The 287,561-nt window shown below is 42.9% G+C and overlaps 11 protein-coding genes and 1 long non-coding RNA gene across 27 annotated transcripts; 6 read left to right on the top strand and 6 right to left on the bottom strand.

The window, feature by feature from the left end:
• Positions 1-14,579: 14,579 nt before the first annotated feature.
• Positions 14,580-19,066, top strand: LOC119013688 (prostaglandin E2 receptor EP1 subtype-like). Its single transcript, XM_037088452.1, has 3 exons — positions 14,580-14,877; positions 16,030-16,946; positions 18,045-19,066. The coding sequence occupies exons 2-3, from the start codon at positions 16,077-16,079 to the stop codon at positions 18,318-18,320; spliced, it is 1,146 nt and encodes a 381-aa protein (XP_036944347.1). The 5' UTR covers positions 14,580-14,877; positions 16,030-16,076; the 3' UTR covers positions 18,321-19,066.
• Positions 19,067-20,028: 962 nt separating this feature from the next.
• Positions 20,029-32,285, top strand: ilf3b (interleukin enhancer binding factor 3b). Of its 3 annotated transcripts, none has more exons than XM_037088449.1 (18): positions 20,029-20,165; positions 21,584-21,682; positions 22,439-22,662; positions 22,791-22,965; positions 23,074-23,218; positions 24,615-24,706; positions 25,836-25,931; positions 26,242-26,353; positions 26,474-26,571; positions 26,656-26,767; positions 26,910-27,023; positions 27,249-27,454; positions 27,568-27,753; positions 27,850-28,131; positions 28,435-28,567; positions 28,688-28,735; positions 30,275-30,694; positions 31,455-32,285. In XM_037088449.1, the coding sequence occupies exons 2-18, from the start codon at positions 21,680-21,682 to the stop codon at positions 31,586-31,588; spliced, it is 2,580 nt and encodes an 859-aa protein (XP_036944344.1). In that variant the 5' UTR covers positions 20,029-20,165; positions 21,584-21,679; the 3' UTR covers positions 31,589-32,285. The 3 variants fall into 3 exon arrangements, with proteins under 3 accessions (XP_036944344.1, XP_036944343.1, XP_036944345.1); XM_037088448.1 differs by lacking the exon at positions 20,029-20,165 and adding an exon at positions 20,480-20,498; XM_037088450.1 differs by lacking the exons at positions 20,029-20,165; positions 30,275-30,694; positions 31,455-32,285 and adding exons at positions 20,480-20,498; positions 29,298-30,139.
• Positions 32,286-33,144: 859 nt separating this feature from the next.
• Positions 33,145-43,027, top strand: farsa (phenylalanyl-tRNA synthetase subunit alpha). The gene is made up of 13 exons (XM_037090104.1): positions 33,145-33,351; positions 33,605-33,742; positions 35,211-35,309; positions 35,400-35,518; positions 37,477-37,569; positions 38,866-38,994; positions 39,084-39,199; positions 39,294-39,378; positions 39,497-39,596; positions 40,149-40,317; positions 40,543-40,620; positions 41,576-41,690; positions 42,505-43,027. Exons 1-13 carry the CDS (start codon positions 33,205-33,207, stop codon positions 42,608-42,610), a joined length of 1,494 nt encoding a protein of 497 aa, XP_036945999.1. The 5' UTR covers positions 33,145-33,204; the 3' UTR covers positions 42,611-43,027.
• On the bottom strand, positions 39,603-41,568 carry LOC119014700. Its single transcript, XR_005073054.1, has 3 exons — positions 41,009-41,568; positions 40,122-40,337; positions 39,603-39,893 (listed from the first exon to the last, which is right to left on the bottom strand). It is a non-coding gene; the product is annotated as an uncharacterized LOC119014700 (long non-coding RNA).
• Positions 43,028-51,360: 8,333 nt separating the features above from the next.
• Positions 51,361-57,539, bottom strand: gcdhb (glutaryl-CoA dehydrogenase b). Its single transcript, XM_037088447.1, has 12 exons — positions 57,392-57,539; positions 56,660-56,772; positions 56,191-56,223; positions 55,939-56,079; positions 55,361-55,423; positions 54,812-54,982; positions 54,526-54,655; positions 53,405-53,621; positions 53,098-53,201; positions 52,834-52,959; positions 52,264-52,424; positions 51,361-52,115 (listed from the first exon to the last, which is right to left on the bottom strand). The coding sequence occupies exons 2-12, from the start codon at positions 56,760-56,762 to the stop codon at positions 52,042-52,044; spliced, it is 1,323 nt and encodes a 440-aa protein (XP_036944342.1). The 5' UTR covers positions 56,763-56,772; positions 57,392-57,539; the 3' UTR covers positions 51,361-52,041.
• Positions 57,540-59,929: 2,390 nt separating this feature from the next.
• LOC119013685 (choline transporter-like protein 2) lies at positions 59,930-80,311 on the top strand. 4 transcript variants are annotated; one of them, XM_037088444.1, is made up of 22 exons: positions 59,930-60,116; positions 67,983-68,031; positions 68,129-68,202; positions 68,308-68,392; positions 69,594-69,678; positions 70,135-70,248; positions 70,363-70,423; positions 70,552-70,675; positions 70,827-70,910; positions 71,062-71,174; positions 72,367-72,498; positions 72,597-72,696; positions 72,952-73,044; positions 73,833-73,917; positions 74,222-74,484; positions 74,639-74,733; positions 74,988-75,091; positions 75,175-75,248; positions 75,399-75,469; positions 75,786-75,874; positions 76,021-76,105; positions 76,650-79,305. In XM_037088444.1, the coding sequence occupies exons 1-22, from the start codon at positions 60,089-60,091 to the stop codon at positions 76,826-76,828; spliced, it is 2,187 nt and encodes a 728-aa protein (XP_036944339.1). In that variant the 5' UTR covers positions 59,930-60,088; the 3' UTR covers positions 76,829-79,305. The 4 variants fall into 4 exon arrangements, with proteins under 4 accessions (XP_036944339.1, XP_036944341.1, XP_036944338.1 ...); XM_037088446.1 differs by lacking the exon at positions 76,650-79,305 and adding an exon at positions 79,447-80,311 and having other exon boundaries at positions 59,932-60,116; XM_037088443.1 differs by lacking the exon at positions 59,930-60,116 and adding an exon at positions 65,997-66,361.
• Positions 80,312-87,731: 7,420 nt separating this feature from the next.
• LOC119014452 (ral guanine nucleotide dissociation stimulator-like 1) lies at positions 87,732-104,647 on the top strand. The gene is made up of 17 exons (XM_037089635.1): positions 87,732-88,197; positions 91,534-91,820; positions 92,970-93,014; positions 93,117-93,316; positions 93,449-93,606; positions 93,698-93,946; positions 94,138-94,241; positions 94,604-94,688; positions 96,766-96,837; positions 97,401-97,487; positions 98,259-98,291; positions 98,711-98,832; positions 100,854-100,943; positions 101,224-101,353; positions 101,862-102,188; positions 102,724-102,838; positions 102,938-104,647. The coding sequence occupies exons 1-17, from the start codon at positions 88,174-88,176 to the stop codon at positions 103,075-103,077; spliced, it is 2,268 nt and encodes a 755-aa protein (XP_036945530.1). The 5' UTR covers positions 87,732-88,173; the 3' UTR covers positions 103,078-104,647.
• A 20,576-nt stretch (positions 104,648-125,223) lies between these two features.
• On the bottom strand, positions 125,224-136,366 carry nfil3-2 (nuclear factor, interleukin 3 regulated, member 2). 2 transcript variants are annotated; one of them, XM_037089482.1, is made up of 2 exons: positions 136,080-136,366; positions 125,224-129,725 (listed from the first exon to the last, which is right to left on the bottom strand). In XM_037089482.1, the coding sequence occupies exon 2, from the start codon at positions 129,190-129,192 to the stop codon at positions 127,330-127,332; it is 1,863 nt and encodes a 620-aa protein (XP_036945377.1). In that variant the 5' UTR covers positions 129,193-129,725; positions 136,080-136,366; the 3' UTR covers positions 125,224-127,329. The 2 variants fall into 2 exon arrangements, with proteins under 2 accessions (XP_036945377.1, XP_036945378.1); XM_037089483.1 differs by lacking the exon at positions 136,080-136,366 and adding an exon at positions 135,006-135,257.
• Positions 136,367-143,404: 7,038 nt separating this feature from the next.
• On the bottom strand, positions 143,405-146,907 carry nfil3-6 (nuclear factor, interleukin 3 regulated, member 6). Its single transcript, XM_037089899.1, has 2 exons — positions 146,609-146,907; positions 143,405-145,560 (listed from the first exon to the last, which is right to left on the bottom strand). Exon 2 carries the CDS (start codon positions 145,456-145,458, stop codon positions 144,256-144,258), a length of 1,203 nt encoding a protein of 400 aa, XP_036945794.1. The 5' UTR covers positions 145,459-145,560; positions 146,609-146,907; the 3' UTR covers positions 143,405-144,255.
• Positions 146,908-165,519: 18,612 nt separating this feature from the next.
• Positions 165,520-173,092, bottom strand: LOC119013725. 3 transcript variants are annotated; one of them, XM_037088536.1, is made up of 4 exons: positions 172,969-173,092; positions 168,583-171,033; positions 166,143-166,240; positions 165,520-165,819 (listed from the first exon to the last, which is right to left on the bottom strand). In XM_037088536.1, exons 2-4 carry the CDS (start codon positions 170,984-170,986, stop codon positions 165,721-165,723), a joined length of 2,601 nt encoding a protein of 866 aa, XP_036944431.1. In that variant the 5' UTR covers positions 170,987-171,033; positions 172,969-173,092; the 3' UTR covers positions 165,520-165,720. The 3 variants fall into 3 exon arrangements, with proteins under 3 accessions (XP_036944431.1, XP_036944432.1, XP_036944433.1); XM_037088537.1 differs by having other exon boundaries at positions 165,520-165,822; positions 166,155-166,240; XM_037088538.1 differs by having other exon boundaries at positions 166,155-166,240.
• A 157-nt stretch (positions 173,093-173,249) lies between these two features.
• On the bottom strand, positions 173,250-208,896 carry LOC119013726 (paralemmin-2-like). 2 transcript variants are annotated; one of them, XM_037088540.1, is made up of 9 exons: positions 208,782-208,896; positions 207,386-207,427; positions 184,158-184,209; positions 182,910-182,990; positions 180,498-180,616; positions 179,189-179,324; positions 178,160-178,184; positions 176,270-176,350; positions 173,250-175,522 (listed from the first exon to the last, which is right to left on the bottom strand). In XM_037088540.1, exons 1-9 carry the CDS (start codon positions 208,832-208,834, stop codon positions 174,660-174,662), a joined length of 1,452 nt encoding a protein of 483 aa, XP_036944435.1. In that variant the 5' UTR covers positions 208,835-208,896; the 3' UTR covers positions 173,250-174,659. The 2 variants fall into 2 exon arrangements, with proteins under 2 accessions (XP_036944435.1, XP_036944434.1); XM_037088539.1 differs by lacking the exon at positions 208,782-208,896 and adding an exon at positions 207,593-207,834.
• On the top strand, positions 208,848-270,618 carry plppr2a (phospholipid phosphatase related 2a). Of its 7 annotated transcripts, XM_037088544.1 has the most exons (11): positions 208,848-208,982; positions 213,346-213,419; positions 213,518-213,557; positions 222,942-223,062; positions 248,867-249,055; positions 265,245-265,365; positions 265,965-266,215; positions 266,434-266,610; positions 267,456-267,599; positions 267,711-267,779; positions 268,290-270,618. In XM_037088544.1, exons 4-11 carry the CDS (start codon positions 222,994-222,996, stop codon positions 268,344-268,346), a joined length of 1,077 nt encoding a protein of 358 aa, XP_036944439.1. In that variant the 5' UTR covers positions 208,848-208,982; positions 213,346-213,419; positions 213,518-213,557; positions 222,942-222,993; the 3' UTR covers positions 268,347-270,618. The 7 variants fall into 7 exon arrangements, with proteins under 7 accessions (XP_036944439.1, XP_036944437.1, XP_036944436.1 ...); XM_037088542.1 differs by lacking the exons at positions 208,848-208,982; positions 213,346-213,419 and adding an exon at positions 213,851-215,030 and having other exon boundaries at positions 213,517-213,557; XM_037088541.1 differs by lacking the exons at positions 208,848-208,982; positions 213,346-213,419 and having other exon boundaries at positions 213,524-215,030.
• Positions 270,619-287,561: the final 16,943 nt, after the last annotated feature.

Here is a 287,561-nt window from a genome sequence, read left to right as displayed (position 1 = left end):
TTGTGGCTGTTCTGATGTCGTCTTCTTTTGGGGTCACCTGCCACTTCCCTCCTCTGTGTCTTCTTGCACCCCTTGTCGATAGCAGTCCATTGCAATCATTCTGTGATGGATGGGGTGTCAGAGTATCAGTATAAATGACATCAGTTTGACTCGGGGTTGCAAGTGAATCAGTGGGGGGTGTGGTAGGAAAGACTTTGACTACGACGGTTGTGGTGATCAACCCAGCGACGAAACTGTAGCCACGATCCTCCACTAGAAGTCCTCATCACTTCCCCGCCGGTTAGGTTAGGTCTCCCTCTCAAAAGAGGCATGGTTGTGGAAAGGTTTGCACTACGATGCCTGACAGTATAAGACTTTAGAATGACATGAGACAAGGTTAGTAGAACATGTGTTAGTGCAGTACTCATGCTGTGATCAGGTGAGTGTTTTTTTTTTTTCCTGCGGGTTAAAGCAGTAGACAGCATGCAGAACATGAACAGTTAGATGACACATGATGCAGTCAGCTGTGGTCATTACTTCTTTGGTAGCAGCTGCTACAGCTCTAAGAAAATCTTCTCTGCGGTGGAAAATCGTTTTTATTAAAGACCTATTCGTCACTGTTTGCCATCACGGGGCTAAGTAAGACCTGCTGACAGAAACCATCACACTCAGAAAGAGATTACTAAAGAAAGAGGTTTTTTTTTTCAGTTTTGTCATCTTTAAATCATTTTTAGGGTTTGGGAGGCCTAAACAAGCAAACAAACAAAAAAATCCATTACACCAAGTGATTGATTTGATTCAGTAGATTTAAGGCAGTGGAGGCTGTCTCTGCCTCAAAGGTCGGAGTCAAAAGTCAGTCGTGGTCAAATGTTTTCACCCATGTGTGATGTCATACAAGGGCTGGGAGATCTCCATGGACAACAATCGTTTTTTTTTCTCATCTGCAGTTTTGGAACATCCACGATTGTTTGGATGTGGTCGGGACCCAATTATCCAATTCAGATCTCTTTTATACATGCAGCATGGTGAGAAGACCCTGTGGGTTGAAGAGATCTGGTTCATTACACTGAGTCTAAAATTCTTTTGAGAATTAGCAACCATCTACCTCAACGGGGAGAATTACCCTCAAGCTGTCTTGAATAGTGTTATTATCTCAGCATCTTTTCTGAAAAACCATTGGATTGATCACTAAATGGTGATGTTGATTTGACTCTATTCTGTGGTGATGTGGCAGGTTGAAGAAGTAAGCATTACCGCATCTAAAAGACATTAGGCAAATGACCTCATTCACACCCTGATGGCCTCTGCCAGTTGGTAATTGGGAGGATATGCTTATTTCCTGGTAAATGCTCAAATATCTGGAGGCCCCAACAATTTCTCCCTTGCCACTGAAAGCAGCTTGATGTGTTTTTTAGGTTGTGTTTGTCGCGGATCACTGAAAGTTCTGCCGAAAATCAATCACTGCACGTGATTTTCTTGCACGAGTCCTTTTTTACTAACATCTGGAAGCCTACATCATATCTGTCAGTTAAGCCAGCAAGTTTCTGACTGAAATATTTTAACAACTATTGGATGTATTGCCACTGTCTGTCATGTTTTTAAATTTCATGCAGACAGACATTTTTGTTTTTCCCTGATTTATCTGTACAACTGGCCTGTCACAACATCTGGTACACGCAGGATGCATATGGTCCTCAGGTGAGTATTATTCTAAGAAGGTATTAGCAAATGTGATCACACTAACACTCTCACTCTCATGTTAGCATACAGACTCAAAGCACCGCTGTGCCTGCGTGCAGCCCTTACAGCACTACTATCATGTTAACAGACCCTTTTTAGAAATCATTTAAGGATGAATTCATGTCAATAATTGCCCGCAGCAATCCAAGAGTCATATTCTTACACTCACTATGAACTTTTGATTTGCTAATGCACTCGAGGGACGAGACACGGTGTGAAGTGAGAGCAGAGGCTTTCAGGCTTAAAGTGCAAAACTGTGCCAGAGCCAAAAGGAAACAAATACAGATCTTATCAGGGGATGGAATGCAATTATCCTTCTTATTTGCCAATGAACACGTAGTGATGTACTGTACTGACTCTCTTGCGGAGTTGGCCCGACACACGCGATGCGGCGCTGCGAGGTCCAAAACCGTCATGAGTGACACGCCACGTCCCCGCAGCTGCAGACAACCTTGTTTTTAGCAGCATCCTCATATAGAACAACAAATACTCTGTCTGTGAGAATTTAAAGGCTGTTCTGGGTTATTCTTAATGTTGCCTCATAGGTCAGAGGCTGTCGTCTTGTCCTCTTCTCCTAATGTCCCCACTTAATCTTTTTTTCTGTGTGTATGTGATCTCGTTGGTCTACGTAAGTAAGCGCAGCTCTTGGCCCTCTGTAAATAACACTGGGCAAATCGGAAATCCTGGTAGTGTCCCAGATTGTTGAGTGGACCCCAGTGCTCAAGCACTCGAGCAGTCCCCAGAGCAGGGTCCATTATATTTGGAGGTCAAGAGGAAACTGCAGCAGGTGACCATTTGAATGCTCCAGAAACGGGAATGACCGCAAATCAACGGTTTGACATCTCGAGGAAAGTGAGGGGACAAAGAGAGATAGTATCTTTCAATGGCGTTATTGTTTTATTTCTATATCAACAGGGACTATGTGCCAAATCTGGACACAGAATGACCTCGCACTGCAGGGAATGGACGCTGTTTGTCATGTGAGTTTCCACACAAACCACACAAACCTTCATAATTCAGCCGACGTATTCCATTTAATAATGTGAGAAATGACTCCCATAGCGCTTATATCAGCTGTCCAGCATAAATATATGCATCCCTGATATAGGCACTATCTGATTTAAGACCACAGGCCTCTGTACGCATATTTGCAGTGCAGTGCATTATGAAATGTGGTTCAATAATTGTGGTTAGCTCCTGTAGCAGACTGAGGATTTATCTGATGGTAAGTCAACTCCTTCAATAAAACATTTCACTATATCTTTTACCGTCAGTGGTTAGTCTTGCAAGGTAAAGTTTGCTGATGGGAAACAATCTTTGGCGTGTTCAGACCACACACAGACTGAAAATATGGGTTTTGAACAACAGATTTTGGACAACTGGGACCCAAACTGGGATTTTACTCATTAAAGGGAAGAGACAAGTTTCTTCTTCTTAACTCGACACATTTTCTCCTTCTGCTCCTCTAACCAATGCAGTACCAAAACCAGAAAAAAAAAGAAAAAAGCTTGACCCCTCTAATGTACACTACCTGTCAAAAGTTTGGACACACCTTCTCATTTAATGTTTTTTCTTTATTTTCATGATTATTTACATTGTATATTCTCACTGAAGGCGTCAAAACTATGAATGAACACATATGGAATTATGTAGTAGACAAAAAAGTATAAAATAACTCTAAATGTTTCAAATTTTAGATTCCTCAAAGTAGCCACCCTTTGCTTTGTTGACAGCCCTGCAGACCCTTGGCCTTCTCTCAGTGAGCTTCATGATCTAGTCACCTGAAATGTTTTTCACTTCACAGGTGTGTCATAGTTCATTTGTGGAATTTCTTGCCTTCTTAATGGGGTTGAGACCATCAGTTGTGTTGTGCAGAAGTCAGGTTGGTACACAGCTGACAGCCCTATTTGACAACTGTTAGAAATCAGTTGCAAAAACCATCAAGTGCTACAACAAAAGTGGCTCACATGAGGACGCCTCAGGAAAGGAAGACCAAGAGTCACCTCTGCTGATCCCAAACACACCTCCAGGCTGTGTAAGGGCTATTTGACCAAGAAGGAGGGTGATGGAGTACAGCACCAGATGACCTGGCCTCCACAGTCACCTGACCTAAACCCAATGGAGATGGTTTGGGATGTGATGGACCGCAGAGTGAAGGCAAAAGGGCCAACAAGTGCTCAGCATCTCTGGGAACTCCTTAAAAACTGCTGGAAAAGCACTTCAGGTGACGACCTCATGAAGCTCAATGAGAGAATGCCAAGAGTGTGCAAAACAGTAATCAAAGCAAAGGGTGGCTATTTTGAAGAATCTAAAATATAAAACATGTTTTGAATTATTTCACACTTATACTACATAATTCCATATGTGTTCATTCATAGTTTCGATGCCTTCAGTGAGAATCTACAATGTAAATAGACATGAAAATAAAGAAAAACCATTAAATAAGAAGGTGTATCCAAACTTTTGACTGGGAGTGTGCATGCAAATCTTTGCATGTCCATATAACAGGTTAGGCAGCCGACATAAGTAACATAACCCAGCGTTCCTTCAAAGACCAAGAAGCCTTTCATGCATATTACACTGCGTGGGGAAAAACACCCCACAGATCACACGTTTATGTAAAAACCTTTTATAAAATCCTCAATTTATAGTGATTTGGAAGGAAAAGTCAGTCCGTTTCAATAAGCGCCGGCACCAGTCGTAGCATTGTATTTCCATCTTTCCCCCTTTAAACCTCAAAACGCTACAGCTGTTTAATCGCTGGCGTAAGTCTCTCTTTCACCTCGGTGTTCAGTATCTGGATCACTCTCATCTGATTTCCTTAGTCGACTCAAGAACATGCAAACGCGAATGTGAGCATCCAGCTGTGTAAGCGGGCTGCGTCGGGCTGATGTGCTGCAGCATCTGGTCCCAATCGAGGAGGAAGGCCACAGGCAGGAGAGAGAACTCTGGCTGGCACTTTGTGAATGAGGCCTTTATGAGAGGTTTGGACGGCACTCCGGCGACCAAAAGCAGCCAGTTCATACCGCTCTCTGACATCTAAATTAGCTTTTGGCCACGAACATGTCACGCTGCCGCACACACAAAATCATTTAGGTAGGTGAGTGAATGTGGGTAACAGAACAACATTCCGGTAAGTGCCGAGTGAAGAACCTTCCATTTGTTGCCTCACAGGGATCATCCCAGTGTAATGAATGTGGTCTCGCCAGTAAACATGCAGCATCGGCACAGGATGCAACTGTTTTGCTTTGAAATATAAGCAAAATTTCCCTCCAACACGCCAGCAATTAAGCCCACCGAATGATGTGCGGTTGTATGTTAAGTATCAGCCCTCTTGTTTTCTTTCCACCCCTCGCTGTTTCACAACAGACTGCAGGCTGAAGGTTAACACTTCCTACAGACTTCACGCAGTCTGATGATGCACACTATAATATTCATGTCAAAGTCAGTAACCTTCCTAATCATAACTGACACAAATCAAAACAAAATGTGTTACACTAACCTAATCAGGAAACAGTCATTCGAGAGTTTCAAGATTTCAAGTCAACGTAATGATTTACTGTAAAAGTTCTGTCTTGTCTCAAAATGTTGACTCATCGTGATTTGTATTTTCAGGGACAGACTGCGGCGCTATTGTCTCGAAATGATAAATGATCGGAACCTTCGAGGAAAGCTCTCTCTGTTTCTTCAGTGGCTGTCGTTACGGGCAAATCATGCACGTTTGATCAGCGTGTCTCCGTGCATTTGTTTTTAGGTGGCTCCGACGAAATTCTGCCGAAAGAGAGGTGCTGCCTCTGATTCCCTGTGTTTTTCCCTCGGCGTGAGAGCTGGAAAATACCTCACAGAGATAAGATACGCTGAACAAACAGTGAAAGAAAGGCCCTGTGTTGTGCTACGTGAGGTGTGACACACGCTGCAAATTTCACAGGTAATGGCAGGCAGCTAACACATGAGGTAATGCCGAGGAATTTATAGGCCAACTGTAAAGTAGATAATTACACAGAATTGACTTCATTAGCTTTATTTACGGTCCAGCGTGGACAAGGGAGCCTGCTTTGGAAAAATGAGCACTCCTGTGATGAGTTATTTTGTGTCTTAGCTCGCCCTGCAGAGGCAAATTGGAGGTCGACAGGGGACAACGCCGCCATTCCTGCGAGTTGAGTTGAAGCACAAATCATACAGAATTTACAAATCAATTATTTTACCACTGCCACTGTTGTTGCACGTCCTTTTCTTGCGTAACGTATTCCTGCGCCATGAACATCAACTTGGAAATGAAATTTCAAAAGCCGGCTTTCATGGCATTCTGAAATGAACAGAAAGCCAAGACAGTTCCAATCCAAAGCTGTGATATGTTTGGAAAATGGCTGGAAGGATTGTTGAGCATATGCGATTTTTGGAGACTCACCTGTAAACATGCAAAAACACTGGAACTTTCCGTTAAGAGACAGAAATAACACCGTCAGAGGCTTTAAACATAGCATGCATCTTCTTGTGTATCCAAGTTGTGATTTATGGTATGAACAGTATGCATGTGTTGTTATAAAAGCAGTACTTACATTTGTAAATCAGCCCATTAAGTGTAATGATGTGGGGGAAAGAGGAAGCAGTTCTCATGTTTTTGCAGTTTCCCAGCAGTTCTCATGTTTGGTCAAAACAAGCTATTTAGGAGTCGATAAGCAGAACAGGCACTGCGGCTCTGTGCAAAAGCTCCGCCATTTCACAAGGGGTGTCTGTGAGCGCCAGCCTGCCCCCGCTGGGTGAGGTTTACTGTACGGGACAAGTTAAGTGTGTTTCCATCACATGTGAAAGGCCGGATTGATCTCAAGGCCAAATTTTAACCAAGGGACCTTAGATCGCTGCAGAGGGCTCTGAACATTTTGTCCAGTTCAGTGAACATTTGTGAAGAGGTTATTTAAAGTTGTTTTTTTTTTTTTCAAAAAAATACTTTGGCTTTTATTGACAGAACAGCCGAAGACATGACAAGAGACAGGCTGAGAGAGAGAGAGGGGGAGTGACGTGCAGCAAAGGGCCCCAGAATGGGACTCCAGCCCGGGGCCGCTGCAGTGTACATGGCACGCCCACTCTACCCACTGAGCTTAACAGTGCCCTTACAGATTTTATAAGTGTGTAATTTTAACAGGGGCTCACTCCATTAGCCCACACAGTTTTACAGTAACACAAAGCCAAGTTGCTTAAATATGACAAGAATGTAGTTTTGCAACCAAAATGCCTCTTCTGAAACAAGATATCTGACCCATGATAATACTCGTTTCATTTTTGATTGGTTAAAACATTTAAAAATAGGTACGTTTTTGCTCTTATTGCTGTTATAAGTGAATATCTCTTTTAAAGACTATGAGACCGAACCATGCTAGCAGCTCTGTGATGCCACACAGTGATTACTCGAGCTCAGTGCTAACGTCATTATGCAGTATACCAAATTACTGTACAAGCAAAAAAAAAATATCTTGAAGGGGGAACATGGATGTCTACCTACTTGATGGAAATCATGAATTATGTTGAGATATTTCAACCAAAAACACAGTGAGTAAAATTATTGCTGTCTAAATAAGAATTTCCTAAAACCAATTCTTCTCCATGGTAGTGAAATGCTCTGCAATTGGTTTACTTTTGTTCTTAAATGTAGTGAGATATGTCAGGAAACACACCTTAAAATGACTGAGTCAGTTGTACATGCACACTGGAGTACAGCAGGCTGTTTCCTGAAAGAAGAGATTATAAGGACATGATTGTCACCACTGTGCGTACTTTAGACCCACATTAAGGGCTGAGCTCTTGGCGCGTTTCGGATTACCAGCAAATGAGACAAAACTTCAAGTCAGTAAAACTCCACCTCCGTTGATAAACGAGAGTGAAGGATAGTGATGTCAGGGTGTTCATTCCTCCAGAAGGTTTGGCTCTGCACCTGACTCTCTGCTCCAGAGTTGGAGGGTTAGGGCCTATCTACAGCAGGTCTACCCACACATCACTTGGCAAATGTCTTCTGCTTCTTTTTAATTCAGAGACACCCTACTGAAAGAAATGACATGCGTTTAATTTATTCTGAATATCTTTGTTGTCCATATAAACCTTGTAAAGACAATGATTATGGCCTTAACTCTAATGTATGTCTGGGTACCACAGAAGACATTCGGGTCTTACATAATGTAACAACTAGACCAATGAGTGCTGAATACTTAACTTTCCCCTGCAGGTCATTGGCAGCTGTCTCTGGTTTGGAGTCTTTGCTATAATGTTTACGTTATGTTGACAACACTTGGAGCTCTTCTCACCAGGAGCGCAGTGAGGGACTCAACTCCTCTGTGGAAAAACTGAGGGCGGAGAAGAAAAATTATAATTGCGCAGGACAGACAATTTGGACCTCACACTTGAGTGAAAGTCTCCCCATGATTTACTAAAGGTCTCTTTTAAAGCTGCTATGGTAAGTCTGATGGGAAATGTCAGCATAATTATGGGACCCGAAATGGAGATGTATAAGCTTTATATTACGTGTCGTTTTATAACTTGTTTTCCCATTTTTACATAACATGGCACTTTTTTAGTGATGAAATAAGACATTTCCAAACTGGAAAAAAGTGATATTGGTTTGGAAAAAGCTTTTGTGGCTTTAAATGACCTTTGTCCACTTCAAATGAAATCAAATGATTTTTTCAGGTGTTATTTTAAGCTACTATAGTTATTAGATCAAATCGCTTATAGCAACAAACCCACAAGCGATTATCGCCTGTCTCCATTTTAGCATCTTTCAGCTCATTGTTTCGGTTTTTACAGGCTGTAACTTCACTCATTTGGTTTACTATCAGGGACGTTACTGGTAAAAACAAACAAAAACGGTTGTTTTGGGCAAGAAAGCTCTGATAAATCAAGTGTCTGCCCAACACCAAATGGCAGACAGACACAGTTAGCGGTAGTTACTGTACAAAGTGGTGCATTTAGAAGCTAATGAGTTAGATACTTTCCTCAGGAGTAGGTGGAGACCAAACCAGGGCTACAAGGAGAGTTAATATTGGACTGACATTCATCAGAAGGTCGTAAGATGATTAAACAAATGCTAATGTCACCCTCTTTGTGCTAGACGTTTAAGATTGCCATACCAAATATAAGATGACAGTGTTAGCTTGTTGCACTGCCCTTTAGGTAGCCACAATCAACTGCATCTGTCATGAATTTGTTGGATTGTAAGGAATTAATTCACTCAAACCACATTTCAACTATGTTGTTAAGAATATAACACAACAAAAAAAGAATAAACATGATTCACAAATACAGCCATTTATTAAAAAAATCTAATTACAAGTCAACCAAACCAGTCATGATGTCATGTGAACTGATTCTTCTTCTTCTTCTTTTTTTTTTTTTAAATCCCCGACAATTAAAAGTTGTTTTTTCGCTGAAGCCGACCTCCTTTCATACCAGAGGAGACGCTGACATAAGTTACACCACTCCACGCCCACCATTCAGCGCAAATGTGAAGACAGTTATGGGCGAGGACAAGTAGACACATGATCAATGTCACATCCTGGAGCAGAATCCGAGGATGAGAGACCAGCAGTGAGGTTTAAAATATCTCTGACTCATCATATGTCTCTGTCTGTGTAAGAATGGGTAGAGAGGCTGTGAGAAAACCCAGTGTGTCTCTACTCTGACAGAAACAACGATCTGTAAGAGTGAGCACACGGATCAAAATAGTTGCACTGTAAATACGCTGTCAGTGAGCCTGTACTTTGAGAGGTCACTGGATAATTACACGTGATCATGGTAAAAACAGCTGGATGGGTTATCTTGATCTCTGTGCGTCAGAGCATGACAGAGTCGCTGCAGCAGACACATCCACCGGGCCTTCATGATGCACATGTCCTACAGGTTTGTTTTTATTACATAATCGCACGCGTCAAGTTGCCATCCACCACCATCCCTGCAGAAGACCCGTTCTGAGATTACAGACAGCTTGTGCAGTAAATGGAGTTATGTTTTACGGCACTCTGCAATGGTGACCTCTCTCTGTCTGCTGCTGACCTTTTCAGAGTGATGCAGGCTCTTCCACGCTTTTTCTTTTTTTTTTTTTTCCACATTCATATTCACTAATGGAGTTTTCATTTGATTTATACAGTAACCGCATGACAAGTGGCTCCCGCTCCTCTGCTGCAGTCATTTCACACTTCGGCGAGTCGACGAGGTGCCCGGCCGTTACGCTCCCTCGCTGAAAGACAGGAATGATAATGGTGAGCGGCTCCGCTGATCACTGCTCGTCCAAGCGGCGGGGATTATGCAGGCACGGCCATACATGGGAGCAGAACATTGGTCGCATGAATGGGCTTCATGTGACTGAATGTGCAACAGCAAACCAGATATGCCAATATTTATGTGGCTAGTGCGTCACCGCAACTATGGCAGCAAAGACGTGCTGCACCCTGAGGAGCACAGCAGTGAGGTCAGCTGAGGCACTTTCATCTTCTGGTGACCAAATCAATTGAACCAACCACCAAGTTTACAATGACTTCCGGGGAGAGAAACCCCTGCAATTCAATGGCCTTTTTACATGACGTCATTTCCAAGTGTATACATCTAGTTCTTCTTAAATGCATGTCTGACGCTTTCATGTCTCTTTAATAACAACCCCTTTACTGACCTCAATTTGGGGACCTTACTGAGCTTTTACATTGCATAATTCTTTACATATTCTGATTTCACTGAAACTACGTCAATGTGAAATAGTCGCCCACATCCAGTGTCTGCACGCTCACCTAATCTTTTTTTTTTTTTGGTTTCACCATTATTATTCAATTGTTATTATTCAACCTCCATGTTGCTGGTCGTGCATGTGTGTGTACGAGGCAAAGTATGTATGGTACGTGTATACGATCATGCAGGGTGAGTGTAACTGTGAGTTCCCATGTTCCTGGGACAAACGGAAGTGAGGAAGTTGCGGTTAACTGGTCTGTTGTTGACGGGGGTCTCCAGTGTCCCGTGTGTGTGCACCATCTCCCCGGGTCCCGGACTATCTCCAGCGTCAGAAGGGGTTTTCTCTCAAGGCCGCAGCCGCCTGCATGACCCGCAGCTTTTTGGTATCTCGTGTATTTCAGAGGAACCCTGAGATTATTTTCTTATCATGTACTTGTGGTTTTCATACGTGCAGGAGTACATTACAGTGAAATTAGAGCAAATCTGCGATTCTTTGGAGCAATAAAACACGGGTGATTTCAGGGTGAATCAAGGAAACCTTAGGGACTGCATGATGATTGTAAGGGGGTTAAGGAGTCATGGGTCAGAAAAAGGGAAGACTGTTTTTAGTTTTCTTTGGACTGAAGGCACAGTAACTGGAAGTACGAGTGGAGAGAGGGGGCTGGGCCTGTCCGGTTTAAAATTGTTCTACAACTCAGGCAAGTTCTTACAAAATTTATATTCATTTTTGAAATTTTAAATGCGTGATGTAGTAAAATTATTACAGCTCATGTTCCTCAAAGCGCTCGGAGCTCCAGTGTTCAGGTCACACAGTGGCAGTAAGTTATGGATTAGCAGATCTGTATCTATTAACATAATATCTGGAATTGTCAACATTTTGTTATTTTTGCGCAAATCTGTCAATTTCCACATTCAACCTAACAGTGAAATGTGTGTATCTGTGTTTTTTTGTTGGTTTTTTTTTGTATTGTTCCAAAGATATTGTGCTTTAAATTTAACTTAGATTAACTGTACCAATTCAGAAAAGTTGAGATATTGCTGGTTGGGTGAAAGTCAAAGGGGAGGGTTCAGTGAAAATGCTAAGAATGCTGGGGAGGTTTCTTGCTTTTTGTGGAAAAATAAGGCGCACAGCGCGCCAACATTTTTTGTGCTTGTAGGCACTCTTGTCATTCATTTTTGTTGAAGTTACCTTAAAACCTGTATAAAACATGGCTACAGTCTCCATGATGTGAATCAAAGTCTATCAGAGAAACGGATTAATTAATTTGACCCAAATAACTCTTAAATGACACAGAGGCTGGAGGACTTAGTTTTAGTGACCGACTGATATTTGCCGTCGATTAACCAAAAAAGGGCACAATACAACAAAAGAGATGTTTTTAAATGCTGATAAGCACTGGTTCCAGCGAAAATGGACCTTGGCCCACACACAGTTCTTCTGCAGACTTAGATCTTTTTTTCCCCCTCTGCCTTTGAAGAAACTGTTCCTCTTTTCTTTTTTTCCCCTCCCTACATCCACAGTCTGTGTTGGACCAGATGGACTCGCTCTCACTACGTGCGGTCAGATGAGGGGTGTGAAGGCAGGAGTGGGAGGATTATTGTGTTGTGTTGTGTTGGGTGTCTAGCCCTTCTTCCAGGAAAGTATCCTCATCCTAAACATGAAGCCAGCTCTTTCTCAGACACACAAGTATTACACAAGAGACTTTTGCGACAAGGGAAAATAACATATCATCACATTATCAAGACTAGCGCCGGCATGATCAAAATGTGCTTTCTCTGAGCTTGTGAACATTAGATTGTATATAAAACCCAACGAGCTTGAAATTATAATCATGCAGAAATGCCTGGACTAAAAACAGGGTAATTATGAGGTTTTCAACAAATAAATCCTGGAATTTTTGGTGGCTGTTGTTGTTGTTGTTGTTTTTTTTTTTTTTAACAGAAATGCAGAGAATGGTGTGGAAAGTGACTGCAACCAACCGTGTCTGAGCAGGCTTCTGCGTTCTTCTGCTGCTGTGAGGCCGAGGAAGCCCTGTCACAAAAAGAATGCTGTGTTTCGAGAAACGGTTTGACACTGTCGAGGGAAGAATGTGAAACCGAGGGCACGGGCCTTTCAGATGGACACACGACAAGTTTAGCAAAACACGATGACCCTCATGAACGCGGTGCTGGTGTGTCTGTAAAACTCTGGATGTCTTAACCCAGTGCAGGGCAGTACCATGCAGCCAGCAGATTCCTGTGTAATGAAGTGAGGCATTCAAAGTCCAACACACACACACACACACACACCCTGGACAAGCTGGTGCTCATTGGCTCTCAGGCAAGTTGGAAACATTGTGGAATTGATGTATGTTTGCTGTCCACTGCAGTGTGCAACGCAAAACCACTCGTTAGACTTATTTACAGCTGTTTTGGCATGTGGTCTCCCTTTTTTATGGTGTGTCCCTTTGGTGCAAATTAAAGTTCGCAAACGAGCATGCAAGAAAATAGCATCCATGTGGCGTTAAGATGCAGCGGCAGGGACTGAAAAAAATCTCAGAAAGACACGCTTTCCCTGCTGCGCCGAGAGGCCATCGAGTGGGCTGGCGATCGCCTTTTCCCTGATTGCTTCTGCAGACAGACAATGGGCACACACAGAGGTGGGAAAAGTGCTTCAAAGCTGACTGAATCCAATGTTTTATGGTTAGAAACCCATTTTACTTTGATTTAGATGACTTTGTTTGGCAGCGAACCTGACTCAAATATGATCAGATCAGATCAGTTTTTACCCTGAAATGAACCCCGCCTGTGGTCACGTAAAGCATTTTTTTCAGTGCTACTGTAAATACAAGGCGTTATTCACAAAGCCCCCAGAGGCACATCTGTTAGATACCAAAGAAAATACACAGTGTTTCACTCCTTTTTTAGCGTCATCTGGGTTACAATAAAATGTCCGTTGATTCCTTCCTCATGAACTTCTCCTCCTCCCATTCAGGAACACCGAGTCCTTCCGTTTAGCCAACTCAGGTGTTAAATCCCCGTCAGGCTGCGGGTTTTATGGCGCGGCTGATTGGCACTGATGCGTTTAACTCGGCTCATACGACTGCTTCTGCACCTGTCCCTTAATGGCATGCCGCCTGACGTCTGGCGGGCCCTGACATACCTGCAAGCACAGGCAGACATGCACAGGCACAGTCTGAGATATGTGCTTTTAAAACACGTTATTATAAAGTTTTCCTCTGTGAGGAGTGCGCGCTGAAACGTTCCAGTCCTCGCCTCACTGCGAAGAGGACATTTTTGGACAGGCAGCTGCAGTGTGCACATGAACCAAGGGCCGTTTTGTGTACGTTAGTGCACAATCTGACAGCAGAGTCCTCCTGCTGTTGTGACATAAGGTGTCAGTGGAGTAAAAACACCTCTGACTGGAGGAGGAAGCTCCAGCTCTTTTCATCATTTGGCACTGCAAGCCTTATGTAGTTTGCGTGTTCCTCCTCTATGGTTGTCATGATATAATACTGGGATTTTACCACACTGAGATGTTCTCCCCCTCCGTGAGATGCGGCCCCGGAGCATTAAAGCCCTAATTTCCCCCGCAGCAGTCTGGCTGGTCTTGTGGAGAGCTGGAAAGTCATTTGCAGTCACAGCTGCAGCTACAGACTGTGACAGAGATGTTTGTAGTGGCGGGGAGCACAGCTGGTTTGCATTGATGGGAGCTGACCACGGGGATGTTGAGGTTGTTCAGATGAGGCTCAGTGGAGCGGGGCCATTGTTTTAATATCTGCAGAATTAACAGAGAAAGGGACAAGCAGTAAAAGCAGATACGTAATGCAGGTTCAGCCGCGTAGAGCTTTTAATTTGAGGGGCCTGATCAGTGTAGTGTAGCCCACTTTTGTTTAAGCCGCTGCGATATGAAGTCATGCTTATTTTTAGGCGGAAAAACTACATCACCGCTCATAAAAGCAAGAGCTGAAGGCAGGCTCTGCCCTCAGATTTAAAATTCTGCAGGTTTATGTTGTCACAAGCTTCAATATTTAAATCCCGACAGCTCACAATAACTCTACAGCTGGATTCTAAATCAGCATATCCTTCTCTTTCTCTTTTGTCTGTCCACCCCAGGGAGTCACTGCTCTGAGGAGGTCAGTTTTCTCCAAATGAGACACCCAGCGGCGAAGCAGGCACAGTGCAGCTCCGCCGTATAAAAGCAGCCAGCAGCAGCCTCAGTAACAGAGGACATGCTTGTGCAATGTAACAAGGAGGCTGCTTGTTCTGAGAGAGGAGTTTCAACATAGCCGCAGAATGAGGAAATATTTCAGGTGAAGGAGAAGAAGAAGAAGAAGAAGCGCTCTCTCGTTGGCACAACACAGGAGGATATCAAGGGCAGAGTGGATTACTTTGTTTTAAGCAGCTGCAGTCATGAGTGAGCGTCCCAATCAGAGTGACCCTGACCATCTCTATGGATTTCGTATTTCAAAGGTAAGATTTCGTTCACGTAAATAGGTCAGTACAAAGGCAAATGGTGAGCCCTGAGGCTATCATTCTGACCTCATTTGTTTTTTTTCTTCCATTTGTTTTTCTTTAGCATTTTAAAGCGTTTCATTTTGTCCAAAACAATTTTATGGCAAAAACTGGGTTTTATCAAAGCAATTACTGGTCAGAGGATTTAGACTTAGGCGACTTTAATGATCCTTTTGGATCAATTTGGAAAACACTTTGCTGCCAATTACAAAAAGTGAGACCATCTTGAGCGAAATGCTCCTTTAAACTGAATATTGTCTGTTATCATCAGTATATGTTTTTATTATTATGCTTACAACAGTATTACTTATTAAACATTTTCAGAATAACAAACATATTGTGAGAAAATTGGAAATAAAATTGAATATCAAGAAAAAACAAGTATTGAGTATAAAAATCATGTTTGGTTAAAGAAAATCATCAGCCGACATCGATCCGCGCAAAGAATTCATAACTCTGTCACAGCGCCGGATCAGACTACACGCTCTCTCTCCGCTGACACTGATGATGGCTGACACCGACCTGCCGCTCCTCAAACGCTTCTGCACGTGTGTCTGACCCAACACAAAACAGAGTTGACCTTCAGTCTCACGGCGAAGGTGCCTTTGCAGGAATGTGTGCAGCGGCGTTCAGTGTCAGACGGAAACTGCCAGAACTTGTCGAGGCTTCGTGAGACACCTGAACCACAGAGAGGGCTGGGAGCGCTTTGTTTTTTTGTGGGTTAAAGTTGAGTTACTTTGTCCGGAGCAGCTTTAGTAGTGACATAACTCATTTGAAGATGTCACCGAGTGCAGTTGTGATATGATACTGAACACCTGCTTTTAAATCCTGATATCATTTTGAACTTGTATAAGTTTTAGAAAAGAATAAAACTTATAATATTATAAGGGTAGAGTAGTTACAATATTAGCACTGTAAAGATTATATTTGGGGTACACGATTTGAAAAGTATCAGTTGAGATATTGGAGTCTGCAGTCAAGGGCCTTTTCTTATTGCTGTTTCTCTTCAAACTAAAAGTAAAGATTCAAGCACCCTCGCCACGGCAACCATTCTCACACAGTCCCTCATCAGTCAGCACCCTGACCCAGTCTTTTTTGTCTCCCTTTCAGTATCTTCTCACCCAGAGGAACCACATCAGCCCCGGAGCCCAGCGGTGATGTTGGCGATGCAGCACCTCAACTCCTCGGGTATTATCGCCCACTTCCCCCTCTCTAACCGCACCACCATGGCGCAGGAGCCCGGGGTGGAGGCCGTAGCACGCAACGCCACCCGTCCACCGACCAGTCCCACAGCCGCCGGACTCACCATGACCCTGGGCATCCTGTTCAACGTGGTGGCCCTCTGCATTCTTGCCAAGGCTTACAACCGCTTCCGTCGGCGGTCGAAGGCCACCTTTCTGCTCTTTGCCAGCTCTCTGGTGGCGACTGACCTGGTCGGACATGTCATCCCCGGGGCCCTCGTGCTGAACAGATACACATCAGGCACAGGGTCCACAGCTGTTTCCTCCAGCGTGCGAGGTGATCCTGAGAATCCCGATGCCTCCTGTCTGTTTCTGGGGGGTTGCATGGTGTTCTTCGGCCTGTGCCCTCTGTTCCTGGGCTGTGCCATGGCTGCTGAGCGCTGCCTGGGCGTCACCAAGCCTCTGCTGCACGCTCGCCTGGTGACCACAGCACGGACAAAGATGGCACTGACCCTGATCTGGCTCCTTGCCTTGTGTGTGGCCCTTCTACCCTTCTTCAACCTCGGGGCCTACACTTACCAGTATCCATGGACGTGGTGCTTCATCAGAGTGGAGGGCACTAAAGTCACAGATCTGGTCTTTGTGATGCTGTTCTCTGGACTGGCTCTGGGCTCTCTGGCTCTGGCCTTTGTGTGCAACACCATGAGCGGGATCACGCTGGTGAGAGCGCGGCTAAAGAAACGGTCCTGCACCCAACGGCGCTCAGCCCGCTCTCATGACACTGAGATGGTGGTCCAGCTGGTGGGCATCATGGTCACCTCCTGCATCTGCTGGAGCCCTCTGCTGGTGAGTGTTGGGTAAATCATCTGGCATTTTTAAAAAAAAGGCATATTTCATTGATGTCACTGTTTTGATGTTTGAATTGTGTGTCATCTCTCAAGTCAGTGATGTGTGAAGAGACAGAAAATTAATTCAATATTTTTTAGATAGCACAAATAGCTTTGAATACTACTACAGGTTTTAGACTTGAGATGGATTGAGTTCCACCATCATTTAGAAGATGAGTAACAGTCTACAGCTGGACTGACAGAACTTTGGTAGATTTCAAGATGTTGCACATATAAGCAAATTGGCCACCAGACCTTTAAACATGGTATTTAATAGAGCTGGTTGTGTCACGCTTATAATTTTACCCAAATAGTTCAGACTGAGTGCTAAAACTAAGAAGGAAAGAGGCCGGACTTTGCATCACATCAGACGGTTGAACTCAGCAGGAAACAGGGATTTTGCAATGATTTAAATTGACTTGATTTTTAAAGTATTGTTACTTTATCAGAATATTATCTTATTTTCAGTGTGTACTTAGCAGTTGGCTTAGGAGCTGCCTCAGAAAAATGTATTTTTTCATTATGCAATATTAGGAAGGTGAAATTTTATAAGCTGGTTGACTGTTAAAACACCTTCCCAGGTCATCACATGCAGACTTTTTGTGTTGGTGCTGGGCCTGACCTGCCACAACCCAAAGTGTCTACTTGACCTTGGAAAAAGACTCAACAATCAACTATGTTTCCACTAGAGTAGCCTTAACAAAATCCTGCACATTCATCATGATGTTTTCTGTAGAGTTTCTTCAAGGGCAGAAAAGTCAATACTGAGCTCTTTGTTGGAGCTATATGATGTGTACATGGAGCAACAGTGTCACAAACACTGACCAATCACAGCAGAGCGTTCAGACAGAGGCTGAATAGAGATGCTGCAGCAATGGACAGAATGACAAAAATAATGTGTTTTTGAGCAACAGATTATGTTGGCATTTTATAGTAGACACCCAAAGTGCTTAGATATGCACATGATGTGGGACATTTATCGTCATCACACGTTACTTGTTAATATGAGTTTATTAGATAAAGCATGATCCTAAACTTGTTTATTTGTTTTCCTTAGGTCTTTGGGATGATGTCAGCCACACGGTCCTTCAATGGGACCCTAAGCAGTGACATAGACACTTACAGGGGTCTGATGGTAACGGGTGTCAGGATGGCAACCTGTAACCAGATCCTGGACCCATGGGTCTACATCCTGCTGCGACGCGCCATCCTCAGGAAGATCTACCGCATCACTAAAAGACAGGCCAGTTTCAGGGGAAGCATATTCCGCTCCGTTCGATGGGATGCCGGATCCTTTCAGAACTCAGAGAAAAACAGCGTCAATAAGATTTAAAGGGACGTACAGAGGAAGAAAAGGGACAAGTCTGCAATCACTTTCGATGGGATGCTCTGTCGTCCGCTGGCAGCATCACCAGGTAGCCCTGAAGTTGATCATCTGGATTATAATTCCATGTCAAAAGGACCAGAGTTTCCTCTCTCGGCTGATGGGAATGAAATTCACCCCGGTTTATGTGTATGAAGTGTTAAGTGTTGAGATCCAAAATGGTAAAAAAAAAAATTAATAATAATCTAGTAACATCATCTTGGTTTGGTGTGTGAACTCATCATAAACTGATAATAGTTTTTATTAGAATGCAACATGGCCCATATGCAGGAACTGTTTGCATGTCAGTCTGTCCTCTATGAGAGCAGTTGTAAATACAAAAAAATGTGTTAACTTTTTTGTTGTTTTGTTTTTTTGTTGACGTTTTTTGTTGACGTGAACAAACATCTCAACTCAAAAGTTCCATCTGCGAAGGTTTATTTTTCTCTGACATAATGTAAAAGTCAATGACTTGTGTAAACGCTCACATAGGAGAGCAAAAGAAAAGGCTGTGCTTTTACCTCAGCTTAAAGATGTGAAAAACACATGAATGTGAATGTGAATGTGAATGCGTGTCTTTATTGTGTGTCTGTGAATGTATCTACAGTATCCCTGAGTGTCCTGGGACTGAAGTGAAGCTATATGTCTCAAAAGCTAATTGGATGTGATGTTGTTAAGATAAGAATGTGAGATTACATAATAAATGGTTATCTCTTCACGTTTCATCTCATTCTGGTCTATAAGTGAAGTCGTATTTCTATAACTTTGTCAAGATGAGATAATATTTTTTTTTTCAATATTCCTCTACACTCTGTGTGTCTTGTGACCACAAACACAGCTCTGCTCATATACCATGTTTGATTCAATCCAAAGAGTAGATTTTGAGGCAACATATAGAAATTATTTCACTAATATATCCTCTTCTTTATCTCGAGTCTCATTTAGCAAATTTGCATTAGCTTCTGGAATCTCCCCCAAACAAAGGATGTGGCACGCCATCATGCGACGACTTTATGTTCTGAAAGAGAATAAGAAGGAGTCTTGTGTCACTCTGAAGACAAGACAAACTACATGTGATGTACTCCAGCTCCCCTTCTGTGCTGCCAGTGATTCTCCATGCAAGCAAGTGGTCACTCCACTCTGGTTAAAATATTCAGTGGCATTATTCTTGGAGGTCAGACTGGAACATTCAGTCCATTCTATTTATATAGCCAGATATCACAAATCACAATTTGCCTTAAGGAGCTTTACAATATGTACAGCATACAAGACCCACAGACATTCGAATGAGGAAAAACTAAAAAAAAAAAACTAAAATAAAAAAAATAAAAAAAGATTAAAAAAAAAAAACCCTTAGTATAGGGTGGCCAAAAATAAGAAACCTCAGGAAGAGCAATAGAGGGAGAATCCCTCTCACAGGATGGATAGATAATGCAACAGATGTCTTTGCAGAATAGATGATAGATAGACGATAGAAAATCATAGTTTACAACGTTACAAACAAAATTGTAGCAGAGTGTTTATACTATACCGATCGTGCTTTAATCGATATGATCCACAGGGAGAGCCCCCAAAACGCAGTGAAATCAATCGGTCAGCTGTTAAGGGGAGACAATTCAATTAAAAGGCACCGGTACTAGCCACGCCTACAGGTCTGCACCCCCTGTTTCCGGATTGGCTACATCTGTAGTCATGTGCACCTTCTGTCCAATGAACATAATGGCTTTTCATATCGTGGGCGTTCCCATTTGCTCCCCTGCTGCCGAGACCTGGGGCTAACGTGCAGCGCCGTCCATTAGCAGTAACGACATCACGGTGAGTAAGAAAAATATATAAATTACGCCCAATAACATACAACGCATCACGAACGGGGGTGGCCGCTGAACACCGAGAGACTTGACGAAGCTCGCCAATGCATTATGGCTTATCGACGAGCGCTTGGGAAACACATTCATCCGGCTTTGTTCTGCTAAGCTAACTTGCCAAGTGCTAACTGTGGCTGAGCATTCAATGGGGTCTCGATCTTGTCTCCTCGACCATTTTGGTGTCTGATAAGCAACAGTCTGATATCCAAATACGAACACAGTTTTCCGCGAAGTGTGTCCACTTCTGTTTAGACATTCAGTTGATGAACATGATCGGTGAATGGTGGGTTTATGTGGGTGTTATTTTGGTAGCATGGCGCAGTGTTTAACGATGGGTGATGCATGTTTTTTTTGTTGTTGCGGGGGTTGTTAGCTCGCTGTTAGCCGCCGTCGTCAGCCTGGCTCTGCACTGAATTAAAATGGCGTCTGTTTTTTAAATTCCCCTGATGGAGTTGAAGGGCTTGAGCCCCTTTGCCGTGTGTCTGCTTTTTCATAACTCACCTTTTGCTCGTGCAATAATTTTAAGTCTTTGTGAAATCGCGGGCTTAACAGGTGTAACTGTCGTTTGCAAGTTTCTGACTGATGCCACACTTCAATAACCTGTTGACTGAATAATAAAAATGTTCCAGTGTTTATGCTCGTTATGGTTCACCTCATTTGCCTATCGCAGTTATAATGTTGTGGGCCATCTAAAGAAGTTAACTCTAAATTAGGCAGGCGCTGTGGGCGTGTCGCCACAAAATTAAGGAGATGTCCTGCCTGTCCGCTCAACCTAACTATTTCAGACTAATCACATCATTTAGTTGTAGTCGCAAAGCAGCAGGCACACTCCTGTCATCCAAGCCGTTGCCAAATGGTCAGTCAGTCATCTGTGAGGTAACGTGGGGTGACCTCTGCTCATAGGGACGATCATTTATCGCAGCACTACTGTCATCTGGCTGGGTGGATGATTACATTCCGAAATCCTGCTTTTGCGCGCTACTAATATGAATGTCTGCATCCTGAAGTAGCCAGTGTCCTTCTGGTGTCCATATATTACAATGAATCACATTTTTGCATGTGAAAGTAGGTTTGTGTGCAGTTCCTGAGGCATGTGTTTATGTGCCAGCAGTCCTGTTGCTGCAGCTGGTGACTGCTTTATTTCTCGAAGAGATGAACAAAGAGTCCTCAGTGACTAAGTGTGAAGCATTTTTTTTTTTTGCTCCGTTCAGTGTTTATGGCCAACCACAGACATTTATTGAAATCAAACGTTCCTCCCATAAATCTTTTGTGGATCGAGCTTAGTCAACAGTTGGCTTCATGGGGCCGTTTGAATTCTGTCTTACATTCGGTTGTGTAAAAATGTGCGCATGTTTTCTCACTTTACAGAGACGGACTGCAACATTGTCATCTGCTGCAGAGAAGCCCTTTTCTGAGTACTGCCATTCACCGGATAAAGGAGTCACCACGGCCTCCAGAATAATAATGGTAATGATTTAATTTCAGTCTGTAGTTTATTTGAAGTTCTGTATCTCTTTGTTGTTTTTATATCTGACAACAGGCAGGCAAGCCAGAGCACAGGACACACTGCCCTTTTTGTTAAGTGTCACTGTTAATGGGACAAATAAATGTGTCACATCTAATTTAAGTCACAGGACTGGTGCCAGTGTTTTGTTATTCCACTTTGCCTGGGGCTTTAAGAACACATGCTGTGGCTTCCACATCACAGCTCTCTTCTAAATTGGCCCTGGCTGCCCGTGCATACGCTCGGCTCGTGTAGTCACTGGTGTTAGAAGCCAGTCCTAGACATGAGGCCTTGTTCAGTTTTTAAGTAAAGACAAGAGAGCGACAGAGAAAGTAGGTCCTTTTTAATTCTCGCTTGTTCCAGGTTTACTAAGAGCCTGACCCATAAAGCAGGATTAATGAAGTTCGTTGGATAACTGCTCTGAATCAAACCTGGAACCGCTTCAAGTCTGAAACAAGTTGAGAAGGCCAAAGAGCTCCTCTGGGTTTAAATTGGTCCAGTAATCCTGCATTGTGAGACAGGCCTCTGGTTAAATAGCAATGATCTGTTATCAAAAGTAGCTATCAGTGTTTGATGTGCACCATAACTGAGTTGATAACAGTCCTGGATTCTGTTCACTCAGACCACGGTGTCACATTTAAGGGTATGTTTTTGGTTGTACTCTGTTCTTTTTTTGTATTTATTCCTTGTAAATGATCTTCCATATTCTGCCCCACCAGCCTCCCCCAATGCGCCATCGCTCCATGCGGGTCTTCATGAATGATGACCGCCATGTCATGGCCAAACACTCAGTCATCTACCCTACTCAGGAGGAACTTGAAAGTGTTCAAAACATGGTATCCCACACAGAGCGGGCCCTCAAGGCTGTCTCTGACTGGCTGGATAAACAGGAGAAGGGAACCTCGAAGTCTGATTCTGATGGTACAGACACTGATAAGGAAAGGTGAGGGGATGTCAGTGATTTCTTCCAGTTAAATGACAAGAAATGGGTTGTAACATCTTCTTTTATTAACACCTTTTGAAACTTTTTCTCTGTCTGGTGCTTCTCCCCTGTATCTGTCTCGTTGATAGTGAGCACAAAGATCAGGCCACCCGCTCTCTGCGTGGTGTAATGAGGGTGGGTCTGGTTGCCAAGGGCCTGCTACTGAAGGGGGACCTGGACTTGGAGCTGGTGCTCCTCTGTAAAGAAAAACCTACCATCAGTCTGCTGAAGAAAGTGTCAGAAAACCTTGTTACACAGCTCAAGGTAAGAACACTGAGGAACACACACACTAAATCTTCAACGCACAGTTTGTTAAACAAATCAGTAGTGAATTCATATTTGACATGTCTTAACCACTCTGCTCTTCCTCAGGCTACAGAAGACAAATATGTTGTCACCCAGCACATCCGCGAGGCCAGTATTGTTATCAAGAACACCAAGGAGCCTCCTCTCACCCTCACCATTCACCTGACATCCCCTCTGGTCCGTGAGGAGATAGAGAGGGCTGCTACTGGAGGTAAGCTCCTACATGAGGGCCTCAAGTGTTTTTTTTAGTGGCACCCCTCCTCCAGCAGGGAGGCCACCAGGCTAGACAGATATTGTTTATTGGGCCTTCAATGGAGCTAGGGGACAAGAATGCACTGTCACATAATTAAACTACGCTATGCTTATAGCTCTTTAGTCTCTCTCGTAGTTCCATGTAATGTAACTGTACATTTTTGATGGCCCAATATACAGTATAGGGCAGGTAGTTTACTGACTGCTGAAGACATGGCTTTCTCTCCCCCCCCTTAATGATCAAGGTCACCAACGACATGAAGGCTCACTGAGAATTTAACCAAATACAAAAAGAGAGACCACTTTGTTTGCATGTGTTTTATCATTGATGATGAACGGTTTGCATTGCAGCAAAAATGAGTAGCAAAACATGTGGTGAAACTGTCCTTGGTTGTTAGACCCAACAGATGGCCATTGACTGTCTCTGATGGTCCTTAGCAGGGAAGGCTCGGGCTCACAGATAATGACAAGGGACACTGCATGAATGTCCAACTAGGCCAAAAAACGAGGGGATTAGCCCTAGTTGTCAGGTAGCAATAGACTATGGCATCATGAAAAAGTACATCATCATTAAGTGTAATTGTAACTTTACAAGAACACAGATGTCCACAAGTTGACATTCTTTGAGAGCACTCAACAGTTGTGAGGCTCTCAGTTTAACAGGTGTTGAACCTTGACCTTATCTGTAGCCCTGTGCTAACAGTGATGCCCAGTTTGGGTCTTTGTATTTTAAGCCATCAGTTTTGCTGCAGTGTGGACTTGTTTTGATACCCACTTTTTGTGCATCTGATAACTTCTGCCTGTGGTTCCAATTCTGATTCTCTCTGTCAAGCCTTCTAGTTTGTCAATTTTTAGGGACGCTGGACCTTTGACCAACTGGCCGCTCTCTGTCTCGGAAGGGGCAAAGTGCAGTGTACCCAGTATCGGGGCTAAGGGGAGGGGCTCTACCTCCTGTTTGACGCCACAAAAACAATGCAGACCATTTCTGAGCACTGAAGCACCGATTTAATTTGAAGCAACAATGTCGAGGCAACCTCCCATTTGATACAACCAGTTATCTGTTAATAAATGCACATTTTTATGTCATGATTTGTTGTTATTACTAAGTCAAGTTAAAACCCACATCCCAATACCGTTGTTCCGGTGGGTTTCAAGTTTAATCATGTGTGCCGGGCCGTGCAAAACCATATTAACTGGGAGGTTGAGAACTGTTAGTGGTTCTGCAGTGGAGGGGTCCCCCTCCCCTTCCCCCTCCTGCCTGTGGTTTGGGAAGGCTGCCTGTGTTCCCCCTGGCCGGCTGACAGAACTCCCCTTGGTCAAACTGTACCTTGTCTTCTTATTCCACCTGCCAATAGACTCGCTTTCAGTCAACGATCCCCCGGATGTTCTGGACAGGCAGAAATGCCTAACTGCCTTGGCGTCTCTCCGCCACGCTAAGTGGTTCCAGGTTTGGATCTTGTCTTTTTGTCTCTAAAACAGAAGTAGTTTTGAGTTTGGTTTTACGCTCTGTTCTTTTGTCTTTTATTTGGGCGTTCCATGTTTTTTTTCTTTTCTTTATTTACTCTTTTGAAGTGTACTTCCTGTAGTAATACTTGATGATCTGGATGTCCGTTTCTTAGGAAACCTTTGTCATTACACTGTTGTAGAGTTGCTTTGCTCACTTAACAGGTTCCACTGCAGTGCCATATTTGAAAAAGAAGGTCAATGCTGCTTTTTAGTTCATTAGTCTCCCTCACAGCTGCTTAACTCAATCAGCAGATCAAAAAGCTGGGACTAACAAACCATGTATTCAGGTGCAATATTTCTATAATGTTGTTGTTGGTGTGAGTTGTTGTTGTTTTCACATTTGTGCTATCTATAGAGCACTTTCTGCTGCCCCATTCTGTAGTTTTGAAGATAAACTGTTTTTGTAGTGAACAATGCTAAAAATAATTCATTATAGTGTTGTGGCCTGTGTCATGTTTGGCTTTCACTCTATAACAATCAGTGCTCCATCTCTGCAGCTTTTGTAGAGTATGTGGCCCCAACTTTTCCTTGCTCTCTGGCTGTTTCTGTTTGTGCCACAAATCAGCAGGAATATTGCACCTTGAGTAGTTACCTTTTTTTTTATTCTCACTGACTTACTCACAGATCACTGACCATTACTCTGTTCAATGACAGCGCACGTCCCCTTGTAAATAGTTCACTGGGTTCTCACATAAGCGCTGGTATAAAGTTGGAGATGGCTTAATTCACACGTTTCTTCCTGAACTTAATTCATGCGCATGTTTTTCCCCCCAAAAAAGAAATGTTTTTTGTCTGATAACTTCACCATCAATCATGTTGGCTATTTACTTACAGCCATGAATGTGAACGATCATACATATGCTCTTCCAACAAAGTGAATATTATTCTGTCATCTGATAATTCCATAATGACAAAGCTTAGCTGTTTTAGTCTGTGTGGCTTCATTTTTATTTTCTTTCATTTATTTGGATGTTCATGTTGTTTTGTGCTTCACATTGTCTTCCTCTTTGACTAAGGTTGCTTGTCCTCCTCGTGCCCCCCCCCTCCCCCATCCCTGCTTGTGTCCCCAGGCCAGGGCCAACGGGCTGCGCTCCTGTGTCATCGTAATCCGGATCCTAAGGGACCTGTGTGCCCGCGTCCCCACATGGGCCCCGCTTCGTGGCTGGGTGAGTTAGAGCCTCAGCTAAACGGCTGTGATATAGGTCTTTCTGGTTTCATCGCAGTTAAGAACTGCTAAATACAGTGAAAGTATTTTTCCTAAGACAGTTTTTAGCTAATAGAAACTGCGAAGCTCTCCTAACAGGTTTCCTTCAATGCGTTTTCTGCCTAGATACACAAAAAAAATCAAAGGCACCGCCATGATTGTTAATTTGCAGAGCTACTATCTAACGCAGTGACCTGAAATCTCTTTGTGTTAGTGGCTAAGCTTAAAAATAGCATCCTCAAACGAGTCTCCCTCCCTCTTCTGCTTCACAGCCACTGGAGCTGATCTGTGAGAAAGCCATTGGCACAGGGAACCGGCCCATGGGGGCAGGAGAAGCTCTACGGAGAGTTTTGGAGTGTCTAGCTTCAGGAATCCTCATGTCAGGTATGTATGTAGGGAAGGAGGACATTTGTTGCTTGAGTTTTATGCAATGTTTTTTCATTGTACATGTTAGGCTTGTTTTCTGTTTTCTAAATGAATCTAAAACTATAATATCTATTTTAGATGGTGCTGGAATCTCTGATCCATGTGAAAAAGAGGCCACAGATGCTATTGGTCACTTGGATCACCAGCAGAGAGAAGACATCACAGCGAGTGCACAAGTGAGTACAATAAAATCATCTGTTGGTGCGTGTATTCACAATTTAGTAAATATAATACCAATACCCTGTTTCTTGTATGCTCAGCATGCCTTAAGGCTGTCAGCTTTTGGACAGCTTCACAAAGTGCTTGGGATGGATCCCCTCCCCTCTAAGATGCCCAAAAAACCTCGTAGTGAGACACCTATTGATTACACAGGTAAGCTCGCACCTATGAGATTCAAGCAATCAGCAATCATAACAGTTGAGTCTGGCTATTTCTCTTTAGGTTTTCCTTTTTATAATGCAGCAAGGTGTCTTGTATTTTCATGTGAAAAATCTTGTGTTTATCTGTGATGCAGTGCAAATCCCACCTAGTACAGCATACGCCCCACCAATGAAAAGGCCCATTGAGGAAGAGGAGGGAATGGATGACAAGAGCCCAAATAAAAAGAAGAAAAAACTTCAGAAGAAATGTAAGTGTTCTTTGAACTAGTGAATTTACACACATTCAAATTTGCACAATCGTTATAAATTGAATACTTTTTTAGTTTTGAACGCTAGACAATTTGAAAACATCACCTCTACTTCTTTGACAGTATATTGGATAATGACTGATGGAAAGCAAAACGTCTGTAGAATAATTGATAGTTGGGGAAGTGCAAAGTGTTAAGTCTGTTTCTTACTGTTTGTCTTACCAGCTCCAGAGGAGAAGGCTGAGCCTCCCCAGGCGATGAATGCTCTTATGAGGCTCAATCAGCTGAAGCCAGGTCTCCAGTACAAACTGATATCTCAGACTGGCCCAGTTCATGTTCCGGTCTTCACTATGGCCGTTGAAGTGGATGGCACAACCTTTGAGGCTTCTGGCCCATCCAAACGCACTGCCAAGCTGCATGTAGCTGTCAAGGTGAGCACAGGGAATATTTTGATATGGCCCAACTTGTTTGTCCCTGTGATTGAGTTTAGGTTGGACATGTCCGTGTGCTGCTTAAACAACAATGAATCTGTGGAAAACTGCAGGTACTTCAAGACATGGGCCTGCCCACAGGAGTGGAACTAAAGACTGTAAAATTAGAGGAAGCTGTAAAATCAGAGGAGGCGGTCGTAGCTGCCGCTGTTGAAGAACTGAAGCCAACAGTTGCAACCATTGAAACTACCACTGCTGCCACAGGAGCAGTCAATGCAGACACCAGTGATGCTGCAGAGGTACGAAGCTCTTCTTTGTCTCAGCAAGTGATGATTGTGTGGATAAAGGTGAGCAAAGTTTGCCCTAATTTTACTTATCGTCTCTTTACCTGTCAGACTGCTCGCCAACAGGGACCAATCCTAACCAAACATGGCAAGAACCCTGTGATGGAGCTGAACGAGAAGCGCCGCGGCCTGAAGTACGAGCTCATCTCTGAGACTGGAGGCAGCCACGACAAACGCTTTGTCATGGAGGTGGAGATCGATGGTCAGAAGTTTCAGGGGACGGGATCCAATAAGAAGGTGGCCAAGGCTTATGCTGCTCTGGCTGCTCTGGAGTGGCTCTTCCGTGAAGGAGCTGTGGCCGAGGCCACTAAAAAGAAAAAGGGACCACCAATGGTGAGCACCCAGTGAAACAGTGAATTTTTGAAGGTTTGATTTGTTTAAAGTCCTGGCGAAGGCCAAATTTAGTGCAAGATAAAACTCATCATGTTTAAAAGGTGTACTAGTTATTACACCTTATGTATTTTAGGTTATTTCACTAGAACCAATGTTTTTACTCTGTTAAAGACATACTCTGTTGAGATTACTTAAAAAGAGCAGATTATTTTAGGAGTAAAGAAAATATGATTGATTCACTGGTGTATAAGTAAAGTTTTCTGCTCAGTTTTGATGAAAAGAACAAATAACTTTCCTCTTCAGCACACTCCAGGCTTCGGCATGATGGGAACTGCTGGAGTCGGGGACGCAATTTCGCCCAGAGGCAGAGGGAGAGGAGGCCGAGGTCGTGGAAGGGGCAGGGGCTTCAATAATGGAGGGGGCTACGGCCAAGGAGGTAAAAACATGCTTCTCCTCAAGCAGACATTTTGTATTTGGTGGTAAGGTGTTATTAGGCATGGTAATTATTATCAGCATGGTGTCCAATCAGCATTTTAAATGTGTGTCTTCCTTTCAGGTGGCTTTGGAACATATGGTTACGGGAACAGTGCTAACTCTGGATACAGTGAGTATTCATTTCACCTACCATAGTTCCGGTGTGACTGTTTTTTTTTACTCTCTATCTGGGATGAAGGCGAGCTTTTCTTTGACCAAATGAGAAATCCAAACAGATGTCTCAGCATAGATATGTCCTGGAGCAGAAAAGTACATCTGTCCAGGACGGTAGAAAAACAGCTTTTACAGCCTGTTTTAACTCCATAACTAGGAAATCTTTCACTCCAGAACAAACGGCAAACAAGACCATATAATGATAATACATGTTGGGATGTTCCCAGTTCAACGATTTTACATTTCTCTGCTTTAAGCCACAGGATTCAATCTGTTTTTGACAAGTCCCCCTCGTAAGAGAACCCCTTTTCTTTTCTTCCCTCTGGCAGCCTGTTCTGAGGACTGACCTACCTGAGCGTGACAGGAGCAGAGAAATCTAAAAAAAAAAAAAAAACCCAACAACTTTAAATGCAATCTGACCAAATGAGTCATTCAACTGCCACGTTTATGGCAGGAAAAAAACAGATAAATCTAATTTTGATATTTTTTTCCCTTCTCTGCCCTGTCTCACTCTTTAGGTGACTTTGTCTCAGACTGCTATGGCTACCACGAGTTTGCGACATAGATCTTCCCAGTCTTAAAATCAAAAACAGTCCCGTAGAGAGGATAAAAGTGGACAAAATACTCAGTAGTGTTCCAGCAGCATCATGAACTCCTATCACCACCAAGTCCGCAACCCTGGGAATAAAGTGACAACAACCTCTCCACCCTGTCTTGCCAATCCACTTGTCATGTCCTGGTACCTCTGGGAGACGATCTGCCACTGCATGCATGTAGCCTCCATAAGTCACCCTGTTTTCTCTGAACTTGCTGTGGATGTACCTGAACACCCGGACCTCCCCAAACCACAGGGCTGATTTACTGTAGATGGCCTCCATGTGTCAGACTGGCTCAGAGGGCTTCTTTTCATATGGATCATGATTAAGGGAAAGCCTGTGGGAGCCTGGACAACATACATACTTTCGGATTATTGTCTGTAACAGCCTGGTCCCCTCTGACTCCATGATAAGATGACGATACAGAGAAATCTGTTTTCATCCATTTTTAATGCCTTTTTGTCACTTCCAATCGTGATGAAGCTGTTTTTAATTTGTGTTTTTGCCTTTTTTGAAAATGTCATATCAGCAACACTGTTAAGTCATAGCTACACTGAATGCATGATGGTCTTAACTTTTGTTTGGTATTGTCCATCTGTAACAGCGTTAGGCACTGATGAACTGAGGCTGTTGGCACTACGTTTGCACACACATTGTGTGAATTGGAGAATCTGATGTATGTTTGTGTAGGCAAGACTTATTGCTCTAGCTGTTTTTTTAAATGTTTTTTGTTTTTTTTAATAAATGTGACATCACACCATTCATTACTGTGTTTCTCCAGGGTCTGAATTAATTTCTGAGTACATGAAAAAACTGTATTCCACAGTGCCCGTATACAAGCAGTGGTTAGTGGTTAAGTTATGCCCATTTTAAGACTGTGCCATGCTGTTACTTCCCAGATTACTACAACAATGGTGGTACAAACGGAGGAGCTGGGGCGACAGGCAGCCCATCAGGTGGCCCACCAGCCAGCACAGCACCAGGATCAGCACAGGGCTCCTATGGCACATACTACCAGAATGAAGGAGCTTACACTGCCACATCTGCTGCCAAAACTCCCAAAAAGAAACCCCCCATGCACAAAGGAGGGAAGCCACCGTTTCCAGGTCCCCCAGGTGCAAACACTGGAACTGCAGGGGGGTACCAGTCCAGCAGCCCTTCAGGGCAAGGGCCCTATAACCAATATGGCCAGGGTTATGGGCAGGGAAAGAAGAGTTTCAACCAGAACCAGGGGGGCACGGGCGGATACTCATACAGCACTGCTTACCCGAGCCAGGTGACGGGGGGCGCAGGAGGTAGCCAAGACTACAGTTATGAAGGTGAGTTAAGGGGGTATAAAGGAAATGTGCTGTTCTGAAATTGGATACAGAATTAGAATTTGCATCACATGCACCAAGTACAGCAGTGTATTGCTGCTAGCTGGCAAAAGTAAAAAGACAGTTTTCTTGTTATGATTGGTTATACAAGATATTTTAAGACATTATTACCACATACTTGATTGTTCTATATTCACTTGTTATCACTGTTGCTCTGTTTTTTTGTATTTACAAAACACTTCTGTAAATGCACAAAATAAACATCTTGATCAAATATTTCTCAGTACAACATTCTGACATGTTTCATTTAAATTACACATTTTCACATTATTACATGGATACTTGGTATGTTATGTGGAACGAACAGCTTCCATTGTCTAAAGAGAAAGAGATTCAGTCAATGCCTGAAGAACTGTGACAAAGGCATGGAACTGATTACCGATCTTGTTTTTTGTTTTTTTTATCTTAAGTAATGTATAAGTTATATAAGTAAAATGGTAAGGGCCCGAGAATGGAACCCCGTTGAACCCCATATTTTAGCAAAAGTCAACACCAAAAGAATAATTTGTCATGCGTTCACCAGCTGGCCTTGAATGCAGCTGAATGTGAATCTAATGTTGCCCTTTAACTTTTTGCTAACAAGTCAACACATTGTTTCTGCTGCCCCCAGGTGGCCTGAAAAAGAAAACAAGCTGCAGTTTCAAGCTTCACACCTTTTGCCTGTTGTAAATTTGTTTGACTAATTGTCGCACTTTTCTTGTAGGTTTCAACAACCAGTCCAACTACAACTCACAGGGTGGAAGTGGCAACCAGGGCTTTGGCGCCAACCACTCTCAGTACCACAACCCAGTGGGCTACGGCAGGGGGGACAGCAGCATGAATTACCAGTACCGATAGACTGTGTTACTCCGTCTGTGAATCATTGGCACCAAGCTCCCTGCATCAGTGTCTCAAGCCAAAGAAAGTGATAGACGGCTTGGCTGTGCTCTCTGCCTTTTCCATGTTTGCTTCTTATGTGCTTTTGGGTTTCTATGTTGCACATGTGGGCACAAATTGAGATGTCTGGACTTTGTAAGTGTCAGAGCTGAGTATATGGCTGAATTTAGTGGTCTGTTCAGTGGTCTGGTCGGTGCTTAGACTTGTGTTTTTTAGGTTCTCATTTTATTTTATTATTTTTTTTAATCTCTGCTACCAGTCCTCTTCCTCATCACTAAATATGAAGGCTGATGTTACAAGTTACTCACTCATTAGCTCTGACTTGATTTCCTTTCTTATAAAGAGTGAGTTGTGTGGTGACAGCATTTCTTTCTCATGTGAAACTAGTAAATCTTGTAGTTGGAACTACAAAGGTTGTTTTTGTAACAATTCAATAGACCAGAATATCTTTTTCTTTTCTGCTTTGCTTGTAATTTTGGCTTATTTTGTAATAGTGTAATAGTTATTTTAATAAATGGTTTTTGAGATTACTGGAAAATGTTTACTTCCTCATGTCGTATCCACATTTCTGCTCACTGTAGCTTTTCGGATGGGTGGGATTTGTTCCTGTTAAGGTAGAACAAACTGTTTGTATGAATAAATTATTTTTTATTTGAAATGTTGGTCTTAATTACAGTTTTGCCTTTAAGTATAAAGTATTTCTACAAATTATATTTATTATCATTATAAGGTGGGCACTTGATGATGCTTTCACTATTTAATTACTTGGTTTGATTTATTAATTACTTGAGTATTAATGGCTCATCAGTCAGTTATTTCACAACCTGGCAACCGTAACGTTTGTATTTCTTAAAACTGTGTGTATGGCTTAAAACTGTTTAAAGTGCTTCTTAAAGTGTTGGTCATGTATTTTTTTTAACTATTCATAAAATCATCAGTGACAACATAGACCATTTATTAGAATGATTAATGAAACTACAGTCTGTGACTGAGGTACTGAGTCTTTATGATACTCTTGATCTTTAGGAAAGAAACTGCAAGAATGTAATTTTTCTTGGCTTTAGATGCTCTATAGCCTATATTTGTGATATTTGTGATATATATATATATATATATATATTTGTGATATATATATATATATATATATATATATATATATATATATATATATATATATATATATATATATATATATATATATATATATATAATCACACACACACGGACTGATTATATTATAACATCATACTGTATTATAAGTTATTGTGTATTATGTTATATTGCTATACTCTAGGCTATGTGCTACATACTGTCATACTGTATCGCAACATTCAATATGCATCTCATATTCTATACTTTCTCGTCATGTACCATAATGTATCATACCATGTTAATATGACATTTACATGAGTTTACTACATCAAAGATCAGAAAGGCAGTACAAAAACAAACTGAATATTACAATATTTACGGTACTCGCCTTCCTTTCATTTTCAACGCCCCGCTACTCAGGAACATTCGGTCTTTGGGAACTGGACGTCACATCCGGTCTTTTTTGGGCTTCGCAGGGCTCCAGCATGGCCGACACCGGTGTGGTGGAGACACTTCTACAGCGGATTGAGAAGGTGGACGATGGCGTGGACAGCCTGGAAGTGGCTAGCAGCCTCGGGGTGGACCACCAGGTCATAGTCGGAGCCGTGAAGAGTCTGCAGGCTCTCGGCGACGTGAGTAATCCTGACTGCGGAGCAGCGGAAGTTAGGCTGTCACCGTCAACACTGTCCGTTCACTGAGACTGATGCAATAAGGACGGCTCGGTTAAAGAGACGACACCTGTCAGTCAGAAGTGTTTGGAGAGCCGTGTTTAATCAGCCCACCATTGTGTGACATTGATGAGATTGAGCCAGTCAGGATGAATATTTACACTGATAAAGTCGCTTTAAAACGAGCTGACGGTCGTGTCTGTGCCCTGTTGTCCAGGTCATCTCAGCCGAGCTGCGCTCCTCCAAGCGGTGGGAGCTGACGGAGGAGGGCACGGAGATAGCCGAGCAGGGCAGCCATGAAGCCCGGGTCTTCAGCTCCATCCCGCTGGAGGGTCTGGCACAGAGTGAGCTCATGGTGAGTGCTGCAGGTGGACAGGTCAGGTCAGGCGGAGCTCAGTATAAGGGGAAAACTAGTGGAAACATTCATGTGGATTTGGGTTCAGGTGTAAACACAACGGGCCAGTACCTGCTGTTAAAATAGCGTCCTATATAACTTCTATCAAGAATGTCTTCATGAAGCATGAAGGTCCATTTGACTGGCACATTGATTAGATAATTACCTGTAAGGATATCCAACTGTTTGTTTATCCAAGCGATTAATCCCCTCTCTGTTTTGACTGTTTATGAAACAAACAAACCAACAATACTGACAAATAATCAGATTAATCCATTATAAAATAATTATCAGTTGAAGCTCTAAATTGATGTTCACATTGCCTCAGTTTAGTTTGCGATCTTCCAACACAGAAAGGCTTATGTGGTGGAAGGATGCCACCAAAATTATTCAAAATCTTTGCATTGACTGCAGCCTGTTAAAGCCTCACCTTTTTTTCTAATGCAAAACATGTTCACAAAATGAGAATAAGATTGAATCTTTTGTATTTTGCACTTGTTGGAAGTAATTTTCAGTTTCCCAATTAAAATTAGCAACCTTTTGGTTCTGGTTAGGTAGCCAGTGAATAGTATTCATCCACTCTGTCTTTTATATTTGTTCATGTACATGTGTTTGAAGAATATACTTAAAACCTGAAACTGTTGACCCTGTTGAAAAAGCTAAGGGTCGACCAGTTTGGCTATTTCAGGACAGATACCAGTTATGAAAAATCAAGAAGACTGGACACCAATATTTAGGACATATATACATTTGCAATAAAAATGTACAATTTACTCCAACACTATCCTTAAGTGCAATGCTGAGGTGCTTTATTTGAGTATTTACATTTTCTGCTACTATTCTAGCCTATTTTAATAGGCTATTAACATAGTGATCTAGTGTGATGTTACCAATCAGATATTGTTGTGGGTGAGCCAAAGTGGCACATTTTTAAATTAGATTTATTTCATCTGCAGTGTGAAAGAAAAGTAACTGAAACTGATGAGCTGACAAATACTGAGTACCAGCCTGGTAATCGGCCAGGGCTGACAATCAGTCAAACTGGAAAAAAAAAGTTTTATAGGTAGAAAACAAAACAAGTCTTTGCTAAACCACCTTTTTCCTGTTCGGAGAAAGCATCGTTATGACAGTAAACAACTGTCCATCCTATCCCACTCCCACAGTTCATCAGAAATTCTGAACGTTTTTGTGTGTTTCTTGAATTGTTGTCTATGATCTCTCTAACTTTTCTCACTCTCTTCTACAACACAAAGAATTGACCTCCAGTGTAACTTGGTACAAACTGTACATCGATATTAAACATTTGTTTGCAGTCAATCTGTTAAGTGTTACTTTCCTTAAGTAAACACAGAATGGAGTGCACATGCTGTTTCATTTGTGGTATATATATCATTGACAGTGTCATCTTCCTGTGTTTCTCCCTGTGCAGAAACTGTCCTTTGGGAAGATCGGCTTCAGCAAAGCCATGTCCAACAAGTGGATCAGAGTGGACAAGGCCCATGAGGGCGGCCCAAGGATATTCAGGACTGTATGTGACAAGTTTTACCTGTTATCATGGCTTTTGTTATCGGCAGTCCCCACTTTAAACAAGGGTGTGTGGTTATGTGTTGGTCCCCAGGTGGAGAAGATTGAAGACCAGGTCAGAGAGAAGCTGCTTCTGGTAAAGAAAGGAGACATGACTCAGCTGGAGGAGAAGGAAAAGAATGAGCTGAAGAAGAGGAAGCTGCTCTCTGAGGTGTAAGTCCACACACTGTAATACACAAGTGGTGATTGTGTCCCCTTTTCTGCCAGTAGGTGGCAGTAGGAGCTTTGTCGTGGCTCAGCGCTTACCTTGCGGTTCGGGTCATGAAGATGTTCTCTCCCTAACAACACAGTCATTGAATAGTGTGGTGGGAACACATTGTAATTGTTCTGATGCATCCTGTTGCCGGCATTTGTTATGTAACTCTTTAGGAGTTTGCCAAAAATATGGGATTGTGTCTTCTTTTTTCTGTGGTGCTGTGGCTGACCGACACGGTGCCAGACGGACTCCTTCCATTTTATAACACAGTCAAGCTGTTTTTATTGTTCCCATAGAGCAGGATGCAAAGTATGTTGTGTACTGTGTGGTTTTGCGAGGTATATCAAAGAGTTTTGCTCACATATGTACAACAACACAGGGGGTGGCAGGCTTGGAACAGTCTCTTGAGAATATTTCCTCCTGGAAGGAAAACACCTTTGGGAGATGTCTATGTTGGAGCTTAGTGCACAGCTGCAGATAGAGACGAATGGAAACGAACCTGTTTTAAGGTTCCCAACAGTCAGAACTTGCAATTTAAGAAGGAACTAGGGAATTGTTGCAGAAAAATGTCAAAGATCCTGTTACACAAGCAGTTCCTAAACTTATATCTGTGTCCCAACTCCTAATATCATATGTAAGATTTCAGACTTACACTTCTATAAAGAGGCCTCTGAGCTTCCAGATGTTCTTTGGATGAGACAGAGGACTCATCTGGATGATTTCGTGAGTGTGTCTGTACAGTTTGAGGCACTGAGGGGAAGCTATAGATTTTATTTTAATTGAGGGTGAAATGTTTGGTTGATTAGTTGCTTGGCTCATTTTTAGAAAATGAATCTGGAACTATTTGATAGTATATTGATTCTTTAAATCATGCAAAAAAGACATTCTCCGATTTAAGCTTCTCAAATGTGACAGCCCTTTGGCATGTATGACAACACATTGATTTTAGATTTGGTCGGAGTAATGAACCCAGGTGGAGATGTCATTTTGCACTTAAGGAAAAGCCGCTGGGCATTTTCACTGTTTTCTAACATTTTATAGACAAAATGATAAACTAGTTAATCAAGAAAAGAATTAATCAACAGTCTATAAAAGTACACTTCATCATCACAAAACAACACTTTTAATATAGAGTAGATCAGTCACTTTATTCCTAATATGTTTTTACTTGTGAAATATTAATCTCAAATTATGATACTATCTTTGAATAATCTCAAAGTATCTTAATGTCAGTTTAGTTCTATTTGAATATCATAAAGGGACAGTTACACATTAATGTGTTGAAGTGTACATTTTTTTTAAGAATACAACTTGCAGATGAAGCAACTGATACATAAAATGTCATGGGTACAGTCAGCAAGTCATTATAAAGATGTAAACATGATGAGGAACCTTTAACGTCAGAATGCACGTGGATGAGAACATTTTAGATTTTGGTTTTGACACACACGAATGTTCTGGATTGATACCAAGGGGCAGATTCTTCCAAAATCCTCTTACTCAGAAATCTCTCATACTCTGGTCGGCAGGCCACAGATGTACAGAGCTGATGTAACTAAGCATCTTTTTCCTGAGGGAAGATATTACTGACATGACTGCAGTGAGGTTTACTAAGTAACCAAACCCGTCTTCACATGTTTTTGATTTTTTCTTTTCTAAATCCTTTTCATAGATGCACTTTAAACACCCAGACACACACACACAACCTCCTATATTCACATTTACATGAGACATTATGGAGAAACTGTTGAGAGCAGATTCGTCATTGGAGTTCACATAAAGCTATTAGAAACACTATTATGCATTTCAGTATAGCACCACCAAACAGCTGCTTGGACAACAACAGTTGTCACATAAAAGTCTGACATATTCATAATGAGGATCACTCATAATGTCTTAATTCTTTCGTGGTCAGGACGGTGAAGTCGTACTGGATCTCTAAGGGCAACTCCTTCAGCACGACCGTCACGAAGCAGGAGACGGAGCTCACCCCTGAGATGATTGCCAAGTGAGTAGAGTTGGTACTTATTAAGTCTGGAATGTGCTTTAATGTCTTCTGAAAGGTATAATTTAAAGGATTTGTTGGTTTTCTGTCTGTGAACAAACACACCAGACAAAAAGAGAAAGAGAGGCGTTGGCTGATGGAGCCAGGGAAGAGAGTGATGTAAGCCGAAGCAAAGCAGTGAACCAGCAAAATAAAGTGTTGTGATTGTTTCAAGGTGGATGCAGCTAAGAAACGATTCAAACATGGCAAAATACAAAAAAAAAGTGGGAATACATGCAAAGGGCAGGGTCCCTGCAGATCCAGACACCTACACACACTCTAGCGGGTCATAAGTGATGATTGAGAGGGATTACTTTGTATGAGTCTATGCACTGTCATCTTTGTGGAAAATCCCACACATTACACCTTCACTACATCTATAGAATGTGTCCTGTCTGTCCTCCTCTATCTGTCAGTGATGGGGTGCAGGACCTCAGACAGTGGACACAGAGAAACCGCTGCCCATAAAAGGGGACGAGTCCAAAGATGAGGACTCTGTCCTAAAGGCAGGGCAGGACAAAAAAGTGACTGAACAACGTAACAGAAGCGAATGATTCATTCAGGCCCACATTTGGCCATAAGGTGGAGATGTGCAATATATCTGCATGTCCTGGAAAATGTTTAATATTACTAGGTAACAAAGTTATCTGAGATATTAAACATTTTCATTCTTTTTTCGGTGTTGCTTTTCTGATGAGAAGTCATGCAAACTAACAGTTGCTTCTAGTGTCTTTTCATTAACGAATCTGTCCTTAATGTTCATTTGAAGTCAACATTCAAAGCTAAACAAATGTATGTTAATGAACATTTTACCTGTATAATGTATTCTTTATGTGAGGTACTTTAAGATAAAGACTAAGTGAATAAATAATGTACACAGTCATAAAACAGTTCATACTGTTTTGTTGTTGAGCATGAGTTACAATGTCAGAATGTAAAAAAAAACAAAAAACTTGTGCATGAAATTATATCACAGAGGGGATTTGGCTAAAAGCAGCATCCAGATGTTCTCTGCCCAAAATTTAAACTGAGGCTGCTTTGACTTTTTGTGTTCACCATAGATTTGATGCTCTGTCATCTCAGCTGCAGATTAATCAAATAAATTGGGGGGAAATATTATGTCACCGGATTATGATACATAGTGACTGTAAAGAAGCAAGCAACACTGTAGTTTATCAACACAGCAGAAGTGAAAGCAGCAGTCAGTCGTCTCCTTCTTCTTCTCTTAACTGCTCTACGTTATTCTTGCCTGTGTTTCAGTGGCAGCTGGAAAGAGAAGAAATTTAAGCCCTACAACTTTGAGGCCCTGGGCGTGGCCCCTGACTGTGGCCACCTGCACCCGCTGATGAAGGTGCGCACACAGTTCAGGCAGATCTTCCTGGAGATGGGGTGAGTGTCTGTAAACATCACAGTGAAATAAGCCATCTTACAAACACATGCATAAATAACACATAAAATAAACTCTCTGCTTTCTGTAGTTTCACAGAGATGCCAACCAACAACTTCATAGAAAGCTCCTTCTGGAACTTTGACTCCCTGTTCCAGCCCCAGCAGCACCCAGCCAGAGACCAGCACGACACCTTCTTCCTGTCTGGTGCGTGTCATACATTTATATCTCTGAATCCCGTCGCTTTACATCCTGTCCAACTTGTTTCTGATGATCATTTATTCCAAACAAAATATTCCAGACCCAGCACTCGCCCATGAGTTCCCTCAGGACTACCTGGAGAGAGTGAAGAAGGTCCACTCAGAGGGAGGCTTCGGTTCACAGGGGTGAGGCGGAATCACACACTCGCATAACAAGGAACAGTATGGCTGCTTTCCCTACGTACTACAGCAGGCACAGTGAAGCCTCTGAAATAACATTATCTATCTATGTCCTCTGTTTCAGGTACAAGTACGACTGGAAGATAGAGGAGGCTCAGAAGAACATCCTCCGAACGCACACTACAGCAGTCAGCGCACGCATGCTGTATAAACTGGCACAACAGGTGAGTTACACACTCCAGCTTAGCTAAATATAGATGAATTAATTGCCACTGCTAACAGCTAGGTATTTGGGAGCAGGCTGTTTCTGGGAGTCAAAAACAAAACGACAGACTTGCAAGATTTTGCTAGAATGTAAAATATCCAGCCTGTCATTCTTCAGCTGTTTTGTAGCCACCTACAGAGAGCAAGCTGAACCCAGCATGCCTTTCAGCAGTGTAACCCCTCTTAATACACACCATGGTGTGCTCCTGGCAGTACTAGTTGAGATTGAGCACTTCAACACTGCACATCCTTGGGTCCTGTGAAGAAGATCAGATGAACAGTTGTCAGGATAATTGCAGCCAGGTTTCTTTTGTGCAAAGCCTGAAACCAGAGGACAGAGGACAGGTGCCAGTTACAGCAGCATGTAGCTTTGGGCTGAGTCGTTAAAAAATGGGTGTAATGTTCAGATATATTTTAACTATATAGCCGATGTACTGTACATGTATTGTCATGATGCTCCTCTTTCTCTCTGTCCCACCACCTACATGTCCAACCGTCTGCTCAACCACCAGGAGAAGTTCACCCCCGTCAAGTATTTCTCCATCGACCGGGTGTTCAGGAACGAGACGTTGGACGCCACCCACCTGGCCGAGTTCCATCAGATAGAGGGCGTGGTGGCCGACTATGGACTCACACTGGGAGACCTCATGGGTGTCCTCCATCAGTTCTTCACCAAATTAGGTCAGCAGGACTCCATGACACTGTTAATATGACTCGATTAATAACTAAGAAGCCAGGTACATTAGTTTATGATTGGGCTAAATGCTTCATGTATTCCTGAGGGGTAACTGAACACTTAACACAGAACAGACATAAACACACTTTGATCAGCCACTGATTGTTGTTGTTGCCCTCAGATGTGTTGTTGAAGCCGCACAAATCTGACCTCTGTTGCTTCTTTTCCAGGAATTACTAAGCTTCGCTTTAAGCCTGCCTACAACCCGTACACAGAGCCCAGTATGGAAGTGTTCAGCTACCATGAAGGTAGAGTACAACTATCTCAGATCATCCATGACTGCTGACACTCTTTTAGTTGAACTGGCTGCTGCTTTCCCTGGCTTATACACAACACCTTCCAGGAACATATTCATTTCCTCTGTTTTTTGTTTAAGCCAGCGAATAAATATACAGACATAGGAGGGTGGGTTTCCCAATGTTTTTATAAAACTTAACAAAAAATCGTTTGCCATACAAAGGCACATGGCATATATTGATATTTAATCAAACACATGTAGAAATGTCAGATTTGAGATTTGAACAGCTAGCAGAGTATAACTCACTTAGCCTTAGCTGAAACCAAAACAAAATGTACTCCTTTGTCTTTCCCAAGATATTATCTGCAAATGAAAAGTATACATTCTGATGAACTAACCTCTCAGTAATTCCATTTCTTGTTCTCCAACTGATTTAGTCAGCATCTTAATCCAGTCATGTTGGAAGAAAACTGTGTGAGACTAGTTAAATTAATTTCACATGTTGAGGTCAGGCCTCCTTTAAATCAAATATTTGAATGTAATTAATTGTAAATGAATGTATTGTTTTAAATAAAAATATTTATAATAGATTGGCAGAAAGACATATAGCATAACAGAGGGACATTGAATCCCTTCCTACCATGGACTGAAAATAATAAACAGAGTTTTTTTGGTAAACAAACTCCTTTTATATGAACAAGAATTTTGTCAGTAGTTCCTGAATTTTCTCCTCACATTCTGTGAGGATTATCCAAAGACAGCGTGCAAATGCATTTTTGGCTCTTTTTAAGTTGAGACAATTAACGAAGGTTTCCATCTCTTCTTTCTGTTAGAGGTTGCCGGTAATTTTGAACCATATTTTTTTTCTCAGTGTCGCTGCTTCGTTAGATTCTGCCCTCTGCCAGTTCTGATCTGTTGTTTTGGTTGTCCCACCAACTGTGTATAATTTCTCTCCTTAAACACAGGACTGAAAAAGTGGGTGGAAGTAGGAAACTCAGGCGTCTTCAGACCAGAGATGCTGCTGCCCATGGGTCTTCCTGAGGATGTGTCAGTAATTGCCTGGGGACTGTCTCTGGAGAGGTGAACACCGACACATTACGCTCACAGAAACACGCCATGAATCAGTTTCATACGGACAGAACACAAATTGTGTTCAGTGCTATCAGTCATTTTGACAGTTCTTAACGTACCTCCATTTTATCCTGCTGGCGCTTTTGAAATTGGGAGCATATCTCCATATCTTGTTGCTAATCTCTCAGATTTTCCATTTGTGACTTTGTGTGATTCAGTCTGTCTACAGACGTCATCAGTCTGAATTCACTGAGCTCACATCTGACCCACATTTCACATATTTAGTTTTGTTGTCTGAAGATGAATATTTCTCTTTATGAATGATTTCACTGTATTATTAACATCATTTACTGAGATTATTTCATGTTGGATTATGGACTTTATATGTCATTGTAGACACTTTGGCTATTTACAGCCAATAGAAAATCTTTAGTTCATTTGTTACAGTCGAAGGCATTACATTTCTCTTAGACACATATAAACCAGCCTAGTGTTTAATTTTAATTCCACAAAACGACTTCTTTGTTTTAAGGGACACCTCGCCACAGGGTCATTTGGTGGTGGAACGCCAAAGAATATTTCTTTAAATGCAGTTATATTTGAGTTTTAACTGGGGTTAACTGTCATGCTTAATACCTAATGGAGTGAGTGAACTGGGAAAGGCTGTGTAATCCACGCAGAGTAATCCCCCGTCTTCCCTCGGTTGCTTTCGCTCCGACCTGTCAGACCTGGCATTAGATACAAAACAGACACTTTTGCTTCTGTTCTGCTGCCTTTTTGCACAACAACTGTTGCTCACTCAGCTCTCTCCTGTGACCCGCAGGCCCACGATGATTAAGTACGGCATCAACAACATCAGAGAACTGGTGGGACACAAGGTGAACCTACAGATGGTCTACGACAGCCCCATCTGTCGACTGGAGTCCTGAGCTTCACCCTTTACCACATTTATTTTTGATGGACCCGACTTTCCTTTACCCCCTCATTTCTACATCTCCCTTGAGAAAGCCCTCCACCCTCTGCTCATTCCTGCCAGTCCAAGCTCGGCCAGTTTAAACCAGTTGGTCTGAAAGCAACCAGCACAAAAAGAGGGTCTGTTTTCCCAGCAACACTTAAAACAGATCACAGCAAACATGTTTCTCAAAGGGCTTCGACACACAGGAGCAGCATCTGTATGAACTTTATGCTGCCATGCAAAACATCAGTGGGAGTCTCAACTTAATTACATACCACCGTTTTTTTTACATGACCCCACCCCAGTTACTACAGGAAATTACCTACTTGTACAGGAAAAAATACTTTTGCAATGTAACAAATGTACAATTAAAGGCTTTTCCAAATACCACTAAAACCTGATTTGTGTGTTTGTTATCATAAACTTAGAATCATATGGATTTATGTGCCGTCCCTAACAAAGAAACAAATTACATGACTCAGTTTTGCAGGGTTTTTTTTTTTTTTTTTTTTTTAGAAGTTCATTTTGATTTATATTCATTAATGGCACTAACATTTAAAAAATGAGAGTCAGATCTCCAAACTCAAACTACAGTAAGTGTCCAGCTGTAAAACCAGTTGGTGCTCACCTCTCTTCTCTGTGAGGCTCTGCACAAAAAAAAGTATTTTTATCTTGTTTTCGATATTTTTAGTGTTTTGTCTGCATCAGAGCATAACCTTGAAACTGTATTGTCAGAATGTTAGAATTTACAAATGCTTATCAACATAAACTAAACTGAAGACTTTTTCCAGAAACAGAAAGTTGTTGACTGCTTCAAAATCACCTGTTTGGAAAATTCCAGCGGTAAATCAGTCCATCAGGTAGGAGTATTGTGATTGGGTATGAAAGGGGCGTCCTCAAAAGGCTCAGTAGTTCACAAGGGAGGGTGGGGCCAGGTTCACCACTTGGTGAAACACATAATTGTATTAAGGATATTTTTACTATGAGCTCAGGAAGCTCAGATTGTATAACATTGTATGACAGTTCCACAAAATGTTCACTAAATATCGTCTCTCAAGTTGCTGTTCAATCCGGAGGCAGTAAAATAATAATGATTCGTCAAAGTCCCTACAATTACATGACTTGAAACCTGGAACACAGCAGCAGGACGTCCTCCCAGCATTTGAGCTTCCCACCCTCAGTGTGGAAAATGGCTGCTGTGTGTGTGAATATGGTCTATTGGAAGGTTCGATCTGGAAAACCCCACTTTTATTCAACACATATCAGTTCTGCTGTCTCCGATGTGTCTTTGAACTTAAAATATTTTCTGTCTGTGTGTGTGATCGAAGCAGGCCTGTGTTTGGTGATATGTATCTGAATTTACACAATGTCTCAGTGGACACTACAAGTTGTATGGCAATATTTAAAAATACTTGACATTTAAACATGTAGATGTAGATTAACCTTCTTTTTTCGAATTGCATTTAATCCCCTGTCTTCTGTAATTTCTCAAGTGTAAATCTCGTTTTAAATCACCCATTGAACCGAGTCCAACAGTCACCCTGCTCTTTTTCTTTTCTCGCCACACTGCTCCAGACTGAGCTTCACCCTCAGGCCGGAGCTCAAATTAACTTACTAAGCTCCTGATGTAAGAAGTGGCACACGACATTAGACGGCAGTTGTAAATGAGAACTGAGAGACTCTTGGTTCAGTCGGTCAGCAAAGGATCGTAACGTCCAGCATCTTTTCACCTCCGTCTCTATGAGGTTTGTTCTTCCCGACCATGTGTGGGCGGGGGAGAAAAAAGACCATTTCTGTTTCAGACTACATTAAAAATATATTTTTTAAAGCTTAAAAAAAGCATTTAATTTCATTTTGAATTGATTGAATCCAAAAAGGCAGTGATTTCAAACTTTCTTCCACCCTTTCTGAGACCGCGTCGATGTCAGAAGCTGCTGTGAGCTGGTACTTTCCCAGCATGCCGTGTACTGTTGACTGTACTGTGTGTCCTATAAGCCGCGCTGATGGGCTCTGCGTACACGACAGGGGAACCCGTGGGTCCGTGCGACACCTGCCATAAAGGCAACGGGATTAAGCTGTGTACATGTTGAATCGCTGGAACTCCCGTAAGTCTTCCACTTAAGATAATCCCTCGGTGTCTTGAAATAACGTCTTACTGGAGTGTGCGAGACAGCCAGCTGGTTGTTTACGGGCTGGAAGCAGCTTTGTTAACGCCAGTACTATATATATATATTGTAACCCCTGCCAGGATGAGGTAAGAGTTATAACAAAAGGTGTAACAGAAATACAATTGGTGAGTTCCACACATGTTCTACTAAGTGCTACATTATTACGTCTCACAGCCACCTGCCAGTTTGCTGAGAAAAACCTTTATTTCATCCAGAAAGAAGTAAAACAGTAGGTATGCCGCACCAGCAACAGCGCCTACCAGCATGTGACCTAATCTAACACATCAGCTCCTCTCTGGAGCTCAGGCACATAGAGAAAACGTCCAGTGATCTTCTCCAGTAATCCCTTATTGTCCTCGGGTTCCCCTCCCTCGTGGTGTTCCACTCTTCTGGTGCGATGTGTGAGAGGCCAACAGTGTTTACGTCAGGTTGCATAATTCTGAGAAATCGTCGTCAATGCACGAGACAGGAGGACACTACAATCTGCTGGTAAAGGAGGGAAACATGAGACGGGGTTTCTACACGCCGCACGACAGCGGCCACATCGGTCGCTTCGAAGTCACATCTGCATGCGTCCTCTGTGTGCTGAGGCCGCTGGTCGTCGAGGCCGTTCGCGGTCGCGGATCCCCCGTACCAAAATCAGACCTCCCTCGGGATGTTGAACCCTCGGGATGCCGACGGGCTGACGGAGAAGTTCATAGAGTTGTGACTCGTTGGGCTGTGCGGGAAGAAAGAGGGGATGTAGGGGATGGCAGCCATCAGCAGCGGGCTGATCTGGGGGTTCTCGTCGTGGGGCAGAGGGATGACCACGTCGTCCTGGTCCCACACATGGAAGGCGTTGTGAGGAAACGGGTGCGTTGGAGGAGGATGGCTGAAGGTCGTGCGCTGCTGGGGTTTGTCCTTGTCCAATTCTTCGTCATTAATCGGACCCAACACACAATCTAAAGAGGGGAGACAGGGGGTTCGCACACTTAATTCCACCAATGAAAGAAAGATTTGAGATCAGTTGCCGCTGAAGTTTTTTGCTCTTGATCACCACAAAAAAAAATGTTAAACTAAAGACCATCTTGCTGTGGGATCACTGCATTTTTAAGTTATCACGTTACACAGCACGGCGGCTCATGTCATCCCAGGTTATCACGTCACGACATGGTGCTGTATTGTCACAACGAGGACAAAGCTTCTCGTTTTAATGCCTAAAGTTGTGTGAGGTAAGAACGTGAGAACATCTTGGTATAAAAGTGAACGTCTGCTAATTCATTTTCATCTTACTGCCGTGGTAGCAACAGACGAGTACTGCAACCTCCTCTCTTCTCTCTACGTCACCACACTTGCGTGACTCCCTGTCTTTTTTTCCCTCCTGAGGCAGCTCTCTTTGCCTCTTTCTTTTCTTCAACCGTTTTTCCTCACTTGGCGTGTAGGGCAGTGCGAGCCGCCGCCATGAGGCCTGAAACTGGCAGCTTACACTGTTCCGCCATCACCAGTAAATACGGGGAATCCTGCTCTGTGCGTGTTCCAGAGCAGACAGGACCGCCTCTTTATAGAGCTCTCTGTCCTGATTGGATAAAGCGGGCAGGGATACCAGAAAATGTATTTCTCTCTTTCACTGCATTAGAGGAGACATTGGTTATTGACTGAACACACTGTTTGAATAGAGCACTAATTTAACACTTCTTTTACTTTACAAAATATCACTTGCAGCAGCTTTAAAGGAACTGATGGGGCTCGGGTGTAGGCTCCCTCTGGGGGACAGACATTGGGAACCACTGCTCTGCAGACTGAGCCCTTATGTAGCCTGACCTCCAACATGTAGGCCACTGAAGCTCTATGTACGACAGTCCATGCATCTAACTCTGAGTGTGTATGCTGCAAGGTGGGCAGAACTGCATGTATACATCAGACAGACCTACCTGCTATGTCAATGGCCAGATCCTTGATGAGATGTCCAACAATCGCATAGGCAACCCCAACAACCACCAGGGCAGCCATGAGCAGATACACCACCGCCTTCGGCAGAGGGATGAGCTCCTTGGGTGGCGGCTTGTACTGCTTGTACAGAGGGTCCATTGTCAGTGAGTAGGGGTAAGCCTGAGCCTCATCCGTGGAGTTCAAGCCGGTGAAATTATAGCCGTCCATGGTGAGGGGACCTCTTGCTCTGGCTTCTCACCTCCGCTCGCTTAAAACTGGACCCTGGCACCTGGCATGAGAGTGATGCTCCTCACCTGAAGCGGAGTTTACACGAGCAAGAAGACAAATCCTCCGATTCTGCAGAGAGAGAGAGAGAGAGAGAGAGAGAGAGAGAACAGAGTGATCTGTGAAAGGTGAAATCTGTGGGGCAGCATTTAACACTTTTGCATTCAACTTCCAGCCTCGGCGACCTTACTTTGACGCTCCGCATCCATCCAAACGACTGAGTGAGTCTCTCCCCTGGGTTGAACGCATCCAACAAGTTGAGCAGTTTGGCGGTCGTCCTTGTGAAGTGTTCAGCAGCCTGTGCGCCCTCCTCCTCCTCCTCCTCTTCCTCCTCCTCCTCCTCCTGCTCTCTGTCCTCTGTTTGCGCTCCTGAGCCGCCGCGTCCGCCCACTGCGCAGCAGACTGCTCTGCTGTGTCCACAGCACCACCTCTGCCACGGGCTTACGTGTCGCTGTGCCCTTAATTCCTTCAAGTTACCCAGAAGCCCGTCTCTCAGGAAATCAATCAGGAGCTATTTGGGCTGATCCACGTTGGTGTGAGTTTCCCTGATGTCAGGGAGGCGCTGGGATGTGGGCGAGTGGAAAGTTAAAAAAAAAAAAAAAGAAAGAAAAAGAAAAAGAAAAGAAAAGAAAAAGAAACACAATACTTTTACAGTGCAGTCCATTAAACGCAAACTGAAGTATTGTCTGCGTCATGAGATGGATGATACCTGGTAGAGGACGTGACAGCCTGTTGCACACACGCACATGGTGTTAAAGGTGCAGCTGTTAATTCTTGTTGTCATTGGCCTTTATTGGTTTAAAGGGGCCCTTACAATGACATTACATTGTCGTGGAACAAAACACATTATGCCTATCCACAAGGTGACACAAACAAACATTGCATTTCCTTTATGATAATACATTGGGAAGTGTTTTTATTAATGCAGCCTAGGCATGGGACGATATGAAGCCATGGTGTCGAAGTTATACCAGGCAAGAATAATTGCGACTCATGGTTTTATCATCAAAATATGCTTAAAACTCTGTATAATGGTACAGAAACGTGAATGTGAATCCAGGAAAGGCGTAGTCTTCAAAATAAATCAGGAACAGTGGCATGCACAGACTTTTTGAAGGGCAGGGGCAAAAAGAAGGGCAATTTAGTATGCATTCTGGCTCCTAAGAGGGCAGTTTATCATGTTTTAACCAGCCAAGGGGGCAGTTTAATGTGGTTTGCCAACCATGAGGGCACTTTGGCATGCTTTTTTATCTCCAAAGAGGGCACTCTAGTGCATGTTTTGGCTCCCAGGAGGACACTTTAGCGCAAGTTTTTCAACAATTTGGCCACGAGCGAGGGTGGTACAGCATCCAGCCAGACTGCAATTTCATTTCACAAGATCTGCCATCACAGACGCTGTGTTGGTTGCCGCATTAACTTTCAAGCAGTGGAGCAGTGTGATACTAAGATCATGTAAAACTCACGCTGTCTGGGCACCCATTTTTAAAAAACACTGCTCTTGACCCAAAGTAGGAGGAGGCGACCACATGCTGAAAGGCCCCTGAGTTAAAAGAGAACATTTAGCAGCATCCGATTCAGTTTCTGTGTTGGGTGGTTCACGGCAAATCCACAGTAACTGAAAAACAACATACTTTTTTAGGCTGCAAATATAAAACATTCATTGATTTGCAGTTGGAGTCGTCCTGTTTTGGATGTTAGAAATGACTTTTTGGCCATGAAGTGATTGCAGCAAACTACTTGGAAGATTTGACAGCGAGGGCTGAGTGGCAGAGCCGTATGAAGCTCCGTTAATACATCTGTGGATTGGACCTACCATTGGTCAGACCCTCTGCTAGATCCTGCCTAGCACCACCATGGGCTGACCTATCAAAGCTCCTCCTCGGCAGGTGGGGATGAGGCGAGGATCAGTCAAACACCCTCCAGTACATTATCGACTTGGTGTGTATCCCCTGTGAAGGATTCTACATGTTGTCACCAAGACCTCAACTGGGTTTAAAATTCATCTAGACAAACGTTTCCCAGCAGAGTGGATAGGTTCAGGTCTGCTGACGGGGGGGATACCCAGTCAGCTCTCTCGCCCCAAAAGGCCCGGATTAAAAAAGAGAATCTGTCAGAAGTCTATGACATGGCTAACAGATGGCCAGACTCACTGTCATCTGCGGGCGATTCAGGGCTCCTAATTTACGTTGCTAGTGTTTTGGATTGTAGGTAGACCGGGAACAACCCCAGACTTCTCTTGCTCTGAGGTTAATCTGCCACCACGTCCAGGGTCAAGACAAAGCACAAAGTGACATTACATCAGTTCAAGCTGAATGTGTGCCTCCACCAATCCCACAAAGGTCGCAGCACTCGTACGCACAAATCCCAACTCATAAATCGTAATCTTGTGGTCCGGTGCAGTGGAGGGATTAGCATTTGTCGTCCCCGTTAAATGCTTTAAAAGATTGTCAGCTGAGAGTGTAAAGTCCAGCCCTGAGGACGGCCCGTTGTGTCAGAGCTGCTCACTCACTGGGGTCGTGATCCTGATGGTTATATGAGGTGAAAAGCCTCCTAATCATCATCAGAGCATCACAGACTGTCATGGTGGCTGATAATGTGTGGATGAGAGTGCAGGAGACACACTGGGGGGGAGGAGGCATCACGCCAGCATCTGACCATCCACACACATCCAGGGTCCAGTTAGTCACAGTGGGTCGGATGAAATAACATGGCCCAAAAAGAAATTAAAAAACAGCAAAAGCAATTTCCTTATGTAAGAGCCATGTACAACACGAGTGGGCACCGCGTACAGGCAGGGATTTGGCAGTTGTTTAATTCCCTTCACCTCAAAGTGACGGTGGCAGACATGCAACGAAGCTGGAGGGGATGGAGGTCTTTATCCGTCCAGCGGTACCGCCTAGTACAACATCCTTCGAGCCCGCATGGATTTAAAGAGAAAAAATGAAATAAAACAAAACAGAGATTATCTGCTCAGCGCCGAGAACATTTTGCAGGGTGCTTAATTGTCTGGGACACAAAGTGAGGCAGAACTAAAAAAGGGAAACGTGAAACCAGAGAAAAAGCCTGGCGAATGCCAAACTGGAAAACACCATCTATGGTGTTATCTAAGAGAAAATACAGAATTTGAAATCCACTCTCTGCATTTATTCACTGCATCCAACCCAATATGTAGTAGATGCACCTTGAATGTGGCTGCTCCACTATTCTCTTGTCAGGGCAGCCGCCTCAAATTCTCCACTGGATGGAGATCTGGACTCTGTTATTGCTGCTCCAGGACATTAACAGAGATGTTTTGAAGTCATTCCTGTGGAGCTTTAGCTTTATGCAGCCGCTCCTCCCAGATCTCCCTTCATTTGACTACATTTATTTTAACCTCTACCCTCTGGGAGTTGTCACAGGTCTCTTGTTGTCTGCTGTCCCAAATCTCCTTCCCACGCTCTCACTCGGTTTTTGAGGACAGCCTGCTCGAGGCACAGCTGTGCCACACTCTGCTTCTCAATGACTGGCTTAAAGGAGAAGTTCACCCAATAATTAAAAATTCAGCCATTGTATACTCATGCAGATGGAAAGTCAGGTAAAGTTTTGTAGTCGAGGTGGGTAGATGATTGACATCTGAAATGTATAAAAGCAAAAGAAACACATGGTTCCATACAGCTTGCGTGGCATCAATCAATTCTCCAGAAAACGAGGGATCCCAAATTGATTTGAAGACGTTATTTACACCCTCATCACGCGGTCGAGCTCATGCACCGACGTGGAGTGTGCTAACACTTCTAGCCTAGCAGCTACAGTGAAGATTTTGGCTTTGAAAAGGGTGTTAACAGAACTTTTCTTCTCCAAGTACATTTCACCAACACTTTTCTACTTGTAATTAAGTGAAATTTGGATTTTTACTTTTGGTTCAACTTCTATATATTTATTGGTTGATTGACTGATTGATTGACTGATTGATCAGTTCATGTTGTGTCATGGTTTATTGTGACATTTTCACAATAGAACGTTTCATACCCCAGCAGAAATTGGGAATACTTCAATACATTTTACGACAGGTGCACGAGATTAAAACTGCCCAGAACAACACTGGTACCCATCTACAGAGCATCAGTGCGGTCAGATGTCTGCCGAGCCCAAAGGACACTAAAAGAAAACATCCACTCCAGCCACAGTCTGTTCACCCTGCTGCCACCTGGAAAAAGAGACAAAAGTGTCTGCTGCCATATGACTGGACCACGGGGCAGCTTCATTCCCCAGGCTGTCGACACCCCACAGTATATCATCAACACTCCATTTTACAAAATAGTTGCAGCACAAATGACCCAAACAATTTTTGAAACCCTTGTGGTCTAAAAAATGACAATAAATATACTGTGTAACATTATTTATTTATTAAAGATCTGATCAACATTCTTGACCTCTGGTAAACCACGCAAAATAATGACATGTTAATGATTGAGCCAGTAAAGTGCTAAAGGTAATCAGCATGGTGTACCTAACAGTGGTTGCTCATCTTGTCATCTGTGTGAGATTAACCAATTATACAATGACAATATCTGCATAATGGGATCAAAACCCAAAAGCCATCACAGGTAATTCCAAACAAGTAATTTATGCTTTGTTGTTTTGTGATAACAGTATTAACATTGTATACATCAGTAACCAGCAGCACATCTCATCCAGAGCTGTTAAAACTTCGCTACAGTAGTGTCTATGTATGTCTATACAATGAGTTTGATGTTGGAAAAAAGGGAGCTGAAAATACATTTTTGCTTAAGTGTTGTGATTGAGAGTAGAAAAATAGCCCTTTATGTTTACCAAAAATTGACTTCTGCATTAACAACACTGCACAACAGAGACTGCACAACTATAATGGGAGTTGTTTCCTTCACCCAAAATAAAGCATTCAAACATATATTCTACAAACCTGAGAGAAAACAAACATTGCCACTTTACAGGTTAGAATTATTTCAAATACTCTGAAAACTGCTGTGGAGCTGTCACGCATGTTACATCTTTAACTGCAGGCTCCAGCAGGGAGCGCTGGGCTCTATTTGCCCACAGTGAAGGACTGCAGCCCTGTGATGGCTCGGCCGAGGATCAGGGCGTGGATGTCGTGAGTACCTGGAGGAGGGGACAGGTGGATGAGGCGTTTATATACTCTAAAAGTAACGAAACAATTGAATTCAAACTAACCTATTTTGTCTGACTTCATATAACATGTGGAACTAAAGTCAATTCAAAACAGCTTATGCCTACTCCTCCCCCTCACCTTCGTATGTGTTGACAGCCTCCAGGTTCATGACGTGGCGGATGATGTGATACTCATCTGCTATGCCGTTTCCTCCCAACATGTCTCTGGCTTGCCGGGCGATGTCGAGGGCTTTACCACAGCTGTTCCTCTTCAGCATGGATATCATCTCTGGAGCTGCTCTGTTAAGAAAACACGCACATATTTGTTTTGTTTTAGGGTTAGTTATGCTTGTTGCCAACCACTTCCATCTAGACTGAATAATTGGAAATCATTGTGGCTAAGGGGTAGAGCCAGCATCTTGTTATCGGGAGGTCGCTAGTTTGTTTCCCCTGGTCTGCAGTATCCTCGTGCAAGATACTGAACCCCAAACTGCTCCAGATGTGCTGGTTGGCACCTTGCATGGCAGCCACTACCATCAGTGTATGAATGAATGTATTAATTACTGTAAGTCACTTTGGACAAAAGTATCTGCTAAATGCCTTAAAATGTGAATGTGACATACTTCATCAGATATTTGCTCTCTCTGAAAGTAACAGTCAGACATGATAACAAGACTTCCACCTCAGGTCAGAGGATAGAGTTCTTTACTTTTTCTCATCGATGAGTCTTCCCAGCTGCAGACAGGACTGTAGGCCGATCGTGATCTCCGTCAACATGTCAGCCATTTTTTTCTGCATCAGCTGATTTCTTGCCAGCGGCACGCCAAACTGAATTCTGATAAAGAAAACAACATTATTGTTATCCTTATGATTATCAATAAATATTCTTTAATAACATTTAATTTAATGAAGTGTAATTAATCTATTATAATAAACCCATGCATAAACACTACTAAGCACACATCACACAGACCTGTCGAGTGTGTACTGTCGAGCTGCATGGAAACAGAATTCTGCGGCACCCAGAGCGCCCCACGCAATACCATACCGAGCGTTGTTTAAGCAGCCAAAAGGACCCTGGAGGCAGCAAAAGGAGAGTGATGACCAATTGCTGCTGCATGTCATGTAGAATTTTAATTGCTTCAACTGTAAAACTCACACACAGCCACACTGTGTCATATGTACAACTACCAAGTTGATGAGTCACATGTGAGCGCAAAGGTGTACAGTTATTGTCACTGAGGTATCATCAACAACACTGACGGTTTCATTCCACTCACCCCAAGGCCGGTGGCGTTAGGCAGCAGGTTCTCCTCTGGAACCTCCACCTCGTCCATGACGATCATGCCAGTTGCCGAGGCTCTCAGGGAAAACTTTCCCTCGATCTTAGGTGTCGAGAGTCCCTTCATGCCACGCTCCAAGATGAAGCCGCGGATCTTCCCATCATCGCATTTGGCCCAGACCACAGCAACATCTGCCACTGGGGAGTTGGTGATCCTGAGGGTGAAAGCACAGAGTGTCAGGGAGATGCCTTCGTGTATATGTAGTCAGACCTGTACTTACCAACTACAAAAAAAGGTAATGCAACCTGATTTCTTCATAAATTTTCAATGTTGTGAACATTTTTTTCTTCAGACATTACTTTTGTCTGGGACCTAAAGAATTGTGAAGTTTATTTGTATGAAGTTATTAAATAACTACCCGTTCTATTCATGAAATGTGACTTTAGGAAAGTGCAGGAAAAAAGGCAGTGTCTCTGTGAGTTTATGTGGTACTTTAAGTGTGAAGGGCTCCACCATGTGGACAACGAACGACATTGAAAGCCACATGCAACATCTATCTTCATCTTTGAGACAGAAATGTTATACGACATTGTAAACAACAGATGAAGAAAAAAACAACAAAACAAAGAATAAAGCCAAGGTCACTGAAAAAGAACATCTGCCAGTGGTTGTTGTGTACCATGCAGGTTATAGAGAATTCAGTCAGAATATTTGGGTGTACATATACCTGACATAAACATCAGAGCCTTTCTGCAACCATCATTATTAAGGTCAGGATTTCTGGTACTTTAATATGTAGACACATCATCATCACTGTTTTTTCTATTTATGATTATGCAGGTTTTAATGTGAGTATGCATCTTGAGTGAGCTAACCAACAAATCAGGGGAAGATTACACTGGTGCAAATTACATCTTATACCACTTCCTTTGATCATACAGCAAATGAGGGGTTAATCTGCCCAAACAGATGAAAGCTATTCTCTAAAACCAGTGTGATTGCTGCTCCCTGAACTGGAGTAAAAAAAATATTATTTAGGACAAGAAACCAAAGGGAGATATCTGCATATGAACATTTAATTAACATATCTTCTTATTTTGCACATTCCCAGGACTCACCAGGTCTTAGAGCCGGTGAGAGAGTAGGTGCGACTGGACGGATTGTATTTGGCTCTGGTTTCCATGCCGGCCGGGTCACTACCATGGTTAGGTTCTGTCAGGCCAAAGCAACCCAGGATCTCTCCACGAGCTGGGAGGGACGGGAAAAAAAAACAGGAGCTCAGTCACTCATCATTGGCCTCTTCTGGTTAATCATTTAACATGTGATTCATCCTCACCTTTCTATTTCTGAACCATAAACCACAAACTGCCTGACAATAGACCAAAAGTCGTTAGTGCCTCTTACCCAGCCTGGGGAGGTACTTCTGTTTCTGCTCCTCTGTGCCATAGGCATTGATTGGGTGCATGACTAGTGACGACTGCACACTCATGACTGAGCGATAGCCACTGTCCACTCTCTCCACTTCTCTGGCAATCAAACCATAGGCCACATAGCTTGTCCCAGCACAGCCATAACCTTGATGTGAAGACACAGAAGGAGGTTATTTTCAGTGTTATTAAACATAGAATGTAAAGCATTAAATAAATGAATGTTCAAAAAAATCAAATAACTTTTTACTGGGTTAAAACACACTTCAGAGATTTCTCAAAAACAAACACACACGGCCAAAGTCCACTTCAGACTATCTTTGATGTGAGAAGATTTACAACAGAGGTATGGTAAAACTTTACAGTTCATGATAAAATGCTACAGTGAACACATATGCAGTCCATTATGTTTCATAACGTGATCATCAAAAATTAAATGGCATTTAGTGGGATTAACTTGGTAACACAGATGCAGTAGCTTTTGCAGAGTATGCCTGTCAATTTGAATTGACTTCTTTAAACTCACCTTTGATCGTTGGGCCCAGGACACCCATCTCTCCCATCTCTGACACAATTTCTCGATGGAACACTGGAAAAATAAATACAACTAGCTGTCACATGAGGCCAAGGTACACATAACATATCAAGAGCTCATTAAAGCTACTACATGTAACTGGTTATGGATCATTTTTAATCTACTCATCATCTTTCTTTGTGACCTGCACAGACCATCAGCGAGAAGAAAGGCTATGTATGTAAAACTAAAATAGTTATTTAGTGCCTGTCACTGGATACGATTCTCACATAGGTAATGAATCGAAAACAATTTTTATTGCGTAATGCTGAGGATGAATTGAGCAGTTTCACAGGCTTACTGTGCAACATTAAAACAAAGTTGACTTTGTTTCACCTTTGTCATCCTATGTCCAAAGAGACTGCCAGAATTTACACAAATAAAAAGGTCCTTGTACTAGCTTTAAGAATCTGTGTAGCATGAAAACTAACAGACACCTACACCAGATATAAGGCATGTGAATGTGACATGGGTACTCATGCTGAATGAAAAAAAAAAAAAAAAAATCAAGAAATATCCCACAGACTCACCTTCATTTCTGTTTGCCAGAAGGATGCGGGGCATGAGTTTCTCTTGGCAGTACGTCCGAAAGGAGTCTCTGATCATGATCTCGTCCTCTGTCAGCTGGCTCTCTAGGTCCAGGGCATCAAGCCAGTTGAACTGGAGTTTAGCTGTCAGAATAGAAAAAAATAACTGTTAGAAATATGTTCTGGAGAGAGTTTGAAAATTCAAAATATAATCTCTAACCTAGATGCCAGAAGTAAGTATCTATCAACACCTACAGGCTTTCGACTTCTGCTCAGTCTTCTCTGCATCTGTGGAAAATTCAAACCAGAAAAAAAGGATGTTATGCATGAAATATAATCAGCTCAATTTGGGAATAAAATTAAATAAAATGCATAAATAGACAATTAGATAAAACACTATTTTCACTCAATATCCAGCATAGTTAAAGGAAATACGGTCACTTTGTATTGTTAAAGCACAGTTAAAACTGCCTAGGTTACATTTAGATACACTTCCTTAATCTTTTAAATACAATTATATACAATCGTCTTTGTCAAATTACAGGCTCCACAATGTCAAATATAGCTTTAAATAAAAGGCTCCCATGGGCCTCCGTGTGGGTGGGTATGAAGGCTTTATGACACTGTCTAGAAGGGAAAGTTGAAACTGTGGGTGGTGAACTGTCCCTTTAAAGTATGTTACCACTGTGGCTGGCATGGTGTCATGCCAGGTCGTAACACTTACCCCATCTGGCAGGTGCTGCAGTTCCCTGGGCCCTGGACGCTGAGATGAAGGCACATCTCTGAGCGTTGATCAACAGACGGCCCACAGCGCCTCTCAATGCCATGATGATTAATCTAGCAAAAGAAAACATTTTCTCCATTTATTCCCATTCATAAAACTGGTAACTGGAAGTTGAATGTATTAGTCAGCCCTGTAGCTGGCAGTGGAGTACTTTATATTTCATAACTTTCTTTTCTGTATTGAGAACTGACCAACCCATCAAAAGACTTTTGTCTACTGACTGACTAATAAGCTAGAATTCACAACTCATGAACGTTTGATGCACACGAACGAGTGATCTGTGAACGTAGGGTTTAACAGCTGTGAATCAGAAATGCTGACAGTAGTACAGCATCAAGGTATTACCAGCTGCTGAGGCGGTTTCCTTCTCACTGATCCACCTCAAACTGTTTTATATAATGTCTCACGAAGAAAAGAGAAGAACGTGTCACGCAAACAGACCTTTAGTCCAGAGAGGCAACCCACTTTGGTGTGTAGCCAAGCTATGCTAGCTCAGCTAACCTGTGTGGCCTTAGGTAACTTTACTGTAGCAACAAGCTAATGGCGCTAGCTCATTACTTGAGTGTTACCGGCGTAACGAACGTCCATTACGAATATTGTACATGACATGACGAGCGCTGTGTTGAGAGTAGCAGTTAAAAGCATGGTGGCTGTAGTATAAAGAGTATTTACCTGTGTTAAAACGGGACAACTATCCTTGTCCTGGTTTTCCCTTTTCTGCCTCTCTGGTTGACAGCGCGGCGGCACTGAGCGTCAAAACACAACCTGACGTCATCACGTAAAGCGCACCAAAGCTGCGTCCATATTGAGTGTGGCAGTATCATTGAATCGTGTGCCAAACATTAAACTGTGGTCAACCACTCTTGCGCAGATTCGATCGTCTTGTCCATGTGAGGGCAGTACATACAACACCTGAGACCAGGACAAAAGAATATGAATACTCTCTTTATTGTTTATCTTTATATTATATTACGATCATCACCGAAGATGGCCGCCTTCAGAGGACACTTCAGCCTCCGCAGAGGACGCTGATTGGCTCAGTAGCAGAGGCGTGAGTGTTGGAGGAGTGGATGTCTGTGGCTATTATTATGTTTCAGTTCCCAGAATAAAAAAAGCAAGGAAGGATGAGAGCAGCTGCCAATTTCCCTTAAGGTCTGCAGACACAATTAATTCTTCTATTGTTCTCATATCAGGAATCACGCATGTATGCGCAATACTGACAGATATTCAAGGACAAGTTCCCAGAGTTTTTCTTACCTTCTTGCTTGTATAAAGCCTTTATATCATACCTTTTTTTCTACAAAGGCAAGCATGATAAAACAGTACCACAAGGGTGCAGCATCCAATAAAATAAGAGTCCATAGCATGTTGATTGTGGAAAGAAAAGTCTCGGTTTGACTGCAATCACTCTGGCTGAGGCAAAATCCCTTTGTGAAAACTGTTTTCAAATAAAAAGTTGCATCAGAAAAATGCAATTAAAGTTCAGAAAGAAGAAACTGAAGACAAATTAGTGTTTATAACAGTGGTGGAAAGCAACAAAGACATTTACTGTACTTCAGTATTCTGAGGTAGCCTACTTTGAATAATATTTTAATGTTATGCCACCTCTACTCCACCTAATTTCAGAGTGAAACATTGCGTTCACTCCACTTTATCTGTTCATCTGGCAGCTCAGTTTGCAATAACTTTACTGGTTTGTTAAAAACATATCAAGCACATAAGGTAGGATAAACTTTGAGACTGTAAATTAAATAACCCTAGCTACAATATGGTCCAAAGGCGACTACAACACACATTACGATGCTACATAGTAGCTTAATTCCTAGTAATAACAATTCTATAGTTATAGTTTCCAAGTTAATTTTACACACTTTTGATTAAATATAACTTTTAATTCAAGACTTTTGTGACTAATTGATTATTTTAAGAGTGATTTTGCTACTTTCATTCATCTGACAACCTTTTTGGCGCTGGCATGTATTATCTATTTTTCTTGTCTGACCACTCAAAACTCATGTGAAACTGCATTTTGATAAGGTTTGGACACTTTAGAAAGCAAGAGCAAGAAAGTAAGAGTATATTCACAGTTCATTGAAAGAGTTGGATGTTTTGACGAATTCAATTGCAGATGTGTTTCATACTTCACATGTCACAGTTATTGTCTCTGTGAGAATTAATAACATATATTTTACTCCCCTGTATTTATTTGACAGTGGTTGTTAACTTTGCAGATGCTATGTAACATAGGGCCAGCTCATTCAACAGGATATACTGCACTGTGCAACCATGTTAAGTAGCTAAAATTAGATCCATCCCAACTGGCTACAACGTGTAGGCTGCATGTTCAAGAGGCATTATGCTATTTCACTTCCATAAAGTTGACTAGCCAGACTAAGAAGGAATCATTTTTTACAAAGACTGGTCAAAATCAAAGCAGCAGAGCCTGATATATCCTGACTTTTATAAATAATGCAATTCGATAGTGTTTTTTTGTTACAACCCACTGCCTGGTGTCTTTATAAACTCCACAACCCCTGTCTGTGACACAGGCTTCCTACAAAAACTCCAGGCCTAGGCCAGAATAACCATGATGACATCATCAGGGTTATTGTTTTTAAATTGTGGAAAGCACTGATACACATGGTTGAAGACAGGGTTCCCCCCAGTAATTGAGTACTTTGACACTGTGCCGTTTCTTATTTTACTGGAGTAAATTTGGATCTCACGTCTACCATCCCTGCAGCCTGCCAGCAGCTGTCGTGACTCACTGAGTGCAGAGTCAGATCAGGCAATGTTGGGCCTGTAAGCTGAATTATGAATGAATAGATTGCTTTTATAATTAATGTTGTCTTGAATTTCATCAGACCAAACAAAAGTTGTGCTGTGTCACTGATTCGCTGCAGGTCTGGCGGACGAAGACACATTTTCACTGTGAACGACTGACGGTGAATAAACAAATAAACGTGGTCTGGACCTCGTTGTGTTGTGTTAGATATCAAGATGAACTTCCATCCTGTGCACTGCTATTTCATATCATTCAGTTATAGCAGCTCATTGGACAGTTGCGCCTCGATCAGTTTTCACGGTGCTGGAATGAACCCAGTCTCCAGGACTCCAAACTCCCGCCTCCCGCTCAGTGGTTGGTGTAGGACCTTGTCGATCACCGTATCCTGCCTTTTCATTGGCCAGCACTCTCCTTTAAGGAATCTCCCTTTAAATGTTAGCAGGGCAGGCAAGATTTTGGAGCGGATTTTTTCTTTTTTTTTGCAAGTGTTGTAGTTGACAGAAGCGCCACACGAAAACCTCCTGTCAAGGCTGGGAATATGCTGTAGTGGTCGCCTTTAGCCCAGAAGAAACACTCTGTGAAAAATGGATCTGGAGGAGAAACCGAAATATGGTAATTAATTCAAGTCCAACACGGGCACGCTTCACTTCAGTCTGTCCCGGGATAGCTCCTGTTTAACGTCACATTTACAAACGCGGGGTTAGCTAGTTTTGTTTTGGCGCAGGGACGTAGGCGTGAGACCTCTTCTGTTAGCTCAAAATTGTTCTCGTATTTACAGCAATGCGCTTTATTGTTTTCTGCTGTGTTTTTTTTTTTTTTTTTTTGGTCGCAAGTCAACGCTAGCTGGTACTAGTGGACCACTTTCTCTGTCGTGCCTTAGGGAACTCGCGCACATGCCAACCTTATACACTTTGGACCCACAGACACAAGGCGTGAATGCAAAGTTGTTGTTTTTCGTCTGTTACGTTCTCAGAATTCAGGTTTCGTGTGAGACAGGTGGTATTATCACTGTGTACAATGTCCCAAATTGTCTAGTGCTTGTCCAGTTGCTGCCACATTCCTCAGTCTGGTATGGCAGGCAGCAGGAGCTATGTATAGAGCTTATTAGAAAATACTTCACATGTGAGGGGGGGTGCTTTCAGTCTGTATAGGCAGTGTCACATAAGAGATACTACGCTCAGTTCAGTTGTTCAAAACAGTATCTCTTTATTTGCTTGCATTGCCACCGTGTGGTTGTAATTATCCCCTCCTTATCCCAAATATCCCTTTATAAATAACACGGTGGCACACCCTGTTGTGTGTTGGATGTGATGCACATCTTCTGTTATTCTTTCATGGGCAGAGAAAACAGTTCACAAAAAAAGATGAAGCCTGTTTGGGGAGCATGTTTACGGCCTTAAAACCTAATCCTTTGTGCAGTGTACTCAAGTAAATGTGCTCTTTGGTTTTTGAAAGCACTTCAAGTTGTTCTGCATGTTTACCTCTAACAGGATGTCGACAATTAGTACTGAATAACAACACCAGGGACCTCTTCTGCCCGCTGGCTTTCATGATGTGGCTTTCGCATAATGTCGTCCTCCTCCACTCTGCACACACCCTTTTCCATTCTGCCTGCCACATGATGGCTAATTGACTTGCATTCCCAGCCCTCTACAGACGGCTCAACCATACTCACTATGTGCTTGTTTCCAATAACCAAATTACTTAGTAGTACAGTTTTCCAAGGTTTGGACAGTTGTACAGAGAGCAAGACGGTGAAAAACAAAGAGGAGGAACATAATTGTACTTAGACCCATAGGAGAAGATGGTTGTGACTTAGAGGAATGACGTTGGTTTGAGTCAACAGCTTCTAAAAATTTTTAAAGGCACAGTTCAGCGCAAAATCAGAAATTCGTTTTTTTTTCTCTCGTTCCTGACGTGCTTTTTATCCATCTAGATCGTTTTGGTGTGAATTTGCGAGTTTTTAGGATGTCTGCTTTCTCTCAAATATAACTGAACTAGATGTCACTCGCCTTGTGATGCTCAAAGTGCCAAAAAAAATACATTGCAACTGCACTATAGTGCGTATCTGCACATTGAGGTGAGGCCTGTGACAGCGTGTGATGCTAACTTACTGGCATCCGCCTCGGCTGAGTTGTATCGTCGGCTAGCTTTCCATGGCTAGCCTCTCGTAATTCCACCCAGCGATATGGTTGGCAGGTGTTGTTTGATAGAAAGAATATAGTTCCTACTGAAAACTAGTGACAACAAGGTCCATAGATTATTTTTGAATTTCTGGCTTATGATTTTTCAAATGAGACATTGCTCTTTAGTTTTCAAATGCTTTTTTTGAGCTTTGAGCCCCACGAGCTGAGGGCATCTAGTTCGTTTTTATTAAGAGCAGACAGAAGCATTTACGGGTGATATCTACAAAACCCTGCAACTCATACCAAAACAATCTATATGGATAAACAGCACTACAGGTAAGAGGAAAACTATGATGTTTTGATTTTGGAGTGAATGGTCCTTTTAAGTTCAACACACATTAACATTTCTGAGTGCATCTTGAGACTCTAGTCAGTTTCCAGCTAAAGAAAAGGAAACACATTTTATAACCTAAACATACCATAGGAGGACTCATTCAGAACACACAGTATGATCCACCACAGTTTCACATGTTGGAGTAATTTCAGGCTAAGATATATCAAGAAACCACAATGACAGGATCTGCAGCAGCTGGGCAGCCATGCCCCTGTGCAGATTAGGTGTAATTATAAGCCATATTTAGGAGCCGGGCACTGAAACTCGATGCCGAGCTTCACTCTTTCATGTTTTTTTAAACGTTTTTTTGAGCTGTGTTTGCAGATTTTTTTTTTCCCCGTTTCTTTTGTTTTCAGTTCAGTTCCTGTACTGTTTTTCCCCAATCCTACTAACAAACAGCTGAGAACTACACCTTTTTCCACTTAAATGTGCTTTATCATACCCTAACGACCCACACCGGATCATGTGACTCTTCTTACTGTCGAGTGGTTCCACCAGCTTGCCACAATCTGCAGTACAAAGGCATGTTCAGAGCAGTGTGAAGCTGATTGGTTATTAAGGTCAGGAAAAAATGAGTTTGGGAAGAAGAACAGACACAGATGAAGAGTAGACTGGGTGTGGGAGCAGGACCACCACCAGTGAGCTGTTTACCGGATGTGTTTGTCAGTTTCTTTTACCAGTCAATAGCTGTGTTTGTTGACCGTGGCTGACCTTACTGACCGTCCTTCTTATTAAGGAATCTCTCTCTTTGTTAATTGAAAAGCGGTGCAATTTTTGGCACTTCAACAGCTCCAGTTAGTTCACTCAAATGTTCCTTGAAATGTCTCTCATACTGTAGTCAGTAGGACCGTGGTCCTTTATAGTCTAGATAATCTATTTGTGTTTCTTTCCCACTTATGTCAGTTTGTTAGTTTCAGTTTTTGTCATGTCATACATAAATAGCTGCACTGGGTGTGACAGTAGAGATTAGGTTTGATTGTGAGTTTATCTGAGGTGGAAGCAAAAGCTTCATCAAGACATTGTTGTGAAGTCAAAGATCATTCATTCAGCAATTTGGAAAAAATACAGTTCTGTTATGTGAAAATGTGGCGTGAGTAGATGGCAGCTTTTTTTGTACACTAGCTGGCTCCCAAGTATGAGACAGATGTACCAAATATTGTTGTAAGAATATAACATTTTATTGTCTATACTGTAGATTTATGGTGTGATTGTGGTGTTGCTTCCTTTTCAACACTGTAAATAGATCTGAGCTTGGACTTAAACACTCCAAACCCTCTTTCTGTAATGAAAGACATGTGGAAGATGTGGAAGGTGGGCAGCAGCTCTAACATCTAGTTTCTATTACAGTCTGCCTACTGTATTCTTTGGCTATGACATTAAGGCCCTTTTAAGATGTATCCTTCAGCCCTATAGAACTTTTGACTTTTCTACTTACTTCCCCAAAAGCTACTTATCTGACCTTGACTTTAGCTTGTTTTAGTTCTCTGGAACTAAAAGCAAAAAAAAAAAAAATACATGTTCATGCTGTTACATAACTCAATTGCATTTCAGAATTCACCAGTGGCTTTTGACAGGATCTTAGTTACTAAAACTGGAGTTGGAAGGTTTTAACAGCGATATGTGAATGTCTTCTATTAGTAAAAGCAATACATGTCGATTGAGATCTACACAGTTTACAATGACCAAAAATGTTGCACAGACCTTTTTCACCACACACACACACACACACACACACACACACACACACACACACACACACACACACACACACACACACACACACACAGTGTTTGACAAAGCTCTATACAAATGTACAAAGACATTTTATATTTATCAATTTAAAAATATTGCAGTTTCCTGTCATTTCTGACCACCATTATGTCTGTATACAAAATAATTGGAAAAAGTCCACTGAGAACTTACTATAACCATTTCATCTGGGGAAAGTGATTTTGGCCGTTTTGATGCTCTCCGCAATGATTTTACATTCCTTTTTTTCCAGTTGATGCCCAAAACAGCTGGGGTGCTGCTTGTAAGCCTTCTAATAGAATGGAAACCTTGTCATAGAAGGGAAAGCACAGGTGTGATTTAGAGATTTAATGATGGCTCTCTTCTATTAGAGGGTATTCAGTAAGGCAGAGTGGGACAGTGAGCCAGCATGAGCAATATGAGGACCCTGAAACAGATCAGCTTCATTGATTTCAGCAGTCCTTCATTTCAGTGTGCTTTGTTTCAAACTGAGATGTCGTCCATGACAAAGGTGTACCAAATTTTTTTGTATATTAAAGATCTGAAGGGAGGCGGCAAGAAAATATAGCAGGGAAACTGAGCAGAGTCAGGAAACATTACTTTTAATAGAGTAAAGCTATTGCTCTCTGCCAACAAGGATAGACTTTTAGGTATACACTGTGAAATTCTGGACTGATAAAGACACAGAAGCTTAGATAAAGTATATGGCTGATACAGATATTTTTTTGGAGTAGTTTATTTTGTTTTTGATGTTTATAGTATTTATTTTCTCTTATTTCCAGGAAAACAAATAGATCTTCAGTTTAAAAGTAATTCAGCCACTCACAGAGCACAACTACCTCCTCAGTGGGAACAATGTTTCTGTACTTACACAACCTCACAAAGTGACGGTAGGGCGTCACCAATAGTTTATGAATGTGTCAACACAAGATCCATGTGACACAGCAGAATAGCATCAGCCACTGTATCGGTGATTGTTATATGTTAAGAGTCATTTCCACATACAGTTCTCACCTCAGCATTAAGTCATTTAAACATGTTGATGTTTTAGGAACAAAAGACCTTTTGTGGGTTGTAATTAAGTGCCATGCCTTGAGAAAGCTATTTCGTGACCGAATCTATTTCGGTAATTTACTTGAAATGTGTGTGGGGGGAATTACTCTTTTTCATTGGAACTGGGTTTTTTGGTGAACTGATACCCTGCACCACAAAAAAGTGATATAGCAAATAGGTGCTTGTTGCTTTGGCTCATCGATAAGAGTCAACATGATTAATCGGTGCATTCATTAACGGCACTCTTTTAATGTCAAACTAGATGCCTGACAATCCAAACAAAAGATTCAGGATTAATCGCACACGACTGTTAACCCTGTACCATCAGTCACCTCAGTTCAACAGTAAAAGGGCAGTAGTAGGAAGGACGAAGTATTCCTGTGATGTGTTGTCTACTGTGTGTCATGTATTATTGTTATCCAATAAATCAGATTCCACAGAAACAGTCTCTGTTTCAGAGTGACTTGATGAAAACGTTTTTTTGTCTGCGAAACTGCAGCACAGCCGAGGCTCCTGATGGTAATTTCCCATGCAAAGTAATATTGGCCATAAAACAAGGACAGAATGGAAACTTTCAGTCATTCAGCTGAGCTTTCTGTCTCTGTCAGCATTTGTGAAAAAAAAATGTTTTTGTGCGTCTGTGGACTCTTTGTTACACTTACAAATTCATGTAACACAGTCAGATTGCCTTTGGCTGTTTAATACAGAACAGAGAGTGACCCAAATTTTAGTGCATGAAAGAGTTTTGCTCTATCTCAGTGCGCCCCAGTGTAATACTGCCATGCTCCCACAAGATGGGGGCAATCACTCTGAGAGGATGACATTTGAGGGGATATTATTTTTTTCACAAGGCAGTTTAAAGGTAATTTTTCAACATCACAGAATAATTGATATTTTGGAGCTGAACACTGTGTGCCCCGGCTCTCTGCAGGTGATGGGATTTGTAGCAAAACATGTGCTGCACACCTGACTCTAATCACTCCTCCTCCACTGCAGCTACACACCACCACCGCCAGAGGAATTCTTCCTTGTTTACTCCAAACACATGTTTTTCATAACATATAAGCAACTCGGTTTTGCTTCCCTTACACATCAGCAGTCCCCTCCCTGAATTTCACAAGTCCCCGCCTCTTCTCTCTCACTTGTAACCTTCCTGTAGATGGTTCATTTGCCTATGTGAATGGCTTATTTGAGGCTGAAACAAAGTGGAAAAACAGACAAAAAGAGTGGGAAGTGGGAGGAGACAGCAGTGGATGCACAGGTGGGACACAGATTGGAAAGAAGCAGTTGTTTCGGGATAAACACAGAAGGGAAGTGAGGTGGAGCGCTGCTGGCTTCCAAGGCTCACAGCTATTCATGGACAGGTTTGACTGGTTTGCTCCACAATACCTGATTCCCCCGCTCTCACTCATTTAAACCAGAGGAGGAAGGCAGCCAGAGTAAAAGAGTTCTCTGTAGTTCTCTCATTTCAACATTTGTCCTTGAGAGGAAATTCAACATGCCTGAGGAGGATGGAGAATATTTCGGAAAGAATGGTAATGCTCTTTTTGCTTGAGTTTTTTTTTTTTTTTTTAATTGATTCACTGCTTTTTTTTCTGTCTGTATCAGTTTGAGAGATGTCAGATGAGCCGAGGATTACTTGTTGTGTCTTTAGGCTTTGCTTCTCTTACTGCTTTAAAAGTGAATTGGTCTCATGAGGTGGAAATTGGAAATTGTTTGTGAAACTCGAGCAGCAGTATCAGCATGTCAACATGGTTGGTGACTGGGTGTGTTTGTGTGGAACCTGCTACTGCTGGCAGTTTGCTGATTATGCAGGTGTGTGAGAGCTCTTTTATCAGTGCTTTTCTCTTTGCGCAAACACTAATGGTTTGCAGACAGTCATCGGGAGAGCAGGATTTTCATCTGAAACTGAATCAGTGATTCTTGTAACCTGTCACTGGTTCACGGCTACATGTGTCTGAAAGATTCCCTCACTTGTTTATACTCATCAATGGGAAATGTCAAACATCAAAGCAGTGAAACTTTGAAAAAATAGCACCTCAGATTGACATTACTGATATAACACTGTGTATATGAAATGCAACACCTGTGGTTTATCTAACAGGAACCTTCTCCTAAAGCTCATCTGGTAAATGCTTCCTGCAGCATTATCCTCTGTCCCACATACATTATTAATATGCAAAGACGCCACAGAGAATATCATACTCCACTGTCTAGACTCTAAGGGTTTCCAGTGCTTCGTATGTACACATGCTGTGGTTAGTGCTCTGAGAGATTTGAAGCCTTAGCAAAGCAGCTATGATGTCAAAATATTGTTGATTTAGGATATAAAAGCATTTTTTGTGTGTTTGTGAGTGTGCGGCCTGATAATCATTGACTCTGATCCACATGTTCATGCTTTCTAATTTCTCTTCTGAAGAACACTGAACCACTAAGTGAAACTAACATTCTCTGGTTAATTTGCTTAGGTAATAGACATGCTGCCTCCCACTTCTGACATGCTGACCTCAGATAAGGGCCAAACTTAACTGTACGCCTGAGTCTGCAGTAATTACCCACAGAACATCATCTGTTAGCAATGACTTGCTGACAGTGAAACCCCATAGAAGTGTCTCTACTTCATGCATTGCAATACATGTATGCATCAGATGAGTCAACAAATGTGTTCAGATGGGAAGCTTCTGACAAGTCCATTAATTGGAGGAAGTCTGGTTATCATTAGAGTCAAAATAACATAATTCTCTCCAGAAAGACAACAGTGACACTATCTCTGACATAACTCCTGTACTGACACAACATGATTGCCTTTATAAAACTTGATGTTCAGCTATAACAAGTTGTAGGCCCCCTCTAGTGGCTGTGTCAGTTATGTTGGCATGGTCTTTGACAGGAATTTGCTTCAGTTAGTCACCAGGGAGGAATTTGTTGGGTTGCCAGGCGTGTCTGCCTCGAGGGAAAGATCATCTGACAGAAGAATGGGAGGAAGGGGCGTGCTGTCGCTTGACCTTAAATAAGCCATCCTTTAAAGACTTGGTGCAAGGTGCATCTCTGTTTTTAACTTCCTATGTTTCTCGCACAGCTGTAGAACATTCACCACAGCAATGGGTTTAGTGTCCACAAAGCACAATTGATTATTATTATTATTTTTTTCTATAGGCGAGCCAAGGAAGTATGACCCAACCTTCAAGGGTCCAATCCAGAACAGGTGAGACCTGATGTTACTTCTGGAACTTACTGTGTCTTACAAAGTGTTTTACAAAGAGTTTGTTTTAATGCCTCAAACTATACCCTCTCTATTTTAGGGGCTGCACAGACATTGTGTGTTGCATCCTCTTCATTATTGCCATACTGGGTTATTTTGCAGTGGGAATACTGGGTAAGGAAACGGCACTGCAGTCTGGTCTACATATAGAAAATGCCCTCCTATGAAAATACAGAAAACCCCTTTGTAACCTTTTAACTTCTCTGATTGTGTTTCCAGCCTGGTCCCAGGGCGACCCCAGGAAGGTGATCTATCCCACAGACAGCAGAGGGCAGTTCTGTGGGCAGGCTGGCACCCCACTCGAGTGAGTTGCCTTCTAAGATTAGATTATTATTATTATAAGTTCTTGTTTCTCTGCTGGACTTGAGAAAACACACACACACACACACACACACACACACACTCAATGCAGTAGGTGCCCATCATTAAAACATATCACACAAGAACGCCATGCTTCATTCAACTAATGTTTTTGTGCCATGTTGCCTTCATCAGGGCAGCGCCTAAGTCTGATTTCCTTCTCCATAGTCCATTGATAAGTTGCCATGGATACCAAGTATTCAAACGACAAGCTCATCGAGTTGATACCACCACTTATATAGTGCCAAACATGTCCTTTTACAAATCATCTTTTCAAAATATTCTCTCGCAGTTATAATCTTACATCTTCACCCATCCATGTAGATTGAATATCTGTTTGTCAGTGCAAGGCAACAAATGATTTACTCTTGCATCCCACAGTGTGAACAATGTATGGATAATGCTAACAATTAAATAAAGTCAATATGTAATTGTCTTAATACTTCCATCTGTTACCTAAATGTCAAATTGTTCTTCAATAAATTGCTTTTCTTTAGGAACATGTGATATAATGGAGAAGCCTCTAACACCACCTTTTAAGTCTAGAAATCCACATTGCCTCCGTCTTACCGCTTGATTCCAAAGGGCACAACTGTGTCTTGTTCTGACTGTGGTGTGCCAACTGAAGCTGATCACAGCCACTCTAGACAATACTTGCGATTCCACCACAGTGTGTTTCAGAAGTGGCTCCCCGCTCTGCTTTGCTTAGAATATGTCTAGTTTTGATGGAAGCTGCATCTAAGGAGCAGATTCAGCCTGGAATTCAGACACAGGAATGGCATAGAGAAACACCCTATGCAGTCTCCTGATGGTAGAAGAACACATATCAAAGAACAACGACCAAGTGAACAAAATGGGGCAGGCAAAACGCTCCTGTGTCTGAAATGCTCCCAGTGGGGTATGAAGCCATGTGGAGGATGGAACAAAATATCAGGTGGAATCTTGGAATCTCTAAGTCCAAGTCTCCTGCTCTCTTTGACAAACTCACCTTCTCAGTCCAGCATATTTAGAGGAGGAGACTGGATGATGCAGTTCCATTAAATGTGCTGTAAAATAAATCTCTGTTTACATGTCTACATGCCCTTTTCCATATTTGCATGTTAACAGACCTCTGACCATTTTGTATGCACTGTATGTTGTAACAGGAAGAAGCCACTGTTGTTCTACTTCAACATCATGAAGTGTGCCAGCCCCATGGTGCTGCTGGAGTTCCAGTGTCCGACCACACAGGTGTGACCTCACTCTTTTTTTTCATGTAGCCTTCTCCAGCAATTTATTTGTTTCCTTTTTTGTTTTCGGCTGATTTAAATGTTTCCCAGCTGCGGGCAGCTCGGTCACTTCCTGTTTACATATCTCTGTGGGAGAGAAATATCTATCGATAGCACACTCAAATGTTGTTTATGTCTGAATTTGAACTTCCTTGAAGGTACTTTGTTTTGAGACTTTCCTCTGTTTGAATGCACTATAAATACAAGATATGCTCAGAATTAGTATGTATTGTGGGTTTTGGACATAACTATTGCTTTTGTGTCCTCCTCTTTATCACCTGGGTTTTAAAAAAAACGTCATCTTGGCAATCAATCTCCCTGCTGTGCTGAATTTTACTTTTTGTAAATTATATCCAGTGAATACTTGACCTACACTCAGTGTAACTGTGTCCTGCTGTAATTGCTGCTCCCCCCTTAGATGTGTGTGGAGAAGTGCCCTGAAAAGTTCATGACATTAATCAAAGCCTACAGCAACAAAAATGACTTTGACTACTACAAGCAATTCTGCAAGGATGGTGTGACTAATACAATGGTGAGTTTAAAGTCTGAATTAAAACTTAAGGATGCCTTTCTTTTTATTTTCTAGTGTGATTGTTGAAATGTTTCCACACTATTGCTCATCAGTTTTGCATATACTTTGTTTCAGGGTGTACCAGATATCCTCAAATATGGTCTATGTCCTGCCATGCTGACCCCAAGCAAACCTTGTGAGTTGGATCTCAGTCTATTTATATTGATCTGGAAAGTTATGATTGCATATGCTAATGTATGTCACAGATTCAAATTCACCAGCCTCTTTTATAATTTTATCTGTTTTTTTTCTACTTTCTTTCAGTCACTCGGAGGTGTTTCCCAGCTTTGGGTCAGAAAGGAGGGGTGATAACAGTGGGAAATAACTCCCATTTTGATGATGGCAGTGGAAAAATGAGAGATGCCAAAGATCTTATGGATGGAGTCAAGTGAGTATATGTGAGAGTAAATACCCTTCATTACTTGTAAATAGCTGTGGACTGGCTTGTCCCGACCTGCCACATTTAAATTTTACTAACCATACCTGTCAAGGAGTCACGTACTGCTTAAATGGATAAACACACAGGATTCCCTCCACAGGAATGCCACTGTGGTTATAGAAGCTCGTCAGGTGGTCATGAAAATCTTTGAGGATTACACACAGTCCTGGTACTGGATCCTCATGTAAGTCACTCAGCTACAGTTGTAAATCTCCTTCCTGCAGTGTCTTTTGTCGCTTGAATCGAGTTTTTCTAGTAATGACACATGAGCTGGATTCACCTCTCACTCACTGACTGTCCTTACCTCCCCTCTCATCCTCATCAACTCTCTCCAGTGGATTGGTTATTGCTATGCTCACCAGCCTGCTCTTCATTGTCCTCCTGCGCTTCCTGGCGGGGATCATGGTCTGGGTTATGATTGTCTTGGTGATACTGGTCATAGGATACGGTAAGGGCCGTACCACACAATGCTTTGCATTTTCATACTCGCCTCAAAAGTAGGTCAGCACTCTAGGGATCTCTTTCAGCAAGCAGGTTTGACAAACTCTGAATATAATGTGTGCTCCACAACCGGTGATCAGAGTTTTGGCTGGCAGTAAAAAATGTACATATTTAACTACTCTACACAAAAAGAAAATACAGTGCTTATGCTGTCAGGCAGACAAATATAATAGCATATCATAGAAATAAGTTTTTTGTTTCCTGGAGATTTATTTTTCCTAGCTGTGAGCAGTCTTTCCATTTCCTTTGTGCATTACATTGTGGGTGAATTGTGTTCAACAGCAGCAGACTCTAGTGTCTGGGTTTTTTACCATCCATACTGACCACTTCAAGCACACTCAGTTTTGTCACACTACCAGTGTGAACGCATTACAAAATCAATCTTCTTTTGAATAAGTATCATGTGGGATATTGGGATATATCTTGAGTTAAGCACAGGTGTGTTGAATTAAAGAATGTCATCATCAATGGAAGTCTGATACCAAGTGTCATCATGTCAATGGGTAAATTTAGAACAGAGCCGCATGCTGCAGGCTGTGTTTCTTCATCTTCAAAATCAGCAACAAGCAGTTGAATTGGGTGAAAGAGTCTGACGTGTTTGACGAGTACATTTTATTCAGCAGAATCCACTCCTTTATCATTTACCAGATTTCCTTAAAAGGTTATAAAATTAGCATCAGTGCTCCAACCTGTGAAAGAACAATCTTTCCGCTCCCTATCATAACTTTTTTAACTCCCAGATGCTCTCACTCTGCTCCCTGCTCTGTCTGTCTTGCATGGTGCAATATATATGCATTCTGGACTGAAGTTATTGGTGTTTTATAGGGGACAGTGAATGATCATTTTCCTCTGTGTCCTGATTTAACCACATTGGGAAAAAGATTGGAAAATATCGACAAGGTTCCCTGAGCTCATGGTTAACAAATTCAGTTTTCTCTGAACCTGCTTTGTGGAAAAGTCCCGTGTGTTCTTTGCCAGAAGCGACGTGACTGATGTGTGCTGCCCCATTTACATTTTTTAAAAGTGCTGTTTTTTCTCATGAATACACATTAGATGATTTCTGTATCACATTTTTTGTTTGTGGTCTGCTGCACACAGCTTCCATTTGCTTAGTTAAAATATCATTTGTCACTGTTTAGGTATCGTCCACTGCTACATGGAGTATGCTGCACTGAAAGGAGAACCAGGTGCTGATGTGACCCTACAGGATCTGGGCTTCCAGACAGACTTCACAGTGTATCTGCAGATCAGACAGACTTGGCTCGCCTTCAGTTAGTACACAGCAATCTACACATTTCTACATTCTGACATGTTGCTGTAAAGTTGGGACACCCATGTCACCTCTCCCTCTGTCACCCTTCTCCCTCAGTGATTATCCTGGCCATTGTGGAGCTCATCATCATCCTACTGCTCATCTTTCTCAGGAAGAGGATCCTCATTGCCGTTGCTCTCATCAAAGAAGCCAGCAGGTCAGATTTCCCATTAGAGCTTTAGGCATTTTTGGAAGAAGATGGGATGACATGAAAAACAAATCAATGACAGTTACGATGTTAAATTGTTCAGACTTAAAAAGCCTTTTACTGTGATTTCTGGTGATGGATAGAAGTGTCAGGCTAATGGCACAGGCACAGATGAAGTAATTGAAATGCAACTTTGGGAAATGATGGATGTGTTTTCTTTTTCCTTTTTTCTTGACTTAGTTGTGATGCTTTTTGTGTTCACAGAGCCATCGCGCATGTGATGTCTTCTCTTTTCTACCCACTGTTCACGTTCCTTCTCCTGGCCATGGTTATCGCCTACTGGGCAGTAACTGCTGTGTATCCTTTTACATTACTGCATGTCATTATTTAGGGCTGACTGTAGCCACAACATGAGAGCAATAGGTAGAGATAATTAACACTCAGCAGCACATGTAGAACTGCCCATGAGCCAAGCACTTAACCAGCTCTTAAAGTGGACTGAGTGTTTAAAAAAACATATATTGTGACACATCGGCAATTAAAAAATATGAATCATCCTTACAGCAGCATAGCTGTGGTTTTTAAGGTAACTGGCCACTCCTGTCTGACTAATTGTTCAAATCTACAAAGTAACCATTCAATGTACTTGGAAGGTCAAGTCGGGCAGCAGAGGGCGACATAGTGCCTCTTAAAATCAAACAGCCACCAGTCCAGCAATATGGATAGGATTCTTTAATCTTTACTAATCTGGAACTTCAGACCTCAGTAGTTTACATGAAGATGAATTACAAGTTCTGACCGTTTCTGCGAAGTGTTTCTTCAAATGGCTTATAATGATACATGACAAACATTGGATAATTTGTTTGCTGCTTTGTGTAGCTGATAAAAAGGGCCAATACTATGTCCTGCCTCTTGACTATCATAACTACGTCAATACACTCTGCCAGTGCGGATGACTAATAAAGCTGTATGGTAGAGCATGACAGCCATTAATGTGAGTTTTCTGACACTTCGAACGAAACACTGAACCCTAAATGTCTCTTCCTTATCCATGAGAAACATGCAAGTTAATTTGGACAAACATGTACCAGAATGAATATAAAGTTATGTCATATTAGTAGGTTGGCCTTGACAGCACTGATCAGCTTCTTGTCTACCTCAAATGAACCCATCTACAAAGTTTTCAACGAGACGGCATGTGAACACTCTAGACAAACTTGTGACCCAGCTGTAAGTTTTCTCATTTTATTTATCAATTTATGTTGGAACCTCCAGTCACCATTTTGTTCTGTCTACAGTTTTTAGAAAATATCATTGTTTATTAATAATCTTTAGCGGCCTTCTGATTCGCTTACATTGTCTCTTGTGAATGAAGTTTTTTGAGTCTTAACAGGCTGATTAATCCAGCCCTTCTTATTTGGAGTGAATAATTATGGTTGTGCCATCAAATTAAATGGAAGTCTTCTGGATTACTAGTTCAGTGTCAAGTGTCTGTGTATACAAGGTGTCTGAATAACCTGTCTCTGTGCTTCAGAACTACACAACCAGTTCCATGAAAAAGGAGTGCCCTGACTCTGAGTGCCTTTTTGCCTTCTATGGTGGAGAGACCGTTTACCACAAATACCTGATCGGCCTGCAGTTCTACAACGTCTTCCTCTTCTTCTGGTGTGCCAACTTTGTCACGGCTCTGGGGCAGATGACCCTGGCCGGGGCCTTCGCCTCGTACTACTGGGCCTTTGTCAAGCCAGATGACATGCCTGCCTTCCCAGTGTTTTCTGCCCTTGGGAGATCTCTCAGGTGTGAAGTGTATATATTTTTTTTTCTGTTGGCTTCTCTCAGGACTCTCTTGTATCTTGTTTTTTTTTTTTTTTTAAACTGATTTGACAGTAGGTCTTCTTTCAGCTGACATGTTTTCGTACTTTGCTCGAGTGTCACTTTTATCTTGTTTTAGGTATCATACAGGAACTCTGGCCTTTGGCTCCCTTATCCTCGCAATCATTCAGATCATCAGGGTTTTGCTGGAGTATCTGGACCACAAACTGAAAGGTCTGGTACTAATTTTAATTATAATTTCGTGTCTATTAAATATTACAATCTATAGTTTGATATCATCAAATTGCCTCAAGCAAATCAAGCTTACTCTCGGGGCAATGCAAATGGTTGCAGCAAAAATGTTGATGATGTTAGTTTGTAGCTCAAAAATGATCTTAAGTAACTTCTAATGCATCTTTTGGGTGACGTAGAAGACATGTCTGCAATGTGGCTTAAATCTTCATTTACCTGTCAATCATTATTCACAGGAGCCCAAAATAAATGTACCAAATTCCTGCTGTGCTGTCTGAAGTGCTGCTTCTGGTGTCTGGAGAAATTCATCAAGTTCATAAACAGAAATGCCTACATTATGGTATGTGGTGTATCTGGTTAAAATACAAACTGAGAATTTGCAATGTTGAATCATTTGAATTGAATGATGTATTTGGCCTCTAGGTGGCGATTTATGGCAAAAACTTTTGCACCTCTGCCAGAGATGCCTTCTTCCTCCTCATGAGGAACATGATCAGGTGAGTCTACGTGGTGTTTTGCACAAGAATAATTTTTATAATATAATAATATTATAATAAACTTTTTTCCTCTTTTTTTCTGTTTTAATTTATATGACTGTCAGTTTCTCTTGTCTTGTTAAGAATCAATGATTCTCTTTAATCCTTCAGGGTGGCTGTCTTGGACAAAGTGACAGATTTCCTCTTGTTTTTGGGCAAACTGCTCATTGTTGGGCTTGTGGGTGAGTCTTATTTTTCATGTCATTTTTTTATTGACCATACACAGTATTCTAGACTGGAGAAGCATTCCCTGAAGAAAAAGTGTTTGATTATATGCAAGTTTTCCCGAGAGGTTGTTCTGTATACAGGTGCTGCTTGCTTAATGAGTTTATAGCTGTAGTACTGAAGGTCAGCAGTGCTAAATATTTCAAAATTTCAATGGTGTTTGTATAGTTGTCACCGGCTGGAACTGTACATACTGTGGATATCAATTGTAGTTCTTAAAGTACAGGATTTGTGGTATTAAAGAGTGAGCTTTCTGTGATCTTTGCTCCACAGGGATTTTCGCTTTCTTCTTCTTCTCTGGGAAAGTGAAGGCCTTTGAGAATACAGCTCCTCATCTCCACTACTACTGGGTGCCCATCCTGGTGAGTCTGATGGTCCTCTAATCAAATACAACAGGGTTGGTGTATAACTCTGTTGTCCCAGAGTTTTCCTCTGGGTTCTGACTCAAGATGTTGCTATGCAGATGTTATGAATGAAATGTGAGTCTCGTTCTTGTCGTCCTCACCAGACGGTGGTGATTGGGTCCTACCTCATTGCCCATGGATTCTTCAGTGTGTACGCCATGTGTGTGGACACTCTTTTCCTCTGTTTCTGTAAGTAACACCTCAGTCAATCTTAACTTCCATGTATAAATGTATTTTTTGTTTAAACAAGTGTCGGATTGACTCTACATAAAAGCATTGCTGATATGTTGCAGTGAAGACAGGGCTCAATGTAAAATGCAAAACCTTCCTCACTTCTTTAAGTCTCACATTGCTTTTGGTGTCGGGCTGTCACTAATTCTAAATTGCATGAATGTGGTGTGCTACACATGAAAATTTAAACACTATTTGAAATTAACAGTCTGTTGCTTATGGTGTCAATCTGGAAGTTGCTGCTGCTGCTTGGTGTTGAACTGTTACCTTTTAAAATCTGTAATGCCTGTGGGTGCTTTTGCTTGCTTGCTGTTTGACTTTCTTTCTCTTTTTGTCTCTCCCTCCTTTTTTCTCACTTCCCACAATTCACAAACCTCCCCTTTCCCTTCCTACTGGCCCTATAACACCTTTTTTCTGTTTTTTTTTTTTTTTACCCCGATTTCAATACTTATTTTCTGTTCCACCTATTAACACATAAATATACACTCACACACACAAAAAGGTGAAGACTTGGAGCGCAATGACGGTTCAGCAGCAAGGCCTTATTACATGTCCTCAACGCTCCATGAGATTCTGTGGAAGAACAAGGCTGAGGATCTGCCTTCATCTTCTGCTCAGCGACAGGACGATGAAGACATCCAGCTGAAACCAAAGCAGGCTGAGGAGGAGGACGCAACTTAGAGAAGAGGAGTTTTGTTGGCAAAGACACTGTTTGCGAGTGTCATTAGTTTTTTAACTGTTCAAGTTAAAGACTATGTTAATGACTGTAGTAAGGAGCTGGTACTTTGCCGTTGCCCTCCGGGAAATTCTGCTTCTCACTTAACCACTCATGTCACAGACAGCTACCAGACACCAGGCCTTAAAGTAGCAGGGATTCAGTGTTTTCTTTATTCACAGACAAGTGATGCATATTTCCTTTGACCTTTTTGGTCCTTCAACACAAGACATGAGAAGTATTATGATCAATTTGTTTCCTTGAAGGTGCAATGTGTAAGATTTGGCCGGCTGTCTAATTCATATTCCAAACAAAAGGGGGCAGCATATCACCAGACATGTGATATGCTGCTAACTGTGGCTGCTGTTGGCGAGTAAGCTTGGTTTTTGACACTTGTGGCTGTTCAGACTGGGAGGTCAGAGCACCAGGACGAGTGGGAATTTTTTAGTTTGTGTTTTGACCCCTTGAGCTTGTTGTAGTGGCTCATTTTAACAACAGCAGATCCGGTTCATTATGTGAAGTCAGAAGTTATTATTTAGTTTCTGAAGCATATCAGATACTCTATATGCCTGTGAATATGAGCAGACGTGGCGTTTTATGTTAAGTATCTGAATTGAAACGGATCATTTGTACAAATACTCTCACCACGGTACCAGTTTTCATTTGAATTCCCATTATGTGTTAGCACTGAGCTAATTGGCTCTCAAGAATGAAATAATGCATACTGTAAGGTGACAGACATACTAATAATCACATTTTTATAGTAAACTATACTAACAGGCCAATTTCATATGTAGTCAGTGAGTTTTGGGGAGAAGTCTCACTCTGTCTTTCCTTCAATAAATATGCGCTCGCGTACTGAAATTTGGCACAGATTGATTTAACATGAAGCACTACATGGTGGCACTGACAGAATTTGGTCGGTACCCTTAAAAGTACAGAGTTGGGTACCCAACCCTAAACATTACATGGTCATGATTTTCACATTTTAATTACATATTTATATATACAATTACATATTTATATATACATTTTTACCTTTTCAACAAAAAAATCACACACATTGCACCTTTAATTGGCCATTTGCTAAATCCCCTCACAAAACAGCAATTGTTTAGTCATTGCTTAGCAACCATAATTAGGCATGGCAGGCCTTTCAGCTTTGGACATGCAGAAGCGGTGTGCATGTGGCTCTAGTAAGAGACTGAAAGACGGTGTCTCTGTGTCAGCTTCCTGAGATTAAAAGTGAGAGACCTGTTTATGGAATGGATTAAACTGTTTGTTTGTTGCATGTTCACCTTGACCCGCCCTCCTCTGCCTTTGATTGGCTGCCATAATGTAACCAATTATTACTCATCATACAACCCAACCAACAAGCGCAACAAGCACAAGCCAATCAGAGGCAGAATAAGGCTGGTCTAAAACAATTGGCATATAGTACTAACCAATAGTAAATTCAAACAAAGGGGCATGTTGGCACATTCACTGTAGTATTACCCAATGATGTGGAAGCTTTTATCATATAACAGAGTGTAGGCTAACTTAGGGACTCTATCTTGCTCTTTGTGGGATTTCGGAAAGTTTACACAGAAGCCCAAACTCATTACAGTGTCAACTGCAAATGTGTTGTGCGAGAACTTTATTGGCATAGCAAAAGTAACGAGGCAGATTAGTAAATGGACAATTGAACACTGCGAATGTCTCGAAGGATAACTGCATTAAAATGTGTGTATTATATGGGTGCATATTTGCAACCTTATTTAGATGATGACACGGCCTTTCAGTGGTTGATTCATTTCAGTTAGTTGAAGAAAAATTATGTTAACATCAGCTCCTTCCTCACTTTTAACATCATGGTGCTTGACATGTCTAGTTTGGTTTAATTTGTATAAATGGCTTCTTCTGAGGAAAGCTGACATCTCTCATCTCTGTCTTAGCCTATTAATACTTCCTCCCACTGCCACTGGCCAGTAGAAACTTGAAGCCGTTCATGTGCCTCATTTACAGTGTTAATCGATCTGTTTGCACCTAAAATTTTGACCTTGTTGTTTACAGTTAATGCAATCAGAATCATCAGTGCTACTTAGTATGTTGCACTATCAATGCACTTTTATTTCTGTTAACACTAAGCCATTGCAGGTTTTTTTTAATCTGTATAAATGAATACTGGCAATTTTCTTGAGGCCAGCTGCTTTTTATTGTGTTGGAAGTTTTTACTGTAAAACAAGCAGTTGTAGTTTTGCATTCTCTTTACAAAGGAATGTATGCTTGGCAGTAGAGTTTGTTAAATAAATGATATTTGAGCTGACAAAGTCTCCACTATATACACTTAAGGAATTTATGGTCTTGAAATGGATGCATGTTGTTGGTGATTGAACTGTTGATTAAACAAAACTAAATTGTATTTCTGTGGAACTGGAAGCAAGCTGATTTAACTTTGTCTTCCAAAATCCCTCTTGCAAATAAGTACTTGTGTCTGCTCGGGCTGCAGAATGTCTCTGCGTTTGCAAAAATGTACAAGAAGCAAAACATTTGTGGCTGTGGTAACCTCAGTTTAATGCCATTTTATTGAATCTCTTTCCAGTGGAGGATCTTGAGAGGAACGATGGCAGTGCAGAGAGGCCCTACCTGATGCCTGAGAGTCTCCGCAAAGTCCTGAATAAGAAGAACAAGACCCAGCCGGCTGAGTAAAGCACCTTTTTGTAACAGTACGCGCCCTGGTGAGATGAGACTGTGGGCTAAACACTGACTGTGGTTTTGCGGAGTTGGGAAACACAGAACCTAATGCCGTTAGTCACCAGAAGCCTACAGGTGACAAATAGTAGTGTCATCCAGTGTGTTTTGTTACTGCCAAATGTTTAATTGCCACACATCTGCGTGTCTTATGAATCGGACACTGTGGTTCATCATGTTGTTTTTAAAAAAAATGTTTAAAGTTTTTTTCCAGGTTGAAACATTTGGAGATAATTCATTTATACTCTCAATGTGGTTAATACACAAACACATTTTTTAAAATATGTTGTACATTTTTTAGCAAAGACGCAGCAAAATATAAGCATGTTTTACTTTTTAATATTTAAATGTTACGTGAATGTAAGCATAAATATAATCTATTAAAGTTGTTGTTTTGTGCTTTCATCCCCTATTGTTTTTCTTTTTTAAATGTGTAATCGTATTTTATATTTGGATTTAATCTCATTGTTACCAAAGCCATTAAACTGACTCTCATGCATAGAGGAGGTGTATTTACACTTACAATCAGACCGTTAGCATTGAATGCTGTGGTGCATGTTTTTATCAGCAGGCATCTGGAGAGAATTATGAATGAGAACAATCAATGTATAGGGTTATGCTTTGATTCGTGTTTTATCTCTATGGATCTGAATTGAAAATGTTTTTGAAATAAAGCATAGTTTTGTAAATAAATGTATGAGACCGGCTCTTGATAACTTCCCTGTCTTGTCTTGATATTCCTCCATAATCTTTGCTGATCATGTGTATTTCTGGTGTTGGTGATGAATCCAATCAGCTCTATTTTATCTGTTTTATTAAAATGGCCATATGTAGAAAGTAACATGCCAACTTGTCTTGGGAGAGAAAACTAGTAAGCGCTGTTTACATTTATGTGTTATTCTGTTGACATTATCCAAGAATTGAGTGCTGTAGTTTTTGAAAGATAAGGGTTGCGGCCATTAAGCAACTAATTCAAAATGCGTGACAAATCGATTAATGAATTAAATGTATCGCACAGTAAAAAGTCAACACCATAAACACACAATTTTATGGTTTTGACCCTTATTATGCTTTTAAAGCAACATTATATAAAGACTGCATTTAACACCCAGGTAAACACAGGTACACTCATCCCACCTGTGCATGATGACATACTCACCAACAGTTCTCTCAACAGCCCTGTCATTCTTCCTGCTGTTCTGTTGTCGACCATGAGATGGAGTGTGTTAACTGTGCGGTGTGTTCAGTTTGTTCCAGTCTGTTGTGAGTGCCTTATCAGCCCTGTGGCCTCCATACTGACTTTCTGTGAATGTCACCTGATGTTTCAGGAAAGTTTCACCCTGCTTAGATTATAATCATCTGTCTGAAAATCAAATCAGGACAAAATCAACAAACAGAACATTACTTCTGCTGAGACTTGGAAACTACTGTCACTTTGATTTATTGGTGGATTAAAGACACCAAATTATAGTTTATGTGGTTTGACTGTCTACATGTTGGTCTATTTTATGAGACCATAAACAGGACTTCATGCAAAAACACTGTAAGAAAGAATGAAATGCACAACAGTAGCTGAAATGGTGAACTTGAATCCAAATTAGCAGTATGCCTCACCACTACATCGCTTAAAAACAGTGTGCCACTGCTGCTGCAATGTGATTTACCACTATGGACTGGCATATGACAAGTCTTCCTAATATTATGTGCTAATGGTATGCAGAAACTGATACACTAATAGATCATAGACAAGTGTTCGCTTCAAGCCATCATAATGAAGTAAATGCTGATTGCACAATGAAATGGTTATAGAATACCGGTAATCACACCATCTATGTTTAGATTGGTTCCCTATAAAACTCACTTCCACTACTCTACTTTGTCTGCCGCCAGGCACGAAATATCCTTGAATTTGAAGGCTGACTTTTGATCCTGTCAGCCCTGCACCATTTCTATCTGCTTTCATGTCACCATAACAGACTAAATGAATAACTACACTCATGCTTTTATTCCTAGTGTCTAGAATTTTTGGTAGCTGTTGCTCTGAGGAAAATGAGAAGCGATCCATTTTGCAATACCACTTGGAAAGAAATCGAATGGAAGCCAGTAAAGTGCGTAACTCTGCCAAGGCCCAACAGCCCCTTTTAATTCCATCAAGCCTATCATTCTGGTACCTTTCTGAATCCCCATTATCTTAGCTGCACATTGGTGGTAGTTACAGATGTCTATCTGTATTTGTTATCATATTGGAAAAAAAGACAGAAAACATTTTCAAATCTGCTAGATCCAGATTTGAATTAGGAACGCATCACATTGTAGTTTAAAATTATTTCCTGATAAGTTAATGAAAATGTAAAGAAGCCCTATCTCTCAATACAGGAGAGTGAGAAAAAAAAAAAATTCACATCTGCGACAAAAGTCAGTGGGGTCTATTCTGGGCCAAGACACATCCTCGATTCAGATTTTGTGGAAATCTGATCAGTATTTTTTGTGTAATCCTGTTCACAAACCAACAAACTGTCCAGAGGTGAAAACATAGCCTCCTTAGTGGAGGCTATAAAGATGATATCGCATCACAATGTCCTTTAGCCTATAGCATGCATCAGTGATCAAATCTGGCTACCCTGCTTGCTGCTGACCCTATTAGCTCCAGTGACAGCTGCCTACAACAAGTGTCTGTCTCACAACTGTTGGCTAATGTTATAGTGACTAAGTTAACAGTTGCACAATATCTTCATGTGAAAAATGGCACCTGTCATTGGAATGTAGGTGGTGTGTTGTTTTTATATGCTGCACTGCAGAGGTGAAGTACCAGTACCAGTAAGATTTGTCATGCTGCTGAGTGCCAGTCGAACCGCAGCTAAAAACCCAGGCAAAATGGCATGCTGCTAAGAATATGACACATACCACCAGTATGACAATGGTACCTTCCAACGAAATGGTGGCAGTTGCATTTGACACACCACTCTGAATTAACATATTCCACTAGGACAAGCCTGAAATATCCTTTGCCCCCTTTTGATTTTGGTGTCACTTTGTTTTCCCAGTCAGTCAATAGATACAAGCTGACGGGTTTCTACCACATTTCGTAGTCCAACTCTCCTCTTTGTGAACAAATTGAGAGATTCTCTCTCAGCAAATTCTCTTTCTATGTTTTTTGGCCGGGCATCAACCTCTTTGTGATTTAAATGGAGGCGGCTTCAAAAGGACGGCTTGTTTTTTTTGCTTCTTATGGTTGTGCCACACCTCTCCCAGTGGTAATGTCCATTCACTGTAGAGAGTTTTTAACCTTTGGACAGTGACCTCCATCAACGAAATAAACACACTCCAGCCGCCTCGTTGGCAGCATCAGTATTCCCAGGGATACGACTGCAGTTCAATTGTTTGCAGTCAAACAGTGAGCGATAATTCAAGAGCAGATCCACAAAAAAAAAATGCTGTTGTCTTTGCAGTTTTGCGTCACAGGTCCTGAGTGGGTTTTATATCATTCCAGTCTCCATGGAGGACGCCTGAACAGCCTGAGTGGTTGAGTCATTAGCAGGAGTGGTGGAGTTCTTGAGAGTGTGACTGGTATGTACTTGATATGTGCCACACTGTGGCCATGGCAACCCTGAACAACATGAAACAGCTTCATGATGGTACTTCTGCACAGTCTGATTTCAAGCATTTTTATTCAAAGATAAAAGGTTGTTAATGAAGGTAACGAGGTCTGAGTCGTGTGTTACCACCTCTGTTGTCTGGAGAGCTTTGAGAGAGCAAAGGGACGGTGATCCCCAAACCAAATTCTTTCTATTGTTAATATAAGGGTATTGATTAGTTCAGTTTTTGATTAATTCAGTTAAAGCACTAATCTGGTCGGTTTAACTTCCAACTTAAATGTGCTAAAGCCACAAACACGCATGTCAGCGAACATACTTCTTTGCAATGTTGTGAAGTCAAGTCATGAGGCTCAGAGTTTCAAAAGGTATTTGTGTCCTGTGATGTGTTGATAAAGGACTGTCCGCCTGCATTCTTTACCACTGCTTCAACCGCTGTGCATCAGGCCTCCTCTGAGGTCTTCGAATTCCTGAACCCAGAGATCGAATGCTGAATTATAGGTTATCACCTCTTTGACATTTTGCATTTGAATTCAATTCTGACAGTGACTCATGAGCCAGCACACCTCCCTGTCCATTGTTTTTCTTTGATGCCAGGAACAAAGTGTTTGCATGTCCTCTACCAGAGCAACACATGACACATGACAGCACACATTTTTTTTTAATTGGAGTGGATGTGCTGATTTCAGAAATGCTTGTCTTTGGCCCAATCACAGCAAGCATTAAAAGTGAGGATTATAATTTGTGACAGGTGTTATTGCAGCACGCAAATATGTTGTTGTCTGCTGCTCAAGAGTCTTGCACAATCTGAAGAGCTCTTGATTGAAGGCACGCAGAAGAGGGAGTGTGCTGAAATACCTGCGGATTGTGTAGTATGTAGCCTTTTTTGTTGTTTGTATGAGAGGGGCTTGGCTCTTGTGAGTCGGGTGACCCCACGCTTTGGTCCAGACTGAAATGTCTCAACAACTATCGGATGGAGTTTCCACATTCATGGTCCCCAGAGGATGATTCCTCCTGACTTGGGTGATCCAGTGATTTTCCTGTAGCATCCTCATGATGTTGACACTTATGTTTTATGGACTGTTTTTTTTAGACTCACAGCTACTGACCTGTAAGACATCTTGGTGCAGACATCTATGTTCCCCTCAGGATGAATCCTAAAAAACCTTTTAAACCGATAAAGTGTCATCATCAAGTCAAAGCTTCCATTTTTCCAAATCTTTGTTTTTTGATCAAATACTTGCAAAACTAATGACTTTTGGGTTTGACGTTAAGTGGCAGATGTTAGCATGCCAGCTTGTTAGTGCTGTCATCGTTAGCATGCTGACATTAGCATTTGGCCCTAAGTAGAGCCTTGCAAAGCCGCCTTCATGGCTAGACTTGAAGTCTTGTTCACCTGAGGCCGGCTTAATAATAATGTCCAAGCTTACACGCAAAAAAACAAAACAAAACTGAATTGACCATTCTTCAAAACTTCATAACAGTTACTAATATCAAAATGAACTGCTCAAACCTTCAGACATGCCCTCCAACTGAACTCATCCGATCTATTAAAAGAGATGACATGTTAATAGCAGGTGTGGGTGCGGTCATTAGGTGTCATATCTATCTTACAGCTTGCCTGGGCTAATATATGATGCATCCCTATCAACAATGAAAGGCACTCGGGGGATGAACCACACCTGTACACGTGAGAGGGTTCAGTGGTGTTCAGGCTGGATAAAGGAAACTTAATCTTCGCCAGGATTTTAGAGGAAAAGAAAACACTTGTGTCAATTGCTTCAGTGCTACTATGAGGACAAAAGATTCAGATATGACCCCACTGGTGTCGGCATACTTAATACATCACTTGGAACCCGACACTGTAAGATCTGACGTTAGTTAGTGATGCGACTTGCACATGCGACTGGGTGATGCATGAAGCAAGCCTTGTCTTGACCAAATAAAGAGCATGTGGTGTGGTTGTTTTCTGTTACATTTGGATGGGAAGAGGCAGACGACACATCAGCTCCGGGTGACACATGGCAAAATGTCACAGTCAAGAAACAACAAGGCATCTTTCACAGAAAAGTTGAGCATGTTTTCACTTTCTTGGAAGAGCCGGTATCATGTAGGTCAGATTGTGAAAACTTTACCTGGAACGTAAACACACACACTCAGACACTCCTCAGTGACCCGGCTCAGGGTTTTAAGAAATTTCTAATTTGTATGATTCAGAGAAAAGAAAGAAAGTGAGAGCTGTTTGTGTAGGACACAGAGGAAGGCGTGATAACATTATAAAAGTGACCTACATCAATGTCAAGTCCCCATAATAAAGGTCTGTTTTTATACTCAGTACCAATAGGATGGGTCACTTTGGATTTTGTAGCTTATCTCCTCTTCACTTCCCTCTGAAGTTGTAGTAAGGACAAAAAGAAATATGGGTTTGAGCATGGTCCATATAACCAACAATCCTGAAAAGCTGTTGTCATATTTTGAATGGGAGTGTAGCATATTTTAACACAGATGACACTTATTTAAAGGGACACTCTAGTGATTTGATATTGCACTTCCATTATCATCATCTAACTTTTAGTCCCTATGTTAAGCTCCAAACACGCTAGATCCTGCATTTCCCATAATGCAACTGGATAGCACCTCTATCAGTCCTCCCTGCTCAGTAATAACCCACGTCTTTCAATCTCTGCACCTCCAGTTCGTAACAACTTACAGATTTCTGCAAAAGACTTGAAGTCAAAAATATCTTTGAATATTTATGTAATATTGTGATTTATTCATTAAACGTTTTTATCCAGCTTCCCTCTGTATGAGCAGCAGCACATCAGGCGTCTTAACTATTCATTCAGTGCGTAAGAGATGAAAATCTGAAATTCCAGTGATGTCACTCATGTACTCCTGTCATCTCATCAGTGTCAAAGATCACAGCAGGTGACAATCATGTGACCCTGACAGCGTTTTCATTAATATGTCCGAGCTCGTGCTCTTTTATTTCAAGTCCTGCAACTGATCCACTGGACAACTGGAGAACATGTTCCGACTTTTAGCAGGTCACACTTGAAACAACTTCCAGGGGAAGAGCACGGAGACAACCAGCTGGAAATTTGTATTAACCCCCCCCTTTCACTCAAAAATGTGTTTTGCTTATTGTTGCCTCAAATAATTACATAGTTTGATAATCATTCTGCAGAAAAAAAAATGTATGTGCTACTTATGAAATTGAAGCCTGGAGGCTGTTTTCATATTCACTTCAGGATGGGGGAATGTTTCTCTGTAATGTCAGATAAAGACGTGTACCTACAAGCAGGATTTTGTGACTTGATGTTGTGGCAACTCATTTGTGAGCCAATCATAGGCCAGCATGTAAATTATGCACATATAAGTGTGACGTAAAACCTTGAGACAATGAGCTCCAGCTTTTTTTTTTTTTTCTTTTTTTTTACATTGTACCAAACCAAGTGGGATTTGAAGTGTTACAAAAGGACCACGTTGACCTCAGATGTTACATATAACACGAGGGCAGCAGACAGGGCACTGTGTCATGTTGTATCCCCTGGAGGGCCAGCCTAGAGGGAACTTTTCTTGCACAGTGGGCCACCACACAGGCTGTCTGGACGGCTGTTGAAAACTCAGGGACACTCCTGAATTACAAGCATTTGTCCTGAGTTCCTGAGTTCACAAAATTTACCTGGATCTGTTTCCTTGGTGGTTTGTCAGCAATATCACACAAAAACTAGTGAATGGGTTTCCACCAAACTTGGGAGAGGCTTCCTTCTGGAGGATGTGTCTTGGCCCAGAATAGACCCCAATAGTATCTGGTGCAGATCCAAATAAAAAAGGCAGATCCATGATTTTTTTTTTCTTCCTTTCTCTATCATTGTGAGACAGGATGTTTTTCAATAGCTTTGTTAATTTCTCAGGGAATGCATCGATCTTGTAGGTGGCTTGTATCCACGAGCAAGTACAATTTGATGAGGATCAAAAGAAAAAAGAAATGTTTCTCTAACTGATTTGAATAGGTTTTAGTTGACATTGCATTCACATTTACATTTACATTTATGGCATTTAGCAGACGCTTGTGTCCAAAGCGACTTACAATGAGTACAACCTCAACATATCACCATTAGAGGAATATACTCTGCTGGGTGCCATTCCTTTTCACCTTTGTAATAATCCAACTACTTATTCCTTTTTTTGATTTTTAATATCTTTATTCATTTCTATATTTTTCTCCCTTTGCACCCCCCCAATTTATTTACTTAGTTATTTCTAGCATAACAAAGTAACAAGTGAGTGTAAAGTGATGAATGAACGTCATGCTGATTACATACTGCTGCACACAACACAACCATGGTGGTTGTTTCTCCTGGTGACATAAAACATGAACAGAAACTTGATTTTAGGCCCATGTATTTTGGACCACGCCCACTTCAAAACGCGGCCACGCCCACTCACACTCCTCGTTCCCGGATTTCACCCATTCTTACCAGAGCACCCTGAGGTCGTTTTTAACACACACTTTAAATGTCGGAATAATATTAACACACTGTACCGACACACACACGCACACACACACACCTCCGGTCCCTCCTCCCACAGTCAACACCCGCAGCAGAGAGTCACACCCACTATAAAGCCCGGTGAGTTTCAGCTGAAGTGTCCTCAGTCAGAGGGGGAAACTTGTCAGCGGGTCACAGTGGGTGCTCATCTTCCCGGTGGACACAGACGAAACGCGTCGGCACCCATGGGAGCAGCCCTGCGCTTTTCTATGCCGGCGTGAAATGTAGAGTGAGCACTTCGCGGCCAAAGTCGTCTTTGTAATTTGTAACAGGATCGCGTTAATGTAGTCGCGAACGAGAGAGTTTAAAAAGCGTTTTTTATTAAAGATCAGCATGCAGCCGTAACGTCCCTGCCTCTCAACGTGGAAGTTTATTTTCAGTCCAGCAGTTCAGTCGAGATGGAAGACGCTCCTTAAACCACCGGACGAGATGGGAAAATGGGAGCTGACAATGGTGAGAGAAATGATCAGGATTTAAGAATACACGTATGGTTGAATGAAGTCAGTTCAGTAAATGTTGTCACTGATGTGTGAGGTGATTCCTCCTTGTATTGGCCTTTGCAGCCAACTCTTCATATGTGAAAACCTCTCAGTATGATCTCTGTACACTACTGTTATCCCTCAGCAGATCAGTCTTCAGTGCATCTGTGACTACATGTAGTTCATGATAGGTTACATGATAGGTTACAGTTGAGTCCCAAAGCTGAGCCTTGTAGAAACACCTATGATGAACAGAAGGTGTTTATAGAATTCTTTATCCTTCAGCTGCAGCGATTAATCGACTTGTTGTCAACCATTTTTGATAAGTGATTAATCGGGTTGAGTTCTGTTTTTTTTTAGAGGAAAATATCCAAATTGTCTGGTTTCAGCTTCTCAGCTGTGAACATGATAGAGTTTATTTACTTCCTTTATGAAAGTAACCTGAATCTTTGAGTTGCGGATGATGGAAGGCATTTCATCTCAGTCTGTTGGAAACACTGATTGACAGTTTTATAGACCAAGCTACGAGTGGATCGACTAAAGAAAATGGACAGATTCATCAACAGTGAAAACAAGCATTAGTCGCAGCCCCTGATGTGGATGAACAATCTTTCCTCCTGCTGAAATGCCACAGATGATCTTTCCAATTTTTTGCATGACAGTGTACAATGTTGGAAATAACATCACTTTAAATGATACTGGATGCAAGGCCATGTGCTGTATGTCAGCTGTCATCTGTATTCGCCTTCAGAAAAAGAGAAACAGCTTGAGAAATGGGTTAAACTGTTTGGTTTTTTTTGACCAGTCAGCTGACTAAATGTTTATGTGTCAATGTCAATGTTGTCTATGTGGATTCTAGAAGTAGCTCAGTAACTGTGGTAGGTGCTACCTCCCATTTATTTATTTATTTTTCTCAGAAAAATGCTTTTTACTCTCTGACTCGAATGTTATTTTAATACATGAGAGGCTGCAAAATATGTAAATGCGATTTCATCCCTTAAGTCTCTGACTTCAACTTGCTGCTCCATGATCTGCTCGTGTTAAATTCTGCAGGGACCGTGTAAAGACGCGGCCTAGTTTGAGACGTGTTAAGTTTGTCTTTTCTGACTGAGGCTCGGCTGTCAGTGCTTAGCACCACCGTCGCTGACACGGACTAACAGTGGGACACAATGCACAGTTTCCCATCTGTGTGGCTGACAAACGATCCCAGTTTCTATGAGGGACAAAAGGGTTGTGTGATACTGGTTAGCACTAGCATACACAGCGGCTTAACACTGGTCTCCAGATTTAAATAATCATTTACATAAGAGGAGACAAGTCCTCTCATGTAGATAATTGAATTCAGATAGTTGTTATGAGCACAGGCCGTGTCTTTCATCTCCTCTGCAGGATTTAGTCAGTAACCCTCCCTCTGTTCCCATGTCATCCAAACATGATTTTGACATGAAACTTTAAGTTCACGATACATTAGATTTTATTATGATACAGGAAGACATTATGGAAGATATTATACGCACGTAATGTATAATGATTTAAATCGAATCGCTCATTAGACATGCGATTACTTGTTTTCATTCCAGGGCCTCATAAAGATGTGTGAAGCGTTTTCATATTAATCAGAGGGATTAGACAGGAGTCATGCAAGACGTGTTACTGCTGCATATAGCGCAACAGGCCTGTAAAGGAGCACTCCATCAATTTTACGCGTTCCGTTTACTTGGGAGGGAGCATTACTGAAGCAGTGAAAATATCTGGATCGTGTTGTCTGTTGCCCTGGATAAGTCTGAAACAATAACCCTGATGATGTCACGGTGATGTCATCAGGTTTGCCTCGCTTTGGGCTTGGGGACTTAAAATCCATAACAGAAAATATGCTTCAAATTGGGCCACGAGGCTTGAAGGAATTGGGTTTATAATTGGCAAGGTCAGTTTAATGAAAAATGCTGTTGAGTTGCATTATGGGAAATGTAGCATCCGGCTGATTTGGAGCTTCACTCAAACGAAAAATCATGAGATCTCCGCCTCGGTTGCTTCGGTTTGTATTATTTTAATTCAATGTGTGTCTCTCACAACATTCTGAATATTGTGAAAGTACACCACTAAGTCAGCTGAGTGGTCCTTTAATGGAGGGTAATGCAGGTTGATTTGGCCGTCTTTAGGCTTGAAAGCATATCCTGTGTTACGTGAGTGAAACTGCTGTTGATACTAAAATGACTTCCCTGACAGTAAGGGAGGAGGCAGACACTGAGGGCGAGTGGGTGTCTGGTGACGAGGTCCTTTTGAATTTGATTTTGATCATGGAAAGGTAGGCTTTTCAAAAAAAAAAATGTCAAAAAGAAACCATTTCAGTTTTGTTTCCTTTACTTTTGAGCAGTTATTCACTGATTACATTTTATAGCGTCAAAATGAAAATTACACACAGTTCTGTGGCTGCTTTGGACATATTTAAATGACCCTTCGCAGCCTCTGTCTCGTTCTGCATCTGAAAGCCTGGACTAGATGCTCAGTATTCACATTAAAAAACATGTTCCCTTGTCCTGTCAAGTGCTGTTGAATGCTGATTAATATCTCTCTCTGAGATCAAACGAGGTCTGACCTGACCTGTCGCAATATGTAACGAAAATCCACAGTATGTTTGAACAAAAACACAAGACTTGGTGCTGGACACCCTGCAGTCCTCTGAGGCTCCTTTATATTGCTTTTGAGAGGATGAGTGACTGATTCCCAGCTGGGAGCTCGCTGACATTTAGGCAGTGTTTTGCATTTGTTTTGGCATTTGGCTTTGATGTACTATTGGATGAGCTAACCTTTTGATAATCTTCTATTTGTCCATAAACATCCTCGCGATCCTACGAACCCTCCAGGAAATATCTGGTTGCTGTGTGGGAAATGGCTGAAGTGATGACTTGACACCTGCATGAGACGTAGATGAACGTCTGATAATTATCCAAATTACTCACAAACCTGTTTGTGCAGTCGATGGAATGATGGCGACTGCACATAAGCAGATAATGTGTTGTTGTTGCGGTGGATAGGGGATCAGTGTGAGTGTCCGTGGTGGCGTTGTGTCACTTGTTTGTGTGTGTGTAGCCTCACCTGGCTTTTCGGCCATAGTGGCGTGCTGCTATATTTACCTCCTCGCTGCCCAGCCTGACCCTAATGTTGTGACCAGTGACAGCACTAGATCTATCTTTGTGTATTTGACCCGTACCTGTATACTTTCAGACACACGCATGACTTTGGAAGGTAGCCACTCTCTCAGAGTGAGTACTGGTGTTTAAACATTTTCTCCCGCCTCCACCGTCCCCAGAACCCAGTGCAGGAATGGGGTGAGGAGGTCGAGGATGGTGCAGTCTATGGGGTCACGCTGCGCCGGGAGCCCGTCCCCTCCTCCAACCCCAGCGAGACCAGTCCATGCAGTGCATTTGTCCAATACCGAACCTGCAAGGTGCGGCGCCTGAAGGCTGCTACCCTGGACCTGCTTGTGAATCACCTCCTTGACCCTGGCTGCCAGGAGATGGACTACGGCAGGATCCTCCTCTCAACCTACAGAACCTTCACTGGTACCTCCCAACTCATAGAGCTGCTCTTCCAGAGGTACAGTTCACCGTTTGATTTGAATTTTTTTATTGAAAAATGTATGGCTGTATTGGCTGATAGCCTACCACTCTCATATCCAGTCAGTTAACACAAAGCACAAGCACTGAAATAGGGGGGAATAGCTGAAGAATGAACACATATGTCATCTGTTTATTGTAAATTAACTATAACAACTACAACAACTGACTATGGAAATAGCCACTTTTCTCAATGATGGTCTTGTTTGCTCATGTGGATCATAAAGAGGCTCAGTATAAGATTGAAACTTGTTTCATAACAAGTTCAAAGTCCCCTGTAGTACGTGTAAGCTACACATTTTATGCAGACAGCGTTGTACAGAATTAAAAACACCTCAAATCGTCAGCAGTGGAGGTCCTGGTCGGCAGACTTTGCTCAAGGTCAAGTTAATCTTTATCATCCCCGAGTGGCAATTTTCCTGCTCGGCCAGCGGTAAAACTATTAACACACTAAACGGCGCACAAACAACAAGAACTTACATAATGTTGTTCAACCTCCCAGCAGCAGCTGGGACCAGCGAGTTCCGCGTATCAGCTGATTATGTCTGTGACTCGATGGACGCAGCTTGAACCTACTGGACAACAGCTGACAAGGATCCTCGGGGCGTTCTTTGTGACCAGCACAGACACGAGTGTGGTATCAATCTTCTCAGTTAATTCTGCACAAGAAGGCAAACGGGCACGTTTCCCAAGATGTGTAATCATTGCTTTGATGGCTGCCCGAATGAGACGCTTCATTTACAGTGAGAGGATATACTTAGGCTCCCCTTCAAACGCGACGAAGAGCCACAGGTGGAGAGTCATCTCTGTCTGTCCTCCTGTCCGGGTGGACAACTGTGGCTGTAGCCCATGCAAAGTCAACATGTTGCGTCAGGATCTTTTTATACATTGTTTCCCTGACAAAGCAACCATCTCCTGCCAGCTTTGATGTAATAATCAGTACCTAGCAGGTGCTCATTATCTCCAGGATTTCAACAACAGCAATTATGCACAGAGCAGTTTTAGGCTGCGGCTGGATTCGAGGTCAGGTTTAGGATCGCTGCAGCAGTGGGAACAAATAATCATTACATATATATATTTATAACAGCCTGAAGAGTATGACTAAGGCTGTTTTTTTTCCCCCCTATAGAGACAGTGCTGCTTCAGATCTGGAGAACAGTGAATGCTACAGGAGGTAAGCACATGACTTCTGAGTTTCCAATTCAGTGAGCTTGTTCATTTAAAAAAAAACAAACAAAACAAGTTAAACTATAATGATTCTCTGCTGCCCCGTCAGCCCTCTGTTGGCCTTTGTCCAGACATGGTTGGATGAGTACAGCGAGGACTTCAGAGATCCTCCCCTGCACGCGGCCCTCAGGCTGCTGCTGGATCACCTGAGGATCAGCTCTGCAGTCCACGACAACATGCACACTCAGCCCAACTTCTGCTCGCTGGCTGCGCAGGCCGAGGCGCTGCTCATGAAGTTCCAGAAAGAAGGTGATCCTCCAGCGCATAACGTGATAGTCCCATGTGACACACCATCATGATGGCTTGTCGACAAGTGAAATCCTTCTCCAGAAAGCCACGCTCACTTTTTTTTGTTCTGATTCCCTCTGTGTGTCTCTTCAGAGGGTGAGACAAATGTCAGTCCTGCCCAGGCAGATCTGGAGCAGGATGAGGAGGGCTCAGGTGACGAGGATTCAGGGTGTGAGAACTTTTTGGATCAAGGCAGCATCATGGACTTCCCTGCTGCGACCATTGCCGAGCAGCTCACCCGAATGGACTCTGTACGTGCGAGGATATGTTTCAAGTGTGACACATTTCTGTCGTTACACATCGATGTCTCAAGACTGATGTTTGGTTTTCATGGCGTTTCAGGCTCTGTTTGTCAAAGTGGTGCCGTACCAGTGCCTGGGTTGCGTGTGGTCCCAAAGAGACAAGAAGGAAAACATGTCCCCCACCATCCGTGCCACCATTACACAGTTCAACACCGTCACAAACCAGGTCATAATGTCACTGCTCTGCCAGCCGACAGACGGCAACTCCAGTCCCACCTCCCCCCGCCGGCCTGCCACTACGCCAGCTCAAAGGGCCCGCATCATAGAGAAGTGGATCCGAGTAGCACAGGTCAGTCGAAATTAAAGTGAGTCAGGCTGCATTCAAGTTCTCACTCAAGTTTTTACGCTATAGCGGTGTTAGAAAGTGTGCACAACAACTAACAGTTGATAGTCAAAAAAGCCTCAGCTGAAGGGATGATTACTGGAGCATTTGATTTGACATGAAGTGAATCCTCTGAATGCAAGTTATTTCTTCTGCAGGACTGTCGCGTGTTGAAGAACTTCTCCTCTGTCAAGGCGATCCTGTCGGCCCTTCAGTCCAATGCAGTTTACAGGCTGAGGAAGACCTGGGCTGCTGTGAGCAGGTAGGGCGGGGTTAAAGCCAAAGGCCACAACATATCTCTGTGGTTATGTGTATATTGGGTTTTATGTCACAGTCATTCAGTGAGTACATTGGACCCTCATCAAATGCAATTGTATGTCAGCGACGGTGCAGGTCAGCAAATTTCTCGCTTTTGGATGACCCATATTCAGTATCAGGTCATGAACGCAGCAGTAAACTGTTACCATGTCAAGGGTAACAGGGGCATACAGTAACTACATGTTGTCTAATGGTCATGGATCTGTGGAGACGGAACACAGTTAAATGTGTGATGTAGTAAATTATTTAATTATTCGGTTTTGGACTGCATATTTACTACATGTTCCCTGCGCCTCTTTTTTGCAGGGATAGCATGGCCACGTTTGAAAACCTGTCGGAAACCTTCCCTGATGAGAACTGTGTGCTGACCAACAGAGAGCTGCTGGTGGAGGTAAGACAGAAGACGTGTTGTAACAGACTAGATTAGATTAGATTAGATAGAAGTTCAGCGTTTTAATCTTTTAGATGCGTCAGTCATTGGAACCTCCTCTTCCAGATGTAAAAATGACTTTTTTCTTTTCTTTTTTTTTTCCCCTCTGAATTTCCCTCCCAAAACCCAAACATTTGTATTCCACACAATCACAATATTTACTCTTTTCAAATTTGCACTTAGCCTATCTCTCAAAGTTTTGCTACTTACTTAGGTAGTTAGCTATTTAAGCTACTTAGCTAGTTAAACTACTAAACTGGCTAGGCTACCAAGCCAGCAAAGCTACTAATAATGTGTGTGTTGTATTTGCCACTCTCAAATTCCACCTTCCCAGTTCAAATGGAACGCAGCATATGCTAACATAGTTATGCCAACTGTCCATCCACAGCTAGGAAGGTAATGTTGGTAAGATTTAAAGTAGATTCATGTTATTGTAATGACAGATATCTTGTTGTAATTTGTGCCACTTAGGAGCTAAGCTAGCTCAGTGGCTAAGCTACTTGGATAACAGTTCATCCACAACTACATGAGTGCGAGTTAATAAGATAAGAAGTAGGGTAGGCTAATTGGATAAAAGCATTTAACAGCAGGTGCTCTTTAATGTAATTGTAATTAGTTTGTAACTAAAACAGCTATGGAAATGATAAATGGACTGCATTTTAGCATGCTTCTAGTTTATGGGCTGCTAAATGTGCACTGCAACACGCCACATTCACACACACATTCACACACTGATCGGACAACCATCTGGAACGATGTGGTGTTCAGTATATTTTAAGCCGACGACCTGCTGTACTTCACAGCCACTCACCAATATCACTCTTTTTCTGAGGTGAAAAGTTTACATAATGCAGTACTTGTATCAAATGTAAAAAAAAAATGACTGTATAAAATAATGTAGACGAGTGGTACTGCCAATGATAGATGCGGTGTGGTCTACAATAGATACTGCATATATCTGACAAATGTAACTGTTTCTATTGGATGTATATACAGTTCATTTTTGACCTACCTACGCACTGAAGTGTTCACGTTTGCCAGTGCAAACAAGTCGACCCACTTCAGCAGCTGTTACAGACTTTCAGCCTTGACAGTCACTTTGAGACGGGGGACAAACGCCCTCAGCGATCAGAGTGTCGATTAAGAACACAGCACCAAGAATGTTCCGCGTACTGGAAGCACATTTGGGAATGATTGTCTTCACAAGTACTCAAAGTGCATGGATTTTTCTTTGTAATCATTAAAAAGATTCATATTTTTTCTGTAGTTAATTTTTACAGCAATGTTTACCAGTGTGTTAATGGGAAACTAGAGGCCTCGAGCACATTATGTTCCCTTTTTTCTTTTATGCCGTCTCCTTTAGGCAACTGCGTCAGAGGAGGCTTGTGTCTGGTTACAGTGAAAAGACTCTAAAGTCAATAGATCACACATAGATCGGCACACTATGCACACAACAACTAAGAAACCTTAACTTGTGTTTACTCCTCCACAATAACCTTAGAGATTCTTCTCTAAGAAGTCGTTGTAGATGTCTGACTTTTGTGAACTTGTTTTTCTCTTTCTCCTTCTCTTCACTTCTTACATTTGTTATGTTTAGCATTTCCATTTACTAAAAAAGCTTTTACCTTTTGTAAACACAGTTACTCCTACATTTACTTAAAGTCTAATCACTGCTTTTTAGACTGATATTGTACACAAAGACTCGACAGAGAAGGCTTGGATGTGGCCTCCCTCCTTTCACATGATAATTATTAAACAGGATCTTCAAGTTAATGTGTAATAAATGTTATTCTGAAAAGCATTTGCCTCATATGCCAGATTACAGTTGGCTCACTTTCTTCTTTTAAAACCCTCACGTGCTCGCGTGCAAACATAAAAAATACCATTCATACACGTGAGCACACGTGCATGAAGAGGAAAACAATCATGGAAAGTCTGTTTAAAATGATTCAGAACTTTTTTTTTTTAAATGATGTGCCTGCATACTTTCCTGTAAGCTTCATTTGAATGTGGCTCTGTCTGACCTACTTTGACACAGGACGGGGGCCAGGCGGCTGTGGATAACATTTCTCCAAAGATATCCAAGAGGTGTCCGATCCCCAGACAGATGGTAAGACATGCCTCGGGATGAGAAAAGAGAGATGAGATGTTTTGAAGACATGAAGCCCAGTGACATAAATCTCTGAGCTCTGGAGTCTAAGCAGCGTTATTCATGTGATATTGTCTTGGAGGCAATAAGGTTAAGTTTTCTAAAAGACTCCTGCAAAAAAAAAAATCCCTTCCAATTTATACAACTCTAAGAGCCACAAGAGAGCTGATTTGCCTCTGTGTGGGTGGAGTGTCTCCGGCATGGCAGATACCCAAACCTATCTTTAGCCTCGCGCAGTGCAGAGCGAGTTTCAAATGGCCTCTGATCACCAGGATTATAGGACAGTAATAATAGACCAGTCCGGGGTCTTTTATGAGTCATACGCACATTCTCCTGGGCCGTAACACGAACCCACAGTGCTGCTAACTGGGGCTCGCCTTGTGCGAATGTTGGCCCATCTCGACTCATTCAATTAAAACCAGCTAATGGCTGAACTCAAAAGACACAAATAAGCAGATACAGCGACGCGTGAGCCCGCCGCTGTAAGTCTAATAAGCAGTGTGTTCCGTGTTCTCTCTCTGCAGAGCACCTCCAGTGGAGTGGTTCCTTACCTGGGCACCTACCTGACCGTCCTCACCATGCTGGACACAGCTCTGCCTGACACCGTAGAGGTACGTACTGTTCATACTGAACTGCAGAACATCTCAGCATATTATGTATTTACCCCAGGGCATAGTACTGTGTATTACTTTACTTTAATCCCCTCTTTTTAGCATTCATAAGCAATATGTAAACACTAAAACAGTATAAAAGGGATGCCTTTGCTTTATACCTACAAATACCAAAGTGTGTGTGTTCTTTTATATCTATAGGAATTACATATATGTATCAGTTTAGTTATATTTCACAGGCAAATCTGGTGCTTTCTACTCCACTACATTTATCTGACAGCTGTCATCAATAGTTTCCTCTATAGTTTCCTAGTTTTAAGATTTTGCAAATAAAACATGTTTGTAAAATGTAACGCTATGTTACATGTTTAAACATACTGCAAGATGAGTTTTTACCTGGTTGTCACGTAGTCTCAGTTTCTGTAGTAGCTAGCTTTAGATCGTCATCAAACTGCATGAAGGAATTCCACTCGAGTGGAAAACTGAGACGGTAGCTAAACGGCGGTCTTCAGCCAGTTCTTGTTTTTCAAATTCATCATTGTGAATGAGGCGGTGAAGTTATTTACAATTAATGCACTTTTTAAAGGTTACTTATCTAAGGTTATAAATACATAACAGAGTATATACAGACCATTTATTATGATTTATACTGCTTATAAATGCTAAAAAGGGGCTGTTTAAATAAAGTGTCATCATATTGTTTCTTTCCCACTAATCATTGATGGCTGCAATAAATCAGCGCTGTACTAACCTCATCTGTTCATTTGACAGGGTGGGCTCATAAACTTTGAGAAGAGGAGGAGGGTAAGTTGTTCCTCTTTGTGCCATCTTTTCCCCCCCTTTATTTATCCTTTTTTTCCCACAGTAGTCAGAAACACAGAGTACAAGGTGTCCTCATCACGTTGTGTCAGTGTGTGCCTGTGCGGTTGGGTGTGTGCAGTATATTTGCATTGCCAAAGTAAACGGGAGGGAGACATTTTCTGACACTTGATGTTTTCTACATGCCATTCTAAAAGCTGGGAGACCTCTAGGTTATTTTTCTTTTAAACATTTACACGTCTCTTTACGAACACTTTACTGCAGCTTTGTAAATGTTCCAAATACCGCCGTGATGCACCCCGTTACCACAGGCCGGTTATGCAACCGCGCAGATGTGAGGAGCCTGGACGTCTTGCGGTCTCCGTCACTCTGTTTAATCCAGCGACTGTTCTCTCTCCCCGCAGGAGTTTGAGGTTCTGTCGCAGATCCGCGTGCTGCAGGCGTCCTGTTCCCAGTACAACCTGCCCCATCACCCCAGAGTCGCTGCGTGGCTGCAGGGACACAAGCTGCTCACTGACCAGGAGAGGTGAGAGCTTTACCCCTTCACATAATACACCTGTACACAAGCAGAGCAAAGCCTGCTGGGAGCTCAATAAAAGTTTAGTCAGGCAATCCGAAAATTATGCCTTGTAAAAATTCTTCGTCTGTCAATCATTCTCCCTGTAGACAAATAAGGATGTGTTGCTTAACTTGTTTTCCTCTAAAAGATAGAGATCATAGCACCATAATTGATCAAAATGTCCCATCAGACTGAGTAATGGCATCATCAAGCTTATCAAATCACATTTATAATACCTTATTTCTATTCCTAAACGCAATTTTTGGGGGCTTGAAAGCTTACTTGAGAATGTCCTATAAATATTCAGAGCTTCAGCGACATAAGTAGATTTTCCTCAAACTTGCAGGCGAGAGGTGAAGACGTCGTCCTCCGTCTATTCCACTCCCCGCCTCCAAAAGTGTCAGACGCGCGATCAGATGTTGAGCTGTTGCGAAAGAACTTAAACTTGCAGGACCACATTTCTGCTCTGCTCTGGATGTGTCTATCACCTGCATGCACTTGCTTTTCATAAATGGTATGGAGGGGCTCCGGTTCTTGCTCTTTTTGGCGCAGCTGACCCAATGTCACCCTCCAGTTATACAAAAAGTAACCCCTGAAGCATTCAAATGCGGATTTCAGACATCGATTACCATGGCATAGAAAATGTCATAAAGTCCTAACATTTGTTTTATGTCTCTTTTTAAAAACAGACGTTGAGGAGATGTTTTGTTATTCAAACTACATACAACACTCAAAAAACTGAAGTGATTGACACTGGGAAAAAAATGACAAACTAATATAATGCAAACAAGAGGTCTACCTGTCGACAGAAAATGAACCAAAACAATATAGATAAATGAGGTGAGAGCAAAAATAATCTCATTTGTAGTTTAATCTTTTTTTGTGCAAAATGGGACTGGTTCATCTGTGTTGTGGTGCAACTCCACAACAGTTTTTTCTCAGCTTCTTGTGGTTACACAGACGTCACCTGACAAACACTTCAGACCAGAACTACAGAGAATTTCCTACGCACTTCAAAGTGCACACACCCTTGAGGCTAAGTTTGCTCCACCCCCAGTGACTGAGTGTAGTGGGCAATGTCCACAGCTGTTTCAATTTAAATTATTATTACTGTTATTATCATATTCATAAATGTTAAATCTATAGTTAATTAAATGTTACTTCATGTTATTGTTTTACTGCTTAATAAATGCTTTAAAGCATTTATTAAGCAGTTTTTTATTGTAAAGCAGACGTTGACTGAGGTTTAGAATACTAAAATGTAAATAGTTAGATTCTGTGTGATTCATCAATAAACACTATTTGGATGGCCACTTTAAAGTTGCGACTGATGTTTATAAACCTTTACAGCTGCTTAATAAATGATCTGTGAAGCATTTAATAGTTTGTTCACATTAAAATGACTATTAACTAAAGTTCAGTTAACTATAAATGCATTACCCTTTAACCATATTATTGATGGTTATTATAGAGTGTAACCAATCATTTTAAGTCAGTATTAGTATTTCCGCCCCTCATTTAAATGATAAATAACTGATTAATTGATGCCAAAATTATTTTTTGGTAAGAAGAAATGTTAACAAAAACAACCTTTACCATTTATGGACTTCTCAACAGATCGTTAGACTTCGGTAGAGGAAAAATATGAGTCATCAGACTTTTGTTTTGAGGATCTTTATTTACGTTCGCCCACTCACTCCTGAACCAAACAAAACAAAAAGAAAAGATATATGATTACCATAAACATGCAAAGAGCTGGTCTACTTTTGAACACCAAAGTGCACCCTGGGTATTATTTTGAGCATAAACAAATTGTGTTGAGTGCATGAGACGGGTAACTACAACGAATGCTTCAGAGAGAAACCACAACTCCAAGTGCCTGTAGACTGACAAACCCGTTAGGAGAGAAAAGTTTTCCTCAGGACACGAAAGTGTATGACAGACGATTTCAGCGCTCATTTAAGTTGTTTTTTTTTTCTTTGTTCCAGCTACGAACTGTCGAGGCAGCTGGAGCCGCCGGTGGACTTGTGTTCGCCAACGCCCTGGAGCCACCGCACGCTCACAAAGAAACTCTCGTCGTGAGTATCTGTGTTTGCTGTGGTCTCATTTGAATATTCAAACACGCAAAGCACATGGACATTTTACTGATCACACAGAGCCACACGCAGAACACTGCAGCACGTAAACACTCAATTCGCAGCGGATACAAAGTGTTAAGGAGTACGTACAGTAATGGTTGATCCCTTAACACATAAAAAAAAAAAAATAGTTTGTCGTATAAAGTGTCAATACACAGTAACAGGAAAATAAATTCTTTAATATGATATGATTAGCTCAAGTTTTATTCTCTGTCTTCAGCCTGCTGACGGTGAGCGATGGATCTAAAAAGCTCCCTGCTGACCAGATCAGCGTTACATCTTCTGGATCCAGTGGATCTGAGATGGAGGACCTGTCCTCACCGAACTCAGCCTGTTCCATCAGACTGCAGGTAAACAGCTGTGTGTGTGTGTATGTGTGTGCATGTGTCTCCCTCATGGTCTCACAGCCTTGTATTCTGTATTTGCCTTGTCCTCAGTTGTGCAAACAGCGGCGTCTTTGTTGAAAGCCTTGCCGTGCCTTCATCTGTAGGGCTCTGTCCTCAGCACAACATCCACTATTTACACCTCACAAACAATCGTCCTGTTTTTTAAGCCATCAGACACACCCCGAGGCATTTGTTATACCAAGTATAAAACACTGAATGGCTTTAAAATCTTGGAAACTTACATAATCACCCCCTCACAAAGGATCCTCTTCAAAGAGCCATCGAAACTGGCTCGGGCCCTCGACAAGTGGAATTCAGTTGAGGAGGTCCTCAGCTGAGCTCGAGTACAGCTCTCACCGCTGCTCTATTGCTCACTTGTTCCCTGAAACACAACACAATACGCTGTAACCACAACTCCAGTGGCACTCATCAGTACTCTTTTCTCTTGTTTTTCGTGTCATCCTCCCCGCAGTCATTTCACAGCTCTTGCAACAACGTGTCGGAGGCCTTCTCCTCCACATCGTCGTCCTCCTCCTCGTCCTCCCCCCGCTCCTCGGCGAACTCCTCTCCAGACTCTCCTACTCCTTCCGGCTCCTGCTCGGACTGCCGGACGGACCTCTGCGCTCCGCTGGCGTCCAGCGGCGGTGCTCGGCAGAAGCCCGCCCTGTCCTCCAACCACAAGCGCTCCGTGTCCATGACCTCCCTGCCGCTGTACAACCGCCAGGTGGCCGACTCGTGTATAGTCCGGGTGAGCGTGGACCTGGGCCACAACAACGGCAACATGTATAAAAGCATCCTGGTGAGTTGGTCCTCTGGTATTATTACAGCCTCACCACTTTGTGTTGTTTGCCATATTTGCTAATACTAAGTACTTAATTGTGTACAGGAAGTTTTGGAATTGGTCCTGTAATCCTTTGGCCAGCGATGTATGCCCAGTCTAAGTGTGTGTTTTTGCCACTGACAGGCTCAGATCATTATTCTAAGTGTTTAAGTCAGTTATTTACAGAAATTTTACCATCATAAAACACATGATAAACAGGGTTAGGATTAGTTACTTATAATATAATAGTAACATGCAACACCATTTAGCAAGATTTACTTTGACTTAAGTAGCATTTTCAATTTTAAAGATTCGTGTTAGAAATTCTTAAAATTATATTTTCTCTCTCCCCTTCATTGAAATATCCAGAATCTTCTAATATAAACATACAGTTGATGAAGGTGAAAGCAGCCATCTAGTGTCCAACTATGCACATACACTATTCTGCAGTGAATATAAAAGTGACTTTAAACAAGTGTCTTTAATAGGATTTATCATTCCCTCTCTTTCATAGCTGACCAGCCAGGACAAGACTGCTCAGGTGATCCAGAGGGCGCTGGAGAAGCATCACCTCGAGCACATGAACTGGCGGGACTTCAGCCTGACGCAGCTCATATCCCAGAACAGAGGTGGGGACGCAGTGACCCTACTACCAGCAGAACCGTTCAAATAGTCCTGAAACAAACCGCAAACCATTCTGACACTGGTCTCTTTTTTTCTGTTTTCAGAGCTGCTCATACCGGACAAAGCAAACGTCTTCTATGCCATGTCAACGACGGCGAACTTTGACTTTATATTGCGCCAGTTCTCCAAAGGCCAGAAGAAACCCCTGAGGGCCACGTCGAGTCTCGGACGATACACAAAGTAGTGGACGTATTCTGCAACAGGAGGATGGACGCTTGTTGGAAATGGTCGTTAATTTTAAGAAACATGAGAAGACATTTAGAGACATTTTTATGGCCACTGACGAGATGATGCAAAAGCACTTTATGAAGAAGAATGCTCGCCTCAACAGAAACTGATGGAGCTGTGAGAAACATCCAACGTTCCTGTTGGAAAAGACTTGGCATGAATCTTAAAAAAAAGAAAAGAAAATCAACTCATTCCTTTGTTATGTTGATAAAGCTTTGCTTTAAGTGCATGGATGCATGTTCAAACACATGATTTTAGCTCTGACACTGCTGCTAGATGTCACCTTTGATTACTGTATGGACATGAAGAGCACACACACACACACACACACTCCCCCCCAGAGAGCAACACGTGCCCACATCAGTCACCTGAACACCGAGAAACGACCGGCCATTTCCCAACGCAGCTGGGTGCCATTAATAACCCGTGCGTTGAAAAAGGGAACGCGGGGAGAGGCGTTGGGTCTGTAATGAACCCCTCAGCGGGGAGGCTGTCGGCCACTCGAGATGAGACCGCCCGGCGGGCCTGTGTGTCGCTGTGCCAGTTCCATCTGAGGAGTGGGCGGGGACGTTCTCACCAGGGATCACTGTGTTCCCGGGGAGTATTAGGCCGGCTTCTTCGGCGTTGCTGTGATACTCATGCCTGACTGGAAGGATGGCATTCCTGAGCCTGGGTAACCGTGGTGGCAGCAGCAGAGGCTTTTGACGGACGGGACAGGATGTTCACATGCAAATGGCTACTGTCTTTAGATAAAGGTGTTCGTGCTATGACTTAGCAACTTTGACTTTTTTCAATTTTTTTCTTCCCTCTCTGAATAGTTTCTATTTATTTTCACCCTCACTGTGATCCCACTGCTGATTGCACCTTCATTTAATTAACACATGTGATGACTCACTGTGGTGTTAATGTTGTCTCTTGACTGGTTTGAACATACTTTTCAAAAAGGAAAACAAAGTTTATTCTGAAAAAAACAGCTGTGATGAATGAGATTTTAATTGTAGAGATGTCTTGTTTTCTGATGAATATTTAAAAATGTACTTTTTTTTTTAACTTAAATTCCATTAATAAATTAGGTTCAGACTTGTAAGTGCCTGGATGTAACTGCTGCTGAAATGGCTTGATTTGAAGCCGGGGAATCTGGATGGAATAATTTCAGTGACGTCAATCGACATGATGAGTCAAGTGAGATCGTAGATGACGATCATATCTTCACACAGTTAAAGCTCCGGGGATCATTTGGAGAAGAAGAAGAGCTATACAAAGAACAGACGCACTCTGTAAATGTTATCTCTTGGAAATCCCTCGAGTGTAGACAGCTGTTGCGGAAGGGAAAAGAAATGTGTCGGTGACCACACTGTGAAGTATCCTCTCTCTCGGCAGTTCAGATCTGAATGGCTGGTACTTGTGGTTTATAAATAAAACTGCCTTTTTGTTCACTCATGTGATTAATGAAGAGAATGTCAGAATTGCGTAATAAACTGTTTTGAAAGGAATGCAGCGCCTGATGTGCATCTTCAGTCGGATGGTTTCTGCTTTTACGGGCTGATGTTTCAAAGTCAAAATTAACATTGTTTCTCTTCAGTTAGTAAGTATGTGAAATACATTTTTTTTCCCCTGACAATGACTCACTGTCGTGGCGCCCTAGTAGCTCAGATGGTGTAGGAAGTGTCACACATACCCCTCTCCTGCATGTCATCTCCCCTCTCTGTCACCTCTCTAAGCTTTTCTATCAAGAAAGCCATGACAAAAAGGCCAAAAACATAATAATAATAAGACGCTGTCACAGGTGGACAATGTAAGTTCTTTTTCTATTGTAACTGACCAGACTACACCAATCAAATCAATCAGTGATACTAAAATAGAGTAATAGAGATCCTGACATATGTTCACTACACTGGTCTGTTCCTATAAAAACAGAAAACATTTAAGCTGATGACCAAGACAGGATTAGGACATGGTTTGAATACAGATATTACAGGGTTATTGTACAGAAGCAATTGTTCACATTTTTTCCCCCAAATGTATGCTGTCCTCCCTCTGTGGTAAAGTATTTTCCCTCAAGCTTCGCAGACGTCACACCACCTTGTTTGGCCCCTTGTTGTGTTTCTACCGGATCTCACAGCTTGTATCTGAAATTTGAGGTGTAGATGATTTAAAAAAGATGATTTTTTTTTTGGCGCTTTTTGCTTATACATTTTCGAAAAAGCAAATAAAAGGGAAACTTGCCGTGTCGAGCTGTAGCGTTGTCTTTCGAAAGCAACATGTTCATTCACAAGCTGAAAATATAAGCTAAGATATATTTATTTTAAATTAAGTGACTTAATTCACTTAGCTAAGAAAACAAAAAGAAAAAAACCTGGCAACTAATACATAAAACAGATAATATACAGTTTCTTTCAAACTGAACACACACGTATTGGATATATCAGTACATGTTGGCACACTTTGGATTTAGGTAACAAAGACATATGGTGAAACCTCTTCCTGTGTTTACAGGGCGTCGGCCAAACTTTTTTCCAATCTACGTTTTTAAAGAAAGAACTGCAAACAATTTTCCTGAATGGTTGGGTCTGTTTTTAGAGCGAATAAAGTGTCTTTTATGTAATTTCCTGAAAAGACTCAAATATCCTCAGGGTGACTCCAGGAAGTCTTTTTTCAAAAACTTCCAGCTACTTTAATGCTCTAAAAAAAAAATAAAAATAAAAAAAAAAAAAATTCTCTTAAAACTAAAAAATAGTTTGCCTCATGTTTTCAGCCCCCCTCACAGTAAAAGTCGATGAAATTGTGGCCACCAGATGACACCAGAGAGCCTCGTGCTCGGCTCCTGGTGAACTATTCCACCGACCGGCTGTACTGGCATCCAGACGCCACTCGGGAGCAGCAGCATGTTAGCAGTCCGATCTAACTGCAGAGCCTGAGCACACTTGGCCCCTGCGTATATATGTGGCAGTAAAGTGCGGCTGTGAGGTATTTTTGTGTAACAACATCAGGTGGTTGTGACATAACTTTGAAACCCCCGGGCACCGCTTCCTCCACCTGCCTCCATTAAAGCTCCGCGTAACCCCTCTCAAATAGAAAACATAATGACACCTCCATGCTGCCAGCGCTCGATCAGCGCAGGAGGGGATTTCTGTGAAGAGTGTGTCCTCTATTGAGTGCTGCTGGCCCTTTTACCCACTCTTGGCTGCAGTAGACGCACACTCAGCAGAGGGATACGGCTTTGGATTCATTAGACGAGGACTTGCCTCATGATGTGTGTGTGTGTGGGGGGGGGGGATGCATAGGTCAGCAGTTCTAGAGGAGAAACAGGACACTGCCCTTCATCTCGTACTTTCTCATGTATTATGTATGCCTGCAATGTCCGGCCGTGATCTTGGCTGTGTGTGCGAGCTGCATAGTACACACTGTATCAATACTGTCCTCAGCCCTGAGAGATCCACACTGGTATTCATCTGCACCCTGCAGGCCAAAGGAGACGTTCAAGGTCCTTTCTCCATTTGTCCCTGGATATCGGTGCTGCCGGTCTCTAATGAGGATTGATGAGGCATGGACTTTAGCTGTCGTTAAAATCGATGATCTTCACCTCTGTTGACCCGAGAGTGTTTGAGGAAGTCAGGGACGTTTCGGATCACGCTTGCCGGCATTCTTCAAGTGAGGTGTGTGACTTGTGGTTAAGTCACACGCAGTCTCTGGCCTGTTGATCCTTTTGTGTCCTCATAAATGTGCTATAATGATCCTGGCGCGGTCATAAAACGTTGGCATCGGTAAGCTCTTAAAGGCTCCTCTGAGGTATGATGACATCAGATCCTGTGTGTTGGGTAAGGAGGAAGTGGGAGGAAGGAAGTGCAGCTTACTCATAACAAAACAAAGCTGTGTGAGGGTGCTTCACTTCTGTTGGCAGTAGCTCACGACCCCCCATTCTTTACCTCCACGAAGAAGAAGTCCAGCACGTGGGGAGGGGGGCCAAGAACTGGCATTGGCTTTTCCAAACATCCCTGTTGTTTTGGTGCAGTTATTTCATAACCACACGGATTGCAAACACATGTGAGGCGGCAGAAGCTATGAAAATATTAGGCAACCGGTTCCTCTGATCTGTGCTCGAGTTGAGCTCGTACAGCTGACGACACGCAGCTGCCCCATGCCTCGCCTGGCTGGCTGACCCCCCCCCCAGCTGAAAGGCATTCAGCTGTTTTTACAGCCAGACGAAGGAGGCATGTGTCTTGTGTGTTACACGTGTGTCGGTGTCAGTGAGTTACTGCCATGTTTTCCCCATTTATATAGATGCTATACACATGTGCTGGAGGCGGTGGAAGCTGTAACAGGGTCAGTTCAAAGCCCTATTTGCCTCCTCACGCTGCTGACAGACCTTGTTCCCCATTCTCAGAAAAGGGAGGTGCTGCTGACCCCGCATGCACGCATGCATGCACACAGGAAAAAAAAAAAATCTCACACCATGTATACAAACATTGAATCACCATGAGTGACAGTCGGGCCTGTTTTGCACGCCTAGATATTCTTGGCAGGACGCAGACTGCTGGTGCCGTCTGCACACACGCTCATGAATATGACAGACACTTAGGTCTCTGCATGCGCATTTAAAGTCATATACAGATGTTTTGCAGGCCACGTGGGTTACACATGGCATTTCCACCCTCAGCTCTGAAATGAGTGCAGAATGTCTGTCAGTATTGTGAACCTTTCTTCTGTCTATTCTACCTATTTTCTATTCACGTGATTTAAACATTTATGTCGCTATAATGATGTGCTGCAGCTTCCCTCCTCCTGCCTTTTCGACTATTTTGGTTGCTAAGCTTCAGCCATCCTCAGACTGCAGAAGAGGACTCCCGGTGATCCTCTGAACCTCAAACTGCTGAAATCTGGTATCAGTGGGAAACCTAATTAGGTGATTAAGCCCTCTATTAAGCTCCAGTTGCACATTTGCTGATTAAGAGCTACAGAACAGGTTGATTTCTAAGTGTTTTTGGTGTGACACCCAGGGAAATGCTCCTGTCCTTACACTTACGCTTTTACTCCGTATATATAAATGATTTAATAGCTGAAATAAGGCCAGCAGGCACAGGCACAGGTCAGACTTTCTAATTTTACAGTTGGTACTTTTCCTCCGGCAGTTCTCCTGACAGGAGCTGAGCAGGCGGCAGATTTATTATCTTCTAAATTTGGTTTACAGTATATATTTGGAAACAGGTTGTTGTACTGTTAGTTATCTACAGTCTGTGCTAATAGAACATGATATAGAAAATGTCCCTCAGCCTGACCAGAGCTCAGACATCTATTTGTGCTGGGTTAAGGCTTTAGATGTGGCAACTGGCCTCTTCCATCCAGTCCCAGAGGAGGACAGGAAGTTCCACCTGTGTGAAAATGTCTGCTGGACACTGTCTGACAACTTTAGATTACAGTACACGTTTCATGCACGACATTCAACATGGTTAGCATTACAAGTCAACCCATTTGCCAGAATAAGTGTTGGTAATTTATCCACACATGTTTAATCTTACCATTTCTTTAAGTTTCAAAAACTTAAAACCTAAAAAACCTAAAGCCCCAGGAGAGCCCCAGGCCGGGACATGACCCTGAGGCCGCTGCAGTGAGGGCGAAGACTGCTAATGGGTGCCCAGTTATTGGTTGATTATTAATGATATATGACAAATGATTTTTTTTCCTTAATAAATGTATTTTAACCACTGACATGTTCATGAAAAGCCAGGCTCGATGTAGTTACAGTTGTAGTAGCGGGGGCCGGAAGTAGATCAGTCGATAGAGACTTGCCTCGGGGACCGGAGGGTGGCTGGTTCAAGTCCAGCTATAATAAAGTAGCTGGAAGTGGACTGGTAGCTGAAGAGGTGCCAGTTCACTTACTGGGTTACTGTTGATGTGCCCTTGAGCAAGGCACCGAAACCCCCATGCGCCTGACATGGCAGCCCACTGCTCCTAGTTTGCAGTGTGTGTGTGTGTGTATGTGTGTGTGTGAACTGAATTTCAAATAACATTTCTCATACCAGTCTTTTGAGAGTTAATTTAATATATTTTTCAAGCAAATGATTGTAAGCTGTAACAAGATACTCTCTGGTGTGTTTTTGCCCATCTCTGATTATGTATGAATGCATTTTTAAATCGTTTATTTATTAATGGCAATCAATCGATTCATCATTCTCAGTCTTAGTTGAGGATCATGTGTTTGGCATACCTGGTTCTGTCACAACAGACACGGCTGGAAAATGTCCTGATGTGTCGTTAAAAGTACCCGTTTAGTTTCGCACTAACCAATGTTGAACCTCTTTGTGAAGTCAGCTCATACACAAGTAACACAGACGTGATATGGCCCATCGTTTGCAGAGACACACAATTGCGACCTATAATCCTGCTGACTGTTGTGTAGCTTTGAGTAAATACTTGCATAAAGACAGTGTTCATTCATATATTGCAGTACACTGTATATTGCTTTTGCTTCTGATATTTGAGGCCTTATTAAAACAGAAAGGCAAAAGAAACTGCAGCCAATGAGATCATTTAAACCAGTGTCATTTCTCCACTTTATTTCAGTTTAGCTAGTTCGACAAGCCCGAGACTTCAGTGCGTCTCCCTACCACTGTGACCACTAAGAGTTTTAATCTCTTCCTGTATTTTTCTGGCTACTGTTGTTAGTGTGCTTGTTTGGAGTGTTTTGTTTTTTGTTTTTTTTTCTTTTTTGCAAGTGTGTGTTATGTGTTACTTTATGTGCCTGTGTGTGCCCTGTCTATTTTTAGCCCGCCGGCGTCCTTGCACACACATTACCTTTAAGGATGGATTTGTGTGTATGTGAATGGAGTCGTGTGGAGCGCCAGCCTCCTCCGGTGTGACTCACGCGGTGACGTCGAGCGGCTCCAGTCACTTACACGCCTGGCCCCAGCACATGGCTCTCAGTCAACACACTCCCTGCCTTCACGTGCCGCCCTTCACCCTTCCTCCCTCTCTCTCTCTCTCTCTCTCTCTCTCTCTCTCTCCCACTCTGGCCTTTTTTCCCCTACCCTTTTACCAAGAATCCACCCATTTCCTCAGCTCTGCCTGTTGCTTCACACACAATAGCAGCCATTATTATTCCCTGTTGTAGGTGTCGATAACCTAGTTTCTCTTGAAAAACAACAAGCGAGAGGTGGGCTGTTTTTTTTCTTCTTCCCACTTCTGCATGTCACATAAATCATTGTCCGCTTTTTATCTCATTGTCTCCTGACCATATTTTTCTCCGTGCCATATTTATATTTTGCTGCTTTGTGTCCGGATGACGTATGGCCTGCTCTGCCGCTAGAGAGTTTTCAGCGCCTCTGTTGCAACTCGCACTTTGCTCGGGCCCGAATGTAAACATGTCCCAACTGCTCTCGCCGCGGCTACTATTAATAAGCTGCTGTCTGTGAGAAGGCTTCTGCCACGAATTTCACTTGCGAGAGGGCTTCTTAGAAAAATTGGGTGAGTGTGAGGACAGGAACCTCTCGCTGAGCTCACGGGACCTCAGTTTGTACAGCCAGTCTTTAGTTCCCAGACGGTGACAAAGACTGGTATTCTAGCATTTATTTGCTTATGGCTGAGGCTGGACTGACTCAGCCGCACTGTTAATTGTCATGGGCAGCATTACGACAGAACCTGGTGCTACAGGTTCGGTGACCTAAGTGAAATCCCAGCTTAACCCATATTTGTCAGTGGCAGAAGGCTTTTGGAAATACAGCCTGTGTGTTTACCTCTGATCTCTTTCTCTGTTTGCCCTTGTGCCTGACCCCAGCTGTGTCAATAGTAGTAAGACAGAGCGAACTTGAACTTCAACTTGAAACCCCTGCCAAAAGTCATTTTCTAACAAGAATATGTCCAAATCTCTTCAGGACTGTAAGACAATCTTTTTTTTTTCTCTGTTTCTATGAATTCTTGTAATCACACTTTGGGATTTTTTTTCCACCTCCTCTGCAGCGATCTCACTTCCAATAAAACCTGTTGAATGTAAACTACTCGCACATTATGTTGCCTTGGCAGCCGATCTCGGTGTGTTAACAATGATGGAGCTTATGGTGGCACCCTTTAAAACAGCATGTAAGCAGTGAAACAGGAAACACAAACAACAGCTGATACTATAAAACCCTCCGCTCCAATTTGTTCACATACCCACCTTCAAAACCCAACCGCCGCATCCCATTTCATTGGCAGTGTGCTCATGTATAGATAACTGTGTGTGTGTGTGTCTGCGCTTTATGTAACTGCCCGTCTTGGCCCCGGTAAAGGTGTTACTGTAACACGTTGCTTGCCGACTGCATGTGAGCAGCAGCTCACATGGGGCCTGCTGTTCCCTCCCTCCTCCCTCCAGGTGTTTGGATTAGAGGAGGAAGGATTGAGTGGCGGGGAGGAGCAGGGAGGCCCTTAATGTAAACTGACTCCTCTGCCGTCACTGTGTACACTTAAAGTCCCCTTCTGCCTGCTTGCTTCCTCCTTTTCTCTCCATTGGTCTCAAGGCTCTCGGACTTTTTATGTGCAGTTCCTGCTGGATGGCGGTGACCTCATTTTTTTTTTCTTTCTTTGTCTGTTATCTTATCTGTTGTATTCTGTGAGCACTCCAGCATGCTCCAGCTTTTTTTCACTGACAACCACTGAGTGCTGCGAACGGCAATATTGCATAAACATCTCTACAGGCAGCTTCAGCAGTTCACTCCAAACACGGCATAGACATCTGTTAATGTTGAAACCTAGACACCTCTTTAATCTTTGGTGCAAGTTATGTAATTGCAGGGCTGTCTCTCTGTCGTGTATATATCAAGGTGATGTGCTCTTTATGAAGGGCTGGAATTAACAATTGTTTTCATTATTGATTAATCTGCTGATTTTTTAATCACAACTAATCAATTGATTAAGTGAAAAATGCTGATCATCAGTCCAAAGTGACGTCCTCAGGCTGCTTCTTTTGTCCAACTGACAGTCAGGTTCTCTGTTGACTTACAATATATGGAAAAAGTAAATAAATGGAAAAAGTAAATCTTTGCATTTAAGGATCTGGAACTGGAGGTGTTTTTAATTTTTGCTTGAAAAAATGACCAACTTAATAATTTATAAAAATACAGTTGACATTTACTTTACGCATTTCCTGTGACCGGCTGACCTAAATCAGCACATATTTCGCTAGTTAAAATGCTTTTGACGTGAAGCTGCAGTGGGAGGAAATGAAAATAAATTCATACTCTTCACATTTTCTTTTTGCAAAAAGCCGGTGAACAAGGCAACACTGGTGTTGTCACGGGCTTATTAGATGGGAAAAAGTCATCTCTGTGGCAACCCTAAGAAGGATGTCGAAAAGGGAGAGTAGAAGCTGGATCAGTTGATGGAGACAAAACACAAAGCCAAATTAATGGTTACTGCTACGTGACAAAATAAGCAACCGTCTGCTGACACGCGCGTCTGATCCGTTGTTAGTGTTACGTCTGCAGCGTGTTTGTGCCGCTGCAAAGTGGTAAAAAAAAAAACACCTTAAAATCATCGCACTCTGTTATGACAACAGCTTCCTCATTGCAGCTTTTATCATTTTACTGGCTCAACCAGAGAAGTTGCGACTGTACACACTTCCTGTATATGTGTTTTCCAGCACACACTTGAAGGGTTGTTTATGAGGTTATTGCACCAGGAAGCCAAACCCCCCCCCCCACCACCACCATCTTTTCATTTGTTGTTGTCTCTCGGTTCTGTTCGTCCTCTGACACGCAATACAAGAAACAGGAAGTACTCCTTTTGGCTGCCGACTGCTTGCGCTAATTCAGCACTGAGAGCCTCAGGTGTTACCTTACTGGCCTGACCCAGTGTGCTTGTAGGCCACAGTGTTTCTGTGCGTGTACACTCTCATGTAAGTAGCTGCACACCCGAATCTTGGCGTGCTTTGCTTACAGGTGGTTTTTAAGGGGTTGGTGGGGACAAACAGGAGGGCAGGAACACGAGTTCCCGCTGCTCTTCTTACAGACACTTGAACCAGGACGGCTCGAGACAGATGGATGGACCTGTTGACACTAATCCACTGCATGAGGTAATGGAGTTAGCCTGTGTTTGTGCACTCCTTCCCTGCCACTCCTGACTTACTGACTGACCTACTTACCCGACAACTCACGTGGCACTAAAACAAGCCCACACATATTTAGAGTTTGGTTCCCAGAACTTCAGGGGAGCCGTAAGATGCAGTTTAAATGTGAGTGTGTGTGCCGGATACACTGCCACGCCTGCTCTTAATATAACATAGTGCAGTAGTTTGTTGAGTTGATACTCTGAATTGATCCTTGATAATTCTTTGGGTGTGTGCACTCTTCTTGGATTTGTTTGTATGAGTGTGTGTGTGTGTGTGTGTGTGTGTGTGTGTGTGTGTGTGTGTGTGTGTGTGTGTGCGTGTGTGTGTGGGTGGCAGGGTGCGCTCATGCTGTGATTCATTTGTCCATAATTAACTGAGCTAGAGCAGGAATAAAGTCTTACTAATAAGCCGTGAAATTGTTGTCCAAGCCGACCAAGACCGCTTTTAGTCAGTTATCAGAAAGTCTTTGTGCCCTCATTATTACTTCTCTTAATTCTGATCCTTCCAAAATAAAGGCTTGTGTCTGTGCACTACCATACGTGTTTTCACAGGGATGGTACATAAGTATAAAAAGGGGTCACTGATTGCACTGATATCTGCTAGACCTCGGTGAAGGGGGGGGAACGAGGAACCAGGACAGGTGGGCTCATCATCAGAGACAGCAAAAAGCACAGAAGTATCAGTGTGGAAGTAATAATATTTAGATAGTTGTTTATTTTTTCAGTTGTTCCGGGTGACTTTATTATAATTGATTAAAGCTGATACACATTTTTATCCCATCTTTTTGTGCAAGGAAATGTGCGCACACTCTCAACAGAAGAATGGCTAAATGGAGGAGCAGAATGTCAGAGGACGTTCATATAGACTTGATACACCATGCGTATGGTAGAAGGTGAGATTCTCCTGTCGTTATTGATTAGAATGTAGGTCATGGTGATCTATAAATAGTGTTGAAGTATTGAAACACCCGTAGCCACCACGGACAGGTGAACACAGTCCGTGCCTTTTAAAACAAGTCGTCGGCACTTCCGCAGGGCTGTGATGTCACAACCACGCTGCTACCGCTGTCGGCAACGTCCCCTGAATGGCTGCGTTTTTCAAAAAAACAGCGGTGGAGCTGATCTGGGAACACAGTTGGCGATGCCTGCTCACCCACAGCGGAGGCGGTCACTTAAAAGGAGCGTTCAGACAGAGGGTGAATAGAGGTGCTGCAGCAATAGACTATTAGTATGGGTTTTTTGAGCATTGAACCATGTAGACATTTTTTAGCAGACACCCAAAATTGAATTGAATTGAAATAAGAACCTGAAAAATGAGCACAATATGGGACGTTTAAGCTTCATGTGTTGACATTTCACCACGGTTGAGCAATTTTGCAAAACAGACGCACTGAAAACAAAATTACCAAACAAGATATTACAAGATATTTTATATATTGCACAAACTGTGTCTTTCACTTACAAAACACTGACAAGCTATTGTGCCCCAAGGTCTTGCAGATGCTGGTGTGAACAATGATCAGTTGTTACAGCATGTCTCTTTTTTTGGACAAGGACTAGTGAGGGGAAGCTGATCCCAGTGAGCAAGACTGAAAGAGAGATGTAGAAGAAGAAGAAGAAGAAGAAGAAGAAGAAGAAGGACGGCACGTGATGAGGAGCGATGGACTATAGAGATGTGGACTGCAATACAAGGCCTGTCATTGTCTGCGAGATAGTGCCTGACTGGCACAATAAACCAGATCTACATGGAGGCCTACGAGGAATCCAGGCACATGGCCCAGTCCTTTGTCTGTGGCAGGAAGCCATCGCCACTGCGGGGAAGGGATAACATATCCTGAAACATGTCAGTCAGACACTCTCCTTGCACCTGCATCCATTATGTGCTCATATAGTTCCCACTATAGTTAGACCCTATAGATGGCTGTGCTATTTTTAAACAGCCGTAAACCAAATTACATTATTACATTTCAGTAAATTTGATTTCTCCGTTTATGAATTAGTTTTTGTCTGGGTTTTCTTTTTACTTCTGTATTACATATTATGTTATACATAGTGTTACAATTCAGAACCCTGTGCAAAAGGCTTTCTTTATGGGCCCTTGTGTGTATTGATGGCAATTCATTCCTTGTTGGCCCTCCTCACATTAGGGCCCTGGATATGTATGCTAGCAAGTATAGCTTTGAACCTCTGACTATTGTAGCTTTACACTATATGCCCAGGGTTTTACATCCATTATGATGTGATCAAGTGGATATCTTACTAAATACACCCTAACCCTAATACATTTTTGGACAGACCAATTTTGTTTTGATCAAAAATAAGTGAAACAGCAAACTACTCCTTTCCGATCCATGCTGCGACCTAACTTTTCAGTGTGGCTGATGGATTTCAGTCTATCGGCTCACAACTCTCACATCGTTTTAACCCGAGGGCAGGCCAGGACGACCATAACCTTCAGACTTGAGTCACTTCTTTGCTCCTGTGATGTTTGTCCAGTGCTCGCTTTGACCTCTGACCCTGTTAGGAAACGGCCAAGTCATTCTTCTCTGACACATGATCCCAGAAGGGACCTTACACGAGGGTCTCTGGGATATCTGCTCACGATCTTCTCAGGTCTCACTCACCTGAGGCCCGCTGTTTGCTGCTTTGTGACGAACTGGATCGCGCTGGCTGAAACTGGGTTCAGTGGCTTTGTGTGTGGGAAGAAGCATCGGTTACACCTTGACACGCTGCGGAGCTGTGGCCGTGTATGACTGTGTATGACTGTGTCCTACAACAATGCGAGCGAAGGCAGCAGACAACGTGAGCCAAGAGATGTGTGTCAACTGTGCCGCGATGTGTGTCGCTGGATGGAGGTCAAGGTGTGCGTGTGTGCATGTGAACTGGATAAGATGATGCACACCACGTGCCTCAGCAGCCTGCCAAGAAATGTAACCATGAAACAATCTGTCACACACAGCGATGTAAACAACCTGCATTTGTCTGAGCCTGTCCTTTTTTTTTTTCCCTGTGCAAAGGCCACTGTGGATTAGAGAGCGCTATTCTGTCCTGTCAGTCTAATACAATAGCTTCTTTTTGTTCTGCGTTGCGTAACAGGGCCACTGAATGCATTTGAGCTTCTCCGCTTTCAGATCATATTTTGTTATCTCTCTGGGAGACCCTATTGGAAGTTCATCTTGTCTCCCCTCCCAATGTATCTCCTTTCCACCGTGAGCCGCAGCGATGCTGACGCCTTTGCCACTTCTGCCGCCGCTTCCCCAATATGTGATCCATGCCCGCTGGGAGGATTTCTGTTCTTCTAGTGCTCATGTCAATCACTTGGCTCTGTTTCAAGACTTTTCCAAATAACTGAATATGCCGGGAAACAGCGAGCTTATACAACGGGCCACTCTGTTGGCGTCCAGCCGAACTTTGTGTTTTCATACACTCTTGTTCTCCTTAAATCGTGAATTATATTGTAAAGAGAATGACTCATCAGCATCAGCGACCTAAACCTCCCCCTTAATACTTTCATACTGCTCAGCTGTTGATGCTTAACCTATGATTTAACTTCCCCGTTGTGTGAACGTTCCCGGCTGCAGCGCTCTCTGCCAGTGCTGTGCTGGAGGAGAAAGTGTGCTTCCCCCAGTATGTGACACACTGCCCTGAACAGCAGACTCATAACGGAAGGCTGCAGTCACCCACCCACACTGGCGCAGTCAGCTGCTGCTGGGGGGGCTCCAGACAGCGTCACATTCCAGTCTGAGGGAGAAAATAAAAAAGCACCCCATCATCTGCTCCTTTTCCATCCCATCGCTCCTGTACGGGACCTCAAACGCCATCTTTGTTCTGTCTCCCTAAAAGGTGGCCTTGTTCCTGCCCCACAGACGAGCAGCCATGGCTCTGCATTAACCGAACCTGCTGATAGATAACGGCCGCTCCCCTCAGAGGGGGTCGCAGCAGAGACATACGACATTCCTGTAGTTGGCCGTTGAGGCGGAATCAAAGCCAGCTGAGACATGTGACTACAGTTTAGTCTGTTGGTCTGCAGGCTGCTGTATATGGTCAGGATTCTTGGAGCAGAAGGGAGATTTCCCCAGAAGTCGTGGCGGAAAAAAAAAGGGGGGGGGGGGGGTGGGGTCGCGCAGAGGCAGAGCCATGTTAGGAGGGCCGAATCTGAATATTGGGCATGCCCTCATTTGAGGGAGCCCGATCAACATCCCCCAGTGCACCCCTTTGCTATGGTGCGTGGGTTCACTCAAGGCTCCATCGCTTGAAAAATGTATTTGGTAAGAGCAAGGCGGGACTGTGTTGAAGAAACAGGGAGGGGCTGACCTACATTTTAACAGCTGCTTCCAGTGTGCAAGCCTTTTAGCGCTGCGCAGAAACCCACAAAGGGCTGTTTTACTAATACCTATTTTTGGTTCAAATGATGTCTGTCAGGCATCATTGCATGTTAAGATTACAAAGATGGTAACTTGAGAAGGATTTTTGCATGTAACAAAATCATTTTTTTTACTGACTAAAATAAGACATAAAACACATGTGATGTAACGACGCGGTGAAACGTTAAAAACGCACAACTTTAGTGTCCGAAAGAGGAATGTGATGCAAATAGTTTGAAGTTCCTTTGGTTACTGGCGATCGGACACAAACAGTCGGCTTACATCTCAGTTGTATTCAGCTATACAAATAGGTCTGAACGTCCTGATGTCTGCACGTTGAAAGCTGTTACTCCCTCAGTTGGAGAAATAATCGAGCTTCGTTGACAGGATCAAGACTGGGCCCATCGTCTGTCTACGTAGCTCACTGGCTAACAAACTATTATGAAAATACTGACATAGAAGTGAATATACAAGAATGGATGAGGTGGAGGGTTTGCTCAGGGTCTGGATGTGGTTGCTGCACCGTTCACTCCTGTAGAGACGGGACGTGATCAGAGTGTCTTCTTGGTGAAGCGCTTTGCTTACAGGTGAAACGAGCCGGGCGGTGCCATGTGCATGTGTCATCACGGCTGAAAGAGGCTAACTTTCAGGAATTGTCGATCGAACGAAAAGTGCAAGGGGAAGTTCTGCTGTCACTTGGTGGTTTATTTATACACTTTCAAAAGCCACACCTCTGACCTGTGCAGCAGTTTTATCATCACTTCCCCGCTCCCTGCTGTGGTGAGCCTTGTGCTAACCTTACAAAGAGTGAGTCTGAATTCTAAATATCGGTGATGTACAAATTCTACACCCACATAATGTTAGCTGACTGACATAAAGAAATGTGAATAGACCGTTGGCATTTTATTTAGCCGTCAGAAAAAGTGTCAGCAAAACCTTCTGAATCAGCTGTCTCGCTGTATTTGTCCTGTTATTTCTTTGTCCCTTTGTTGACGTCATCTATTCAGCCTCCGTAGCAAATAATCCTTGAGTTTAACACAAACCCTGTGGGGGGGGAGTTTCACAGATAACAACAAATGAATGCATGCAGGGTCACTTCAGCTGTGTTTGTGCCGCTCCGGTCAGGCAAGACAGACGTCAGTTCACGCTGAGCTCAAACATGCATGTCGAAGATGTCCGATTTGACGTCTGTGACACTTTATCTGGTGTCCTGTTCGCTTTGTTTCCTCATTCCTGACACTCCCATTGCCCGTAAACACAGTATCAGAGGTACAGCCTGTACACACACCAGCAACACCTGTGATTGTGACTTTCCACAAGGTCAATCCGGCTGGAGCCCTTCCAAAGTCAACAGTAAGCATAACACATGGCCAACTGCCATTTCTGCGAGGCTCGGTTAAAAGACAAAAGAAAATGTTGGAGGTAAGGAAGGTTTGGCTCCAGAAATGTTACAGATAGCCGATGAAGTCAAATTCGAAGTGTAAAACTCAGTTACAGACTGACATATACATGTCTGCGAAAAAGGTTAAGCATGTCTCGTGTTTATTTTTTCCCTTTTTCCGCCTCACGTTGCTCCGCTGGCTGAAGCACATCACATGTGACTGCTGACCTAATTTTTAGCCATGGATGAGGAATTGAAAACAAAAACAGAGGCAAGGCAAGTGAGGGTAATTTGCCGTGAGTTAACCCTCCCCTCGCGCACAGGCTCACGGGCTCGCACGCACGCACGCACGCACGCGCGCACACGCACACACACACACACACACACACACACACACACACACACACACACACACACACACACCGTACAGTCCTGGGCCCCCTGACTGAGCCCTCTGAAATCAAAACAAACATTCCTCACTCGCCCTGCCCGGACCCCACAGTAACACAGGCAGCCATGTGTTACTCAAGTATAACTAAAGGCTGCAGGTTGCCCAGTATTGTGTAATACACCGCAGCGTTGATGGATTGAGATATGACATCTGTGAAAAAAAAAGAGTTGGGTTTTCATAACAGACACAAAACTAAAAAAAAAAAAAAAACCCTAAAAAAAAAAAAAAAAACCCACACGGCTGATTCGATCGCAAGTGTTGTTTTTCAAAAGTGTCACATGTTAAAGGAAAGGCTCTGCCGCTCTTGATTATACAGAAACATTTTATCTGTTTGCACGTGGCTCCGTGCACTTCCGTGGCAATGTAATTGCTCATTACACATTACCAGTAAGAGTTTCATTATGATGTGTCCCATAAACCTTTTGACAGCCATTGAGTAAATACTGGGATAAGATTAGGACAGTTTCATTTTACAACACTGGCTCTTTTATATATCCGCTCTCCCCCACTCATGTCAAATGTCCTTGTGTTATTGTTTTGTTTTGGTGGATTTTTGTAATAAATGCATCACGACTTACCATCACACTATAAAAACACATTCCTTTTCAGTTCCTCAATCTCCCCGTCTTATGAAAAACCAACAAAACATGAAGCTGTAAAGATAATAAACGCTCAGCCTCTCAGATCGAGCTGGAATTAGAGAGGAAACGTGCATGTACATTTACAGTCAATGATTCAAGTCACTTTGTAGTAAATACAAAGTGAAAGATTTAATGGACACTTTGCTTTTTATTGTTCTTCAGTATCATTCGATAGGCTGGGCAGCATCAGATCTCAGTGTTACTGGAGTTGTCCAGTGTTGTTGAACAGTGTTTTTCACTCTTTGTTTTTATCCTCTTGACCTTTTAGAAATCACAGTGTGTCACAGCTGGTTCAGACATGTATTTGTATTGTAAATGTTTGGTGTTTTGAGAAGCATAAGTATTACACAACAGACCCCTGCTCAGGTCATCTGACAGATTGTGTGTCTGTACCACTCCCGCTTTGGAAAGTGACTCGCTGGGCAGTGAAATGTGACTTTACATATTTGTTTTGTCAGCAACTATTTATCTTTGTAAAGCTTGAATTGTTCTTAAATGAAATTAAAACCCACACTTACAGATTAAGTCATGCATATTTGCAATTCACTCTATTTTGGGTATATAGCTTTACACAACAACAACCAAACCTGTTTGTGAACAGTTTGCAGATCACTGTTTGTGAGTCGTCTTGTGTGGGTTATAAATGCTGAAGTCCAACGAGAAACGTAGATAGGTGGCACCTGGTGCTGCAGTGAGTGTGTGGGTGGCTGTGTGGGGCTCGGGTGGAGCTGCGATGAATGCATAAACAACAGAATTTGCGGTATTTGTGTCATTCCCCCACCTCTTACATCACTCCTGTGAGCTAACCCACTGTTTTGCAGAGAGGTGCAGGTGGGAATGCTGTGTGTGTGTGTGTGTGTTTGGGTGGGACCGCAGTGAGGTGGTATGCTTCGCAGATTTTCCTGTTTTCTCGTGAGTTTTTTTTCCTTCCTGCGGCTGCAGTCAGTCGATGGCCTCGTTGTCCAACAGGAAGGAAGCCCGTGAGGCGCGTTACACAGTCGGCTCTTTGTTTTTCCTCCCTGCGGTGCTTTCCCACCCCTTCTCCGTGCCCCCTGGGCCTCCATCATCATTCCTCATTTGACTCCTCGCTAAGACCTGTTTGCTGCAGATTCATGCTTGTACACCTGTCTTTTCTTTCTCCGTCTCTCCCTCTGGGATTGTTTTCTCCCACAGTCCAACAGGACCTGGCAGAGCCTGGCGCTGCAGCTAAACAGCCCTTGCCCAGGTCGGCTGCTATGTGCCAGTCAGCAGCAGGTCCACTGCTGCATTTGCATTTTGCTTTGCTAAGGGGGAGGACTGGTCGTGGGGATCCCTCTGCACTGCAGGTGTGGGTGGTGAGAGCTTATTCTGGCATTTGTTTTTTTTCCCGACACCAGATCTCAGGACTGCGAGTGCTGTTCAAATATGGGTCATATAAATATAGTGATAACTGAATCAGAGGTTGAGGATTAACTTACTTGTTGGATGAGTCAGGTTTTATTCTCTCGTCTCTCCCAGGCTGCTCCCATTTCCTACCACATGATGTTACACACACACACGCATGCACACACAAACGCCGTTGGAAATCACTTTAGCTTTCAGCTTGTGATAGTTTATGCATGGGAAATAAGCCACTAACCTGTTTGTCTGTGACATTCCACTACCGCTTACAACACTTTTTAAGTCAACTCACACTTTCGAGGGGAGGGTCGCAGTTAAGGCTGCAGGTCGACAAGGTCTTTTGTGAGTCTGTCTGTGTGTGTGTGTGTGTGTGTGTGTGTGTGTGTGTGTGTGTGTGTGTGAGACCCAGAGTGCATGATGAAGACAGTGAAGAGAGGGTGGGCTCAAAGCTAAATCGGGGCACGGCCACTCCCTGCCCCAGCTCCATTCAGTCCACCAGCCGCTTCAGACCAGTTTGAATGTCGGCGAACAACTGCACTTAGCATCCAGTGTGTTATTCACCTCCTGAGCTCCCCGCTTGCTCTTTGCTCAAACTAAAGAGGCTGTCACTTCCAACTCCTCCAACTCAAACCGCTCACGTACAAACCCTCTGAATAGATTTTCCATTTTTCCTCCCTTCTCCACACTTACTACGTGTCTTTCTCTCATCCCTCACTTCTTTCAACCTCTAACTGCTTCCTCGCTCTTCCTTCGTATTTCACCCTCTTTATCATTGCCGCCTCTGATCAAACGGCAGCCCCCCCCCACCCCCGTGTAACATCTTCGAAAATGAGAGGCGAGATGTGTACCGAGCCTTGAGCTACGCGCTAGTTGTGTAAGCAGAAAAGATGTATGATCTCTACTCTTTGATTTGCTTTTGTTTTTGACTGGCTCTAAATACTGGAATACCTCTCCAAGAATGCACCCTCTCTTGTAGAGAAAACCACTATGTTTTGTTCAGTGTGTAATGATAACATTTAATTGAGAGTACTGTGGGTTTGGGGCGCCATGCAAGGAGAACTTCCAGCATCAGGCAGTGGGCTGCAGGTGATCATGCCTTTAGGGTTGTGAGTGACAGATAAGTAGGTCATGTCAGTGTGATGAAACTGTGCTCATCATCAGTTCTTCTCATGTACAACCTGTGTACTCAGTATGTTTGCGTGTGCACATGTAATGCATGTTTGCCTGCACAGGCGTGTTTGCTTAGAAGCTACTGATAATGTCCCACAGGCGAAAGGTAAGAAAGGTGTCAGCTATGGAAACTGTTTCAAAATTCAAGCTGGCGGGTGTGCGGCCTCAGTCTTCACCTTATTGGCGTCCAGTGCAGGTCACCGTACACCTGTTACAGCGTGTCATAACAGATTTGACATACAAAGCACGGCCGTACTTCCCAGTATCCTTACAGGCGAATTCTTCGGTCATGTTACCTGAATCTGACCTGACTCTGCAGGCATCCTGGAGCCTGCCCCAGAAATGTGTCAGAAGCTTCTAGTGTGCCATCTCTGCAGTCCCAGCAGCCTCCCTGCCCCTGCTCCACTAACCTAAACTTTCCCCATGCTGCGATGGAGGAACCGGGTAACACAAGAGCTCCTGTTTCTGCTCTGTTTGCCAAGAGCATCTCTGCCGCCAGAGACAAACAAGAGTGACACGGATGAAGCCATAACCTTCATCGATCCATCCACCGGCGCGCTCCCTCTCCCTCTCTGTACTTCTCCTTTTCCTCTCTCCTCCCTCCTTCCCCTCCGCGCACGCTGACCTACTTTTCCTCCTGACCTGTTTATGCAAGCTCCGGTGCAGCAGCAGCAGCAGCAGCAGCCGTTCAAGTCACATCAGGAAAATTCGGAGACGCAGCAGAATGCTGCAGGGAGTGTCACCTTGGTACGATCCAATGGATGCTGCTTAGGGTGGCCATAGTAAGGAATTTTGCATTTACTGACTCCCAAAAAGGCCATAATCGTATGAGGGAAGGCAGTGTGTGCGCACACTTTTTTTTTTGCTTTTTGCACGTGTGTGTGTGTGTGAGGAAATGTCCACTGCTATGTGTGCGTGTGTTAGAGAGGGAGAGACTGAGAGCATTGTGAAGGGCACTGATGCGTCAGCCTCAAAGAGGTGCTTTGTTTGCAAGCTTAGATCAAGTTAGTGCACTGGGTTAACTCCCCCCCCCCTCCCGTATCCCCCCCTCCCGTACCATTCCCAACCCCCCCCACACACACACACACCTTCCTCCGTCCCCCTTCACTGCTCCTCCCTTTGTCCTTTATGTTGTTATGAACATGACCCTGTTTTGGTTTATAAGAGGGCGAGAGGCAAAGAGAATAATAGATTATCTAATATGGACTGCATGCGCTTATGGCATAATTAATCCTTACCTAGGGAGCTGTTGTGTAATAACACCACTACTATCTCTCGTAATTATGGACTGAAATGCACATGTGCTGTAATTGATTTCCACATTCTCACTAAGAAGGTCAGATGGCAGTTGATTATTAACTATTCATGCTGTGGGCTCCTGAAATGTGGTGCGATGTCCCCTGGAAGTGTGGACTTTGATAACAGCGGCCTTTTCTGTGTCAATACAAAGAATGCAGTGGGACTGGGCCAGGAGGTTGTCGGGACAGTTGAGCTGGCAGCAGCAGCCAGAGGCTCAGACTGTCTCTGCCCCGGCTTTGTCCTGCACATCACACACAGCTGACTCTCCCAGTTCAGATGTAGGCCGTTTACTGAGCAACAAGGTCCAGACTGTGTTGCTCCCCTGCTTTAAATATTCTGGATTTCTGTCCAAGTTGTCGAAACTAAAGTGACCTTTTGGCCTCGCAGGCATGTCTCACCACTGAGGGACTTTATTTGTGTCGAGCTAGTCATTCACACTGTCCCCTTTAATGTCCAGAGAAGGTCATGTGGAGTGCGTCAAAAGCGATGTGGCATCAAAGAGGCACAACCATGGCTTTCAAGTCCAGAGGCTATAATCAGACGTGTGAGGGGTTCTGCCTAACGTGAGTGCAACATTTGGTGGTATGTTCATTCGTTAAGCTCATGTCTATTCGTAGAAGTAGGCCACTGTTACATCAGACAAGCTTGCCAGGGAGCCCGCAGGCCCCATCGGGCGAAGTGTGTCACTGCGAAGCTCCTCTCATTTCAGATTAACCTCTGATGCCAAAAAGGAATGTGTTGCCCATGGGGAATGGTTCTATACAAGGCTATCTCTGCAGACTAGATACAGGGTGTGTCAGGCTTCACTTTTGTCTTAATCTTTAGTTTATGAGAAAATCAGAACAGAAAAAGGGCACATTTCTATATGATATGACAACTTTCTAACTGCTCTCAAGGAATACAGAAGATAAAATCCAAGTATGGCTATATTCTCTATTGCCCTTATTCATTCTGTTTGGCCAGTGATGGTGATTCATTCGGTCATGTCGGCCGGTGAGTAATATATTACCATGAGTTATTATATAACTGTTGGTTCTGGCATAAGGTTTATAGAACACCACCACAGTAGATAAGAGGACTTGCCAGGCTGACAGTGTGCATGTGCTGCCCACGGACTGATTGCTGTGTTGACAGTCACTGCCGGCCAAAACCGAAGAGTCCGAGACAGATCGGAGACGCTGCCGAGTTCAGTGTGAGTTGTGATTTCTGGGCCGGTGGAAGTCAGTTTGTAATTCAGTAACAGGAGTGTGTGCAACATCCGAAAAGGTGCCATTGTGCTAAACCCACACAAACACGGGCGAAAGAATGGACAAAAAAAACAGATTTCATGATATGTTGATATGGTCAACATCCTTTTTTTTTTTTTAATTTTTCGATCTTGAAATGCTCCCATCTTCCACAATGAACATTAGTGTCTTTACATACATATTCATGTCAAAAGGAAGCGATGGTAATGACCAACCAGACCAACCACCACCCATCTCTACACACCATGCTATCTTCGCCTGTTTCTTTTTTTTTTCCATTGTCTTTTTCATAAAACCATCAGCAAAAACCACAAACATTACTGATTAATACACACTGAGAAAAGGGGGGGGAGGCGGGAGGAGGAGGAATGAGGCAAATACATGTCATCACAGTCAACAGGAGAGAGAAACACAGAATAGAGCAAAACAGAACAACACCTTGATGAAAAAAGAGGATATAAAACCAATGAAATAAACATTACAGTGTTGTTCAAGGGTTGGGGGGTGGGGGGTGGGGGGGAGCTTTACATTTATACACAAGCACCAAAAAGCCAAACATGGTACATAGACTTGTTAAACTAAGATCCAGTGCAGGCAATTCATCACTGCCCAAAAGCAGAACTACAATGAGAAAGGGAATGAATAACCCCTGAAATTATAAATGGAGGCACATGGGAAACAAGGGAGGTCATTGTCTTGATTAATTTAACCTCAGATAGTTGTTTGGGAATTTGACATCTGTTGCCCATTGGAGGGTTAGAGAATTTTGTTTGCTTTTATTTAGAGATGACTCAATTACCTGGGCGATAATATAAATCTCAAGGGCCATGTTTGGTCACACTACAAAACCTCATTTCACATAAACGCTGTTTTGGTTTACACGAGAGGAACCTGTTCAGAACTCAGTGCACTGTAGTGTGTTTACATGAATGCGACCTTCTGCATTTGCCCCCGAGCATCCCATGCCTGCATTACAGTTCAAACTCAAGGCTGCGATATGTATCTAAATAGGTCTGTACACATTCTCCGTCTATGTTCCTGTGGGCTTTTTTTTTTACAGTGATGGGCACGTGGAGAACAGGGAAATAAATACATTGGGCCAGTGAATGGTAACAACAACAAGATATGGTTGATAAAGCTCAAATAAACTAAAGGCTTAAAGCCTGCAGCTGGTGAATTCCACCGAATATTTAAAGGCTGGTTAAAGGTTAAGAAATCCAAACATTTTATTGAGGCTCTGGCCTCAGGAAACAATGTGTTCTCCATTCAGTGCTGTTGGCGCTCCAATGCGGACGGCCATTTCTGTGTAAACAGGGCATTAACAAATGATTAATGCTAAAGCTTAACAATCAAGAGAGAGGCTTTTAATTCAAATGGGTCCTGTAGCAACAGAGGACAATGTGGCTGTACAATAATTGTGATTCATAATAGGATGGTCACTTTCAAAACCCTCTTTTACCATTGCATGTTTGTCGCATTTTTGTTGGATTTGTATTCAAATTTCTTCGTAAAATATATATATTTATAATAGATACATATATTCATATATCACAGTAATATACAAACCAAGTGCTTAAAAAATAAAGGTGATGGCGATCTTTTGTGAAATAATGGAGATGGTTGGGGAGAGTATGGGCTGGTAGAGGTAGGGTCTGGGAAGAGGTATGGAACTTCATATTTGTAGTGTTGGTGCTTCTTTGGTCGAGGGATTGTCCCCAATGTACGTTTGCATTTGACTTTAATTAAGGCAGATAGCCATACATATGTATGTTTGTCTACAGTCAGATATGTACCAAATTTATAGTACTGATAAAGCTCAAAACTTTTCATTTTTCCTACATTCTTGATCAAAATGGTGATGTATGCTGATGCACTGTGCTGTAAAACGTTGGATGACAAAAGTAGAAAAACAGGCAGTTCCATTCCTCCTCTCATCACATAAACAAAAGTGCTTCTGTAAGTATGTAAAGGATGTAAGAAATGACAAATCTGTACAATATATACAAATATGATACAGCCCTACAAGATGTCCAGCCTTTCCGGTGATATAGGGGTAGGGGAGTACAAAAGCCCAGCTTTCTGTCCCAAGGGCTTAAGAAGGAGATTTGATTATAGGGCAAAGGCATGATGGCAGGGTAGTTCTTAGAGGAGAAATGTCTTTCCTTTAAGTTGCGACAAGTTCCAAAAGCGAATGTAACCTAATCTCGCCTTTTGTTTCGTCGTCCTGTCTCCTTTTTCCCGCTCTCCTTCCTGGCCCCCTCCCCTGATGCAGCCTGTTTAAAGGCTATGCCAGGGCTCTCTCGCTGAATGTTCTGCTGTGGCATGAGGGAAAGGTAGGGGTGCTGGGGCAGGGGAGGCGGTGTTGCGGAGGGAGGGGTTGTTGGGGAATCCTGGCCGGAACAGTTGCCGCTGCTCCCGGTGCTCATGGCACGGTGTTTGAGTCTGAGTTTGTGAGGCAATGCTGTGCCCTTCACCTCCCCGTGGGGATCCCGGCCCTGGGCCTGAGGGCACAGCTGGGAGTAGGGCAGAGGTGAGGCAGGCTGGTGGACGCCGGTAAGATGTTGGTTATGGTAGCTGCCCATATCTGAGCAAGATGAGGAGGGGGACTCATCGTCATCCGTGGAGGCCTCTTTGTCAGAGCTGCGGGGATCACCGTCACTGGATGAAGTGTCCTTGCCAGAGGAGCTTAACTGGCCTTGGTAGCAAGGCTCGCTCCTGGGCCCACCCTCATAGGTAAGCACAGGTGGCTCCTCGTCTTGGGCACTGAGGTAAGCATGATGTGGCTGCTGGAGATGGTGGTATAGGTGGGAGTGGTTGACCCCATCCACTTGTTTGTGGAGGAGCTCTGCAGACGAATCGCCCTCTTGCTGGAGTTGCTGCCGCTCCTGTTGTAGGTGTTGCTGGGGAAGTTGGCAAAGCCTGTACACCTGTCTCTCTCCAGCCTCATTACGGCTGTCTGGGAACTCATATGGCGGGGAGTCTAATGTCTTCCTCTCCAGCTGTTTCGTCACCTCAGCCAGTGTCTCCGTGGAGCTTTCTGTAACGGCCTGGGACAGTTGGCTGCTGCTTTGCCTTTGGGCTGCCTGCAGATCAATGTCCTTGGGCCTCGTCAGTGTGTCCACAGGATAGGAGGCGCTGCTGGAGCCATAAAGAATGACGCTCCTCTGGGCAGCAGGTGGATGAGGGGCAGGCTGACTGACAGTGTTGATGGCCGTAACAGCCTCCTGATGGGCCGGTTGTTGTTGGTGAAGTTGGTGCTGCTGCTGCTGCTGTTGGCTGTGATATGCAGCCTCCAGCTCCTGAGTATGCTGCTGGATCTGGTGATGAGTGGGCACAGAGGCCAGACCACGGTGGATGTTGAACATGATCTGGGTGGTGGTGCCATTGGCAATGTCCATCTCTAGCCTGTCACCTTCTTGTTTTATCTCAAAAGGAATTGGCTCAGGACTGTCCCTAGAGGAGCCGTCAGACATGTCAGAGAGGGAGCCTCGTGGCGAGTATTTCACCATCTGCCTGTGGCCCTCACTGCGTCCCGACTGCTCTGTTTCAGAGGAATCAGAGTTCATCATCACCTGAGAACCACTAGAGTAACCACTGGAGTAGTACTGATTTGAAGGGGTAGAGGAGGAGCCTCCACTTCCCGAATTGTTTCCACCAATCTGCTGGCTCTTTTCAATGTAGGAGGCAGTGCTTATAAGGCCAAAACGCAGCTTCAGCTGGAGCAGCTCTGTCTTGAGCCTCACATTTTCATCATTCAGTGCAATGACTCGGTTCTCCAAAACCATATCATTGAGACGTCGCTTCTCCCGGGAGCGCTTGGCAGCCTCGTTGTTTTTGCGGCGTTTCTCCCAATAGGAGGCGTCCTTTTTCTCATCAGAGATAAACTCGCGCTTTCGTCTGCAAGTCATATTGGGTTTGGGCTTGATGAGGCGGCCTAGTCGAGTTGGACTCCCTTGAACAGAAGCAGACTCTTCGTAACCATCAAAGGAGTTCTCAAGGCAGTTTAGGTTATTCCCTGAGTTTTTGTTTAAAGTTTTCAGAGCTGAAGTCAGATTTTCCATTCTTGTCTTGTGGCAGCCAGTTTGAAATGTTTCTTGGGCGATTGGGGAAGAACCAGGTCAGAGGTCAAGGGAAGGAGGGGTGGTGATGAAAACAACCTTTGAAAGTTCTTGGTCTGTTTATTGCAGAATTAGTGTGGTTCTGACAGACGGGGAATCAAGTGCCCAAGTTAGCCAAAAAGATAAAGAACAGCTGGAGCTCAGCAACGCTCATTTATCCACTTGAAGGGTTGTTGGTAGTATCATAGACCCTCAATGGATCAGATCAGTCTTGAAAAAGCACAAATGTCCTTTAAAGTTGATCGGATGAGGCAAATGTCTTTTTTTCCTCTTGGTGTTCTGCTGTTGGTTTTTGAAGGTTTAGCATAAAAAACAGCACACTGAGCTAGGCAGGCGGCGAGGTGTCCTAGTTCTCCATGCAAACAGCAGGATGTAGGTCGGCCCGTCTACCTCAGCCTGTCAGTCTCTCGGGGAGCCTCGTTCCCGCTCCCTCTGTCTGTCTCGCTTCTCTCTGCGGTTCACTGCAAGATGAAAGGCTGCAGAGATAAAAACAGACAAAAAAGGTATGTTAATCAATGTGGACTGCAAGCGCTCCATTGTGCATTTTCTCACATCAGGATTCTTTTAAGGCATTTTTTCACTTAATTTCTTCTAATGGTGTTATTGTTTTAAGCATGCATTGTAATCAAAGACAAGTGTCGACATCCTAACAGCTTTCCTTTGCTGTTTTAGGATGTCTGGCTTTAACTGGCAGTGTAACCCATGGCAACCAATAAAAGGTCGCTAGACCCCACTGTCTGACCTCTTGGCCCTGCTATTGATCTGCTCCGTCTGCAGCCTATGACCCCTGACCCTTACCCTGCAATGCTGATGTTGACTTTTGTGATGTAATGAGGGCACTGAGTTCATTGCAAGGCTGATGATCTTGCTTCATCTTGTCTTGTTCATCTATATATGCATAATTTTACACATTTTTGGAGGCAGTTGAAGACAAAAAACGAAAAACTGGTAATTATAAACGGACGTATGGGGAAAATGGGACAAGTGCACACATTAAATAGTGTTGCACCACAGATATTGCATCAGTCTGACACATGCTGAGAGCACAAAACTGGACTGTTTATGGATTAGCTCCTTTTGTTTGCCCGATGAGTATCTGGGCCAGATCAAGCAAGTGTTGAGTCAGATGCAGGGCGGATGGGGTTCCCACCCAGGATCAGTTTTAGAACATTTCTTGAAAAGAAAAACCCCTCGGTGAGTGTACGTTCAACCCCTTTTCCACAAACACTGGTAAAACACTGCCGTCCCCCTTGTGTGTTCATCCGTGGAGGAATGTGGCAGCATTCTTTCGCCAGGAGAACTCAATGCCAAATCAATGATGCAGAGTGAGCAGATAAGGCAGACAAAGGCAGCAGCCAGTGCAGGTCAAGGATAAAGAGGCTGAGACTGAGGCAGGAGATTTGGAGGTGTGGGGGTGGCTGGGAGGTGGGGCACTGATAAATATAGGTCAAGGGCTGCTGGAAAGAAAGGAGGCGGGAGGCGGGACACAGGCAGGAATAACACGGCCTGCTAACATTTGGGTAATACACGAGGGTGGTCGGAAAGTCTCACAACTATGGAAATAGGTGAGTCAGAGCTCAAATACAGCAGGGAGCCCACTGTAATGACCCAAACAGGTGGGCCCCCCGACAAAACCAGAATGAAGTACTTATTAGGGCATAACACCAGTGGATTAAAAGGAAAATCTTTTTTCGATCTTTTGAACTGGACTGAACTGAACTGAACAAATATTCTGTTTTTAGCCATGTTAGCAGCATGGCACAATGTGAATTATCTCAACTACCATACAAAAATAACACTAGGTGCAGACACCAATGAGAATGAATCCCATTATCTTTGGCATCTTCCTGACTTTTCCTCCAGTCCCAACAGCAGAGACCCAAATAACAGGCACTGACCTGCTTCTTGTTAATGTAACAGTTTAGACCCACTCTGTAAAAATAATTAGGTCACACGTGTTGTTGCCGTGCCTCCACATGACTTGTACTTTCAGTGCATGACAAAGGCAAACAAATGACTCTTTCCCTCCCTTCTGCTCTCTCACTATCTCTCTCTTTTAGATTGCAGCTAACCTACAGATAGATTGTGACTGTGAACCCAAATGTTGTAGGTCAAACGTATGAAAATAGAGCACAACATTATTTCCTCACTTATGTCTTGGTGTTCTCTAATTAAGTGTATGCAGAATAATAGCCACAGTAGATCCCATCCATTCTTACCAGCTGCATTACATGTGCATTACTCAACATCTGCACTCCTAGGTTAAACTGTTCAAGCACTATTACACTGTTATCTCATAATCTGACAAGGTGTTGGCGCTGGTTATATTCTGGTCTTCGTCAGGATCTGACTCCATTACGTAACTAAAGGCGTTTCCTTGCTATGAATATGGATTTGAGCCCAGATTCTAGCATTCTGAAATCCTGACAATGGCATTTGACTTTTTCTACAAAATTGCTATCCAAAGAATCGTAACTAATTGGACATTCTACATCAGATTAACACCAGATTTGTTTGTAAGTGTCTGGATTTTTCTCCCTCTGCCTGGCTGAATGGTTTGAGGTTATCCTTGTGAGCCTTTGACATGTGGCTGTCGGGCACGAGAGAGAGAAAGAACGAAGTGAAAGACTTTTTTTCTCCGCATGTCCCACTGACCCAGAATCTGGGGACCGACCGCACTCTGTAAACACAAGTCTGGCTGCCTCCACTGTACGGCTGTCTAGAATATAGGTCAGCCGAGCTGCGGAGAGGTGAGGCGGCGAGAGGCGAGGGAGACATCACGGGGGGAAAAAAGGACAAAAAGAGATGGGAAGACAAGAAAGAACCAGGAGGCGCAGTGAATTAGAGCATTGTCTAAATATAGACAGAGGTGTGTGCAAGTGGAGTGGAGACAAAGAAATGGAGGGAATCAATGAAGGAGACTTTAAAACAAAGAGAAAGGGCTGGAGCTAAGATTATACTGTAGTTTATGTCGGGGGGGGGACCAGAGGCAATTGCGACAATGTTGGTATTGCATCAATAGAAGGAATGTGTCACCCATAGCAACAAAAGGGGGGAAACAGACAGAGCAGCCAATCATATCGGACTCTCTCTCCCTTCCTCTGAACCAGTGGCTTGACACGGCCAAAAGCAGATGGTGAGAAAACATCGTTTCGCTAACAAAAGGAGGGTGACTGACATCACCGAGTGCGTAATATTGCATATCTCACTTTAATTCACTCACAGTGGTGGCTCTTGCCTCTTGCTGTTTGTCTGCACCCCTCAATTTCTAGCTGTATGAATGAGTGTGAATCACACCAACCTGCAGCACGTTGTGACTGTGCCTCACAGCTCAGACTGGAAACCCATTTCATTCACCCTCTTTGTCACCAAAATTACTGCTGATTTACATTTCCGGATATGCTTAAAGCCACAACAGCAGGGACATGGCGGAATGAATCACAGCTGCCAAAAGGAAGACTCAAAATACAGCCATTATATGCACGCGCTAATCAAATTTTCCGGCTCAAATACAGAAATAGATCCCACTGAAGCATGCGAACCGAGCCCTGCACACATCGTTCCTGACCTAGATTACTCGTTTCCAATTTATCATGTATTCTCCACGTGTCATCACCAGGTCTCTGTGGCACTTGTGGAATGATAGCACAGTAAAAGAATCCAAAATGCACCCGCTCACACAACCACAAGGGCCCTCGCAAGTCTAAATGTGGCAACGGGCTTTGGAAACAGTGGACTGAGTTCAAACCCCGGCACGTGTTTCTGTGGAGAGTTTCAGGAAATGGGAGCAGGCCTGGAATAAAAAAAGCAGGGGAAGGGGGGCGGGGGGGGGGGGGGGGGGGGCTCATGCTTCAGAGAAAAGAGGGCAATGATGAAACTGTTGCACCCCCCACCCCCCACCCACCCCTGGGAAGAATGCTATGGATGGTGCAGAGTTGGGGGTCATGGGTGGGGTCCGCTTGAATTCCAAGTCTGAGAGCTGGCTATTTTTCTTCCCAAGAAAGAGAAGGAGAGAGGGGGTTAAGAAATCAGGCAGCATGCCAGCAAGGCGGAGTCCTATCCTTGTTCCACGAACACACTGCCATATAACCCCTCTCTGGAAAAACAGCGGAGTGACTCAGTCCATGTGTTGCACCAGTCACATGTGCTCCCGTGGCCTACTAAATGCTGTAATTCGCCTCTGTGCTGGCTCAAAACCACAGCACAATAACAAAGCACGGCCCTCGTCTTTTATCATCTTACATGTGCCAGGAAACCCCGAGAAAGTCAAGAGGCCACAAAGTAGGCCAGAATGGAGACGGTCCCTGCTCCTGGGTGTGAACTCCCCGCCCAGGGTTTTTATTTAGTAAAGCTGGACACGGACAGGGTTTAATCAAAACCCAGATAATCAGGGTGCTCTCAGCAGCCCATTTCAGTGACGCAATACGCTACAAATACTTGACGAAACAAGATTTTAGGGGGCCTATTATCAAAATGTATAAGTTTTGATGAGCGAGGCTCTTATCAGTGTGCCAACCTTCTATTTCTGCATGCCTGCCTCGTTTCTTTGTTATGGCGGGGCGAGGATTTATTTTGGTGGGGCTTTGATTCTGCCTTTCTAGTCAGCGGCAGTGGTGCGCCTCAGCCCCCCCCCTCCCACAGGACTAATGTGACCTACATTCATAGCTGGCATAGAGACCCAGTGTGTGCGCCAACCAATTGGCAGCGGTCGCTCCGCTGCAAAGCGCAAGGCTGCATAGCCACAGACTATGGGTTTCCACCGATTGCATAATCTGCCCCATTCTTTAATCCATTTTAATTATTTAATTCATTTATTATGCAACCTGAGCAACCTCTTCAATGTTCCCCACGTCGCGTTCAAGTACAGACGTGGCGCACGCACAACTTACGATGCGTAAAATGCTCGCAGGCATGCTCCCCGAGGAGAGACAGGCTGTCCTGGGCACCCTCACAGCACAATCTGAAATTATCCTTACACTCACAGTAATTGCTTGTTTCACACTCCTGTTCCGTGTGAATGACATGAACATAAACTGTTACTGAATCCGACGCTCAATGCACGGCAGAGCTGCAGCACAAGGAAGGGGGTGACCGAGCCCACGTGTGGTCTGCAAACCACAAAGCCGGTGCTGAAAATGCAGCCAAGGGGAGTTTTCCCTTTCAAAACAAGGAGTGAAATAACACGTAAAATGCCTCTTCTGTGTCATCCATGTGCCCGCAAGTTGTCGCAGCATCTCACGGCACCAATGAGCCAGTGCTGACCGCAGCCAAACGGAGTTCCAGCGGCTCAGGTCAATTTAAAGAGCGGGATGCATTGTTGAAATGCGCCCCCGAGCATGTGGCGCGCAAAGCCAAAAACAAACAAACAAAAAATAGACTGTAATAAATAATAATAATAATAATAATAAGCAGAAAATACCGCTTATCGTTAACATAGCAGCACACTGTGATAAACGCGTTACCCTGCATGCCTCCTTTGTTGCTCTGTCTGACAAATCGTCTTCATGCATATTTAATCGGATCCTCAGTCATCCGAGGCGACTGCAAGGATCCATCCGTGCCATGAAATTCCCCCACTGGCTCACAAAGATATGCGCAACAAAAAAAAAAAAAAAAAACCCAACTATCTACACATGTTCATCTGCCTGTTACAACACATGTACATTTCTATAGCAGCTGTCAGCTAAGCTCCTCGGCAACACCGGGACACGTCTGACCCACATTCGATCCAGATGTTCCGGTTCCCAGCACCTCACCTGGCACGCGGCTGAACTCATCAGAGCTCGTGAACTTCACCATTCTTCATCCCGGTTTTTTTTTTCTCTCTCTCTCTCTCTTCTTCTCTATTTTGGGCTCCCGTAGGTCCGAGCCGAGGTTTGCGAAACAAAAGCGAACGAAGAAGTCACGCCGAAATGCCCACACGTACCCGGGGGACGGATGATGACGCCTGTCTGCTCGCTGCTGCTCGCTTGTGTTGTGCTCCTTCAGACTGCGAGCCTACTAAAGGGTTAACCCGGAGGGCTGCACAGCCGCGTTAACCTTTACAAAGAGCTGCTACACGTGACAGAGAGAAGTGTGTCCTCGGAGCCTGCATGGGATTTTTCCAGTTGTCTGCATATAGCCTACTAACCCAGAACAAGCGGAGTGTAAATATAAACCTGACACTGAACGTTACTTATATGGAATATTCTAATTCTAATAATAATAATATTTTCACTCTGCGGGATCAGTTTACTATATTTTCTTACCTTCATAAACCGTTTTTTTTTTTTTTTTTAAATGATCTGAAAACAGGTGTATCATTTAACCCACGCTGTTGCAACAGACCAAACTATCCCCTAAACGCACCACAACACGTCGTGAGTATGTGACCGATTAAATCGAACCATAACACCATAACAGCGCGGACGCGTGTGGCCCCCGCCTCGTCACAACCGCGCCGCCGCTCCAGTTCATCCACACTCGCCCCTGTTTTCCACCAGACACACCGCACCTTGTTTTCTGAAGGAATCCCACAACCTCTGGATACCACCACCAACACACCCCCACCTCTCTCTCTCACACACACACACATAGGCACAGACCCCCACACAGTCTCCACACTGGGGAAGCAGCCTCGCCTTGACATTGAAAAGATGCGCCCGGGCACCAAAAACAAACATTCATGGAGTAAGAAAAAGAAAAGGAAAAAATAGCTGAACCATCCCGAGAAATGAACAGGATAATCAAAGTAAAATGTCTATGTATCCAATTTAATAATTCAATTAATACCACTGATCCATGATGCAGGTATAATAAAATATTTTTTTTTTTAAAAACGCCAAACTTACCGGTTTCTTCCACAGCTGAATCCACAGTGGTGTACACACCGCCCTGCTCCTGTCCAACAATCCGCTTTTTTTTGCGCACCGGCTGCTCGCTCGCCCTCACACACTCATCCACACACTGTCCGTCACTTCCAAAACACCAGCTCTGCGATTAGTGCAGGTATATGCGAGAGGGTGAACACAGTGCTTCTTGTGTTCAGCGCGCTGCTCATGTCATGTTTGCTCCCTCTCTCTCTCTCTCTCTCTCTCTCTCTCTATTTTCTCTCTCTCTCTCTCTCTCTCTCTCTGCTTCTCTCTCAGAGTCTCTAAATGTATGTTAGTAGGTCAGTTGTTGCATAACAGGACGCTTTGGGTGCCTAGTCACGTTTTTTGTTTCTCTCTCGGCTCTGCCCCCTCCCTCTCTCCTCGCCTTCAAATCCCGTTGCAGGAGAGGAGATGCAGGGGGAGGAGAGAGGCCTGCTGGGGGGGAGGGACTAGGCTCCCAGCCAGGCTCAGTCAGATGAAGGCCTGTGATACCCATAATAAGGTTACCAGACATTACAAACAGCAGCACAGTGGAAACACACATAGAGGCGAGCCGTGAGCAGAGAAATATAAAAACTAAGCCGTTTCACCCAGCACAACCAGTGTTATGGGAAACACAGAGTCTCATTGTTTGTGCAGGTTGCACCGAACCAAACTCTTTCCGACGGAACCGCGTGACTTTCCGAGTAACCGCGTGCTATTTCATCTTGTTCTCCTCTGTTGCAACACCAGCTACAAGTTAAAGCGACAGTTTGTTTTTGTTTTTTTTGCCCTTTTCTTGCCAAAAGTTAGATGGAAAGATTGACACCACTCATACCTGAGTAGCAAATTCAAAGCTAGCTTAGCTTGATTTAGAATTTTTGGGTTTTTGTACAAATCAAACGAAATATATTACGTGTTAATGGGTGAACTTAGGGCAGTGTATACAGCCCATTTTCAGAAATGTTGCTCCCAAGTTAAAGAAAATGCAGTGAAAGTGCCCTCTTGGATGCCCCTGTAGTAGATAAAAAGTGATAAACTTCTCCCTGCCCATGGGACAAAACGTGATACTTCTTTTCGCTGGAAATGCATCACAACTTTCCATGTGAGGTGCCCCCCCACGTGCAACTGGTGCCCTTTTTTATTTTTCTCATCCCTGCCCCTCAAACGTCCTGAGTACGCCGCTGGTTGTGATGTAACCACTATACAGTCACCGCTCAGAGAAATTCTCCCAACAGGGCCGGGTTTGCAAAAAAACAACCCCTAGCAGAGCTGATGTGGAAACATAGTGGGTAGTGCCCCCTCAGGCCTGTGAAAACTGGCCAATGAAGTGCTGCAGTGTTGAACACTATGAGAAAAATAATGTGGGTATAACATCTCTTGGCCCAGACTACCAGACTGAGCCTGGTGGACTGGTGATGCAAAGTAATTACATATTCTCAAGTACTGGGCTTGAGATGTTTGAGGTACTCTCACTTGAGTATTTCCACTTTCCACTTCTACTTCTGTCGCATTTCTGAGGGAATTCTTGTACTTCTTGCTCCACTACATTAGTCTGATGGCTGTAATCACCTGTTAGTTTTACCCCTCCAATTATATGACCCAAATACAATCGATGCCTCAGCTTTTGAAATACGAAGGTGTAGAATATGATATATTGTTAAAGATTAAACTTCCCAGCCAAATGCAAAATACACACTTGATACGACAAGCTCCATCTCAACCAATTCTACATGTGAAATGCTACTTATAACAAAAGAACACACACACACACACACACACACACACACACACACACACACACACACACACACACACTGCTGATAAACATATATATTTATATGAATGCAGTTTAGAAATCTCTTAATATTAATATAGATATTCTTAATACACGGACAAATGTTCTGCATCCAGTTTTACAGGCTGATCATATGTTTGTCATATGGGTCCACATCCTGTACAGTAACTGCTCACCTACATGTGTTTGTTGGAGGGGTTCTTTTCTGCCTTATCACCCCCTCGCCCCCCCGGCCCCTGCACACCGCCCTAATGGACCACCAAGTAAAGACTTATTGTGTTTTCAACTACTGTGACAGTGGCACTCCAGAGGAAACTATAAGCACTATTGTCACTGTTGTAAGCGCATGACTGCAAGTGGAACATTTCGGTTTGATAATCAGGAAGCTTTCCTGGCACTCGCATGCCCGTCATTGTATTGTTGCAATAATCTGAATCTACTTCCGCCACGCAGTGTTGAATAAACTAATTGAGTGAGCTCCTCTGGCCACAATGCGACCGCATTGTGTAATTGAAGCACATTGTGTTTTGATTCATCTTGATCACAAGCCGGAATGTGTGTCACGCTGGCAGGCACGAAGCGTGGAAGAGACTCATACAAAGAGCGAGGGAGCAAACTGTTCTGTTAATGTCACTCGTCTGGTTTCATGCCATCCTTCAGGTAAATAAAGAGCAGGCTTTTGAATAAGCTCAAACATTTGTAATGGGTATCTGTCAGCCTGGCATGCAGGGGAGCGCACCAGAGAGAGCAACGTGCCTGGTGATAGTTTCAAAAAGAGCTGGACGGCTCCCTTTTAGCTGCAGGGAGGAAAGCAGATTATAATTTGCATGTGCAGTTTTTAGACAATAGCAACAGATACCCGTCTTCCTCCATCCCACTGTTGACTCAGGGATGGTGAAGGTCTGCAGTAAAGTGCACTGTGATTCGAAACTGCAGAAAAAAAGAGCTTGAATGGATGCCTGGACGGCTGACGTCTGCTGCGGATGTGTTCATTATTTCCTCTTTTTTTAAAAAAAAAAATAACTTTGGCATTGGGCTGAAAGGAGAGTGTGTGTATGAGTGAGTGCAAAGACGGAGGATTTTTTTAACATTTGGAACAGACACATTCAGTGGGGGCTTGGGGACCCCATCCAGGAAATTTTGAGCACTTTATTTCCTACATTCTGGTGAATTTTTATGTACTATATTGTTCCTTTTTAATTTATGGCCTATGGTTTGTAAAATTATATTGCAGTATTTTCAGGTTATATTGTGATACACTTTAATCGCATGTTGATCTCTGATGTAAGTTGTATCATTTGTTGTGAACAAACTAAACTCATCAACCCACTAAGGGCTGGATTCAAAGATTGCACCAAAAATCAAAGTAAGAAATTGAAATCACAGGCTGATCCATCTGAATTTTATCATGGCAACTCACAATGTGACTCAGTACTGTGTATGGTCCCTGCGTGACTGTGTGTACTCCCGACAACGTCTGGGCAAGCTCCTCATGAGTCGGCAGATGGTTTCCTGGGGGATCTCCTCCCAGACCTGGATCAGGGCATCAGTGAGCTCCTGGACAGTCAGTGGCGGTACTTGGCGACGTTGGATGCACGATACATAACGATAAATTGGATTTAGGTCTGGGGAACGAGAGGGTCAGTCAATGGCATCAATGCCGACATCATCCAGGAACTGTCTACACACTCATTGTCCTGCACCAGGAGGAACACAGGCCCACTGCACCCACGTAAGCTCTGACAGTTTCTCTGAGGATTTCATCCCGGTACCTAACAGCAGTCAGTCTTTCACGCCTGTCACCTGTGCTCAGTTTGAACCTGCTATCATCTGTGAAGAGAACGGGGCACCAGTGGCAGACCGGCCAACTCTGGTTTCTCTCTCGCAAATGCCAGTGGAGCTGCATGGTGCTGGACTGTGAGCACAGGTCCTGCTAGAGGACATTTGGCCCTCATGCCACCCTCATGGAGTCTGCTTCTGACAGTTTGGTCAGAAACATGAACAGCAGTTGCCTGCTGGAGGTCATTTTGTTCCTCCTCCTGTTCCTCCTTGCACAAAGGAGCAGATGCGCTTTGACACATGAACTCCGGACATTATCCAGCGAATTAGACCAGGGTACCATCCACATTTGCTTGTTCACTCGTGCAGCACACAACAGGAGCCCGTCCACGTCAGACATGTTCACACGTATTGAAAACACTTTGTGTGGTTTGGGCAGGTGGCAGCGCCTTGGTAGGAGACTGCTCTGTGGTGATGACTGTTTTTGCGCTGATCTCGATATTACTTGCACATGCAGAATGCCAACAGAAGAGTGCAAACTAAGTAATATATGAAAGAGAGCAAGAAAGCCGCAACATTTCCGATTGGCCTGATGTTTTGCAGAACTTTGACGATGAGCACTTTAAATGCTGTGTCCCAGTGTACATTGATTAAACCAGGACTAACGTGGAAGATTACACTTCAGTGACACTGCTCACTCACAGTGAATCTATCAGTTCACACACACAGCTCCTCTGGCTAAACTCTGGATAGATCCAGAGGTACAGTGCACATGTGAAAGGGGCTTTTGTTCTCCTGACAGTCCATCTTCAACCCCCTTGCTTAATGGATTTGTCATTCGTTATACCACATGTCCTCAGTTCCTCCTTTGCAGCCACAGCCACAGCCACCATAATGGGGCAGCTGTCACTGCTTCAGTTCCTCTGGTCTGCATGTCAAAGTGTCCTTGGGCAAGATGCTGAACCCCAAACTGTTCATGATGGTCAAAGGTCAGTATGGGTCATGATATGCTGCTTCATTTTTGACCTATATATGGATGGTTTTTTTTTCCTGATGAGGACAGGCTCAACCTCAAACTACAAAACGATACAAAACCATAAAGACAATACAGAATATAATGGAAAATAATCCAAAAATAAATACCCTCTCTTACATTCAGTTTTGTTTTGTTTTGGTCTTTTGGTAGGGATTATTGAGGGTGATGCATCACCCTTGATTTCTTGTATTTTTTCTCAGTTATCCTTTTCCACAAAGGAAAGTTTACAGTACATTTACATTACAGTAACATTTGTGAGTTTGCTGCATCAGTCGAAGCATTTACGTGGTATAACTGTATTCTTCCTTCAAGGATATAAAAGACTTTTCACCTTTGACACTGCAGCACTCTCTGGTTCTTGTGCTGCAGTTCGTTCAGTGCGCTAAATAAACTACCTCGATTATGCTACGTGACGTCTTTGCCAGTTCTTGATTTGGTTTTCTATTATAAAACCAGCCCTCAGTACAGATTTGTCAGGTTGCTGCTGCCATCTCTTTTCAATGTTCAGTACCCACTTCACTTCATCAGGTGATAATTTCGATTGAGCATTGAGTGGGATTGACGCTTCGGGTGGAGGGGAGGGGGGAGTTGGTTCCCTGCACCTCAAAAGAGACAAAGCAGGTGATCCATCCATTCATTCCAGTATCCACTTCACACCTCCATCCCGTGACACTGCATTATCAGAGGGTAACCCCGAATGTGGCACCTCAAATGCGAACTAAATATGAATCACCATTCCTTTGCACCTCTTTGTTCCCTCCTCTAGCCGGAGGAGACAAACAGCACTGAGGCATCGGCTGTGAACTTGGATCCCCCTCCCCCCATAAAACACACACACACACACACACACACACACACACACACACACCCTCTCTGTCTCCGCATCGCTCCCTCTCTTTTTGCACCCCATCCTTTACCCCCCACCCTGCCCAACGTTTTTTTTTCCCCCCCTTCCAGCTATGTCTGCAAGCGTTCCCATGGCAACTGTCGCACTGCCTGCCTAGCAACAGGCTTTATCCTTTCACTGGAAAAAAAAGGAGAAAAAAAAAGGTGGGGGGAACAGAACATGGGGTGAGGGATGAGGGGGTTGTGGGGATTTTTTTTTTTTTTTACGGATGCATGGGATGTGAGCGAGGATGGTAGCGTAACAGCAGCATGTTGCGGTGGATTCATTAAATCAGGCTCTCTTCTTTCCCTGCGCTCCAGACCTGCAGCGCGTGCCTCGCCTCTACCTTATTACCACTCCATTTCACCACAGGCTTGTCCAATTTACTCGCAGCCTGTTTATACTTGCAAAAATGTTGCTTTTGTAATAATTTTTTGGGGGGAGAAAAAGAACTGCAGCCACAAATGAGTGTTCATGTTGCTAAATTCTTGGGGAGTTGCAAACAGGTCATCTAATTACAGCATAAATCAGTTTATTCCCCCTCAAAAGGTATCAAAAGATAAAACTGTAAACCTTTTATGCATAAGCAGTGAAAACATCTTTCTAGTAACAAAGTGATGGTTAAACATACCAAGCTGAATAGATTATTAGAAGATTTCTCATGACAAAATGTCAATGACCTGAATTAGTGACATATATATTGCATCAAACATTTTTTTTTTCTCCTTTAAATTCAGTTGACCTTTTTCAGGCTTGAGCGTCAGCTTCCTCACGTGTCTTGCCTACATATGCACACACAAGAAAATCACGTGTACAGTTACCCAATTTAACTATTACTCATTTCCATGCTCATTAACTTGCTAACCTGCAGGAATAATACCGGTCGCAGTGATCCATAGCATGATTCATATCTTGTGGCTGGTGCTGAAACACAGACTCTGGGGCTCCATGGTGACACTGAAGATGCTGTCTCTGCTGCCCCCTGCTGACTCTGAAGCGGCACGATTTTTACACATTCCCGACCAGGGGGGGAAGGCGGATGGATGCTCACTGGCTCCGAGTTGACCTAAAACTGTATAGAAATTTGGGCGCTGTGACACAGAATGTCTGATGATGACAATGGACGTGTTGCAAAAGCGACTGCTGGAATCTGAATGTGACTGAATGTGGCCCCGTCAAATTCGTGCCATCCATTCTTCAATGACTAGAATTCCCCTCCAGCTGTTATAATTAAGGCTCTGGTGTGTCGAAGGTTTCTAGCAGAGCTGTTGAGTAATAGCAGGCACACCCACCATCTCTGTCTCTGTCTGTCAGACTGTCTTGACGCCTGCAGGGACTGTGGGAGACAACCCTGCCAAGTGCTCAGCTCCTCCACTCAGCGCCTGCATTTGTCAGCACTTGTCAGCCAGAGCTGTACCCACCTCTTGTTCTCTTTCACCTCTTCTCTTACTATCTGTAACATCCGGACTCCAGGCTCTATTTATGTTTGGTTTTACCGCTGCATGCTGTTTAAGAGATAACAGTTTGTCATTGTTCCGTTGGGGTTTACAGTTGGCGGTTTAAATGACTCACCAGAGAAGCGTTTCAAAAAAGAGCAGTCGAAATCAAAGCCACTTTTGTTTTCTAGTATGGATCGAGCTCAGAAGAACTGCGCCTCCCTCGATGCAACTCGGTCGCACCTTTGATTCGACCCCCTCCACTGCCTCCGAAATGCCCACTACTTTCAACCCAACCACTCAGGATGGCAACAGAGGCTTTCCATCACTGCTAAAAAAAAAAAAGAACTATAGGTTTCCTCGAGTAAGGATCGACTCACCAGCACGATGTTGAATCTTTCATACGTCTTTATTTTTTAATATGAAAAAATGTACAGAAAGACAGCAGACATCAAATGTGTGTCATCACCTCGGCACAGACAACATGACAGTAATACAAAAAAAATGTGTTCGAACTGGGCGTGAGCGGGGACTAGAGTGAGACGCTGAACACAGCAACAGTACATGACAGTATGTCTAAAGAGGAGCTTCTTCACCGTGTGACCCATTACGCTGACAAACAAGCCTGGACGTGTGTTCCGGGCGCGAGGCAGAACAGAGCTTTCCTTAAGCCTCTCAGACCGCGAGAGGTTTTTTGGACGGCTGATGGTTTGACTTCTGTGTGTGTTTACTGTCTGTCTCTGGTTGTGTTGACAGACCGGTCTCAGCGGTGGGAAAACCTGTGCAGTAAGTCATGCCGCTCTCAGCTATATTACTGCAAACACTTCGTCCTTCTCAGTGCGCTCGCAAACTGCTGGCTCGCATCCAGCTGAATTGAATGCGGCTTCGGAAGCCACATAAACTTGTTGCTGTGTGAGGCCGTAAATCCAGGCTTGCGCTGTAATGAGTGATGTAAACAGTGTTAGGTTGTGTGTGTGTGTGTTTGTCGTCACAGTGTATGGAGTTGAGAAACTAGCAGACAGCCAACAGTAGTACAGATTGTTGTTTTTAAACAGAGGGTTATGAGATGAATGTTTCTAGACATTTATTACAGTATAATACAGTCTTTAAAATATAAACCAAAACGCTGTTAAAAGTTTGTTAGACTTGAGGGTTGAGTTTTTTAAAGTCCTGCGCTTCTAGGCTCACTGACAGCAACTCTTTGTTTGTCCGTAAAAGTCCAGACGTTGGCGAACCGCTCTTCAGTTGACTTTGGCCAGGAGCTGCTCTGTGAAAAGCTTCTTGAGCTGAGCCACCTCCACGCTCAGAGAGTTGAGCTGGGACTTCAGGTGAATGTTCTCGCCGTGGGCCTCAGTTTGCCCTTGCATCAGAGGAGGCTGGAGGCCGCAGGCGCCGGCCGAGGCGTTGTACTGAGGGGACTGCCTCCCCCTCCTGCCTTCCTCCCCCTCCAGCTGCTGGAGCCAGGTGCCGGCGCAGTGCCCTGCTCCGGCGTCGCCTCCACTCAGTCCTTTAGGGGCCTCTCTGGGACCTTCCCGTCCCGCTGTCGGCAGCGTGGGGCTGCGTCGGTCCCCTGCGGCATCCCCCGTGTCCCCGTTGCCGGGCGTCTTGAAGCGTAGCTTGTGTGGAAGGTTTTTCATCATCTCGGCTTGGTCCAGCTTCCCCGTAGTGTGGTGGACGTCGGCGGGGGAGTGGTGGAGGTCGTAGCCCAGCTCTTCCGCCCGGTGCGGTGATAGTTTCCCGTGGTCGCTCAGCCTGTCTTCAAAGAAGATCGGGCTGCCCACACTGGAGCCACCCGGCGTGGAGAACCCCGAGTCCTCCGACATGTTGCCGCCGTCCCTGGAGCCCCTGGTGCTCAGCTGGCCCGTCTGGTTGCCGGCGTGCGAGGCCGAGGAACTGGGGAGGCCTGCGTCGCCTCTGTGGAGGTAATAGTGTGGAGTCATAGTCTGAGAGGTGTGGTGAGGAGCTGTAGTGAGGGGCAGGATGGGGGCGTTGGAGGGGTCTTTGACCAGGCCAAAGCGGAACTTGAGAGCCAACAGCTCGGCCCTGAGGCGAGCGTTTTCCTCCAGCAGGGCCAGAACGCGGCTCTCCAGGACCATATCGTTCACGCGGCGCTTCTCCCGCGAGCGCTTAGCCGCCTCGTTGTTCTTCTTCCTCTTGTCCCAGTAGCCCTCGTCCTTCTTGTCCACAGGGATGAACTCGCGCTTGCGTCGGATGCTGGAAGAAGACGGGCTCTCTTTGCGTTTGACGGCAGAGGTGCGACCCAGGAGGGAGCGCGCCAGCAGGCTGCTGGAGGTCAGGATGGAGACAGCCTCATCTGTGAAGGACAGCGGCCCTCCTCCTCCTGCTGCTCCTCCACCTGGGCTGACCGCTGCAGGTGAGTCCAGAGACTGGAGCACTGACACTTCCTGCTGCCCCCTCATTGGCTGGACCTCCTCCTCAAACATCACGCCTGTCAGAGGTTAGGTGGGTCTCTCCTTGTTTTCCGGCGGAGAGCTGTGTGGTGCTGGGTGCCGGCTGGATGCTCGGGGATGCAGCAACAGTGCCACCTAGTGGTCAAAGCGACGGAAGAAGAAGAGGGATTTAGCGGTTACGCAAGAGCCATTACAACACAATATTATGTAACCCCATTACATCTCTCCAATAAAACGGGAGCGACTTGTACCATAACCTTGCCAGCCTCATTGTACATTCAATATGGGCCAATAGGTGTTACAAAGACAAAACTGAGCAGCCATGCCAGACTTTAGGCATCAACATGACCACACAGCACCCGCTTTAAACACAAGATGAAGTGATCTAGATTACTGTGCAACATTAACCTGTTCAGATCATAACCTACATTTGCAGACCTACTTATGGGTTCATCCTCGGGCCGCCTCTGGCCCTTCACCATGTTCTACCTGCGTCTTTATTTAGGCCACTTCGAGTCATTCATGATCGGTTTCCGGTCTGGACGTTTTACTCGCTCCATCAGCACTGACCCACATGTTTGACAGGAACAGGCTGATCTCCTGTTGGCCGCATTTAAATGTGTGAGCCGAGCCGACTGTTGTTTAACTCTCAGCAGCATCACCAGTCAATCGACAATTTAGATTTACGAGTTGTTGTTTTTTTTCTAAACAGTTTGCAAATCATGTCTTAGATGCTTTATTTTTAATACATAGATAAATAAATAAATTTAAAAAAAAAAAAAAAACTTAGACGGGATCTTTTTTTTTGCGTCTATAAAATACGGTATAAAGAATAACACGAGCGACAAAAAACAGAACATAATGTAAAGCAACTTATCAAACGCCAGCTTTAAATTACAACTAGATACTGGAGTAAAACACTGCTAAGCACTACAGTTGTAGTTTTAATATTTATGTCACTTAAAGTGAGTTATAAAGGCTATTTGTGATCAGAGATGTGCGCCTGTTCTCGTGTACCGTCACAATGCTGTTGTTTCATTTAACGACATCCAAGCATCAGAAATTTAAAATAAACTTTTGAAAGGAATCAAAATACTATAAAGTCTGTTTTTAAAAGCTCACTTTTATAACAAATTTTATTCTAACCCTATTTTTAATTCTTTTTTTTTTTTTTTTTTTTTACCTGTGAAGAAATGATCGGTGGTCCACGCGTCTTTCCGTCCGCCTCAGTAAGGATCGCTGTCCTCCGCGTCTCTCTGCGCTCTCACACTGCGGCTCCGCTCGGCGCTGTTACTTAATATTACCATCGGTGTGGCGCACCTCCACTCTGCTCCACTTGGAATACCGCAGCTCCTATTTGTAACGTCGAGTTCAGCTCAGGACGGTCCCTATCCTCACTTGAACCAGCTGGGCCCCTTTTTGTGTGTGTGTGTGTGTTTCTGGGACCGCCTCCCTCTGTGACAGCCCTCCCCCTCCCCCTCCGCCATCCAGAGGGGGAGAGCTCCTATCGGCTGCCTCAGAGCACAGCAGTCATCATCATCATCACCACCGCCACCGTCGTCATCATCTGACCTCCGTCGCCCCGCCCCCTATGACAGGATAACAATTAGATAATGTTGCGCCTCTCCGTCTCTCCATGAGGAGACAGCTACTGCCAGTCACTGTTGCGAGAGAAGTGCATAACTCATATGGAAATCACACTGCATGCTGTGAACTCTGCAACAGCTCTAATAACATACCTCCCACATCATTCTTCCATTCTCCCATCAGCCTGACACTGGAGGAGTTGTGTGCCTCTAAACCGGATTTCTCAACTGATGACATCACATCCATGACTGTTGCTGCTCTCAGAAAGCCTGGCTGTGATTTGTGGTGACAGTAGCTATTTTTCCAGGATACTTTGGATCTGCTCAGATGTTCTGTTTTGTTTCTTCATAAACAACACTGTGCTCGACGACGTGCTTTTTTTTAATGTCTTTGTGAATGACCTCAAGGTGAACATAACCAGTGTGTTTTTGTTCACACATTACAGCATGTAACACGTACAAAGTTTCTGTGATGTTTCTTTGGTGTTTCTTAGTCGATTTTCATCTTCATTAAATGTGCATGCCCAGTTAGTGGAAAAGGAGAGACCTGCCTCTTCAGTACCTTTCTACTGGACTGTGATCAGGTTTGAAGGGGCGCCATGCAGGAGAATTCAAAGAAAATTCAAACTCAGAAATAGAATATTTACACTATTAAAAAAAGGTACTCAAACACATGTGGAAATAATCAATTTTGCCATAACAGAACAAACAAGCTGTTCTCAGTGGAAGACTCAGTGTGAAACAGTATGAATCTTCATGGTCAGTTTGCTTATTTTAGGCTCATAAACAGTCAATGAAGCTCTTTCTTTTCTGATGAAAATGTCTTCTACGTACTGCAGCTGGGTGTGAGACTGCAAACAGTCAGGAAGGGGAAGCAATTTCGGCGAAACACGAGGGTCAATAACTAGAGTGAGCCCTGCACACATCAGGACTCTGGTTCACTGAGTGATAATTGTTTTTTGGAAACTTTACGAAACAAATTTGTTGAGGTTGTTTAACCACTTGGTCTGGTACAACATCAACTAAACCAAGTCCCTGCATTAAAAAAAGGAATTACAGTTCATGCAGGGCAGCACAATTAACCAAAATATTATTGAAGGTAGCGTTGAGAAGCTCTGACCTACAAATGTTGTTGCCCACATGTAACAAAATATATTTGTTTGGTACAGGCCCCAACAAGTGTCACATTTCATAGTCTTTTGCTCTATAAATAAAAATTTGTGTTGCCAAAATGATCATGCCCACTAATCATGAATCACATTGCAATATCAGAAACATTATCACATTACCCAGAAACTAACAGAGGGTTTTTTTTTTTCCCAGCATAGGATTAGTTGTTGCACAACGTGTAATTGTGGAGGTGACAGGGTGCATACACATTGCTCAAAGGGAAGACAGGAGGGGGTGGACATTTTTGCACCGGGGCCTCCTAACTAGGTCAGTCTGGTCATGTGTGTCATGAGCAGGTTGTAAGGATTTTTGAGGATAAGGAAATATGCTCACTTTAATACTGTTTCCATTTCTCTGTAGTGTGAGCCACACCATGCGGACATTTCCAGGAAACCCTCGTAACAGTTTACAGTGATACCAATTGTTTTCTAGGAAATTACCACAAAACTGCAGGACACAGAAGTTAAAATAGTATAAATAGTACATCTGAGGTTTCACTAAGATTCACTGAGGACAGATAGTCTTCAGCCTTACACGACTGTAACATACTAAAACCCACACGTCTATGGTTGAAGTTACATAATAACGCATAACAGGTAATAATTCGCAGCAAATTGAATAACATTTGACATTTTGTCCGTTGGTTTTGACGGCACTTCCATGGTTACACATGACAGGAGTTCAGATCTTTATCTGAGCAGTATCCTGTGCATTACACAACACCTGACTCACTGCCACTCCAATGTGTGATTGGTCTTCTGTACTCCTAGAGTCCTAGAGCTAAGGAGATAACACTACACCTTACCATATGCGTGTGTGTCTGTCTGTGTGTGTGTGCTGATGGCCTGCACCTCCTACACCTGCATGCTGGGCAGCGTGCAACACGTGGCCCGGTGTGGCAAGTGTGAAAGCAGCACGAGGGCTTTGGCCATCAAACCTTAGGCGACCTCTGGTTTTACAGTGAGTACCTGTGCTTCTGTGTGCTCACAGGAGACAATGACCTGCGTGTACTGTATCATATCATATATGTAAACCCTCTGAGCAAACATGCTCAAGTTGACAGAGATACACTCTGAGCCTCTTGTCCCTAACCGATTGATCACCTTTGGTTCGCGATAGAGACACAGAAGCTAATGCCTGCGCAGTCACAGTACGATAGCTGCTCCAAACGTGACTGTAAATGGGGATTTTCCACAAGAACGTTGAATCATAGGAACAAACCACCTAGGCTTGGTTAAAGGACATGACTTCTAATGGGTCGCTGTGAGTAATGACAGAGTTAAAGAAAATGAAAGCATAGTCTGGATTTCTTATCATCTTCTCATCCATCATCATCTTCTTATCATTATTTATTGGAATAGTTATTATGTTTTTTGCAGAATCTTAGATGAGAGGATCAATTATCAGCTCTGTAGGATAAGTATGAAGTCATCGCTTGCAAAACTTAGGATAAAGACTGGAAACAGAGGTAAACAGTCAGCCTCCCTCTGTCCAAAGGAAAGAAAATCCACCTGACAGCTCCTTTGAAGCTCACTCATTCAGACATGTCATCCAGTTTTTAAATCCTAACAAAAAGCAGGGTGGACTTAGTTACCTGTGGAGAGAACCAGGCCAGTTCTATCCCAATCTCCCATCTTTGTGCTGAGCTAAACTAACTGGTTGCTGCCAGTGGATTCATATCAAGCTTGTGGACACAGAATTTCATTTATTCTATTTTTAATTGGTATTCATTTTCTCATCTTAAGTCTCAGCTCCAAAAGTTATTGATGCAAGTATGTTTCCTAAAATGTAAAACCGAGGGCACGAAATGATGTATTTCTTCAAGACATTTACAGCACTTGTGCACCAAAATCAGCACATATTTGAATTTCTGGTTTGAATCCTTGAATCCTCTCCCATTGCCAGGAGACGAGTTTGCCTTCTTTGTTTTTGCTTCCTTGTGCATCGCGTCGAGACGACGTTAGAACTTGTCTGAAGTCATAGTTGATTACGTTCCAAGGCAGACACATGCTAGTATCTAACATCTGTTACTTTTTCAGCACCTTTAACTTCTGTCTCTCGCTCAAACTCGACGCCAACTGAACGGTGTTCGAGCGCTGCTGGAATAGAAATGGATGGAAACGTATTCACAAGCTTGTGTTCTTTACTTCAGCTCACGTCATTGCATATCATACATTATGTATATCTACATTATTTAAAGTCTCTACAATAATGCATGAGAAAGCATTATGTGCTTATAAGTGCAGTGATGAGGCATTACTAATGCATTAGAGTTCATAATGAACTATAGACGTCTTATTTAAATTGTGTCTTAAAGTATTCTATAATAACAGTCATTTCAGACGCTGCTACCACAGCTTGTAATTTTGCAGTATTTCTCTATATTTCCTCCTCTTTGCACAAACAATGATAATTTACTACGTCTGTGTGCAACTGATTGATATTATCTGATCCTCAAGGGCCTCCTGGTTGGAGGAAAACATCAGAGTGCATAAGATAGTAGCTTAGCTACGTCACTGAGTGCAGAGGACAGAGATTAAAACTGGACTGCATCAGATTCTCCCATAGCTGCATGTACTGAACCTCCTCGGCACCAATAACCTTACACTATGCACGAAAGCTGCTTAAACTATACATGCAATCGTGTGTCACTCAGGATTTATGAGCTTCCTCTCTCAAAAGAATAGATCGCTGGCACAAACGACCAACAAATCATGTGCTGATTGTGTTTCATGGAGTGGTCCAATCTGCCAGCCAGGCTACTGCCTTCAGGCACGCTCATAAGGTGATAGATTTGGAGATTACATTGGCATCGGTGGGTCTCGTAATCTAGACAGGCAGGAGGTTCCTTTGTACGCAAAAGACAATCATGGAAGCTGAGAGAGGCAAAAAACTGAAGAGTGTATTCACTTAAGTGAAAAAGACTGGATCTGCCTGTTAAATATTCAATATCACTAAAATTACACCTACGATAGGAACATAAATCAGTGTTTTATTATTGAGAATTTCATCCTTTGTCTTCAATTAGGAGGTGGAAGAAATTTCATTTTTACTACCGACCCCTGCCGCCATGTTTCATCTCAACTGATCAGTTGCCTCTAAACTACGGCCGCGCCTGAGTCTTGGAAGGCAAAGAGAGAGCAGAATTCTAAATGAGGAAAATTAAAGAAGAGGCGGTTTAAAGCATGAGGAAGTGAGTTACGCCATACATCAGTTCAGCTTTTGAAATATGTGCATGTAACACATCTAACTTGAGAAAGTGATGTTCTCCTGGGCTTCTTTGGAAATGAAAAAAAAAAAAAAGCCAGTGAAAGAGCACAACGCGAGTCCCAAATTCTCAAAGTCTGGTGATTTGTTCAATGAGAGGTTCACAAAAGATAAAGTAAAGATAAAGATAATGTCAAATAAACTAAAAAGTTTAAAGAGTAAACTAACATCTGTTGTTTTTCTTACAGTTCCTGTGCATTGCCTAATACAAGTATGAGCAAATGTCTTTTACAATCACCTGACTTTGTAGGAAAACACCATCAAGTGAGGAGGTGCCGCACGAGTTCACCAAGTTCGAGCTGAATTCTCGACATTCTAGCAGACCCTGCTATGGAGCGGCTCACCTCGTAGCTTTGACCTGCAGGGAAACGAGGGCACACAGCCGTGTAAACAGAGCATGTGGTCTCAACTTACAAAACAACACCTCCTGTCTCAGGCAACCCGACGACTTTTCTCTCTCTCTGACTGCAACTTCAAAACCAGTATCCACAACATAAAGGACAAACGTACTGATGTGATATGACATAAAACGTTTGGAGTCATGTGTCACTAAGAAGCTTAAGGTTTGTTTTGCTAGCTTTGTCCTAATCCCAGAAATTTCCAGAGGAAGAGTGAACTGAGAGTAAGGGTTGGACAATTAACGTTGCCGGACTTTAACAGTCCAGCTGTATTCTGCCCTTTTCATTTAAACACTTTCTGAATCCATAAAATAAGCAAAGCTTGAGATTAAACATCCCTTTCAGTTGCCTGAAATAGCGTTTGCTAAACACATTGACTTGTTGTCATGCATGAAGCCTAATCTCATACCCGACTCATAAGGTTTTGAAATACCAACTATTGCGCAGTAATACTCCTTTAAAACATGAAGCTGGTTGATGTTATTAGTTATCCTATCATAGCTGTAATACCAGAAAATGTACTATTGTTGTATTTCCATGCGAGCCCCGAGAAAGAGCACCAGGCTTTAAGCCAGCTGTGTGCATTGGGGCCTCAAAAAGACTTCCTGTTAGCTTACATCTTAAAAAAACTGTAAACAACAGTAAAACGGTGGATACATGTTTTTGACCATCATAACCCCCTTGAAAATGGCTCATTTGACCACCAGAACTTGATCTATTCAGTCCTATAAAATTAGGAAAGAAAAGCCACAAGATTAAATAATTTTACACAGAAAACAGTCTATAGAATCATATGCTTCCAAATACGTAAACCAATCAAGTTTGCTGTAGCATATGATTATAGAGTTCGTAAATTGATCGAACTGAACTGATTTGCATTTGACAGGAAATTAAACACTTTCCCTACAATCATTTATTTATTTTTCCATTAGATTGACAGAACAGTCAATCGATAAATGAATAAAACAATAGTGAAGATCATCATTAGTCATTAGCCTTTTGTAGTCATTCCATCCGAGATTTCTGCAGTTATTTCAAGACTGCAGCACAATTGCACAACAAACTAAACTTGAATCCCATTCTCCGACAGTACTTTCCCCATAATCAGTAGCACATTATGTAGCTCTTTCCAGAAAACCTATCTTTTTTTTTTAGGAAATTACATCAACTGTCGGCATACAGTACCCCAGCATTACACAATACAGTTCTGTTTGGGATTATGTGTGGTAGTAGCAGGGCTGCAGATGTGTTTTTTAATAGTGCTTGTTAAACAATGCTCGAAGTTTCCCTGAGGAGAGCTCTGCCAGCCTGCCAGCAAGCCCGGCTGTTTATAACTTGAACATTTATTAAATACTTTCAGAGTGATATTACCGAGCCTCAGACAGCATCGCTTCTGCATTCTGGCCTCGCTTCATTATTCATCCGCTCTGGGCTGGATCCCGTCTGCAGCGGTGGTGGGCAGCAGGGTGGATATAAATATCTGTGCCCTGTTCTTGCCAAGTGGGTGGCACAGACAAGACTCACAGCAAGACTGTTTACATCAGCTGACCGGCTTTAGAAAAACAGCCACTGCGAGTCAGACGGATGAGCTGGGAGGTGTTAGTCGAAGTTGACGGGCATAGGCGTGTTACGTAAAGTGCCCCGCAGGAGGTGGAGGGGGACAGGCTTAAAATACACTCCAAAGCAGACCACAGGGGAAGTCCGGAGAGGAGGACGGGGAAGGGTGGAGGCTCCTCTGACACAGTTTGCTGGACTCATTCTTAAACACCGTCAGCTGAGTGACACCTGCCACCCCGACACCCTCTCTGGCCCCTGTTTCGTTTCATTTCTACGCGTATCTTTTTGATTTCCGCCCGCGCCTCCCGTCCTCCGAGCTTTGATTGCAGTCTGCCGTTGTTTAAGGAAATCCTTTGTTCACGTCTCCCTTTTATTAGGCTCAGGAGAAGAAAAAAAAGAAATCCCTCCGCAGTGACACAGTGTGCTGCGGGAAGGGTGCTGCACCCAACACAGCACCATCAAAGTACATGCCAGCGTGACCTGGTTTCACCTGCTGTGTACAACGTTATGTAATGTGATGACACTGAGTGCTATCAGCCGGCGTTATACAAGATAAGGGAGAATCTGTCCGTATCAGATATTAACTAATAGGAATGGGGTCTTTTAATAAACACAGCTTCCTCCTGAGCCCCGCGCATGTTTATCGCATCAAATCGAGTTCCCCTCCCCCTTGGCTCCGCTCCATCTCTTCTACGATTACACAAACACATTGCGTTATATACACACTGTTCTTGTGACTTCTGTTGTGTCACTTTTGAACTTGGACTAAAAGGTTGAAACCATTGCCTTGTGCAGACGTTTTCTTTATGTACTCTTTAAAATATGACCTTTGGCTTTATGCCCGAGATTTAGAGAAGATCAATACCGCTCCTGTATCTAAATGCAAAGCCACAGCCAGCAGTCGCTCAGCTCAGCTAACAATTCCTGGAACAATGTGTTTTTTGTACGTTTGAAGCAAATGTGGGGTAAAATGTAAAAGGCACCGCTGGTTATGAAACGCTCTGAATTTAGCATTGATTCCTCTATATGACCTACTGTACATAAGCAAGAGACCTTTAGCAAGAAGACTGGCTCTTTCTGAGGGTTTTTACAGTTATCCCATCAAGGGGTCAGCCCTGTGTTCCCACATTTCTAGGACATTTTCAAAATTAGGGCTTTGTTTTCCCACATTTCCCTTCAATTTAAGCCCTCCCACAAGATTTTTTGGAAGTGCTTTATAGTAAATGAATGAATGAATGAATGAATGAGTAATTGGTTAGGGTTAGGGTAAATTTATAAAAAAAAAAGGAGCATAGTGCCTAATTTTGGAAAAAAATAAACTTAGAAATGTGGAAACTATTGGAACATACAGCCTAATTTTGAAAAATCTTAGAAATGTGGGAACATAGGGCTGTGGGGACATTGGTATTATCAGCATGTTCATCTAACTCACAGTGAGAAAGTCAAGAAGCACATTTCCTTAAACACCAAATTAAATGTGAGGTCAGCACTTTCTCTCCCACAAAAATCTGCGCTTTTCTTCCAAATCTATATCCAGAAACATTTGTAAAAGCAGTCCACGTATAACTGAAATTAGCTGTCCTGATGATTCTTTTTTCTTGGCCGGTGACGAAGAAAACTGCAGTTTAAAAAGAGACCCATGCTCATGTTGTGAATCACTGCTCCCCTGAGACATGTATGCGGAAATGCACTTATGTAACAGCTTGTCTATACCACAGACACACAGCCGAGCCTCTATCCAAGGCTCATGCACATGAGGGATGTATTGCAGTAGCTATAAATAGACTATGACTCAGATTGTTTGACTTGGGGGGCTGTTTCATAACAAGCGGGGTGTGTGTGTGTGTGTGTGTGTGTGTGTGTGTGTGCGTCTCTGCGCATGCGGGTATATGTTTATTGATAGCGTGTTGTCACTGCGGTCATTTATATATGCTCCCCTTTATCATAATGTCTCGGACATTCCTCAGTTTGTTGCATCAGTCGTGATCCCCAATCTGCTCCAGAACTCCACCAGCCAGGTGATGTTTTTTTCTTTATTTGGGAAACCACAGGCAGGTAACCCCTCTCACAGTTACAACACACGCCCCTGCTGTCTGCTCTGTAATCACACAAAAATGTCTGCACCGCTTGAGCATTAGCCCCTGACACACATTAGGGAAAAAAAAAAAACATTTGGAACGGCACTCAGACCAATTGTGAGGCAGAAGCCAAGAGCCTCAGACCTGCTCTCCTCCTCATGTTTCTATTCTCGGGCTCTGAAATACGTCACGCTGTTTCCAAAGCAACCACTTTTGATCATTTGGGGAGGGAGGGGGGTAGGGGCCGCTCATAAAACAAATTACATATATTAGTGGGGACGTGTCTTGGGAGAAATGTGGAAGTATTGATAAGAACTAACAGGAAAATCTTTGCAACGGGCTCACAACTGTGGGGACAGCAAACAAGCATAAGTCTTTTCGCAGATCTGTCATAATCAGTCACACCGCGCGGGACAGGGTCGAGCTGTATCCTGAAGTGGTCTAGAGGAGCAGAGAGCTGTGTGACATAATGATGACAAGTTTGTTTTGTTTTCCTCTGTTGACCCAGAATTCAGAGCAGCTGCAGCGCACTCCAGTCTGCAGCCCTCCCTGTTGCTTCCCCGTGTGTTTATTACAGTCGGCAGTGATATGCAAATACAAGAACAACATAATGGATTGTACTTGCAAGTCATTTATGTAAAACCGGAGGCTGGTGTTGGTTTTCAAATAAAATAACGTAAAGCATTAAAAGCAAATAGAATGAGAATTACAATTAGAAAAGCGAGAGCCTGTGAACATTATGTGAACATCTCTGCATTAGAAACAAGAAGACCTTGGTCATACGCACGTTGTTGGCTTGTGTATTTATATTGTGTGTTTCCAACATTGTTCAAACCCAAAGAAATCTGAAATTGTACTCAAGGTTACGGCGCATTTCATATGGTTGTCTGTTGCTGTAACTTCAGGAAATATCCAATGATAAGTCAGAGAGTGAAGGAGTTGTCAAACAGGAATAACCATAACTTCAAATATAACCGCCAACCACAGTAAGTCAAAATATGTGTATGGAAAACATGAAAGAAAACTGTAAATACTCCAGCCACCATCTCTCCTCTGGAAGAGCTGTCAGAGAAACACACACCACATCATTTCTCATCCAGTCTGGATACCATTTGATAAAGAATAAATATGAAATATATTTACTGAAACTTATTTGAATGGAAATAGAAATCTGTCCAGTCTTCTGATTCTTGAGTCGCATGGCTGAGAGTGTTCGAGCTGTTTCTACGTAACAGCCTCCGAGGTCAAATATCAAAACAAAAGCCATGTGATGTAACAATTTGACCTTGAATTTTATTTTTATTTTTTTATTTTGTCTTTATCAAATAAATGTTCAAATGGAAAAAAAAAATATTCTGGGATGAGAAAAAGTTATCCTAAAAAACAAAGGACACAAAGCCCTCTCTTTTCTCTGACGTGCTAATAATTTCCATATGGTCCCTCAGATGTGACATTTTGTGGAACCCAAGCAATAAAAAGCAAGTTTGGGACAGCTCATTTTGACACAAGATTTAAAAGGCAATTCAGCGAGTCACACGGTGTTTTCTACTGCACTAAGAGTGTTTATTTGTCCACACAACTGAAAAATTCACTGCAACAGCACAATGTTATCAGCACTATCAGTCATTTAAGATAACCCTGTGGACACTAAATAAACACATTCCTCCCAGAAGCTGCTTTTTTTTTTTTATATGTGTCTGCACACCATTTATCTCCTCCAGCCACTGGATCGCACTGGTGTCATAATGAACGCCGGTACATAACAAAAACAGATATAAATCACGGGGCAAGGAGGAGTTTGGTGTCAGAGGTACATAACATATTTGATTAGATGCCAGGCGGCCTGTCACCTCAGAGAGCCAGCGGGGAGGGAGGGAGGGGTTCAGTCTTTCAGTTTGGGAACAACGGGTGTAGGGAAGAGGAGTGCATAGCTGGTTATGTAAAGCATGCTTTGCGGTTGCGTAATCTGTTCATAATCAGAGGGTAGCACAGATATAGATGGCCCACTTTCTGCAGTGTTCATTCCAGCATGACAGTGGCACAGTGTCCTGAGCGCTCAGGTTGACCCGAGGCAGCCTTGGCACAGAGCTCGACATTGTTGAACTCCGGCCATCGTAACAGAGCCCGATAGTCGCTTCCCATGAAGGGACAATTAACGCTGTTTGCTTTTTCTCACTGCGTGATCCGTGGACAGAAGTTGATGTCGCATACACAACGCGGCACAACCCCTCTAAAGCCGTGCCGCGCAGATTATATGTCCAAAGTAGGCATGCCACATCATAAACAATGTTACGTCTCGTTATACTTCCCAGGCCCGGAGTGTATAATCCCTCAGTGTGCCACTTACAAAAAAACAAATCACTCAGGATACTCCTGTTTCCCTTCTGATTTTTTTTCCCTTTGTTGTTTTTTAAAGCAGTTCCAATCTTACGTAATGCCACTTGAAGCTCCAAGATGGGCCTGTAACCTCACTGGCACAATAACACATCAACACACATACAGCTAACTGGACCCTTAAAATCAGCACTTTGGATTTTGGGGCCATAATCACCAGATTCAGACTTTGTCTTCAGTAGGATCAGCTCTCTGTATGGTCTTTTTCAAAACTGTAGTGCTAGTTAGCCTTGTAAGTGTGTTTGGGAATAACACTTGATCCAATTGTCCTGTCGTCCAAATCCATTAAAAGAGCCGGACGGAGGTGCTAAGGTTAGCCTTAACCCTGAAACCATTCAGGACTAGCCGACACTCAGTCAGGAACTGCTACACAGTTGAGTTTCTAGTCATGAACAGCCTTTTTTATTTTTTTTATAGTGTAGTGGTTAGTTACGAAACAAACCCTGTGGTTTGTTATAAAAGTGCATCTTGATTAAGAGTACTCACTTGTACGTTTCCACAGAACTCTTGCATAATGAGATTCTTACTCGGTGAAAACAATGTCTGACATCAAGTCCGTCACTTTTGTTCCTGTTTGCAGGGACATCGTCAGAGCTCTGAGGACGGTTTGAAGAGGCTTTGACATTAACGTTACAGGATAAATTTAAGACTGCGTGGTTGTTCCTTTATTTTCTTTTTGTTTTTTTTTGGTTTTTTTGCTCACAAAAACTGCCATGGTCTTCATGAAAAAAAAGAGAAAAGGAAGAACCAGTTTTTATTGTCTGAGGCGTCTTTCATAACATGACGTGGATCTTGTTGCATGAATCTCATGCTCCTGTGAACAACTAAGGTCAGGTTTCCTGAAATCCCTTTGGCTGTGTTGTGAACATAGCAGAAAGTAGATGGTAGATCTATGTTGTGACATCAGGTCTTATGTCTGAATAATTCCTGTCAGAGCCTTAACCATGAAACTGACTTAACAAGGATGTCTTAAATGAAAGTCTCATTTACGGCAATGATATGAAGGCCGGGCCAGTCCACCGGGTAAAACTTTCCACAATAAGGAACACAGTGTGCTGCAGAGTGCACTTTTCCTGACCTTTTTTTTTTTTTTTTTTTTCTTTAATAAGTCTTAGCCTAATCCTGACACAGAAACCAAGCTGGATGTATTTTCTAATATTTATGTAACGTTCTATATGCTCTGATGCAAAAAGACTTAATCCTACTTACCAAGTAATCTTTTCATTTGTTCTAGATTCTCACAGCATAAACATGTCTGATCGGTTGTGTTTGTGTTATTTTCTTGTAGAGAGGCAAAAAAAAAAAAAAAGGGCGGTTGTGTTGTCTGCAGTATACATGTGTCTGACAGCCATTCAGTTGACGCCTCTTGAAATTTCAAGCATTTTTGTAACAGACCTAATTTCCACCTCAACGCTGAAATCTCCGAGAGTGGTTCTAGTCGCTCTCATGGGAGGCTTTCCCTTTTTTGGTTTAAAGGATCTTCACTTTTATGTAACGCAGACCGCATCCTAATCCCAGTGGTGTTCCATACAGTGGATTCAAAGGATTTTCGGAGAGTCATGCAAGAATACTGTCATTCCTTTAAATCCTAAAATAGAATGGGAGCGGAGAGGCAAACCATGCAAAAAAAGGCTTTGAACAATTGGCTGGAGGGGCTTAACCCAAAGTGAACCGCTCTGGATGCCCAAAGCCAACGGCCCAGGCCAGCGGCCGAGGGGAAGGAGGAAGAATTCAACAGATCAGAATCTTGTTCAGGCAGAGGACTTGTCCCAGTGTGATCTCTGAAGTTTCTGCGCCCGTCAGAACACCCTGCTCACCCACTGATCCAGCCGGTCACCCTAAACAGCTACAGCAGCTTTGTAGTTTCCTGCATTTATTCACAGATGACAACTATAAGTTGCAATTCAGGCAGATTCAACAGGAGATCAAGTGTTTTCCTTCCTGACATGTCTTTCTCACCACCCTCACTGCCAAAGCCGATGTACATTTCATATAATAATTATCAGAAATAAAAGAAAACTCATGCACACTGTCCACAAGATAACCCGATGAAGCTCTAAGTACCGTTGCTTTTAATTTTTTTTTTTCAGCCCTTCTCCTATGCACCTGTTGATCTTAAGGGGTGCAAATGCTGCACACTATGATATAATTATCCTCACTAACTCACTGAAATCATCAGTTACACTGTCATTGAAGCAGATTGTGGTTTAAGTGCCAGCTACTTTTGGAATGGCCAGAATTACAGAGTAGCTGGTGGTTATGCTGTTGTGGTATGCCAAGTCATGAGGAATTTCCACCCCAGTTTCTCTCTGTAGGTTTAGTTACTTTGGTTTTTTTTTTTTGTTTTTTTTTCATCATTTGTTGGTTTTTGATGTCCTGTAAGTTTAACCAAATGTTTTCACATGTGGAAATTTTAACTCACACTTGAAAAAGCCAGTGAATGTAAAAGAAAATGGAAAGCATGGACATTTTCATTCATGTGGGAAAAAAAGCCACATCACTTGTGCAAAATGTCCTGTTCACGTTGGGCGTCGCTCCATTTTCACATGCTAAGATTATAGTTCACACTTGAAAACAGCCAACTGCATTTGAAAAAGTGTGAAAATGTGGAATTCACATGCAAAGAGGCATATTTGTATCATCACCTATGTTGATGAAGGTATATATATATATATATATATATATATATATATATATATATATATATATATATATATATATATATATATATATATATACACACACAGTATGTGATTCTTTTCACGTGTTAAAATTTGAGTTCACTCATAAAACAGCCAACAGCAGGTGAAAATATGTGATTGACATTGATATCTCACATGTGACCTTTCTGTAAGAGGACATCACAGTTTTCATGGATTAATTTAATTTACTCCTCTGTGCTGAACAACTGTATTTTGAGCATGTATTTTTGGAAAACAAAATAAAAAAGAAGAATGAAATTAGGAATAATACATCTGTAACAGCCCTGGTTATTCAGTAAAAGATATTGTGCAATGAATCCATCTTTGAAGAGACTTTGTGGGACATATTCGTGGAAGTAACAGAAGGTGCGATCAAGTCAAGTGACAGCGCGATGTTGATGAACTCTTTCAACACTATACATGGCTCGTGTGAAACGACTTGACAAGGAAAATGTAGAACAAATGGCTAAATGAGATTCCTGAAAAAGGCAGCAGGGTAATCTGGAAGGGTCTTGAAATAGAAAACCCAGGGCAAGCAGACAAAGAGGAATTGAAGCAGTGTACCAAACACACTCATCGTCTTATCACGCGCGACTTCTTTATATTACTGTTGGCTGTTGTAATGTGTGATTGTGGAATTAGACAACTGAGTTTTCATTGTGCATAAGTGGCGGGAGGCGAGAAGAGGAGGAGGAGGGGAGTGAGAAAGCCAATGGGAGGGTTTGTTCAGGACAATGGCTTAACTAAAGCAGGGCCATCTGAGGTCTGTTGAGTACTGGTCTTACCTCATGCTCCCACAACCCCAATGTTTATTCATTCATTTCACTTCAGTAATTCAAGACGATGCAGCGGCAAGATAAACAGTCAGAGCTCGTCTCTCTGGAGCGGAGTGAGAAAATATGATGAAACGTGCACAGTTTCTGTAAACACACATAGGGCGGTATATTTCATGACGTAATGTGTTTGAGGGATTCCCAACCATTTGTCCGACAGTCAGGTGGACTGAGGTGGCATCAATTTCATCAACGCCAACCGATGTGTTCCAGATGTGGTCATCTCAACTGATTTTAAATTGGATCATGTTAAACACTGCAGGTGATATCCAAGTGTGAATTGTTACGGCATTTCTTCCGACAATTTAACTGTCAACGTTCCGGTCATTTGTTAATGCATTCTTAGCCTACTAGGCCTATTTCAACCATAATGAGCCAAGGCCTACTTTTAGCTCATTCCTTATTTATCATTCAACTAACTCAAAACAATTTATTCTGTACTTTTAGCCAAGCTAGTTATCCATTAGCCCACTAATAACTAGTATACAAGTAACTCTATTACCCTTAGCTAATAATATTAACTGTTCATCATCTAGGCCGACTATTCAAGCTGTCTAAAAGCTTTTCATCAATCATAATTATGGACTATTGCAGCCATTTATCCATTAGCCAATTTTTAGCTGTAAGGCTTTCGTCACATGTAACCATTACTTTGAGCTAATAATTTCTTCTGGGTTTTTTGCTAACGTTTAGCCACTTAGCCATTACTCTGGCTAACTCCTTTAGAATATTTGACAATAGTTTCAGCTAACTCTTTCAACATTTGCTTTTAGCTAACCATACACACTATACTTGAATTTCCTCCGGGATAAATAAAGTATCTATCTATCTATCTATCTATCTATCTATCTATCTATCTATCTATCTATCTATCTATCTATACATTAGTCTAACTTGCAGTCATTTTTCCATTACTTTTAGCAAACTATTTCGACCATTTATCTCAACTATTAGGCTAAAACTGTTGAATCTTTCTTGCATCTCCCCAACTCTACTTGCTTACTACAAGTCACACTTTCTCCGCCATTTCAGAGTCTGCTACGTCTTTCCCACTTCCTGTAGCGTCCGAGTAACATGTTGGGCCTACCCCAGAGTTAGACCTTAGTAATGCAAGAAGTATCTGGAAGGGTTTAATTTGGAGCCGAGTGAGAGTTTCTTGATGATGGTTCCTGACGGTAGGAAGTCGTGTGGGTGGAAAGAATGAGTCATCCATCATCTGTCCACTGCGTTAGGTTGCTGCTGCTGGTGCAGAGCCGAATCTAGCCCCATCGCACGGCACTGAAGGAGTGGTGATGTCAGAGCTGTCGCTGTTCTATTCCCTCATCAGCTCCCACTCACAATGCTCTTGGTATTTGTGAACTCAGGGCAGGGTGAAATACAACAATAGCACTGCGCGGAGAGTACTGTCTTCATTTAGCCCCCTGTCAGTGTATTGTTGGGCCCATTTTCTCATTTGTTGGACAGCTGTCAACATTTTTTTTCTTTTCTTTTTCTTTTTTTTTTTTTTTTTTTAGCTTTTTACTGACTGGAAGCTTGCATGGTAAGACTGCCAAATGTTTGAGCTGAATGAAGCAATTAAAATGAGTATTTTTCCTCAACAGATTTGTTTCTTCCCCATGGGTGAAGTTTTTTTTTTTTTCCACTCCTGTTCTGCCTCACTGTGTTTGTCAGAAAGAGTGTCCAGCGCTGGTGACTCAACGGCGGTTTGAAAAAGATAACATACTCGTGAGATGCGTCTCATTGACGTGTTGTTTGTGTTGCCACCAGGGCAGAGATTGGTTTCTTTTTATTTCTTCTTTTTTTTTAAAAGAACACCCGGCCGTAACGGGCTCGGTACATGACAGCCCTCATGAATGACTCAGAGCGTCAGCCAAACATCTGAAGAAATGGCCGCCCACGTGCTGTTGCTGAAAATGACGCAGATGTTCTCTTAAGCAACTTTTATCTTCATCTCCATGTACATAGAATTGATTATAAACGTAGCTGGTGGCTCTAGTTCTGTGAAGTACGTGACTCATCACTGGATGAATTACAACGGTTATGTAACGGCTGTACTTTCTCAGCATATGTTTACTTCCTTCCTGTGAGGTGACTTCAAGGTGTTGTATTGCTAAACCTTAGGGCAGGAATATGAACAAATCTTAATATATGTGTCTGCATGAAGTCATTTCATGTTACCTGTTTGTGTCAAAAGATCTCGGCTTTACTGTCAGTGTTCATTTTTTTGGTCATTTTATCTTCAAATCTGCATGAAAACTTCAACTCTGTCTGTGAAGCTGTTTACATGGCACTTGAAAGGCTTGCATACTTTGGTTGAGAAGGGACTGTAGTGGTCAGGATCATGCAATAAGACAAGTTGTCCCTCCAACACTTGCTTGATTGTTAAGGCTATACCGCCCTCTTCTGGTAGATGATGCAAAGTCTTCACCTACCATTTGAGTTAAAATGCTTAGATACGAGGAAGTATTTAACAGAGCATTGGATTTCCTCTGTATGGAAAAACAATTCAAATGTAGTTTTTTTTTTTTATGATCACCAGCAAGCCTTTCTAATAAGATCATTAGTATGACCAGGATTACTATTCACCATGACATGAGATGCACTCTGATATCTTTTCTGCAGTCTCCTGAAGTTATGTGATCTCAGGGGTCATGAGATGATCAGATGAAAACCAGAAATACACAACATCTTACTTAATTTTGTCTTTTTTCAAAATGATAAAATATTGATTACTGTTTCCTCTTTGAGCCAGTTGTTTAAATAAAACCACATGCAAAGTTTAAGGGGAAAAGTCTCTTCAGTTCAACTCACAGAGATCCAGGATATCGGGTTATCCAGCTGTCCTGTCCATTGGAGATTCAGCAATATCACCATGACGATGGATTCAAATAAAGCAAGACACAAACAGGACATGTGAGCTTGTGAAAAACTCCATCAGAGCAATCTGAAACTTACGGCATCGCTGGCATTTTGGATCTGTATTGAGGATGTTTAGGGAAGCCATGTTAGGATGGCCTAACATCCGAAACCTTGGCCCTGCCTGCTGTTTGTGGGCTGGTGAGAAGAGCAGCCAATTAACACAGGGATATATGAGCCAGGAAGGGCAGAGTGAAAGTCCGTCCTCTGTTGGCGGAGTCGCCGGGGCTAACAGATGGTGCTCAGACTGGGGCTAAGCAGATTGCCTCTGTCAGTGGAGAATTAGAAAACCAAACTCTCTCTAGATGCCATGATCTCCGGTCAAGCAGGGCAGTTTTACGGATGGCTTCATTTCCCATCGACTTCTTTAATTCCAGCGTGACACAATCTAGTCTTGGTAGAAATCAAAACAGGCCTTTTTTCGGCAGCCACTTTGATTTCCAATAAGTTAGTGATTGAACTCTAGAGGGCACCAAAACAATGATTATATTAGGAGAGTATACAGTAGCGCTCTTTCTACCTATCACCAGACACCAGTAGGCAGTACACTCTGTCTTTAGATTATTTTCAGGTTGATCGGCAGCCCACATTTCCAATAATTCAACCTGAAAGCACCTCTCACAACCTAATCCCTGTCCACCAGTCACCCATGTCTTTTAAACTCAACACTCCCAGTATGCAAGGCAGATTTTGCCTTGCAGTCATAGTCTGGGTTTGGGTTTGTAGTCATAGTCTGCAAATCCAAACTGAAACAAACTCTTGATGACATCGTCCCAAGTGCTTGCAGACGTTAAGCCCCCTCAACAGCCACACAGGATTCTCTGTACAGTTGTTTACGTCGGTGTAAAATCAGCTGAATGCCCCTTCAGCATCTTAACTGTGATTTCTGCAGGTACATGTGTATGGTACAAAAACTGTGACAGAAAATTGTCGTCATCATTGTGCAAATCATTTGCAGGGGATCATCTTCTGAATTGATAAATAACCCAAAACATAGCAGAGGGCACTCATCCTCCTTACAACATTGTTGGCCAAATTGTTGACCAGTATATTGAAAGTTGACATTCCATTAAAACTCTTAAACTGTTGGACTGAAGTAACACCTCTTGTTTGGTTTACATTACCCGGCCGATAGAGACTGAAAGAGAAAAAAGGGTCGGAGAGACTGATCGAAGCCATACTTTTGCTTTATTTACGTGCTGATGAAGCTACTGTTTAAAGATATCAAAAAGCATATTTGACAGGGATACGAAGCAGAGTTAGAGGAGCCAGAAAGCATGTACGATGGAACTACCTTTCGGGGATTTGATCATACTGATTAATCTTACGCTTGTGTTGCTTTAGCACGGCAGATTATTCTATTTGAAGTGTTGAAGACGTCGGGGTGGCAAATATCAGTTCTTTTCCTTTGAAGGCTGCCCGTTGACCAGGCCGGCCTCCCAGCGCTGCCACAGAGGAGCCTTCTGTCTTCCCGCTCTGTGAACTTTAGACTCCTGCTGTGAGGTAAGACAGAGCAAATAGAAGGATTTAGAGCGGGAGATTAGCTGCCTATTCTGGAGTTTGAGATCAATTTCAGAACCACTTGTGCTAATCCAAGCTTCGGTGAAACAAATACTGTCGCTAATAATTCAAATCTAATCCTGCAGGAAGATACAGAAAGCCACGTGTACAGGAACGTATGTGAACATGACTCTTCTTCCTAACATGCCTGACCTCACCTTCAGCAGGCCTTCATATCTGTGCTTTAAACACAATTCAGACCAATGATAATCCTGTAGCGTGCACACACAGAAGACAGACAGTGTAGTCATTAGACCTGACGCATCACCTGTGCCTGGTCAGATTTCGCCTGGTCACTTTTGGAGGGTGGCGGCCAAACCCGTTCCAGCTTCCCCCTGGACAGTCGTCTGTCATCTTGAAGGACAGGAAGAGCAGAGGAGCAGGTTAATTTGAAGGGATTTGATTTTAAGCAGCAGTTAAACCATTAAAGGCCACAGTGAGTGTATTCACCCATAGTGTTGCGTTGCGCCTAACGTAAGCAGCACCCATAGCATATTTGGCTAACTGGTTTGCAGCCCACAGTAATAATAGGGGGAGCAATGCTTCCAAGGCCGGACGAATTTCCCATTACATTATTTCGTGGGTTTTCAGATCATCCGTCTTTACTTCTCCATTGGGTGGAAGCCATGTGGGCTGATGACAGCCCTCTTCATAAATCCTTGCTTGTTCACGTACAAGATGAGCTGAAATGAGCGGGGCGAACGTGCTCACGTCAGCCTCCGACTTGCAGGCTCGTTACAAGTTGGAGACATCGATGATCGTCTCCCACTTAATGACAGGAACTACAGAGATGTCAACAAACTGTCTGCAGAAGGGCCACAAATGCACCACTGCCAAGAGTTACTTCAAAAATAAAATCCAACAAGACCGCTAAAAAATACGCCAAAAAACATAACCTTAATTATGTTAACATTAGCATGATGACCTTATTCTTATCTCAAGTCTTATGTTTTGCTTTGGACATGCAGCTTTGGCTTTTTAATGTAATGTATTCAGCCCTTTTGTCAGATTTTAGAGTCAGTTTAAAACACTAAAAATGAAGCCGGAGAGAGAGCTTTTAAATGACCTAAACGAAGGCTGATAATGAGCAACCTGTTTTGCCAACTGCTGTCTGAAACCAAGGACTTATAGTTTAAATTTTTTTTTTAAGATTAAACTTCGTCTGTGAAGATATCACAAGGTTACACGGCCTCAGACAGTACAGGTTTGTGTCAAGGCTGGTTAGAATAACACACTACAGCTTATTTGACCCTAAGTCATCTCCTTCAGTTTAGCCAAGCCCCAGACAAATTATATCACTGTCACGTGTAGCTTCATCATCTTCACCTTGAGTCAACCTACACGTCATGATCCAGCCGCTGTGGCTGAAAATATTAACATGGTGCTGCATGATGACATGCTCCCTTTGCTGGATATGATGTTCTGTCAGGCCCCCGAGCTCTCATGCTGTACATGTGGGCAATAACAGCGCACATGAATAAAACATGCACTCAAGCTACTGTACATACTTTCAACATGACATATCAACTGTCGGAAGTCATCTGTATTTACACAACACTATGACAGAACCAGAGGCGCCCCTGGCTCAAGCTGGGCTGCAGATAGTAGTCTTCACGTTGTCACTCAGCCCGCTGGCCTCGGCTGACTCAGATCAGGGTGCTGCCAGAGTGATGTGCCCTTAACCGTCTGTGACAGGGCTGACACTAAGTTGTCGATAAGATTCCTTAGATAACACTGTGTGATGGTAATGTAGAGAGGCATTCATTAAAGTGCTCAGACTGACTGTCAGAAGGCTGGGATGTGAAATGAAGAAAGATCTAAACGACTCTCATTAGACGTACTAGTATCTGATGCATCTGAACAACCTGATGGAAATAATCCATCAGTATTTCAATATTTTCCACTTATGGCTTCTCAACATCGTCGGTTACATTAATCCAAATTATCAAATTAGGTTTCACTGCAGTGTTCTTAATTTGGGAATTAAGAATAATGAATGTACAAATTAATGCAAAAATTCACCTCTGTGGTGCATGGAGTCGCACACAGAATACAAATACTCTGGTGGATCAAGTTTTCGGATCGTCCGCTACAGTAAAAGTAGCAACGTAACAATGAAAAACGCTCCCATACAAGTAAAAGCCAGGCACTCATAAAACAGGTAAAGTGCAAAGGTATCAAAAGTAAAGTACATTTATGCAAAACAATGGCTCCCTTGAGTGTTATTTTACATATTCAAGAGGTAAGAACGGAGCAAGTGACATTTTGAGTGAAAATGAACGATATGTATCAAATTAAACTTGTGATTAAACTGGTGAGCTCGTTCTTCTACCAAAAAGGCATTCTGTACTAATTGAATCCAGGGCTATTAATCAGTAACCAGATTTAAATAATCAAGACTGAATTTAATACATTTTGGTCATTTGCTCTCCTGTAAAGTCCAAATGTTGCTGACACACTCCTAACCTTATAACCTTGTGTCAATTGTATATATAAATGTATATTTTATACAAATGGATTGTCACATTTTATATGCTGGTCACACAGTTTAGAATGTGGAGTACGTGTTTCTCTGAACAGTTAATTACTATATCTATCAAACAAAAGTAGTAAAAAGTAGAATATGTAGAGTCAGTATACTTAGTTACATTCCACCAGTGATACTCTTGATACTCACGGACTTCATGCACACTAACCTGGTTCGTGCGCTGACGTGAATCGTGACTTTTCTCCGTCTTCACTACTCTGCCTGTTCTCTCCATACAGGGTGCATCTCTGTCTGCGCAGCTCCTCTTCTCTTTCCTTGGCCTCCCGGATGTCCTTCTCCACCTCGGGCTGCCGAGCCAGGGCTGGTCGCAACTTGTAGAAGGGGTTTTGTTTGATGATGGGAGATCCTTGTGTTGCGTTCACTTGCCTAGCCTCCATAGCAGACGTAGCAGTGCTTATGGAGTCCATGCTTCTGTGCAGGCGCACATGCTTGTCTTGTTTGGGGTAGGGGAACAGACGTGTTTTGTCTCGAGAACCACCAGTTGGGCTCTTTGATCGTAAGTCCTCGTGGATTTTAACTGCGTCGGAGGTTGATTTGTACAGCCTGAGGGAATGTGTTCTGGAAACGGGGTAACTTTTGAGTGAGAACATCTCAAGGCTACGTGTGCGCTCTAAAACCGATGGGTAAACGTGACCTTTCTTCAGTAAGGTAGGGGATCGCCGGAACCTTGTCGGACCCTCTGGGTTGTCCTGCTGGAAAGCCTCAAACAGCAGTTTCGTCTCCTTTAATTGACGGACTTCCCCTTTGCTGTACCCCCCTGGGATCTTCCCCTGGTTGACCAGCACCAGCTCTCTCTGAATCTCCTGACTTATCTCCTTCTGCATCTTCTGCTCGGAGAACTGCCAGTCACTGCGCTGACCTGGGCTGGCTGTGGTGGCAAGTGGCTCAAGAGAAATATTGGTCTTAAAGGGAATCTCGAGCACATCTGGATCGTCTGCGAGGTTGAAGAGACCGCCGGCTCTCTGCAGGTTCTGCGTCTCCTGGGCTGTCTCGTGGATCTGCTTCTTAGCGGAAGTCTCAGCGGTTGAGAACTGGTGACATGTGGATGGAAGAGACATTTCTGCGGAATATGTTTCACGAGGGTCATCAGAGTCTCCTGGCTGTGTTCTGACAGTCATTTCATGCTCAGGCTCAACAGGCATTGGTGACGAGGACACCCTGGCTTTCTTTTCGTCTTTGTTCTCATTCTTCTCATTGTTTTCCCTCTCCCATTCCCCCGTTAGGTTTAACTTTCCTCCCTCGTCGTCAACGGTGTGAGATCTACTCTCTCCCTTCTTATCTCTAGCTGTAAGATCCCCTTCTGTTCCTTTAAGATCATCTTCATCAGCCCCAAACACATCTCCCTCTTGGACAACCTGCTGGGTGTTACCAGGGCTCTCTGGTGTAGATACATCCTGTCGTAGCTGCACTTGTTGCAGACGCTGAAGGAGTTGTTCTCCTTGTTGGATTTCAATACTTATACTCCTGCTTCTATCTCCTTTTGTAACCGTCTCTTCAGTGCCTTCAAAGATTGGGAGCTGGGGCACTTGTGTTTCCCCACTCTCCCTCCTCCCCCAGTTGTACTTTGTGAGGTTATAGTCCAAAGATCTGGTGTCAACATACTCTTCAGTCTCTGTTGGCATCTCTGGTACCTGTGGTTGACTGGTTGCTGCCTCCATCTTGGTTGGGTTGCACTTGGAGACCTCTGGTGGTCCGCAGGACGCAAAAACTTCACACCTCGCATTGAGATTAGTCTCTGCTGGGTCATTTGTCTTTACACTGTCACAGGTGTTGTTTTCTTTAGTTAGTTTTGAATCTACCTCAGCAAGACCAAAAGTGTGTCCGGATGCTGTTTTGTCTTCCTTGTTGTCAAAATGTGCCTCATTAAATGAGTTTTCGTCGATGCTTGAAGGTACCTGTTTCGGATATTTGTCTTTCTCTGCTTCACTTTCCTTCAAGTTTTCCTGTCCTCCACTCAAACTGACCTCTGGTTCCGCACTTGACTCTTGTTCTCCTGGACGGAGCCCCAATGATTCCACCAGACTACCTGCGCCTTCCATGGCTGTTTGGTCTTGATCCTTTGGTAGAGTGGAGTCCCTGTCTTTGGACAGAGATAAGGCGTCCATACACTCGTCAGAGGTCTGCGCTGTACTTGCTTTCACTTCATCCACCTTGTTGTATGCTGCCATTAACTGCTCTTCACCATGCCAGTCTAAGCCACTTGGATTACCTTTAGCCGCTGTGGCGTCAGATGCCCCATTTGCAAGGGTCAAACTTGGATTAGTCACCATCGCATCTGTGCTGCCCTCTGCTGGCAGCAGAGGAGCCACGTAGGATGGAGGAGGCGGTGCGATGAAGACGGCATCTGCACCCTCATCATCCATCACACCATAGTACCTTCTGATGAGTGCAGGGGCAGGGGGGGTGAACTGGGGTTCATCTTCGGGCTTCTCACCACAGGGCTCCGGTGGGCTGTCTGTGTGGTCTGCCACAGGGTCTGAGTCTGTCTTCATCTCCAGACCACCGTCATCCTCGGACACTTGAGGGTTGGGTCTGGGATCTCTTGTTTCCATGGTTGCAAGCCTTTGAAGCAATTTATGGGTGTTTCTTCTTTATTTCCCTTTAACAGAATCATTAGAAAGTGACAATGAAATTCTTTATATCGTTTACTGTTACAAAACAGAACAAGCTTTTTTGGATAAAGACTATTATCTAGTTGAGCTTGGAGGAAGACATGTTCATCATATATTTGCACTGTGACTGCTACACCCTACAGGGCATAGCTGAAACCTCCGAGGGGTTCCCATGGTGAAGACGAAATGATGGGCCCCTGTTAAACTCCATTGTTAATCTCACATTATCACTGCAGTGTGTATCAGTTTTCTGTGCCACAATACTATCTTGCCCCAGGTTTGCTGTGATAATCTGATTCAAAATTCATTTAGGAATATAAACACAGAACCTGTTGCTGAAGAGCAATTGTTGCAATTTGTTCTCATGCTTATATAGGAGGAAGCTCATGCATACCCATGGGCATACATGTTCCTGCCAAGTCCTGCTTATGGTTTCACAGCATTTTCACTGCAGGTGAGCAAAACATGTCAAGAAAGGCACCAGTGTGCTTACAAAGGCAATGAGGTAGAAAAATGAGTGCGAGCCAAGTGAGCCAAAAAAATTGTCTTTTGCAAATGTTTATGAGTTTGGAAATGTGTTTAACATGTTTGTTAGGCCTCGAGGATACACTCAGTGTGTTAAGTGGGTAACAGAAATGTTATTTTACAAAATCAAAAAATTCACTGTGCACTTAAGGCCCTATTCATGTCTGTTAAATTACCACAAACGAGTCAACACAGTAAGCCTGTAGATCTTCCAGGGACCTCTGAAATTCTGCAGCCCCGGGACATTTGCTGTCCTTGCCCTGTTGGTAATCCAGCCGTGCTACAGTGCCTTCAGAAGGATGTGAAGTGTGCAGTTCTTTCTCTAAGCCTTGATGTTTGATTATCAATATTCAAACTCTTCTGCCTGAAGTGATCGCAACAACAGTAATGAGGTCTTATTTATTTATTTATTTTTTTAAAAAGCCCTGGAATAATCAAAAGCTACATCGCTCTCTGTTTTTTGCAGCAGGCAAATTGCAGGCAAACGGTTGTTCTCTGTTGTTTGGTGACTTTTCTCCCCCCATGCTGTGACCTAGCACAGCCAATTATGCTGACAAAGGGATAGAGTAATCGGCTTTGCTCTGTCTGTTTTGGCCTGCACACTGTGTACAGTATCTGAGAGCCTGACCGGCCAGAGACTCTCATCATCTCACCGGTCTGCCTGCTGAGAATTATGGTTTTCTATCATTCTGTCTGGTATAACAGACATTAACTCACCCAGCTAATGCCTGTTATCCATGAGCCACATGGACTTGAACTGTCAACTGGCCATGTGTTGGGTATTTACACTGATTCTGCAGAGGGCACAGTCTGCAGCACCACTGAATGCTTTTTTTAAAACGATACAGCATGTTCTCCTTAATATTAATACAGTACTGTGTTATCTTGCTCCTTGAGTTGCAGGTTTAAATCTGTGGGTCTGTATTCACACCTGCATTTAGGGGCTTAATGCCAGTCACAGTGTATTTCGGGATTACCAACAGCAGCACCATAGTGTACATAAAGCTCAAGCAACAGGAGATATTAATGCGCCTTAATGAGCTTAACCTGTTTATTCCCTCCTCCTTTCAAGAGACATTTTCTCCGCTGTTGTTATGAAGGCTCTTACAGATTATTTTAAATGCTATTCAAACACTTTGCCATGCTACTTAACAGACACTGCGCATGTGATTTCGTGACTCTGTTATTCAGCAATTGGTCACAGATGTAACACTGACTACTGTGTTAGTAGTGTACACGTACTTATCGTACAATTCTCATTCATGACTGAACGTAAGCTTTTGTCTTTCTGTTCCCAGATGAAGAGTTACCATTTCCTGGCACTCAGTCAGGAAGAGAAAAGCAAAGACGCACGAAGGCCGGCACATGATGTAGAAATTCTAAAGGAAGAGACTCACCCGGTTGTAGCGCTGCTGTCATCTTCAGTGCGTGATATTACCGACCTCGATGGAAACATTAATGATCCAGATGATCTACTTAGCACCTGTACCTTCCTGTCCCCTGTGTCATGTGAGCAAACACAATCCTCCTCTTTGAGAAGCAGGACGCTGCTCGAATGAGCCACAGCAGCACTGCAATGATTCAAGTTCTCTATACGTGCATATATTGATGCAACATAGAGACGTCTGCATACAACTCTAATGGAGGACCTTAAAGAACTCAGACACACTTGACAAGGTAATTCTATATGGTTTTATGAAGAGTATTCCAGTTAAAATCCACAATTAATCCACTTTATACCAAATTACAGTGATAAAAATAATCAAACACTTCCATAGCCCACAGCCTTTTTCTTCTCATATAGAAGCGTCTCCCAAACTCAGGTGCGGGGCAGGGCTCACCCCAGGGGTGCATGTATGAATGGGGGGGAAATGTGTGGTGAAACTAAGTTGAATGAACAGGATTTATGTAGGTAGGGAATATAAAAAAACAATGGTCAGCATAAAAGCATCGGCAAACTCTTACAGCACTAAAATGTTTTTTTAGTTGTTGCTTCCCCCTTGATTGTTAATAGTTGAGGGGAGGTGGGAGGCACAAGCTTTATTCGGCTGCTAAAGGTGGGCCTGAGAGAAAAAGTGTGAGAACAACTGTTCTATAGTAATTCAACTGTATAATCGAATCAAAACATTGTATATATGGAGATGAAATGTAACTGCATTTCCCTGTACTATTTTCGAAATGCAGTTTCATAACTTTTCCCGCAATGCCAGGAGGATAATTCTTGTGGCGACATACCAAGTCTTTAAACTATATTTCAAACACTCAAAAATTCGAACTTTGACATTTTGAGAAATCCCTTAAATCAGGAGATCGGTACCACTCACACGTCTGTGCAGTAAATATGATGCCGCTGTAATGCCAACATAGCATAGGTACCCTCGGCGAAACAACAATTAGGGTATTTCCCAAAATGTCGCACTATTAGTGTAAGGATTTTGACACTAAAACACATCTTGCAGGCTTAAAAAACTTAAGAACTATTGTGACAATAAAACCCCCAAATGTCTTGTGTCTCAGTGGTAGTTACAGCCCCGAGTAGCAGTGAGCAAGAAAGTAAAAGTATCAAAGGCTGTTAAAAATGTAACAAATTGCCTACTGTTTCTAATTAACATTTAATTACCACAATAAATCATCTCATGGTTACTGATTATTAATATTTTTTCCCCAAAGCTATAAAATCTGCATATTCTGCTCTTTGGCAAACGATGTTAAACATATTGAACATCTTTCGCTGATAAAGCACAGAACGAGTCCGAAGGCAGAGAGACAGTTGAGGTGGGAAGTTTCTGCGAGCCTGCAGGACGGCTTGCTGAAATTCTCAGCTTTGTCCACCAGAGGGAGGAAGTGGATTTTTAGAGCCCCTCAGTCCACAGCTATAAAAGCCCCACACTATAAACCATGTCTCTCTCCTTGGCAAAGTGAAGTGAAAGGTTGGATGCTCAGAGCCAAAACCAATGTAATTAGATGATACCAGATGGTGGTACATTCTCCTTTAATACTCATTAAGGCAGCAGTGCAGCATATAGTGTCTAATGGAAGGCACAAATATTAAAAATGATAGGCTTCAGGCTAATGAGCGAATCTCTTCTTACATGACAGAACAGCACTGACAAGTCTTGCGCTTGGAAGTGCCTCCTCCCTCTGCTATACTGGGTGAAGCTGAATTATGCAGCCCCTTATCGCCCTCCTCTGCCTGCACTTTAACTCCTGCGGCCCCGTTTCCCTCCAGGGGAACGTCCTGAAACGCTTGGTGCTGGGGCTCTTCCCCTGGCTGAGGTGCAGCAGACATTTCAGGGCCAATGACATGCTCTTCTCCCTCCTCGGTGATAATCACTCGTTCCGCAGTGAGCATGCCCTCGAGCTCCTCTTGGCCTTGACCCTGGTCGGTTGTGGAATCAGCGTATCCCAGGAAAACAAGAGTAACTGGGCCATCCTCCAAGCTTTGATCATCCACGTGATCTACCGCTCCTGCAATGTCTCTGACTGCCATGATGCTTCCGTCCTCTTTTTTCTCCTCCTTGCTTCCCATGCTTGCAGCACAGTCCTCCATCCCCGGCTCAGCTTCCAATGTGTAGCTTCTAGAGCTGTCTGTAAGTGTATTATCCTCAACTGACATGGCATGACGGGTGGAAAAAGACAGGACTTCTCCCTCCGGGGCTCTGCTGACTTCCACGTTCTCTATCTTTGCCTCTGCCTGGTGTGGCGTCACTGTGACCTCATCCAGCAGCACTTTCATCCCGACCCCATCGATGACGTTCAAGATCTGCCCGAGCTCCTCGGTCGACGGTTGAACTCCAACCCCGCCGACCGTGTGGATGCTTTTCCTGCCATCGTCGAAGACGGCGGTAGCCAACGGAGCACCGGCCGGCGAGGCCACGGGGGCCACTGACCTGACGACGGTGGCGCCCGTCCTCGGGTCTCTCTCAACTTGCACTGCCACTGTTCCCAGGACTGTAATAAAGAAGACGGAACAGATAGATGATACAATTAAGAGGGAATACAACTCTAAAGGTTATATCACTGATAAATGTTAAAATACTCTGCAGTTGAAGTCAAGACTTTGTTTTCATCTAATCAAACTGCTCTTAAATGGATCATAGGCCTGGGTTTAATTAAGAGGGGAGAAGTGAAAAGGTTAATTCCAGGTCAGGATCAGAGCTCTGCGTCTCTAATGTGAGCCGGCACCGTAGACAATATATAGTGACACAACCCAGCAGCTCTTGGCTCCACACAGCCATCCAGCGGGCATAAAGAATTAACGAACAGAAATAATAAAGTGGGCTAAATATAACCTTGTTTCCCAGGCCGCTCACCTCAGTGCCATCGTTAAGTCGAACCCCGAGGGCAGAGCCAAATCAAACAAAAGGGTCATCATTTGCGAGAGCAGAGGAGACTGGACAGATGACTGATGATATTCTGATATTATGTGGCCCAAATTCCTGTTTAGTCAGTCTCATATATCCATCATGTGGCACAGTCAAACATTCGGCGTCACAAAGAGCTGCAGTTAGACGGGACCTTTATGAACTCATCAAACTCATCCTGGGACAGTTATCTGAGCTAAACCACACTGACTCAAACCAAATTTTGAGCCAAAAGTACTGAAGACATGACCAGCGCATCCTTAATCTGGTAATTATACTGTGCTCTATACTGAGCAGTCCTTCTACAGTTACAAAGTCTACTCTCCAGCCTTACCTGATCGCCCATCTTGTCTACTTTCATGAAACATCCTTTGTGCCATTTGGATGGGGAAGTGATCCTCAGTCTGTTTATTCACTGAAAAAGAAAAAAAAACATGCATTATTGTTACATCTATATATCATATATGCTTCAAAATTAGTATCCTAGGTGTTTGTTTAATGACAGCACCCTCCACACATTAAGCTGAACGATGTTTTTAGCTGTTGCTGAATCTCAAGTACGATTTCAGCACTGGCTACCTTGACTCCACGATTCTGTCTGTGTTCATTGAACTACTAACTGTGTTGTGATTCAAAGCACAGAGTAATGACGTGTTGGGTGCGCAGAACCAGCCGTTCCTGTGAATTTTGACAGCCTGATTATTTGCCATTATCACAGCTGAACCCATGAAACAGAGACAGCTGATGACAGCTAGACTTCTTTCTCTTTGTTAGGATATGAGACGAACACAACACTGAGTGTGCAGAAGCTGCCGACTCATGACACTCTCTAAGGTTGAGCTACAACCCTACAAATGTAATGTACAGTGGTAAAAGAAACTAATATTATTTAAATACCGGTAATAAAAAAAAAATCCCACCATGTATCAACATGTAGGACTTCTGACCTCGGAAGCCATGATTTTTTGAAGTGTGACAAAATAGTCCATTAAGTTTACATCATGTTATATATTTGGGTGAAAAGACACATTACTGTCAGATCAACAAAGCAAAAATAAATAAATAATGTTAGTAACTTAATAACATACAACATCATGTTGGGAGGTTGGAATCAGATGTCTTGAAAGTTTTGACTGTAGAAACAGCTACACACAGTTAGCTGAGCTAGTTGTGAGCTAATTAAAAGCTAGTTCACGCTGAATGTAACTTGTGCCAAAGAGAGCCTTTTTTAATCTGATGTGGTATCAGCCCTCGTGAATGTTTGCTGCCAGCTTTGAGAGATGTCCAGCAGGCTGCGTGAACCCGTCAGGATCAATACTTATTTGTATTTGCTGCAGCCGGCAATAGCAACTGGAAGTTCAGAGACAAAATCTGAATACTAAAGGATGAGCAGGCCACAATGTCAATACAGAGCAGTGTTATCTCTTAACAACACCGGCTCCTAAACGTCTGATAAACACTGCCGGGGGGAAACGCCTTCACAGAGGCCACTGTTTCGACAAATATGTCCATTTTTTGTGTGGGAAAAAAAAACAAACACTTGCTCAATAGCTGCAGTATCGTCATCATTTCCTTATTCAAAAACTGAGGAGAATTAACATTTCAGCTTACTGTTTTTAATTTTCTGTTAAGCTTTCAAATTAAAGAGCGAAACAAAGCCTTCTGGAGGATTTAAGATGCTAATATAACTTCAGAATGAATCGCAATCTCATCCCAATATTATTTTGAATGAAGTCTGGGGGGAAGAAATGAATGAGTACGCTCAATTTATTAAAATATTCAACTGCATTGCAATGTTCAAACTTCAGTTCCGGCCTGCGGGCCACATCCGGCACAGAAGCCTCTGAGTGACCCACAAATCTGATATTTGACTTAATATGTCAACTACATCTATAGTGTCTGCGTCTCAGGCACTGAATTCAGATCGGCCAAAAAGTGTTGGGATAAATATTTTGCTCTCATGGTGTTCTTGTCCAGCAGAATGAGTCATGCAGGCAGAATGTAAGTAATGTTACAGACAAAGTAGAGCTGTTTCTCAGCTGTGGCTCCATTCTGTCACCCCGATTTCAACGACTATCTCTTCATGCAAAGACTTAGTTATGGTAAATTATCGTCTGTCAGGAGAGAAAAGATTCTAGGCCGGCGTAGTCATGAGAGTGACAATGAGGGGATGGAGGCTGATGGTAAGCTGATGACGACGATTACAGCCCAGCTGACTTCTTACCTTGTGCGTCCTCGTCAGTGCCAGCCTGCGGGCGAAGAAAAGAGACAATTCTAAGTGCTCTCCATGGTCGGACACTTTAAACAGACACTGAGCCTGCAACTTTAAACACATGCCTCCACTCCCCCTTTCTGGAGCCCTGCCCTACTTGTGCCCTGCCATAAATATTTCAAAGACATCTTTAGAAGTGTTGAACCAAGCCGAGTCGCATCGTGTTAAGAGATGCTGAGGTTAATTTGCCTAACAACAATTTCAGTCCTGCTGTTGGGTGCCAGTGTTAGACTGAGCTAAATGTGGGCTGTGCAGTAAAGCCACACAGTTGGTTGTGCGGAGGGTAAAGTTCCCGTGCTGCCACAGGATGCATTTTCTCCATGTGAGAAAAAAAATACAACATATGATAAATACACTTTGATGCTCATGTATTAATAAATCCAGGTTGACTTTAGGTTCCTATGGAAAAAATCCAAGAGAAACAAATCTATAAATGTATGATATTCCTGAAGCAGAACATTTGTTTCATTCCTCATCAAAATCAGCGTAAAGCTGCGATTTGATTTACTCATGCAGCGCTAAATCCGTACGTCGTAGCACTGTTCTAAATGTTTTATTCATGACACATAATTTGAGGCATTCACAGCCCAGCTGCACAGGCGAGTAGATTATTTTCTGTTTGTTGTGCTATTTATTTATTTAACGCTCAACTGCCTGGGATGTGGCAAGAGACCAAACTGAATATCATTGTCATCCTCCTGACCTCTATTTCATATTCATAAAATAAATGAGATTTTAAAACATTCATCCTTTAAAGGGTCTTTTAGCTAAAGGGGCACTTGGTGTGGTGTTTACTTACCCACTGCCTTCACAGCGACTCAAAACATGAAATATTTCGGGGCTGTTTATTTATGTCTCAAAATGTTCAAACTTCAACCCAGTCGGGTAAAATTGTACACCGAATACGATGAAATCTCTCAGAAGTGGCTACTTTGTGGGTGTGTGAGTTTATGATGCTCGAGAAACGGCTGTCTGTCTCACCCAGTAGAGTTTGTCTGTTCTGGCAGCGGTTGAACGGTTGACGGAGTCTTTGTTTTCTTCTTGTGAGGCTTGTTCCTCTTTTCTGGCATCAGCTGCCTCCTCGTCCTCCGGCGCCTTCTGACTTTTGGTTTGTTCCCTGACACACAAACACACGCATGCACGCACACGCGCACAAACACACGCACACACACACACACACACACACACACACAGGCTCAGATGTAATATGTGTCTACACAAAATGCTGCACATTAGAGCGCGTAACATAAATGATTCAGAACAGCACACCAAGAAAAAGAAACACTGGATACACTGAGTTGTGTGTGTGTGTGTGTGTGTCTATGCCCTGGTCTATAATCCATTATATCATCTGTCACATGGTTGCCTTCGATTTGATCTTTCCATGGTCAATATAGAAGTGTGTGACTGTGTCTGTGACGAAAACTGTACTCCCTGCTTCATGGCAAATACTTCCATCTTTAGAAATGCACATGTGATCTCTGCATATTTTCTTACTCTGTGCCGGCAGAGTGCAACTTAAAGGTCGAGTGTGTAGGATTATCTGGATTTATTGAGAAAGATAATATAATATTCACAATTGTGCTTTTATTTGTGTATAATCACCTGATTTGTTATTGTCTTCTGTAGCTACAGAGCGAGTAGCTTCATGGAACAGTGCCAGGCTTTGAAGCCAGTTTGACATAGTGGCCAAACTGTGTAGTTACAACGCCTCGCGATGCTCACCAACCCACAAAAATAAGTTTTCCCAGAAGTTTACATTGACTAATTTTTTTTTTACATCATTGACCCCATGAAATGACTTGTTTCATCATGAGGATTCAGTCCATTTTCTCTGATAACATAAGCTGAAGGTTAAATCAGAAGTAAAGCTGTTCAGTCTATGTCTCTGATGTGCATGCTCTATTTTCGCACATCTTCTGCAAAAAGCTGTGCAGAAGATGCTCCTGTTGCTCCTGGTTTTGCCTACATTGGCATCCAAACATGACTGGCCCTGTGATCACTGTTGACTCGACTGGTGAAAATAGTTAAAATCTTTTTGTTTATTTTCTAATGGATAAGGCAAAACATGCTACACTAGCTCTGATTTTCTAAAATTGGTGGTCAATACCTTTTTTTTTTTGGTCCCTGGTCACAATAACCCCGTTCCTAGGCCCTGACATAACCTGTACATTTTCCAGAGTAGGCAATGACCTCCGAACCAGCACCTGAACCTCCATGGTGAAAAAGGGTTATGTGACATTGTAAAACTGTGATTACATCTGAATAAAGTGGTTAAAATGTGTCTCACGTTGCTGTGTGCTGCTCTGCTTCGTCCTGTAGTGGTGGACCGGGCTTAGAGATGTCAAGTGATGCAGGGACAGGAGCTGGAGCTGTTTCACTGAGCCACTGCTCCCTCAAGTTCTGCCTCTGTATCAGAAAACAGAGAGAAAACATCAAGAAGAGTTCAAACTAAAGGTCAGACACTTAACTTGTAAGGCAGCTGGAACCGCGATCTTGTGATCTCAAAAATGTATCTTGCCAGGATTTTGTGCTTGTGGCCGAATACATAGTGGCTGAACCAATCAGGATCTTATGAAGAACAACTGGCAGCTATGGGCTTGGTCATTCATTTATTTTTCAATTATTTTATCCAGTTTCTATTTTAGGGACGATGCATATTAATCGACATTACTACAAATATATCAGAATTAGCGTGAATAAAGTTGGCAACCTTAAAATCTAGAAACAAGTTTAACAACATTCACAAAGTAAGACAAAGAGATGCTAGGTTACCAAAAGGTAGTACGCTTGTTGGCCAGGCACGCAAACAGCCAACATTTGAGCAAGAAATCACACTTACTGCAGCCCCGTGTACTCGGCTTTAACATGTGGAGAAACTTGGCAGACCTACTGTGCCTCGTTAAGGTTGCTAAGCTATGACTGGACAGTTCTTGTTCCCTGGACGGGTTTTGCGCCAATTCTGTTGCACCATATCAACAGACATGACCAAAACAAACAGCACACCAAGACCTCTGCCCGTGTTCAAACACAGAGAGCCAACCTGGCAGAAATCTGCCGTTTAGGCTCCTCCACAGACCAGACTAGGACTGGCCCCGCAGTGCTGCCATTTTGGATCTAGCTGAGGATGAGTAAGACCGGCAAGTGACAGTGAAAAGGTGTCACGGCTCTGCACCACAGCCCCGGGGCCCCACACATCCTGCTCCTGGAGTTCAAATTCATCTGTCAGTGGCTGTGGTGTGAGCGGGAGTGACAACCTGGAACCTGACAAATGCTTTTCTTTTCCCCCTCCAAACACTTGAAACCCCAAACTCCTGATAGATCGTACTCTCCACGCATACCCGGGCCATGTATCCGTGCACGGCTGTCGATGGGTGGGAGCGGGAAAAAAAAACTAATCACCGGATGTTGCGGGAGAGATTCAGAGAACACCATCCTCTCCTCCGGGCTTTTAGTAGAAGAAAGCGACAAATTCTGCCTCACATTTAACCGCCACAAAGATGAGCGAGGCGTTGTATCTTCAGGCGAAACTCATTCAACTGAGGCGGGGATGGGCTGTCCCTGCCGCCAGCGATGCACTTACCCCGAGGCAACGTGCGGTTTGAGAAAGCAGAAATGTGTTGCACATTGTTTGTGTGGGAGGCTGTTAGAGTGTGCATAATGCAGCACCGGGCTACAAAGATAATGTAATTGGTTATGTGTTGTTTATTTTGAAAAGATCATGTCCTGAAGGGAACAGTGAAGTAGCTCTGTGCAAAGAATCCCCAGCTCATACCAAATAACGTCCCTTTTTTTTTTTCCCCCCCACCCTATCATCACCACTTCCACTCTCGCAGTAGACATCCGGAGTTTTAATTTAGTTGGTTTCCTCCAGAGGGTCGGGGTTGACATAGTAACAAAGAATTTTTGGTTCTGGAGCAGGGATTCTAATGCATCCTGTGCATGTAACTAAACACTATTCGCTCATGTGTTGCTGGGAGTAAATCTGCGTCGTGTTGAAGTCCAAGTGACCCCACCCAGAACACTTGAGCTAGGGTGTCGACTGGCGAGCCGCTAAGCTTGGCAACGGTCATAACACTTTTATTATTATCTATAACATGAAGCAGCTGTAAAGGATGGAAATAATGAAAACAAATTGATTGGGCCCAACCCGTAGTTTTCAATGCTTTTAATAAAAAATAAAAAACATTTTAGGCTAAATCCTTATTTGGTTTGTGGTCAGCAGTTAGATGACAGGATTTATACCACTCGTGTGTCTGAGCGATAAATGTGAAGCTACAACTAGTAGCTTGACTTTGGACAGAAACTGACAACAGGGAAAAAGATGCAAAGCTCACTGACCACTGCATGTGTTGTTTTTCATCTCTATAGAAACCATGTGTGAGCCATGAGTTTTAATTTGTGCATTTGTATCCTAAAGCACAGACTTGAGTGTAGAAAAGGTCTTCTAGTTTAACAGACTGGTAGCAGACTGTCATGAGTGTTTTTTTTTCTAAAACATGTGCTGTTTGGTAGATTTTTTCATCCAGGCCGAGGCGAGCCGTTTCCCCATTTTCCGAGTCTTCACTCTTTAGCAAAGCTAACCCACTGCTCGCAGCTGCGTCACATTTATTGTACAAACACAAAGTGGTACCTATCCTCTCATCTAACTCTTGGCAAGAGAGATTAAGCAAAGAACTTAAATCCGCGTCATTCAAATCACCTTTTTCTGGGCCGTCTTCAACCGCTCCTCTTCCGTCTCCCTCCTCAGCTTCTTCTCTTCTTCCTGCTGTTGACGTCTCTCCTGGCCAAGGAGGAAAAAGTGAAAGTCTTTGAAGAGGTAACGTGAGGAAAAACGACAAATGGAACACTCTCGGAGAGGATGGGTCCTTCCTGTCCGGGCTGTGGGTGTGTCACGCAAGAGAGGTGCGATAACTTAGCAGCTAAAGCACAATCGCAGAGAAAACTGACTGAGACAGTGACAGCTCTGTGAAAGAGAATCTCATATCACAGCTGATAAGGCATTCAAATCCACTGCTTTAAATAGTCTGAGGACTGAATCTGTACTCAATCCCAACTATTGACTGTCAGTGCTGCCTTGTGAGGGTCTACACTGCTTGAAAATCATTTCTGTAGCCTAATGCTCACATAAAAGACAACGAATTCAAACTTTCCAGGAATGTTATCACTACTTACCGGTCCACTTGCACAAACTTTTCCCGTTAACTTACCTCTGAACAGCAAAACACTGGAATTATTCCAAAAAGCGCTGGTTGATGTGAACTGAAACAACAGCTGTATTTCTTCTGCTAACAACAGAGAGAACTTGATCCAGGAACTCTGTACTTATGGAGGGTAACACCCGCTTTTTAATATAATTCTCTGGTAACACCCCTCTGCAGTCATGGTCCCTGAGGACAAGGACTTCTTCTGTGTGAAAGCAGAGTTCCGAGAACGACCGAGAGGGGGAGAGGGGATATTTTTAGGGGATGTGACCGACAGATTACAGCAGGCAGATACAGCTGGCAGGAGCGCAGGAATGCCGAGAGAAATAGTTCAGTGACGCAGCACATCGCACGCATGCTGACACTGTATCTGTACTGTTAATGTAAGCTCCAAAACATGCTGAGGTCCACTCCGGGGCCCTCGCTGTCTCCGCCGAAGTGGGTCACTCGTGTTTGGGCAGATTTTTACATTCGAGCGAGGTCAAGCAGCATCCACTCAGGCCCCGCAACCTTTCATTTCACAGATCAGTGAATGCTGGCCAGAAAGTTAACTGGGGAATGTTCTTTGCATGCTCACTTCAGGCGGTGCAGATCAAGCGCGACCGTTCCACCGAAGTGACGTGAGACAATGTGGGTGCGGTAAGATTATTTTGACATGAGGTGGAAGGTCAAGTTGGTTTAAGGCACACAGAAGTGGTCGGTAAAAGGGCAAACATAAAGGCAGAGAAAAACAAGGAGGTTCTCACCACTATGGCTTGCAGCCTTTGTTGGTACTTCTCTGCCTCATCCATGCTGGGCCTTGAAACAAACACAAAAGGAATACTTAGAGGGAGAGCAATACAGTTGCAATCATCACAATACACCACATACACACACTTGTACTGGCAAGATGAGGTAGGTAAAATGATGTCATGCTAGTTCTCTAGCTGTGTCTGTGATGGATGCAGCAAATTTCATTTTTACAACAAAATGTTGATGAAGGTTTTTTTTTAAATGTGAGAAAACCCTCCAACAACAGGTGTTCAGGCATCAATTGAATTTCTGTTTGTTTAGTTCCTTTGTGGTTCGTCACATTCGACACCACAAATGTGCTGCGAAACAGAGAGCAGTGGATCACATGCCTCATCAGAATATGTACGTCCAGAAGACGTTAAAACCTCTTAATAAATGACATTCTGGATTAGACGCATCGTTTTTCCAGCGCTGATTATGAAAGTTGCTCCTTTCTCATCTCTGTTGAGAGCTGCACATGCGAGGTGTCTGTCGGCTAGCCATCAGTCAGATGGTCGACTGAATATTGAAATAATGGTTTTCGTCAACAGCCCAAGTTCTGATTTGCCATTTGTCTGTTCGTGGTAACAAGGGAACATGTCAGAGTGGACAGACGAATAAGATAAATCAGGCTTTGGCCACAAAAGCAACACTTTGGAGGACTTTCAAGGGTTTGGATCAACTGGTTGACGTCGTAAAAGAAATTAGATCATCCCCTGCATCTTTTCTTTGATGGGTTAGGGTTAGGGTTAGTGTGACCATGCTGATTAAAAACACGGATTCCCACCCTCCTTTGGGTGCGGTGTACTGGACTTGCATCCTCCGCGTTACAGACCACACAGATTCATTGGTTAAAAGTCTGTTTGCCGCAGCTGATTCACTGAAAAAGAAAAGTTTGGGGTCACAAACTTCACCAGCTGTGCCTCCATGTTAGTGAAGATTATTGACTGATGGAGGAACACTCGCTCACTGAGATGGAAAAGAGGATGGCTGGTAAAGCCACCGTCCTGTACTCCTCACAGCAGACATTGATCCTGACTCATAGATTAATCATTTAAGGCCTTGCCATGTTCATGCAGTCACAGCTCTGACAGGCGTGGTGGGAGTGAGTGGAGCCTGCAGTGTGAAGCTGTAGACGGACATCTCTCACATTCCTCACACATGTACACGTAACATGCACACTGAATTTATCTTCATGCGGTCCAGACCTTTATTCATACTTAGTTTAGCGATTTCATGGATTTACCACCATCACTTAGCTACCGTACAAAGCCACCCTGATAGTCTTTCCGTTTTAGAAACATCTTGTTGCTGTAGGGTGCCGGTCATCAAACAAAGGCAAAGAGTATTAAAGAAAACGACAGTCACAAGTAAAAGACAGAGTGAAAGTCATTTTCCTGTTGAAACTTAGCGATGCAGGGCATTAACAGATATGGCAGATGATCGTATTAAATGCATCTAATACTTTAAACTGAAACCAACCGATTCTTTAACCATGATACGATCAATTCAATTTGAATTTCTCCAGAGGTGTTATGCAATGGAGCTTAATATAAAAGTGATGCTCCTTGGCTCGCAATCCTGTAACAGACCTCACATTACATCAAAGCTTCTCACTGTGAAGGGCCGTCTCTTTGAAGTCAGCGGGCTTGTGAACCCTCTGAGATGTATAATGATTTACCATTAATGACTGTTTGTTGGTTCATCCGGGATGAGGGAATATCGGCTCCGGGGCCCCCGTGTGCTGCCTGGTGAGCCAACGCTCCGCCCCAGCTAGGCAGCGTTGACTTCAGATTCCTATCTGGAAATGAGGTGATGGAGTTCCGCTGTCCCCGCGTGCCCTTTTTTCAGCCATCGCCTTTGCAGCCATGACCTCCATGCAGGGGGAGCATTTATCCGCGGTGGGAATTAGTACCACATTATCAGTTATTTGATGAGCTGCTACATTAAGGCAAGATTATGTAACTTAACCTTATAATAACAGCGTCAAAATCAATTTGACGGTACGGTGTTTTGTAACAGGGTGAATGGTGTCTCTGTCTCAGCCTCTCCATGCCCCCATCACTTGCTTCTGCACAGTGTCACTTCAGTGACATTGCTAACATTGCTATGACGTAATGAGTTTAATTTGTAGTTAGTGACTTATGTACATGATGTCTGACATCTACAATTATTGGATGGATTGTCATTAATTTGATACAGACACAGTAGAAATTGTGTCCATCAACATTCCCATTTAGCCTCGGTTGTGCGTTGTTAAGTGTTATTTTGCAAAGATTATCTTGCAGCTGGCCTGAGGATCCTTGTCATCCTCACTTTCTATTGTTTCTTGTCAGCCGAATTCAGAAGCACGCTTGCTCTTCTTCTTCAGCAAGCTCCAGGAGTGCCTTGCTAGCACTGTCACTGTGAGCTGTGGATGTACAATGACAACTCTATACAGCGTCAAATGAGGAGCCCTGTTCATTCCTATGAAAGCTGCTCAGTGGCGTATGAAGCCAAACAGTTAAACATCCTGGTGAAAGATTACCCAGATCTCCTGCACCGTGGGACCCATAGAGCGTGTGCACGAGAGATGAGCCGACTAACTAGTTTAACCCCCTGCTAACTGAAATGTTGATAAAATGATTTGATCAGACTAGACTTTCCAAAAGTTATGGGTCTGAATGGATCAAATTACAGCAGTCAAATTTAGTCACTGGAGCCTGCTGCTTGTCCTGGGGATCTGCTGTGAGCATGTTAGCACGGCGGCATTAGCATTTCATTGAGATACCCATATAGATGTGATTCAGTGCCATATGGAGTATTTTGTTTTACTGTGTCCTCAGTTCAGATTTGGATTTGCCCAAAACATGCCCTGTGTTGTCTAGTAGTGGTGCTTCACATTTCCCGCTTTTAATAAACTCTTATGGATTCAGATATGAGTCATACTAGTTTCAAACTGCCCATGGGAAGAATAAATGTTCCTGTTTAGAGCCCTGTTTTCACAGTCTTTTATCTCTAGCAGTTGTCACGACTCTCATCTGTGTGTGTGTGTGTGCATCTGTCTGACTGGAATCACTTAAGGAGAAACACAGATCTGATTGGCTGAGCAGCGTCGTGCGAGTGATCTTCCACGCACTGCAGTTGGTCTGAGTTTCCTGAACCACTACTCCAATAAAGGCGAGAAAATGTGCAATGGTTTACAATGAAACTCTCTGCCAAATGTATTCTCTTTTAATTATTTATCTGTTATAGGTCAGCATCCAGACAAGATAGCACCTGGGGCCAGACCTGGACAGCGGTTTGCCTTTCAATGATCTCGGAGGAGGGCTGAGCAGAGGAAAGCTGGTTAACAAGGGGGAGAACAGAACAGCTTACAGCAGAACAGTTGTAAACCAAGTAGTGTTCACTGTACCTTAGCATTTTGTTCAACTCAGGTTTGCTTATCTCAGCACTAAAGGTGGATATGTAATTGGTTTTGTTTTTGGGATGTCTACCTTTGTGTGCTGGGGACCTGGAAAATGTTACGTTACCAAATATGCATGTCATCTTTTTGTGTTTTGAAACTTAAAAAAAAAAAAAAATGCTGTTATGAATATGGAAACGGAAAAAAAACCCAAAAAACTTGCTCACCCTTGCCAAGTTCTTAAGGCCCCCCAGGGTGCAACATGACCCAATTTGGGAGCCAGTGCACTAGCTCATTGCTTAGACTGTACATATCATGGCTGCAATTACATTATATTATATTAACCTATATCAAATCAATGTGAATGATTTATTGCATTATAGGCCCATATTTTTTTGCATATAGTCCCTTATTGGGTTATTTTTCATTCAGTGTACATCGTTTGCTATCATTCATTCATTTACAATGGATATGTCAATAAGCACTTTGTAGCTATCTACATTTTCTGATGAGTTGCCAAACTGCAATTTGCTGTACAGGTTGCCGCGCAATGACAATAAGATTAAAATATATTAAAAATCTCCTCCTTAGGAGAGTGAACGCAGTGACAGCGACATCTTGATGATTTTTTTTATTATTTGTAATGAGTCTCTCAGCACTAACATCTTGTGTGACGTTCAGATGTACACATGAATATGGAGGATAATAGGAGTCAAAGTGGAGACGAACACAGTGGGAGTCAGAGGTGCAGAAGTAGCAGTAGGAGGATGAGACGTAGCAGTGACAGCTGTAACGGTGGCGTTGCTTTATAATTTCACCGGCGGAACTTTGTCACTGAAAGCCGAGTGACTTCACACGCAGAACAAAGCGGCGTGGAGATCAGAGGAGACGCAAAAGATCAAGACGAACGCGATCCGTGGCACACAACAACGTTCGGCGCGTCCACAGGTGGGCGGCGTTCTGCGTCTCTGCGTCGTGTGAAGGAAGGAAGGGTAATGAGGAGCTGCGACTGCTCATGAAGCCGGAGCACCGCTGGGAGTTTTCGCTCTGTTTGAACATGAGAAAGAAGCTCTTTGAGAACCACAAGGTCACTGACAACCCCGGGGGGAGCTGCTATCTCCTCATGACAGCAGCCTCTGCCGATACATGCACACACACACACACACACACACACACACACACACACACATTCATGCAACAACACAAAACAGCAGGCAACACGCTGCCTCGGAGTGAGTGAATATGAAAATGCTACTGTACATGCGGTGGGTGTATGACTGCGGGAGTGTGTTGCCTGGAGGTTAATGAGATGAGATATGTGTGACAGGGGCGGTTGGCAGTGTAGACCGTGTTTCACATACATCATTATTCTCATGGCGGCCCTGTGGCTTATATGATGGATGCTGATCACATGAGACCATACGTTTCACTTCCTGTGGACACGCAGAGACAGTGAGCGATAACTGAACAGCCTGATGATAAAGAGGGTCACCGGCTAACAGTGCAAGGATGAAGAGGTTTGGAGCGTAAAAATGAACAAAGGCGAACAGAAGCGGATTGAATTCCACGGAGGTTTCTGACCCGGGAGGAATCCCCAGGGATAAAGAGCAGAACAGGAAGCCTCTTTGCATCATACAAATGACTCACAGTTGGAGCTGCAGCCGGTCACTGGACTGGCAGTAATTTCAGTGTACTTTTAGATGTACTGCAGGAACTTTTAGCTGGAGGATTGGCTATTTCCGAATGGTTATTCATACTGCCTATCACCGAGTCTGTTTCTGACTTGTTCAGGGCGACAAATCATAAAATTACCACAGTTTTGTAGTGGATTGCTGAGAATGAAGCCTGAGCCGGAGAGAAGTTGCTCTGTAGTCTGTAGTATTGTGTTGTTATGTATTGTTAAGAACCTCACAATTTTCAAGTTTTTTAGGTCGCAATTCAATTCAATATCGATCCGATTCAATACTGATTTAAATGCTTCGATATCGATTCAGTAATAAGTAGTAATAGGAATAGGAAGTTCTAGTTCAAATTGAAATGTAAACAAAGGCACACGAAGTGTTTAGTTATAAAATAATGCAACCATAGTTAAGCTGAGATATGCCATTGTTTCTGGGACTGCAGGGTACATTCTTGTCTGACATAAATATAGACACAGGGTTGCCAACTCTCTCGATTCACACGGGAGACTCCTGATTTTTAACCCTATCTCCCTCAATTGGCCCAGTCAGTAATTTCTCCTGTTAATCTCCTGATTTTACAGTGAAACAAGTAAGACTGTGGGGGATTTTTGTCACTTATACAAATGCAAATGCATGCATTAGCCAGATAAAGACCTTTAATAAGTCAGCATAGCCAGTGAACTTGTGAACTTGAGTGAGGCGGAGCTGCATAGAGAGAGTTAGAAGAGAGACCCATACATTGACTGAAACACTATATACACAAAAGAACAGGGGAAAAAACCTTTTGCACCTTTTTAATCTTAGAGGTAAACCTTTTGACAAAATCTGCATATCTTGGGAGTTAGGAACAGACATAACTAATGAATGGCCTTTACTGGCCTATTAACAACAGGATCAAAAGGCCGTTAAACGGTGCATAGGCTGCCAGCTGAATAGGTCTGGTCCAAACGGACGTATATATTGTTATATCTTTAATAGGGTTGGGCGACAAAATGATCTCAATCATTTTCATGATAAAAATGTTCACCACAACGATGATAAATGGATGACATTTATTTTCGATACAGCTTTTTTGAGTCCGTATTCCTCTCCCTAGAAAACCACTTAACCATCGGCCAATCGCACAGCAGAGAAACAAAAGCAAGTGTTGGACGCATGTTTCTGGCTCCTCCCACTCACAATGATGGTGATCATCTGTGTGTCGAGCTGACACAAGAAAATAAGTGATCCGACTAGCGAAACCGAGTGCGAGGAAGCTGACAAAGACGAAAGAAATTGCACCAAAGAAACGTCACACCACTTCGCTTGTTTGGAAATAGTTCTCCTACCTGAAGTCTGACAAATGACAGACCAGCATTTGGCGCAAGATGTGTTGGCGACCACTAAACTCTTCCATCATCTCAAAAGGTACCGACCCAACTGCTTCGACTAGTCAAACTTAACCAACAACCAACAATTGCTGCTGTCTTTTCAGCCATTGCCCCATATGAGAAGAAACCGAAGCGAAACGAACACATAACAAGCTCAATTACGTACTGTACCGATAAAGACATGAAGCCTATAAGCACAAACAGGGGCTTCAAGAAGCTAATGACGGTCATGGATGCTAAGTACACTCTGCCAAACATCAGTCCCTCAGCTGTACGCAGAGTGGAGGGTGAAGGTGGAGGAGCAGCTCAGAGGTGACAGGTGACATGGTCACACTTCTGAACCACATCAGGTCTTACAGAACAGGAGGCTGATGAAGCTGAACAGAACAACTACATGCAAGCTCAAGAATGTGCCGCATTCACAGGATACAGTAGCATAATCATCCTCAACATTTACCTTTTTATTTTATTATCTTTAATCAATGATCAGTTTTAGTACATGCAATTTGCTGTACATATTCATCATTTTATTTCTTCAGTGTTTAACATAAAGCCATCTGGTTGGTTGGTTCTGCTAAATGTTTGTCTGGTATCTGACAATAAATAAGTGTATTTTATGATCCTTCTGGTTTGTTTTGGGTTCTGTTCTATGGAGAAGACTCTTAAAACTGTCAATTCAACATTATTATTATTGTTAAAATATACTGTATATCGTGACAATTACCAACATCGATCAACATAAAAAAAACCCATACCCATAACCCAACCCATATCGCACAGCCCTAATTTTTAATGGTCAGCATAGCACCCAGCCCTACAGGTGGGCAAAATAATACATAATTAATGAGGAAGATGTTAATTACATTGTCTCGTCATGAAGAGACACCAGGCATGAAAGACAGGATTGGTCAGGGCTCTACGTACGTTAAAAATATTATGTAAAAGGTCTAACAGACAGCTGGCTCATAGAGTGACAGATCCTGTGCTGCACCTGAGCCATCCAAGATATATTTTACTTGAGAAGCTTTAAGTGTAAGTGTGTGTTTCTCTGGAGAGTTTCCCCTTTCCTGTCAGGTTTGAACACTTCCTAGCTTTGCTGCCACAATACTTGTTGCAGTGACACTACTGTGCACAGAAACGTTTAAAATGACTGAAAACAACCATGCTAATCGTTATTGTAGAGAAAATTTAAATTCAACTGGAAACAAATAATGTCAGGTGAATTGTCCATGCGCATGCAGGTCTCTAAAATAGATTAAATAATTAGTTTGAGGTGGGAGGCAGGTAGAAAATTCATGTGTGCATGCGGATACAGCTGATGTCAGAGCCTGTCAGCATATCGCCACCTACGGTTGTGTCTTGGGGCAAACTACAGCAGCTGCTGATCGCTCACAACCTCGACCAAGCAAGTAGTCAGTGAGTCAAAGAGCTACATGTTTCTGTCCTGAGTTGTTAGACACCAAAAAAGGGGTGTAAAACAACGTAAATGTTGGACAATACATTAATCAGGAGGACAGAGACATGTAGCGTTTGTCTGAAACAGCTGGACGGGTAAATAAAGAACTGGAAACTTAAAAGGTCAGTGTTCTCTATACAAGTTGTCTCAGCTGTCCCAAAATGACAAAACACAATTATTACAAGTTTAACTAGCTGGAGGACTGATGCTGGCAGCTGGCAGCCTATGGCCCTGAGCACACTATACATTCCTTCATGGCTCAAATCACCACGTTACTGTATGTGCTGAGGACACAGAACTGCCTGCCTCTTTGGGTTTTAACAGTCGGGTCACTTGGCAGTCCCACGACTCAAAAAATCAAAGCGAGGCAGCTCAAGTTTTGAATGCTGTAAATCATTCATTCCGCATCATTCATATTCAAACAAATCATTCCTTTTGGAAATAATAAGTTAATCGGACTTCACCAGACTGTTAAAAGAAATTGAAAAATATGAGTGGATATCACATACAAACTGCTACTTTCATACAAAATAGTATCGAACAACACTCCTGTTGCGCTCCAGTGGAGCTGAAGGACACACAACTAATTTATACTTCATAAATTATCAATGTAGAGAATGCCACTGTCTTATTTATACACACAGTCCATTAAACCTTGGAAAAACAATTCCCTTCCGCCATCAAAAAGGAGACGGGAAGCTACCTGAACACAAAAATAAACATCATTAATTATCGAGACAGTTGCACAAACACGTACGTACACTTTACAGAAGTAACACCAGCGCGGACTAACAGGCTGGATCTTTGTTACTTTTGCTTCACGCTTTGCCTCCGTTGATAAAGTCTGACGGTGTTTAAAAGGAGCATGCAGTTTTAAATCTTAGAACATGTCATAACGCTGGAAGCTGTATGTGCAGACAAATCCAGAGTGGTCACGTGCAGTGAGGATATATTTTTGGGCTGGAGAAAACACAGAGGAGAAAAAGGGGGTTTTTGTTTTTCTGCGAGGACTGACCCTCGCTCCTCTGCTCTGTTCAGTGCAGGAGATTCTTGGAGAACACGGGCCTGCTGTCTGGGTCTCCTGTGGTTTTCCTCTTTTCATATATACATCTTTTATGCAGCCACAACTGGAGGATGCAAAAAATTGAAAATGTTTACTCAGGCTTCCGACACACGCGGTTAAAAGCGCACACAGTGCAGAACAACATAGCGGGTGGGTAGGTAGGTAGAAAATGCATTTCAAGCTCAGCGTCCTGCTCAGGCAGCATTTGATGTTGACATTAACAATTGAAATCAAGGAAAAAGCATTCTTCGCCTTCCTCTCCGGGGGCTTTCCGAGGTTCTCCCAAATTGCAAGGGAGGTAAAATGAATTGTTGATATTATTTTGACATTTAAAATGTCTCTCTGGCCATTTAAGTGCACCGTCATGATTCGGGTGACTTCTCTCTCGATGGACGGGAGAAGCGTTTTTCTGCAAGCCAAAGAAAAGGCAGACACACGGATTTTGAAGCCTGTATTGCTTTCGGGAGGGGCGACGTCTTATCTCCTCCAACCTTATCTTCTCCCGGGGGGAGTTGGAATGGCCTTTTACAGCTGTCACTTCTTTTTTATCGAACGACTTAGTTGTTCAGGTCTGCTAAGAAGTAACGAGAGTGGGTGTGAAGTGCATCGGCGCTGCGCGGGAGATGAGGCACTGTATGATTCTGGTTTTAAAAATATAATTAGAACAGAAGTGCCTGCTCTTCTTCTCAAGAGGGGGAGAGAAAAAAAAAATCCAACGACAGACTTCTTCATAACTTCATATCTTCAGAGTTGCAAAATCCCAAAGGGAAGGCAGTTAGGAGGTAGCGATGAATCTTTTATTCTGTTTTTCAAGGTGAAGCGCAACAGAACTTGTTCTGTTGTCGCGTGTGCTGTCACATGTGATGGCACAGCCACAGATTTGTTTGCAAAGTTCATCTGAGCCCGGTCAGTTGAATAGGGGAAAGGCCAGGATGCAGATGTTTGAGCCTCGGTGGGGACAAAAAACTCCCCACTGTGTAAATATTGTCTTGTTCCGAATTCTCCTAAAACTGGAATCCCAAAAAGTGACTGTAACCACTGTATTTATAATTATCAAATGTAGTGTGACAGGAGTTCTAGTGACAAACAAACAGGGCATTCTACACAATTATGGTTTCAACGTTGTGTCTTTTAGCATTGGACTCCCCTGGTCTGCATGTCTAAGTCTCTTTGGGCAAGATACTGAACCCCAAACTGCTCCTGTGGTGTGCTGGTCGGCACCTTGCATGGCAGCCACCGCCATCAGTGTGTGTATGTATGAATTACTGTAAGTCGCTTTGGAAAAAAGTGTCTGCTAAATGCCCTTAAATGTGAGTGTAAATGAGGATTGTGACAAAAAACTCAAAGGCCTATGTAAGCGCTATTTATTCATGTTCAGTTATTTGCGCTGATTTATGCTGATGTCACGTTGGAGGAATAAGTTTCCGTCCACTTTGAATTTTGAGCCGTCTGTGTTGCCGTTGATGTCGCATGCATTTTTCGCAGAGAAAGCAGGAAGTGAAGCATTGTTAAGAACACGTGTTGAATAAACGAGAATATGGCGGAGCAACACGGTCGTTTTACCGTCTGTGTCGGCATCCAGCCAGCTCAACAAGTAAAGCAGTCGCACATCATTTCTCGAGGGTGGTTAAAAGAGTAAGAATTGAAGAACGAAGAAAAGAACGCAGGAAACAGAACCTTCAGGGGTGTCCGGCAAAAATGAGACTACGGACATTTAAACTAGGTGGTCCGGGAGAGTGACCTTTCTTTGGCATGAGTTGCTCTGATATTTTCCCCCCACACATAAACAATGTTTTAGGGATGAATGTATTAAATTATAGATATTGTGCTATAATGGTGGACTCAAACAAACAAGCAAACAAGCCCACCAGCATCACACAGTGATTCTACAGCTGTGCAGAGTCAAGAAAGTAGGTAGGAACTTCTCTCTCAAGTTCTGTGCACCACCAAGTGCAACAGTGTGACATTTACGTTCACATTCACATTCAGGGCATTTAGCAGATGCCTTTGTCATACATTCATACACTGATGGTGGTGGCTGCCATGCAAGGTGCCGACCAGCACATCAGGAGCAGTCTGGGGTTCAGTATCTTGCCCAAGGACACTTTGACATGCAGACCAGGGGAACCAGCAACCTTCTGATAACAAGACACTGGCTCTACCCCTGAGCCACAGTCACATGCCTTCGAGAAAAAAGACTGTCCCACCACAACTGTAAGGCAAACAAACTACGCTCCCTGAGCTCTATTGTGGCCGTTCACAGCAGTTAGAATAAAAAAAAACTTCTACCTTGCACACTAGCTTTTACTTTTTGTGCTGGGGGCAACACACAATATGGCAATTAAGACTGGCAGATAAACGTATTTCGTGGCAAACATGTTTGCAAACAGTTACCTAATTACACATCCAGCAGACATAGGACAATATCTGCATTAATACCGCTAATATCCGCTGGGCAACTAGTATATCCTGGGTATAGCACGGTATAAATGTTTTGTTTTTTTCAGGGAAAACAGCTGCTTCCTGCTGGAAAACACTCAGACGAGAGCAGAGAGACTGAACCAAAACATTACATTGTTGAAAAAAATAAACACGAGGTAAAAAACAAGAGAACATTGTAGAGCAAGACTGTTAAGGTGGCTTGGCAATTAATCCAAACTATGCATATAACTGCAACTCCAAATAAGAAAGCATGAACCAAATATAAATAATTACCATTTAAATATATTTAACTTGGGCTTTTAGACGTGCATGTCAGGTGTATGTCATAGCTAAAATAATTAAAAAAAAAACCTAGCAATCCTACATCAAACCTGAACAATCTGAATACTCACTCAGAAATGTGACGCAGTGGTTAAAGTCTACCGCCGCCATAATACAGAGATCACTGTGTCTGACACAAAAACCAACGTGACAGTTCTTTTGTGGAGTGAGTCATGACTCAGTGTTGACCAGTAATGGCAGAGTTTTAGCACCAGGTCCACAGTGGCTGTCCATGTGTCAGACGCAGGGGGAGACTGGGAGGCAGCCAGGACTGGCAGCCTCCTCTCGGCTGATACCGGAGAGCCTCGAAGCGTGAGGGGGAACTCAGATCAATGTGCTCTGTGAGGCTTCCCTGTGGCAGGCACCCACACACACACACACACACGCGATTGTGCACAACACACACTTGGATTAATTCATTAATTCAGACCTGTGCTCTTTGTTTTTCCACACATGCGGGCGTGAGCATACGTGTGTGCACAATCATGCGTCCGTTTACATCGTATCGCATTACATCACATCCCTCTCATGCAGGTAGTTGTGCGCTCCGTCTTGTTGCATGTGAATATTCCGTTTTACTTGAGCCTGCGAGGTCCTCCTCCGCTGTCAGATGGGTTTATCTATGTGGGGCTGTCATCTTGCGGCACAGATTGTGAGCCGTCGTGTGTGTCTGCTCCCTTCAAAGATCTGCGTGCAGCCTGATGTCAGTGTGACTTACTTCATCATTGGCTCAAATCAGCATCAAAGCCCCGGCAGACGAGGCTGCTGCAGATGGCTGCTGTGTGCTTGGGTGCCTTGTTTGTCTGAGCGGCTCTGTCAAGTACTTGTTAATTAGAGAGAAGGGACGCCCATGCTCCCCAGCAGGGTGAACGTTGCCCCGCACAGCCTTCGCTATTTAACCCCCCCCCCCTTCTGCACAAATAACAGATCGGTGAAATATGATGTTGCTCACTGTTGCACATTATGTGCTGAGTACTTTTCTGTCTCAGTTTGCTCCCCCGTGTACACTCAGACCTTCTCTAAGCACTCCTCGGCGCACACGCTCCAATGCTCTCTCTCTGTTTTACTACAGAGAAAAAATGAAGGTATTATCTAGATTTTGTCTCAAACGCTACTGGAGGAGTGGTCAAGCAAGTGATCAGGGCCAAAAGTATATATGATCAACACACATAAACTGGTATTCATATAAAAAAAATAACAAATCAGTGAGAAGTGTATGCAATAAAGAAAAGACAAGAATCATTTAAGTCACATATTTCCAACCTGGTATACATGGAGTTTTCTGGAGTGAACCACGTGTGACCTGGACCCCTTTCACAGTGAACAACAAAAAAACCCCACCAATACCCACTAACGTCTTTTGTCTTCAATCAAAAGTGTACAATTGGCGTTCATTCCTTGTTCATTCACGACTCTAGCTTTCACAGATTCACAGAAACAGAACTACAGATATGCACAGCTCTATAAGTGTGACAGTTTCTTGCAGGTATATCCATGTTCCTGTCTTAATTGATGCACACATGACTTCTCGCCAAAATGTAGAGTTTTAAGCGTCTGACACCAGGATTTAACGTTTAGGAGTTTGGACGTAACCACAGCATCTGCACTGCCCTGACATGTTACTGCTGGTTTACATTTGAAGTCCAAACACAGTGATGATTGGACAATCATCCATGTCAGTTATATGTTTTTTAATTCACTATTTATTTTGTTTGAGGAAAACTATCAAGTGCAAAGATAGTGACCGCTTTTCAGGACAAATGGCATTCACAAACTCAGCAACAGCCTGAGACTAGTTGTTGTTTCAGCTTGTTACCAGCTGTTATAGGACAGATGTAGCATGTTTGTGTAGCACAAGAGCTCCCACACTTAACATGCCATGGCAGTGTGTCAAAGTGGCGGTGTCATAACTCACGCCGGGATCACCACCGCTCACTCTCCGGCTCTCTATTACCTCGGGCCGGCCATTATTTAAATGTAGCCATGGTTGCATTTCCTGCTCGTGCCTCCTCTGCTGTGGCATGCCGGCCGTGGCAAATCGAGCCCATTCCGAGAAGTGAACCAGTCTAAAGATAATGAGCGGGTACTTGTGTGTAGAGCAGATGAATTCAGCACTATGTATGCAGTGATCTCATGAAGCTCATATAAGCGGCGCACTTCAAGGAGGAATCATTCAAGACTGCACTGAGGGAGGTGGAAATGCCCTACATATCCATCAAAGTGGAGTACGGAGATGAGATTATGAGACCTGAATATCGAGTACAGCAATGTGTAGCTATTGTCCTCGTTTCAATGTCAAAACTTTTACAGCTGATTTCTCCTGTCATACGCACTACTACAACTGTGACAAAAAAATACCTTTCTAATCTGTGGGTACATACTATTTCTGGCTCTTAGGCTCCTGAAATAACCATGGCTTTGCTCTGGTCAGAAGAAGCTGACCTCTGCAGGACTGAGTGAATCTCATATGCTGGCCCAGTGGTTAAAAGCCTCCTAATCTTTTTGCTCCGGCTGCTCCTTTTTTAAGGAGTCAGCTGAACGCTCACAATGCACAGCTACGGCTTGGCAAACTTTGCCGTGCCATTAATAATCACACAAAGGACGGTTAATTTTGTTGCGATTGATCTCGAAATTAACAGTCAATACAAAGTGCTGCAGAAAATGAGTGCTGATGGAGCTCATTATTTCTATAGCCCTGCCATGAAACACAGCATTCCTTCCTGCCGTCCAATCGAGCCTACTGTGGCATAACAGTATGAGTCTGTTTCATTCATTTATTTACATTAAAAACAGCAGTATGTTCCGCCTGAATGACTCAGTGAGTGTGTGTGTGTGTGTGTGTGCATGTGTGTGCAGTTCAGCAGATGAGCGCAACAGTGCAAACCTCACCTGTTGGCTTCTGACCTTCCAAACTCATACTCAGCTCTTTTCCAGGCCCGGGTCTACTCCATCAATTTAAAGGTTATTGCCAAGTGACTGCAAAAGCTGATTAAAGCACATGCAATTAGACATCTGCTGCATGCTCGAGCTAATGTGTGGGAGAGTTATTCTGTGAAGACCTCGGTCAAGCTATTTTGATACAAGGCTGACATCCGCACTGACCTCTGACCTTTACTTTTTAAAGCTGCATGCCAAAGACACAAAGAACCAAGTTTGGACTTTCCTCTCTGGCAATGTGCCCCCAGCTGAGAGGGCTATGTCATACTGTGATGTTTAGGTATTTGTTTATTCACTCTACAATAATATACTCTGCAGTAATAACTGCCAATAAAAACTTGTGCATTCACAACGTGCATGCTATCAACCAAGTCATCAAATAGGACCACTGCTCCATTGCCTGGTCACTAGGGCTGCTTCCTGGGTTAATATCAGCAACTTGTGCCATCAAAGGGGGGGAACGCAACATGAAGATGTGGGACTGTCATGCACAGGTCAGCAATAACAATGTAACATTGGCATCGGCAAAGCAGCTAGTTAGCTTCTCAGACTTAAGCAAACTAGTATCGACTGTTGTGTGCATGTGAAGAGAAAAGGGCCATAACACAATTTAATGCCATATATGTTTGGAGGGCCATGTCACCCAAACATGTTCCCATATAAGGCTAAAGGCTAATGTCAGCATGCTAGTATATTCACAATGCTGCTGTTAAGTAAAGACCAACATGTCTGACAAAATGTCCATTATTAGGACGATGTTGAGTCGATTAAAGCCGGGTGTCGTTAGGTCGGTTTCAAAGACGCAAGCAAAGCAACAAATTGGATCAAATCAATGCAGCATCAAACGTCAGATAGGTCAGAACATTGTATCATAATATGGATCTTTAAAAGTTACAGTTACAGCTGAAAATGACAACAGAAATAAATGCGTTTGCCGATTTCACTTATGTCCCCAATGCACCTCAACTTCCAGGTGCTTACCTGGAGCTGTCGCTGTTACTGTGGGCGCGATGCCACAGTGATTTGGTCTAAAACCGGAACAAATCATTACCAACCCATAAAGTTCTTATGCAATGGAAACATTATTCACCTCAGAAAATAGGACAAACTTTAGATACACCTTGGCAACGGGAGATATTTCTAGCCCAATTAGCACATAGAACCCTTAATACCAATAATATCTTCCACCAGGGAAAAGGTGAGAAAAAGGAATGAAAAAGACCTTGTGCTGGGTTTTCCCAGGGCCCACAAATCCCTAACTATGCCTTTGCAATAGAACACGCAGAGCTTGTAGGAAGAGTTAACTGTCTACAACGTAATCTTCTGTTCTCAAAATCTGCAGCTTTATTGCCATACAGTACGTCAAGGTGTCTTTACTTGCTTCCAAAGTCATCTCGGCTTTAATCATCCATCTTGCATGCGCTTGCTGCTGCATGAAGCTAATCTTTGCGCTAAGACCCTATAAGCCTACAGTAGCTCTCTATGGGATTCCTCCCCTCCTGTTGAAGGAAATCAAAGAGCTGCTGCAGCCTACACAGTGTGATCACACACGTATTCACCCACATTCTCCACGGGAAACATATGATTTTACCAAATGTGCGCACGCTGATCCGCCCACAAAGCAGCCAGAAGGACATGGCATGCTGGCTCTTAACCAGCTCGGGGCAAGAGAATGCAGCATGCACTGACGTTGATAGACATGGCACACATGAGCAGCAATTACGCAGCCCTGTCTATCTGTCCTCCCACTCCAACTGCAGATCGAGCTCTGTCCTACTCTCTCTGGCAGCGCTGCTTAATTCCTGTTTATTCAGCGCGGGACACGGAGAGCTGGGGGCACGCACGCAGAAATCTGATCGGTGAGGGAATGTGTCTGTATTTACTGTGCCGCTGGCTACATGTGAGCTAAATCCACACACAGCAGCAAAGCCCCAGGTAGGGAGATAAACAAGAGGCCCCATCGAAGCCCCAACAACGCTCTCTTGTTTCGCATTTACTGCATGTCCATGTTCGAGGCTTTCCTTCCTCTCCCCTGCCCTTCACATATCTCTCTCCTCCCCTGAGAGGATAGAGATACAGTATGTGTGCAGGGATCAGTGACGGTCCTAGAGTCAGATATAAATGGCTTGACATAGCATGAAAAAGGATTGCTGTTTACTGAAGGTCAATCTATGGAGCTAATTGTGGTTTAAAGGCGATTAAGGGAGTATTTACAACATGCGTTGGCACATGAAACTGCATATGCTACACATTACTGATGACCATTTTGATACACATACTGAACATGAATGCATTATCTCACACTTTTAAGTGATTTCACTATGGAATGAGGATCATATTGTACAGGCTTGAAGCTTGTTTCATGCAATGTAGATAATCAAAATTATGTTACTTATATATCTAAGTTACATCATCATCAGGTTGCACTGCAGTTTGAGCATCAGTCTCTTATCTGTACCTATCTTGCAGTGGGCTGCATCTTCAAAGATATTTTCAGGTGTTAGCTATCTGCAATCAAAAACAATCTTTTTACCGGGGTGCAACCAAAGATTGAAGGCAACATTAAACACACTGGGTAGCACTGTTCTGCTCCTCTTTTCTGCTTCTGCTAGGCAGGCTAGTAAACCCAACGCCACATCAACCGTAGGTGACGCAGTCGATCATTTCGAAGCCACGAAGTTTGGCAATACAGCTGTCGCCATCTTGTTTTTTTGGAGCTAGTCAGAAATGATCATATATCAACAAGAGGGTGGAGCTGGAGAGGACATCTTGATTGAATCCGACTCAGAAATCGGAGGACACACTGTGGTAGCAACTTGTCAAGGTATCAGGCAATGACAATACTGATGTCAGAAAAAACAAAATCCAAGACAATATATATTCTCATATCACAATTGCAATATGATATCAACACATTTTCCAACCCTACGTCATATCAGAGAGTTGACAGCTGTTGCGATAAAGTGTGTTTAGAGTAAATGCAGTAATCCTTACACCTGCAATAACTGACTGAGTCTGTCACTTGGGGGCAGCGTCAGCACGATGTGAATGCAACATCGACATATCATCACCTTTTATGATTAAACGGTGAACTTGGTTGCTTATTTACACAGCCGGCAGTTACGAAGCAACATAATCATTCATTCAGAGTCATCGTGTTTCTTGACAGCCGACACATGTAAGTAAATCATCCTCCTTTAGGTTCAATTCTGGTGTCCTGAGGGAAATATCTGGCTATTTAGCTGCCGAATGCTCTCTTAGGAACAAAGTTGATGGTTAATTTGTTCCACTGCTGCTACTTCTAGACTGAAAGAGCATTCTGAACATGAAACCTCTAATAAAAATGATGTGACTCCAATATTCCGGTGCCCAATCGCACCATATTTTTCCCTTTCACATGTCAGCTGTTACAGATACCAGTAGGGAAAGAATACTCATTCTTGAAATATGCATGTAAAAAACATATGCTATTTCTTATCCCTTTTGTATAGTTAGAAATGTGATCCTTCATCTATCATGTGTCAACTGGCAATAGGAAGGGACGGAGGGAAAACTATTTTGGGCACTCGCAAAGATATTTTTGGCCTCTGCTGATGTGCTTTCTTAAAATAGTCTGTGTTGCACCGATCACCTCATATTTCTACTTCATTTGTATTTCCCCTTCACTTCATCTCCCTGGCTCCCTGTCTAAAGATGTAAAACAAACTACCACTGTTATTAGAGCTTTAATTCCATCGTGAAGCAGAGGGCTCTTCACCACGAGAAACCCCGGGATCCATTTAAGAAACTAACCTCACTCCCTGGCCCTGAGCTCATTAAATCAAACAAATAGCTGGCAACCAGTCTGTGACCCATTTTTTGAATCCAGACTTGGTTTAAACACAGAGATAGAAGGTGCTGCGGCCGATGTGTTATCCATCTAATGGTTGAATTATGTTTTTTAAATGTAGGAATGTGGAACAAACTATCATTCAGTCACTTTCCGGATGAAAGTGATCTTCACGGCCATTATCCTTTCCTCTTGAAAACACTTAACCACGTATAATAATGATATTCTTCTCTTAAAATTGGAAACACTGTTGGTTCCTTTCTCAAATAAGAATCCCATTGTTTAGTAATGTCATTAAAAAGATTGCAGGCAAGCATTTTTAGTTGACTACTGTTTGTTCATCAGTGTCATGATACATTTCAATCAGGATTCTGTGCCAACAACAGCACTCAGACTGCTCCCCACACGGTGATTAACTACTTATAATAGTGACAATAGTGGCGTTAATATCATAGTATGACTAGATTTGATCTTATTCTACTTAAAAAATTGACAACATATTGTGTGTCTTTGGAATTTTTACATCATTGAACACTGTTGTGCCAGGGCATGAAACCAATGTTCTGTTGATCTTTAAAAATCCATATGTGATAGCTGTCAGCTCTGAAACCACACAAATATCAAAATCAAAATGACTATGTAGCCTTTGGCTGTCCCAAGAAAGTAACACAAAGGTCAGAAACATTGGTTTTCTTTCTGATCCTGACCTTGATTTTCGGAGACATGTCACTAATGTAGCTACACTGAACTACATCATCTTCACCTCTGAGCCAGAGTGGACTCTGATTGCACATTCAGCATCTGCATGAGTGGGCAATCTTTCCATAAATGCTGATTTATGATCCCCATGGTGACCGTGTCTGCGTTGCGGGCTCCCCCTCATAACTGGGTCACCTGATGAGAGAATAATGGGTCTGTAGGACGGAGAGCCTCATAAATTATGCAGCGTAAGAAAAGAGGTTAAAGAAAAAGAAAGAGGTACACGTATGACTGTGACAGACAGCTGGGAAGGAGAGAGACACTGTGAACCGTATTGTCTGATGGTCCGTCATGAGTCTAAAAACGATGGCTTTGTTATCTGCAGATAACAAAATCAGGGCAGAGGTCATCTGTCCCAGTGGTGCCCATCCGTCATGTTGCAGGGTTGATTCACGGGTCGTAAACTGACAGCTCTGTGCGTGCTGCAGGCCCCCACAATACTTAGCTCTTTTTTCAGCTTGTCAGCCTGCATCTTCCCAATTTTTTTTTTTTCTTTTAGCGACATGATGGACATAGAAATGCCTGGGAGTTCAAACCAGGACAGAACAGAAATAGGTATTGGAGAGGGGAGCGTTTCCGGTTAATGCTCAATGCAGAGTGGAGTTATCCATCAGTGTCATTGTACTAGCGAGTGTCAGTGTCCTTAAGCCAGGAGCTAACACGTCAGAGCAGGGCAGGGTGGAGAAGGGAGGTGATAATTGAGTTCATCACAGACAGATTCTCACTTCCGCAAGTTCAAAATTAAATTAGATCTGTTTATAAAGCGTGTTGAGCAGGACATGTTTGGAGTAAATGAATAGTGAGCGAACTAGTACTACACTGTACACATTATTGTCTGACAGAGTGAACAAGAACACATATTTCCCAAATGAATGAACTCAATTTGATGTTGCTGCTGTCTGACCTATTTGGCTCCAGGAAACTTACTACAACCTAAAGCTACCTAACAGTCAAAGTGAGGCCACTGCAACCAGTTTAAGACATCCTATCCATTTACACACAAGCAGCATTAAATGGTGATGGTTAGGGATGTTAATGATTAATCGCCATTAAGAATCTAACCGATTAAAAATGTCTTAATCGACAATCAGAGGCAGGCACAAATAGAATAACAGAATATTTTACAGTTACTTTTGAAATATATCCAATTAAATTTGTCATTCAAAAAATACTAAAAGACATTTTACACAAACTGATAATATCACAATTTAGCCCTTTAGTAGCATTTAGCCCAACGCACAGGTGGTAATCATGAATGAAATCCCTTTGTTCAGCTCGGGTCAAAGTTTCTTAGTCAGTGCTGTTAGTTAACTTTTCCCCCCAAAGTTAAGCAATTGCATCACCTTTCAAACGCACAGGGTCAATAGTACGTTCAGTAAGTTTCGAGTCCAAAGTGTTACGCTCAGCTTAGAGCAAATCAAGCCTACACAAAAGGTTAGTACCGCAAAAGCCTGTTCTCTATGACTGAGTTTTCAAATTATATATATTTTTTAATCAGCTTTTGATGAGGAAGTAACATACTCTGAATCACAGCTGAGCTGGCAACGGCCCTGTTAGTCACCAGGGAAGCTACTGATTCAATCAGTGTCAACTGTAGTGTTTAATCATTCGTTCACACACTCAACACCTCACAGCCTTACAGAGACACTAGCGTTGCTATAGACTCTAGCCTTGTACTAGTAGCTTATGAAAAGTGCCGGCATGCAAGAAAAAATCAGGGTAACCAAACAATAAAATATGACAAAAGCCAGTTGGATGCCATAGATGTCTAGAGAGCAGAATCCTTGCCAAGAAACACTGAAACTATTCTGGAGACTGGAGACTAACTACACAACTGTCTGATTAAGGAGTCCCATCCCTTTGCATGATGGCTACCGCCCATACTGCATCTGAGCACTGGTAGTGCAAGTCCTCATAAATGAATGCTATGACTCTGTAGAATGCATTTAAACGCATTAATGATTGAGGCAAGACAGGAAGATTTGAGAGAAACAAATTTACAATGATTTTTCAAGGACACTTTCCAACTGAGCCGACCTGAAGTATTTGAAACTATCAACTTTTACTGGCACTAAGCAGAGCATCATATTCACTGCTGAGAGAGGATGTAGAAGGTGTTCCTTCAGGAAAGAATGTGAAGCCATTAAGGAAAAAAAAAACACTGACTCTAGCTCACCTAGCATCTTCTGCCACCTCCTTACCACTCTGTTACTCACTCACTGTACTGTACTTGACATTTTGGCCTCACAACCCCATTATGCATTCGAGTGCTTGGCCAGTCGTCGTTATACCACATGAAGGTGTGGACAGCTCCAGTCTGACAGCTCAGATCCTGCTCCATTTCCACCAAGATGTCCGTTCAGAGGATTTCACAGTGACCTACAACCCTCCACACTTCATCCATGTCACCAACCCTTTGAAGCAGAGTCCCGACACCGCAGGAGCATTTTTAAAAGATTCTGTCCAGATGGAGTGTGAGGAACTATTCCCTTCATCTCTCTCCTTCTCCCACCCATCCTCTATCCGTCCTCCGCCCCCACCGCTGCATGTCCTACCTAATGAGGCGCTCCGCTCCAGCATGTGGGTGTCTTATAGTGAGTCTCGGCAGCCTCGGGTTCCGATCTGGAAGCTTGTAACACTGTCAGGCCCTGTGTGTGCTGCAGATTTAACTCTGTCTCTCTCTCAGATGCTCTCGCAGACAGATCCAACATGCAGACGCATACAAACACATACAGCCAAAAGCAGCAGCACGCCCACACTTTCTGTGTCTAGCCTACAGCTCTTCAAGGAAACAAACAGCTGATCCCTTTACATTGTCTTACCATGCATGCTGTAAATCATTATTTTTATCTCTACGTGATAATTTATTGAAAATATGCACACACACTTTATTTGAACTGATGGTGTCAACATGAGCATGAATTAGTTGAAAATCTGCAGCATCTCTTTGCATAATATTTTCATTATCATCTCTGACGTTGTGTTTGCAAATAACACATTTTTTTTTTTGTCCTGAAACATTTCTATTGAATCATCAATGCCTGTCACCAATGCCAGGACGAGTGACACGTTTTAATCAGTCACAAAAAGCCACACACACTGGGCCCTTGAGAACATAATCCGGAGGAAATCAGTCGACAGTAATATTCATACGTTTGTTTGCAGCCGCTTGTTTAAAGGTGAAGAAGAGATTTAAAAAAAAAACCGATAAAACCCCTCAGACAGACTATCGGCACAGACATGAGAGGAAAAAGCAGCCGGACCACAGGGATCAGCAGGGACAGAACAAATCTGGAGTCGGAGGGAGCCGAGGCCAAATTGGTGGCAGCAGTGATGAGGATGATGACAGTGATGCTGATGGGTGGCTGTGGTGGTGCTGGTGTAGCTGGACGGGAGCCACCACCGTTAATAACAGAAACTGGACTAAATTGACTTCATGTGCCTGGGGTGACAGAGAGGGTGTCCCACAGCCATTTGTCTCCTTAACAGTTGGGTCGTATCCACTTTGTCTGCTGCTGTGGATGGAGGACTTTGTTGGTGGTGGTGTGTCCACCGGTGGGGGGTGGATTGTAAGTCACCCATGAATGACTTGTTGTTTACTGTGGGGTCTGAGCTGCATGCAAAACAGCTATTTTAGATGCAGGGGGCTGTAGTTTTAGTTGCACCACAAGTCTTGCATTTGTACAAGAATTATGCATCTCCAACTGCACATTCTTGCATCCCATCTCTATTCCCCCCCCTCAAAAAAAAAACTAGCTGCTTCCTCCTTTCATTTCCCTCAGGCATTAATGTGATTCAATGTGTGTGTGTGTGTGTGTGTGTGTGTGTGTGTGTGTGTGTTTTTCTTTTTTGCATTTGTTTCTGGGAGCAAACGACATTATTCTAATGATGGGTTGTCAGAAAGTTCATAAAATAATTGGTTGCTCAGCAGGAAAAAGCAAAAGATAAATAAATCTTACCTTTCACAACTTGGAGATGGGAGAGTTGAGAGTTCACAGCAACTGAACAGAAAGAAGAAAAAAAAAGTTGGATTTAACGAAGTGATTCGGGTTGGAAACCGTCTGCATAAGCTCACTGTGTACCCATAAATCCGTGCATTCAGTAGCAGTAATGTGCTGAATGACTCGGAGGATTTTTAGAGACAGTTTTTGGGATCCCAGACTGACCGCAAGTTCACACAACTGGGAGGTGGGAGTGTCTTTAGCCTGGTGTAACTGGAGAGGACCAGGTCGTGGCGCTGCAGACTCCTCTCATTAGTCATGAGCCCCCTCGATAACAAGGCTGGTGGGCCAAAATCTTTTCAGTGGCTGACAGGCTGCTGTGGGCCGCAGCCATTGCCGAAAAAACTCCGTTTATTTCACTGTTTTGCTCTGTGAACTACACAGTCCGACAGGAAGAACAACAAACACCCTCTAACTCTCTCTGCCAATCACAGGTCAGCTCTGTCTCAACGTCACAGGTAGCTGAAATGACTGACAGGCATGTAACATGTTCACTGACAGCTTGGACATCGCACACCTGCAGTAATCATTTTTACCTCGGCTGAAGTCTTCGTTCACTGTTCGAACTGTTCACGGGGATTTCATTGAGCAACGTATTATCATACTGCACTATGATGATACTCCTTTTCAAATAAGCACGTTGTGCTTTTTTTGAGTAATTCAAATACTGCTGGACATTCCTGCAATAATGTTGTATTTTCTGATATCCGGGTGTAAACATCGTCATTTGACGAACTTGTTAGCAAAGAGTTATCTAGCTGTACATCGAGCAGGTAAGCTACATGTAAGCTTAATAATGATTTAGAGTCGTCTCTTCGTCCACATAATGACCATAAGTGCACTATTCACTCTCTCTTCTTCTTTATTCAGTATCTAGAGAAATATCTGGCTCACTGGCTTTTTAAATTGTAAGTTGAATTCACTGTGTTAACCAGCTAGCTAGCAGTGCTATAGAAAGTACTCAGATCCTTTATAAGTACTCAGTAATGCCACAGTGCAAAGATACGCCCTAACAAAAAAGTCCAACTTTCAAAATGTCACTGAGATAAACTACACAAATAACTACTTTATATACTACGGGCAATTAAGCTTATAAAATATGGCATTACCATACAATATATTTTGTGCTAAAGAGTAATAATTTAAACTTATTTATATAGCACATTTACAAAACAAGGTTTACCAAGTACTTGATGGGGTAAAAACCAAACAGGAGTTAGGAGGTGTTAAATATAAACCAATATGACAAGTAGTGGGAGGTTAACCTGGGCAATTACAGGGAGGCTAGATATAATGCATTGTAAGTGTGTGTTTAAAGAGGAGCTTTAAATAAAGAAATATACTTCATAATCACCTCTGAAAGGTTGTTTCAATTTCTGGGCGCCATGATGTCAAACGCTCTGTCATCTTTGTTTTTTAGTCTCGAATGAGGAAACCACCTAGAGAGCAGCATATGAAAAACAACTGCCCAGCAGATCCAGGGAGGCCTAGTGGTCTTGGAGTAGTGACTGCCACTGGAGGAGATCATGTAGGAGACTCATAGGAAACAGATGTGGTAAGTATGTCTGTTTAATCTGTAAGCACCTGTCCTATTTTCAATACTCAAACCAGGTGCTTCAAAAGTCTCACCCAGGGATAAAAAATGTCAAATCAAGTGTCAAAAAAGTTTTTAAAAAATCCTTGCATGTACATGTACATGAATATAGTACTTGAGCACAGTACTTCACTAAATGTATTTAGCCTCTATCCACTACTGTACACTTGCAGCTATCTGGGGCTTTGTGTATAGTGCTGCCCAAGTAGTGTGCACTGGGTTTTTGGAGCTTTTTCTCTGTTTCTAAGATGCTGTGACAGCGGTGAGAGACAGCCTAAACAGTAAGGTAGCTGAGACGCAATAAAGTTCTGTAGAGCAAAGCATCAGCTAATAATTTGTGTGTTTATCACTGCAAGCAACCCCCATTAAACATAAATATTTGATATATTGTTATTGTAAAATATTGATTTTTAGATGCTTTATTAAGGGCTGGACTGTTTCTAATAATAGGTCCCAGTCTAAGAAGGGCTGAGTCCTCAGCCTAATTTGACAACTGTGATTTATTTTCATGCAGGTTTGCTACCTGTCACTTACTTTGCACTGTCATCCATTGAAATGAGACTCCCTGTCACCATACCCAGCCTGAAGTCGCTTATATTTACATCTCATTAGGAAAAGATTGCTGCTCTAGCTCCTTGCTGGCTGCTTTAGGACCCCATCTGGTGTGTTCACAATGACATGCATCATTTCCCTCTGTGCCTTAGGGGTTTATAGCAAGCCTACATGACCAAGGGACCACTCTGCTGGATCCTGAGTAAATGAGTGGGGGTGGTAATAGCCAACTGCAGCTCAGGAAATCAAGTCACATGAGATGGAATTTATTTTCCAATCACCATGAAACAGGGGAACACCTGCTGTAGCCCCCCCCCTGCCATATTTGCAGAACCTTGCCCTCGTGGTGTTGTGTTCATGGTCTGTCTGTAATGGCATTTTCCAAGACAGCAAGAAATTTCTCATGTTAGCATGGAGCAGCACAGCTCAGTGTTTAAATCATGGACCTGAAACAGGAGACTGTGTAATGAAACAAATTCATGAATAGAAGTTCTTGGCTTGAATGAAATGAGAATTATGAGGAAGGTACATTATTTTATGTGAAGAGACTAAGCTAAAATAAGTAGCTAAAAGCAGCTAAAATAAGTCAGAGCATTTTTATTGTCCATTAATCTGTCTGTATACTTTTCTAAACGATCTAACAGCTGTTAAATACTTTCTTAAGACAATTTAGTTCTGTTTAAGTTGATATTTTGTTGATATTAAGTTGATATTTCCATCTTCAATGACTAGTCATGTGTCAGCACAAAAGGAAATATATTTTCCATATGTGTGGTTCTAATATAATAAGATTGTAGTTTTTTTTTCCACTATTTGTACCAATTAAACAGTGTCATGACAATATCTTCACCTCGTAATGACACATAAATATGACAAGTAGAGTTGACAAAGGCTCATGTTTGAAATGATTTTCAAATGACGTGCCATATGATGCAAATGTATTATCTATATTACGATATGTTTTGTAATATATTGAAGCAATATCACAGTATATGTCAATATATGCTCATTCTGTAAGGGTGCATTTGTCTGTTTGTTGTTTTTTGTTTGTTTTAATTTATTACATTTTCACATATATCCTGAATATTTAGGGACGGAAAGTGCTGTATACTCAACAATAAGTAGCAATGCAGACAGGCATGATGTAGTAGGGATAATCTGGTATGAGAATTATCATAAATAAGAGCTTTGTTGTGTGTTTAACTGCAGGATTAGCCCAATATCAAGTTGGGGGTCCAGACAAAGGAGAGAAAAGGATAGTGTAGGAATGTGGTGGTCCTTTGTTGTCAAGTGGAGCTGATTAATGATTTGCCCCTGTAGACCACAGCTGGAGCCCCCAGCATAAAGATACAAGGGCATGTGTGTGTGCGTGTGTGTGTGTGGGCCGTGGGGGGTTGTGTTTGGAGAGCTGTGCAGGAATTATGTATGGTGGTAATAGGGGGGAATGTGCATAAGGTGTGTATACGTGATGGGCTTGAAAATGGGTATTCAGGTTATGCACTTAGCTATGTGCCCCATTTTGTCATATGCAGCCTGGACTGTTCAAGCATTTAATATCATGTGAATGTTTGGTTTCTGTAAAAAAAACAAGCAAATCAGATAAAGTGTGTTCATTAGCGAGATGATTGTTTGGATGTAATATTGAATGCAGTAGTTGCAATAGTTGACTATGAGTAATGGTTGAATGGCTGAAACCATCATCATTTGCTTGATCAAATACAGCACAACTTGTTTTAACTGAATGAAAAAAAATGATATATTGCTTTGTTCTAGTAGTGGTGTTAATGACATCCAGATTAGACTCAAAGAAAATGAACACATTTGCAACATGGTGGGTGATGGGGTTCTTTCAGCTGCTGAGTATACTGAGTATATTATTTTTGATCTTGCTCTTGTCTCCACGTCATTGGCCAAACTGCTTGCTTTAAAGCACATCTGATGTTTAACTGACATTGGATTGAGCATGTGAATTATTTACATGATTTGCATCTACTGTGTAGTGCCAATATGCAGTAGTCATATAGGAAGACATCCAACTGTACCAAGAGTCCTGTAGATGGTTGTATTCATGCATGTATGGATGCAGTGCACAGTTTACAAGCATTGCTGCATTCATGGTTGTGCAATGTGCATGAATGGGTAAATGTGTTAATGCATACACAGTAGATACAAGTCACGTCTCGTTGAATAAATGTGTTTTTCTGTGCATGCTACTGCATGCAAGGCAAAGTTTCTGAAGTACCACAAATTCACACAGCTCGGCAAGATCTCTGTCAGATCCAACCTTTATCGTTTTGCCCTCCTATATCCTATGCCCCCCTATATATTGCTTGTTCTCAGTTTTCACCTTCCATCAGTGAAGGACGGAGTTTGGTGGGTGTCTACTGTAGGCTTGAGGATGGTCTAGCTTGCATAGAGGGGGATGGACAGAGAGATGGAGCAGGGTATATGGCCAGGGGGAGAGTAGACCCATGGGACAGGTATCCAATGTGATGTAAACCATAACAGCCCCATAACAGGCAGATTTCTCATTTCCACGATGCTGGGGCCATATCTCATTTGCCCTCATGACAATCCCACTGAGACCAATACGACGCAAGACAGCACACTCAGCACTGGAGGAGGGGAATTTGGGCCTGGTGAGGTGATGATTTGGAGACGATAGAGAATAGAGATTAATTTCATTGACAGGGCCCCAAAAACTTCATAAAGATTTGATTTGATTCCTCCCCGACTCATTGATGATAAAGAATTGTAAATTAGGGATGTTATAAGATTACTTTTATATTTAATCTAAGTGGATTTGGCAATTTTTTTCTTTTTGCTGATTTTCCTTCTAGAGATTGCTTAACACATCAATCATTTCACAGTTTCACACAGCCAGTGGTCACTGTTCTTTCCCTCTTTCTTGATGTATTGTCATTCATAAAATATACATCAGATGCTGTGTGCACATAAAAAGGGCTAGTGGCTACTTATGTCTCTGAGGTAATGCCATATTAATGAAGAGTGGGCGAGGCAGAAGCCACCAGCAGCCTGGCTAACAGAAAGGCCCGAGGTTAACCTCTTGATTCATTTAGCACCTCTGGGTCTCTCTGAGCTGCAGGAGTCCGCCTTTCCTCCAGATAATGTATGCATTGTAGAACATGGTGATACAGTGTATTGATGATGAGGTAGATCAAACAACTTGTTTCTCATCAAAGCTTCTTGCAAAAGGTGAGCAGATTTGTATTTTAAAAATTAGGAACATTTTATTGGCATGTTTCATGTTATTTTTAATTTCTGTAACTCATCCAGTCATACAGTTTGTTACATGAAGGGGAACTGGAGCTGATGTAGGTCAAGATCAGAGTTAACAGATACCTTTTCAACTATTTTGCAATAAGCTGAAGTAGATAATGGCAGTCTTTCCCAGTAGTGAGCATAGTTCAGTATTTACACTGAGAACATTCACCTACCAGCACTTCTAAACCTCCGAGTGCGGAGGTAATCTAGAGCTGTTACTATCTCTTGGGGATGGTTATAAAATAAGAATGGTATGTTTTGCGCCAAAATGCATAAAGTCAGTATGCTTACATGTTAACACTAACCTCCAGACATATAGTAAGTATGTGGTTGTTCACATTTTTGGTTTAGTGTGTTAGCATACTAACATTAGCGCTTAAAACAAAGCACAGCTGGGGCTGATGGCATAGCCCATGTATATTAACTACATAAATATATTTGGTGACCCATTTTAGCATTTCCCACTGTTTCTGTTTTGTCCATGCAGGGTACGAGGCCATCCGTGATTGATTACCGAGTAGACAACTTTTCCTTGCTGTACTCCCCCATCTACTGACGATCATACGTGCTCTGCAGATGAACACACACACACACACTTCCTGTATACACACTGATTGTGATGTTTAATGTAACTCTTCTTATACTGTTGTTTTTTTCAGAGCCTGTGCACCCGGTTGTTGCAGTGTCCCTCGGTACCAGGTTGGCTTTATATAGTTTCGATAGTTTGCATCATTAACATCAAGCTGTGTCAGCCAAATCGTCATTCCATGGGAAGCACTGCATCCTGATATAAACCTGTCGATGTCTTTACCTAGTTCAGTTTTGATCCATCCGATAGTTGTTGACATATTTGATGACACAAAACCAAAAGCATTGACCTCATGAATGTCTGTCAACTAACCAACACTGCCATCCCTTGAAGCATGCTGCTAGTTTGACTAAAAAGCCTTCATCCCATATAATTCCACATCAACCTCCTCATCTTTTGCCAGAACTGCTGTAGGCAATGGTGTCCTCTCTGCAGCTGTCTGGATTATATTTGCCTCGATCCTCTAGAGAGAAGTAAAGTGTCATAACTGGCAGAGTTTTAAGCAGCAGGATGTGCCCTCAGCAGATTCACTGCTGAAGGTGATGTATTGTTTTAATAGATAATTCTGTCATGACCCGCTCTAACTTTTTCCTGCATTCCTGCACTCTCATTCACCTCAACACTGACATAGGCATGTGTGCACAACAAGCGCATGCACACACTACTGTCCAGACAGTCTGACCGACCTCTTTTCCTCTGTTACCAGCTCTGACCTGTGATTTTACATGTCCTCCAGGAGCGCTAGATCAATAGCCATGTATCATTAACCCATATCCAGTGTGTGCAGAGCTGAAGGCACACAGCCAAGCAGTATTCAACACACACACGCACGCACATGCACATATGTAGCTTTCATTTTCTGCCGTAGAGTGCAGCGTCCATCCTTCCTTCCTGTAACGTATGGGTCAGGTTCACGTCCTCTACTTCCATTCACGAAGAGAAGGAGAGGAAAAAGGGAAGGGAGGGAAAGAGGGGGAGAGAAGAGAGAGGAATGGATGGAAGGAGGGAGGGAGATAAGGGGAGAGATGGACAGAGGGAGAGAGAAGGGGAGGGATGGAGAGGGAAAACAACCTTTGAATACAAATGAGCTGACACACATAATGCATGCCCTCCCTCCCTCCCTCCCTCTCTCTCTATCTCTCTCTCTCTCTCTTTCTCTCTCTCGATCACCGTCTCCCTCACACACACTCTTACTCCCTCACACACACATGTTCTTGCCCTCTCTCCATCTCCCTCCGTGTCTCCTCATTGGACCCTACACTGCACAGGAGGTAATTTCAGCCACTTAATTTATTAGTCATCACTGGTTGTTGGAACAAGCTAATTAAAAGGAGGGTGAGTGTGTGTGTGTGAGTGTGTGCATGTGTGGAAGATTTGGAGACACAGACGCTGCTGCCGCCACCGCCGTCTCTCACGCTTTACCGTGGAGAGGGAGAGAGTACAGGGAATAGAAGAAGAGGAGAGACAAACAGCTGGGTGGCAGGAGATATTCACACCACTTTACCAACATCTGATCTGACATGGCCACCGCATAGGAATCTGGTGCCACGGCAACCGTCAGCTTTGGCGACGAGGTATCCGAGGTAAGGAGGGAGGGAGGGATGGATGGACGGACAGCAGGTTTTCTCTCCATGTGATTTGAACAGCCGGTCTGTCTGAGGAGCCCATAAAGAGCAGTCGTGTTGAGGAAGTCACTGTTTTGCATTTTCTGTGCTTTAAGTGGATCTGTTGTTATCTGCTTCTTCCCAGGGTCTTTGAGTGTGCCTGTGGGCGTGTGTGTGTGTGTGTGTGTTGTGTTTGGGGGGAGTGTCTCTCTGTGGTATTCAGTGTTTTGCGGTGGTATTCCCCAAACAGAAGCTCTAATTATCTAGCACTGGGTAAATCCTATTACGTTTCTACTCTCCTCCTTGACTTTGCTCTATAAATAGTAGGGAGGGAATGCCTTATAGGCAGAAGAGTGGGATGTTTGTTGATTATTTGTTACTCAACTCAGGTGTCAGGAAATGTGTATTGTTTGTGGTTGTAGCCTATGTGTGCACAAGAAGTATGGCTTTCTGCCATGCATCTAGAATATACATGTGTTAGTATGATACAGCACATGGGGTCTGAGGTGAAATCCATTTTTGTGATAATGGAAGGGCAAAAAATGGGAGACACATACGAAACAAAAAAAATTCTATAGCAACATGAGAGCTGAGGATTGTGATGCTTTGCTCAGATCGACAGTGACAGCTCTGGGCTGCAGGTAAATGGCCAAAAAAAGGAGAGCATTTCATTCACTGGGCCACACTGACAAAAATGTTCTGCAGTCAAAGTCTTAACTATTCAGGTTATGACAGAGTTATCTCTCTGGATGTGGAGCACAGAAACAGTAGAATGTCTGGCTGACAGTTGGCATTTTAATGCTGCATTGCTGCTGCACCTTCTCTCATGTTTCTACTGCACAAATGTGGATTTATGCTCAAAAGAAGAGGTGACGTTAAGCTCTGCAAGAGCATTGAATGGCAATGTAGAAATAACCATATAATCAGGCATGATCCAAATTGCTTTGTCCAATTAGCCTGTGTTTGTGTGTGTGTGTGTGTGTGTGCGCTCACATGCACAGGCGTGTGTACTGTATGTCCTGGGGCAGGGCGGTGGACTGCAGTGGCAGGAGAGAGGACATATGGCTGCCTGGGTCTCTACCCCTTGACTGGAGTCCTCTGAGCAGCAGAAAATTCAAATGTCCTGCTCGTCATGACGTGTGTGTGTGCATCAGTGTGTGCAGTTGGTGCGTGTGTGTGTGAGACGGTGCTAATTCAACTTTCCCCTCTGCAGCTTGCTTTGCTTCTCTCATCTCCACCATTTTGATTTCAGTTCCATCATGTTTTTATTGTGATTGTGAGACTGTCTCTGTGTTATTGTGTCCTTGGCTTATGTCTTTGTCTTTCTTTGCCCCCACCCCTCTCAAACGACACACATATGTCTATCCACTGATCTGTATGTGCTGACAGGTTGTATTGGTTTTCCTGATTGATTGATGGACTATCAGATTAGGCTCCTTTTCACTTGTCCCCCCTAATCAGATCAGTAACAGCTGGAGTCCCTCCTTTTTTCTACATTAAGTTCATTTTAATCGCCATTATCTTTTAACATTACAGTAATGCAATTCAAGGTGTTCGGTTTGGCCTCATTTAGCCTCTTGTTAAATGAAAAAGATTTCAGTCACTGTAGCTCAAATATCCATGTTGTTTTTCGTGTTCCTCGCTGACTTTCTAACATTTGCTATTAGTAAGGTTAGGTGTTGTTCACAGTTGGAGGGTATGTAAACCCTAAACAGGATGCTTTGGTCACTGTGGCTAACGTTAAGCTAGTTATTCATGATCAGTAAATATCTTTGAATTGCACCACAATGTAAGTTCACTATGTTCTATTTTTACATCTGTTCAAGGATAAGGCCACCCAAAAATGACAATCCAGTCATTATCTACTCACTCCAATACTGATTGAGGGTCAAGTGAATTTCTACATAACATTTCTGGTGCTTTACAGCAAAACGGAATTGCATCATTATTCTAAACAACTGGAAAAGATTGGGATTTGTCTTAAAGCATTTACAAAAACAACTGAAGGAAATCATAAAAGTGCTCCATACAGTGCCTCCAGCATAATCCCCAGAAGTCCCCAGAAGCTCTACACTTATAAATTTATTTGAAAAAAAGTTGTTTACAACCTTTTTTAGCTGAAATTCTCACTGTAGCTGCTAAGTGTCAGTGTGCCGCATGTGTAAGTAATGTCTTCTCCAATATATGTGGGATCTCTAGTATTTTGTATGGAGCTATTTTATGTTTTTGTTTAGTGATTTTTTTCAGCTACTCTAGTTGTGTAGGAAAATGCTACACCACTTTTTGCTGTAAGGCTCCAAAAATATCTTGCGGACTACAAAACGTCATCACACTCTCTGTTGGCATGAAGGTGTAGACAACAGCCCCATTCACACTGCTCTTTGAGTGCGGGGATCATGCACAGATTCTCCGCATCATCCTCTGTGTGAAAGCTTCAGATGCAGAGGGGTGAAATTTCGCTGCAGCTCTGATGCGCCTCTGGGAGTAGTATCTGAGGTGCAGGATAGGTGGGCTGGTGTCTGTGTGGATGGATAAGACATAGGTGCGGAGCCGATCTGATGGTGTTCACAGTCTGACAACTGAAGAGATCCTTCACTCAACAAAATAAAAAAGAAATGCCACGTGAAGCAACGTTACACGACCAAACAACAGTAATGTAGTTACCGGCAGTGTCATTGGCAACTTATATGAGGAAATAAATACTGCAGTTATATGTGGAGAAGTATCTGTCCTCCTTTATGTCCTCCTGTTTGTCCTCATGTCTGTCATGTTTTCTGTCATCCCGTCTGTCCTACTCACTCTTCATCAGATTCTGCCAGAAAAACAGCATCTGTCCCTGGCAAAAAAACTTTAACCCACCAAATGTTTGTCTCCTACCACTATTGTGTTATTGTAGTTACTGTCTTAAAAATTCACAGTGATGGTCAGCCCTCCCAACCAAGACTTCAGTGAACTTTCCCCCAGAAAACAGCATCCCTCCCCGCAAGTGAGAGTCAGACAGCATCCCGTTTACTGATGGCGATTATGTAATTATGTAATTTAGAGCAAAAGATGTAACTTGTCACTTTCCAGGATGTATGGTGGATTATATTATAACTGCATCCATATGATTAAAAACAATCAGTGGGTACATGTTTAGATTAACAGGAGGGCACATTGAAAAAAAAGCCCACAGAGGTCAACATTAGAGCCCGACTGATTTATCGGCGGGCCGATATTATTGGCCGATATTAGGCATTTTCCAAACTATCGGTATCGGCATTTATAATGGCCGATAAATGAATATTTGAAAAATAAAATAAAAATGGACAAAACATCCTCCAACCATGTTATGAGTGTTGGCGTCCACCAGAGGGCACTCTACAACAGGTCGAGTCTGTGCCACCTAATTGACGCACAGGACAGCCAGTCTGAGATCTCTTCTTGTAGGGTCACATGTCACGTGTCACGGGCCACCATGCGTGTGCAAACGCGCTAGTTACTGCAAAACACAGGCAAGCTAAGTGTCCTGGTTAGCGGCTTCAATTGATATCACCAAAAAAAGGGATATAAAAAAATTTGCATTTGTCAAACTACCATCGCTATTCCGAAGAAGGGGAATGTTGACTTTCACTTTCGAGCTGTTCGTAAAAAGTACTACACTGACTTCCCTCCAAAAAGTTAGCTGAGAAGGAGAAAGGTGAGGGAAATAATATCACAGTTAATCGGACAGCAGTTGTTTTTCACACAGCGGAACTCACAAGCAAAGGGAGACACCGAAGCATTATTATGGGTGAGTCACTCTATCATGCGAGAGGACGCTGGCATGAATATCGCCGCTTCTCAGTCTGCAGCAAAACTGTTTTTTTCTGTTGGAAAAAGCAAGCCAAGCTGTCCCTACATGCTCTGGAGCTGTGCTACTAATGTTGAAGGCTGCACACCTGAACAATTGGCTCCATGGACTCACCTTTCTCCGCTGATTAGCCTCGACGATCAGCTGATAGCCTCGACGATCAGCCGTTAGCCTAGCAATGCTAACTTTCAAACCGATGTACTCAATAATCCGTGGGCTGTCCATCATTGTTCCGTTGGTCCTCCCTCCACCACATCCTCAGGGTTATTCACCACCTAGCTCCTTTGTCGCTCTCCTCTACTGCTGTGGTCTCCCCCAGCTTTCGGCGATGCTGGATGGTCGCTTCTCCACCGATGCTGTCGGGGTCTTCAGGTGTTCAGCGCAGGAGCTCCTGGACCTCTGCTGTCACTTCACCCCAGGCTTCATTGCTAGGACTGGATCTCTTGGTCTCCTGCGTCGCTCCCCCGCTTTGTGCATGGGGCCTTCAGACCCAAGTTTGTTTATACGGACAGTGCTATTCCCTCTGTGCGGACTGACAGGCGCTCCATTTATTCTTTGTTTTGTTTGTTTCACTTTTGTTAAGTGCTAAGATGATAAAAGAGGCCTTCATTGAGGCAGCTGACTCCTTGTTTTGGGATTTTAAAAACAAACCAGAAATATTATCATCAATCAAAGTTCTTCAGCTATCAAGAAGTACAGTTACGCAGTGCTGTGAATTAATGGCCGAGCATTTGACACAGCAGCTTTCGGAGTGACATTGCAGACTGCAAGTGTTTCCCATCGCAATTAGACAAGTCTACAGACACCAGCGATACAGCCCAGATGTGCATTTTTATTCGGATGATGTTTACAGATAAGACTGCAAAAGAGGAGCTATTAAAATTACTGCCCATGAAAGAACGCACACAGGGAGAGTTAATTTTTAAAAATCCTTTATTGGTCGGGCTCTAGTCAACATCATGACATGTACCGTCATGCCTCTTATGGTTCCACTGCGCTGGAGTGCTGGATGAATTGATACACACTGGCACGACTATACGGCAAAGCTGCATGGTTCTGTGTGAACATACAAAGGCAGAGAATCCCCGCTGCAGAGATAATGCAGAGTCTCTGTGTATAAAGGGCTAACAACAGACCGGTCATTTTGTTGGGAATTTATCCTTTGATCAAATCGAATAACAGATGTTTGTGGCCACTTGGGGGCAGCGGAGACAAGTTTTGAACACTACATTGGAAGTGTCTCATTAGCATTTATTTGGTGTAATTTCCGACCACCTGGTGAATGTACGTCCACTATTCACTCATTCTTAGCTGAGTTTTTGCTCTCTCCCAGCTCTTTAAAGTAACATCTGACTATTTAGCTTAGCTAGGTTATGAACCAAGAGAGTGACCCAAAACATTACAGTGTTTATACTTTTCAATTAGGAAAATATAAATAGTTACATCCCTCGAGTAACTCTCTCAACACTGATTTTAATGCCCCTCATACAGTACAGTAGTAAGGACAGTAAAACTTTCCATGTTCTTTATAGAGATCAGTGGCCAGATTTTCCATCACTACAAACTACAAACTTGTCGCCCAAGTCAGCACTCAGAAAAGGCTTGTAAGAAAAACTCACTCGCACCAAATGTGCGTGGGACAACTAAGAAATCTGCATACACCAATTGGGATTGTAACAAGCCTTTATTATTCCCATTCTTTAGGTGAATTCATCCCTGGCTTGCTGTCCCACTTATCATTATCATTATCATCAAAAGCTTCTCCACCTCATCTCTGGCCACCTGGGTGTTTTTTCCCAAAAAACTGTTTCATCTTCAGGAGATCCACCACCAACTCACAGCTGAATGCGTGTACTTTCTCAGCCGGTGGCCCAAACTGTGGGAGGGAGTCTCTTTTGTGCTTCTTCCTACTGAGGGTATCAAACACAAAGTTACTCTTCCCATCAGCCTCTAGTGGCGAAGAAACAGGAAAGATTCCTCCCTCTGTCTCTCTGTTTCTATTTCTCTCACTGTTGGTTTCCGTTACCTTTTGGGCATCTCGCACACACACCATGCATACGCATACACACACAGTCCAACCAACCCTCTCTAAAAGCAGTCTTGGTTTGCACATTGCGTTGTTCTGCGGGCTGCTAAGAGCTTGGCTTCATGCCTTATTCATCCCTCAGGCCTATTCTTTCCACCAGTGTAGAAGGAATTAGGAGGAAGAAAGCTCTTCTGCACATAACACACCACTCACCGGCAGAATGGAGGTCAACCTGACAACTTCTCTGAAACAAAAAAAGGTCCTTTTTTTCCTACCTCTCCTCTCCTCTTCCCTTCTCTTCCCTCCTCACCCCTGTGTCTATATATTGTATGTAAGTTCAGAATCTGTCAGATGGTTCAAGATCCATGCCAAGGAGAGTTTGTGTACTAAGTTCAGTGGTGGTATGGATGAAAATCTTGAGGCCAGATCTCGCCGAGCACTCCCACTCCCACTCCCACTCACTTTTGAGGCTGTTTGCAAAGTGTGACAACAGGGATCACACTGTACACACTGCTGGCAGCTTTTTTCCTTTTGTCCTCCTTAATACAATGTTGGAGCCCTTGTCCTTTGTGTGTTTAATGTGTGCTTGTTTACTCCTGTCTTCTTGTTTTTCTTCCATTTATAGTGGAAATACAGTGAGGCATTTTAGGAAATACACATCTGATTCTGATTGAGAATGAGATGTGAAGCTCAATTCCACTTGCATTAAATATGAAGCTACAGCCAGCAGCATAGTAACCTAGCTTAGCAAAGACTGGAAACAAGGTGAAACAGCAAGCTGGCTTTGTCCACGTACCAGAATCTCTTAAGGCTCTAAATCCATGCAAAAACTTCATACTATCATAAAATGTTTGCTAGCCATCCAGTTTCCTATGCTGGAGTCTAAATGTCTCCACAAAACAGAAATGGAATGTAGTCAGTCATCAAATCAATAGTCCTTTGTGGGATATGCCATACATCTTTTGAATAAACTGTAGAGAGAGAGCAACTTACGCCATCTAACTTCAGGTTTAGCACTTTGCTAACGTGAATTGAAATTAAATATTTCAATTGGGCAGCTTGGTCATGTGACTGATGGCGGTGGCTAAACAAGCATTACCTCTAGAAAAAATATTACAACAGAGAATTTTGTTGTCTTTTTGAAAAACATTGAGTTGTGCTCTGGTCTTATTTATGTAGTCAGATAGTCTTTGCCCATTCCTTCTGTTAGCTGTAGGAAATTCATCAGTTTTGTTTTGCACCTTTACTGATTACCTACAGTAAGTTAGCAAGGCTTTCAAAAATGTTCCTGATGATGCCTGTTGTTGTCTCTGTCACATGACAAGTTATAGTTGTCTGTCTCCTATTGTGGCTGGCTAGTGCTAGGATGTTCAGCTAATATATCACTAAATAGCCAACCAATTTATATCGGCAGCTAGCTCTGCAAATTATCTTCACTCGGCTGCCGGTGCTACTTATTTTACAAGAACAAATGAATATATTTAGCCTTTAGTTAAACTTGTGAAATATAGATTGTAATAATTTACATAGGTACATACATAGTCAGATCAAAAAGTGTTTTGTTATTATGGTCAGTAGATTATTTCACCTGGCACTGTTATCATTCAATGAAATGCCAATCACAGAGAGGTAGATTGTGAAACAGTTGACAGAATTTATTGCAATTATTTTTGGTCTTACACCTCGGGGGCAGCTTAAAAGCATTATCAAAATGAGTAAAGGTGTTTCAGTGACTGCAACAGTCAACTGCTGAATGCACATAGCCCCCAGTGCAAAGAAATGAGTTCAGTTTTTGTGCATGTTTTAAATATTCATGGATGTATCATTTAAATAAACAATAAAAATGGCATCACAGAAACAATGCACTGAATAGAATTCAGCTGTGCCATGTCAAAAGCGAGATGAGGCATCAGGGAAATCCTCAGACCTATCCAAGGCTCATTTGTACAGATTGGATTCCACTTAATCTCACACTCTGGACGTGACCTCAGGTTGGACAGTGGACTAACCTGACTTACCCTCTTTCCTTCAGGTAAATAGACAGAGAGCCAGACAGAGGGACGTCCACAGAAACAGAGAGAGGGATGGCATCGGAGGAGAAGCCAGGTGTAAAGAGCAGCAGCTCCATCGTCCCCTGTTTCCTGTTTGTCGAGGTAAGAGACATGAACCCGTTATCATATTGTTCACACTTGAGGGAGGTAAACTTCTCGCCAAGACTGTTTTTTAAGTGGAAGGTTGTTGAGACCTGGACAAATTATCTTACCCTCATCCTTTTGTTGTGATATAATAGTAAGTGAGGCTTACTGAGCTACGTCTTGATCATATTTGTTTCTAATTCCTGTTTCTTTGGGCTTTGACTTGTGATTTATTTCTGTGATTGCCTTTTTAACGGCTCCGATATTTGACTCTGTGTCTAACCTCCCGTTGGCCCATCGTGATGAACTTTCCTCCCTTCACATCTCTACAATCTAAGCCTCAGTGGTAAATATTTCAGGCCGAATAGTAGAGTTTGGGACCACTCAGCAAACACGCTCTCTGTTCCTGACATTCCCACTCAGTGTCACACATCCCGCCCTGTTATAGCACCAGGGGCAGCTGAGGCTTTGTAAAGTGTCAACAGTTGTTCTGTGGCATGTTGAGTGTTTTCCAGCGTATTTGTCAACTGCATGATTCATTGAGGTGGTTGGAGACGTCACAGCACAGACAGAATGGATTTTCAGCATCTGCACTGTGGGCTTAGGAGCTGTGTTGTACAGATCATGCCAAAGGTCATTTTCTGTGGCAGACTAAGAACGCTCAGAGAAACACAATACACACACACACACACACACACCACTGCATCCCCTGTGGAAGCGTGCTCTGCATTGTTTACGCGAGAGCAGTCAGGCAGATGACTCAGAGGGCAACAGAAGTCCTAGGACTTTCACCAAATTGTAACTGAGGTGGAGAAAAGCACAGACTGGTGAGCTAATCAGACTATTTGTAATTAACTTAGACAACCCAAGCAGTCAAGAAGCTTGTTGGCTTAAGCCAATCTCAGCTTTTCAGCCGGAGTGCCCATGCATTCAGCGCATTGTTCTGCAACAGATTCAGACAGGAGAAGCTCTTTCTGTTGCATCATTGCATTGCAGTTAGGTCATAATGTGATGCGGATATTTCGGATTTACATGTTTGGATTCGTTTTTTTACAGCATACGTTTCGCATTGTGTCTTTGATAGTTTTGCACTGTTTGCAATGTAAACTTGCTGCGTAAATGAATACATTTTCAGAATTAATTCTAACAAATATTGCTAGCTGCTGAAGTTTGGAAGCTGATTTGGATCATTTTCTAAAACAGTTGCATCAGCAGCTGTAACAGCTGCATATATAGGCAAGAAAAGGCAACATTTAAACTGTGACTGCTGAATACATGGGGCAAGGACATGGCATCCGTTATACTCAACAGACCCTGGAAGCCACATTAGGTGGCGTAGCCATCAAACTAGTCATGTCTATTTTTACACAACTCGTACATTTGTTTTTTTCTTTACACCCGGCTCCGTGGTTAACAGAGCGAACTTGTGGTGTTTTTATCGCACATTCCATGATCCTGTAGTTAAAACAATCCAGGTGATTAATTCAGAAGCAGTTAATAGAATAGAATCACTTTATTTATTTATTTATTTTTTACTTTTATTTATTTATTTATTTATTTTTAATAGAGCTTATGCTTCAAAACCCTGCATAACCATCTGTATTATCACTTGAGAGACACAGAGAAGCTGCGCATTACAAAAACGGACTCTGTATTACATCAGTATTCATACCCCTTCTCCAAGTCATAACTCAGTAAAATCTGAACATATAAACAAAATACAGATTCAGTGTGACCTACGTTGTCCAGGATATCACTTCAGATGTCCGTCATCTATTAATCTGCTTTGAGGACTTTTTAAATGAATCCAGAACGTGTCTGAGAGTCATCACAGTCTTTTTTATGTTTTCTTCAGTATCAAATTAATCCAGTGACAGCTATACGCACACTCTTGGGTACATTGGAAATTAGAAAGGCTGACAACTAATTTGGCATACTTTTAATATTGTCAGTTTTCTAAACAAATATACATGACATGGGAGAAGTCCACAGCCAACTGAGGTAGCCTTTGACAGCATTATACTTCCTGTTAACATCCCTCCAAAATCTACTATTTTGTAGTTTTGAAGAAGTAGGAATGTTGCTCAACAAGTAGTAGTAAAGTTGCCATTTACCTGAACACCCCAGTGAGTCTTCACTGTCTGCACTGTGCCTCGGCGTGTCTGCACCCAAAGGACAGACCAGAATACAATAGTTACACCAACCTGCCCCACCCATGTGAGCCTGTCTGTGTTCCTCTGGTCCCTTTGGTTATAATACACTGTAAAAGCTCTCCATTAGTCCTCTCCGCCATATGCCTCCCACACATCAGCTCTGGGCCCTCAGGTCTCAGTCAATTCCCTCGCTAACTCCAAATCTATGAGAGTGTGTCTGTGTCTGTGTGTGTATGATAGGGGAGGAGAGAGTTTTTCTCTCTATTTGTACTGGGATGGAGAACCCTAGTAAGAAATCAGGGCCAGGGAAAGGAGGCCAACAGCTGTTACCTGTAATGGAGGGCAGAGAATACTACTGCTGGTAGAGATGACAGCATGGATGTTGAGGGAAGCCAGAGATGGAGCAGGTACAACAACACTTAATTGCTCCTGCTAACATTATTGACATAAATATGCATGCTAATACTGGGCACCTTATAAACATGATATTGTTATCATGATGTGAGACTATATATCTAGATTCTATCTAAGATTTTGGATATCATTATATTGTAATATGGCATTAGTGTAGTCTTTAACTGGTGTTTAAAGGCTGCACTATGTTAAACTGTTGCAATTTCCTGGACTCACCAGACTGTCATGCAAAGAGTGTAGAAGGCAGACCCAAATGCAAAAGAGAAAATATTCAAAATAAACCACATAGGTTAACAGAGCAGACAACTTGACAAATACTGAAGTGAAAATGGCAGGGCGGGTGTGGGGGGAAAATCAGGCTGGGAAGTGGCAAAGGACCACAGGAGGGATGGATTGTGCAAACTGCAAAAAGACCACGACAACCCAGAAAAAACAATAGAAGGAGGTAGCAGTGACGGGAGCATAATGTTCTACTTGTTCTACTTGCCTTTACCGTCTTAGTCATTGTATACACATTACTGATTGCTTACCAAATATCTCACCATGTTTATATTTTTGTCAAAGTACCAACACTCATCTCCACAATAAATGAATAATAACATTATATTATATAATATAAATGATATTATTTAAGAGCCACATCGCCCAGACCTAATTCATATATACATTCCAGTAATTTAATACAAGCAAATAATTTGAACTTCATATGAAACAGTGGAGAAAGTGGAGTGATATGTGGTATCAACCTGGAACAGTACTGTTTGGAAAATTACACACAAATATAAAGTAGGGTTGCAAGTTAATAGATCCATCCATCTGATTCCAGCGTGTTAAATGTGAGTATTTTCTCATTTCTTTACTCCTCCGTGAAAGCAAACATCTTTGGGTTGTGAACAAAACAAGCCAATAGAGGACATTATCTTGGGCTTTTGGGAAACACTGATCCACATTTTCAGCATTTTTTGACATTTGATAGACCAAATCAATCAATCAATTACTTGAGAAAATAAATAACCTCAATGACAATAATGGTTAGTTGCAGTCATTGTTAAAACACTGGAATTACACCAGCTTTGGAAGTGTTGGACAGAGCTGAAGTGATTGTTCACCCTGCTCCATTCTAGGCAATGATAATGGTGGCAGGCTTACTGTAGAAGGCAGGGTAATCCAATTTACTTTGGACAAAACTCATTATAATCACAGATCTAAAATGTCTGCACCACTACTACTACTCTGCTCTGCATTTGGAATCAATCTGGCAAGTGGACTCATGTTGATGCAAGTTGTAAATCAGGCCACTGACTCACAGTATGAACTGGCTTCGGAGGAGTTGATCTCATTACTGATGCTGTTGCGAAGCAGACAGAAAGAAACATCACAGATCTCTCTCTTGTTCTTTCTTCTTTGTAAGAGTCCAATTTACATTCAGGCATCAAAGTTTCAACAATGGTTTTATAACTCTGAAATCTGGAATCTCATATTGTGAGATGCTTTTATATTCGAAAGATACACCCCCTCATTTACACAGCATTATTTCCATGCTGTGTATCATGTCCCTGACCTGAAGAAACACTGTTTGATGTTTGATGTTTCATGTTCAGGTAAGTGTCATGATGAGGATGGTGCGATATAGTTTTAAATAAGTGAACAAATGAGAAAATACGGTTGTATGTATTAATTACTAATACATAAAACCCTATGTTAGTCTATATCTGAAGCAATGATGTGTTACCTCTTAACAAACTGAAGAGGCGAAATTGGCCAAGTGAAACTTGCAGATTTTGGCACTCCATTAAGCTACATCTCAATATTTTTGTGCATTTGATCCATTTGTTTACTGAGCTTTACACCAACACCCTGTTTCATCCAACCTTCCAAATCCTGGATAGGTTGCCAGTCTGTTGCAGGCCTACAAACATATCCACAATCACACCCCCCATGGTGATTCATTGAATACACATCACAAGCACCCTTCTTCTTGCAAGAAAGTTTGCCAGTGCTTCTTGCTAAGCCACAGAGCCACTCTGCTGCCTTAAACAAGATTACTATTATTGGCTGCGAGGTAGTCTAGTGGAAAGAGCTGTCAGCACTATAGTGAGAAGTTTTCAGGTTTCATTCCTGGGCCTTTATGCTATGATTTTATGTGGCCTACTTGCTGGATAAAGCCCATAGCCATAAACATGAGTGAGAAAGATGGTCAGTCTGTCTGTGTTAGCCCTGTGATGGTTACATGAGCACATCCTTTGTCCTTGTGTATGCTGGTGTAGGTTATGTTCCATGAGACTCAAAAATCTTGAAAACCAAATTGAAAAGTCATAAATTATTCACATAAAAAGAGTGAATGATGATTATTAACAGCTTGTGACATGCTGAATCACCACAGCTCTGACTGCAGAGCTGCTAAGTCAGTCAGTCAGGGAGTGAACTATTAATATGTGAACACACAAGCTTTTTGCCAGAAGGCATTCTGGACTTGACAATAATTTGTGTGATGTAATTTAGTGAGTAGCTGTTGACATTTTGAGGAATACAATTCTTGATGAGAGCTAGATGAAGATATCGATACTCTAGATTGATACACTGTTGTGTGTATGTAGAATGTGTAAAATATGTGGACCCAGCCAGCTGTCAGTTTGCTTTGTTTGGCTTTTAGACTTGAAACCAGAGCCTGACCAATGTTTTGGGCTGATGCAAATACCAATATTAGGAAGTAAAAAATTGGGATTGATATACAACGGCCTATATATAAAAATTCTATGCAATGATCACTCAAATGTTTTGATCAAACATTTTTGACTGATATAAGACGGAGGCAAGATGTTACAGTTCAACAACATGTTGTTAGAGTGCACATTAACGGTGCATTGAAACTGTGAACTTCATCAGTAATTTATTGATCATAAATGATCCCAAGCATCTTTCATCTGGATTATAATCCCTAAAAGCTGATACCAATCTGTGACAGGCCAGTATTCACTGCTAACTGAGATGTTGTTGAGGCTGTACTGGAAATAGAGAAACTGCTGGGGACTGCGCATTGGTTCAGTGGCCCATTACTCCAAAACCCCAGTCAAATGAAAAAATATTCTATTGGACCAAGAGCCTAGATGTTTGACAGTCCATTAAAACTCTCCGAAAACCTTGGAGTTAATTGGAGTTATATGTGCAAAAGTCAAGTTAAATCTGCTGTCATGGTAGTGATAATAAAAACTTGGAGATCAGTCACATTTATTAGGTTTGGGAAATAAATCATGGTTGGTGTTAAAATTAGTATGTTTGTTATGTTAGATAAGTTACAAGTGCAGGTTGGTGATACCACAACAAGTATTTGTGGAAAAATGTTCATGCTTTCCAATCTTAAGATTTCCAGTCATTATTCTTAGCTATGCTAAGTGCTTGCTGGCTCCAATTTCACATTGACGGGACATATATGAAAGTGGTATAGATCCTCATCATCAAACTCGGCATGAAAGCTAGACTTATAAACTATTCCTTTTAATTATGATAAATGAATGAAGGATCTGATTTTGCCTGTGATGATGAGTAGAGATGTGCCTATCAGCCATGTCCCTCCATACCCTCAGCATCGAATGTGTGTGAGAAATGTGACAGCGATCCTTACCAAGCCAGAAGGACCTGCTCTTTTATTTAGCCCCACACCTCATCAGCAGTTACCATGGAAACCAATCAGCCAGACTCATTCTCCATCTCGGCTCTTTCTTCTGACTCCTTTCATCCTCCCTGCCCTAATCACAAGTCACAACCTTTTCTATCAGCGCTACCCACTCAGCCATCTTGTTCTGTGTGTCTTTCCTATTCCCTGCATTTTGCTCTATCAGTTCCCTGCAACATCATCTTTTGCCTTGGATTTTTGTGCAGATCTCTCCCGGGCCATATCACCTTTCATTAATCTCTGATCAGTCCTGTTTTATTGTGTACAAATCTAGAAATTCATCTCCCTACCGCATCTAATTAAATTCTACAATTCAGCTGATGATACAGAGAGATCAATTATTTAACAGTTTCTCCAGTGGAATAAAAATAATCAGTTATTTTATTTACATTCTATTAATGGTTTTCTGTTTGCTGTTTGGACAGATCAAACTGACTTTACTTTCACCCTTAAAAAGAAATACAATTATTCCGTACCATCTGGAGACATGGGAGCAAATCTGCAGTTTAAAAGTAATTTCTGTTTAAAGCTAATCTTCTGTGTGCTTCAGTGAATGGGGTGTAATGGAGAATGCAGCTTTCTATTGTGAAGCGCCTCTGATTAGGCACTTATCCAGACCAGTGGAGGGGTGAGCATAAAACCCTATTCCACCAGTGTAAATACTTTACACAGCAACCCTTCTCTCAGCACTGTGGGCTGCTGCCATCATCATGTGACACACTGAGCAGTTTAATTTCACCTTTTGACCTGTACTAAAAATTTTGTTGCACCATTTACGTTGCGTTTTTACCACTCAGCCTACTGTGATTTAGGACGTTTGAAATTTTAGCTATTTGCAGTTTCTGCCTTTAAAGAGCTATCATTTAGATTTAGGAACATTATGAACATCATGATGAGGGAAGAGATAAGAAGAAAAGTTGTGGGTTATGGATTCTTGCTAATGGCTGAAGGGAGGGTGTGACTTTTCATCCTGGTTTTATATTGGATTTCACCCTTCTCTTTTACACTCTCCAATCTGTTTCTTTTCTGACAATTGAGAAGCATCGTATGTCTCTAGACTAGGGATGCACAAAATATAGTGGAAAAATAAAGTATCAGTCTGGTGGGTTAGGGATAGCGTTGAACTTTGTATTAACAGCTATTTATCAGTATCTGTAGAAGTTCTTGACGATAAATAGATGATGATATGAAACCAAATTGCTTCAGTTAATTTAACACACAGCATTTACTGTTTAACTGTTGCTGGCTGTTTGCACCATGAAAGTTGGTTCACTATTTCACACAACAAATATCAAGCAATGAAATATTAAATCAACAATCTTTCTCACTGCATCTAACTACGTGTATCACTACAGGTTCAGAAAATCTTTTTAAAATCTGTATCGGCCATAACAAGCTGGTAATTATCGAATTATAGAATTATAAAAGAAGTGTTCTTGTAATATTCCAATGCTGCTGTGACAAACAAATTTCCCCGCCTGCGGGACATCAGAGGATTTCTGATTCTGATTCTGAATTAAATGCAAGATGTCATACCCCCATCCCCCTTTCACGCCGGACCTTGCCTAAACGCTTAAATGTGAGGCGGGGTGGTTACACATATTGATTCAGTTTTGGGATTCTAACACAATTCTATGATGTGCAGATCCAGTATCATGTGTTCTTAATCAGGTTAGTGTGAGTGTGATAATTTCCTCCGCCATCATCTAAATCAAACCACATTTAAGGGGCCAATGTCTCAATCCTCCACTGTTTTCCCTGAGGCCCATATGTTTAAAACATCGAGTATATGGATGGATGTCTTACGTTAATCTTATGGACAGAACAATTGAATTCTGCAGATGTTCTCAGCGCTTGCATGTAACGTAAATGCAATCTGTAGTCTGCTGTTGCTTTTGTTTTCTTTGCCAAAGTGCTTCATTACCATTTTTATGCCTGTCATAGTTAAAATGGATTTGTGCAGCATGACTATGTTCTGTTTGTGTTCCCTTTACGTTATTGAGGATGTAGAATATGGAGAAAAGTTGTAGCCATTTTTCCACCAGAGGGCACTGCTGTAACACAACTGAAGCTCCCCTCACAAGATAACAAGTTGTGGAACTTGTTTTGAGCTCTGGAGTGTTTCACATAGTTTTGAACTTGATTTAAGAGTTTTGACAGAACCATCACTAAGTTTTTTCATTGCTTATTTTTTCCCACATAATTCACTTTGACACTTGAAGGGGGGGAGTAGAATCTCTCAAGAGTGTCTGTGCTGTGCACACATACATCCACACACCAAGTCTCACAAGCCTCATTAACACCTGAACGACATGCAGAGATCAGACAGAGAACACATCAGCGTGTCTCTGGCTGCCTCCTCCGTCTTTATAAATAGGCCAGTGTGTTTAATGGTGGGTAACACTCAGCTAGCTTCACACCTGTCACAGGAAGACTCCCCAATCTTACCAACATAGACCCCCCCCACACACACACACGCACAATCACTCACACATAGAACGAGCACTCGGTGAAGAGATTTGAGTCAACACACAAACAACCTCACAATGATACCGGGGTACAGCAAATACACACCCACGCCAATAAAGACAAACATGCCGCCCACACACAGTGTCTCTGAGGTGTGATCAAGCAAATTGAATTAAATGCAACAAGCAGATTTTTCTTTGGTTTCCAGCTGGTAAACTTCATAATCAAGACCTTCTGTTTAATGCTATGTGGCAGCTTTAAATTGATGCTACAATGCATAAAAGAGACTATCAAACCTGCACACTGTTGAATAATAATTTCTTTTCCTTTTCTACTTCTGTATCACTGAAACATTTGATCCTTTACCTCCTCCTGTCTTGTCACCTTTTAATATTTTCCTTTTGTTGAATCTTTGCTTTTACACAGCAGGTCTGTCTGTTGATATGCTCAAGAACTTTGTTGCGTGACTTAGGGGGGTTTTACTGCAATATAATGACATCAAGTAGATCTTAAACCTTTGTGTCTGAGAATCTTTCTGAACCAGTGAGATAAAAATAAAAGTTGTAAAAATTCCCTAAAATTGAAAACCCACAATATGAAACTGTCGCCTCAGATCCTCAGATGTTGCATCTGTTTCTGAAGGCAGCCCTTGTTAAGTTTTGCTCCCTGCAAGCGTAACCTATGGTAACTTTATTTGATTTATTTCTTTGCTGTTTCTGTTATATAACTGTTGTTATCCTAACATGCTTTTATTCTAAACTAAATTTATTATAAACAACAAAAACCAGCTGGAAAATACCAGGATTTACCCTAATGTGCTGAGGCTGGGGTTATTTTATATATTTTTTTAATCATTAAATCCTACGAAAAGCCCAAAACTAACAATAAATGTTTGTCTCTTCCTGAACTAAAATACCTCTCAACTTTCCAACACTGTTTTTGGCACTCCACCCCAAGCTTATTTGTTAAAGCCTCACTAATCAATATATGTTTTAGTGCTGGCTAAAGAGCCAGATATTTCCCTCAGGAGTTAGTGAAGACACAAGAACAGAGCTTAAAGGAGAGTGAATATTGGCTCCAAATATACTAGATGTGTAAAGAGGCTTACTTTATAAAGTAATAATAAGTCAGTGTTGATTTTCTGCTTGTTCTGTAGCCAAGAAAAGATGGGTCACAAATATACAGTTACACTTCTAGTGATGGGACTGCCAGTCATTTGGTCACCATTTCAGTCAAGAGTGAAGTATTTTAATGTCCATCAGAAGGATTGACATGACAGATATTTATGGTCCACTGAGGATGAATCCTGCTGACTTTGGCTTACTTTTACTTTGCACCACTTTGCACTCACAGAGCTCCCTCACTAGTTACTAACCCATTTTGTTCAGAAAGGTGGAAAGACAATCACACAGTTTTCTGTTTTTTTTTTTTGTTTTTTTTGCTTTTTTTAAAAACATGTTTCCACTAACATTTGTTAAATACAAAGAATTGCACTTTAAGTTGATTAGTCAAAATGTATTTAAAAGACTTGTGGTAATCAAAGTAATAACCTGTCAGAGTTGGAGTCCTTTGTGGTAGCCACCTGGTGCTGGTGTGGAAAGAGGAAGCATGCCTCAGCAGTTTTTATGTGGAGTATGAGAAGGCGTGTTCTCAGTTTCAATTGGATAATGGATGTGTGATATCATGATGGGTAATTAAGATAAATACTGAATAAGGTACAAATCATTGGTTTGTTGTGAATGTGCAGTAGGTATCTTAGTCTAAGGAAGAATGTATTTAGAACTTGTTAGTGTGAGCAAGTGAAAGAAAATCATGTCTATGCGTTGTAAACCTTTTCAACTCTCCATTATAGAGATCTGCCCTGATAGGCCAGTTGAATTGGAAAGGCAGACTCTCCCGCTATATATGTGAGTGGAATGGGAAAAGTCTTCCTATTTTTTTTTCCTGCACAACCATTGCCAGTGTGATGTTTTTTCTTCCACCTTTCTGCACCTAACCTTATGATACTGGGCACTGTAGTTTTACTAAATGGTACCAGTAGATGGAACATTTGATGATGACATTTCGGGGTGCAGGATAGCATATGTGTCCTTGCTGTGGACACGAGACTTGGACTTGTTTGCTGTAAGACTCGACTTATATGAGACCTGAATACCTGAGGACTCTGCTTGAGACTTAAGGGCAAAAAGCTGAGGAGTCTTGACTTTGTGACCCTTGAATATGTTTGAATACTGGATGCTATTGCATCTTTTGGAGCTCTGCCAATCTGTCATGAATAATAAATGACAAAAACCAGGATGCATGTCTCCATTACTCAATGCACACTTTCCAGTTGCAGCTGCATGCACCAGAAGAAAATGGAGGAAACTTCAAATTCAGATGAGAGAAATTAGTCTCTCATTCTAAAATTAGTCTATACCCATAAACGAGTAGCTCAATAACACCCGCCATATCCAGAATATGCCTAATTTGCTCCCTGCAGCCTTTGAAAATAACTCACGCCCCCCGCCATGTTTTTAACAAGCAATGGAAGGGGGCCTCACGCTTACTGTGAGATATTTGTGATAATAATATCCATTAAAATATTTTTTATATGAATGCTTCCACAGCGTAACGAGAAACGAGCGTAACTGCTGAAAAGACGGTTTGTATAACTTGTAAAAGCAGTCAGGACACTGTGCTTCCTAATCCGTAAGTTTAAATTGAACTAAGTTGAATACAGCACAATATGTCACCCAAAGATGATTTGCCTTTGAGGGCTCCGGGTTTACTCAAAGTTATAAGGTATAGATAGAGAAATCAGATAATTTGTCCTCATCAAAAAAGTATACAGACGCCTGCTCTTGGACCTACTGCTCTGTTCTCTGACTTCTCCGCTCACATTGCTCATTAATGAGGAGTGAGTAATACACAGACTGCAAACTGTATGACTTAGCAGACAAAGGAGTTTGGAGCTCAGAGGCAGCTAGCAGGCCTGTAATAGGTGTTTAGCTGGCTGCGGTGTAATCTCTGTAATGTGCATGCACAGGGTTTCCCTGCTGTGCTCTGTGCGCTGCAGGGGCACTGAAGACATGCAGAGATGTGGATCCCCAACAGTGTGTTACAGCTGTATTATTATACTGCATCAGCTGTTAAAAGCCCATTGTAAGGCAGTGCACATGATGGACTGGCAGGTAATGAAATGAAAGCAACACAGTGCAGTTTTAAAAAGGGAGAGGATTTGACTGGAGGATGATTAAAGCGATGCTCCTCTCATCTCCTTTCTCACAGTTCCCATCAGACTCTCCCTTCCCTTCAGCCCCTTTTTTCAAACAAATCCAGTACAAAAGCTCAAAAGCTCCCACTCTCTCTTTCCCTCCCGCTCTCGCCATGTCTGTTCTCACCTCCCAGAAAACACACACAGTCAGAGAGACGCTGCTGAAAGCATGTAGGCCAAAACTCTCCGAGCAACCCTCCCCATTGCCAGCCCTCCTCCTCTCCCTTCCTTTTCATTCACTCACCCGTCTCACCCCTCTCTCATCAGCCTTCCACCTCCCTCTCGCCCTCAACACCATGTCCTCACCCTCTTCTTTCTTTTTCTTTCCCCTGCTGCTCGGACCACAACAGCTCTTTGAACGCACCATTGGTTCTGCCGCTTTCTTATTCCGACTCCCTTTCCTCCCAGCATTTTTCTCTCAAGTGCTCCTTCTAAACTTTTATAGACTATAAATTACCCCTTTCGCTCTCTCTGCCTCTCTCCTTCTCATTCATTTACAAACAACTGACAAACCTCTCAGGGTCATTGTTTTGAGGAAACAATTTTTTCAGCATTCAAAGCCTATTTATCATGTTCTCCTCTGTCAAAGTACGAGCGAAGACTGGGGGCACAAGCCAGCACCAAACATTATTGTTTTAATGTAGCTGCTTGTCATCATTTGAGCAAGATATCAATAGAGAGAGCGATGGTGCATGTTAAACAGAGTTGTAGGGAAGGAAAGTGTCGAGAGACAGACAACAGTTGCATTTTTTTAAAAAAAACAAAGCCAGTATCCATCAATCAAATGATACCACTACAGATTCATATGGGCTCAAAAACTGAAACAGTTTGGATGGTGAGTAAGGAACAGAAATACTCCAATCAAACTTTGTGTTTCCTACTGCTGAATCACTTTCCATTTACATGAATCAGACTTGGTTGAGCACATGGCCAACTTTTAGCAAGCCATGTTAGATGGATCACATTCAAAGGAAATTAATAATGAGAAAAAACTGTTGACAGATTGGTAGATGAATAGCATGTACTCAGTGCAGCTGTAGAGGATATGCAATGTTAAATCTCTAATATTCATCTCAATCAATCAGCATTGAAATAAACATAGGGATGCATAGGGTTTGTTCTTTAAATTACATGTTAAGCAGGCCCTTTTTGAAAATCATATGTTCGACCTGCGTTATTTAATATTTTGGCCACTTGAAAGCAGCAGTTTAAGCTAACAAGAAGATATTATCAAGGGTTTTATTGTTTTGTGTTTTGAATACAGCAGGTCTTTCCTCACTCAATCTAAGGTCTTTCCCCGGTCAGATGACCATGCATGAATCAAAGGTATTAATTGGCTTGCCGTTCCGACCAGCTGTGAAGATGGAAACATGACACCCAGGTTTGACTTTGTAATTTCCACCCATTTTTTGGGTGCGTCGCTGTAATGTGCGTTGAAGTTTCGGATGTTGGTCCATTAATAGATTTCCATCACACTTCTATCTAGCAGCACTCAAACATTCAGTCTGTGTTGGGAATAAAAGAGAATAAAAGTTGGGAATAAAAGAGAAGCTTGGGTTATAGCCTGCATACACGCACTAACATTGTTTTAATAATTGTGTAACGAGAGCAGTGAGACTAAGCGAAAGCGCTGAGGCTGAGGGTTGTAAAACCAAAACAATGACCTAAAAGAAGCTAACATGATTTAAGCTGAGGGGAGCTGCATATTCAGGTGATAATCCGCTGTGGATTTGTCATTTCAGGCAACTTCTCTCTTTAAATAGAACCATTTCATCAGCAGCCATCTCAGGTACCATCTAAACTAAAAATCTAAAAAACATGACCACAAAGCAGGCCAAAACATGATGGCCGCCAGACCGTCGCTTTAATCTGAACAAGAACAAATGTAGCATCCAGCCAGGTTCATCTCAGGTTTGTTGTTTCTGTTTCCCATTCCCTTCAGTCTCAGCAGGAGGCCTCTCTTGTATTTAGAATGACAGATTAGAGATCAGTACAGACCACTGAGCTAATCCAGCTCCTGCTGCGAAGCTGTAATTAGCACTGACCGCCTGTCAGATTCCAGTTCACACAGAATTACCCACATTAGGATGGCAGAAACCGTCTTGTTTGTAGAATTGTGTCAGAGCATGTCTTTTGTTTAATGAAAGGTAGAGAAGAGATACAAAGGAATGGCAGTATGGGAGTGGGAGTGCGGTGTGTGGGTGGGGTTAGTGGTTGTGCTGGCAAAGCAGTGGTTGGTAGGAGTTTTTTTGGCTTTAAAACTAGTTGAGGAAACAGACTCCAACGCACTATTAAACAATACAAGGTCACAGTCTTCTGAGATCAAACATGTTTCTGTGGAAGATGAAACAGAGGAACACCAGGATACACCAGTTGTTCAATAATTTATGGTGTTGTTGTTCGGTGCAGTTTGTAAGAGCATGTAGTGTCTCTCTGCTGTAACAGTAACTGTAACTATATTGTTGGATGCCGTTGTCATGTTTGGTTCTGTCACTGCTGATCAGTTGATCTGCTTCAAATTGACACCTGATCCCAGCAAGTCCAAAGTAAACAATGAAAAAGGGTTTTTTCCCTTGCCATCCAACCCATATGTGCATTTTTTTAATTTTTTTATGAGAATTGAAAGAGAAGATTGATCCTGCCCTCAATGTCTGTATGCCAGCAGCTGGTTAGTGTAGCTAAGCATAAACACTGGAAACAGCAATGAGGAGGAAAGAGTTTGCCAGTCTGCTTCCAACGGTCCACAGCTCATAAATCCACATATTGTACCTCATTTGTCTAAAAACAATATGTTGAAGTCTCATAGCGTTTGCAGCACCAAAAGAGAGGAAATGCAAACACACACATTTTCTTGTTGCCAGTCAAACACAGCCACCAACACTAAGCAAGCAAAGAAAGGTGTTTACTTTACTATCCTATTTAACAATTCTACAAAGTGAATCTCCTGCATTTCCCTTTAAGCTGACAGCTAGGGGCCTGAAATCGGACCATTTTAGATCATGATTGTGATGTTTAATGTCTGTGACAGCTCGGTTGTTAACTTCAGGTCCTATTTTATTTTCTACCTTTATGCATTCCCATTTGTTTGACTTCCTATTATTGTTCAGTTTTACGCCAGTTTTTCACTCATTACCGTTTTCAATTCAGGCCTTTCAGTACATATTGTCTTGGTTCTCTTTGATTACTAGCTTTCCTGCCATCATTGTCTTCTTGTAGTTTCCTAATATACTGTAGGACCTCAGCCTGTTTGATTATTGCCTTATCCACAGTAAATATTGCTTTGTTTGATGTTTTGGACTGTTTTTGTGTCCTGCCTTTTGCCTGCTCCTTGTCTGCCACTGACTGCCACCTCTGTTTTTTAATTTGAGTTCCAAACTTTAGCACCTTGAGTCAGTTTCTTTTGAATCCTCTGAAGAAAATTCAGTGTCCTTGTTCTTCTGTTTCCAAACTGTAGGTAACTTCATTGACTAGCAGATCTTGAATATACATGAATACATGGATATAGAGTGATGGAGCCAAAGATGACAGTGCTGATTGCAGAAATGACTACAGTACACTGTGAGTGATGTAGAATGGCACCATTAGATTGTGGATCGTGATTGAGACTCAATGTTATGATATTATTTTTAGCCAGATCGACCACCCCCGCTAACAGCAAAGAAAAGAGGACATGAGGAAAAGAAAAATGGGACAGAGGGGCAGGTGGTGAAGTTTTTCGGCCACCACCCTGAGAGCTGTGCACCTGTTCCCCTAAAGCCCCTCTTCTCTCTTCCTTTACCTGCACTGCACATTTACACTCCTCACTCTGATATTTCTGTCTACCGTTGCCTTCTCTCTCCCTGAATTGCCTCTTCACTTTTGCCTGTCTCCGTCTTTATTATGTCTCGTGTCATCTCTCCCCCTTCTCCCCGTTTTCATCCCACGTCCTTCTTCCATTCTTTTCCAATCCCCTTACATCCCTCTGCCCTCCTCCGGGCTTCCGCCTCCTCCCCCAGGACTCCTGTCATGCTGGCCAGGTGCAGTGTAGCGTGTGTTGATGGCAGGCCTCTTAATGGACAGCATGTGTCTGAAGGTGGACCCCTGTGCCTCGCCGTCCTTCTGCTCCAAATCCTCCGTCCGTAAAACACAAAACTGCTCTTTCAGGCAACATGGCTTTAACAGCATCCAGGGACCTGACTGGACCTCCAGAGAAAGTGATAGAGAAAGAGAACAACACAGACAGACATATTGTCTCTTTAGAGCTTTGTGGCTGTTTCCCATCCTGTATAGATCCACCATAAATGTGCAAAATGGATCATATTAGTGTAAGTAAATCTTACCTTATATCTTTGCTCCTTCAACTTTGAGGCTTTCTTCAAAAGGCCTGTGATCAAATGAGATTATTCTTGTGAGGGCTGGAAGCTACTGTGCTGCATCCTGGTTTAATCCTTGTGGTTGTTCGATTGATTTACAGCACCACACAGGAAGAGGGCAGTGTACCTCCAGCACAAACTCAGCTGAACCTCTAAATAATCGTGGCACTCGGTTAAAAGTGGAGGTATTGAAAAGGCTGCTGGGAAAATGCCCCTCCTAAATATTTATTCTCTGCACTGTAGCAAAACAGAAAGCATTGATCGATGCCGAGATGAGGAGGTTAGTATCTTTTTCTGCGAGAAGAAGCAGATGGCATCCAGAGTTGTTGGAGCTTGACCCATAAAAGTCAGGGTATTTTAGCCTCTGGTGCATCTGTTTTGGCCGTTTTGTTGTATTACTTTATCTTTTTGTACATTTATTTAAAGCCCTGATCATCAGATTCAGGCATATAGTCCACACTTTACACCATATGAACGTGGGATGTGGGACCAAATTTCTTGCCACTATTAGTGTGACTAGAAATTTCAGAGAACACAGTGCTAGTATAGTAGTCTTATGAATGCTAATATTAAATCTGAAATACAGTAAAATAACAGTATTGTACAGCATGTTGTAGGACTTTAAAAGTATTAATGTGACATTTACTCCTAACAGGAAATTCTCACACACAAAAACACAAACAAAAGCAGGTTTGGTTGTTAACAGTCTAATCCAGTTGACTGGTAATTTCTCAAATCAAGCATAACTAATACAGTTCCCATTCAAAATGTGCCTGGTCAGAACAGGCCACTTGCCTGCCCTCCGGTACTGCTGCTCGTAGCTTCCTCGAGAACTGCTCATGCATACAACATTACACTCCATACTATACTTCCTTGGATCCCAAGCAATATACCCACCAAGAATGGAGTAGGATGAATTGTTCCTGAGATATGTGAAGGACAGACAGGAAGACAGACAGACACACAGGGGGACCTTGCTTTATAATTGGTTGTCTGTGTCTGTAAAAAGCTCATTTTAACCTAACAAATCATAGCTAGAGCCAAAGTAAACCCCAAGCAAAACAGCACAGATGACTATGACATAATAGAAGCACACCTGAATTGCAGGACCATGTAACGCCCACGGGCCTAAAGACTAAATGCCCCAGAAAGTTCCAGAAGAGCCATACCAGTTAATCAATTTATGCCATTCATGTGTGCGGGGAGCTGTCTGAGCCTTAGAAAGAAACAGGAATAAATTGGCAGCCATCTTGGAACTCAGTATCCGATGTTTTTAATACATCCATCAGCTGGACAGACAAGTTGCCTGGTTCAGGAGCCTTGCTGTGGTTACTCTGCCTCCGTTCAGCAAGAAGGAGGGCGCTCATTTGTGACTGATCAAAAATAAAATGCTAATGATGACTGAAGCAGCAGTGTGCTGTGTTAGTAATCCTTGAAAAGGATGGTAGTTGTGGTCATGACAGTAAAAATAAATTGTTGGCTGACCCTCACAGTGAAAAGAGTAATTTGGAATTCAGACTGCTTCACTGGTAGAATTTCAAATCCACATTTTGGTAGGATTTACAGCACAACAACTTTTGAAATTATAAACTCAACAAATACACTGGTCATCTCACCCAGCCCTCTCAACTATTAAGCATGTCTAAAGCTTACTGTCATTGACTTTATTTAGTAGTCAGAATTAGTTCGCTGACATTTCCACAATAATCACGGTGCATTCACAGCAAGACATTTTCTGTGTCTGTAATATACAGAAGAGATCTAAATACAGAGCTTTAAAACAGAGTGAGAAGGGGCTAAGATGGTTATTATAATCTAGACCTCTCTGCTAAACAAGTATACATCTATACTCAGTGCCCTTCATATTAATAAAGTATTAATATGGTTTATCAAGTATGGCTGACCTTGTCAAGCTGTCTATTGCTGAAGTTAAAGGCTACGGATTTGTGCAAGGATGGCATGTTTTTTATCCAGGTTAAGGGAGGGAGGGAGCGCCTTTTATATTTTATTTTAAGAGTTTCACTGAGCTCGCTGCGGTAGGTCCTTCACACGCCGTCGGCTGTTGCTGTTCCCTGGACTCGCTCCTGCAGCGATCCCAAAATGCTTTCCATCTCTCCGTTCCGTGGTTCCAGTCGTCTGGATGTCACTGCTGTTGTACAACCCTTGCTGCCTCTTGGCATCACAGAAGTGGAGGAGGTGTTAGAGGGATGAGTGAGAAATGATGAATGACAGAAAACAGCGGAGACCCAGGGGGGAATTTCTCGGAGGGGAAATTATAATGGAGAGGGGGGAGAGGCCGATGTTTGAGCAGAGTTTTTGAAAAGCAAAAATGGAGAATGACCCAGTTGAAAGAGAAACGCGCAGCAACATTTCTGTTGTCTTTGATTGAGATATCAGGTGAAAAAAGATAGTTACCAAAGGAAAGGGCAGAATCTCATCCTGTAGTGCCCCTGGGAATGTTGTGATGCTCTGAGGGTGAATACCTGCTGAATGCTGAGCCCCTTCAGAGAAAGGTAATGTGAAACATGAGGTACATGTTTTTTGACTTGGGTTGTCTGTTGCTGCTTTGGGTAACATTGACTAGGGTTGCTGGAGTGTCAGCTCAGTGATGTTAAGGTAACCTTTAATGCAGCAAACACATGTTAGCTGATGATGATATCCTTGAGGCAATGCATGGTTGCTGCGGTAGTTTTGCTAGTTAACTGGACACACTAATGACTCCATGTGTCATTTGATCCAATAAATACACTGTATAATACGTTCCTTACCATTTGCACAGTCTTTAAATGCAGAGTATTGGTCTCACTACAGCCCCACACACACTTATTCAACATGTGGACAATTCTAAAAACCTGATGTTTGGACAGTCACTGTTCCTGTTGCTAAAACTGTGAATTTTTCGTCGTCTGAGGTGGCATCTCAATATTTTGAAAATGAAAAAGTGCAGCTGTGACTGAATGAAACCTGATCTTTAGTGATTTAGATATAGACCCATTTCCAGTACACAGTAACCAAGTAAATTCTAACTTGTCATAGAAGTGTAACTGTAAAAAAGCCATGCATAAGGAACCAGATTACTCTTTGAGCTTTTTTCCTTTTCTTTGACAGATGTGTCCAGTACCTCTCCCATTCAAGCAGATTTCCTTGCATCCCTGTTGGTGCGGTCCCAACCATTTATCAGATATGGGGCAGTTTAATTATGATGAGTCACAAAGGATCTGTTGTGATGGGTTGTAGGTCTATCTAATTGCGTCATGAGGCTCGTGAAAATGAAAAGTGCTGATCAAATGTGAACAGAGATTCTTTTACTGCATCACATATTTCTCACCACAAGAAACATTTCACTGTACTGTTTTAATGTAATTTAACTTAAGTTAATTTATCATGCTAATTTTTTCCTGCCCGAAAACAGACCAAGCACCACTCAATGTGCACGTGTCTCTCAGTTCTGATCACACGTTTCATTGCTCTGATTGGTTGCAGGTCTACTCAATTGCGTCCACATCCAGAAAGTCACATGGGAATCAAAATATTACTGACAGGCTCCAGATCAAAACACCTGGCTGTCAGTTCTAAGAATGTGCACTTGATTACTGACCGTTGAGTTTCCATTCATAATAGATCAGTCATGAATACCAGATAATCCCCTCTACTTATCTCTGATGAGCACTTCTCATACTGCCTCACAGAAATCAATGAAAAACTCATTTCCTGTCAGACTTGTTGCAAGTTTTCACCGTATGTGGAAGGAAACTGAGGCTCGTTCAGAATATCCTGATACCTGGAATAATTTAAGACGGTTTTATGTCGGTACCTAATGAGGCGATGTGTGGTAATGGCTTGAAAATCTGCCAGGCATTAAGTATACTTTCAAAGCGGTGATATGAAGGCTGGCTCGGAGGGAGAGGGTGACATCTTAAGAAGGATAGAAGAAGAAACTTGTCAATCTTCACACACTCCTCGCACTTGTAACACACAGCCTCATGTCTCCCTGTGACAGCCCCCAACTTGAACCATCTTAATGTGACCTTTCATCTTGACAAGCACTTTCTTCGCTATTGATCTGCCTTCCAATCTCCACGCTAAAATAGGTCAGACTAGGACAGCTTCCTTACTGTGAAGCCTTTCCCCATTTTCTATTAATGGCTTCTCTTTCTTTTGGTGAGAGGTCAAGAAAGGAAAAAGAGAAAGGGAAGAATACAGGAGTCTCTAGGTGATAGTTGGTTAAGGGAGTGTGAAGGAGTACTAAAGGCGGGGTTGGAGGAGTATATGGAGGCTGTCAGGGTGTGAAAGTGCTGCTGTCATCCACATTACAGGATCAGCAAAACAGCTCTCCAACAGATGACTACAAGATTCAGACTTTCCTTGGATATTAATAGAAGTTATGAAAATTCAAGGAGAAATACCTGGGATAAAGTGGAAAATAAAGGAGTTACTCGCTTAGGCTGTATTTACAACGTAATATGCAGATAGAGAAAAACACTTTTATCATATATTAAATCAGCAATTTGATTGAACGTGAATTGAATGCGGCTAGTTCACTGTAGTTATATAATCATGTTTTGATTGAAAGCCCCTAGCCCTTTGGCTCAGACAATGCAGTAGTGTGGGCTGCATATGCGATGGGAGAACGCACCACGCATGGAGAGTGTTGTAATTTAACTGAATTCCTGTCAAATGGGATGCAGAAAAGATCACTGTCAAATGGCTGGAGAGTGCTGCTAAATGCACTGTGTGGTGACAATTCAATTAAATGGGCATATATACAACCGAAACATGCCATTAGACCTAGCATTGCTTTTATATGTGTCTTTCCATAAGCAGAGCTCCTGCTTAGCTGCTCATAACTGGCCAGCTGTAGAGGGGGGAGTCAGGTGCAGAGCCAGTGGCAGGAATAAACACACCGAGTCACATTGGATTCTTGTTCTGATCGGGAAAACTCAGAGATATGGTTAACGCACAGTAAAGTAATCTGGCTGTTTGGGGCTATAAACACTTCCACGAGCAACGCGAATAGACACAATTGCCCCTGTGTTCAAGCTCATTTGAGTAATGAGAAGTGAAGTTTCGCTTTGCTGGTAAATGCACCATTAAACAAACTTCACTCTGTGACTCTCTCCCAGTAGTTATAGCAACAGGTGGCCAAATGAAACACACCATTATCTTGAGTAAACTTGTGGATTTCCCTGGATTTGAATAGGTCTAGTCAGCTTGAGCCATTTTAGTGCAGAAATTTAACCAGTTATATCCGTAGAAGGTACATTTTTTTATGTTGCAATTGTACTAAATTTACAGTATTATTCAGTACTTTACCAACGCTAGTTACAGAAACGGAATGTTAGGTAGGGAGAAAGTAGCTCACACTAGTTTTAAAGTTTCATAAAAAACAGTGAACATTGACTGTGAAAACAGTCTTATGGTACACTACATTTGAGTTCATGTTGCTTTGTTTCGCAGCACAGTTTGGTGTTAAATGGGGTGATGAGAAAGAGCCAGAATCAAAGAACAAGACTCACCAAAAAAGCATTTATTTGCTGGACATATGGATATGCCAGTTTAAGTTCAATACCATGAACTCTGCCCTGTGAGTCTGCAGAAGCTCCGGGCAAAATCGCATCTCCACTACTCTCTGACTTTTGCCCTTCTCAGAAGGAGTAAGGAAGGCGTGTTTACAGCCCAACTCTAAGTGTGCTGCTGATATCAAGCCAGTGTCCCCTCAGTTTAGCAGTCTCGAGCGTGACTCAGATCCAGTCACAATATGCTTGATAAATGCAGGGGAGGAGCACTATGGTATCAAACAGGAAAACACTTAAGGCTTCGTGAGTCACACATTATCAAACACCCCCTCTCATCCAAAGCAAACCCACCAAAGAGTTCCCAACAGGTGAGTGTGTGTGACATACAAAAAAAAAATAATAAAAAATGCACACACAGATAAAGTAATAGACAGTAGCTGCTGTTATGTTTTCTGTTCAACTTTGGTCTGAAGGTGCAAGGTTGACACCGCTCTTACTGGTGTTTACAGTGACATTTTTGATGCTCAAGCACTAAAAATGCAGAATATTATAAAACTGATTCCTCTGTCATTTCTTCACCATGACAACCAAAGATAGAGAAACACATCTTCCTCAAGGGAGGCGCAGATGAAGGCTGATTTGATACAAATAAAGAACTCCCATTGTTTATACGTCTACACCAAACCTGCTGTCCCTGTGTGTGTGTGTGTGTGTGTGTGTGTGAGTGTGTGTGTGTGTGTGTGTGTGTGTGGGTCTGTGTTTGTAGAAGACATGCATGCTACTTTCTGTAAGTGTCTGCAGGTGTTTGGTACCTCTCATACATATGTACAGTACGTGTACCGTATGTTTTAGCGCGTGCTGTGCACAGGTGTTCTGTCAGAGCTGTGGGTGCAGCCATTGTCTCTGTTCACAGTGATGTGACTGAGCTGAACATCCCAGAGGGCTTCAGATTGACACTCTCACCTCTCCTCTCACTTGTCCTCAAGTGCAACACCTTTTCATTCCATCCGGTTCAACACAACATTTGCTTGCAGATACTGAATAGCCGTGTTTCAAATGTTATCCAAAATAACACCGGAAGAACTAAGGCTGAACATTTCTCCTCCATGCAGGCAAAGTTACATTAGATTTCAAAATTGAAGCTGCACTAATCCAATTGTTCAATTAAAGGGTCAATGTGTATACAGAAAATGAAAATGAGCATCCTCAACAGAATGTGAATAAACAATAGTGTTGATGCTTTGAAACATTTTGTTGTTGATGTCTACCGAAGTTAGCATGCCAACCAGCTAGCCCTGCAGTTTCAGTTGTGATGTAACCGAACTGCGACTTTGCTTCTTAGTCTGAGTAAACAAAATAATTGAGCGAGATGTCAAGAAGGTACATTTATTCAAACCTATTTCTTTACTATACAGGAAATACAAATCTACAAGTTCTAAATTCAAATTTCCCTCTTTTACCGAATTAAGATGAGTTTAACCTCCATGTTAACGCGCCATAAAACATAGTTCATTTAAACCTAATATAAACAAAATAAAAGGCAGTGCAACAGTCTTGGTTTGTCTTTCAACATACATCTCTGGGTCAGTTGAAATAAACCTGCCCAGCTTCAAACAGCCGAGAGACAAGGTTAGCAACTAGCTAGTGAACCGAGTGAAGCATTTAGCAGATACTATATATTGGCAAGTTGCTAACAAGTCCAGCTTCAAGGGTTTCAAATATGTGTTTTTGATGTTTGATCAGGTTTGATTGTTTTTAAAAGGACTGTTGGGCCTTGTTGGGGGAATATGCTCTACTGAATGCAATTTATCACGATTAACTTATTGTTTTAACCGAAAAACAAGCTGTAACACTGACGCAGTTTTTCAATTGTTAGTCGTCTCTTGACCAGAGGTGTGGTCTCGAGTCACATGTCTTGGATTTCAGATGCTATCATTCCCAGCAAGTCGGCACTGAATTCCCCAGATCCACTTTGTTAGAACCAATCTAACATCATCCAAATAAGTGACAGGAGAGAACCATGAGACTAGATTACATTGCTAAAAAAAATATACCAAAGATTGTATTTGTTTACAAAAACTATGTGGTGTCCAACAAAAACAATCGGTATATGCAAACTGTGCCGGATGAAAATTACTGATGGAGACAAACTTTAACTTTGTACTATATTTGGGTGCATACATTGGAGAGTCCATTATAACTTTTACTTCAGGACACATCCAGCAGATACAGAGCAACACCAACCTACATTTTGAGTTGTGTTTCTGTCCACTTGGTCATTGTAGGCAAGGCAAGTTTATTTGTATAGCACAACTCAGAAACAAGACAACTCAAAGGCATACAAATTACATTAAAAGACATTAGAAGCAAGTAGAAAGACATCAAACAAAACAATAAAACAGGTTAAGAAATAAGACAGAATAGGTTTAAAAGAGATGTGAAGTCACAGTGAAGTTCAGAGCTTTAAAATTGCTTCAGTGAAAGGAAGTGGCAACACAGAAAGGTCTTCAGTCTTGATTTAAGAGGTGAGAGTTGGAGCAGACCTGCAGTTTTCTGGGAGTTTGTTCCAGATATGTGGCGCATAATAACTGAACGCTGCTTCTTCGTGTTTAGTTTTGAGTCCAGGGACTGAACGCAGACCTGTACGTGACGACCTCAGAGGTCTGGATTGTTTATAATGTAGCAGTAGATCAGAAATGTGTTTTGGCCTGAAAACCATGCAGTGCCTTATAAACTGAAGAGCATAGCAGGATTTTGAAATCTATTCTTTGATGGACAGGAAGCCAGTGGAGAGATCTGAGAACTGGAGTGGTGTGATTTACTTTTTTGGTTCTTGTTGGGCTTTGAGCAGCAGCGTTCTGAATCAGCTGCAGCTGTCTAATGGATGTTTTTGAGAGTCCTGCAAAGACACTGTTGGAGTAGTCGAGTCCTCTGAAGATAAATGCGTGGACAAGTTTTTCCAAATCCTGTCAAGACATGAGTCCTGTTATCCTGGATTTCTTCTTCAGGTGATAGTACGCTGACTTTGTAATTGTCTTAGTGTGGCTGCTGAAATTCAGCGCCTAGTTTAGGCCAAATATTTCTCCATCAACATGTGAGAAAAATGTCCAGCTCTATAGCTGGTAAATGCTTCACCACGCTCACATCATAGTTGCTAATTTTGTCTATGTGACATTTGGCGCTTGGCAGGTAGTGTAGAGTGGACCACACTACGCGCTCTATATTTAGCACCATCTTCGTAAGTGTTGTCTTCTCTCCTTTGTGCACAAACTGAAATGGGCAACCAGCGGGATATTTTTTACTTTGTCCAGTAACATGTCAGTTGTATCCGAATCCTTGTTTCTTACTCCAGACATGCATGTTGAAATTTAGACATCAAACTTTAGCAGAGATGTCAGCTGATGGTGATAAACACAGGTCTGCAAAAACAAACTTCACTGTCACAAGCATTCATGTACTCTACACGCAATGTCTCTTCATGTACACCCACAGCTCAACTTCATGGGTGCTGGCAACATAAAAGGCTGCTCCCCCTTTCTCTCCCTCCCACCCTTCCTCTCTCTCTCTTTCTCTCTCTCCATCTCTCTCCATTGCTCTCTCATTCTCTTGCTCGCTCCCAGTGCAATTCTGTTTCGGCTGCTTATGCCGCTTCGGAACACTCTTTTATTCTGTTTTTTGTTCCCGTTTTCATCTCTAGGAGAGAGGAGCCTCCCCCTGCAGATTTCATTTTCTCTTTCTCGTCTTGACAGCGCTCTCCTTCTCTCTCTCTCTCTCTCTCTCCGATCCAAAGGCTGAACCTCTCTCACTCTGTCTCTCTCTCAATCCGTATTTCCTATGCATCTCCCTGTGGCTGAGGGGAACAGGGACTTGACTCTCCCCTCTTCCTCTCCTCCTCCTTCTTTTCCACCTCCGCCTCCTCTGCCCCTCAGTCCTCTTCTTCACCTCTCGTCCTCTCGCTTCCTAACGGAGGGATAATGTTCTATTTCCAGCTGGTGATCATGGCTGGGACGGTGCTGCTGGCTTACTACTTCGAGTACACGGACACCTTCCCCGTGCACATCCAGGGCTTCTTCTGCTACGACAAGACCTTCTCCAAGCCCTACCCCGGCCCGGACGACACCAGCAAGATCCCCCCTGTGCTCATCTACTCGCTCGTCACAGCCATCCCAACCATCACGGTAAGACCTGGGTTGTATTTATACGTCAAAGTGGATAGAAAGAGGGAGGTGTGATTGAGTTGCATAAGTCTGTCTGTGCATCTTTATGCTGAAAGGGGAGCATGGAGTAAAAGTAAAGGGCTTTAATAGAAAGTAAAGTTGTCAAAGTTGAGCTGCTGAGCTTGAATTTCTTTCGGAGAGTACGTGAGAGCGATGTGCGCTTTCTACTTTGTATAATGTGTGAGTTTCTGCCGTCTTGTGATGAATCATGTGTGTGTGCTGCACACTGATAGCGAGCAGATTGGCAAGCTGCGTGGAGGTAACCCCCTCCATCCGTGACAGGCAGGTGTGTGTGTGTGTGGAGGATAAAAAAGAGGCGAGAATCAACAAAGAGATGTAATAGGGAGGGGCAGACAGGTCATTAGGGGAAGAAAGAGAGAGAAGTGGCGAAGAAGAGGCAGACAGAAGCAGTCAAAGAGATAAACACGAAAGCAGCCAAAAGAAACAGTTCAAAAGTTGGAGTTGAGACAAGGCGATAATGGCAGGCAGCAGATGCCGTCAGAATAGCAAAAACTGAAGACGATAGGTGAGAAAAAAAAAGACAATGAACACAAAGGAAGGCAATTTGAAGGGGAGCATGTACGTTTTTTTTCTTTTTGTGTGCATGTGTGTGTGTGTGAGGGTAGCAGTTGAACCCCAAGTGAGACCGAAGGCAGCGAGCGTGAAATGCATAACACCTGGCACTCACTCGGAGCACCGACACAAACCTTAACAGCTTACATCCCCGACAGACCACAAAAACAGAGAGAACACCACAGACAGAACCAGCCTACAGCCACAATACAAAGCAGACAAACAACCTGAGCGGATTACACGCACGGACAAAACCCACATCCTGCACGTCCAGAAAAGACAAGAATATCTTACAATTGCAGCACACAACAGACACAGATCCTGTGAGTGTGCGGCGGTTGATGGCGAGGAGAGGAGTTGTTGGTTTTTCTCAATGTGCCCCCACATGTGCAGCGTGTGTGGGGAAAAAATAAGTTATAGTAATGCTTTGCTATGTTTACACCCATAGCAGACCAGGAACATAATTACTAATCTTATAGGTTTCATATCTATCATAGAGTTAATAGATTTTAATCTGTATAAGTGAAGTATAAGTGAAGTATTGATGTAATTAGAGAGGGGAGTGAAGATTCATACAGTTTCTTGTAGGGGAGGGTTTGAATGGGGTTATATAACAAGATAAAGTTTGTATTCTACTGCTACTCACAAAACTGTACAGGTGAATTTACAGATAATTCATATTTTTTTATATTGGAGGGCGCAGGGTGAATTAAGGAGCCTAAGCTGCTCTGTAGCCTAGTGGTACTGCTGCGAATACTTCTGTATATTTTGCCAGGTGGTGGCAGGGTGATCAGAGTGTAGCTGGGGTGTGTGTTGTCTTTTATTATCCTTTGGGTTCTGTGCAGCCACCTCACTTCACCAATATCATAGATGCTCGGTAGATGGGTACCAATGATGCTCTCGGCGGTTTTAATCTCGCGCTGCAGAGCTCTCCTGTCTGTTTGTGATATTTCCAGTTGGGGTGCTTTCTATTGCTCCTCTGTAAAAGATGTTACGTCATCCTTCATAGGAGAGAAGGTATTGCAGTTTTTTACAAGGTCAAGGAGAGGGTTCAAAGAACTAGTTAACAATGCAGATGATCCTCACTTTTTGAATACAGTGATATTCAGCCCTGTTCCCCACCCTAACTATTTGTGGGCCAGTTTAGTTTCTTACAGTTAGATATCCTGCACCATAAGTTAATTATTGTTTTTACCTTGTTGAAATATGTAGCAGATGCACTCTTTAGAGGCAAGCTCAACTCACTAAGCAGACTTCTGAAGCTGAGGGTAAATTACTTAGCAGGTTGATCTGCGTCAAAGCACATTACATACACCAGCTACTCTGCCCTAGCCTGCACTGACAGAGGCTTTGGTGTGTGTAACAAGCAGCAAGGTAAATCACAGCAGTAACTCCCTGTGATAGTGCCGGTCTGGTGGAAAATCTGCTCTGCTATTTGCCTCTTATTCCTGAGGATATCTCCTTTTGTCCATTGCAGCAGTGACGCAGATCATTGTGTGGTTGCATGGCACAAAAGCCAGCCATTGACAATGAGTAACACCAAGTAAGAGGTTTGAATCCATCACAGCATTTTTCTTGATGTGTATGTACCATCACATTTTGAACAATTCAACTGCCTATTAATTTTCAGCATTTTATGGCACAGAATACAAGAAAGCCAGAGATATACAGGACTAAAAGTAAACGTAAACACATATTAGAGGTTGAACTTGATTATGAGAACTGACAGTATAAAGAGGGTGACCCTACCTGGCCGAGCTACTGAAGATAATAAGCCACCAGAGTATTTGGGTCAGAGCCAGAGTCCTCCAAGCCCAAAAGAGGGCACTGTAGCTCTCTGTCAAATCCCAGCGGGGTCCCAACACCTAATTAAAATCATCAATCACCTTCTGAAGTCTAGTACGAGCAGCCGATCCGCTGCTTGGGGACTGAAACAGACCTGACATCTTTGCACCTCAGTCTGCTGGTTACATTTGTAGTATGTGTGCATACACCTTCCTGTAACACCACCTTACACTTCACTGATTGTGTATAATTTTCACAGACATTTACACTAAACATATTGCTCTGCCTAATATTTTATCGATTGCTGTGGTCAGGATTGTTGGTCCAAACTGTCAAGAAGCAGAAAATCCAAGAAAAACATCTTCATTTCTGCTTTTCTACAATTGCATTGGAAAGTTTTGTCTCTAAAAGCCAAAATGTTTATTGGGTATACCTTGAAACCAATGTAGTCTCCTGTGATACATTCTACCTTAATGAAGGTTATGATGTTCAGTTTCTGTGAAAATGGTGTGGTGCAGTTAAATCATGTTGCCTCATACTGTAAGGTTTTTCTTATATTTTATGTCCATGTGTTATATGTGTGTGTGTGTGTGTGTGTGTGTGTGTGTGTATATATATATATATATATATATATATATATATATATATATATATATATATATATATATATATATATATATATATATATATATATATATATATATATATATATATATATATATAAATTTATGTTGCTATATCATGCTTTATGTTTATAGAGATAACACATTTAGATTTGAATTTGGCTGTAGTTTTGAAGTAATGAGTCCTTGATTACAGAGGAAGACAAAGGCAGTGTCTAATTGGTAGCTGGGTTAAAACAATACTTTTATAATCATTATATTGTTTAGAAAAGAAAAAACCTACTTCCTTTTTATTAATAGATTAATGCCAGTAGATTACTGTCTGAGTTTACCCCCAAGGCAACTGCTATTATCTGCAATAGCACTGAGAATTCTCCAGAGAAACTGACACTTAGTACTTTGTTCATTTTAAGGCCATCTTGAAGGTCTGCCTAATTGTAAGCCAGTTAAGTCCAGGATGAATTAACTCATCTACAGTTGCATAGATTGAATCCGGCAGAGCATAAACACATGTGTATTCATGCTCCTCTGTATATCCTTCTCTTGATCCGTTTAGTTTTCTCTCTCTCTCTCTCTCTCTCTCTCTCTCTCTCTCTCTCTCTCTCTCTCTCTCTCTCTCTCTCTCTCTGTCTCTCTCTCTCAGCTCTGTTGCTTTCCCTTTCTCGACATCCTTTCCCCATTCCACACCACTAGATCTTATTCACACTGACCTTATGACTTCATGTTCTATTCATCACCATTCCTCCTTTCTCTGTGCCATTTCAGCCTCATCTGTGTTTATTCTAGCCTTTTTTTCTCCAATTAGAAATCTGCAGTATTCACCCCACTTCAGTCATCAAGCATTTTTGTTTTCTCATTTTTAACCCCGACCACTGTCTCTGGGATTTCCAAGAGTGCCTCCAGTCTCATCAACACCTCCTCTACCTTTTTAAGCATTTTGTGCCTTTCCCGTTCTGACCTCTCCACACACCTGTTGTTTGTCTCACCTCCCAATTAACACATCTTGTCTGTGAACTGACGGAGCTTCTCACCTTGTCTGCTCTACAATTGGTGGCGAGAGCGATAATCAAACAGACTCCAACCACGAAGAAAGACATCAAATGGTATTCCTCTGTCCCACAAGACGCCTTGTATTTGACTGGAGTCATACTGAGATAAAAGGCACACACAGTAAGAAATGAATATTATTTGAATAAACAGGAAAATATGTCAGCTTTCAGTTCTGCTCTGACTCATCCAGTTGAATTCCAAGCCAACCCAAAATAGTTAAGACACTACTATGAGAAAGACGAGGTAAGCAGCAATAACCCGCAGGCAGCATGTAGCAATATCACAAGTGGTATCTCTACTGATGCATAATAGATATAAACTCCAAATATGAGCCACTAATAGGAGCTAATTATTTCTTACTTATTTATTGCAATAATGACTATTTGTAGACAGTAAATGAATTAATGTCACTATTTATAAAGCAAATATTAACAACTTGTAAACCCCATATAACCATATAACTCCAACATGACCTCTAGAGCTGCTGGCAGGTGGCATTTGGTACCTTTGGACAGAGCCAGACTTGCTGTATTTTTTTTTCTGCAAAAGCTATGCTAAGTTAGCCGGCTGCTGACTGGAATTAATGTTAACTGTACAGGGTCTCATCTAGCTCATCCAACTCTAAGATGACTACATTACCCATGCAGCAGATATTGAGGAGAGAGATTTGCTCAATCAATATAATTGTTTTTAGACACCATTAGTGACCTAGCTAACTAGCTTGCCAATTTACAGTTAAGCCTTGGGCACACCACACTCATAATTTGTTGGATCCTTGTACCGTTCACACAGCACAACTTTCTTGGATGTAGACATTGTGGTTCACACAGTTCATGACTAATTATTACATCACAAGATCACACGTGCCAAACATGACAGAGGAATGTTGTTTGTCACTGATTTGCAGTGAAAAAACAAGCAAGAAAAAGAAAAGAATATTGGTAAGAGAATGGATTAAGATGGAAGGGCAGCAGGTTAAGGGTGACTCTTTACAAAGACTGAAAAGCTTGTGTGTATGCCCATGTGTTCTGATTGAAACCATATTGCTAACTGTGAGACTTCAGACTACTACTGCAGATGACAGCAGAGGAGAGAGGCAGAAAGCAGTGTCTGCTCTCACCTTCTGTAGCTTGTTGCTTGGCTCTTTGTCCCGTCCCTGGCCTGATATTTAGGCTCAATCCCATTTCAATTTTTGCCCCTACCCCTCATTTTCAAGTACCAGCTTTCCCCTTCAAAACAGAATTACAAGGAGTAGCGGCTAAAATCTCCTCCTATGATATGGAACAAAATATTCAAGACCTTCTAGGTCATCGCTTGTCGTTGGTTGAGTTTATGTAAAAGAACTGACAGGACATTTCCAGTAAGACGTCCTCAGCTGTGATGATTTCTCTTGCATTATTGTGACAGTCCAGGTATCATTACAATGCCATTTACCATTTATTTAATGGAGATAGGAAAGCGTGGTCGCTCGTAATTCATCCATAACTTCACACTATCAATCAAATAATCAAATAAGACGGAACACTGTTTCAATAGATTACCATGGTCGTGGTGCTTAATAGGCTAACATTAGCAACCCCAACTCCAACTCTGCCTGTCTGCACTGATATTTGAAGAGCGGGACCCATTGCAGCAACTTTGCTCCTTGACTTGAGTTGAATTTGGGGCATCAACTGTCGTCAAGGTAGCAATTGATTTATGCTAGTTATAAAGAAAAGGACCATAATACATTCTTGCCATTTGGCAGCCATCTTGGCAATGCCCCAGGGCAGTTATTTTGGGGTAACAAGACCAGGCCCCTATCTAATGAATGAATGGGGAGAGAGACATAACTTCATTTTCAATGGCCACTGGGACATACAAAGGCATGTACTGAATCACCAAAAATTCTGCATTGGATTGACTCAGTTCAGTCGTGGACATTGGTTGGCTGTTGATAAAGTGTCATCACTTTGCACTTAGGAATTTAGCATGTTAACCTGGAAAAGGGATATAACTGCTTTTTGTATTTGTCCTGTCTTTGACCTCCAAGGATATTTCTGAAATGTAAATGTGTATCTGGATGTAACAGAGGTGTCCTGTCAGCATCCTCACATAATGTCAGTGGACTAACATTAGACTGTGCTGTGCCTCACCCAGAGGAACCATGACCTCACACTTGCCTCTAACGAAAACTCTCACTTTTATGCACAATTGCTCACACATGGACCAATGGCTTTCTGTCCGTCTGTCTGTCAGCCTCTCACTCAGTGCACTCACTCTTAAGCTTTTGCCTTTCACCCTTCTTATCTGACCATCTACTTTTTGGACTCCACTGCGTGCTTTATACAGCTTCTGTTTGCAAACACAGACCAACACAGATTTTCAAACAATCCAGGCCAGTGTGCTGCTAACCCAGGTTAATGGGACAGATGGCAGGGTGGGCTCCATGGTGGGAGAGGGAGGGCATCGGTTGCTGTGACACTGGCTGCCGTGGGAGCATATGTGCCCGGGTGAAGGCTTTTTTCGCCTCTGCCCTTTGACTCCTGTTCTCCATTCTGTGATGGAAATGGATAAAATGCAGGGATGAGAGGGTGGATGATGCAGAAGTGAGAAAATAAACCAGGCCATTGCGAAAAAATAGATTAAAAGATGAAATCTCGACAACCCAAAGAGAAACAGATTCTGATCTATTCATGGAGGGGAGATGTACGTGTTGTTTTTCTTCACTGCACATTAGAGTGTTCCTATCTGCTCTTACTATCTACCCTGCTGATATCCATACACAAGTGTAATTTACCGCAGTATGCACAGTTCCCACTCAGCCTAGAATACGATTACAGATCTGATCTCATGATTATATTCACCCTGCCCAAGTCAGCATAGGATCGCATCACAAGGCCATTTTGATGTTTGCATCATTAAACAATCTCCAGGTTCCTTCTGTGCCATTGTCTTTTCCATATCACCTTAACCAGTTCATCCCTGTCACTTGCTCTTAGGGCTGGGTATTGTTAAGAACCTCACGATTCGATTCGATTTAGATTCTTTAGGTCGCAGTTCGATTCAATATCGATTCGATTCAATACTGACTTAAATGCTTCGATATCGATTCAGTAATAAGTAGTTATAAACAAATAATTCATACCTGTTGATAATTTTTAAATTCAAAAAAGTAATCTTAAATGATAAATCTTTCCTCTAGGCTGTTCTAGTTTGAATTGAAATGTAAACAAAAGGTACTCGATGTGTTTAGTTATAAAATAGTGCAACCATAGTTAAGATGAGAAAGTGCCATTGTTTCTGGGACTGCATGGCACATTTTTGTCTGATATAAACATAGACATAACCGTCTGGCTAGATGCGAGGGGTTAACATGTTGACACTGAACCCTCGTCTCTCCGCAGAGGAGAGTGCTACCTGCGGGCGCACGGTGCAGCAACCAGGGTGAGACCGGCTGCACTGGGAGTTTACAGTCTCTGAAAGAGCGGTGTGTCAGACATCGGCTACCCGCCTCCGCAGCTCCAACGGTGTTTCCGCGGCTCATCACCCTCCGACCCTCAAGCGAGGTCGCGGGCAAGGCGCTTCTAGCTGCTGGAGGTGGGGACCGAGAGGCGTCCACCGAGGAACAGCGGGTGATCGGCAGCCACTGCTTGTCTGAATCCATTCAGAGGATTTTATCAATCCATATATAAAAAAATATATTGCAGTGCACTGATGAACCGATATTTTTACCCACCCCTACTTGCTCTAAGTCTAAAGTCAGAGATGCTCCATGCACTATTTCCCTGGCAGGCCCAAAGTGGCAGTTGCACATTTCTGATTATACTGTGATAGGGGCAAGCGAGATAGACCGAGAAAACGGGAGAGAGATGGAAAGTTCATGCCTTCCTGTTGCCTTTCTGGTGGTTTTCGGCAGGAGTCACCCGTTCCTGTGAAATAAGGTTAGACTGAACAGTGGTTGTCATTTCTGCCTCTTCGCTTTGATCCATTTTATCAGTCGGGCAGAGAGGAGAGACACCTCAGGGGTCCTTGTGTGGCTGGTGCACTGCCATGCTCCACTCAGTGCTTCAGAGGTCTCTGCCGAATGCTAGTGACCAATTTGCATTCACAACAGGGGTGCCTCCCAGCTCGCCACCCTCTATTCTTACATCTCTGCCTGTGGCCGCTGGACAAAATCTGGTTTTCTGCGCATCTCACTCTCACTCACACAAGCACTGCTCAGAAATTTGTCAAGAGAGTTCTTCAGTGAATCAAAGTGATGAAAACGGATGAATGAGATGAAAGAGGAGTATGAGTAAAGTGTTTACTCGTCGCTTTTCTGTCTCAGGTTTGGAGGTTCTCCAGTGATTTAAAAATGACCAGTTTACGAATGTTTCATTAGTTTGTTAGATTTTGTAGAAGTTTAATTTTAAACACAGACCTGCTGATGATTAATCATGTAACTTATATTCCGATGTGCGGATACAGTGCAGTGCACTTTTTTGAAGAGGAAAACACAATGGCAACATGTGTATACAGTACATTGATGATATCAGAGCATGTGGCCATTTTTCAAAGTGTTGACCTGAGGCAGTGAAGCTGTGGATTGCATCTTCTAACTTTGGTGTGTTGTTGTTCTGGTAGTTTGAGGCATGAGACACTAAGTGAATAAGTTGTTGCTTGTGTTGAATGCTGCCCTGCACTATCTGCTTTGGGGATAGAGGCCTGTATGTCCAATTAGACCACTTGTCAAACAGTGTGCATTTTTAAGGCACCTGAAGATCAGACTTAGTATTTTAACAGTTATGTTAAAGTTTGAATATAAGACTTTGGTCCTGGCTGACTTGGTGCCAGCAGCCAGTACATGTTAATGCTGCAACAAACACTTGTAAGCTGTTTTGCCAGAAGTCTAACAGATGCACAGTTGGTTTGTGAACAATTGCAGCAAAGCAGTCCAGTCCAGTTGAGTTGACTTCAGTCACTCTGTTTCACATTGGAATGGTTATTTTCGGGTTTCCATTTACAAAAATTGTGGATGCTACCAGAGGAACTCCTTGCCATTTATTTGTTGGCCCCCTGTTGAGGTACCTCGTAGACTGATGTGGTCTAATGAAAGAGGTTGAAATGCTAACAGACCTCTCATTGGTCAGTTGGAACAACCAGAGTTGCCTTGTCATCTGCACTCTGATGTTGGATTTCTCAAGCTCACTTTTTTCTCTTTTCTTTTGTCAGTCTTTTGTCGAGATGCCTTGCAGCCTTTTCTCAAGCACAGGTTATTTTCTTGCAATAAACAACCACAACTGCGCACAAATGGCAAAAATGTTAAGTATAGATCACAGTTTTGAATGCTTATAATGTGAAGCTGAGGCAGTAGGAAAGGTTGTGTTAGTGTTAGCAGTAGCACAGCTCTCATATGTAGGAGAGTGGAGGGTAAACAGTGAAGCTGATAACATAACATATAAACTGTGGTGCTGGTTCACATAAATGCATCTTTTCCTGTGAATCCTCACTGTATGTAACACAGAGAGGCTAACTCTGTGATCAAGAGACGAGAAAATAGGTGATTGTGTGCAAAAATATGTAACAGAACAAAGAGGCTGGAAGGGAGACAAAAACAGAACAATAGAGAACAAAGAGAGACATAAAACAGCTTGCAGCCCCGTGGATGCAGATGTTAAGGAATGTAACAGAGCAGATTTAGAAAAGGGGGGCATGTAATTGAACCGGAGAAAAATAGAAGAGGAAAGACATAATGTTATGTATAGCCTTTCTTTCTGACCAGTGTAAAAAAAATACAAGAAAATGAAATGTTAAAAAGAGAGAAAGAGCACAATTATGAAGAGGTTTTGCTTCTGTAAAATGGAATAAACTGCTCCTAGGAGTATACCAGTGTGATTCTAAAAACAACTGTTTGGGTGTCAGGACGGATTCTCAGTAGGCTAACAGTGGTTACGATGTGCAATCACACTTTGCTCAATGGAACGAACAGAATTTCTCTGTGTGTATGTGATTTTCTAATCTGCGTGCATGAACGGCTGGGCTTTTGCACATGCCTCCATTTCTGCAGATGCTGCCAGGTCTGTGTGAAGTGCCCTAACGCTGTTGATAATGCATTTGCGTTTGCATATACGTGCTCTGTGCAAGTCCATCCGTGAACGAGATCACGCTCTTTTCTCGGTCGTCAAGTCAGCGGATTGAGGTACATGCAGTTGTTTCTATTCGGTCTGTATTTTCAGTCCGTCTCCTGTTAGCGCCCGTTCTGCGCAGCAAAAAATCTTGGCGAGGGGGGCCACATGGGAGTAAAGGTGATGGTGATCCTGATGGACTCAGGCAGGTGCAGTTTCTTTCGCATCATCCATTAGTCCAAATCTCTCATATACACTGCATCGCAAAGATTGAGGTCGCTGTAGATGATGACAGATAATGGGATGCTAGTGACAGTCAGGCATCTCTTTGTACTTCACACATGAATGGCTTCCCCAATCTTGTCAGAAGCATTAGGTCTTATGGCTGCGGAGGTGCGCTTCACAGAAATGGCGTTTGCACTTGGTCTGTACAATAGAAGAACTGCAGTATGCTTTCATTACATTTGATAATGAGAGACTGAATATATCATGACAGAGGGTTTCTGGTAAATAACTGACTTAAGAGTGATTTTCTTTCTTGACATTGAAGTTTCATATTCACCACGAGAGACGGGGTCATTTCAGACGGAAGCTGAGTAGAAACAAAGAATAACTTTTTCTTCATTGAGATATTAAATTCCTTCCATCTATCCTTCCTCCTACTTGTCAAATGTGATCAAATTAACTGACAATGTAACAGGTTTAAAGGTTTTCACTCAACAGATCTAACTAATCAAACATGAGCTCCACTCTTGTAGAAAAGATAGGAAAGATCTGAACATTGTGGGAAATTGTGGGAAATACCCTTATTTGCGAGAGTCAGAAGAGAAGACTGGTAGCAATGAATGTGGACCTACTCCAAGTAGATGGTTAGCTTAGCTTAGCATAAAGACTTGAAACAAGGGGAAACAGCTAGCCAGGCCCTGTTCAAAAGTAATCAAATCCACTAACCAGAACATCCTAAGCTTTTTTTTTTTTTTTTTTTTTTTTTTTTTTACACTTTGTTGTTTGTATGGATTATATTTGAAGAATACATGAATCAGGGAGATTTAGAGGTGCTGGCAGGCATATTTTGTAACCTTTAGACAGAGCCAGTCTTAATGATTAAATGAGCTGACTGGCTGCTGGTGGGAGCTTCGTATTTTCCAGACAGATATGTGAGTCATATTGATCTTATCATCTAACTCTCAGCAAGAAACTGAATAAGTGTTCTTTCCAAAATGCAAAACTACACCTCTAAATAAAGCACAGACATTAAAGCTGTGATATTATCCCCCCCGGCCTTAAGAACTTCAATTTTCACCAAGTCAAGACATCATGGTTTAACTATGATTTGGTAGCTTTACAGAACCAAGACTGCTAAATAAATGTAGGGCTTTTTGATATATCACAAACCACCAATAGATGTAAATTAGCAGACTTTTGGGCAGTCTTTTAGGATTAGGATTTCTACAATGACACAGAACCAGTGTTTCTTGTGGAGTTGGTCCAGCTCAGTTTATTTATTAGCTCAGAGTTAAGCATACATTTTATTTCCAGCTGTTGTCTTTTGTTTGTTTTGTTTCTCTCCCAGCTCATAATGTCACTAACACAAGGCGAACAGAGTCGGCTGCTGTCAGCCGAAGAGAATACTAATGGAAGCAATCTGCATCTCGCTGCTCGGCTGCTGTGCCTTCACTCAGACTTATTCCAAGATGCTCGATTTGTCCTCACAGCTTTATTGACATCATTACCACACGATGATAGCGCGGCAGGCTGTTCGTCTCCTGCAATCTCACCTGTCTTTAGACTAAATTGTGGCTTCAGACACTCTGTAATATACAGGAAACACGGTAGTAAAACTGGTTTTACACAGATATTAGATTTCACAGACTCACTCGTCATAATTTTTATGTGGAGAATAAACACAGATCCTTTTTATTTTCTCCAGCCTCTGAAGGAATATCTCCTGAATAATTGTTTATTCAGTTAAATGCTTGTATGTATTCATCTAAAATCTATTATTGCCTCCCTCACTCTCACTGCTCCTCCGCCATCTCCACAATCCTTTTCATCTATCTCATCCCTCGACATGAAACATCCCCGATTACTGTCTTCTAATAGACATGTCTTCATAAAAAGGGCCTCTCTGAATGCACACTCACATTTGACTAATACCCACTGACACAAATCAAAATCTGATTACTTACACACACAGAGCAGGATCCTCCAGGACAAAAATGGACTCTGTTCTCACGATGCCATTTGTGCACGCTCTCCAAGTTAATCATGTCTCGTGTACGCATTAAAGTTTCATTCCTTCACTCCTTTCCCTTGTTCTGCCCCTAAATCATGCATGTGACTACGCATGTAATACAAGTCTTTGTCCACACTCGGCTATTTCTGAACGCGAAGCTCGTCATGTTATTTCTAGGAATCCTCATGAGTCCTGAAAGTCACGTTACCGGACGTGTCAACGTTGCTGTCCTCCTGCGTTGTCAGGAGTGTAGACTGGATGAGCAGTTTAATTTCAATGAATCATTATCCGCTCGTCCCTAAACTGCAGCGACAACCTCGTCATATTTAACCGCGAATCCTTGAAGGAGCAGAGGCAGGGAGCGCATCCCACTGCAGTGGAGAGATAATTTAGAAATGTTGGCTGAAATAATGCGCTCCATGATTCACAGTGATGCCATCCATGCCTGAATAATTTGTTCCTGCAGTATTACCCCCAACCCATTCAACGTTCTACCTCCCCAACTTCTTGTCTCACTTTTCAACTTTCCTATCGTGGTCTCATACTCTCACTTTTTCACTTACTCTGTCACACTGTCTGACCATTATCTCAGTGTGCGTCGGTTTGGTTTCAGAAGTGATGGGTGGCGATGTAGCTGTGAGTTTGTGTTGTTTTTGCAAAGTAGTGTGTGCAGGTAAATTGTCTTTTAAGCCTAGTTAGACAAAATGGGGCTACATTATATGCATATAAAGAAAACACACAGATTTGCCCCAGAAACTGAAACTGTGGTTCAAAGCAAATGAACAAAACTCAGTGATCTAACTTTGAGAACTGAGATCAGTAAATCATAGTTGCTGAATACAGTTGTATTCATAACCCATGATCATTTATTCAGTGTTGATGATTTGACTAAGGGCTTTTTTATTCAACATGTCAAAATAAGTTTTTGAGAAACATTATTAGCTGAATAGTTTGTATTTCCTCATCATGTGCATTTGTATTTCTGATACAGTTCTCCTTTTCTCTTCTTTTTGTGTTTTTTTTTGTGTGTTTAAAGACAATGACATGATGGAAGTTGTTTGTTATCTTAATTATGTGTGACTCAAATTAGTCATGTGATCAATATCCACCAGCTACAGTCAGCAGATGGCAAATTCAGTTTAGCATGAAGACTAAAAAGCGAGACCTTTAGCTTGGCTCTGGTAAAGGCTCTAAAGCCCTTTGTCATGTTTGTTAGAGCTCCACAAAAACCAAAGCGTTAAAACGTAACAAAATTTCCCATCAAACCCAATTTGCGACTGGAGAAGTTAAGCAAAGTGCACAGATTTCTTACTAGCTTACAATTTGATTGAAGTTTGTTACTTTTAACCTGCGATTGCAGAGTCTAGCTGGGGGGCACCCATTAGCTCAGTTGTTAGTGCAGGCGTCCCATGTACAGGCTTTGTCCTTGTTGCAGTGGCCCCAGGCTCGAGTCGACTGTTGATTGGTTAAACATATTTCTTGAAGAACATAGTAAAAACTAAAACCAACCTATAAGAGTGTAATGTTTTTGTTAACTGAGAGCTTCTCATTCATGTGAATAATGGTGGCTGGACATCAAGAGGATTTATAGTCATAAAGACTCAAGTAACGTTTTCCCAAAACAAATTTGAGATTTGGGCATTCTGGAGATTTGTATCATGCCAAACAAGCTGTATGTTTTCATTTGGTTGTTTTATTTGTATATTTTATATACTCCAGTTGTTTAGGAGAATGCTGCAATGCTGTTTTGCTTGGAAAGCTCCAGAAATATTTTGTTTAAACTGTTCTTTTAACAGGCCCATCACAGATTCATAGCATAAGCTTTCACTTTGCAAAACAATATTGGACATAAAAGGAGTAGTAATAGTACTACTGTGTGCTTCTAAAAAGTCTCAACACCCACTGGTTGACAGCGTTGCCCGAGGCAAGTGTTCAAGAGCACTTGCTTGTGAGTGACAGTACACTACCATCATCACGCATTTTGTGGTTTACACATGCTCAAACCATTCACAGTCTGGTAGTCCCCATGGAAACAGCCGCCATGCTGTCTTTTTAATTGGCCCGTAAATGGTTGTCCACAGTGCGACGATGACCCCTGACATCTCTGATCTGAAGCTACTGATTAAACCCCTCAGCTTTGATTTCGTGCTCATATTAGTGTTTAGAGGGTTGCCATGGAACACCCAGTAGGGTTGTGTTTTACTAATGGAAGAAAGCACTCGGCCGGGCACGCACTTCACAGCACTGCAGCACCGACTGGGTCCCTGCATGCTATTAACTCATTTGATTTGGCTGGACCCGCTTGGCAATGCCCAGAAGCATTAGACCTAACATGATCATTTTCATTTCTCCTTTGTCTCTCTCCTGCACTGTCTTTCTTTCTCTTTTTTTTCTGTAGTTCTTTCATTTACTCCTGCTCTCTCTCCACAGACAGCAGTGCTTCAGACGTTGTCACTGTAGGGGGGATAAATGGGGGATTATGTCAAATGTGGAAGAAGGAAGAACGAGGCTGATGTGTTCGTGAAACACGGTCAGCGTTAAAATAGGTCCCGCTACTGTCACAGCAGAGCATGGAAGCTGTCAGGGTGATTTAAGATTAAGTGTGTCTCTGTCATAGATATTTATTCATCCAGGGAGCCGAGTTTTAGTCCGTGCCAGCATCTTTGAGTGTTGCAGGCTCTTACACTGATGAGTCTCACAGTTGCAGTCCATTGAGGAATCATCAGCCTGGAGAAGCACCGCTGTTCAGACTCACAGGGAGTGAATTGAACACAATCACCTGACCATAACCTCAGCCAGTATCCTGATGCTCCTCACAAAAGAGGACAATAAAGCTGCGCACACCCAGCAACAATGGCTTCTATTCTTGGTCACAGACGTTTGCATCTTTATCCAACCACAGCCAGGGAGTCCACGTTTATTAAAACACATGACATCTAAGGTCTCTCGTTGCTTTCATTTGCACTGTGAGGGGGGTGTAGTATAAACCATTGGGCTCAATTCACAATTACCGTAGTAATGATTATACCTGCAAGTCAACAGATGAAACATTTAGTGAATTGGATAGTAAAGTCATTTTTTTGAGCAAAAATACCAAAACTTTGCTATTCCCAGCTTCTGAAATGTGAAGATTGCACATTTTTCTTCGTCACACGTCAGCTGATAGTATATCTTCAGATTTTTGACTGTTTGGTGGACAAAATATTGCTTTATGTGCTATGTGGAAAGTTAGGGAATCATCAGAGTGATTTCAGTCCCTCCTGGGGAGAACATGAATGTATTTGCAGTTATTTATCAGATTTCCATCCATCTAGTGCAACTCATCCAGTCGCAGTCTACAGTATTTCACTCAAAACCACCGTATGAGTGCTAGCCACCTTCTGGGGACCATGAATCTCTGTACAAAACCTGCATGGCCAGCCATAGAGCCACGCTGCCAGCACGACTCAAATGGCAAAAATAAGATTCAGGATAAAAGGTTTTTCTGTCAGGCAGCTGGGACAATCAACACACTTTGAACACTGGACCAGCATTTTGCAGCACTTACTCCTGTCTTGAATGACATTAATCAAACCATTTCTAGGCTTTAGAGGTTGCTGTGTTGTGGCTGACCTGTGCATTTGACCGTTGTTTGCAAGAGTGTGGTTGAGTGTTGTTACAGAGGTGCGGGGTGGCAAAACCCCAATACATTTGGTCATACAATACGGAGAATTCAGTGCACCAGATGTACGAACAAAGCCACCCTCATCATTTTCAACCACCTGCTCTGTGTTGCTCTGTTCTTTGTGTGTGCACAGATTCTCATCGGAGAGCTGTGTGCCTTCTTCACCAAGGCAGAGGGAACCCAGGAGAAGACCATTGTTACTGCAGACTGCTGCTACTTCAACCCCCTACTGAGACGCATAATACGCTTCCTAGGTAAACACACCATTTTGTATAACACAGCCCCTGTGCTCTTTGCAGGCCCGTTAAGACACATTTTTTTGTCGAGGTGTGTGGTTTTCACCAGCGGAGTGAGAGACAAATTAAAAAAGATTAAAATAACATGAAAGAAAAGGTTGACTTGTGAGAACGTGACCTGCTACACTACAGAATTTGCCAACCAGAGCAAGGACATGTAGCTGTTAATTGGATGATAAACTGCGATACAATCGTTCGGGGTAAGATATTCAAGATCGTGGCACTTGTGAATATTAAGCAGTCTACAAATTTGCATCTCGAGCTGAATCAGCTGAGGTTGAGGCTTCTGTTGCAATTTCACACCTCAGCTGATAATGTGTTGGCGCTATTTTAGGGAGGGAAAAACTTATTATCACCCATTTTATCTCAAAGTTCTGCTACACGTTTAGATATCTCTCTCTGTCAGCCACGCTTTTCCTCAACTTCTGATGTATCTTTAAACTTTTCTCCTATTTTTATATCTACCTTTTTTGGTTTATACTACTTATTTTTTATTGCCTTTACCTCAGCTTGCCCCCACCTCACCAAAGTTTCCTGCATCCTCATCTCCCACCCAGGTGTCTATGCCTTCGGCCTGTTCACCACCACCATCTTCGCCAACGCCGGACAGGTTGTGACAGGAAACCAGACGCCTCACTTCCTGTCTGCCTGCCGGCCAAACTACACAGCATTGGGCTGCCAGTCCACCATGCAGTACATCGCTGAGCGCCGGGCCTGCACAGGCAACCCGCTGGTTGTCATGTCTGCACGTAAATCCTTCCCATCAAAGGATGCGGCGCTCAGTGTCTACTCCGCGGTGTACACAGTGGTAGGTTTGAGCATGCTGGAGGTGCTTTTATAGAGATCTTGAAATACATGCCACCAATTCAAATTGTAAACCTTCTTTGTTGAGGGAATTTTCAGTTTTGGCAAAGAAATTTTAGATTGACTTGGGTTGTAATGACGCATACATGCTTGCGTGTCTTGTGTTGCTTCCTTTGTTTCTTGTACCCTACTGTGCGTGCCTTCCTGTATGCCTTCCTGCAGATGTACGTCACACTGGTGTTCAAGACCAAAGGCACGCGGCTGACCAAGCCCACCATCAGCCTCACCCTGCTCTGTCTGGCCATGCTAGTAGGTGTAGTCAGGGTGGCTGAGTACCGCAACCACTGGGCTGACGTCCTGGCCGGGTTCTTCACCGGTGGATCCATCGCTGTATTTCTGGTGAGGAGAGACTAGACAAGAAAGGAAGACATATTTTGAGCATACGTTGATTCTCCCCTTGGCCTAATCATAGTCAATTATTTCTTTTTTAATTTAAAACGTGTTATACAAGAAGCAAACTTGTGTGCGTAACGATAGCAAGAGAGTGGGAAGGAGAACAAGAGCACATTATCAGTAACGTAATAGCTGACTCACTTAAGGTGGACAAGCTATTCTTGTTCGAGTGACAAGCTGCTTCTCCAAAACCCCATTCTGCATTTACCTGCCAGGTACATCATTTTTTATGGCAGAAACTCTGGTAAGCTAATTCTAAAACTCTAGTGTGCAAGTTAGTTGAAAACTCCATTTCCGGCTGACTGGCTTGTATATGAGTCAAGCTGATTTTTTAAAAAAAGATTAGCAAAAGGTCTTAAATACAGGTAAGCACTTCATGGCTATATACATGATACAGTGCCAAAACACTGACACTATAGATACTTGTCCCTTGCAAAAAGTTAGCACTGTCCTGAGCTAGTGATGAATGTTGACGTCATGGAAATACAATAAGAACTTTGCACTATTATTTGTAGTTGACAAAAACAATTAAAATGTTGTACACCAATGCAAATTTAGCTGGACTAAAATTAAAGAGTAGGACATCACACCTTCTGCGACTCTGAGCACTGATAGATTATAATCTTGGCTCCCACAGGATGAATGTTTCAGTCCTGTGCCTAACCCCACAAATGACTGTAGTTAGCCAATGCGAATGCTCTTTATTATCTATGATTGGATAACCACAGTGGAGTGTGAGGTTTAGCACGGGGTCAGTTCCCATATTTTTTTTCCTTCTGTTTTTTCCCCAGGTGACCTGTGTGATTAACAACTTCCAGCAGATGCAGCCCAGTCCTTCCCCGCCGCGACCCCATCGCCCCGAGTCCATGTTGGGCATGCCGATGGTGACGCTGCCCTGTGTGGAGAGTCCACTCGAAAAGTTAAGTGGCCCTCAGGTAAGGGGCGGGGGTGGGTGTGAGGCACGGCTGCACTCACAAGAGAGGGGCTGAGATACTCGCCCCCCTTGTCTCCTACCTGAATCCGTTGTCCTCCTTTTTTCCCCAAAGAGAACAAATCCCCGAACCTGCATGCTCCGAGCCCCACCTGCACCCCCAGTCCCAACAAAGAACACCAAAGTAAATCCTTTAAATCTCTAAGCCTTGTTGTCGGCTGATAAGGATGCGTTTGAGAGGACGGAACAAATAGTGTGAAGGCTTGCTCTGGAGAGAGGCTATCCCTTACACTCACTACGGTGTTGCACATTTTCCTTGTTTTCAGGGATTTAGAGAGTCACTTATCTCTTGGAGGTGAGTCAGCAGCTTGGCTGACACGCTGTAATTTACCATTCTGATATAATGCAAAGCAGTTGGCTGGAGGAAACCTATGAATTCAGCTGAGGCTAAAAGAAAATAATTATAAAAAAGTCGTAGGGAGTGCAGAGGTCCCTTCAAGTTCACTTCAGCAGTGCTGCATTTTTCTAAATATATTCTCTCGGGGGGGTTCCACGCCCAGGTATTTTGGAAGATGTCTTGCGTCCTCTGTGGTCTGTCACCGTCACTAACCCTCACCTGACTGCCTCTTTTCCTCTGTCTCCCACCTTGCCTCTCTCCTCTCAATCTGCTCCCTTGTCCCTCACTCTCCTCCAGCATCCTGCACTCTCCTCCTCCTCCCCGCCTTACAACACCTACGTCCAACCATTCTAACCAACTTTAAAATCTTTTTTGGCTGTCATTGTCACTCCTCCGTCATCCGTTGCCTTATTTCTGTTCTGGCTCTATGCATCTGTTTTTTCTCCTCTCCTCCCGCCCCTCATCCCTTGCATTGCTCTTGATTATTCTTTTCTTCACTTTTCTCTCTCCTTCGCCTTCTCTCTGCCCCGTCCTCTCTCTTTCTCACTCCTCTCTTTCCCCTGCAGACTCCGCGGGGATCTCCGTTCACCGAGATCACATGACCATCAGCCCTATCGGTTCCCCGCCACCCCCGATGTCCTCATACCGTCTCGCTCCATTTCCAGCGAAGTCTAGACCAGTCGGAGCAGCACTCGCCGCACTGCGCCGCCCATCCGGCTGGGCGGTACGCAACGCTGCACCGCTCCTATTCCACGCAGGTCTAGACCTCCCCTAATACACACAAACACACACACACACACTCCCAACTGTTGCCCTCTCAACCCCCGGGGAACCGATAGGCAAACTCTTCAAAGACTTTCTCTTTGCTGGACACCCAGTGAAGTAAAAAGCTGAACATTCAGTACAAAGTCAGGTACATCTCTTTAGTTTTTTTAATTTTGAATATCACAATTAAAGACTTTCATTATTATTTTTTGTATGAACTCAATCATGTGAAGCTCACTTTTATCTTCAGTGGTGTGCCCAATGAGGAAAAACACATCAAACTGTGACCACTGAGAAGTTTTTATTTTTATTTTTTTTACAATGGTATGAATGAGTTTGACCCGTTTGAAGGAAGCACAAGCTGAAAGCTGAACGTGAACTCGCTGTGTGACTCCCAGGACGCGGCTTTTGATGTGAGGAGGTTGCCATGTTGGACCAAAGAATTCCTGCTGAAGGATGCGTCCGCTGCTGAGATTTACACCGTTATAAAAAAAACAACAACACCCTTTTAGGAAGCCATACGCGCACACACTTTTGCTCCATTTGTCTCCTTTTCTCACCCCTATCCTTATCTCATCCCATTCACACACACACATACACACACACACACATCCTAACCTCACTCACACTGTAGTCTGAGGAGCAGTGCCCCAGTCAGCTCTGCACGAGGTTTACTCGGATCAAAGTATCTATTTCATATCTCACAGCAGAAGTGTCAGACAAAAGCAAACAGGATGAAAGTACCGACATCTTCACTTGGCTTTCTTCTTCATGTTTTTTCTCTCAGACGGTTGCAGCTTTGCCCAAAAAAAAGAGAAAACGATGTGAAATACAAACACATTTGATAAGACAAAGCCAAGCTCCCGATTGCAGGTGGCACAACAGTGAGCCAAGTAAAGCGCATCGTGTTCAGAAGCAAATATTTGTTTTTTGTATTTTTTTTTTTTTCAGAGGAGAAGCCTTCATACAAAACACTTCCCGTGATGCCAACTGACTTTTTTTTGTTGTTGTTTTTATTTCACTCATGAACGGTGTCGACCACCTTGAACTGTAATTTCTGTCTCGGCGAGGTTCGAAAAAAGATTCGCTCCGGACTGCCCGAGTCATGTATTTATTGCGCTTGATTTTATTACCAGATTTATTTATGGACATGTATATACAGTGTGGTTGCCATAAGCGCTCCACGTGGCGTGACAGTTTTGCTGATTTTTGATTTGCACACTGCCTCTCAGAATCCATGTTTTTTATTCTCCCTCCTCCTCCACATACGGCACATCTTTTTACTAACCTCTGTTCAGCTCTCCTCTCTGTGGTATGTTGGCTATAACACAGTCACTGTGCTGTGAAATGTTTCCCTCTGCTGGACAACACACATGAACACACACACACACACACACACAAGAATAAAGACCTGTTTTACAGAGCACATCTATATTTAAACAAATACAAAAGCACACACACGCACATTCACACTCGTATCCCCTACCCTGGCTGTTACCGTACGTCCCTTCCCCTTACTCCACTTTCTATCACTGAAAACCATTTGTATGATATTGTACATAACTCTTTTTGTATCGAGAGTGTGATTTTTACACAGGCATCACCAACACTCAGTGTAGAGACTGGGGAAAATGTTGTATTTATTTTGATGATGAAGAACAGTGCGTATGAAGATGCTGAACCACTCTGAACCAGCACTGGAGTGGCTGGAACACACCCCCCCCCGATGGCTCACCATTTGAGTCAAACTACAAGCCCACTGGACCAAGGTTCGACTGAGAGAGTTGTTGTTCACTCATAGTTTACAACATACCGTGTGTTCATTATACTAAAACCCTTATTCATTTTAGTTATCATATGAGCATATATGGTGGACCTGAAGTTGTTTTTCCCACTTTTGCTGACAAGTCTTCAGACATGTTTACAGGATTGTTAGTTTACACAGATTTAATATTATATATATATATATTAAAGCCAGGAAAGCTAGCATTGGAAAAGCCAACACAAATACAACATGTTAAAGGAGCATTTTAGTGGAAGCAGCTGTCAACGCATTGATTCATTAGGCTTGTAATATTATGGCTAACTGGTTAGCGCGCAGTTTCTTATTGACACATTTGGCAGACACAGAGCAACATTAGCATTAGCCTTCATTTGGACGCTAGTCTGTGGCTGCCTGATGAATGTAAATCCAGTATTCACTACTGTCTTACTTTTGTTTCTGTTTTCACAAAATTCTGCAATATATCAGGCTATATATATATTTTCTATATAGTTTAGTGTTGGCAAATGGGTTTATCCCAGCACTTGTGTAGCTAGAGTTTATTGCTATCAGCAACTCCTTTCACATTATGCAGACTTCATCCATTGTGTTATTTGTATCTTGAAGAATTTGAATCTAATGCCCATGTGGTTTTGCTGGAAATAAAGTCAGTCCCCAAAATCACGACAATTTAAGAAAAAAAAATCTTGTTTGCACAAGGAAAGATAAACTCTTTGCAAACAAGTTAGCCATGACAGCTTTACAAGGTGCTAATATGTCAGTATAATGTTGGTAGTGTTTCCACTGAGCACAAAAAATGACTTAAAATCACTTAATGCTGCTTTAATATCTATGTTGTATCTTGTTTAGCTTGCTTTATGTCAGCTTCAGTGGTTTTTACCCCTGGGCTGTGTAAGCTAACATACGACCATGAACATGTCTTTAACAAAAAAAGAGAAACGTTTTTTTTAACATCCAGTATTTACCTTAAAAAGGTATCATGAATCATCCCAGGAAGCTGCTTTTTTTATTATAGCATCAACCGATCCATGACCATGTGGTTGTATGTGCAGTACACTCATCAAGGAATTACCCTTATCCACTAGAGCTCTCATATCACAGAGACTGACACAGCATTGTGTACTTTGATTTAAAAATGATGTATGTATCTTAAAAAACTGTGACATGGCTCAGACAGCCAAAGCACATCTACCATGTACCTGCAAAGTTGCGAGTTTGAGTCAGGCTCATGACCTTTGCTGCATGACATCCCTTCGTTTCATATTTTTCCTCATTGCTTTCCAGTCTTCACTGTCCCAATGAAGCAGAAATGCCTTAAAATGACCTTAATTGAAAAATGTAACAATGAAAAAACTACATTTAAGTACTTTCAAACCAGTGACAAGTACAAGCTTCTAACTGTCTTCAAAATCTCAGCAACTCATTTACTCATCAGTTAGTCAGCGTCTGAATCAGTGTTCACTGTGTGAGCGCTGCTCTGGCCCCGTGAAGAAACGCCAGAGGAAAAACAGCCGTCATAAACAGCCATGCTCCCTTCAGGTCTGAATATGTCCTTTTCTGGCTCGACCGTCAAACAACAGCTTTACTTTTCCTGTAAAGTCTGAAGGTACTTTAGTTAAATCAAAGAACAAACGCAGCGCTGTTGAGTGACACGTGAGTTAAAAAAGCACCAGTCTCCTTCAGATCTGCAGCTCTGAGGGAGGAACACGTTTCCTTTGATCCTGCTGCAGGAAATCCTCTGTTTTTGTAAAGATTTGTGTGATGAGAACAATAAATGGATATTGCAATAAGAAAAGCTGTCTGTGTCTGTTTGTTTTGTCAGACTTCACACAGTGATGTGGCGTGTGTGTGTGTGTGTGTGTGTGTGTGTGTGTGTGTGTGTGTGTGTGTGTGTGTGTGTGTGTGTGTGTGTGTGTGTGTGTGCATGCACTGGTGTTTCTGTGGGCAGGTGCGCTCCTCTTCTGTGCACATACTCACAGGTGTGTGTGTGTTGGGGGGTGTATCTGTGCTCATATAAGGAGAGCAGACTCCTCAACTATTGATCACTGTTTTTTTTTGTTGGCCCATCAGAGTGCAGGAAGGTTTAACAATACCAACTCTGGGGTGCAGCATCTAGTAAAATAGAGGCTCTTTGTTGCATCATGGGAATTACCACAACCAGTGTTGTTTTTTTTATTTTTAGCTTGACCCAAACTAGCCAGTAAATGTCAGGATATCTCATCCACTGTGGCATTTAGAGTATCTGTATTTCCCCTTCTTAACATGCTGCAAATGCAATAATACAGACAAGGATCACTCACCAGCTGATTGTAGAGCTTTCAGCTGCACGTCACAGTCCTCTTCCCCACATGGCTTAAGATCAGGGAGGCCACTCAAATCCAACCTTCCCCTAATAGAGCAGAGGTATCCCTCGGGAGCACGTCCTCTCATGTGACTGACGATGCACTTCTAGGTCATGTGATGACAACTCTGTGTTCTTTATCAAAATTTGGAAAACGATTAGTAAGAGGATGTTTTGTTTTTTAAGTCAAACTTTTTGTTTAGTCTTTGACATTGTTCAAATCTGTTTGGGAGAAGTACTCTGCTTCTTTACTGCAGAGTTGCCCTGATGCAACAGTGTATAAGCAGCATTGTACTGTTGTAGCTGAACTTTATACAGTAGGTAGTTTAGTCCTGTGATTCCAAGCCATAGGGTTCACAAGATAAATCAGAGTGTTTGTGAGATGATTCAATTCTATTGTGGGACTTTTCTCCGATCACAGTTTTTTTTTTCATTTTACCTCCTTGGGGCTTCAAGTGTAAACTGTTTAGATGAGACATCTCTCTTTGGTGAAACTGCTAACAACTCACAGACGTCTAAGATGAGAGACACCAGATTTTTGGGGGTCACAAACCAAAAGTCTCGAACATGTGCTGGGAATTGTGAAATCTTAATCTGTATATGTCGAATAGATACAGTAAATCATCTGAAACGTAAAGTAGTTAACACCTCTGTCTGGTCCATCGTGTTTAAGTTAAAGCTGTGCTTCAGTCTTGCATTTGCAGTATGTAAGTTTGTGTGACATGAGACTGACAGAATAGGAAAATGGCAAAGTCCATGCTGCACATTCTGAGATATCCTGACATGAAGAGCTAAAGTGGGTCAAGCTCTAAAAACTCAGTGATCCTGGAGCTCCATTCATTCTACACTTAGTGATGACTTACCTTCTCAGACTCTTCCAACTTTAAGTTCTCTTTTCATATCAACAGTATGACCCTAAATATATGATAAAGACTAAAATACATCCAGTGTCTACACACCTACCATTAGTGACACAACCTACAGAGGTTAAGGAGACCTGTTCTATGCTGAGACAGGCTCAGTACTGCCATCATGTGGGCCAATGTGTTCTTATCCACCGTGCACCTTTGATGGCTCTGAATCTTCACAATGATGCATCATGCAAAAATATATAGAGAGATTATAATATTTCACCATATTCCTTTTTTGTGGAGACTGTCGTGAAAAGTGCAGCTGCCTCATGTGGATCACAAGGAAGTGGAACTGTAACTAATACAGGTCGGGGGACGAACAGAATGGAACCACAACACATGCAATTTGAAGATAATACCCAAATGCGCAGCCTCTTTCTGGTGACTCTTAACACACGCCCGTGAGGAATATCTATATGACTCATGTCTGTCAAGAGGTTATGCATTTGCAGGTTGAATCCACAAGATGGCAATGCACATCATGTGCTCGTATATGTTTTTAAAGGGCTACACAGAGACCATTCTAACCGAGCATTCATCTTTTCAGACATCTTACACGGGGAGATTTCTCAAGCTGTGTCATGAAATGAAAAGGAACAATCACACAGTCGTTAATGAGCAGATCTGCACCTGTGCACGCTAATGAGACATAATGAGATCCATTTTCTTAATGCCACAGATAATGGAAAGGATTGCTTATACATCAATGTCTCCACACCCTTCACTCTGCGCGCTTGATTTCCACAGCCAGCGCCTTTTTTTTTTTTTTGACTCATTTTTTGGGAATTTGCATAAAAAAAAAAAAAAAAAAACGCACTATCCCTGAATTACACTGAAGAGCTGATCAAAGAAACCTTACAGTACAGCTGACACTAATTACAGCCAAGCTCAATTCTCCAGACTTTAGAGAGATGCACCTGCAATTCCTAAAAAACCTCTGCTCGGCTGAATTTAAACGACCACCAAACATCCCAGTCAGAGAGGTTCAAAGGATGACGCTGTTTCCTTGGTGAAATCCCACCTGCAGCGTCTTTCTGCCTCTTCTTCTCTGCCCATACAGGCCTCATTAGTGTGGGCAACACAACTCCCTCTGTTAGTTTGCAGGGAATTTTAATTCCACAGCGTTCCTCTGCGCATTCCAATCACAAGAGTTTTCTAGTGATTTTAGGTAATTTTATTTTCAACCAGCACGCTTATTTGGGTTCTGAGCACTAAACGTGATCAGTGTGACCAAATGTTTTAATAGGCAACGCGGTGCTGAGCCTTTTACAGATTGGGGATGACGGTGCATGTAAGGGAAGAGGAAGCCGCGGAGAAAAAAAGGGAGTAGAGAAGAAGATGTAAGTGATATTTCTTGGAGGGTAATCACATTGTGCCTCCGAAATGAAAACGCCTGATATTGCAGTCTTTTTGCGCGCACATTACTGCGGAGTGGTGCGGAAGGCAGCATCACGAAGACGAGGCACCATTAAATGAAGATAATATGTGGATATATAGAGCCCAGTACTCTCATTTCTAATACTGGTATGCTGTGGATAATAAGCTCGAGGAAAAACTGTAACATTTCAGTGGATTGAATCAAATTTGGTGGAATGCCAAAAACGTCTCGCTCACACAAGTTGCACTCCGAGAATTTAGACCGATGACCTCAGCATCTCCAACTTTTGACCTTTCTGTATCTTATTCATTTGTTTGTCCATCGGCTATACCCTTGGCTTCAGTTAGCGTTGGAAAACCTTAACTGGACAAGGCAGTCCTGTAAAACCTACAGTGAGAGAAGAACGAGCAATACTCTGTAGGCTGTGTAAAGAGTCGAAGGTACTATCTTTTTATTTGTTTTGTTTTGTTTTTCCCCCAAAAAAACGCAGGAGCTGTAAAACAGATGGATTCAGCTGTGTTTACCTGCTCTGACATGAGCTGCATCCGTTAGCATGTCTCACTAACTAGTTTTCTATCTGTGGCAGCCCACAGTGGCTATTTGTGACTTGAAGTATGTGGAGTTACTCTACAAAAACCCCGTTCCACGCTTGAACTGTGTATTATTTTCTCACTGTTCTCACCAAGCCGGGTCCTGAATGCTGTGAGATTCGGGGGTGACATCAGCAGCTGTGTTCCACTCTCACTTTTTTGGGGGGGAATTGGCAAATTCACACAGGTAAGTTTGCCAAACACATTAGCTAGTCCCACGGGGATGGCTAATCATCCTACAGGCCTTTTCTCCTGCAATATTAAAAGCTGAAAAAAACACTCTGTTTGAAACTAAGCTTTGCAAAACAGGACTATGTTAGAGGGCAATTACATTTTGTAATTTATGTTGTTGAGATGTTTTTGTATCACGAGTTGTACACCTGTTTTTTTTTTAAAATGTCTCAGCTGAAAACATAGACATGTAAGCCCCAGACAGCATTTTCAACTCATGTAGCTATCGTTAGCTTAATTAGCTAGCTAGCTAGCTATCTTAAACTTATTTTCTATCATTGGTTCACATTTCAGCTGTAAAACTGACAGTGACTAGCTAGTAACTACGATTTTGGAATTTTTTGGGAAAGTTATAGGTACTGAAGGATTTCAGGTGCTAAGTTTTCCCGCCATTTTTTTTTTTTTTTAACAGCAGAAAATCTATAACAACCCAGACGATGGGGCATTCCCACTCTGAATCTCCAGTTCCACCCCACCCGGTGTTGTCTTCCACCTTGCTGGGATACGGAACCTGTTTCTAAAAGCAGGTGTGCTGTTGGTTCCGGGGGGGCATCAGTTTCCCCCTGACAGTTGGGAGGTGAGGCGCAGTCAGCTGAGGCGCTCCACTGAGGAAGTTGCACGTGTCATCATCGTGGTTAAGTGGAGGAGAGGAGGAGAGACAAGCCGGATGAGTCATGATGGGACAGACAGAGACGTGGAAAGGGAGGCGAGGGGAGGAGAACGCGTTTGTGTGTGTGTGTGTGTGTGTGTGTGTGTGTGTGTGTGTGTGGGGCTGGTATTGAATTTGTATAAAATGTAAGCTACAGCAGGTGTAGAGCTACTTATTATGTTTCTCCTCCTCGCCGCCCTGCCTCCCGCTCTCCCTCTCTTTTCTCTTTACATGAAAAATAAGGCACACTTGTCTCACGCACACACTCACATGCACAGCTACCAGATGTCAGCTCAATATTAATTTAGTTAAATTATAATTGTTCAGGCAGAACTACAGGCTGACTCAATGAAATTACACATAACCGTGAGTTATTGATTTTGTGTTATGTGCAGAGGGTGTGAAATAAATTGAAAGTATTACCACGGCATCAAAGTGTGCGGCGCCCGACAAGAACATAATGTATACACTTAAATCGTCCCTCTAACATGACTAGCAATTACAGATAGCCATTGAAAAGCAGGAAGATTCAATCAGGCAAAGTTGAGGCTCCCATCCAGCGGTGGAGCGGGGGTTAATTAGTATACATGGCTTTAACCAACCGTGCAGGATGTTGGAGGGGTTGAAGGATAATGTTTGTTTAGATACACGGGCCCAGTGTCCACAGATAATGTCTTCATTAACTATTGATGCACTCATACACACAGACACACACGCACACACACTTGCGCAAGGCAGATAGCCCCCTGTATCTCCTCCAGCTTATACCCTGCACATCCCTCCACCTCTACACCTTTCTCCTCCTCTCACTCTGTCTCTTCTGCTTTATCTGAGCAACCAAGAAAATCTGTAAATCCACCAGCCCCCCTTCACACACACACGCACCTCCTCCACCCCCCACGGTTTTTCACGCCTGCACTCCCTCCTCTCCCCCTCTTCCCTCGTCTTCATTCTCTCTTTCCACCGCTCTCTCCCTCTTTCACTTGAACATAAGCGCAAGGTACACACCGCCCGCCCGCCCGCCCATCCTCCCTCCCCAACCCCCACCCTCCGCTCCCCCCCCCCCCTCTCGACACAGCCCTTCACTCCTTGCATTATCTTTCCCGGAAATTGCATTTCCAGCACAGCCAGGGCCCCATTATGAAGAGGGAGCGACATGCTGTAACCTTTTTAAAAAGCCATTAGTGATGCACCTGCCCCTCCCCCCGCCCCCCCTCCCTCCTTCACAGCACCCACCCCTTAGACCCCCACCAACCCTCACCCTTCATACATACCCCCACCCGCTCACCCCACCCTATCTTTTTTTTTTTTTTTTTTTTTCACCCCCCCTGACCCCTCCCCACCCTTATGGCAGCTGTAATGTTATTAGGCCGCTTCTACAGCCATTACTCGGCCAGCTCCCCGCTCCCCGGCTGAACATGGAGCAGATGCAGGGGGAGCAGCACAGGGCAATGGGAGCAGCGATAAGTGTGTAAAGGGTCAGGTGTAAAGGAGGGTTTTGTAGGGCGGATGGATAAAACTGACCGCGCGCTGTAGAAACCGATAGGAATGCGAGCACGAGATGAGAAGGGAGTGCAATCGATAAAGGTAAACAATGAACTGTCTATCTCCATCCATCCCCCCCGTCCCCCGCCATCCCTGCCCCTTCTTTCGCCTCCTTATCTAAACACAAACAGCGACTGTAACACCAGACCTGGGTATCACGCTCGCCACGCACAAATATGTAAACAGACACACAGCGGCGGTGGCGGTAGCGGCGGCTCAATACACAGTCGGTAGTGAGCCTGTTGAAGGAGCACTATTGTTGTTGCACTGTCATGTAGTGTTGTAGTTGTGGACCACACCGGCTGCATTATCGCCCAATTAGAATGCAGAGACGAGCCAAGGAGGGCAGTAAAGAGGGAAGTGGAGTGCCATGGAGCGGTGGAGAGAGAGGGTTGAGACAAGCCAGGCACACAGACAGACACTAAATCCAATTGCATGGGCAGGTTCCAGGAAGCGGATAGCGAGAGATAGAGGAGGAGGAGGAGGTGGAGGAAAACGTCTTCTTTCTCTTTTTCCTCCCTTCCTCTTCTTTTTCTCCAGTATGGCACACAGCGGAGCATGCGAGCCCCTAATGCAGCAGCTGTAGCTTAACTGTACTGTACAAGCCTACACAATGCACTTCGCCATGGTTCAGCCCACTGACTGACTGTCAACGTGATGGAGGTGCTGCGCTACGCCGAGGCAGCAGAGGGAAGCCCAGAGGACACAAATCCATAAAAAACAACCCACTGTATATTTTATGATTCTGCCCACTTCATAAAAATCCCACTATCACACAGGAGGATGTTCATTAAAGTAATTATTGGCACGATGACGGAGCAAGGCAAGGCCGCTCTCGTGAGGTGACGGCAGTGAATGTTTATTAGAATCTCTCATAAGTCCATATATTCACACTGTTAATGTGATCCTAATGCTTGGCAACATATCGATCAAAACTGCATGAGATGTTGAAGTAGGTTTAAATGATGGCCGGAGCTGGCAGGAAGGTTTGTAATCCTCCCCCATACAAGTCCCCTGTGTGTGCTGGATGGTAACAGGGCTTGATTCACTTCACAGTAAGCCACTGAGAGCACCATCCTCCCCACACTTTATCTATCTATCTATCTATCTATCTATCTATCTATCTATCTATCTATCTATCTATCTATCTATCTATCTATCTATCTATCTATCTATCTATCTATCTATCTATCTGTAAAATGTTTAAGAAGTTGGCATAGGATCAGTGGTTGAAGAAGCATTTTGATCAATTCCTACGATTCACTGTCTTGCAGAGAATCAAATGAGAATATTTATTCCACTGCCCACAGAAAATGAAACAATAGCCAGCAGCCAAGATTTGAAATGGGGCAAAACAGTTAGCTCGGCTCTTGTCAGAGGTAACAACATTCATCTACCACCCCCCCCACACACCCCCGGTTGATAGTCAACTGCTGTAAGCTAACCAGCATCTGGCTGTTGCTTCACATTCAACTAGACATGAGCGTGGTATCAACTTTATCATAGCCTGGCTCTGTTAAAAGGTAACAACATCAACCAGCACACAGCTAAAACACCCTACTAGTGTGAATGGAGAGAAGCTGCTCCGTAATCAGGCGGCACAGCAGTGGATACTTGTGTATCACTTGCCAGACGGCAGCAGGGTGAGCAGACTATGGCTGGGATAGCTATTATGTGCTGGAAGGGGGATTTTGTTCCCTTTACACAGAGCCAGGTTTGCTTTCCCCCCTGTTGATTCTACTGTTAGCTAACCATGTTATGGCTATTGCTCCACAGTGACATTCGCGCTGACACGAGAGGGGTTTCAGTTTTATCGTCTAACTCTCGATTAGAATATCTATACCACTCTGCTCTGTGTTCTCTTGGTATGGCACTGGATACTTCTGTATTGCTGTTGATTCCTAATTATTGTAAGCTGTCTATTTACTGCATCTATCTATCTATCTATCTATCTATCTATCTATCTATCTATCTATCTATCTATCTATCTATCTATCTATCTATCTATCTATCTGTGTTACTTTTCTGTCTGTCTCCACCTAACCCCATCAACCCCATCCTCTCTTCCTCCCTCTTTTTTCTCTCTCCAGACACTGACACCAAATCCCACAACAGACGCCCTGCTGATCGATACCATGACATCATCAGGCATGGACATCATCAGTGGGCTGTGGGCGAGGTGCTGACCTGAAAAACACACACACGCGCACACACACACACACACACACGCGCGCGCGCGAGGGCGCGCACACTCATCCGCACAACATACAGGAGGACCCGAGGGACCGAGCCAATCTGAGCTGCCTCGCATCCCAGCCTGAGTAACCCCTGCCTGCCTGCCTGCCAACGCTGCTGCTGTAGTAAATCTGACTGATGACAGGCACAAGACCTCTTTCACACACACGTAAACACATGGACAAACAGCGACATAATAGACAATGAGGACATTCCCCCTGAGTGAGCTGTTGAGAGGAGACCAGGCTGATGGGTGTAAGTACAGACAAGGCAAGTCAACCGCACTGCAGCTGTCAGATTTGCACTATTTCACCCTACTTATCAGGATGAATGAAAAACCAGCATATCATAGTCCTAATTGTGTGTGAAGCATTAAACGTCACTATAGACCCCCTCTAGCCCCGGTCTACCTCACAACCAAACATTTCATTCCAGGCTTGACTGACTGGCTGACGGACTGAGAGAGTGATTGACTGACAGACCTGGTTATTGTCTGACAAGGCCTGGACAATACATGTACATGCATTTATGTGGGTGCTACTTGTCTGAAGCTGTCACCGGCTTTACAGCCAGCTGAGAGGCTCCAGTCTGAAGCTGGACAGCCAGGATCAAACAGCAGAGGAGGAGTCAATATCCATAAAGCCGAAAACACCTCCCAGTCCGCCTCAGACAGCTGAAAAAAACACGAGAAAATCGCTCAGTGTTTATGGGTGCGTGCTCGGCAGCGCATTTCAGCCTTCAGACAGACAGACGGACTGACAGAGAGAGACAGGAGGGAGGGAGGCAGGCGGAGATGTTGAGCAGTGATTTGTTTTATGGAATAGAAACATCTGTAAAACGCTGTAAATATTTGTACATTCGTCTGTCACTATTAGCTGCCCCTGGCTCTGTGATTGTGCGGAAGCTTGGCCTGTCATGCAGCTGAAGGATGGGGCTCCAATCTTAAAGCAATAAGGTTTAACGTCCAAGACCTCTATAAAAAAAAATATTGCCAAATTGGTAATGTTTTAAATCGCAGGCTGCAAATTGCAGTGTAAATATTCGGTACATGGGGGGGATACCAACGAAATACATCGTGGGGAGAAGGACAGACGTACAGGGAACAACAGATCTGTGTTTCAGAGGGACCTTGAGATAAATGACTTGTCTAATTACCCAGTACTTATTGAATCATTACAGGGTACATACAGCAGAAACCAAAAGGCCTATATGTCCTTATACAATAGCTATTATAGTCATTAGCCATTATATATGTGGTACTTCCTACATAGTAAATAATTAAAGCAACATTAGGTAAAAATTGCACACACAGGATTTAAATGCAAATCCCAGTATATTTTTAAGCTGTTATTTTAAGGTGAAAAAAAATTACATAATGTATCTTTAATAATTTACTGATAATTCGATGAAGCACACACCTCATAGTGAGGAGTCCCTCACAACACTGTTTACTGTATAATGTCCAATACGTAACAACACATTTTGTTTGTGAGTTAGCCAGTGAAAGTACACGTGTTCTCTAATAGCTCACTTGGCCATACCGCAAAAGCATTCTAATGGACTACGTGACACCATGCTGCAACCACAATTGCTTCTTATCCATCTCTTACCCTACTCGCACCTCCATCCTCACAGGAGGGCCAAAAATAATAATAAAGATAAACATCATGTGCGGATATCTTTTAAGTACCTGCGGATCGCCCCACACATATATGCATGCACCGAGGCACTCGAAGAAATCTCCTTGAAGAAATCTCCACATGTCGTCACCCACATACACTGCACGTCTATGGTGGATCTATAGGGTCTGTGAACATCGAACAAAACAAAAGCAAAAGCAGCAGGTCTTTCTCTTTGCATGTATATGCATGAATGTGGATGTGCACAACAGAAAGGTCCTGGAGATTATAAAACATACATGCGCTTTGTTACAGATCAGCACACATTGTTCCTATTTCTTGTTTTTTTTATAAAGCTTATATATGTTTTTATATGGTCAGTTATAAAAAAACAGCCTTCTTCACAAGTTGAGCCAATTGTCTTTCCCCCAGCAGCAATAATGTAATATTGAAAAAAAAAAAAAAAACAGAGAAAAATGTTTTCACATATATCAAAATTTAATTTGAATTTAATTTAAATTTAAATTAATCCTTGTCACTAACATTTCCTGTCTTGCTACTCAACAGGACTTAGTTAAAGTTTGAATTTACACCCAGGTTAAACATTCAACGACATGCTGTATAGAACACATTTTCATAAACACACTTGCTCATCAGTCATGACTGTATAACATATTAATGATATGTTCAGATTCAGACCTTATTGAGCAGCACACTGATTTTCTTTAGCATCAGGAACAGATGATGTATGAAATAATTCTTCAGGCTGTTGCCTGGAAATGGTCAGGACTCTAAATCACCTATTGGAAGGTTGACGTAGGTATTCGCTTTTTTGACCACTAAATAATCACACTGTGATCTAAAGTGTTACGGCGGACTGTCTGTTCTTCCTGGAACGTTCATTCCCCTACTGGAAGTGAAACAATCTCAGGGCTGAGGCTGGTGTTGAGTATCTTGGACTGATTCACTGTCAGATACACTGTCATACACTACTTGTGGAAACTCTTTAACTAGCTGAGGGGGGAAATGCTTGATTTATTCAGCACGTAATGCATCTATTTTCAAAGCTATTTCAGCGAGCAAAATCGACAAAGTGTACCTCACCTCATTTGAAATTATATTCAAATATGTTTCTGCCAACCAGGAAATGTATTCATTACATGTCTGCGCCCGGCCTATTTTTTCCTACCACATTTTCACTTGTTTTACTCTGAGACGCCACTCGAATGTAATAGACAATTTAAAAACAGTTATGTGGAGATTGTTTTTTTTTAGGGGGGGGTTTTGATTGGATAAGCCCCCTTTTGAATCATGCAATCACTGGTCATGTTTGTTGATATTGTTTGGCTGTGTCAGTACCCGACTGAGCAGGCTGGACACCAACTGTCGCTGTTTGCATTCAAAATATTTACAGACCGCGTGGCCGTCAACCTCAGACTTATATCATAATGCAGTCATGCAAAATTATAGCTCAGATGTATGTTATTACAAAAACTTAACAGAGATTCGACTCAAATTACATCCTGAAATATAAATATATTTTTGTTTCTTGGGAAAGCTACTAGTGTCAACACTGTGTAGCACAAATTCAGTGATGATCAGATGCAGATTTCTCTGATGTGATGAATCTGACAAGGTGTCAGTTCACTTCTCATTCATGGCCCAAACCGACTCGATCGACCCATTGATTTAAGTCAGAATCAGTTGATCAAACTGAGGCAGGTTGGATGAGCGTACTGAGATGTGAATATGAATGTTGGTCCATCTATATGTGTGTATAGGCATACTGTATATCCTGCTGAAACTCTGAATAGGATTATAGCCGACTGGATGGCGCAAGGGCTTTTGGTGTTAATATGTTGCGTCTGTCGTACAACATACTATTTCCACACCTGAATTTATTGCAAAATTTCAAGTGGGTTTTACCGTCCAAAGCCCCTCTACAGACTGCAGCTGTCCAATCATATCTTATAGCAGGCAACCACACACTTAAACAATGTGCAATGTGTTTTTTAAAGCCTTTTGAAAACAGAAAATGAGAGAGTAAAAGTGTGAATAGTGGATAAACTGCTTTTCTGCTCAAAGAGAGCTGTACTAATTAGCATCTCTGGCTAACTAGTGTACTACCAGCAGCAATGACCAAGCATTAACCTCCATTCAAGTCTATGGAGCATCTTACTATCGATTATTTTATAGTTTTTTACTGTTTATTTTATTTTATTTTTTTAAAAAAAGGCTATTTCACAACCACTATATTGACTGTGCAGTATTCAGAGCTCATGGTAATGTTAGCAGTTCTGTCCTGCTCGTTAGTGGCAAAATACTACGTAGTCATTAAGTGAGATGTCAAACAAGTCGCCAAGCTAATGTTACCTGGCAAACTCCAAATGATAAGAAGACTGGCAGTTTTTGTAATCATAAAAATAAGATGGTCATGGTGACTAATGGAACCATATTGCCAGAATAAATGCTGGCAATTAATGTTTCTGCAAACCAAAGACATCTTATATTTCTTAAGGTTCACTTTTCAATCTTATGCTGTGAAGATGATGTGCTTATGGTCTTGTTAGGTTTAGGCACAAAAAAAACACTTGGTTGAAGTTAATAAAAAAGATCGTGTTCTGGCTTAGAATACCTGTCTTGTTCTGCAGGAAATTTCCTGAGGCCTTGTTGAAAACACAGGGTTTTGCCACCACAAGAGGCTGGAGGGCTGGAAATAGTCTCGAGGTCCCCACGAAAATATCACTTACAAATGTCGACACGCATTCTCGAGCCGCGGTCACAGGGGGGGCGAGCCTTGTGGCCTAGCTTAACCCCATCTCCTTCCCCGCCACCACTTGAGAGACAGCTCATAAATATGTAATGTCAACGTGACACGACACATACGGTTGTACGTTTCTGTACCTTGTACAAATGTGAACAAATCAGTGGTTCGCCAAAACGTTAACTGCAAACATTTAAATTCTGGAGACTGGGCTGGCTAACGAGAGGCCTTCGTTGTATGAAATCGAGCTTTTGATTGAACCTATTGTTTTCAGTTTTCTTCTTGAAATAAATATTTCTGATAATAAACACATCACCACTGTCATCTGTGGCTGCCGTTGCTTTGGTATGTGGAGCCGAGTGACTGTATCTCTTGATGTAGCAGGGTGCCATTTCAGGCTGTCACCCACAGCCTGCTGCCGGACCAGATGAGACCAGGCAGCAGAACGCAGCGGGGTGTATCACACCTCTCCTCCAGCTCAAATCCGCAGACTCCCCATGTGTCCTTATATGTACAGTAGCGTGTAATGTATGTGCCTTTCATTTTAATCTGCCCTGTCACTTGAGCCCCGGGCAGACTTTGAGGAAAGGGAGATTTTCTATTCTCAATTCGTCTCCTGTGCGAGGGCTCCTTTTCTATTTTCTGTCCTGTCCCTCCCCCCTGCCATACCATATTCTCGTCGTCCAGAGAGGAAGGTACAGGGGCGCGACCCTTTCCTCATTCCCCGCTCTTACTCAAACATTGCACATTCAGAGAGTGTGGTGCAACACAGTGAAGTAGGCCCATTGAGCCGCGTTGCTCCTCCCTGCATGAATGTGTACGTTTGGAGTGAATTGAGCTTGACTTTGAGTCCCCACGACCCAGCCCCCCTACCACCATCACCACCAGCACCGCCACCTCCTCCTCCTCCTCCTCCTCCTCACCCACCCTCCCCTTCCATAGCAGGTGGCGCCACTGGCAGCGGGGCAGAGAGAGGGCTTTGATTCCTAAGCCAGTGGGCTCAGTGCATATTCAAACTAGGGCCTTTTGTTTGTGTTGCTGCGAGGCCCGAGTCAGACTCGCATGCAGAGAATACAAATCAGACCTTTGACAGGAGCAGTTAACCTGCCGCTAAATATAGCTGCCCTGGGTCTGAAAGAGATGGAGGGAGCACGGGGAGAGGGAGAGAGATGGAGGGAGCACATAGGGCGGGAGCGATGTAGAGAGCGAACAAAGAGAGAGATGAGGTAGGGCGAAGAGAGCGGCGAACATATAGAGGAGAGACACGAAAAAGGCTTTCTTTCCTTCTTTCCCTCTGTTGCCTTTGGTTTTCTGCACAAAGCCGAATACGGCAGGCTATAGATGGAGCTGAAAAGTATGTACAGAAATGACTGCTGAGCAATGCATTGACGCATGCAAAGCCAGTGCGATGTGTGCGTTGAGGAGGGAGGGAGGGAGGGGGCAAAAGAGAGAATAAATAAAAAACAGAGAGAGCCGGAGAGTGGGGAGCATGGTGGGGAGAGTGGCAAATGAAAGATAGGGAGAGTCTGTTTAATAAAGCAGCAATCTTGAGGGAGCGAGGGTGAGGGAGAGAAGGAGAGGGAATGAGAAATGTGCTCATACCACGGGGATCTGAGCAGACTGCAAAAGAGGGGGAGAGACAGAGGAAAGACAGAGAGTAGGAATTAGAGAACCAAAGAGGCAGGAAACAGGACGGGGTGCGGGACTTACAACTGTCCTGTCCGGGGCTCCTCGCTCAGCCTCCCATCGCGTCGGATTCCCGGCACCTACCGCCTGACCACCGGGGTCATCTTGGCTCAGAGATGACCTCAGGATGTTGCCTTGACAACTCGCAGCCTTTATGAAGCCTCTTTGTCCACATTGTGCATGTGGCGAAAAAAATCGAACCATTGAGTGATTGACAGGCGGCATGCAGCAGTATTATGTAATGCTACAGCTGTATCAGCCGCAGAGTGATGGATGGTCAGATAAGATGTGTGTGTGTCTTTGTGTGTGTGTGTGTGTGTGCTCTCTCCGCCTGGCCCTTCGATGATATAAAGTAAATCCGCCTTCAGTGTCAGTCCAGTAAAACCCTGCATCCTGATACTGTTTGACAAATAATAAAAACCATGATGAATGGTGGCGCAGTCCCACAACATGCCCACCTCGTCAGCTATACTGAGCTATTATGCAATGATGGAGCAACACCATTCACTACTACTACTACTACTACTGGAGTATACTACCTCTACTTCCACTGCTACCCAGGGAGCTGAGCTGTGTAATCCCCGGGCGGATAAGGCGAGGTTTGGGGAGATTTGGGAAGCCGAGATCCTGCTGAAGCCGCCAGTCCTCTTGCTGGGGAAATTCAACGGCTGGAAATCCCATGGGATTGGATTAGGATGGATATAGAGCCAGTCAGTGAGAAGTTGCTGTCAGGGAGCTGCAATGCTCACAGTGGGCCATGGTACACACACATATACACACACAGATTGGGCTCCTGAATGGGCAGGTGGTGAGACTTCCTTTACTCGTGCATCAGGCAGTAATGCACTTACCGTCTGTCCATCAGCTCCTATTATGCGTCGCCGATGAAAAAAGACAACAACAAAAAAAAAAAAATCTTTTTTTTTCTTTTTTAAAGGGAAGCTAGACGGGCCTAATTTTATGCACAATGATGATTTTGGAGCGAGGGAGGCGGGGCCCGGAATTAATAACAGAAAATGTCGATCATTCCGCCCAGAATTTAAATGCGGGACCATCTGTAATTTTGAAAAGT

Source organism: Acanthopagrus latus, chromosome 23, assembly GCF_904848185.1.
Source record: "Acanthopagrus latus isolate v.2019 chromosome 23, fAcaLat1.1, whole genome shotgun sequence".
NCBI lineage: Eukaryota > Metazoa > Chordata > Actinopteri > Spariformes > Sparidae > Acanthopagrus > Acanthopagrus latus.
Note: the sequence above shows the minus strand (reverse complement) of the source record. Positions and strands in the feature narration are given on the sequence as shown.

What these genes read in the sequence shown, in the direction of transcription:
- plppr2a (XM_037088544.1), top strand. Translation starts at nt 222,994, where the DNA reads ATGGCATCGGAGGAGAAGCCAGGTGTAAAGAGCAGCAGCTCCATCGTC. An exon ending in CAGCCATCCCAACCATCACG is followed by an intron (nt 249,056 to 265,244) that starts GTAAGACCTGGG and finishes GTGTGTGCACAG; the next exon opens with ATTCTCATCGGAGAGCTGTG. An exon ending in GATCCATCGCTGTATTTCTG is followed by an intron (nt 266,611 to 267,455) that starts GTGAGGAGAGAC and finishes TTTTTTCCCCAG; the next exon opens with GTGACCTGTGTGATTAACAA.
- LOC119013725 (XM_037088536.1), bottom strand. Translation starts at nt 170,986, where the DNA reads ATGGAAACAAGAGATCCCAGACCCAACCCTCAAGTGTCCGAGGATGAC. An exon ending in CACGTCAGCGCACGAACCAG is followed by an intron (nt 166,241 to 168,582) that starts GTTAGTGTGCAT and finishes CTGTCCTTCAAG; the next exon opens with ATGACAGACGACTGTCCAGG. An exon ending in AGGCACAGGTGATGCGTCAG is followed by an intron (nt 165,820 to 166,142) that starts GTCTAATGACTA and finishes ACCTCACAGCAG; the next exon opens with GAGTCTAAAGTTCACAGAGC.
- LOC119013726 (XM_037088539.1), bottom strand. Translation starts at nt 207,687, where the DNA reads ATGACTAATGAGAGGAGTCTGCAGCGCCACGACCTGGTCCTCTCCAGT. An exon ending in TGAAGACGGCCCAGAAAAAG is followed by an intron (nt 180,617 to 182,909) that starts GTGATTTGAATG and finishes TTTCTGATACAG; the next exon opens with AGGCAGAACTTGAGGGAGCA. An exon ending in CACTGACGAGGACGCACAAG is followed by an intron (nt 176,351 to 178,159) that starts GTAAGAAGTCAG and finishes TTTCTTTTTCAG; the next exon opens with TGAATAAACAGACTGAGGAT.
- nfil3-6 (XM_037089899.1), bottom strand. Translation starts at nt 145,458, where the DNA reads ATGTTTGAGGAGGAGGTCCAGCCAATGAGGGGGCAGCAGGAAGTGTCA.
- ilf3b (XM_037088448.1), top strand. An exon ending in ACAGACACTGATAAGGAAAG is followed by an intron (nt 22,663 to 22,790) that starts GTGAGGGGATGT and finishes TCTCGTTGATAG; the next exon opens with TGAGCACAAAGATCAGGCCA. An exon ending in GCCACGCTAAGTGGTTCCAG is followed by an intron (nt 24,707 to 25,835) that starts GTTTGGATCTTG and finishes TTGTGTCCCCAG; the next exon opens with GCCAGGGCCAACGGGCTGCG.
- nfil3-2 (XM_037089482.1), bottom strand. Translation starts at nt 129,192, where the DNA reads ATGGAAAATCTGACTTCAGCTCTGAAAACTTTAAACAAAAACTCAGGG.
- farsa (XM_037090104.1), top strand. Translation starts at nt 33,205, where the DNA reads ATGGCCGACACCGGTGTGGTGGAGACACTTCTACAGCGGATTGAGAAG. An exon ending in GCCCAAGGATATTCAGGACT is followed by an intron (nt 35,310 to 35,399) that starts GTATGTGACAAG and finishes GTTGGTCCCCAG; the next exon opens with GTGGAGAAGATTGAAGACCA. An exon ending in TGTATAAACTGGCACAACAG is followed by an intron (nt 39,597 to 40,148) that starts GTGAGTTACACA and finishes CTCAACCACCAG; the next exon opens with GAGAAGTTCACCCCCGTCAA.
- LOC119013688 (XM_037088452.1), top strand. Translation starts at nt 16,077, where the DNA reads ATGTTGGCGATGCAGCACCTCAACTCCTCGGGTATTATCGCCCACTTC. An exon ending in TCTGCTGGAGCCCTCTGCTG is followed by an intron (nt 16,947 to 18,044) that starts GTGAGTGTTGGG and finishes TGTTTTCCTTAG; the next exon opens with GTCTTTGGGATGATGTCAGC.
- LOC119014452 (XM_037089635.1), top strand. Translation starts at nt 88,174, where the DNA reads ATGGGAAAATGGGAGCTGACAATG. An exon ending in CATGAAGTTCCAGAAAGAAG is followed by an intron (nt 93,317 to 93,448) that starts GTGATCCTCCAG and finishes GTGTCTCTTCAG; the next exon opens with AGGGTGAGACAAATGTCAGT. An exon ending in GCTCATATCCCAGAACAGAG is followed by an intron (nt 102,839 to 102,937) that starts GTGGGGACGCAG and finishes TTCTGTTTTCAG; the next exon opens with AGCTGCTCATACCGGACAAA.
- LOC119013685 (XM_037088443.1), top strand. Translation starts at nt 66,325, where the DNA reads ATGCCTGAGGAGGATGGAGAATATTTCGGAAAGAATG. An exon ending in GCTGACCCCAAGCAAACCTT is followed by an intron (nt 70,424 to 70,551) that starts GTGAGTTGGATC and finishes ACTTTCTTTCAG; the next exon opens with TCACTCGGAGGTGTTTCCCA. An exon ending in ACTACTGGGTGCCCATCCTG is followed by an intron (nt 75,875 to 76,020) that starts GTGAGTCTGATG and finishes CGTCCTCACCAG; the next exon opens with ACGGTGGTGATTGGGTCCTA.
- gcdhb (XM_037088447.1), bottom strand. Translation starts at nt 56,762, where the DNA reads ATGGCATTGAGAGGCGCTGTGGGCCGTCTGTTGATCAACGCTCAGAGA. An exon ending in TCTGGCAAACAGAAATGAAG is followed by an intron (nt 55,424 to 55,938) that starts GTGAGTCTGTGG and finishes TTATTTTTCCAG; the next exon opens with TGTTCCATCGAGAAATTGTG. An exon ending in GAAGTACCTCCCCAGGCTGG is followed by an intron (nt 54,656 to 54,811) that starts GTAAGAGGCACT and finishes CGTCCCTCCCAG; the next exon opens with CTCGTGGAGAGATCCTGGGT.